This window comes from Typopeltis vanoorti, chromosome 5 (genome assembly GCF_054136105.1).
Source record: "Typopeltis vanoorti isolate ZY-2024b chromosome 5, IOZ_Tvanoo_1.0, whole genome shotgun sequence".
In the NCBI taxonomy this organism is placed as follows: domain Eukaryota; kingdom Metazoa; phylum Arthropoda; class Arachnida; order Uropygi; family Thelyphonidae; genus Typopeltis; species Typopeltis vanoorti.
Window position 1 is genome coordinate 55400108 of NC_143553.1, and position 243793 is coordinate 55643900.

At 35.3% G+C, this 243793-nt stretch overlaps 1 protein-coding gene across 1 annotated transcript; it reads right to left on the bottom strand.

Moving 5' to 3' along the window:
- Positions 1-41865: 41865 nt before the first annotated feature.
- Positions 41866-239468, bottom strand: Hsc70-5 (Heat shock protein 70 cognate 5). Its single transcript, XM_090392437.1, has 17 exons — positions 239330-239468; positions 217327-217379; positions 193675-193944; positions 172734-172858; positions 157933-158006; positions 146126-146232; positions 141832-141994; positions 133864-133956; positions 122786-122995; positions 116022-116111; positions 115082-115219; positions 99944-100048; positions 80593-80710; positions 62950-63044; positions 56990-57082; positions 45561-45701; positions 41866-42278 (listed from the first exon to the last, which is right to left on the bottom strand). The coding sequence occupies exons 1-17, from the start codon at positions 239450-239452 to the stop codon at positions 42177-42179; spliced, it is 2100 nt and encodes a 699-aa protein (XP_090248563.1). The 5' UTR covers positions 239453-239468; the 3' UTR covers positions 41866-42176.
- Between the last annotated feature and the right edge of the window lie 4325 nt (positions 239469-243793).

The window sequence follows — 243793 nt, forward strand, 5'->3', positions numbered from 1 at the left end:
ACTGCTTACCATTACAAGAATGTTCTTGAAAGGGATAGATACGGAGGTGCTGGGGTCATGGTGTGGGGAGGCATTAAGCTTAATGGCCACACGAGCTACAAGTGCTGGAAAAAGGGATTATGATTGGTGAACAATATTACAACGAAATTCTTCAACGTCATGTTCGATTGTTCCTTGGTGCTATATGCGAAGAATTCAATTTTATAGAGGATATTAATTGAAATTTATTTGTTTGAATTTTATTAATTTGAATTAATTGAACCGCGGATATTAATTGAATCGAGTGGACAGCATTCTCCCCAGATCTCAACCCCATAGAACACGTTTGGAGCGCACTGCTACACGAAATACCTCTCCAGAAAAGAAGAAGAAGAAAAAAAAAGGAGAGCTTATCCTTGCTCTGAAGGAGGAGTGGGCCAGTTTGCCTCAAGAACTCCTGAATCACATGGTTCGACGTTGTGAGAGCTGCATCGCAGTTCTTCTTCTTCTTCTCTTCTGTCTAAGATGGGTTGAGTCTTCTCTTGAGCAGGATCTTCCAGTCTTCTCTATTCCTTGCTGTTCGAAAAAGTTCCTTATATGTTCTGCAACCCGAGATGTTCTTTATTAATTTCAGCCAAGTAATTCTTGGTCTTCCAGGTCTTCTTTTTTCAGTTGGAAAAGTATTGATTAGGACGTTAGGAAGTCTGTCTGCATCCATGCGTACAGTGTGTCCAAACCATCTCAGTTGTTGTTTTCTAATTTTTTCTATTATTGTCTTTTTCATCGCAGTTCAGGTTGGACATATTTCATACTGAAATGTCTCTCCGCATATTTTTCTGAGCACTTGTACAATTCCTTAACTACGTCCTCAGCAAATTTGTAACTTTTGCCAAAAACGTACAGCTCTTTAATATGTACGCAATTTATAACACATTTTTGTGTAATATAATTTATTAGTATGCTAGCAATAAATTTATGTCCACATTTGGCTGTAGCCATGAAACGTTTTCATATACAAGTAAAAATACAGTTCGTCTTTAGCTTTTGGAGACCAGTGTATATTGATAATAATTATAATAGGGATAGCATAAATATCCCTCTTATAACTGTCAACTGAGGATCTCAAATGCAGAACACTGAAGTTCCTAGCATAACTTTTTACGGAGAGTTTTTTTTTTTAAAAAAAGAAAAGAAATAGAGGGTTGTTTTTGGTAATCCTGATCATTTTAGAAGTACTTAACGCCATTTTGCATCAATGATAATGTTCAATCGAATTTGCAAAAGTTTTTAGCTATGTCAAATTTTATGAATTTTGATAGAATCGCTACTGTACAAAAACAAGAAACGCTGGTTCTAGATCGATTGGCTATAAATCTAGAAGCAATATTTTTATGCTATATTTTCGTTTGATCATTAATGATATATTTATAGGCATTCAGAAATGCAGAATAAACCATTTTTATTAATTTAGTTATAAATGGCAACATATCCTCCCATAAAATATTTTCTATCACGAAAAAAACAGAAACCTATAAAAACTGACTTAAATAAGCGTTACATTTTGCGCATGAATATATAAAAAGCACTATAAATATAGAACACATGAATTCGAAAACATTACCGAAAATACTGCTTACATAGGAATTGAGCATCTTCTCTTGCTTTCATTAATATTCCTAGTGTTATTTAAGTAAGCTTGAAAGGATATACCGTCATTATCCCCTTTATGCATAAAGCAGAAATTACCTTAATCATGCGGTTCACGTCACACTTGTCCTCGGTTCTCGAACTAAAACTAAATAACGTTAGTGAGGAATGAGAAGAAGGGGAAAAAATATTGTATTACAATCACCGTTAAGTTACTATCTTCCAGCCAGCCGAACAGACGACATTCATCACTATCCACTACGTCTGCGTGCAGTACGATACGAAATGCAATTAAAGTTGTTTGTAATATTTGGAGGGAAGGAGGGGTGGGGGGGGGGATACTTATCTATTTACGGGTGAACAAAGTCGTCTTACCAGAATGATAAAGTTTAAAATAAAATAAACTAACTAATTTTGATAAATTATTTTAATTTTTTTCTGTTTACTATGCTTACGTTATTCACATTTTTGACTTGCTGGTTTCACATTTTTTTTATAAAATTGTATTATTATGATTAATAATAATAATAATAATAATAATAATAATAATAATAATAATATGTACTGTAATAATTTACAGTACATAAATTATGTACGGTAATAATTTACGAAACTACTTTATAGCAGTGAGATGAGGACTAGACTAAACTAACCCTTCCGGTACCCGCAGCAGAGCGAGAGAGTGCTTTTCCGTTGGTTATGTTTGTATGTTAGTTTGTGAGTAAAAGTTTATTTTATTTTATTCATTTATTTATTTTTAGCTTTTATGATTATCAAAAATCAATTATATGTATCAAATAACTACAATCGACCAAGTATTTGAATACTGCATTCTTTTTTTTTGGTTTAAACCAGTATTATTATTGTTGTCGTTCGTTCAACAACCATGTAGTAGTTCACATGGTTGTTGAACGTCCAGAGATCGGGTGTTGTCAAAAGTGAGACTGAAAAAAAAGGTTTGTGTGTGTGTGTGTGTGTGAGAGAGAGAGAGACAGAGCTCTGAGTTATTTTTCTTATATCCAATCCACACACGAAAGGCCACAAGATCTAGATCACATCAATGCCGTGTGTGAGCAAGAAGAATGGAACAAAGAAGGCATCTGTTCACATTTCTCCCCATTCTGCCTTTCCCAAAAATTTGTTGTAATTTTTGGGAAAGGCAGAATGGGGAGACTGTTTCAAAGGAAAATATTTCAAAGGAAAATAGATGGAATGAAGGAGGAGGCAGTGAAACTGGTTCGGCGTGTTTCAAGATGGACTGTAAAAGTATTTTGGTTTAGCAGTGGCTCAATGTTTTTGGAGGAGAGTGGAGGAATAATACTGAACAATTCAGTAGAGCACTGTCCATGAAAGTATCTGTAGAAGAGGCACAAGGCAGAAACTGGACGTTTGTGAGATAGAGGAATTGACGTTGTATGCGAGAGAGGGATCGTTAATTAGGTGGATTATTCTCTTCTGGATAGAATCGGGCAATCTTATAGAAGATTCTGGTACACCACCTCAAATGTGGGAGCAATATTTCATGGGTGTGCAGATTTGGGCTTTGTATAGAGTTGGCAGCTGTGAAGGAGTGAAGTAGTGTCTATACAATGATTGGAGATTAGAGTTTTCTTGACAAGAAAAATCTCCCCTCGTCCAGAGATTTCGGGTGTTGTCAGAAGTGAGACTGAAGTACACCAAGTTTTTGGTGGCTGCAGAAGCTACAGTTGAAATGTGGTTGTGCCAAGACAAATTGGTGGTGCAGATCAGTTCAGATCTACTCAGATCTCCACACTAGTTTCACAATATTTAGTTTTTTTTATTTGTGTGGTGCAAGGATATAATCTATAATTTGTATAATATGTGTAACTCAGTGGAAGTAGTGTTTGCACCCCTCATCGCTAAACAGCAGAAGATAGACTTAAGTTCAAGTCAGTCGCCGACTTGAGGAACTTTTTCTAAGCCTTTTTTCAATTGGAAAGGCAGAATGGTTCCAAAGTTAGTCCGATCTCTAGCATGGGCAAGCGGGTATTTTTTCAAGAAAATCGGCCGTAGAACCCACACTTGTTGAGCCATCCCTTTTCACTGCGGGCTGCTTAAATTAGTGCTAGCCTTGGGCCAGCTATCTCTGATTGGCTACGAGTGGAGATTGAACTCACTCAGTCTCAAAAAGTTAGATATGGCTAAAACGGCCTATGAGAATAAAAGGCGTTAGCTGATTTTGTGTGTGTGTGTGTGTGTGTGTGTGTGTGTGTGTGTGTGTGTGTGTGTGTGTGTGTGTGTGTGTGTGTGTGTGTGTGTGTGTGTGTGTGTGTGTGTGTGTGTGTGTGTGCGTGCGTGTGCGTGCGTGTGCGTGCGTGCGTGTGTTTGCAAGGCTTGCCAAACGAGAGAGATGAGTGCAGTGTACTGTTATCTAGAACATTGTGGACTGAATTTTCAATCAGTTGGGGAAGATCATTGGTATATAAAAGAAATAAAGTATGTGGAAGGATGGAGCATTAGTGGCGAATTGATGCCTAATTTGCAAATTTGTACTGATCAATAATGATATTCTTTGTGGAGTGAATCGGCAAGAGAATGAAAAGCTATATTGTTTTTCAAACTACCGTACACAAGTCCGAGGCTGAGATCTCTATAGGCTCTAAAAGCCTACAGAGATCTAGTCCGATAGTGAAGCAAATACTCAAGTTGGCAGTTAACAAAAAATGCCCATGACAGTGTACCAGATGACACAAATATCATGTAGAAGTCACGAAGATCATCGTGATTTGGTAGATTGTTATGTGTTACCATTATGGGAAATAAAAAAGATGTTTCCCTGAAGAATAGCATTCTTTCATTATTCTTTCAGATGGTGTGGTTTCTCAAAAAAAAAAAAAAAAAAAAATGTTTCAGTGAAATTATTTTTTCTGGCATTTCAGAATATTGTTATAATTAATGTGTAATTAATTTTAATGTATAATTATAGGGCATGAGAAATGTCTGCTTCTAGAAGAGAGTCGAGAAGAACAAGTCCTCCTAATATCCAGGTCATACCCGAAGAAGAAGGATCGCCGAAATCATTATCTGCATCGAGACAAGATGACCATGAAGATGAAATGAATTTACAGGGAACACGTAGTTTGGCATCATCATCTAGTGCCGAATCGCTTTCTTTAGATTCGTTACCGATCTTTGAAAATTCGTTTGTAAAGACACCTGATATCCCAAAGGAAGTAGAAAAATTATTAGGGACTGCTGAAGATGCTACTTACGACACAGAACGAGTTCAAAAATTGTTAAAGCCAACAGAAAAAGATTTTCGTACAGTCTATTATAGTGGCATAAGCAATGCAACAGAACCTGAAATTACAGAGGACAGAGTACCTAAAGCTGATAGCATGGAAAGGTCAGATTATAACGTACAAAATTTACAAGAAGCTAAAATTGCCAAACATGTAAGTATGTAAAAAGTTCCTCATCGGATCAAAGGGTAACTATCATTCTGAAAGTTAGCAGGTTTCTATAAATGATCAGTGAATTGTTTCGGTAAACTTAATGGTAAACCTAATGAACTGCAATTATCTTATCATTAAAGCGCCAAAATAATTTTAATAAAGAAATTTATTAATCAATTTATATAATACAATCCGTTATGATATAACGAATAATATGATAAATATGATAATGTGATATGATAAAAATCTGTTATGATATAACGGATTTACTCCATTGAAAGACATATTTGAAGTAGATTAAATGAACTAGAAGTCGAGAGATAAAATTTAAAACACTATATTTTATTTAAATAAACCGCACATAGTTTCGTCTTCTTAGAAGACTTCATCGGGTGCATTACATGAACAAGAGAGAAATACAAACAAGCATTGCGATAGAATAGCTATAAATTAAAACGCCAACGTATTGACATTTGAAGGCGTGTATGACTTTATTGTTGGACACGTGTAGGCGCTCATGATCTCTTGAATGCCAAAGTTGTAGCAGTGCTGTGAGCAGAACCGACGCTAGGTTTTTGGCGCCCGCGTGCAATTTCTATCTAAGCGCCCCTGTAACGATCCGGGCGTGTGTGGTTCTTTTACGATAATAAAAATTTAAATTATTTGAAATTTCTTAAATAAATTTTGACAGAACAGCCACACGTTGGTTCGCTAAATGTAACGAACCGGGGGTGTTGACTAGGCAGGATAATCGTTAAAAACCAGAATATTCAAAAAATTCTTAAACATTAAAGTAAATTTTGACAAAACCACTTCACTTTAATCGTTGAATATAATGATACAGAGATTATAGCCTTCTCACCGACCCGAATCGCTAACAAAATTGAAATGAATTTTAATTAAAGTTAAAATTTATTTGAACTAAAGTTTAAAAAATTCTTTCATTTTACAAGTTAGTAAATTCTTAGTAACTTGTAAAAATTTTTTAATATTTTTTTTAAGTGAAATTATCTTTTAGGAAAATAAAAGAAACTCAAGATAGATGAGAAAATAAGAAAAGAATTCAGAAATAATTAGAACATTTAATATAAGTATTCAAAAAAAAAAATCTTTACAGAATAACAGAAAATAAATTAAATTCTATAAATATACTTGAAATTTTTAAATTAAAATTTTAGGGTTTTTGGTTTCATATTCGCAAAATTAGAAATAATGGTCTTAACGTCTAATTCCTCACATATATCATTTTCAACAGCTATTAACGCCAAAGTAACAAGCTTTTTTTGTGACATATTTGTTCTTAAGTAGGTTTTAATCAATTTCAACTTGGAAAAGGAACGTTCACCGCTCGCTACTTAGTATTCTTAAAGTAATTGAAAAGTTAGGGAAAGATAAATTATTGGACACAATAAAATTAAGAATATCGAAAGGGTTTTGAATATTTAAATTATCCTTCCGAAAAATATCCCGGAAAGCACATAACTCGTCATATAGTTCTATTGCATTTACGTCTTTATTGTCGCCGTCCTTCAGGAGAATCTCTAAATCGTCACAATTTTTTCGTAAATCTTCGTTATTAATTTGTAGTAATCTATACAAGAAATTGAATTTATCATAATATGTTTTTAGTTGTTCAAAATGTTCTATTAACGAACACATTGCAACGTCTAGAAGTGTATAAAACACATTCACTCTAGATTTATCTTCTGGCGATTGTGGCGTTTCGTCATGACGCTCGTAGTCAAATTGTCGTGTCTTCTTTCGTCGTCGAACTTCAGTACCAGTTTTTAATTCTTGTTCTCCATCCACCTCTACACTCAGTTCTTTTGCCATTTTTAGAACTTCTTTAAAATTTGTATCTGATCGATACTCTTGTAAGAATATTTTTAAGTTTTCGATAGATTGTAAAGCAAGTGTAATGTTCATATTTTTGTCTTCAAGCATTTTATTCACAGGGTTTATTCTGTTAAGTAAATTATGCCAAGTTATAAGAGAGCAAATAAATTTGTAACCCTTTATTTTAGCACATAATGTTTGTGCTTCATGCTGAGTTTCTTTATTAAAATTTTCATTATTTAAAATTTCAAAAAGTGCATCGTAAATTTCTCCTAACTGACACCATAGAGGGCGGATTGCATTAATTTTACTTTCCCATCGCGTTTGTGATGGCTGTGTCAATGTTAAATTTTTACGAACTTTAAAAGGATTGCCCAATGTTTGTAAAGAGAATGAAAAGAAAATGTATATTTCTTGAATAATTGCAAAGAAATTAATTGTATCTGCATTCACTTTGGCTGCATCGTTAATGATTAAATTTAGAGCATGAGCAGCACATGGCACGTAAAAAGCTCGAGGATTTTTGTTCAAAAGGAAATTTTGGAGCCCATATTTTTTCCATTTCAAATTTGCCGCATTGTCAAATGTGAAAGGGAAATGGGGATGTTCCATTTTTTCCAGTTGTTCCATTATTGTTGCACATAAACCACGTCCTGTGGAATCTGATATATCTAGAAAACCTAAAAAGTTTTTCCTGATCTTTACAATTCCATTGTCACAGGAAACAAAGCGAATAATAATGGTCATTTGTTCTGTTTTACTTGAATCAGGTGTGCAGTCTAAAATTATGGAATATTATTTAGATTTTCGAATTGATAATAAAATTGCATCCCTGATTTAGTTACTTAAAGTTTCCCATATTTCATTTTGTCTGTCTTTACTCAAATAGTGTACTCTATTGTTTCGATGTAGGGTCCTTTCAACATGATTTTTCCATAACGGGATCAAACTTCGCAAACAGTGCGATTAATTTTAAAAAGTTGCTGTTATTCCTTTCATATAATTTATCAGATGATCCACGAAAAGCTAAATTTTGGCTACCAAGGAATTTTATAATTTCAATCAAGCGTTCTAAAACACTCGTCCAATGTTTCTTTTCCATTTCATACATGCTTTGAGTCTGGCAATCAATAGTAGTTTTGATTATTAAATTTTTATCAAGTTCTTTCCATTTTAAGAAATTTTTCATGTGAGTTAAACTAGTCTCATGTCTATGCAGTTATACTTACATTTCTCCAGTCGTTATAACCTTCTACAAGACTACTTGATTCAGTAGGTGCAAAACGTTTGTAACAAAAGCAAAAAAAAAACAATTTAAAGTTTCGGAATAAATGAGCCATGTTCTTGGCACGAGAGTAGAATGGTAGGCACTAGTGACAAGATCAAGATAAGATAAGGAATCGTGACGTGATTGGTTGATGACGTCATTGTGTGTGACGTCATGGGTCTGGAATGTTTGGAATTTCCCTGTGGGCATATGTGTCAATGGCTTCCGTTGTGTTTTGGTTTGCGTATGGCATTATGGGTGATGGTAGAGATAAGGATTCGTGTTGTGATTGGTGGTGCACTAGTGACAAGATGAAGATCAAGATAAGATAAGGAATCGTGTCGTGGGTGTGGGTGTTGTTTTCAGGTGTAGATAAGTGACGTCATTTGTTATTTGTAAATAAGTGATGTCATTTGTTAGTTGTAAATAAGTGACGTGATAGTTTTGAATGGGAAGGATGATTTTTGTGGTTAAGGAATCATGTCGTGATTGGTGGACACTTCTGACAAGATGAAGATCAAGATAAGATAAGGAATCGTGACGTGAATGTTTGTTGTTATTGAGTTTGGAATTTCACTGGGGCCCTTGTCTGTCGGCGACATCACGTGGTGTTTTTGGTTTGTTTATTGCGTTGTGGATGATATTTAGAGATAAAAATCGTGACGTTATGTGTTTGGAAATTTCTGGGGAACATATGTCTCTCTTTGATATCACATGGTATTTTGGTTTGGCTATGGAATTGTGGGCGATGTTTTTGAGATAAGATATCTTGGAATTTTCCCAGGGTGACACACATCTGTCATGTTTTGTTTGGTTGTCTATAGATGACTGTACTAATTTCCAATACATTATGGGGTATTTCTTTCTTTCTTGTTAAAGGTGAGAATTCTTAGAGTAGAGTAGAGTTGTGATGGCGTCAGTGTTTCGAGTTTTCTGAATAATTTAATTATATATACTAATGGCACTCAAGCATACAGTTTTTTTTCATAGCTCATCTGTATTTTCTTCTATATTCTTATTCTAATCAAGTTCATATTTTATTCATAATTCATCCGAATATTTTGATTTGTCTAAAATTAAGATCTTAAAATTCAATAAATAAATAAACAAATCTTGTGTGTATTCACGGTGATTTCAAAAGTGTTCTTACTTAAACATTTCAAAAATGATCATACTTAACACATCAAAGGCACTGTTTGTTCTTTTAAGTTTACATATTTATTTCACAGATATTATTTACAATGCAATATGCAGAAATAGGACCATGTTGGTACTTTAATATGTATCCTATGATTATTTTTATGAAAAAAAAACTATTCAGTATTAGAATTACGCTTACCAAAAAACATACGAACAGTGATTATTGTATTACAATTATCAATTGTTATGTTCAAGTTAAAAAAAAAACTTACATCTCTTTCCAGAATGGGAACATCTTGGTACTATCTAGGTTTTCTGAATATTCCAAATTGTTGATTAACATATATTCACAGAACACAAACACAAGTCTGAGAAGACATTTCACTTTTTCATTATAGGTTACTGTGGCTAACATATATTCACACCACAAAACACACAAAACATAGGAGTTGAAAGATATTTCTGTAAATAACCAGAAAAGCTAGTGGACTACTTAATTTACTTTAGTATCCGATTGGTTCTCTGCATTAATTCTTTCCCACTGTTGCCCAACCTTGGTGGGAAAGTCTATGCGCCGTTTTGTTTAGGGTAAGTGTTATTTCCGGTTTCGAATTCCGATTGCTGTTATAGTATGGAATTCTGACAAGTAAAATTATTATTTTTTTTTTTTTCAAATTGATTGATTATTTTCTGTATTTTACTTTTAAAGGTCATATTCTAACAGAATAACTGAGCAGAATTAATAAATATATAAAGTATATGTGAATTTATTTTCCAACACTGAATATTTCTCATTACGTCTTATCTTAAACCTTGCCCAAGCTTGGTGGGAAAGTCTATGCGCCGTTTTGTTTAGGGTAAGTGTTATTTCCGGTTTCGAATTCCGATTGCTGTTAGAGTATGGAATTCTGACAAGTGAAATTATTATTATTATTTTTTTTTTCAAATTGATTCGTTATTTTCTGTATTTTACTTTTACTTTTACAGGTCATATTCTAACAGAATAACTGAGCAGAATTAATAAATATATAAAGTATATGTGAATTTATTTTCCAACACTGTATATTTCTCATTAAGTCTTATCTTTAAGGTATCTATCTTATCCGGTTGCCTTTTGTTGTACGTAGGTGAGAAATCGTGTGTTTTGGTTCGAACTCTTGGTTTCCATTGGGAAATTACCAATATAACTATTAATTTTACCTTCGATTCCTTGTGCTTTTAACCTATTTCTGTAAGTGGAATTTATTTATTTTATTTATTTTTTCTTTAGCATTAGTAAATTTTAAGTAACTGATATGAGACAAACAAGGTTTTGAACTCTCCGCAGTTTTTCTACAGCAATCTTTTTAAGAGTTTTTGTAACATGTCGTTGGTTTTAAATATCTAATGGCTCTGTAAAATAACCAAACTCTAACAGTATTGTAACTTTTCAGGTGAAATCTTCACCACTAAAATTCTAGCTATTAATTTAATACCCGATTATTTCTTTTGCTTCCAAGATTTGACAGGAGTTTCTTGAAATATATGAGGGCTTGCATGAACAAATAAGACTTTTAATTCAATGAATCAAAAAAAAATTCTCTGGTTACTTTGTGGCATGAAATTTCACAAGGAAAAAAATGTGGTCTTACTTAGATTTGTATTACACATCTACGACACCCAATTTGTTCATTTAAATTTACACATTTTATTTGAACGAAATATTATTTACAAATTGTATTTACTGAATGTAACAATACAGAAAATAAATAAATTGAAAAATACATCAAAGGTTCTCCCATGCTTGTGGAATTGCCATCGTATGGTTTTGACAATGTGACTCTCATCTGAAATTTAATTTTTCATTTGCTGTTCGTTGGGAATTTATTACTGTAGTAAAATTAAGGGTTGCATATTTATATTTTTGAATCCAATACATATACTTCTGAGAATTATTAAAAGCACAGAATCTTTCGTTATGTTTCCAAAAGCATTTAAAAGTACATGTTATGTTTTCACGTTTTGGGCATCCAGTTTCATTTAAATCAAGAACAGGCCTCCCTATTAACATCGCTAATGTTTTTGATTTTTCTCTTCCTTTGGCAAGTAATATATGATATTTCCATGTTGATTCTATCATCCAATTTCTTAGTTTGTCCAAAGATAGTGAACCAATTTCCCACTTCAGCTGATGGTTATATTTTTTAACCAAGAATTCTGTTTTATAACTCTTTCAGGTAATTCTTTCCAACTACAAGGTGATTTTGTTAATGCATATCTTACACTAATTCCACCAGAAATACAAATTTCTTTAGGAAATACATTTGAACTCTTATTCAAAAGAAATTGGCAGTCAATTATAGCAATGATAACTGAAAATTCCAATTTTTCACCCAATGTCGATTTTTCATTATCGTTTTCCTTCATTCTTCTTCTTCTTCTTAGATTACTTCATATGGCACCACAAATAAATAGTTATTTATTATTATTATTTCACTGATTATCAGCTCTGATTGTATACTTTATGGTAACTTTCGTTTACAAATTTCTAAACAATTAGAACTTTTCACAAAGAAACTTTCAAAGAATTTGTGGCTCACCCATTATTTTTACATTACCAAACACAAAACACCACAACACAAAACAGCAGCTGCAGTGGATGAACGATTACCTTAAGTCCAAAGTCACTCGACTCTATGGTATTTTCTTATAGTACTGTTTACACTTACTATGCCCTACCCTGACCGTTCATTCAAAAATGAACCTTTTGCGCAGATGACTCAACGACATGTTTTCGCATGCTGCTGGTTATACTGTTGGTGTGTTTTTATCTTACTTTGTGTGGGGAAAGGTAAAATTTGTATATGTGTTATCTGGAGAGTACAAACATTTTTCTATACCAAACTTTAAGAGTTAAAGTCACGTTTTGGGTTAATTAGGTGCTCACTCTCTCTGTCTTTCTCTCTCTCTCTCTCTCTGTAAAATAACCAAATTCTAACAGTTCTGATTTTCGATTATGTGAACGATTTGTTTTCAGATAACTCAAATAATGTCAATAGGTAGCATTAGACAATTTCTAAAATAATCAATACATGGATATTAGTTTTCAACACTTTTTTTCCTGTCCTGGCATTAATTTCACAGTTGGGATTTTTTTTTAAATAATTAAACAGAATTGCATTAAGATATAAAGTTGTGGATTTAAATATCAAGATCTAATCAGAATAACTGAGTAAAAATTCACTGTGGAAATACACAACAACAAAAACACACATCTTTGTTCATTTAAGTTTACAAATGCACATTTTATTTTGCTGAAATACTATTTACAAGTATATTCACTGAGAAAAATTCGAAACATGTAATTACCTAAAAATATTTCACAATATTTATTTTAGACTCTTAACATTTTCCAAAGAGTTCAATGAATAAAATTTTTGTTACTCACTGTTTCTTGGTTACATTACATCAAAATAGCTGGTCAAGCAAAAGAATTTTTAAATCAGATACCATGGTAACCACACTTCCATACTTTTGATATTGTGTCAGTCTGGAAATGACACCATGCCTCCCTAAACATTCTGTGTATTCTTTTGTCAGCAAATATACACAAACAGTTTTTGAAAATGTTCGTAAATGTCTCAAAATAAAGAATCTTTATCGAATTGGATAAAATCTTAAAACTCTAATTTTACCATTGATGAATTTAAATGATTAGCGATAAATTTTCCCATTATACGAACAGATGGTAATTCAGTTTCCAAAAATAGTAAATGATTATCAATGTCGTACATTTTTGGTGAAAATCTCTCAGCTTCTTCACAACTAATAGAAAAAACCTTACTTCCATCAGCTCCTGTATCATCAAGTATTAGTTCCCCATCTTGGCATTTCAGAATATAACACTCACCAAGGTCCATTTCGTAGTCAACTCTTTTTTGCAAGTAGCCGAGGATATCAGACCACTTCCTGCATAATTTTTCCCAAGTGGTCCTGGATAAATACATCACAATGTATGTGTCTTCTAAAATAATAATCGGTTTCCATCCTTTTAGAGCTAGGTGAAGAGTTTTGTCTCATGCTATTTTCCTGAAGAAAGAAAATTTCAATGACTTTTGTGGCTCACCCATTATTTTACTTTACTTTACTTTCGTGGATACCAATCACCACAACACAATACGATAACTTCACAGGATGAACGAATTGTCATAACTGCAAAGACACTTGACTCGTTTATTTTTCCTTATAATACTGTTTACCTGACCCTTAACCCTGACCGTTCCTTCCAAAATGAAACTTTTGCACAGATGATTCACGGACATGTTTCTACATGCTGTTGGATAAACCATGACGACAATGACGGATGTGTGTCACCCTGGGAAAATTCCAAGATATCTTATCTCAAAAACATCACCCACAATTCCATAGCCAAACAAAACATGACAACAATGTCGTTATGTGCTTGGATATTTCTGGGGAACATATGTCTCTCATTCTGTGATATCACAGAGGGTGACAGATGTCTTCCTGCAATGCTCCCCCACCTAACCCCATCACCCTAGTCTCTCCCCTCCCCTCTCCTCCAGAAGATGTCTGCTCAGCCTAGTGGAGATGAGTGAGCTCATCGTTTGCGGATATCTTTTAGTGATGTCACCTCCAATTGATACTGATAACTTTTTTGGGAAAAAAAAATTTAAAAAACGCGTTTTTATGATAACTTTTTAGAAAAAAACGCGTTTTTTATGATAACTTTTTTGGAAAAAAAATAAAAAAACGCGTTTTTTTTTATTTTTTTTCCAAAAGCGTGAGGCCTGTTCCACAAAAAATGTCCAAATGTCGCTTCGTAATAGAGGTTAAGCCGGATACACGTGCACGCCTCACATCCTAACTGGCGAATGCGCGCTGCATGTAAAAAAGAAAGTATATAAATATATATATACACATTATATATATATATATATATATATGTTTATCTTTTATGAAGATGTTTTAGGTGTCATTAAGCTACTAATTGTTTTATATTAATACTCTTTGGTTCATATGTTTAATGCTATTATTAATTATTGTCATCATGTGTATAGTCAGATATATGTACAATTAAGGTATTATTTGATATTTTTTTGATGTACGTAATTATATTAATAGTAATAATAAGTATAACCCTATATTGTTCACATTCTGTTCACATCTTTCAAAGCGCCGATGTATGGCTTATGTGAAGATGAATTATTATATAAATAGATTTTTTCCCCCGTGTGGCTGCTTGTTAGGCATTGCTATTGCCCCATATTGATTATAGGAACCACAGGATGCTCTTGAGGGCAGCATATGAAGTTAGGTTTATCATACTGTATGGAAGTTTATTTAACAGGTCTGGTACATGGAAATGACGGGTTGCATGTCCATATGCATTATTACAGTTACTTGTAAAGTATGTTATATACCAAAGTCTTATTTGATATGGAATTGTTACTGTTGTTCTGTACTTTCTGGAAAAGTAGTGTCTTAGCATGGATGAAAATAATAATAATAGTATTAATAATAATAATAATAATAATAATAATAATAATAATAATAATAATAATAATAATAATAGTTACATTGCAGTGTTTTGCTTTTACTTAGCCGAATCCAGAAAAAAATTAAATACCTTTCTTCTTTTTAGTACTTTATAAAAATTCTTTAAATTTCAAAGAAATTTGATATTTAAAGAACTTAAGTTACCGATTTCTTCAAACCATTTTTTTATTACAGAAATCCTTTCTAAAGCATTTTTTTTTCCTTTATAAAGGAGTAGGTGAGGATTTTATAATTAACTTTTTTAATTCGTTAACGTCTTATTCAGGAAAATATTTGTCTCCTTTCCTTTAATTTGCTTACTTTGTTTATGTCGACATTTCTTCTTAGGGTCTATCACCTTCTCTCTCAAATGGCCAAGCAGATGAATTTAAAGCAGCAGAGATTGTTCAAGGGGAATTGAAAATGTCAGAGCCAAAGCCTATAACTGCTGATTATTTAATGGAAAGACGGGCTAAAAGAGATGCTGCACGCAAACTTTTCGAAGAAACAACGCTGCCATCGCATCTGATGCCAAAAAGAAGAGAAGTACACTATTCTCAAATTGATTCTTCTTCGCTTAATCCTTTTCCTTCTGATTTTTCAGATTGGGAAAGTAGTGGCTGGTCTTATTCTGAAACAGGCGGCATGCCTAGTAGAGTTACCGATACAGTGGCACTTAGAGAGTCTGGTATCCATGATCCGTTAATGACATCCACACCATATGCTCTTGATCAGTCTCTTCAGAATGCAAAACTAATTGATAAATCATTAATTGGACAACTTCCCTCTGGTGAACGAGAACCACCTGTAGTTGCTGAACATCATAGAAAGATACCACGTGTTTCTCCTGCAAGATCGGCAGTAGCTGATTCTCCTAGACCAAGACCAACCTCACATATAATGCCTACAAAAGTACCAGAATCTGCTACCGACAGCTTAAAGATTGCTGGACTACCGTCTGATATAAGCCGAGGAGCATCCAGTATTGCTAGAGGTATGATTAAAAGTCAGTCAAGTATTTCTGCAGGAAGACTATCTGTCGATCCAACTGCTGACAAAATTGGAACTGCACGTCCTGCAAGTATCAGCGAACAGGTGAAAAGGGCCTCATCTAGACAAGCAGCATATATGGTTCCCAGTGAGCAGTTTGATGCTGCTGACAAATTGAAACCAGCCGAGTCAGTTCGTGAACTTGAATGTTTACAGAGAGAAAGAGAATTCGAATATTCCCAATTAGGTATGGATTTTCCCTGGATTTCCCCTCCAAGATCAAGAGTACCAGTTATTACCACCACAAATATAGTTCCTGAAAAAATAACACCTGCTGCTCTTCGAGACTTAAGCATATCTGGTGAAATACTATCAGATTTAAGTGGAAGAGCATCTAGCATTGCTAGGGACATGATTGATAGCCAGTCAAGTATTTCAACTGGAAGACCATCAACACCTGTCGATGCAAGTTTTGACATAGTAGAGCCTGCAAGTCTTGGAAGTATCAGAGAAAGGATAAAGAGCGATTCATCAGGGAAAGCAGGAAGTATAATTTCCCAGGAAAGTTTCGATATCGGAGATGTATATAACGTTTCTGAGAAAGCAAAATCAGTTAAGTTTGCTGATGAATTGCAGTCTCCACCAAGCAAAAGGACACCTGATGTAATTGAGCTAAGCGAATCTCTTGAAAACATGCAACACCTGGCAGAGTTAGCATTTATGGCTTCAGAACCTTCGATAACTACTGAAAAGCCAATATCATTTGAGAGATTACACGTGAAAGAGGAAAAACGTTCTCCAGACACTTCTATTGAAAACGCAGTGCTATCTCCCTACCTATCATTTACTGAAAACTTGCAAAGAGAAAATTTATCTGCATTACATCAACCAGTATCTGCAGCTGCTGGACAAGACTCGCGGGTATCTACTAGTAGAGTTTCAAGTGGAAGATCAAGTGTACCTATTAGAAGATCACCTGCTTCTTATGCTGACAGGTCTCCATCTCCTGAAGAAGTTAATAGGATGGCCAGGGGCACCTCACCAGCGCAATTAAAAAACCAGCGCAATTTAGTAGCAATTGGAAATCCCCCAATTGCTACTAAAGAACTCTCAACTGCAGCTTTTCAGTATGCAGCCAAAATCGATAGACTTGCATCAATTGCTGCTCTAGATATAATTGATGATCTCTGCAGGAAAGAATTAAGTTCTGAACAAAATTTGTTATCGAAAGATGTAGCTTTCATAGGAGAACCTGAAACATCTAGGATCGTAGAAGAAACATTATCACCCAAACGACAAACACCTAAAACTGTATCCCCCGTCCATGTTAGTAGAATAGCTAGGAGTGCTTCACCACCGCAAGCAGAATCACTCATATTAGAGCAAACTGAAGACTTAAGGCCTTTTAGCGCTGAAAAGAAGACTTCTGGAAAATCACCGCCTCTCACTGGCCAACTCTCAACTGCAGCTATTCAGTATGCAGCAAAAATCGATAGACTTGCATCAATTGCTGCTCTGGATATAATTGACGATCTCTGCAGGAAAGAATTAAGTTATAAACAAAATTTGGGATCGAAAGATGTAGCTTTCATAGGAGAACCTGAAACATCTAGGATCGTAGAAGAAGCATTATCACCCAAAAGACAAACACCCAAAACTGTATCCCCCGTCCATGTTAGTAGAATAGCTAGGGGTGCTTCACCACCGCAAGCAGAATCACTCATATTAGAGCAAACTGAAGACTTAAGGCCTTTTAGCGCTGAAAGGAAGACTTCTGGAAAGCCATCGCCTCTCACTGGCCAATTCTCAAGTGCGGCCATTGAACATGCAACAACAATCGACAGACTTGCATCCATTGCTGCTATGGATATAATTGATGACCTTCGTAGAAAAGAATTAAGCTATCAAGAGAGTGTAGGCTTGGAAGATGTTGCTTTAATAAGCGATCCTGAATCACCTGTCTTCCTTGAAGAACAGGTATTACCTAGGAGACAGACACCCATAAAGGAGAAAAATAAACTTCGCCAGTCTCCTCCTCTCACACGTGTTAAAGAAGTTATGTCTCCTGTGCGAACCATATTTCAGCCTTCTGAGATAGTTGGGCTCCCGCAGTCAAAAGATACTGCAGTCCAAACTTCCCCATTCGGTTCGTCCAAAAATATAGAAATTCAATCCCTTGTGGCGGTAAAGTTGAAGGGTAGTTGGGGCTGTGAACCATCAAAAAACGTTGGCGTGGATAATACAGCAAAAGCAAGTGAAAATATATATATACAAGACAAAACCACTAATCCGACTGGACAATAAATGGTATAGTTTTATCTGTCAAAAACTTTTAAATACATAACATTAGCTTAGTTCGATTTTTGTAAATACACATATCACTGTGTGTGATGATAAAAAAAAAATTGTATATTCTAAATGTATATGCAGTCACATTGTATACTGAGAATTATAATAAACTAGTCCTTTACAATCATGCAAAATTAAGATTTCAATATACTATCAAAAACTTCCAATTTATTTTTATAAAGATATGTCTTAAATACGGGCGTAGACTTTGTCATGAGTTTGCCTCGGTACTGTGCTACTCTAACGACGATTTCCAAGAAGTCCGTAGTGTCGCTTTTTATTTATGCTTGCTTTTATATTCAAATGACCACACAGTACTGTTTTGAGCTACTCCTCGAAGAACAGTAACCGATAATACTTCTCGTATGTCATCATCATGCTTTATACTCACGCTGTTCTGATCTTCACAGTATCACGTGTAATTCAAAAACAAATCCAACCGAAGTGCTCTTGTTCTCAGTCTACTAAGAATGTGTGTTCTCTGATGAAGGATGACTGGTTAGCTCATCTTTGATTTTTTGCAGTTTCATGCACAACGTAAAGAAAATAAATACGATATTCAATTATTTAGTTGCTAATATTTACTGGCTTATATCAAGCATCTTCAAAGCACAAATAATTTTTTACAGTACGCAAACAGAACGATTATTTAGTATTGGGAAAACTGTTTAAAATTATAAAAAGCAACACAATTTTTTTGGCACTGTTCATTGTTTGATAACGAGAAGTTTTACAAGTATTAATTCAATCTTAAAATGATTGTCTCGCATGTTTTATATATATATATATATATATATATATATATATATATATATATATATATATATATGCGAGGTGGTGGGGGGTGGGTGGACAGACGCTAAATAAACAATTATGTTGAAGGTAGGCGAGTTCAGTATGTGCTACTCATTTTATCCTACTTCAAAGTAAGTGACCACTCCCAATTTCTAATCCTTTTTATACATTTGTATTCTGAAACAGCATGAAAATTTTGCTATCAATAATAACAACCCATGAATCTGTTAGTATTTCTTGTATCTTTACTCCATATTAATTTGTCCACGTCTTTCTTGATGTTGGAACACGGTGTTAGTAACGACTAGCAATAGACTCAATGAGTGCAGGGCAGGTAATTGTGGGGGATTTCAACTATGGGAACATTGATTGAAAGGAGGATGGACACATGGGGTGGAAGGAAATTGAATTTATGCAGTTACTAAGGGATAATTACCTGAGACAGCATGTAATGGAATATACTAGGGGTTCGTGAGTGCGTGCTCGATCTAGTAATTGAATCTGAGAATTTTTCAATAACGAATATCATCACGTTGCCAACAAGATCTTATGGTCTTGATCTTGAAGGCGACCAAGTGTGTTGAATTTTCAGTAAAGATGAGATATATGTGGAATTACAGGGCTGTTAATTTTGGCACGCTTAGGAGTGCTTGTATCAGTGCCATGCCATGTAAAACTGCAAGGGTTGGAAGTTGATAGTGCATGGGAAGTGGTAAAAGAGTGTTTGAGGTAGGTAATGGCAGACTGCATACCTAGTCAGGAGAGTAAATCAAGTGGGAGTTAAATGGATGAATATCATCATTAAGCTGGTGTTACAAAAAAAGAAAGAAAGAAACAAACAATTGTGGATGGAAGGAATTTAAGGAGAAAGGTGACCAACAGGCACAGGCCAGAAGAGTAACGATATGCTACAAGTAAAAGAAAGAATATATATGGCAGAATGATTTTAATGAATGCCGATTGTAGTGAGGTAACTGAATCAGTCGAAATAGTAGAATTACTAAGTGGACACTTTGCAAGAGTATATCATCCAGGCAATAGATATTGCAGGAATGAGAGAGCCAAAGGCTTATATGAGAACTGAAGTTAACGAAATGGAGGTGCACAGCATATTGCAGAACCTTAATGCGAATACATCTGTGGGATTGGATGGTATACCAGCTCGAGTTTTATGCGAAGCTGCGAAGGAATTGTCAGTACCCATGACCATATTGTTTAATCTAGGTATCAGTTCTGGGTTAGTTCCGAGAGGGTGGAATGGGGGAAAAATATTTCCATTGCATAAACGAGGCTCCAGTCATGTTGCAAATTACCGACCAATCAGCATATCAAAAGTTGTTGTCAAAGTATTGGAGAAGTTGGTCAAGAGCAAAATACAGGAATAGATAGATGGAAATGGGATACTGTATGGAGGGGGAAACATGGTTTTTTCAAGGGTAGGGCATGCCTCAGTAACTTGCTCACGTTTCATAATTCAGTGAGAGCTGAATTGGATAAAGGTAATGGGTTTACAGTGATAGTGCTGGACTTTGCTAAGGCCTTTTACAGGATACTACATGGAATTCTAATCAGGATATGGAATGATGAGATGGATAGGAGGGCAGTTAGAGAGATGTCAGAGAATAGTTTATTCAGTAGTAAAATCCAAAAGAAGGCCTGTGGCTAGTGGAGTGCTGGGGCTCTGTTTTTGGACCATTCCTGTTTAATTTGTGCATTACCGATATCGGAAAGGATCTGAGAGGAACTTTTCAGTTGATTGCCGATGATGCAAAGTTGGGCAGAGCAATAGTTAATGCAGATGATGTCAAAATTTTGCAGGATGATTTGAATAGATTGACAGACTGGGCAAAGAAGAATGATATCAGTTTAATGTGGCAAAGTGAAAGGTTATGCATTTTGGGGTGAAAAGATTACCAGCTGTTATACCACATTGGTGGAACTGTATACTCTGACATTGACGAAGTCAGGGACTTGGGAGTGTTAGTGGATAAGGAGTTAAAGTTTTGGGGAGATTAGCAAAATTGGCTAAAGCAGCTCACCAGATTACTTGGTTACTGAATACCTTGACAAGCAGAGACAAGCAGGTTATTGTTCCTCTTTATCGAGACTTGATAAGAGTCCATCCTGACTACTACGCACAGATCTCGGCATGGGTTTTTTTTTTTTTTTTGCGATGAGGAGGTAGAGAGGATCCAGAGGTGAGTGGCCATGATGACAGCCGTTCAATGGATAAACCTTACGAGAACAGGTTGAAGATTTGTGGGTTACAGAAACTGGTTGACAGGAGGAAAAGGGATGATATGATTGAGACACAAATTACTGAGAGGTTTTACAAGATTAATTCAAAGGAAATTTTTCAGAACAGGTCTGTTGGTGGGAGAGCTAGAGCCATCCATGAAACCGAGTAAGAGAATAGTTAGCAAGGGTGTTAGTACTACATTTTTTTTCTTGGAGAGTAGTGAATGAGTGAAATAGGTTTGCCAGAGGCTGTTGTGGGTGCCGTGACTGAATGAGTTCAAAGTATGATAAATACTTCGCAAATGTTGGACAGATCTTCACATATTTAGGGCCTCCCTCGATGAGTCAAAGGACTCTTTGGAGCAGCCCATAATAATAATAATAATAATAATTAGCTTTATTCTTTTACCAAAACATTCCCATAACACATTATGTCTAGGATTCATTTTGTATACTCTGTTCAGATCTGCAATAAGGTCAAGCTTTTTTTTTATTTCTCTCATGTCACCTACTTTTTCTAATGACTAGAAAAATTCCTCAGCCTGGTCTTTAGGAGAACCTGCTGTGGGTCAGTAAGCATAAAAAGTTTCATTGCCCGTTTTGAGGTTTGTTCACAACTTAAATTGCCTGCCAATCAAGTTTACCTTCAAGTTTGGTGCTGAAAGCTGTCGCTATCCCTTTCCTTTCTTTGAACCTCAATGCTCCAGTAAAACATCCCATATTCATCATTTAGTAGGTCACACACCTTTTGAGATTCTAAGGTGATGGATGTGGAGAAGTTCGCAAAAGGGACCAGGACCATACTTACACTTTTCCTGAGGGCTAGAATGCTCCCGGGCTTCCGCTCATTGTTTAGGGCCCTTAAATTGGCTCTAATTTTTCGGGACTCCCCAGCTAGAGCCCCGTGCAGCTGTGCATAAGTACTGCCCTGACAGGGACAGATGAGAACTGGCTAGGCCTTGACATATTTGCATAAATTGTCTTATCTCAGGAAAGATCTTATAGAAAGGTATGATAATCATGTTGTCCAAGGGTTATGCAAAGACTGATGTATAAAAATATTGACAAATCAGTATCTCTGGAGTGATTGTGAATATTTAAAGTAAGAACTCGCATACAGAAATAAGTGGACAAACAAGCTATACTTTTCAAAGAACAGCAAAGAACTAAAGGGAGGTAGCATCTGAGCATTTTGCTCATATTTTATATTACGGTTGAGCTAAATATAGGGAATGGATAGACCATAATACTGTTGGGCATTTGATAGAATACCAACTACTGCAGAAACTAGAGAATCTGGGTTTTTGAATATATGCTTATGGCTTGGATAAGTGGGTGGCTGATGGACAGGTATCAGAAAATAGTATGTTGGGGAGGGGAGATTTCAAATTTAATTTGACCATTGGTATACTCTTCAACACTGCCGTTCAATTTAATATACAAATGATATTGGAAAGACCCTGACAGATCTTCGATTGGTTGCTATTGGTGCAAAGATAGGCAGGAGAATTAGACGATACTGATATAAGCATTTACGGGATAATCTGAATAGGCTCGAACTGTGGGCAAATGATAATGACTTCAATTCAACGTTAATATATGTATATATATGTAAAGTTATGCATTTTGGCGTGATGAGAAAACCAATGGCATATTATATTGGTGGGATTATGCTTGGAGTAACTGGCAAGGCTAGAGATATTTGAATTGCAATGGACTGAAAGTTGTCAATGGTAATACAACAAAAATTGCAAATACAACTCAGAATATTATTGCGACATTGAAACGAACATCGACATGCGAGGATATGGTTGTCACTTTGGCTCTTTACAATGCCTTGATATGCCTGCACCTGGACTACTATGTCCAGGTATGGTGTTTTGAGTTCCGAAGAGATAAAGCTGAGGAAAGGCTGGAAAGGTGAGTTACAAAAAAAGTTGATATGATAGTCTTATAAGCTTTTACTAGGGCATTTATTATAGGATATAGGTTTATCAGTAATAAATTTAAATGGAAAAGAAAGAGAAATAGAAATAAAGTCAGACATGGAGTCTATCTCACTAAACTTGTTTGCTACAGTCCTTCAATATGCTATGAGAAAACTGAACTGAGAGAAAAGAAGACTGAATATATTGATGGAGAATACTTAAGTAATCTACGATTCGCTTATATCATTCTAATAGCAACATCAGCAAGAAACCTACAACACGTGATTATTGAATTAAATGAAGTAAGTCTTGATATAGGCCAACAAATCAATATGGATAAATCAAAACTAATGTAAATGCAGTATAGCAGAAATACTTCAGAACGAAAACAACTTGAAATAGTTAATTCATACGAATATCTAGGTTAAATCATTACAAACAACCATAAACTTGGATAATGAAATTTCAGCTAGAATAACAACAGGGTGGAAAGTTTTTAACCATTACAGTAAGATATTTAAAAGCAATTTACCAAAGTGTCTAAAAAGAAAGATTGACAACCTATGGTAGTGAAACCTGGAGCCTGACTGAAAAACACAGAGCAACTGAAAATAACACCAAGAAATATGGAAAGAGCCATTTTAGGAATAACCAGGTTAGGAAAAAAAGAATAATACTTGGATAAGGAAGAAAACAAGGGTAATGGACATTGCTTTAGTAATAAAAGGTAACAAATGGTGCTGGGCAGTACATATGAGAATGTCTGACAACGAATGGAAAAAGAAAATAGAATGTATATTTATAAGAACTAGTTATAGGACATGAGGTAGACAGTGGTAAGGTGGGAGATTTATGGTGGAGGGATGCACAAGACTGGCTAAAATTGAAGAAGCATGGAGAGGCATTCATCCAGAAGTGGATTGAAGAAAGCTGAGGATGATGATAGGTTGATAAAATGTTTTGAGGACAAGTGTAGTTACGTTTGTGTACAGCTAAGAAAGAGATGAGCTAGATTTTTCATTCACAAACCCGTGATTGGAACAGTTTACCTGTTCCAATCATGGTTCTTGCAGGTGAATTTAAGAGAAGGAATGAAAGCTGCTGTGGGTGATATACGTCCCTTAATGACTCCCTAGAGGATAACAATGGCATTCAAAATATTTTTCCACCTGATCCTGATTCCTTTTACTAGAACCTAACCAACATGAATCCCTGTAGCCAAATCGGACTGGTTTATTTAGAAATAACACCAAAAAACAACTAATGCTGCAGCATCACTATTGTAAGAATACAGTGGATTTGTCAAATGCTTCACTTAAAAAATAATATACAGTGCTGTATATATTATATATAATATTAAATTATATTTATTTAAAAAAAAAGACGAATTATAAACTCAGAGCTATACAAGCTGGTTCAAAGGGTTTTACACACACCCAGACGCACCACCTATTGGTAAAAGAGCGGGTATGCTAACTGCTCAGCCAACTTGCTTGAAATAAAATACCCACGCTCCTGGTGTGCGATGGAGGAAATCAAAAGCATATTATATTTTATTTTATATATTCTAACGTGAAAACGTATAGATCATATAAATATAAATAAACGAGAGGTTGGTTATTGTTCACAATAATAAGGATAAAGTGTTCCCAAAATTTTAAGGAAATCAGCTGTTCCTGGTTCAAATTAGAGCAACGTAATAGCACTTCAGCAATCTTTTTGAATAAGCACCCATGTAAGACTCTGCGACCATACAATTCTGTGTTACATGTTATCTTCACAGTGTGCTAGTTGGATTTCTGGAGCTTTTAATAAAGGATGTATACTGGTTTCCATAAATTAACGAAAACAGAGAAAAATCGCGATAACTTGGTGGAATACATGAAAGTCGGGTACATTATTTAGAGTGACACGTTTTTGTTTTATTGTTCCCACTTGCGAAAGGTTATTTGTAAACCTATAGTGTACCATGGGGCAAGCTATTTTTTTTTTTTTCATTTTTATCAATTATACATATATTATGTGAGCCAGTGTAGCTCAGTGGAAGTGGCGTTTGCATTCCACAGTGCTTGACCACAGGAATGAAGACCTAAGAACATTTTCTATAGGGGTCAGAGAGTGCTTGACCTAGTAATTACATCTGAGGATTTGGCTGTAACAAATATGACCACATTGCCACCAATCGGTGAGAGTGATCATAGGGTCTTAACTTGGGAGGTGGCTAAAGGTGTAGAATTTTCAATTAAGACAGGGTACATGTGGAATTATCAGGCTGGAAAGTATGACAAGCTTAGGAGTTTGATTGGTTCAGTGCCATGGCATGTACAACTGCAAGGACTAGAAGTTGATAGTGCATGGGAGGTAGTTAAGAAGTGCTTGCATGAAGCAATGGCTGACTGTATACCTAGAGTCCGAATAATAAATCAAGTAGGGGTTAAATGGATGAATAACACCATTAAGCTTGAGTTGCAAAAAAAGAAACAACTATGGAGGGAATTTAAGGAGAAGTGTGACCGGCAGGCACATGAACGGTATAAAGCGCAGGCCAGAAGGGTGACGAGTGTGGTAAGAAAAGCAAAAAAGATTACGAAAGAACATTGGCCAAGCAGGCTAAAGAGAATCCTAAACAGTTTTTAGATATGTAGCAAGTAAAAGGAAAAATGTACATGGCAGATTGATTTTAAAGAATGCCGATGGTAGGGAGGTAACTGAATCAGTTGAGATAGTTGAGTTACTGAGTGAGCACTTTGCAAAAGTATATCATCCAGGTGGTGACATTGCAGAAACGAATAAACCAGTAGATTATACGGGAATTGTGGTTAATGAAGTGGAGGTGAGTAGTCTATTGCATAACCTCAATGTCAATACATCTGTGGGATTGGATGGTATACCAGCTCGTGTTGTACGAGAAGCAGCTAAAGAATTGTCAGTACCCTTGACCATTTTGTTTAATTTGAGTCTCGGGTCTGGGTTAGTCCCGAGCGGGTGGAAAGAGGGGAAAATAGTTCCACTGCATAAAGGTGGTTCCAAGACTGCTGTTGTAAATTACCGACCGATTAGCATATCAGGAATCATTGTCAAGGTCTTAGAGAAAATAGTCAAAAGGAAAATACAAGATTGGATTGAAGAAAATGGGATACTCTATCGGGGACAGCATGGTTTTGTGAAGGGTAGGTCATGCCTCAGTAACTTGCTCACGTATTATAACACAGTGACGGCTGAACTGGATAAGGGTAATGGGTTCACGGTGATTCTACTGGACCTTGCCAAGGCCTTTGACAGGATTCCACATGGAATTCTAATCAGTAAATTGCAGCATATGGGAATGGACATAGGGTTGGTGAGATGGATAGGAGGGTGGTTGACGGAGAGATATCAGAGAGTGGTTTACTCGGGAGTAGAGTCCACAAGACGGCCTGTGATTAGTGGTGTGTCACAAGGATCTGTTCTTGGACCACTGCTGTTTAATTTGTTCATAAATGATATAGGAAATGATCTGAGAGGAACAGTTCATTTGTTTGCGGATGATGCGAAGTTGGGTAGGGCAATAGTGAATGCAGATGACGTCAAAATTTTGCAGGATGATTTGGATAGATTGGAGGTCTGGGCTAAGGAGAATGGATGTCAGTTTAATGTGGCAAAATGTAAGGTTATGCATTTTGGGGTGAAAAGATTGGCGGCAGTTTACTGCATTGGTGGAACCCTGCTCCAGGAAATTGATGAGGCACGAGATTTAGGAGTGTTGGTGGATAAGGAATTGAAATTTAGGGGACACATTGCAAAAGTGACCAAAACAGCTCATCAAATCACTTGGTTGCTGAGGAATACGTTGACAAGCAGAGACAAGCAGGTTATTGTTCCTCTCTATCGAGCCTTGATAAGACCCCATCTAGACTACTGTGCTCAGATTTGGTCACCTAGGTTTCTTCTTGATGGGGAGGATGTGGAGAGGATCCAGAGGCGAGTGACCAAGATGATAGCAGGTCTGTGGAATGAACCGTATGAGAACAGGTTGAGGATTTGTGGGTTGCAAAAATTGGTTGATAGGCGGAGGAGGGGAGATATGATTGAGACATTCAAATTACTGAAGGGTTTCTATAAAATTAATTCAGAAGATATTTTTGAGAACAGGGCTGGTTGTGGGAGGACTAGGGGACATCCATGGAAACTGGGCAAAAGTGTGGTTAGTAAAGGTGTTAGAGCTGGGTTCTTTACTTTTAGAGTAGTGAATGAGTGGAATGCGCTCCCTGAGTCTGTAGTGGATGCTGTGACAGTGAATGAGTTTAAGGCGAGGTATGATAGATACTGTATGAATGTCAGATAGTTGTGATGAATATGATTTGGGGCCTCCCTCGATGAGTCTAATGACTCCCTGGAGTTACCCGTAATAATAGTAATTATATTTTTTCATTTTTTATATAGTCCAGAAAGTCAGCTCTAGAGACCAAATACTGAACATTTTGACCATCTAAAGATTTTATCAATTATATATATATATATATATTACATTATATTTTTCATTTTTTTACATAGTTCACAAACTCAGCTCTAGAGACCAAACACTGAACATTTTGACCACCTAAAGACAATCATAAACATCCATGCTTTCGGTGGGATTCTAACCCACAGCCTGTTGGTTGGAGTGCAGGTATGCTAAACTCAGCCCGTCATAGTACAGAAGCTGATAGCCAGACGTTTCCTAGTTATCATATACAAATACAAACGAGAAGCTTTGTCAGAGGAATATGCAAATGAGCCATGGCATTCCGTGATAGCAAAATTCTTGGATATAGCTACAACACAATTTAATCAATGAATTCAGGTGACAAGTCATAAGACTAGAGGCCAGCTAAGGTCAGGCAGAGATATCCAGATGGTTGCATGAAAGTCGCTTGTGGTTCAGACTGTGGAACTAATTCCAAGTCACAAACAGCATCCCAGAGAGTGACCAATACTTGTGATTATATACTCGCCAATACAGGAATACTATGCTGAATCTGCAACATTCTGATTCCAGCCATCAGCTACAGGAAACATTGGAATCTGCTTCTACTGCGCACAGGCTTCATTCAGGAAGGTGAAATGTATGCTAGGCGAATCGTAGTCTGTGTCCCTAATCCCATGCCACAGGAGAGAGCATTTGAAATGAGCCCCCCCTCTATGGCAACTGGCCCAAAGACCAACAGTAGTATTATTTACAGAGTCCTGATTTGCTCTACAAAACACAGGTCTGCATTACTCTGAAGAACTGGAGACATTCCTCTCATATTCATAAAAGGGAAACTTATGGAGATGAATTTTGAGATGGTATGGGCCAGTATCTCATGAGTATGCAATGGCCTGTATGTATGCTTCCCAGCAAAACCATGAATGCTGCAACATATACAGATGAGATCCTGTTCATCTGTATGTAGATGACATGGGGGACAACATTTATCCAACAAGATGATAATACTCATCCTCATTGAGCAATCATGCCTGGTACTGCTTCTGAGAGCAGTATTTAAATACTCTCTCCTATGGCATGGAGATAGGGCACATAGATTACCATTCGCCTAGCACAGCGCTTCCCAAACTGTGGGCCGTAGGTTTTGTTGAGGGGGGGGGGCCGTGAAATAATGAAAACAGATTTAAAATGTTTTAAGACAAAGTAGATTTTTTTATTTTAAAAGAAACGTATTTAACTTTTTTTTCTTTTTTATATTTTATTTTAATGGAAAAATTCACACATTGGTATTGGTTCACAAACTTTGCTTCCTGCGTATTTCGGCGCTTAATGAATATTAGTAAATATTGCTTATTCATATCTTTCATTTCAAAGCAGTGGTTAATTGTATTTACTTCGAATGCTCTCCAGGGAAGCTCCAAATCTTCCTGTCCCTTTCATCACAAGTTCGTAATCAGGGACTGTTGATATTGACTTTATATACATATCAAAACTCGTTTTATATTATTACTGTCATCCGAGCTAGTTTTCTGTTACCAATAAAAGTTTCACATATACTTCACACATGAAAAAAAGCTTAAACAAGTTCATGTGGGGAGATAGTAACTCGCTTGCAGTGGTAAACAACACGTCCTCTCTAACAGCCACTATAATGCATAGGCAATAAAAACAAGTACTTTTATTATGCCAGTGAATAAGGTATGAGGAGTCTGTGTAATATATTTCTCAACAAATACTGCAATTAGAGACAACTGGGATAAAAACACTAATTAATGAATCACATTTCCCCTCATACAGAAACTATGCTGTGTAGACTGAAACAAAACCTTGTGTTGCATGGGCAAACACAGTATCTAACTAAAAACTATTGTTATTAATTACGTGTGAGTTCGATTTCCCAAGGCAGCAATAAAATTCAACCGAACATGTTAAAATTCGTAAAAGTGTTAAAACTAAGTAATATATATAATGAATGTTATGGCAGTTTCAAATATGGAATTCAGTTGAAGAGTTCAGAGAGTTAGCATTTTAACTCAATTGTCAGCTATGCTTTTCTTTCGGTTGCGCGATCTTTTGTTAATACCGCACCAATCATATGCATGCACGTTTTAATAACCTGCCTTTGCTGTCTGTTTCACGTTAGGCTTAATTATCTTAAAGGGAGAAAAGTCACAAAAGAGAAAAATGTTCCTGGTCCGGGGATTCCCTTATTCAGGTAATATTCACTAATTTCATGTTATCACTCTGTGGTGTGCCAGTATCGGTAAGTGGTGATATTATTTGATCTATTCTATGTTAAAATATTTACCCCTGAGATGGATAAGTGGCTGATAAAAAATTCCCGCGAACAATCAGAAGCAGAAACAGACTCAAAAAAAAAAAAAAAAAGACAGTATTTCATATTTTACCAGAACAGCCCGCATCGTCTTCCGAACCAAACGGTAAGAGGCAAAAAATGTAATATATGCATTTGATTTTGATTTTTGCAATATTCGCTGTGTATGTTTTGTATTGAATATAAATACAATATTATAATATATCTATTATGATTTTTTCGAGGCGGGGCCTTGAAATATTTTAATTTTTGCAAAGGGGGGCCCTGACATCCAGAAGTTTGGGAAGCACTGGCCTAGCATATATTTCACCTTCGCAAAGCGTTCTGTATATATATACAGTTGAAGCAGATCCTGTTTCCTGTAGTTGATGGCAGGGATCAGAATGTTGCAAATTCAGTATGGCATTCCTGTATTGGCAAGCATAAATCAGAGATATTGATCACTCACCATGGTATAGCATATATATATGTATGGACTGTATGTATGGACTGGCTAAACAAGTCTTCTGATCTCAATCCTAATGAGCTTGTCTTATATGCTCTGGGTAGACATGCTGCTGCTCAACGACCCTCTTCCCCAAACCTTGAAGGACTTAGTAGAGCTTTGCAGGAGCAATGGTTGCTATTGCCGAGCTTCTGGATACCATTATAAACAGTGTGAAACATTTGTGAGCATTGTGTTGCTGAGGGATTGACCGCATTCCCTATTGTGGCACTTTGACAATCTTTACAAAATAATTGACCACTGTCGTGTACCCATTTGTTACTGAATTAAACCATTTACAATTTTTGTGAGTGTTTCTTTCAGATCTATTTTATATACCGCTTTTCACTGAACTGCCTAAAAAATTGTCATCCAGTTTTTGAGTTATCACAATTTTTATCTTTGTTCCTTAATTTACAGAAGCTAGTGTGGGAGGGATGTTCTTGCAGTCTCGCCATAACATCCCGTCTAAAGTACGAAAAAAAAAAGCAGTCAGGAACCTGATAAACACCTGAGAGGAAATTTGTATTTCATAAGTCTTTAAAATTAAAATGTACAGAATGGAACTAAACTCTGCCAATTTGTGAAAACTGGAAGGTTATGATTCCCATATTTTGGGTATTCCCAAAATCTCCGTTTCCAAAAACTGGCAAAGATAACTTTGCCAGTTTTTGGAAATGGAGATTTCCTATGGATTTGTAAACTATTGTCTTGAATTTCTGGGAAATTAGGTTTTTTTTTTTTGGATAAACCATTTAGCAACAAGTGCTTACATTTATGAATCACTCAAAACATATGACAGAAAATTTGGTAAACATACACATTATACAATCTATATATAAAGGCTGTGCAAAAAAACCTACAATGATCAATACAGGTATAAACATTTTCAATCATTTTGAAATGCTTTGTTAACGTCCTTTCTCAAAAATTATGGAGAAAAACAAAATGCATTATGAGTCATTTGCTCGATTTACATAATTAAAAGTACAAAAGGCAAAAAACTACCTGCTTATGCATTACATGTTTATAATACTTCAGTGCTGTGTATGTGAACAAGAGATTAGAGAAAAGGAAACTGATGTACTTATTGAACATTTGGTGTTTGTAGTCATTCAGAAAAATAATGAAAGGAAAGCCATTTAAAAAAGAAAAAAAGGTAGATGCTCAAGTTTCTCAGTTAATGGAAAGTGGAGAAATTATATTAGACAGTTTGGCTGATAACATCCACAGGAAAGGTATAATGAAAAAAAGCAGGAATTTCAGGGATCATTCCATTTTGCACAATTGCTGTGCCCATCTGTAAAATATGCTCTCTCACACAAATTCCAGCTGAGTTAGGGCAGCTGAAATGATGGGAGCAAGTGAGTTATCTGGAGAACATGGCTATTTTCTCAGGATAGTTTGCAGGATTTAAAACACGAGTTTGTGGGAGTTAAAAGTGTCACCTATCTGTGATGCTAACTAACTAATCTTCATTTCAGCCCGACTGGATACGTGGTTAGTGTATCTGCTCTTCAATAATCCCAGAATATGAATTTTATTGCCAGTTGCGAGACCATTTCCCCGCTTACTGGAGGTCTGAAATAGGTCGGTTTGGTTTCTAAAAAAAAAAAAAATCAGCTAACGCCTTTTTATTCCCCGTATACGGGGAGTAGGCAAGGCCATTTAGCCCTATCTAACTTTTGGAGACTGAGTGGACAGTTCAATCTCCACTGGTACCAATCAGAGATAGATGGCCCAAGGCTATCACTAATTAAGCGGTACTCAGTGAAGAGAGACGGCTCAAATGTGCCGCCATCTCGTGGTCTCTAACCCTAACACAATATATTTAATGTCTGAAATAATGTGGGTTCTACAGTCGATTTTCTTGAGTTTACAGGACGAAAAACCCGCTTGCCCGTGCCAGAGATCGACTAACTCGGGAACCGGTCGAAAAAAGGCTTAGAAAAATTTCCTCTAGTCGCCGACTAGACTCGAAACCAAGTCTTCCTTCGTGCGGCCAAGCGCGGTGGTTGGCAAACGCCACATAGGAGTATAAGAAAAGTAAATAAAATACAAAAAAATATGTATAAAACTAACAAAACAGACAAAAGAAAGTCATTAGCATATTCACTATACTAATGTACTAAAACTTTTTCTGGATAAAAAACATGACATGACATCCTTGTGACCATGCAATAGATGTACCTGAACACTGGAGAGAAAAAACTTCAGATACAAGAACAAAAGGAATTGTGAACCATCTAGAGAAATTGAAGGGCAATTAAGCCAGAAAAGTTGAACAGAACCTCAATGCAAAATAAAATACATCAATATCACTATAAAATAAAAAAAATATGTAAATCCACAACAATTTGCTGCTTTCCATATATAGAGTATACACATAGCAAGATTCTTCTAAACAACCAGGAATTCAAAATAAAACTAATGAAATCTGTGATTTACTCTCCTGAGATTAGTTACTAATGTCTCATAAATTGAAGTCTGGCTGAAGCAATGGGTTTGGAAATTTTTGTACTTTCCTGGTTTTTAAGAGGAAGAACATTATCAGGGGGATCTTGTAACCCAAATCAGCCTTCTAGTTATATATTTTGTATTGCACTGTTCATGCTGGGTTGTGCCTTATGTTGCACTAGTACAGCAAGAGACATGTCCCACCATCAATGTTTCAATATACACACCGTGTCAAACATTTATGTGGCACACAAAATTCACTGAATGCTAGTTTCAGACTCCTGAGCTACACCAAGGAATTTTTGAGTTTCAGAAAATTTATGGATATAACATGAAACATTATATTTTGTTTCACAACCTCTGTAAAAATGATTCCCCCACCATTTTTGGAAATGTCATCCAAAACAAAAGAAAGTGTCAATGTAATTCTCTCATTCATAGAATTTGGCTATAGCAAATATTAATAAGAAACAAGTTGTCACACTGGAATTATGAAAACTAAGATTAAAGCTGTGTGCAAACTCAATATACACACACACGGGTTGAGTTTAAAAAAATCAGCTTTAAAATTATTTTTAACCTGGCATTATTAGTAAGGTGGGGTGTCACAGTTATAGTCTATTTAAAATCTTTGGGGTCTGTGACACTGCCAGGTTAACAAATTTCTATTCATATTAAGTTGCATAATGGATAGCAGAAGCAAAAGAAATTTTTTAAAAGCAGATTTAAGGTTTGCTGAACTACTAGTCACTACCAAATTGTGCACTGTAACTGTATGCCAATATGACAAATGTTGCCCACATAGCTGGATATCTATTATCAGCACTGATACAAAAAAGTGAAATGATTGAATTATACTGACCATCAAGATTTCATTGCAGGCTTCAGATGCATGGTCTAAGAATTGCTAAGTACCTTTAAAGGCTAATTATCACCAAGTAACAGTTCCTAAATCTAATATTCAACAAGATTATATCTGCCAACTATATGCATTCTGTGGGCAACTTTTTTTTTCTTTTTGTCATCACTGCAATAACTAATTCACTTTCAGTGGCAAAAATTCCATAGACATTTTCAAATTTGGTATTAAATTTTCCTTCTAATTTGATGTTTTACAAACATCTCTTAAGCTGTTTTAAAAATCTCAAAAATTCATTTAACAAAATTATCTGGAAAGACATAAATTGGGGAACTAATGAATATATTCAGCTTTTATTACGAATGGAAGGCTAAGTAAAATGAAAAAATGATTGCAATAGGGTTTTTTAATGCTATTTTTGCATTTTGTTTTAGCAACCTTTCATTCCCATTCTGTTTAAATTTAAATTAGCTCTGCTTACTTGGCCACTATTCTTAACTTTTTTTCACACACACCTTTATTTTTAATATGGTTCTTCCAGTGATGATATCTATTTCAATTTGATTTTTTTCACAACTTCTATATTTCAGTATTCAATTTTTGATCAATTATGTTATTTCTAACCTGACTCTTAGATCTTAAGTTCATGGCTAGACTACTCACATACTGATAATTTGATATGGCTTATCTCTCTTTTCATAAAAATTTATTCAAGTGACTTCCGACCATACCAACTTTACTTATTCTATTATATATTTCCATATTTAATCAACCACTTCCTTTAAAATGTGCCCAAATGTCACTATAGTTTTAATGTTCATCACAAAAAACGACTTAAACCTGGAAGTGACTCTTCTCCCAATGCAAGGAATATTTATATATATATATATATATAGGCATTTTCAAGAACACCGAAAGTGAGTTAGCCAGTCTCATACGAAAGGTAACAGCTTTTCCCAATAACAGGCAAACCAGAAAAAAAAAAAAAAAACATACAGCATATGTTGTGGATTGCATGGTACTGTGTAGTGTGAAGTAACCACCTGCAATCAGTCATTAGTCTCCAATGGAAGTTTTATGTAGTAACAGTAATTTCTAATATTTTAAACTTTTTTAAGTTTAATCAAAAGTACAAGATTGTCCAAAAAACTTGATAGGTGGGTTATTAATCTTTCCAAATGTCCTTTAATTGAGGACAAACTGAATGTACTTTTTAGGAATTACAGATCTGTTATGATCTCTAGATGTTTTTTTTTAATATGATTTTAACAACACATAACAAAATATCTTTCTAGTGATGAAGTAAACAATGCCTTGAAGTTTCCAAAGTTAAACATTCCTGTTTCTAAAACCTGTCTCAAAAATAATATATTGCAGTTTGCTGTAAATATTTTCAATTGAATAGTTCCTAACAGTGTTATAGTTTTAACTTGCTTAATAGACCCCTGTTAAGAATGCAATTATAATCAGTTATGTTTGAATTTCTCAGTGTCTGATAAAAAGCATTCTTAATGCTTTTTTTAATCAAAGATCATTCGTTTTATTTTTTAAATGCAAACTAAATTATTTATACTTGGCTGTTTTGTTATTTGGCATATGGTACACATTCTAAAATATCCATGCCATGCAAATAATTATGGCTAATACTTCCAATTTAAGATGAAAAAAAATCTCAAGCAGGGTGCTTAAGGGTCAAAGCTATATAACTGAGAAGCGACCTCCACATAACCTTTAAAAGAATGCAGAGAACTGACCAGGGCTTTTGACCTGCTGCCCAATCCTCATCTTTTCATGGTGCACCCTGTTAGGTATCTACCTGGATAAAGAACAAATGAGGATGGGCAAGCAATTTGGGATTTAGCTGACCAAAGTGTATTCTCATTGACTTAAACCACAGGTAAAATGATGGGAAAATATCACAGAATTTCATGCCAGCTGGAGAGTCACCAGTTAAACAAAGCCCCCATTGGTTTCAACAAGGAACCGGGGTGAAAAGCAAAAAGTCAGCTACTGGAACAAATTCTGAAACACACCCAAATCCAACATCATCAGAGTTCAAGATCGGTACTATCAACATAAGAAGCCTGAATGCCAAAAAAAAATTGAGCTAGCTGTGGAATTAGATAAGTACCAGATCGACATAATGGAGGGGGGGAGTGACTGAAAGAAAAAAGACAAAAACTGGTCTTTCTGAGCAATAAATACAAAATGTTATATTCAGACAATGAAAATCAAGGAAAAGAAGAAGTAGCCATAGTATTCAAAACTAAACACGAGGTTAATCTTGAATGGCAGGCAGTCTCAAGTAGAGTGATGTGGGCAAATATCAGAATGGGGAACTGGACAATGAAACTTATTTGTGCCTATAGTTCCACAGAAGGTTCTACTAAAGTGGAATGAGAATTTTTTGAGGCTTCAGAGAAAGCAACTGACACAATGAAAAAGAAATGCTGGTCCTCGTTGGGGATCTAAATAGCAGAGAAGAAAATATTTTGGGAAAATTTGGAGAAAAGAGCAAAGTTAATATGGCAAATACCCACTGGATTTCTGTTCAGGACATGAACTGGTTATTATTAAAACAATGTTCCAACATAAAAATATGCATAAATGCATAAATTCACATGGAGAGAAGAGGCAAAAATAAGAAGTCTCAATGACTATGTTACTGTTGATAGTGATGTTTTTCCACTGGTGCAGAAACACAAGAGTGTACAGAGGATTTGAAATTGGAAGTGATCACCATTTAGTCCTGAGCATGATAAAATTGAGTTTAAAAATTAAAAAGAACATGCAAGAAAGGTTTAAAGCAAATGAAAGTTGAGCAGCTGTCAGATGTGGACTGTAGACTAAAATACGCAAACATTATTCAAGAAAAAATGAAAGAGTTTGAGAACAGGAACCAAACCTTGGAGATTCAGTGGCAAGCCCTGAAGAAAACATTGATTGATTCAGCCAGAGAGAGAGAGATGTGGTTAGGTTGTCTGCAAGTAGAGAAAAATCAGAACTCCATGGTGGACACAGGAAATTAAAGAGGCAGTGAAGGAAAAGAAGAAAGCATATCAAAAGTTCCTGGCGAATAAATCTGATTGTGCTCTTAGAGAATACAGAGAGAAAAGTAAGAAAGCTAAACACTGTGTAAAACTAGCTAAACAAGTCATGGGAAGACTGGTAATAACAGAAAATGCAGCAATATCTCGCACAGTCCGGGTAATTGGTTCCACCGATATCCTGGACTAATCAAGGAACTAAATACATACAAAAAATGATAACTGGTTCCAAAAAAAAAATATTCTCCCTGTTTTTCAATAAATAAAACGAGGTTAATAAATTCAAATGTCTTCATCAAAAATAATTTTAAAAAAAGGCATTTTTCTTAATTTATTTTTTATTCTCTAAAAATTGCGATATGGATGTCTGCACATTTTTCTTTTTTGTTTTTTTCTCTTCATGCATTTCTTTGTAGCAATGAATTGCATTGTTTATCATTCGGCAAATTGTAAGGCTACGTTCAATATTGGGATCAACTTCCATAATATGCTCTTGCAAGGTTTCAACCATTCCAATAATTTTTGATAGTTGTTCAGCTATTAATTCTCGTGCAGGCACTTCAACACAGTCGTTGTCATCTAAGTTGTCCTCCCGTTCTTCATAAGCTCGTTGTTCATCCATGTTAATAAGTGTTTCATTATCCAGTTCATTAGTGCTCGATTCAATGCACTCAATTACGTTGAAGGAATCTAACTCTTTGAAACCAAGTTACTGTCCAATTTCCACTATGTTATTAGTGACTTCAGCAAAATGAGTTTCAAAACCAATGAAATCATTTGTGCAATGTGGTTTCATGTTTTCATACTGCTCTCATATTGCTTGCCGTTAATTCATGTCATGCTTCGCCTATATTTTCGATAATGTTTCTGATGTTGTAGCTCTTCCAAAATTTCGTTAAAGTAGGTGCATTTTCCCCTGTTGTAGCTTTTATGGCTTGCGAAAAAGTGCGGCGCAAATAATAGGCCTTAAATATCACAATGACACCGTGATCCATTGGTTGGATCACCGATTGTATTCGGTGAAAGAAAAGTTATTCGTACATTTTCATTTAAATCACAAAGACCAGTCGGATGACCGGGGTAATTATCTAAGATCAATAAAATCTTAAAATCTAATCCTTTTTCTCTGCAATAACGTTCTGTTGTAGGACAAAAATAGTTGGTGAACCAATCTTCAAATAAAACTCTTGTGACCCATGCTTTCTTATTTGAATGCCACAACACTGGGAGATTATTTTTTTGATACATTTTTAAGAGCTCTAGGATTTTATGCATGGTACACAAGCATCACTTTTAATTTGAAATCCCTGCTGCATTTCCACCTAATTACAGTGTGAGATGGTCTTTTGAAATTTTATATCCAGGGCATGACTTTTCATTGGCTGCTATAAAAGTGCGTGACGGCAACTTTTTCCAGAATAATCTCATTTCATCAATGACAGCCACCTTTTAGTATGAATTCCTTCGGATATCTTAAAGCAGCCTCTTTATCTGCATGGCAGATTCGCCAACAATACGAACATTGTGAATACCAGTTCGTTGCTTAAAACGAAAAAACCACCCACGACTTGCCGTAAAATTTTCACTAGTCCCCTCACCTTCGTTTTCTACATCATCAATAGCCTTCATGTCATTGTAACGACTTAATGCTTTGGCCTGAATTTCCATTTGACTAAGCAGAACTCGCTTTTCAGTTAAGTCTTCGATCCATATGGATAATAGCCGCTCCATATTCACCATTCGAGTGCTTCTGGTTTTAGTCACTGTTTTTGATAAATAAGAAGCCGTAGCCATACCTTGCGATTTGTACTGATCTTTTTTGATAAGTTTTCTAACTGATGACTCGTCCATTCCTTTTTCACAGCCTATTTTAGCAAAGGATGCACCTTCTTCATGAAGCTTGATTATATCGAGCTTTTGTTCTCAAGTCAGCCATTTACGTTTGTTGGTGACAGAATCACTTTCACATTTGCTTTTTGCATTCATTATGTAGTTTTTTTTAAATGGGATTAAAATTTAATTATCACAAATTCAACACTTTAAAGTTCACTAATGTCCACTGCTTGCTCGTACTATATATAGCTTACACATTAAGATGTTGAACATAATGCCGTGTTTATGTTCTCGCCGAGTCTAGGTACATACATATACAATGGAGAACCCCTCAAAAAATTGAAATATTATATCGCATAACTTTAAAACCGCACAAAAAGAGACTTGGCTGTATAAAGGGGAAAAAATGAACATTTATGTATTAAAAAAATTAATTTTGTGTACTAATTTTTTAGGATTTAAAACAGGACTATGCAAGGTATTGCTGTAAATATCAGGAAGGTGACAAAATATTTTGGAGACTGTTGAAAAAGCTTAGAAATGACGAAAGAGTGCTGTAAAAAGAATTAGAGATGATAAAGGTGACATGAAAACGGCAGAAAAAGATATCCTTGATATATAGAGTAATTACTTCAAAAAAACTGCTAAATGAAACAAGCAGTGACAGCACAGTGATAAAAAAAACACTGACCCGACATGCAATCAGGAATACATATCCATACTTGAAGTAGAAAAAGCCATCAAAAGCTGAAATGGGGAAAAGGTTGAATATCATGCTGAAAAGTGCATGATATTCAACCAGAAAACCTCAAGGGTGGAAGTATTGTCAAGGGTGAAAGGTCTTGTAGGCCTGGAACAAATTCTAGATGATTGGAGTGATGCTCTCATAGCCATATACAAAAGGGGAAATAAAACTGGATGTGAGAATTACAGAAGTATTTCTCTAATGAGTGTTCCTGGTAACATTTATGCAAGTATACTTGAGAAACGGTTCAGAAAGATTGTGGAAGGGAAGCTTGGTGAAGAACAAGCTGGATTCAGGTCAAATAGAGGCTGTGAGGGTTAGATTTTCACTTTACAACAAATAGTTAAGAAATCATGGGAATATAACAGATCATTATTTACGTTTTGTAGACCTGCAGAAGGCATATGACAAGGTGCCAAGAGAAAAGCTATTCAAACTGCTACAGTTATATGGTGTCAATGGGGTATTACATCAAGCAATATTTAGTCTTTAGTTCAGTTGTAAGTCAGCAGTTAGAATTGAAGTACAAGAAGATTGTTTGATGTTAAATCTGGTGTCAGAGGGTGTACATTATCTGCTGTTATTCATTATCTACATGGATCACATTATGAAAGAAAGCAGTATTAAACCTGATATCAAAATTGGATATGTTAATCTCAGATCTTTGCAGATGATGTTATACTTCTAAATAGATCTGCTACAAGTCTGCAAGATTCCCTGACTAAATTGAATACCTCTTGTAATAGATTTGGTATGAAGGTCAGCAATAACAAGATAAAGACAATGAAAATAGGTAGAAACATTAAAAATATCAACTTCATGGTAAGTAGAGAACATATAGAACACGTAAAACATTTCAGCTACTTAGGCACAATTTTTAGTGAAGATGGTAAATTATATATGGAAATAGACAACAGAATCAACAAAGCCAGTATGGTAGGAAGTCAACTAAATAAATTTATATGGAATAAGAAAGAAATTAGTCAAAGCACTAAATTTGCTATATAAGATAATGTTCAAACCAATTTTAACTTGAGGTGAGAGCTGGGTTAGAAAAAAAAAACACTTGATCAAAGACTAGCAACCACAGATATCAAAGTCATGAGAAAGATTAGGGGTATGAACAGATGGTATCAATGGCATTATCATATTAAAAATGAGAACATTAGGAAAGAATTTGACATTGTCAGCATCCAGGAATCTGTTAGCAGAGCTAATCTCAGGTGGTGTGGTCACTTAAACAGAATTGGAGAGGAAAGATTAGTGCAAAACAAGTGTTCTCTGCCAAGTTGCCAGGAAAAAGACCCTGAGGAAGACCAAGATATATGTGGATTAATACAGCAAAAAGTGCCTTAGAATAGAAAAATATAAGATCGGATAATGCTGAGTCTTGACAGATAATATATTGATCTAGAGGAAAATTGTTAATAGGAAGTTAGTAATGATGCAAGTTCTTCATGTAGTACTATCATAATATCCTGTACACTCCTTGAGGGTACAGGTCAGGAATTTTATTTAAATTATGAAAAATCTCATGCAGCAGTAGCATGTGCAATATTTCCAAAGAACATAATTCTTGTGCTAAATTTAATCAGGAACTCAAAAATTAACTCTTCTGCTGCAGATTTATTATATGTCTGGAGATGTGTTATTCTTTGCATTTCCCCTTCCCAATAAGTGTGTAGTTTGGGAAAGTGATATTATCAAGCACTGTTCAATGGCTGTTGACCTTTCTGTACTGTGTGGATATTTCAATAAAATAAACTTATCTGATTAAAGAAGTTTAATCCACTTACTGCATAAGAATTTTAGCAAGTGCCTGCCTTCAGCAAAGTGGTACTCTTTGCTGGCTATAATGTGCAAGATGAATTTCCAATGAAGTGCTGCTGAATTTATATGAAAAACTGCATAGGAAATCCATGAACAAGTGTGTGTGTACGTGCACGCATGCACACACACAATTACCATTATTTGGGAGTAAGAGAATAAAGTGAAGTATACAAAAATTTCAATGGTTCTGCAATATTTATAGTCTCAATCAATTCTACTTCCTGTTTAGATATGCACCCAAACATAGGAACAGAGTGAGAGCTTAATAATTTCAAAGCATTTGGGAAGTCCAATTAACCTTTTTTTCACAACAGGAAAGGAGATGAAAAATTATTTATATCCTAAAGAATACTGTTAAAGTTGACTTTCACTATGGTAAACACCACTAACAAATGATTGAAAAGCCCTGACCAAATGTCCATAGACACAATGCTGTTATTAAGGAAATTCACCAAATCAAATTATCTACTATAACATCATACTTCTGGAATCCCTATAAGTTTGCTATATACAAGTTGATTATATACTTTTGAGAGTATTCATTTTGGAGAATCAGTATGGGGGAAACAAGCATTTTCTCCAAATTCAACATAGCAAACATTTCAACTTAACCCACGATTTTATATTTTGTTTATTTATTTTTTTTGGCATCTATAATTGCTATAATAGTGTTAATTTTCATCTGTTCAGCGAGTTTTCAAAATGAGACAAACTTTAAATATTTTTATTAAGTAAATGAAGATGGTTTTAAAAAAAAAGTTGTGTATGCATGTTAATAATTTTACTTACAAAATCATCAAAATCTGCTCTCAATGTATAAAAAAAATACATAATTTTTCTTGCGTGAATGACTACATTTTGAGAATATGATCTAATGATACAATTTTGCACATACTATACATATATATTTTATGTACTCTCCTAGGCACTGATCCAGTACATGGAATATATTAATGGTTCATTACATATCCCTCCCTCCCTCCCACCCAACTAAACATGTATAAACTATTCACACTTTAACTTTTATCACTTTTTTCTTCTTTTTCTTCTTCCTTCTTGGATTCATCTTCTGTGCTGGAAGCAGTTGTATTACTGGTTCCTCCCCGTTCAGCAGCCATCTTAAATACAAATAAACAAATATTAAGTCAAAGTAATATAATAAGCATTGAAACTGATTTACATCATCATAATCATCCAGAACTGCATAAAATAAGTTATTCCATACTCTTAAATGCTGTCTTATAGTTATGATGTGCTTATTTTTAAAATTTCTGTTTGAACTCAGTTCTGTTAAAAAAAGGAATTTCCATTATAATTATCATTTCCTAGAACTGTATGTGTATATATATATATATATATATATATATATATATATATACACTTAAACTGAATTTTGGGGAACGCCCTCTTGGTGTTTTAAATATCAGGGATTACTCTATGCTACAGAATGTAGACAATTGTGACGACAACAAAAAAATCAATTTTTGTAATTATGATTCCCCAAAGTTAAGCCGGCAGATGATCCATTATATTCACTTGCAGCTGGTTCAATGGAAGCAGAAGGATGCTATGCTGATTCCTTGAAGTTAAGTTGGTCCATTATGGGACCAACAAACACACGAACAAAACACAAGACGTGTAACATTTCAAATTGTAAATAAGAAATGATTGTCAAGCTGTTTGCTAAACACTCATTTCTTGTTTACAATTTGAAATGTTACACGTCTCGTGTTTTTTCATGAAAGTTTTGTTTGTGCAATAGTTATACAGGTATGTATTAAATTTTGAAGTTTTGTACACGTAATATCAAATTAGTAAAATTAATTATTGATTATTTGCATACCATTACCCCATTAATCACAATGTCAGATAATTCAGTTAGAAAGAAGAAGAAAAGAAAAGCTATTTCTTTAGAAACTAAGATCCAAATTTTAGATAGTTTAGCAGCCGTAGAAGGTTCAACATCCTTAGGGAAATGTTTTGGATTGAACGAAGCTACTGTGAGAACAATTTAAAAAAATGAAGACACCATTAGAAAATCTGTTCTTTAATGCAGCAAAATTAGGTGCCAAGTCATCATCGTATACAAGAGACATTATAAAAGTGAAGATGGAAAAGGCCCTAGTGATGTGGATAGAAGATTGCTCACAAAAAGGTTAGACAGAAATGTCAAACAGATGCAGGAAAAGGAGCTAATAACAAACAAAAATTGTGACTTTTCTGCAAGCAGAGGATGGACTTAAAAATTTCTCAAAAGATATGTGCTTAATAAGGTAAAGATAAAAGGAGAGGCCACATTTGCAGATGAGCCAGCAGCAAGGAAATTTCTTTCAAAACTGTCTAAAATTATTGAAAATGGTGGCCACACTCCGGATCAAGCTTGGAATGCAGATGAAACCGCCTTTTTTGGAAAAAATATGCCAAGTAGAACTTATATAGTGAAATCACAAGAAAGTGGCTTTAAGGCCACTAACAAAAAAGTGTTAGTGGCTTTAAAGCAGCTAAGGATTGTGTGACTATTATTTTGCAGTAATGCTTCAGGAGATCGTATATTAAAACCATTACCCATTAATCAATCCCTAAGACTGCAGGCAATGAAGGGTGTTGATTTTGACATGTTACAAAAGAAATTTTTAATGAATGGTTCCATTCATCAATGTTTTGTTCCAGAAGTTTGATAACTGATATGCTATTTGACAGAAAAAAATCTGGACTTCAAAGTTTCATTGATTACAGACAATGCGCCTGGCTATCCTGTTTTAGAACACTCGAATGTGGAATTTTGTTTTTGTCACCTAATACAGCATCCTCAATACAACCACTAGACCAGGATGTGATCGCTACCTTCAAAACTTACTACATAAGAAGAAATTCCAATACATGTTGAATAAAGTAGATAAGAATAATTTACTGAAAGTTATTGATGTTGATGTGTGGAAGAAATTTTCTATTTTGGATCGCATCAAACTTGCTAAGTTGGCATTATCAGAATTGAAACCATCAACTTTAAATGCATGTTGGAAAGCTACTTGGCCAGAATATGTGAAAAAGAAAAATCTAGTACCTTTGTATACAACTGAATATCCCAATATCATCAGATTAGCACATGCAGTTGGCGGAGAAGAATTTGATGATTTTTCATCTGCAAATATTGAAGAATTGATGGTTGACCAGGCTGTTAGTGATGACAAAATAATAGAAGCTGTCCTTGAGAATCTCAATGAAAAAGAAGAAAAAAGTGACGATATAGAGATTCCACTCACTGCAGAATTAATTGAAGAAGGGCTTCAAATGGCTAGTAAATTGCCAAGTCATTTTCTTAGACATGATTTAATTACTGAACGATTTGTACCATTTAAACGTGAACTGAAGTCATGTATGGTGCGATATGAAGAATTATACAAAGATCTAGTCAAAACAGGATCTCAACAATTAATTACAGAGTTCGTGGTGGAAAAAAAATCAACCTACAGAATTTTTGGAAATTAGTGCTAATTTAGTTCCTTTTACTGAAGAAAAGGTTATGCCAGTGCGGTATGAACAGGATGGCCAAAGTGTTTCAAGTGATGGCAAATAAAATTTAACTAATAATCATATGTGCAGGTGTATTTGAACCTTTTCAAATTTCTGTTTTGTTAGTGACACACTATTTTCTTTAAGAAAGATACATATGTATATACGTTAAGTAAGTTTTAAAATAAAAAATATTCCATTAAAAATAAATAGTTTTATTCAATGATTTTCGTATGCTTTGTTTGAAAATAACTTATTGTTCGTATCAGGTTTTCACATCTGGAACCATTCTTCTATTTTTTTCATATGCAGTGTATTCTTTTTTACACGTTTTTTCTGGAACCAATATATGAAGAATCGAGTGTATTTGTATATCATTTTAATTAGACTGTGAATACATGTTGAAATAACTATGTTTCAGCCACCTTGTTACATTCTATGCTGTCAAATAGTCTGTTTTTTCCTAGAAAACTCTCTGCACTTTTAGCTTAAAGATTATTATCTGAAGACTAAGTCTTGGTATTAATGTATCATATGCACTGCCTTTTCAGAACACAACAAACAAGGTTTTTCTGTTTTTATCTAGGCATTACTTCATCTCAAAATAACTATTAACACTCTGCAAGTCTTGTGCAAATTTGTTATGTCTGTTCATAAGAGTTCCCCAAAAAAATCTATGCAGAATACATTAGGTTAATTTCAAAGTCAGTTTCTTTCACTCTTTCCAATCATTTATCCTGTTGTGCTACATACCTAACAATAGTAAAGATATATATTTAGCATGTTCAGCATCAATGTGCTTTTCACCCTTCTCAATTTTGGGATTACTATAAAAATATTCCTTTCCAGAATCTGTCCTACTATTTAATATAAGAAATTTCACTTACCTTTTTGTAAGCCATTTCAAACAATTTTAGAGAAGCCTGCTGGAGGTCATGAGTTGCTTGCCTTATTGACTCAGGAGTTTCGCTATCTTTCTTGGACAGCAACTGCCGTACATTCTCAATCTTTTCTTTTAACTTGGTACACTACAAATTTTGAAATAAAGTTAAAAATTAATTTTCTAAAGTATTCCAAGTGTAATTTTTTAATACAGCATTGTTACAATAGAATCTAGCCCCTTTTACAAAACCCAATTAGGGAGTAAGTGGAGTAATTGGATAATGGGCTAAAAAAAATGTGCACTTGGGTAGAAAATTTTTTTTTCTCTCTCTCACACACACACACAGTACATTAGTACCATAGATAGGTTCAGGTTACATATTGAGAAACTCTGCTTTTGAAACCAAATGTAGAACTATTTTTACCATCTAATAAGCAGTTTTGTGTTCCGGCAACAGGTAGTCAAACATGTTTACGATTTCAGATATACTATAGACAGGAAAAACACTAAATGATGTTATTTGTTACTGCATAGAATGTATTCCTTTTTTAGAACTTTGTATTTTTTTATGTGCTCAAAATTTACAGTACCTATTAATGTGATTAATTTTGCTGACTGATGGTAGCTTTATATAAGAAAACAGATGTTACCTGTTTTCAGTATGACCATAAGTTATATTGTCCATTTCCCCTTTTTGAAGTGTGCCCACATCACTACTTGAAACTGCCTTCTAATCAAGAAGTTTATCTTTGTGTTTGGTGTTGAATGCTATCGCTACCCCTTTCTTTCCTTTATCATTGTTATTGTTACTTGAATATAACATACTATACTTATTTAGTAAGATATCACCTGTTTTTGCCTATTTTATTTTGAGATTATTTATGTATATATAATGTTTTAAGACCTCACTTTGAATCACAGCCAAAGTGCTAAAAGTACTTTATGTGTGGGACACGGGAATACAGAAATCCAGCTTTAGTGACCAAGCGTGAAAGATTTTCAAGCTACTTCAGGCCTAGAGTAAGGCAAGCAAATTAAATGAAATTACTACCTGTCTTTAGATAGTAAATGAAATTCATCTACTATCTAAAGACATTAAAAATTGCATTGCCACAGCAAAATCAAACCCTCAGGTCATTGGTTGGAGAGTAGTAGGTAGCAGTGTTAAGGACTTAGCCAATTATACTCTAACCAAGTGAAAAATAAACTTTCAACATCTTTCTCTAAATCCAGAGTAATTTATTAAAAAAAAGGGTGGCACACCATTTGACAACTCCTATAGGTAGAGATGACCTGCTAATGCTTCTGCCTGGTATCTCCGCTTGGGCCTGGCTCCCACTGAAGAGACCTCAATAAAGGTCGAAACTAGTCTGGGTTGTGGCCCTTCCCTTAATGCATAACATTAGACATATCCACAAGGAGATGCGTTTTGCATTATAGGAGATAATGAGATAGGGGTGTTGGTAGCTTGCTCCACCTTTGCAACGAGTTGCCCTAGTGTTGTACCACCTTATCCCAGTCTTGAAGATACTTTCAGGCGCAAACTTTGTTTGCTCAAACTTGGATAAAGGATTAAACTAAATTTATTAAAAAGCCAACCATTAAAAAATCCAGTTAAGAGATAGATTTACACAGTTTGCTAAGCAGGAACCAAAAATTACTTTTGCATGCCTTGAGGTGTGATACAATCTCCAAACACCTGTGAATTCCGTTATGACTGCTGGCATAACAGAATTCACAGGTGTTTGGAGATCTATTTAATCAAATGTAATTGACTTTTTTTTTTCACTTTTTCACAGATATTTAAGAGCAAGAAATATTTAATTCAGAGTTGCCAACTAGACTGAAATTGTGGTACAAATATGGCATCAAAATAAATTTTGTGAAGTGGACCAAGTGTTTTGAAAACAGACGTACTCACTTTTTTCATGCAGTACTAATTTCCCAGCTTTTACTCCAAACATTTTTAATCCAGGCCTCTTAAACAAAAATGAAAACCACTCCATCCCTGCCTCCAAAACTTGTCTTTTCAAATAATTTTATTTCAATTTTAAATTCCAGCTACAAGTACTGGAAAAAGGGACCATGACTGGTGAACAATACTGAAATGAAATTCTTCAATGTCATGTTCAATTGTTCCGCAGTGCTGCAGGAGAAGAATTCATATTTATGGATGACAACATGCCACAGCACATTGTACACGAGCAGATGGAGATACTTCTGCTGAAAACTGAGGATATTAATCAAATCGAGTAGAAAGCACACTCTACAGATTTCGATCCTATAGAACGTGTTCTGGATGCAATAGGGAGATGCAGTTTTCTGCTCGAAATTCCCCTACAGAAAACAAACAAGGCCTTATCCTTGTTCTGAAGGAGGAGTGGGCCAGTTAGTCTGAAGAATTATGAATCTCTTGGCGCTGAACATGGTAACATGTTGTCAGAGCTGCATCGCAGTTCAGGATGGACATATTCCATACTGAGATGTCTCTCTGCATAGTTTTCTGTAAGCACTGTACATTAATTCCTTAACTACGTCTGGGAAAATTTGTAACTTTTGCAAAAACATATTGCAATTTAATCTGTACAAAATTTATAACACATTTTTTGTATAATATGCTAACAATTTTATGTCCACATTTGGCTGCAGTCATGAAAACTTTTTCATATACAAATGAACGAACGAACGAGGATGGGTTGGCGATTTCGGATTTAGCTGACCAAATTTTATTCTTATTGGCTTAAACCAAAATACAAAAATGATAGTACAACATGACAAAATTTCATGCCGGATAGGGCGTCGCCCAGTTAAACAAGGACCCCATTCTTTTCGCCAGGAAACCAGAATGAACAGCAAAAAGTCAGCTACTGGAACAAATCTGAAAACACACCCCAATTGAACATCACCAGAGTTAAAGATCGGCACTATCAACATAAGAAGCCTGAATGGCAAAGAAATGCAGCTAGCTGAGGAATTGGATAAATACCAGATCGACATAATAGGGGTGACTGAAACAAAAAAGACAAAAACTGGTGAGATCTTTATGAGCATTAAATACAAAATGTTATATTCAGGCAATGGAAGTCAAGGAAAAGAAAGAGTAGCCATACTATTAAACTCTAAATATAAGGCTAATCTTCTTGAATGTCAGGCAGTCTCAAGTAGAGTGATGTGGACAAATATCGGAATGGGGAACTGGACAATGAGACTTATTTGTGCCTATGATCCTACAGAAGGTTCTACTAAGGTAGAAGTGGAGGAATTTTTTGAGGCTTTAGAGAAAGCAACTGACACAATGAAAAAGGAAAAGTTGGTCCTTGTTGAGGATCTAAATAGCAGAGTAGGAAATGATTGTCAGACATACAAAAATATTTTGGGAAAATTTGGAGAAAAGAGCAAAGCTAATAATAATGGCAACTACCTGTTGGATTTCTGCTCAGGACAGGGAATGGTTATTACTAACACCATGTTCCAACATAAAAATGTGCACAAATTCATATGGAGAGAAGAGGCTAGGAATAAGAAAAGTCTCATTGACTATGTTATTGTTGATAGTGATGTTTTCTCCCTTGTGCAGGACACCAGAGTGTACAGAGGATTCGAAATTGGAAGTGATCACTATTTAGTCTTGAGCTGGATAAAATTCTTTGCATATTGCAAAGAATAACATTTTTAACAAAGAATAAAGTTTTAAAGCGAATAAAAGCTGAGCAGCTCTCAGACGTGAACTGTAGACTAAATACACAAAGATTATTGAAGAAAGAATGAAAAGGTTTGAAAACAGGAACTAAGCCTTGAAGAATACCTGATTGATTCAGCCAGAGAGGCATGTGGTGAGATTGTCTGCAAGGATAGAAATATCAGAACTCCATGGTGGACACAGCAAGTTAAAGAGGCAGTGAAGGAAAAGAAGAAAGCATGTCAAAAGTTCCTGACAAATAAGTGAGCTTGTGCTCTTAGAGAATACAGAGACAAATGTAAGAAAGCTAAACTGTGTAAAACTAGCTAAACTGTGTAAAACTAGCTAAACAAAAGTCATGGAAGGACTTTGGCAAGAATATAGAAAATAAATATCAACAAGGTGGCAAAATATTCCAGAGGTTGTTGAAGAAGCTTAGAAATGGAGGAAAGAGAGGCTGTAAAAGGAGTTAAAGATGATAAAGGCGACATGAAAATGGCAGAAAAAGATATCATTTAAGTATGGAGCAATTACTTCGAAAAATTGCTAAATGAAAAAAGCAGTGATAGCATAGTGGAAAATAACACTCAACAGGCATACAGTCAGGAATACATATCCATACTTGAATTAGGAAAAAGCCATCAAAGGCTTGAAATGTGGAAACGCAGCAGGAGGATGATTTCGACCAGAAATGTTGAAGTATGATGGTATAAAAGTCTTACATTGGCTGCACTGCATAGTACAGCAGGCCTGGACAGAGGGACGAATTCCCGATGATTGGAGTACAGCTCTCATAGTATCCATATATAAATAGGGAAATAAAACAATATGAGAATTACAGAGGTATTTCCCTACGGAGTGTTCGTGGTAAGATTTATTCAAGTATACTTGAGAAATGATTGAGAAGAAAAGCTTGGTGAAGCACAAGCTGGATTCAGGCCAAATAGAGGCTGTCAGGATCAGATCTTCACTTTACAACAAACAGTTGAGAAATCATGGGAATATAACAGAGATCTGTATTTATCTTTTGTCGATTTGGAAAAGGCATATGACAAGGTGCCAAGAAAGAAGCTATTCAATACACTACACTTATATGGTGTCAATGGGGCATTACATCAAGCAATACTTTCTGTATGTTTGGGATTCAGTTCCAATGAGAACCAGCTTTTATGTCTGCTGCTTCCACCCACCATTCAGTTTTGTATTCTAAAATTTGTTCACAATTCTGAAATTAATACCATTCAATAAGTTTATTTCTATGTTTAATGTTGAATCCTATAGCTACTACTTCCTTTCCTTGGTTATTAAGGCCAGAATATTCCATTTTATAATTATTATATAGAAATATCGCTGATGTTGCAATCTTCTACATGTCATTTACACCGATTATATTAACTCAGTATTTCTCCAATTCCTCTGTCACCTCCTTTTATAGTGACAACTCTCATCATCATGTTGAATACAGATTAAACCATCATCATCAAATTCCTGCCATGTACTCTCAAGGGGTGTACAGGATATGACAGTACTACATGAAAAAATTACATCATTACTAACTTCCTATCTACAATTTTCCTCCAAATCAGTCTGTTACTTGTCAAGACTCCAACATTATCAGATCTTATATTTCTATCGTCTAAGGCACTTTGTACCGTATCAATCTACCTATATCTTGGTCTTCCTCTGGGTCGTTTTCCTGCCAACCTGGCAGAGAACACTTGTTCTGCTAATCTTTCCTCTCCCATTCTATTTAAGTGACCATACCACCTGAGATTAGCTCTGCTAACGCATTCCTGGATGCTGACAATGTCAAGTTCTTTCCTAATATCCTCATTTTTAATATGATATTGCCATTGATGCCATCTGTTCACGCCTCTAATCTTTCTCAGGACTCTCATATCTGCGGTCTCTAGTCTTTGGTCAAGTGTTTTACTTCTGATTTTGCTGATTTGAAATAGACAACAGAATCAGCTTTGCTGAATCTGTTGTCTATTTCTATATTTAATTTACCATCTTCAGTAAACATCGTGCCTAAGTAGCTGAAATGTTTTACTTGTTCCACAGAACTCTGCCTATTTTCATTGTCTTTGTCTTTTTATTGCTGACCTTCATACTATATCTATTACAACAACTATTCAATTTAGTCAGAGAATCTTGCAGATTTGTAGCAGATTTATTTAGAAGTATAACATCATCTGCATAAAGCAAAGAGCTGACATTAACATCTCCAATTTTGATATCAGGTTTAATACCACTTTCCTTCATAATGTGATCATATAGATAATGAATAACAGAGGGGATAATGTACATCCTTGTCTCACACCAGATTTAACATTAAACCATCTTCCTGTACTTCCTTCAATTCTAACTGCTGACTTACAACTCAAATGAAGACTAAGTATTGCTTCATATAATGCCCTATTGACACCATATAACTGTAGCATATTGAATAGCTTCTCTTTCTTGGCACCTTGTCACATGCCTTTGTCAAATCGACAAAACTTAAATACAGATCTTTGTTATATTCCTATGCTTTCTCAACTATTTGTCGTAAAGTGAAGATCTGATCCTGACAGCCTCCATTTGGCCTGAATCCAGCTTGTTCTTCACCAAGCTTTTCTTCCACAATTCTTCTAAACCATTTCTCAAGTATACTTGCATAGATCTTGCCAGGAACACTCAGTAGAGAAATACCTCTGTAATTCTCACATTCAGTTTTATTTCCCTTTTTATATATGGGTACTATGAGAGCTCTACTCCAATCATATGGAATTCGTCCCTCTGTCCAGGCTTTCTGAACTATGCAGTGCAAGACTCTTATACCATCATACTTCAGCATTTCTGGTCGAATATCATCTACTCCTGCTGCCTTTCCACATTTCAAGCGTTTGATGGCTTTTTCTACTTCAAGTACGGATATGTATTCCTGACTGCATGCCTGGTCAGTATTTTTTACCTCTGTGCTGTCATCACTGCTTGTTTCATTTAGCAGTTTTTCAAAGTAATTACTCCATACTTCAAGAATATCTTTTTCTCCTGTTTTCATGTCACCTTTATCATCTCTAACTCCTTTTACAGCACTCTTTCCTCCATTCCTAAGCTTCTTCAACAACCTCCAGAATATTTTGCCACCTTCTTGATATTTATTTTCTATATTCTTGCCAAAGTCCTCCCATGACTTTTGTTTAGCTAGTTTTACACACTGTTTAGCTTTCTTACATTTGTCTCTGTATTCTGTAAGAGTAAAAGCTGACTTATTTGCCAGGAACTTTTGATATGCTTTCTTCTTTTCCTTCACTGCCTCTTTAACTTCCTGTGTCCACCAGGGAGTTTTGATTTTTTTATCCTTGCACACAACCTCACCACATGCCTCTCTGGCAGAATCAATCAATGTTTTATTCAGAGTTTGCCACTGAATCTCAAAGGTTTGATTCCTGATCTCAAACTCTTTCATTTTCTTTTCAATAATCTTTCTGTATTTTAGTCTGCAGTTCACATCTGAGAGCTGCTCAACTTTTATTCGCTTTAAAACTTTCTTACATATTATTCTTTTCAATATGAAATTCAATTTTATCCTGCTCAAGACTAAATAGTGATCACTTCCAATTTCAAATCCTCTGTACACTCTGGTGTCCTGTACCAGGGAGAAAACATGACTATCAGCAATAATATAGTCAATGAGACTGTTCTTCTTCCTTGCCTCTTCTCTCCATGTGAATTTGTGCACATTTTTATGTTGGAACATGGTGTTAGTAATAACCAGTCCATGTCCTGAGCAGAAATCCAACAGATATTTGCCATTATTATTAGCTTTGCTCTTTTCTCCAAATTTTCCCAAAATATTTTTGTATGTCTCACAATTATTTCCTACTCTGCTATTTAGATCCCCAACAAGGACCAACTTTTCCTTTTTCATTGTGTCAGTTGCTTTTTCTAAAGCGTCAAAAAATTCCTCCACTTCTACCTTAGTAGAACCTTCTGTGGGACCATAGGCACAAATAAGTCTCATTGTCCAGTTCCCCATTCTCATACTTGCCCACATTACTCTACTTGAGACTGACTGCCATTCAACAAGATTAGCCTCGTATTTTGTGTTGAATACAATCGCTACTCCTTCTTTTCCTTGATTGTCATTGCCTGAATATAACATTTTGTATTTATTGCTTAGAAAGATCTCACCACTTTTGGTCTTTTTTGTTTCAGTCATCCCTATTATGTCGATCTGGTACTAATCTAATTCCTCAGCTAGCTCCATTTCTTTGCCATTCAGGCTTCTTACGTTGACAGTACCAATCTTTAACTCTGGTGATGTTGAGTTGGGGTTTGTTTTCAGATTTGTTCCAGTAGCTGACTTTTCGCTATTCGCCCTGGTTCCCTGGCGAAAACAACAGGGGCCTTGTTTAACCGGGCGACGCCCCAGCTGGCATGAAATTTTGTCATGTTGTACCATCATTTTTTATTTTGGTTTAACCAATAAGAATACAATTTGGTCGGCTAAATCCGAAATTGCCAGCCCATCCTCGTTCGTTCAATATCAAATTAGATACCCAACAGGGTGCACCACGAGAAGGTGAGGATTGGACATTAGGTCAGAAGCCCTGGTCGGTTCTCCGCATTCCTTTAAAGGCTATGTGGAGGTCTCCTCTCAGTTATACAGCTTTGACCCTTAAGCACCCCATTGACAACTCTTAATATTAATAATTCCTATCTTAAATTCTCTTGAATTTGAGGTTTTTAACTAATTAAATTTTTAATGCCTGTCCTGGTCCCCTGATGATAACAGGAGACCAGAACAGTTTGTTCACAAAGTTACTTTGGCAGCAATCATCACCAATTGATAACATGATATTACTACAGGAAAAGTTTACATAACTAACTTCCAATCAAAAATGTTTAACCAAATTATCATCAATTAAAGGCACTTCCCTCTAAAGAGATTATGGGTCTAGGTCTTTTTCTTGCTATCCTGAAATCAACAAAGTGTTTTTCACAGCTTTCCCTTTCCCATTTTATTTAAGAGTGGCCATACCACGTGAAATTAGCTGTGTTCACACGTTCTTGAATGCTAACGATGTTAAATTCTTTCCTAACAGCTTAATTTTTTAATATTCTGTCACTGATGCCAACTGTAATTTTTTTCTCAGAACTCTCATTGCTTTGGTCACCAGCCTAGGATAAAATGTTTTATTTATAACCCAGTTCTTATATCCATAAATTAAAATTGGTTTGAACACATACAGCAAACTTAGTGTTTTGAATAACTTTTCTCTTATTCCATATAAATTTATTTAGTTGACTCTTTACCATACCAGCTGTTTGTTTATTCCATTGTCTATTTCCATTTTTAATTTGCCATATTCACCATAAAGTATGACTAATTAAGTTGAAATGTTTTACTTGTATAGGTTCTCTATTCAAGATGCAGCTGATGTTTCCAGCGTCTGCAAATTTTCATAGTTGTCTTTTTATTGCTGTTTTCATATCAAATTTTTTACAATAGTTATTCAATTTAGTTAAGGAGATGAAGCCAATTGCCACTTTTTTTTTCATAATATGATCTATATAAATGATGAAGAACAATGGAAATTGCACCCTTGCCTTACACCTGATTTTACATCAGCCCATCTTTTTTGCACTTGAATTATGTGGACTAGAATTTAAATATATGAATTGCTTACATAACATTCCATCATTTATCCCATATAATTGTAGCAATTTGAAACGTCTTTTTTACATGAAAATCTCATCCTGACAAACCCCTATTTGGACTAAACCCAACTAGTTCTCCAAATTTCTCTTCAATTTTTTTTATTTTTTTATTTTATTTTATTTTTAAGCCAATTCTCTAATTTGCTTGCATAAATCTTGCCTGGAACACTCAGTAAGGAAATTCCTTTGTAATTCTCCCATTTAGTTCCATTTCTCTTTTTAAAGATGGGTACTTCATATTTAAACTCTACTCCGATCATTCAGAATTCAGCCACCTGACCAAGCCTTCTGAATTATGCAGAGCAGCTTAAATTGCAAAACTTTCATACCTCCATTTTGAGCATTTCTGGTTGAATATGACCTACTCCAGCTGCTTTTCCACATTTCAGGTTTTTGATGTCTTTCCTGATTTCCTTCCTGTTGAGTGTTTTCTATCACTACACTGTCAATGCTTTTTTCCTCTAGCAATCTTTCAAAGTAATCATTCTGAACATCTGGAATATCTTTATTTTCATTTACATGTCACCTTTTACAGTACTCTTCCCTCAATTTCTAAGATTTTCAATAGCATATAGAATATCTTCCACCTTCCTGATTTATATTCTTACTGGTTTTACACACTGCTTTGCTTTCTTACATTTTTCTCTGTATTCTCTCAGTATACAAGCTGACTTATGACTGCCTCTTTAACTGGAGAAGTCCACAAAAGGGGTTCTGATTTTTCTATCCTTGCAGACAGTTTCCCTGTATGACTAAGTCTGCAAGGTTTGGTTCTTGTCTTCAAACTCTAGATTCCTCCCTCTTCAATAATATTTGTATAACTGGATCTAGTTCACATATGAAAACTGTCCTATATGCTTTTCTTCTCAATATAATATTCAATTCCTGTATTATTTAGTATCCTGAACAAGTGTGGTATGGAAATCAACAAAACAGTCAAAGAGACTTTTATTTATTTATTTATTTTTTGTCTTCTCTGCATGCAAATTTGTGCACATCTTTATGCCGGAACTTGGTATCAGCTAAGATATGTCCTGAAAAGGAATTCAGCCAGTACATTCCATTATTATACCTCTCTTTGCTCTCCAATTTTTTCCAAAATGTTCTTATATACATCTGCTATTTAGATTCTAAATAGCAGAATATGCATGTTAGCAACCAGGGCTGTTTTTATGCACAGGCGCATGAGGTGCCTTGGGCTCTACCCACCTTGGGAAGAGTGTAAGTAAGGCCCTATTAGCAGCTAACACAACCGGAAAAAGTCCTCAAAATCTCCCTTCTGTGGGACCTTCACTCCACTTAATATTGCCTACCATTCAAGATTGTCCTGTTTAGTGTTGAATACTATAGATACTCCTTCCTTTCCCTATCATTATTACCTGAATATGATATATCTCAATTTACTTATAAGAATACCACCTGTTTTAGTCTTCTTTGTTCAGCAACACCAGTTGTGTTGATATGGTAATTCTCTAATTTTTCTGCAGGTTCCACTTCTTTTTTGGTTGATGGTGCTTATCTTAAATTCTGCCATTGCAGAGTTAAAGATCAGTCCAGTAATTAGTTTTTCATTGTTTTCCTGACAAATAGCAAGAACCATGTTCATCTATGTGATACCTAAGTCAGCATTACATTTCATTGTGCTGCACTATCAATGTTTTGTTTGAAACTAAGAGGAATAAAATTTCATTGACTAAATCCCAAACTGCGAACCCAACCTTGTTCATTCAGTGTCAAGAGCAGATACCTACTAATGGGGTGCACCACAAGAAAGAGAGGAGGACCTGACATGAGGTTAGAAGATCGAGATGATTCACTGAATTCCTAAAAATTCAATGTGCAGGTGTCCACCTAGTTATCTAGCTTTGATCCTTCAGCAACTCCCTACTTAGGTAGCAGTGGTGGCAATTAAAAAAAAAGTTATGAAGTAATATTGTAGCAGATGTTTGCTATCTCAAGGCAGAGTATAAACCCATAGCGTCATGTGAATATATTAGTTTATGATATCAATGGGAACATTTTATTTACGAAATAAAAGTTCTTACCTCATCACCAGGTAGCTGATCTTTAAACTCTTCCATTTTTGTTTCCGTATCATGGATTATACCTTCTGCTTGATTTACTGCCTCTACAATTTCCTTTAAAAATAAAAAAAAATCTACTATTTCCTTACAAAAACTTTTTACAAGAATACTAAAAATGGTAGATCTAATTCAAACTTTTTAAAGGAAAAGCATGTTAAATGATAACAGCCTCTGGAGGGTTAGACAAAACCACCTATATCATCCATACTGCCTAGTGCAATCGAATTCAAAAAGTTGCAGTGGGTAGGTTTTTTTTTTCTTTTTTTAAATGGAAGATGCCTGTATTTCTAAGAAAATTGTAAATGGTATTTTTTTGTTAGATCAAAAGGGAAACCAAGCGCAAGATGGATAAATACCACCTGTCAGAATTATAAAACCATACTACAATGCCCAAACTAGAGAAGCAAGACCTTTGAAGGCAGCTATGGTAGCAATAAATCCAGGAGGCCAAGATTAGCTGTGGACTGTACAGCAATAGGAAGAAAATCCTTTAAGAGATGAGAGCAGAGTTTCCCAACACAATATACTGAGTACCAGTAAAATGTGATATCTCTACCAGATTATTGAACTACCTAAAATTTATAATCATGTAAGTATATAATATATATTTACAATAAAATGAGCAGAAACAAAACAAATCTGGAACACATTTATCACACCTGACTAGTCAATCTCATAACTTCTGCCACTATTCTTATATTTAGTATTCTTAAAGAGTTCTGATTTGGCTTTGATAGTGGCACTGATGGGAAGTCCCTAGCAACTATAACCATAAGGTCAGTCTATTGTGTGTATGTGTTCTCTATGCTATCTTATGAGTAACATGTCTTCAAGTGAAAGACCCTTGTTACACCAGAGGTTGGGTGATTCATTAGAAGTTTATTGCTCCAAGGACAGCAAAGGTCATGCCATGCCAAGCAAAAGGTTAAAGCATAACTAAAGGTGGTAACAGTAAATAGTAATAAAGAGATAAATTAGTAAATACCATGTTATGTACAAAAAAAAAAAAAAGAAAATAATAATAACCAAACCATTACCTACATATAAATATAATATATTAATCAAATGTGATTGTATAAATTCTTTTAAAAAAATTAAAAACTTCATGCAATTTATTCAAGTCTAATAAGATCTGCCTGAGTGTAGTAAATTCCTTTTTTTCTCAAGTGGAATGCAGGCACTCCTAACAAACATGACAAATGATGAGATGCATATTGCACTAATGACAGTGCATAGGTGAATCATCAGCCCTCGATAAATAAGAATGTGTAAGGTGACCTGTGGGGCCTAGCCAGCCCTGCTTCCTCTCTTCTATTTCTCCACTGCCTTGACTGCCAATGTTTCCTGTCATGCTGACAGTCATAGAAATTATTTTTATCAAAGATAATTTCCAAATGGCCATCATCTTACTGCCTGTAGTCTATATATGGAACTGACAAACACCATAAAAATTATCAGCTGATCTAGCAGTTGCAGTCTCATTTGCCTCAATTCTAATATGGTTGAGAATCCAGCACAACTGAATATTAAAATTAAGAACCTTCAAATTTGTGCAAGAGTTGTAGAATCTCACAAGGCACTGGATGTGGATTGTACATGGGAAAAGAGATGGCTTGGAAATCATACAGTTTTAGAAGAAGTTTCTTTTTTATTAGCACAAGTGCAAGCTGAACTGCATACAACTATATCATATAATTACTGCAATGAACTGGGATCTGATTGGATATGACAAAATCAGGAAATGTAACAGCACAACTGATGAGGTCTCAGATACTGAATCATTATTATAGAGTGGAAGATAATCAGTGTTCTATGTATATTAAACAACTGCTTATAGACAGATGGAGCATGAGACTTCTTAGTTGGAATAGTGAGAAGTAACAGGATGGAATGCAAACCTGCCATGGAAGAATGCTGTTATATTTGGTGCAGATAACGTTGTCACATTCTTGTCAATTGCTTGCATAATCTAACATTGATACTGAGCTTTCCAATGTAGAGATATAACACTAGTCCATGAAGGATGTTCTGGAAGAGATTTCAGTTTTAATCTAAATGATAAAGCCAGTTCCTCTGCTTCAACATAAAGGCTTGGATTAGGTAATGTGTAGAAGGCACCAGTAACTATCCATTATACCCTGATGGTGGATGAGATTCAACCATTGCAGGCTACTCTGCCTTGCAGAACCATAGACTGAAGACCCAAAATCCAGCTTTAAACTATAAGTGCAAGATAAAGACAAAGCAATGTAGATTGATCTGCATCCCACTTAGTAGAGGAGAGAGTGCGAAGGAGATTCGATGCTCTCTTGAACTTTTCACTTAATCGATGAATGTAAGTTTTCTGTCAAAGATGAGTCCAAGAACCTGGCTTCTATTGTTACTGGAATAACACTTTATCCCATTCTTAACAAAGAATATGGGTGAAGAGTAATTTTTGACAGAAGCATACACACTTTTTTCTGCTGAAAACACAAACTCGTTACTAAGAGCCCATGCATAAACATGATCAATTGCTTGCTAAACTTGTCTTTCAAGTGTCCTCATGTTACAAGAATGAGAGTAAATTGTGAAGTTTTCAACACGTGGAAGGAAGCTATTCAGTGATTGAGTTAACTATGAGAGCAAAGTGTGTCACACTTAAGACAGAATCTTGGGGAATACCTTCTTGATATGGCTGAGAAAGTGTACTGTATACTAGATAGAATTTGAACCAAAGACAATTCGAATGAAGTGCAAATTCACTCTTGCAACTGCTATGGGGGTGGTGGGGGGAATGACCAGCTTTGATAAAAACTGCTAACAGAAAAGTTAATGTTATCCAAAATAATTTTAGATAAGAAAAATACTGTAATATCCAGTTTCAGCATCAATGATTTTTTTTAAATTTAATTTACTTTAATTTTTTTTTGAAAGGCTAGTATTAAACACCCTAAGTGGGATTGTGAAATACTACTGTTCCACAAAATAAGTTTGTTGTTTATGAAGAGTTACAATTCATTGTCACTAATAATGGTGTAGTGAATTTCCTATAGAACATTATTGTGGCTGGGGGAGGGGGGGGGGGTTCTGATTAGTAGTTTCTGTTTGTTACAGAGTGAATTGTTTTAGTTTGCTGTAGTGAGAGTCAAGTATATATGGTTGTGTGTTTATGTCTAGTCCTTTACAGAACAAAGCATGAAATTGAAAGACAGCAGCTGAGAGAAGAGAAAAAAACTAGAAGGTAAGGAGAAATTTTTTTCCAGTCATTCTATGATAAGAGTAGTATTTAATTAAAGTGTGTCAAAATCTTGTTTTCCTAGTGTGAAAATTAATATTAGTGATGCTGTCGGGATGGAGGTAAGGTGAAAATTGATTGATTTAGCTGCAACTAATGACCTGAAAAGTGAGAAGTGTTGTATGAAGGAGAATGTGAATGAGTTATGGAAAGAAGTGAAAAGAAGGGGGGGGGGGTGAAGATTATATGTCTGTTGCAACACTATGATAGAGGCAATGATAGCATATAAACCAATACACAGATTGTGTTTGTGGACTTATGATCCGAATTTATATAATGGACAGATTTATATAATGCTTATTGATTGCACTTAAATGGATTTGAAGTTAGGTATCTAGGTATGCTCGTTGAGAGTGTAAAGGTGCAAAGTCGGGAAAACTAAAGCAATTAGTTTTCCTGACTTACTGGGTTAGTATGGGTGTCTATACATCGACTGACAGGTGAGTCGATGTACAGGCGCCCATGAGGCAAGTGAGTGTGAGATGGAATAAAAAAATGCAGCATCTAGTCTTTCAAGCAACAACACTGATGTTGTTGCTTGAAAGACTAGATGCTGCATTTTGGGGTAGTCAATTCAGGATGTAAAGATAGTTGGAGACATAAGAAAATGCTACAACTATCTGTATATTAATGGTAGAAGTTTCAAGAATAAGAGGGAGGAGTGTTTTTTTTGCCACTGGTTAACACAACCTTGCCAAAAGTTACAGGCATTAGTGAGATTTAGCTAACAGCAGATGATGATGTGGTTACAAAGATAGAATGTGAAGGGTTTTAGTATTTTCAGGGAGGACAGATAAACTGCAGCAAAAAAAAAAAAAAAAAAAGTAGGAGACAGGTGGGTGGATGACAGTTCTTTTGAGGTAATTTAGTGTGAGATTAAGGCTAATAGGACAAAATATAAGTCAAAGGGTTCTAGAGATGATATGCATAAGAAAATCAGTATAATAAGTGTAAATCAGAGATAATTACTTGAAACAGCATGTGATGGAAAGGACTAGGGGTGTGAGAGGGTTGTAAGCTGGTCAAGGAATCAGATCTGTCCATATTTTATTTCGTGTGCAACATATATGGAAAACGTTTTAATTTCTTTTTTCGTGAAGTAAAGTCAGCAGTGTGAGATATATGCGAGGGCAAGTTATATTTGAGTAAATGTGATAGTCTGACAGTATGGACAAAACATAACGGATGTCGATTTTCATATGAAAAAGTATGTAAAGTTATGCATTTTGGGATAAGCAGATTACAAGCTTTGTACTATGTTGATGAAACTATTCCAGGAAACTGGTGAAGCTAGGGATTGGGGGAGAGATCTGAAGTTTAGAGGGCATGTTGTTAAGATTGCCAAGCTGGCTCATAGGATTGCTTGATTTTTGAAGAACACACTAAGAAACAGAGACAAGGAAGTAGTCATTGCTCTTTATAAGGACTTGATATGTCCACATCTGTATTATTCTGCTCAAATCTGGTCACCTGGGTTTCTTGAGGATGAAGAAGTGGTGGTGAAGCTGGCGAGTGGTCTGTAGAATGCTCCTTATAAGGATAGATTGAGAATCGATAGGTTGCAAAAGGCAAAAAAAGAGGGGATGTGACTGATACAGAGGAAATATTTCAGCACCTGGCTAGAATGGGCAGAGCAAGAAGTTATTCCTGGGGGATTGAGTAAGAGTGTGGTGTGTATATATATTTAAAATGGTAAAAATAATGCATAAAGTTAAATTTTCGAGCGTTTCAGAAGATAAGATAATTGAAATAAGCCACTAGTGATAGAAAATACCTCAGCATCTCATGAGCATTAAGCAAGTGATGCTCATGAGATGCTGAGATGAACCTCAATGTTTAGGAAATATCAAACAAATAAAAAATGAAAGGAAAGTTTGCTAAGTTCAAAAGGATTAAAAGAAATATGTGACAAATGACAGAAAATGTGACAGTGGAGAGAGATTATTTGCTATCTCAAAACAGTTTCAGACAAAGAGGTCAAGATTCTATATCAGATTACTCTATGGTATGAAAGAAATTAATAAACAGCTCAAATTTTTATGCTGTGGCTATACTGGCAAGGTTAACTTTAGCAGTAACATATTTTTTGGCATTAATTTCTGGAAATAAGTATCTGCTGACACATTACAAATGAAAGTGTGACTGCTCTAAACTAAGAAAAGCGATTTTATCATCACACAGGCATCTCCGTGAATTTCGAAGAATCACAGTGGGAGGCCCAGACTAACCACAATCCCATCATACCTGTCCCTTGAACTTGTTTAACTATAGAGTACCCATGATGGTCACTTCTGGCAACCTTTTCACTGCTCTCTCCATATCAAAAATCGTTTTTTTTATATGGTCACACACAAATCCAATATTTACTGAAAAACAACAATTTTTAGAATTACTTTATAGAATCCTTTTAGCTATTTATATTTCTATTATATCCTCTCTCTGTTCTAATGATGAACTTGTTAAGCATGCAATCATTTTTAAATATAAAGAATTTGAAGGTAATTTTTCATGCATTCTAGACTCAGAAAATAAAGAACATGTTAATGCTACTTTGTGTTTCTCTGAGTACTGACTATTCCTTCTTGAAAATAAACATATATACTGCAACAATGAAAGTTAGGGAGACTGAAAAAAAAGATCTTACTTTCTTTTTCTTGTCCTGTTCGGCAAACATTTCAGCATTCTTTATCATATTTTCTATTTCATCTTTGTTCAAACCACCAGATGATTGGATAACAACTGAAAACAAATACAGTACTTAGTTTTCGATAAATCATTATATAATATATATTAAATCACAATAAATGTAGAGCTGACTAATTATAACAATCGATCACAGCAAAATCACTATGACAAATACCAAAAGGTCAGATAAATCATAACATCAATGATAATATAATAAAGATTTACTATAGCAAACCTTAACAATAAACTATTCCTCTAGTTCTTGTCAGTTTGTAAGATCACACAAGATTTGAAAAAAGCACATTTTAAGCTCAGTAACTGAAAAAATATATTGCACTTACCATATACAACCTCCATTACTGTGCATTAATCTATTCATAACTTATTATAAAAACTCAATATTAGTTTTGTATCTTCATGTAAAAAATGAACAGTTGTGAACAATACTGGAAATGAGGAAAAGTTTAGAGTTAATGGCCTTCCGGTAAAATGTATATATCATAGGTTGCCCTTTTAATTGAGCATATGAATCCAATATCAACTATAAAATACAAATTATTTTTTCAACACATAATCTACACTGGTTTACATAAATTAAGGAATGACACGAAAATCGCAGTAACTCTGGTGGGGAAAAAAGGAGCCAGGATGTCACGTAAAAAGTGATGCTGTTTTACCTATCGTATACAAATGGGCAGTGCTATCAGCAGCATATGCAAATGCGCCATGACATAAAGGCAGGTATTTTGGGATGATTTTCCATTTCATGTCTGGAATGAAAACAAGACATTCTGCAATATCAAAATTCTTGGATACAATATCAAGATATCATTTAACCGATGAATTTAGATGGCAAGTCATCATATGACTAGAGGCTGGTTAAAGTCAGGTGGAGGTAACAAGATGGTTGCATATGAGTCGTTTATTGTTCATTCAGAGAATGCAGGCCCAATTCCAACAGCCAGAAACAGCATCCCAAAGATACAGTGAAGGAAGGCCATGAGCTACAACCACAGAAGGTGACCAATATCTCCAATTACCTGCTTGTTGAAACAGGGAGTGCTATCCCAAATCAGACTATGATCTGACCTCACATTGGCAACAGAAACATTCTGCTTCCACTGGGATTATGAAGGCGGTCTGTTTGCTAGGCAAGCAGTAGTTTGCGTGCTCCTATACCCATGGCACAGGAGAGAAAATTTGAAATGGGCCAGACTGCACATCAACTGGACTAAAGATCAATGGAGATTGGTATTGTTTATAGATAAGTCCAATTTGCTCTACAAAGCAATACCAAGTGTGCTCTGAACTGGAAAGAACCAGGGACATATTATCATTACGCTAATATCCATAGAAAGAGACACTTTATGGTGTGATGAGGCATCTTTGTTGTGTGGATGCACTGACTTGTATGTGCTTCTGAACAGAACCATGAATGTTGCAACTTAGAGACAAAGTCCTGTACTCCTATGTTCATCCATATGCAAGTGCTATGAAGTGGGGGGAAAACATTTAGCAATTTTATAATATCCCAAATTAATAAATATTCTCTTTGAAAAGAAAACTATTGCTTAAAATCTATAAGGGATTGTGAAATTCCATTGCAGCTAATGAGATAATCTCAAAATCGTAACTGCTGGCACATCAAAAGAAATTTTCACTCTCAAATGATACCGAAGTTAGAATGGGTTAAGGCATAACAATAACTACTCTTCATCCTTCCTCTTAATGTGTTAGGCTTAATAGCCTATCATAATTAAGTATAAAGTTTATATGAAGTAAGGCTTCATGTAAGCCTAATTAGCATGACAAGTGCAATTTGCCTGTTTTATGAATTGAAAAATCTAAGTTTTTAAAAAGAAAATGCCTATTAAACTTGGTATGAGGATACAACTAGCCAGGTCCGCTGAGAGAAATTTTTGGGTCCGGGCCACTCTTAAAAAGTGGGTCTGGGCCCCACTTTTGTCAGCAATTAAACTATTAGCACATTCTTTACTTGAAATTTCAATATCTTGGTGTTCTTCCGTCTTCAAATATTTCAGTAGTAAATGCTTTTTTTTAAATCTTCTTTTGCCTTCTCACAATCCCTTTTCTCCTTTCGTTTTTGATTTCCAGATTTATGATGATACATTTCTGTTGGTAAAATTTTTATTATTAAAAATATAATTTTAATAATTAAAAAACCAAATTAATAAGAATACTTACTTTTATTTTTAAGCGCACAGCCCACCCTATACAGTTGCACACTTTACAAACAATCACAAAACCTTTGTCTATCAAAATACTAACAAGAACGAAGCGTTTTGGCAGGGAACATTACTGTGAATGCAATTACTAGCTAGTGCTAGCACAGCCGACTGCAACAACCGTGCACGAACGCCTATTGCCGTCATCACCTGCTATAACTAGAGCAATCCGCGCCGAGAGAATCAGTGTCTTCCAGACACTCACGGCGAGCTAAAGAGCGTAGCCGTCTGTCTACAACAAAGCACAGTATTATTCTTGATATGCCATTATCCTTTATCATTGTTGTATTATTACAAGAATTAAAACCATGCATTATAAACACAGTTATGTGAGACGTTGGGGTCTGATGATCAGACCGCTTTCAATGCCGGGCCCATGACAAAAGTCTCAGATGTCACCCACTCTTGGCGGTCCTGCAACTAGCATTTAGTTTCAATGCCTGATTAAAGTTCCTTATATGGTATTCGAATCCTGGTCTTTATAGAAAAGTGCCATCTCTATCAAATAAGGTATAGAAGAGCCTGATGAAATGCCACAATACCAAAGTGAACAAAATAGAAAATACTTTACAATTAAACAATGGTTTCTTATAACTTGAGCTAATCTGTAACTTAACAGCTGACAATATATAAGGCAACAAGTAGTACCTAATACTGCTCAGATGACCATTTTTATATACTACCTTAAAAAATTCAAATCTCTCTCTCTCTCTCTCTCTCACACACACACACACACACACACACAACATAACATCTTCTATTGTTTTATCTAAATTTATTTTTTTCTTTGATGGATTCAAATAAACAGCTGTTCTTAAATCACTTCCTACTTATTAGAGACCTGAATGGTTTAAAAAAAGTTCCACATTTAATCTCAAAAAGCAGGATTTCAAAGTATTTTAACAATTGCCAACCCATGTACTAATATGATAGGTTCACAACCTTTCGTGGGTGGGATTCACATAAAAAAGGATTCTCTGCTAGAAAAAGCGATATTCGGCATGCCATTCACAGTGTACATGCAGTAAAGTCTGCTAGAGTGTCATATACATACTACAATTCCTAATTTTCTTACTCATTTATTCCATTTTAATTCTATTATTCCATCACATTTATTCTATAATTTTAATGTTTAATTGGATTCTTCATATTATTCTTTTTTTATTATTATTTATATTTTTCAAAATGAACCTTAGATTAGAAACTTTAATTTAGCAGATTTATAAGCCTTGTAAGATGATAATATTGGATTAACTCTATGTTACATGAAGTTCTGTTAACCAAACATTTAGTCCTGAGAAGATGTTAAAAAGAATATAAAAGATCATACTATGAAAAGACGAAACCTTTTGGTCTGAAAGACCTGGGTTGGATTCCTGTCCATGATACGAGGAACTTTATCAGGTATTTTTGACTAAAGGTGAGTTAGCTGGCCTCATATAGTGGTGGGTTTTTCCAGTAATTCGGGTTTTTCATCTTTCAAAACAGGTAAATCAGTCACACAAACACATATCTACAGATATAAATACTTACAAGGACAAGGAAGGCGACAGAAACCACCTTGTACTATAATCAATGTAGAATTGATTATAGTACAAGGATTATACTCCCCTCCACACCCACACATGCGCAATGAAAACTGTTAGGAGATATAATAAAGCATAAATATGGGAGTACTACAAAAAATAAACAGTCACAAAGAGTACGGGAAAAGAAATGTTCTGAATGCCTAGTATAATCACTATTAAAAAATCATTAAATAAGATATTAAGAACATCTAATTCCTGCTGTGCACCCTCAAAAGCTGTAAAGGATACCACGACATTACTGTGTGATATGTTATTATTCCATACCTATGAACAGTTTTCTTCCAAATTAATCTTTAACTACCAGAATTCCAACACTTCTATAGAACAAGTAAAATATTGCAGCTATTTAGGCTGAATTTTTAGTGAAGATGACAAATTAAATATGAAAATAAACAGAACATGCATAGCTAATATGATGGTAAGCCAGGCGAATAAGAGGAATCAGTCAAAACACTAAACTTCCTGTACAATAGCTAGCCTGGTTGGCCGAGTGGTTAATATACTCACTCTCCAACAAATCACAAACATCCATGCCTTGGGCATGGATGTTTGTGATTGTCTTTAAGTGGGAGATGAATTTCGCTGCCCACTTATTGGAAGCCAGAAGTGATTTGAAAAAGTTCCATTTTCTAGAGCAGTTTCCAGACTATATAAAAATAAATTGATAAAAATGGCAAAAAAAAAAAAAAAAATCCTTAGTTCACCCAGTAGAAAATATGCTATAGGTCTATAACCTTTAGTAGGTGGGAACCACACGTAAAAAAATACAAGACAGTTCTAAGCAATTTTAATTTATGCATCTGAGAATTGGGTTAGAAATAAAACAAGTGATCATAGATATGATTTATGATAGCACAGAAAAGTTAAAAAAACAAGATAAAGTGCCGAGACCAGATTTTTACTAAGAATTTATCATAATGTACATCTCACCCATGAAACTTGCATACCTCGTAGCTAGACTACATTTCATTCTAAATGTCCTGCTCTAGGGACTAAGCAAAACCTTTTCAAGTTGCTTCAAACAGACAATAAGCAGAGCAGAGATCTCATACCAGATAATGAAAATCACCTACCATACAGATATTTACAAACATCCATCCCCGTATATTTCATAGCTTGCCAGTCAATAAGCCATGTTGCTACCCTCAGCCAACCAGGCAGGCTAATAAAAATCTCTGTTTACATATATAATATAGGTCTTGAAGTTTTGTTATTCTTAATAAAACATATAAAAAGATAACCAAGAGGAAAACATCCAAATCACTGAATGTACATTTTTGGAAATGAACCCTGATAGTTAGTAAAAAAGATATAGAGAAATATGATTTTAATTCTAGTTATGAAAGGTAGGATTACATACTGCCTCAGATCACAAAGGCTAACTTAAAATAAAATTCTACCAAGAACTGAAACAGGCCATATAATGAGTGTGCCTGCCACCTCAAACACAAACACGTAGCCATAAAATTTAACCAAGGCTTAAAAATTTTGTGTGAGTTGAGCCAGTCGGTAATGAGAAGTTCCGTTGGAATGATAAATGACACCCTGACATGAATGTGTTAAAACTAATAGTGAATGTTGTTATGACAGTTTCAGATGTTATGGAATTCGATTGAAGAGAATTAGCATTTCAACTCAACACTTGTCAGTTGCCTTTGTCTTTGAATGGTGCGATCTTTTGTTAATACTTCACTAATCATATGTACTTCTTTATAGCTGCTCTCTTGTGTAAAACAAAATTCAACTTGTATGTATTGTAATAATTAAAGAAAAAGTTGAATAATTTATAAGTGTATAAAAGATATCACCTGTAAATCATTGACGTATCATCTCTGGCATGAGTGCCACAGGTTCGTCATCTAGGGTTTACTGTATAAAGTGTTTATTGTTGATCGTTTTCTGCCAGGAAAGCACATTAAAAATAATAAGTGTGTTATTCTAAAGCTGAGCGGTTTATTTTCTGGGCAAGTTACATACATATGTAATGCTTTTTTTTTTAATGTAAAAGTTTATTTTTATTGTAATGGCCACTAAACTGCAACAAAAGGGAAAAAAACCAACATTGAAGAGAAAATTAATTTCTCTTGAAGAAAAAAGTAAAATCTTGGATCAGTTGGAAATGGGAGAAAAACCAGGGATTGTTGCAAGGACTCTGAATTTAAATGAATCAACAATTTGAACAAAATGAACATAAAATCCGAGAAAGTGTTATTGCTGGGTCAACGGTAAGTGTAAAGCGCATTGCTCGTGCATTCTACATTATCTAAAACTCTACTAATTTTAGATAACGCCCCAGGCAACCCAACAAATTTAAGTCAACCGAATATTAAAATAGATGATGAATATAGGAAATAGAAAAATAGAAAATAGAAAATAGAAAAATAGATAGACAATGAGACTTATTTGTGCCTATGGTCCACAGAAGGTTCTACTAAGGTAGAAGTGGAGGAATTTTTTGATGCTTTAGAAAAAGCAACTGACACAATGAAAAAGGAAAAGTTGGTCCTTGTTGAAGATCTAAATAGTAGAGTAGGAAATGATTGTGAGACATACAAAAATATTTTGGGAAAATTTGGAGAAAAGAGCAAAGCTAATAATAATGGCAAATATCTGTTGGATTTCTGCTCAGGACATGGACTGGTTATTACTAACACCATGTTCCAACATAAAAATGTGCACAAATTCACATGGAGAGAAGAGGCTAGGAATAAGAAAAGTCTCATTGACTATGTTATTGTTGATAGTGATGTTTTCTTCCTGGTGCAGGACACCAGAGTATACAGAGGATTTGAAATTGGAAGTGATCACTATTTAGTCTTGAGCAGGATAAAATTGAATTTCATATTGAAAAGAATAACATGTAAGAAAGTTTTAAAGCGAATAAAAGTTGAGCAGCTCTCAGATGTGAACTGTAGACTAAAATACAGAAATATTATTGAAAAGAAAATGAAAGAGTTTGAGAACAGGAATCAAACCTTGGAGATTCAGTGGCAAACTCTGAAGGAAACATTGATTGATTCTGCCAGAGAGGCATGTGGTGAGGTTGTGTGCAAGGATAAAAAAATCAGAACTCCCTGGTGGACACAGGAAGTTAAAGAGGCAGTGAAGGAAAAGAAGAAAGCATATCAAAAGTTCCTGGCAAATAAGTCAGCTTTTACTCTTACAGAATACAGAGACAAATGTAAGAAAGCTAAACAGTGTGTAAAACTAGCTAAACAAAAGTCATGGGAGGACTTTGGCAAGAATATAGAAAATAAATATCAAGAAGGCGGCAAAATATTCTGGAGGTTGTTGAAGAAGCTTAGGAATGGAGGAAAGAGTGCTGTAAAAGGAATTAGAGATGATAAAGGTGAAATGAAAACAGGAGAAAAAGATATCCTTGAAGTATGGAGTAATTACTTTGAAAAACTGCTAAAAGAAACAAGCAGTGATGACAGCATAGTGATAAAAAACACTGACCAGGCATGCAGTCAGGAATACATATCCATACTTGAAGTAGAAAAAGCCATCAAAGGCTTGAAATGTGGAAAGGCAGCAGGAGTAGATGATATTCGACCAGAAATGCTGAAGTATGGTGGTATAAGAGTCTTACAGTGGCTGCACTGCATAGTTCAGAAAGCCTGGACAGAGGGACGAATTCCCGATGATTGGAGTAGAGCTCTCATAGTACCCATATATAAAAAGGGAAATAAAACTGAATGTGAGAATTACAGAGGTATTTCCCTACTGAGTGTTCCTGGCAAGATCTATGCAAGTATACTTGAGAAACGGTTGAGAAGAATTGTGGAAGAAAAGCTTGGTGAAGAACAAGCTGGATTCAGGCCAAATAGAGGCTATCAGGATCAGATCTTCACTTTACGACAAATAGTCGAGAAAGCATGGGAATATAACAAAGATCTGTATTTAAGTTTTGTCGATTTGGAAAAGGCATATGACAAGGTGCCAAGAGAGAAGCTATTCAATACGCTGCAGTTATATGGTGTCAATGGGGCATTATATCAAGCAATACTTAGTCTTTATTTGAGTTGTAAGTCAGCAGTTAGAATTGAAGGAAGTACAGGAAAATGGTTTAATGTTAAATCTGGTGTGAAACAAGGATGTACATTATCCCCTCTGTTATTCATTATCTATATGGATCACATTATGAAGGAATGTGGTATTAAACCTGATATCAAAATTGGAGATGTTAATGTCAGCTCTATGCTTTATGCGGATGATGTTATACTTCTAAATAAATCCGCTACAAGTCTGCAAGATTCTCTGACTAAATTGAATAGCTGTTGTAATAGATATGGTATGAAGGTCAGCAATAAAAAGACAAAGACAATGAAAATAGGCAGAATCATTGAAAATGTCAACTGTGTTGTGAATGGAGAACCTGTGGAACAAGTAAAACATTTCAGCTACTTAGGCACAATTTTTACTGAAGATGGTAAACTAAATATAGAAATAGACAACAGAATCAGCAAAGCTGGTTTCGTGGGAAGTCAATTGAATAAATTCATATGGAATAAAAAAGAAATTAGTCGGAACACTAAATTAGCTGTATACAAGACTGTGTTCAAACCAATTTTAACTTATGGATCTGAGAGCTGGGTCAGAAGTAAAACACTTGACCAAAGACTAGAGACCGCAGATATGAGAGTCCTGAGAAAGATTAGAGGCGTGAACAGATGGCATCAAAGGCAATATCATATTAAAAATGAGGATATTAGGAAAGAACTTGACATTGTCAGCATCCAGGAATGCATTAGCAGAGCTAATCTCAGATGGTATGGTCACTTAAATAGAATGGGAGAGGAAAGATTAGCAAAACAAGTGTTCTCTGCCAGGTTGGCAGGAAAACGACCCAGAGGAAGACCAAGATATAGGTGGATTGATACAGTACAAAGGGCCTTAGATGATAGAAATATAAGATCTGATAATGTTGGAGTCTTGACAAGTAACAGACTGATTTGGAGGAAAATTGTAGATAGGAAGTTAGTAATGATGTAATTTTTTCATGTAGTACTGTCATATCCTGTACACCCCTTGAGGGTACATGGCAGGAATTTGATGATGATGATGATGAATATTAAAATAACTTTTTCGCCGCCAAATAATACTTCACTTATTCAGCCACTCAACCAAGGAATAATATCAACATTTAAGTCATATTATATTCAGCAAACATTCCAATTAATTTCAGAAAAAATGGGATCTAAGCCAAACATGACACTGCCTCAAGCGTGGAAAGAGTTTTCAATATTGAATTGTGTGAAAATTATTTCTTTGTCCATTAAGGAATTACAACCCTCTACACTGAATGCTTGCTGGAAAAAAATATGGCCTGAAGCCGTTCTGTAACAAAATTCCGTACCTCCAGTGGAATGCTGAGCTATGTCATATAATAAACGTCGCACACATTTTTCGCAGAGAGGGCTTTTGCGAGAAATTGGTGAATTAATTGATGGAGAAACAGATTTAAATGAGGAGGAACTGGTACAATTAATAGATGGCGTCTTACCAAATGGTGGGGAAAGTTCTGCCGAAGATTCTGATTGTGATAACTCCATTAAAGAATTCAGTTTAAAGAAATTAGCAGAAGGATTGGACCTGGCAAGAAAGTTAGGAAGTTATTTCGGATAATGATCCCTCAATGGAGCGTAGTGAAAAGTGATGACATCTGGCCCCTCATAAATAAAGAACATCTACAAAATGTTAGTTTTAAAGACAGTGATGATGATTAAAATATGTGCTTTATTTTACTGTGTCTAAAACATTTATGCATTATGTGCAATGGAATTTATGTACAATTTGTAATTTTTATAATTTTATACTATGCATGTCTCATAGTTTGTTTTCATAACTTACATGAATTACCTGAATTAAATAAATATATTGTTTTTGTTGGATATGTCATTCTTGTTTATATAATTAAAAAAAAAAAAAAAACAATTTCGGAACCTAACCCTACTTTTTCTATGTGATCTAAGTCTTGCATAACGCGATTTATGTAACGTGCCATTTCTATGAAACCTAACATCCGCGTTATGCGTGGGTTACCTGCGTATGTGTGTATATATATATATATATATATATATATATATATATATATATATACACACATATATATACACACATATATACAGAGGATAATATACCAGGTGCTACACGATTTTGCACTATTAACAAATTTCTATTGATAATTTTCCTTATGCATTAGTCTTATTATCCAAGACTTCAATTTTGTCAGATGTTATACTGTAGTCTTCTAAGGCACTCTTAACTACACCAATCCCTTGATTAAAGTGCCTAATGCGTTCTTTAAAACAGCACATTAATCGAAAACACACTAATCGAATATAATAACCTATGGAAAAAAGTATAATTCGTTCCTCAAATTTCTTTTATGACCCTTAATTTTTTTTATAAAAGAATTAGGGTATGTCTCAGGGCCTAGTTAAAGGAAAACCATGAAGCTGAAAGACAATAAAACGTATTCAGAATATAAATTTATTACTCTGCTTCTAAACAATGAATTGAGCTAATGTAGTTTAGCAGGCATTCTGTTCCTTTTTTTTTTTTCATACAACTGATGGTATGGCCCTATTGCCCGCCTCTTCTGCAAATTTTACTGGTTCTCTCTTCACCAGGGTCAGTCTCTAAGCCAGGGATGCACAAACTTGTTAAGGTCGAGAGCCGCATAGTTCCACTGTTACTTATGGGAGGGCCGCCAAAAAAAAAATTTAAAGTTACCTACCATATATTGTTTATTTTATTTATACCTATCATAATTGTTACAAAAAAGGTAATAATAAGTGAATTTAATTTGATGCGTGACGTTGCATTGATTTGAAAATCGTTTTGATATTTGGTTCGAGTTTTGTAGTAGCCAACTGCAAAATTGATTCTAAATTTTCATCAGTCAAGCGGTTCCTATTTTTCGATTTGTTAATATTCATGACTGAAAAAGTTTGTTCACAAATATATGCTGAGCCAAAGAGGCTTGCACATTTTAATGCATTATCTAGCAACCATTTATAATTGCTTTTATCAACACAACAATGGAAGTTTAATAAATTGCCTTCGTTAAATTTATTTCGCAGGCTCTCATTGTTTTGAATATCGATGAGTTCAAGCTCTGCTGATTCAGGTGCATTTTGTAAATTTTCACTTGGTTAGAGTATAATAAATTTAGTTTAATCCTTTATCCAAGTGTGAGCAAACAAAGTTTGCGCCTGAAAGTATCTTTAGGACTGGGGTAAGGTGGTACAACACCAGGCAACTCGTTGCAAAGGTGGAGCAAGCTACCAACACTCCTGTCTCAGTATCTCCTATGATGCAAAACACATCTCCTTGTGGATATGTCTAATGTTATGCATTAAGGGAAGGGCCACTACCCAGAATAGTTTCAACCTTTATTGAGGTCTCTTCAGTGGGAGCCAGGCCCATGCGGAGATACCAGGCAGAAGCATTAGCAGGTCATCTCTACCTATAGGAGTTGCCAAATGGTGTGCCACCCTTTTTTCATAAATTACTCTGGATTTAGAGAAAGATGTTAAAAGTTTATTTTTCACTTGGTTAGAGTATACTGCTTCAATAATGTTACCAATCGAGAATTAGCTCCTATCATGGAAGGAGCTCCGTCAATCGTGATACCTGATAATTTTGTTAAATCTAAAGCAATTTTGGAACAATGTTCCAAAAACCCAGTGAACATGCCATTACCTTTCGTTTGATCTGACAATGAACTCATTCCAATCAGCTCCTCACTTACTTCAAACTCTTGCGTTATTCCATGTGCAAATATTAACAACTGGGCTGTGGAAGTAATGTCGGTTGATTCATCAATAGCTTATATTTCATTCATGAAAAATTGCCTACTTTTCATTCATCAATGAAAAATAGGCAAATTTCTTTGAATAAGATGTTAATTGTCCTTTACATTTTCCGACATTGTAGTAAATCTTCTTTGCACAGTCATCCTGTTTAACTGAATTTTCTCAACATTTTTTGGCTGATTCAGGACAAATTTTTTTAGCAGCTATCTCAAGGCAATCTTTAATGAAATCTCCGTCTGTAAATGGTCAGCACCTTTTTTGCTATAAGGTGAGATATTGCAAAACTTATTTCTGTTGCAATTTCCGAATCCTGAATAGGTTTTGTAAACATCACTTGCTGACCTGTCAATTCTCGTTTCAAAAATGAAACCTTTTGTTTACTTCAGGTAGATTTGAAAATGTACAATGCAGACTTTCATAGTGTCTCCTTATATTGTATTCTTTTGGTATGGCTAGAACACTTTTGCAAATCAAGCACACAATATTATTAAACGACTGCACAAAACCATATTTTTCGGTCCAGCTATCCTGAAACTGCCATTTTTCAACCTGTAGTTTGCATTTCCTACTTGGCCCTGCTTTATCCATTGTAGAATTTATTTTTTACCATTTCCTAGGGGTGATAATTAATTGTAACAACCGCACCTATGAAAACAAAATACTCATATGACAAATAGACGAATTATAAAATTTGTTAACATTATTACTAACCGATTATCTTAAGTAAACAGGCAATCATGGCGTCACAGATACTTTGCTTTGCGCATGTACCATTTTTAAAAATTACTTATCGCCAGCAAATCAACGGAGGGCCGCATGCGGCCCGCGGTCTGTGCATCACTACTTTAAATATTTGGACATTACAATTAAAGACATGACATTTGTTATAGTTTTTATTTTAGAACATTATTCGGGTTATGATAATGGATTTTATTTTTAAGTAATTTTGAATTATACTAAACTGTATAATTTTATCGATAATAAACAATATTTTTTCATGTTTACTTTTTTTTAAATTTTTACCATAATTTTGATATTTTATCCAAACACGCATACACTGTAATATACATATAATGTACTTACTTACTTACAGTGTATCTATATTTCGAAAGTTGCAGCATCCCCACGATTTCAAACCACGAGCCGCCACTGTAGACGAGACTATCAAAATTGTCAATTATAGAATTATAAAATTTGTTAACATTATTACTAACCGATTATCGTAAGTAGACAGGCAATCATGACATCACAGCTACTTTGCTTTGCATATGTACCATTTTTAAAAATTACCTATCGTGTAACTTGTTAAAGTTAAAATAATACACAGTGAGGCAGGCCACCAGCAAATCAACGGAGGGCCGCAGTCTGTGCATCCCTACTCTAAGCATTGATTGTTGCTGCTTAAAAACTTCGAGTGTACAAAAAATATTTTCAAATTGTTTCTGTGAAACCTCTTTGGGCTTGTCAGTGATTAAATTTTCTTCAGGATCTTCCTGCTGTGCATCTAAATTTAGCAGGTCGGAAGCACTCAACTTCTCAGAATGAGATTTATTTAACTTAGATTCATTTGAAAAGCCTCTAAAATCATTTGCACAATGTGGAAGAATGTGCTTCCAAATGGAGGGCCGCGGTTAAAAAAAGTCTTAGAAGGCATTTGCTTCCAAAAAAAAGGCTGGTTTCATTGACATTAAATATTTGTTGATCACAACAGTCCCCTTCTTAACATAATTTTCTTCAAAATCTCTGGATATCTCCTTACCTGCAATTGCAGCTTCGCCTGTGATTAGAACATTATGTAGGTTATTTCTTTTTTTGAAATGCTCAAATCACCCAGCACAATGATGGAAATTGATAGCCCTTTCTTTCCAGGTTACAAAGAGACAATGCTTTTGATTTAATAAGGCCAGTGTTTAGCGGGATCCGTTTTTGGTTACAATCTTCAATCCATGTAAAAAGATGTCTCTCTGATTCAATCATTATAATACATTTCGAGTGCATGCATGCATGATGAACTTGAAGCAATCTTACCTTTCTCTTTGTATTCAGCAGTTGATTTACCCATTTTTGTGATCTTGTCCTATCTTTGCTCTAGACGCGCCTTGTTCATTTTTCTTTATTATTTCAAGTTATTCTTCCAATCAGACTACTTTTCTAATCATTTTCACACTTCTATTTTTTGCTCACTAATTCTTTTACTCATAAGGTATACCAGCTCGTGTTGTACGAGAAGCAGCTAAAGAATTGTCAGTACCCTTGACCATTTTGTTTAATTTGAGTCTCGGGTCTGGGTTAGTCCCGAGCGGGTGGAAAGAGGGGAAAATAGTTCCACTGCATAAAGGTGGTTCCAAGACTGCTGTTGTAAATTACCGACCGATTAGCATATCAGGAATCATTGTAAAGGTCTTAGAGAAAATAGTCAAAAGGAAAATACAAGATTGGATTGAAGAAAATGGGATACTGTATCGGGGACAGCATGGTTTTGTGAAGGGTAGGTCATGCCTCAGTAACTTGCTCACGTATTATAACACAGTGACGGCTGAACTGGATAAGGGTAATGGGTTTACGGTGATTCTACTGGACCTTGCCAAGGCCTTTGACAGGATTCCACATGGAATTCTAATCAGTAAATTGCAGCATATGGGAATGGACATAGGGTTGGTGAGATGGATAGGAGGGTGGTTGACGGAGAGATATCAGAGAGTGGTTTACTCGGGAGTAGAGTCCACAAGACGGCCTGTGACTAGTGGTGTACCACAAGGATCTGTTCTTGGACCACTGCTGTTTAATTTGTTCATAAATGATATAGGAAATGATCTGAGAGGAACAGTTCATTTGTTTGCGGATGATGCGAAGTTGGGTAGGGCAATAGTGAATGCAGATGTCAAAATTTTGCAGGATGATTTGGATAGATTGGAGGTCTGGTCTAAGGAGAATGGATGTCAGTTTAATGTGGCAAAATGTAAGGTTATGCATTTTGGTGTGAAAAGATTGGAGGCAGTTTACTGCATTGGTGGAACCCTGCTCCAGGAAATTGATGAGGCACGAGATTTAGGAGTGTTGATGGATAGGGAATTGAAATTTAGGGGACACATTGCAAAAGTGACCAAAACAGCTCATCAAATCACTTGGTTGCTGAAGAATACGTTGACAAGCAGAGACAAGCAGGTTATTGTTCCTCTCTATCGAGCCTTGATAAGACCCCATCTAGACTACTGTGCTCAGATTTGGTCACCTAGGTTTCTTCTTGATGGGGAGGATGTGGAGAGGATCCAGAGGCGAGTGACCAAGATGATAGCAGGTCTGTGGAATGAACCGTATGAGAACAGGTTGAGGATTTGTGGGTTGCAAAAATTGGTTGATAGGCGGAGGAGGGGAGATATGATTGAGACATTCAAATTACTGAAGGGTTTCTATAAAATTAATTCAGAAGATATTTTTGAGAACAGGGCTGGTTGTGGGAGGACTAGGGGACATCCATGGAAACTGGGCAAAAGTGTGGTTAGTAAAGGTGTTAGAGCTGGGTTCTTTACTTTTAGAGTAGTGAATGAGTGGAATGCGCTCCCTGAGTCTGTAGTGGATGCTGTGACAGTGAATGAGTTTAAGGCGAGGTATGATAGATACTGTATGAATGTCAGATAGTTGTGATGAATATGAATTGGGGCCTCCCTCGATGAGTCTAATGACTCCCTGGAGTTGCCCGTAATAATAGTAATAAGGTTATGGAAATAATTTAATAAAAAAGTAAGGAAAACAATTGCATGAGATATGATCAGCAAAATGCTATGTAAAGCAGACAACATAAATGATGGCGGTAAATGTGGAACATACTGTACATGGAAATAATGTAGTATGCCATTAAAAAATATCTTTGTAAAATGTTTCAAATTGGTAATTAATTTATTTCACCCTGGTGAGTGATTTTTTAAAATAGTTAACCATTAAAAATGTAGAGATCAAAAATTTTTAAAATCTGTAACATTTATTTTTAAGATGTATATAGGTGCACTAATCGAATTTGGGTATCGAAAAAAAAAATGAACACCCTAATCTGGGGTGCATTAATCGAGGGATTGCTGTACTGTTATTTTTGAATTACAACTGAAGCAACTATTGGCTACTAGGGACACTGTATTATGTCTTAATTGCATGTATTCTTCAGGCTAAATGTAGCCAGCTACATTTAGCCTGACCACAAATTAATTAGTGTAAAATGTTTTGTATCCAATGATAAAACATTACTGCCCATACGCATTTTTGGAATTTAAAATCGGCTTGGATAATACCTATGGGATACTTCTGAAGGAAATTCAAGACAGAGCGTTCCTATCTTCTACTCTCATACAGAAGCAACTTTTCTTTTTCTTTTTTTTTTTTTTTTTGAAGGATTAAACATTGTAGAAGTCTACCAGTGATATGACTCATCAGATTCAAACTGACTAATCTGCATCTTGTAAAAACTGTGCTGCTCATATGAAAATGGTTAGCCTATGTTCAGTTGAGAAGACCTTAGAACCATTCCTCACATCCATAAGGCGCATGTGTGTGCATGAGAAAGTTTGAAAAGGGTTCATTCCAACAAAAAGGACATTTCACTTTTCACATAACTTTAGAGATCTACAAGGAACTATATGATTCATTGTTAGGGCATGTCACTTATACAATAACTCCCTCCACAAAAATAGTATCATGATCTAAATAACTGAATCAGAAAGATACCTCATAAAATGAAATAAACTGGTATCTAAAACCTAAGGATGAACACTATTTCTGAAGATTACAACCACAAATTCAGATGAATCAGCTTATGGCAATTTTTATAACTGAGAATTCTGAGTAGAAAGCAAGTACACATTCAAATTTTTGAATTGCATGCAAAGGGGTCACATTGTAGCACTCTACTGATAAAAGGCAAAAGGCTGCGTGCTAAGCGAATTGTGCTTGAAGGAAGCTTCAAGTGAAAGAAAAAAAAAAGTCGCAAACTTGGATATCTTGTAATGTCTCAAAGACATCATCTAGATGATTTCAAGCAGGAAAGAATTACTGGAAACCTTGAAGACTGCAGAATTACTGATATTACCAGAGTTTGAAATCTCACACAGAGTTGTATCTAGGCTCTGAACAACATTTCAAACCAATGGAATGTGTTCCAGACATTTGCCAAGAGGTTGGTTAGATATCTTGTCATGTCTCAAAGACATCATCTAGATGATTTCAAGCAGGAAAGAATCACTGGAAACTTTGAAGACTGCAGAATTACTGATATTACCAGAGTTTGAAATCTCACACAGAGTTGTATCCAGGCTCTGAGCAACATTTCATCAAACCAATGGAATGTGTTCCAGACATTTGCCAAGAGGTCACCTTAGCTCTATTATGAAGCACGAAGACAGATTTTTGGTTATGATAGCAAAACGCAATAAATTCACCACAGCAGGTCGCTTGCAAGTTGGCTCTGTTCAAGCATAGGTATGTGGATATCTCCACAAACTGTGGCAAGACGTCTGCAGCATGTAGGCCTATATGTCCAAAGGCCTGTAGTCTTTTCCACAGCTCATCATAGAGTACACTGTGGAAACCTGTTCTACTCTTTACAGATGAGTCATTTTAGTCTTTCCTCCGATTCTAGACAATATTTGATCTAGCATGAAAATGGTACTGCTTACCATCGCAAGAATGTTCTTGAAAAGGCATTCAGCATAATGTCATTATTAAGTTGTTACTTCTTAACAAATGATTTCAGAATATAGAAAACTTGACTTGTCTTCCCCAAATCCCCAATTCAATTACAATGAACAAATGAAATGTTTTGGAGTAGCAAATCAAACCTAGTCCAACATGACAATAAATGAGGGAAGAAATGTCAAAAAAGACATTTCTTTCCTTCTTCTGAGTGTAATAACAGTATATTCAATGACAGTATATGTTAGTAGAGAAATTGACTTACTCTGTTGCTCTCGTCCAGTACCCCTATCCCTTGCAGAGACATGAACTATACCATTAGCATCAATATCAAAAGTCACTTCAATCTGGGGAACTCCCCTAGGAGCAGGAGGAATACCAACCTGGAAATGAATATCATTTTACATACTTTAAAAAATTTCACAAAATTCGTTCAAAAATGCAAGTAGGTTTGAGTAAACATACACATCATTTAGAAACAGAAACAAATACTTATCACTCTCAGTCCAAAATGGATCTGGCTAAAGGGGAATAGAAAGACAGAGAGAGGCTGTACAATGAAAAACAATTCATTCGAATTTGAGAAATGAATGAAAATCATTTCGCAGCTAACAAGATGGCATTAAAATACACATACTGGTATTTTGCTATAAAACTTAAAATTACAGTAAAACCTGTTCTATTGTGGTCAGTGTAAACCTCCCATATAATATTACTCAAAGCTTAAGGGATAGTAAATTTACTTAAATTGAATTTGAATTATATACTATCCACAAAGGTTTTCATTTTAGATATTCACCAGCGATGCAAGACAATGATTTTTGCTGAAATTTAAAAGCAAAAATGATCAGACATAATTTGTTAAAATCAACAATAGCTAAATAAAGAGGCCAAAATACACAGTTTTTTGCTTTGTTTTCATTATGTAAGTGATGCATGTAATAAATTGTATATGCTGGATTTTTGAATTATATCTTTGGGATATTAAATCACATCATAATAAACAAATATAGTAGTTTCTCATGGACCAGATAAACCACTAATTCTGCTTTAGAGACAGAACGATGTTGTCTTGTTACTTCATTCTTCCAAAACAAAATCATAGTTATTGGTCATTTATATATAATGTAGAAAAAAATTCTGCTTATTTAACTCTTTGACATTATATCTCCTCAGCCTCATATATGATTACATTTTGTTGATGATATATATACAGCCTGGTCCCACTCTGCATTAGAAATACAATACTTTAGTTCCTAGAGAAAATGAATTCCTTGTACTTCTATTTCAAGTTCACTTGAACATGAATCCAATAACCAACTACGCTTTTTGGGCACCTTAATAGTTCATAATCCCACAGGTCATGTTGAATTTACAGTTTGTTGAAAGCCAACCTTTACTGGCAGATATGTTCACTCATCCTTCCACCATTCATCACAGAAGATGAGTATTATTAGAGTCTTGTACATAGAACTTATATGATCTGCTCTTCTAATCCTTCTTTGTTAGATGAAATGAATAAAATTCAAAGCAATCTGATGTGGAATGGATACAACAAAACTACCATTCAAGAAATTATTGATTATTATCCTTCTACCATACTACAATCCCATGTGAAAAGAATTTCAATACTTTATCTTAAAGGAATCCCAAAACAAACAGCATGAATATTTTGTAAATTCAATTAATACACTTCCTTCAAATCAGTTCAGAAACTGGCTTTATTCCTACCATCTTTGTACAAAGGATATGCTACGGCCCATGTTATTCTTTACTATTTGGGGGCAAATTGGCCATTCTACCTTGATTAGAATATAGAATATCAAGTCTATATTACATTTTTGAAATCCGACTAGTCTGGCTTTGCATATCATGCTATTGATACTAGGCACAGAGTTCTCTGGAACCAGACAAAACTTTTTCATTCGAGCAAATTCAAATTTGATTCTTTTCCTTGAAACGTGTGAAGCAGTACAAAATCATCTGAACCTCAACTGATCAGACTGCATGCCAATATCCAAATTTTGGAAAGTGATCACTATTATTAGTTCCTAATTTTTTTTTAATTATTAATTATTTAAAATTATTTTTTATCTATGCAACTTTCTACAATTGATCCTTTGAACTCTAACAATGTGATTTATGACTCATTATTGGATTCATATTTTGAATGTAGTCCATGTAAAGTTGGATGAAATATATTGGAGTTTATGAATAAAATTCTATATACTTTCTGTTACATTTGGAAGCCACAAAAGTTATTTAATTTTAGGATAACAAAGTGGATAGCTAGTGTACTATTTCACATAAGAAAAAAAAAAAAAAAAAGTTTTGCAGGGATTTTTATTCATGTATCTTAGCAAATATCAATTTCAGTATGAATAAATATCAATTTCAATATACAAATATAATTTTTAAACAATATTTAAAAATATACACAAAAACTATAAGGTGTTTATATTAGTTACATTAACTAGCAAACTAACATAACTGGGTACTATGCCCTGACAGCTTTCTTTTTATGCTTAATAACAGCTTTATTTAAGTCAAAAATAGTAAGTTATGATTCAAGAATTCTTAAGGAAGACTAGCAATCTAAATGTATATTTTCCGTTATGATCGCCAAAACATATTAATCTCTTTTTATTCCAAAGTGAACACAGTATCTTTTGAGTAATTGTGTTTTTGTTTTTAAACTGTGCATGCATATTCAACATCTGATCTTTGTGGAATGAGTTTTTTTTTTTTTTTTTTTAAATTAACAGGAACTGTACATTTTCAAAATTAAAGAATGCATAGAAAAATACAAAAGGATGAATTTCTGGAAAATAAATAAATAAATAAAAAAATATATGAATCTACACTTCAAGTAAAGCTTTTAGATTGCTGAACTTCTTACCATGTCTTTAAAACTTAATTTACTCTAAAAAACAAAGCAAAAGCTCTTTGTATGTTGGCATTCCTGTGCAGTGTTTAAACGATAATCAGAACAGAAAAGTAACATTCCCAATAAAAAAATAAAAAAAAACAGGAATGTCAAAATATTTAAAAAAATAATAAGTTATTTAAATTACAAACATTCTACAGTTATAAATAAATACTTATGAAAAATTTATTGGTATTGATTGCATTTCCATGTTTTTTGGAGAACAATTTCCGAAGAAAGAATTCAGAATTAACATAACTATGTATTGCAAACTGAATTCATACAGCCCTAGAGCAGTTTGCATTAATTCTAGTAACAGTTCTCTTTTTTCTTCTGGTCTCAATCTTTATAGAAAATAGTGCAATTTTTAATTAACATTAGCAACATTTTGGAAAAGTGTTTAACAGGATACCAAATGGAAACTTTTGTGCAAACTGAAACAAATAATAGACATGAAACTGGTAATATGGATACAAGGGTAGCTAATGAACAGTTACCAAAAACTAGTATATGAAGGAGCAGATCCAAGAAAAAACAGTGTGCTGCAAAGGTTCTGTGCCTAGACCATTACCGTTTAACTTATACATAAATGACATAGAAATAATTTGAAGGGAAATATTCAGTTGTATATTGACATAAAATTGATAACATAATAGTCAATCTAGGCAATGTGTACAGAGTTTATGCTGTGTTATGTAAATACAGTGGTCTCAAACTGGCAGCCCGTGGGCCGCATCTGGCCCCCAAAGCAATTTTACATGGCTCGCGAATGCATTTCAATTATATATTTGTTGTAAATACAGTGGTTATAGTTTTAGAGACATAGAGATATGGACTGAGCTTATGTGCACATAAGCTCAGTCTATATCTACAATTTACAATCAGTAAATTTACTTCGCCAGCCGACAGTTGATGGCGCTTCAGTATTCTGGTGTTTCCGATGCACAGCTGCGCAGTTCATATTGCAATATAGATGGAGACAAACTAAAGTACTGTTTATGTGTGCTTGTTGTTAGATCTACATTATATCAATACCTATCATTTAGAATTGTGCATAACTTTTGAGTGTTGCTTTCATACGAAAATTCATCTTGTTGAATTAAAGTTGTAAATAAAATTATAATAGTGATTTTAATTAAGAGATTAAACTGCAAGCCACGTCTTTAACAAAGAGTAAAAGAAAAGTGGATGAAGAAGGACGTGTTTTTCAAGATAAATGGGAAATTATGTTATTTGTGGTGTTGTGTGCAATAAAATTGTATGTTTTATTTGTAATAAGGGAATATCAGTTCCAAAAGAATACAATTTGTGTCGCCATACGAAACGAATCACAAAGAAAAATTTGAAATGTTGGAAGGCAAATTGAGGGAAGAAAAGTTACAGTTTCTGAAATTTGGCTTACAACAACAACAAATTTTTTTTACTGAAGCAAATAAATCCAGCGAAGCAAGAGTTCATGCAAGTTTTGCTCTCACACACATCATTGCAAAACGATCAAAACCATTTACTAATACCTTAAAGATTGTTTGATTAAGTCTGCTGAACTTCTTTGTCCCGATAAACAACAATTATTTAAAAATATTAGTTTGTCAGCCACCACGGTAGCGGAATGTATTAACGAAATCGCTAGTGCTTTACGATATCAGTTAAAAGAAAAAAGTATAGATTTTGCAGCATTCTCAATAGCAGTTGATGAGAGTACTGACATCACAGATATAGCACAACTTGCCATTTTCGTACGAGGTGTTACTGATGAATTTAAAGTAATTGAGGAATTATTGGAAATAATTCCTATGAAAGGAAAAACTGGTGCATGGGATATTTTTTCTGAAATAAAAACTGTAATAGATAAATATAAATTAAGTTGGAATAAAATGGTCGGATTTTCAAGTGATGGTGCAGCTGCTATGGTTGGTAAAAAAAATGGAGTAGGTAAAATTAAGAAATATGGTGAAAGAAGAAAAATTTCAGAATAAATTTTGCACTATACGTTGCATTATTCATCAAGAAACACTTTGTGCCAAAAGTTTGCAGATGGATAATGTTATGGAAACAGTAAACTTTATCCGTGGACGAGCTCCAAATCATCGAGAATTAATTGCATTGCTTGAAGAAATTGAAAGTGAGTACGGAGAAATGATTTATTATAATGAGGTGAGGTGGTTAAGGAGCTGTATTAAAACGTTTTTTTGATTTAATAAATGAAATCAAAATTTTCATGACACAAAAAAATAAAACCATCGACAAGCTACGTAATGATACATGGATAACAGATTTAGCATTTCTTGTTGACTTAACTGGCCATTTAAATATTCTCAATAAAGAGCTGCAAGAAAAGAATAAACTTATCACTGACATGTATGCTTGTATTAAAGCTTTTAAAGTTAAATTGCAATTATGGAAAACACAACTGGAATCAAAAAATTTCGTACATTTCCTACATCTTAAATCCTGCCCTATTATTTCAAATGAAAAATCTCAAGAATATGCAAGAAAAATAGCATTATTACAACAAGAATTTGAAGAAAAATTTAAAGATTTTAATGATTTGGAGTCCGATTTTACATTATTTTCATTACCATTAAAAACGAATGTGAATAATGCACTAGAAAATCTACAAATGGAGCTAATTAATTTACAGTGTGATATAAACCTTATTCACATTCAAATCATATTCAAAAAAAATTCTGGCCTGCCAGCTGCTTTCACATTGTGCATTCGGCCCGCATGCAATTTGAGTTTAAGACTACTGTGTAAATAGTTGGGGAGTGTGGGAAAAAGAAAATGGATGTCAGTTTCATGCAAAAAAGATCAAAATGCATTTTGTGATAAAAATATTATAAGTTGTGTACCCCAATGACAATGCTGTACTCCAGGTAATTGATGAAATTGGATATTTGGACTTGTTGGCAGATGCAGAGTTCAAGTTCAGGACATTTTTGTGGCCAAGTAGGATAGGAATACTTGGTTATGAAGAACACTAACAAGCAGAGATAAGGAAGTTTATCATTCCTCTTTATAAGATCTTGATATGGCTGCATCTGGATCACTGTGAGTAGGCATGATTACCTGGGTTTCTTGGAGACGAGGAAGTGGTAAAGAGATCCAGAGGTGAGTGACCAAGATGGTGACAACAAATGTCCCTATGATGACAGATTGAAGGTTTGTGCATTTCAAAAATCAGTTGGGTGAAAGAGAGGTTATGATAGGGATTTTATAGAACAGATGATGAAATATTGCAGTGCTTAGGGAGAAGCAATGTTCCCTCTAAGCTGTGCGCATGTGCACGCACACACATTTTACAACTAGCGCACAAAGCAAAAAATATGCGCACACTAGATTTTTAAGATGAAATTAAAATTTATTAAAAGAAGTTCCACCTAAACATCAACCTATAAATTCTTTAAAAAATATGGTAACTCGGCAACGCTCAAGTCTATAACCTCACATTTTTTATTGCATTCTAGAAGTTGCACAAAACTTATATAAATTATTAACAGTAATCCTATTTGAGGCTAGCGATTTGATGCCAAAGTGAAAGGGGTGTGGCTTAAATGTGTAATTTTTAAGTAGCATATAGAATGGTGCGCGGTTTGTTTGCATCTCAAGCCTGACTCATGGAAAATTCCCAAACGTGATTGGCTGATCAAATTAGTTCAAGATCATGATGAATTAAAACAATGGTTTCATAATTTTAATAAAAATAATTAAATACTTTTAAAAACTTGAATTAGAGTACAATTAAAAATATTGTAACATTTCAAAATTCTCTAATTTTTAAAAGGAATTTTAAAATAGTAGACTAAATAATAACATTCGTGTACATGCATTGAGACACAACCAAGTTAATTAAATCTAGCCTCTAGGCATATCTTTTAGCTCTTATGTTGCCCTCGACAATGTTTAGTGTTGGTTCAGCTTTTGCCTTGCCAAGTTATTCAGTAAATAGCGTACATTTGTAAATTTATAAAAACAATAAAAGACATTCTTCAAATAACAAAATTGCAAAAAAACTGATGCACCATGTCAAATTCAAAAGAAGCAAAAGGTGTGAAGCAAAAACAAACTGCTAGCTGCTTTAAAAGTGAATGGCTGGATGAAATAGTAAAAATTGCTATGCCAAAAGCTCATGAGTTGATAAACATTCAGCTGCATGAAATATTTATGTATGATGTTACAATTGGTGTTGTTTGTATTTATTGTCGTAATGCAAAGGTTGCTGGGGATTTTGCTAATGGGAAGAAGTTTGATGTCACTTGGAAGTTGGACTTTTTGAAATGCCATTTGACAAGTAAAATACATGTACACAAACTTAGGCAACAAAATTGTTGATTGCTAGCTACAGGAGTACTGCGTATGCTACGTGAAAGTTCAGGTGACCGAGAGAGAAAACGATCAAACCCAGAGCAGATTAAAGTTCTTATTGACAGTGTCTTATTAGTTGTTAAGATGAATAACTCTTTACTTTCAGTTCAACATATTAATGAACATATGGAAAAGTATGTTCAACTCCCAGACAGCTGGCAAAGCAAAAATTATCCATTTGAATTTCTGAAAACAATCAATTTAATTGTTGAAAATGACATGTTTGAGCAAATTGTAACTGCAAATTTCTACACCTTAACCATTGATGAAAGCACTGATATAACAGTTAACAAATGCCTCATTCTCTATTTTAAGTTTAGACCTAAAGATTGTAATGAATATAAAACATATTTTGGCAGAATAATTCAGTTGCAGGCATGTGATGCCTCCTCCATTGTGTTAGCTATTAAACAGTTTTATCAAGAAAAGAAACTTGATCTCCAAAAAATGGTGATGTTTACCTCTGATGGAGCCACAGTGATGCTGGGAAAAGTTAATGGTGTCACTGCAAAAATTAAATAAGAAGTTCCACATCTTGTCCAGCAACACTGTAGCTCACAGTGAGGATCTGGGGATCTGTGAAACGTGGAAGGAAATTAAACTAATCAGAGATATTGATACATTAATGAGAACAGTGTACACACTCTTTTCTCGTTCCACAGTGAAAAAGAGATGAATTTAAAGAAATTGTCGAGGTGTCTGAAAATGAAGCTATTGCCTTCAGACCACTCAATGAAGTGCAGACATTTTGCATTACAGGCAATAATAAGAAACTATGAGGGACTGATCACATATTTTGAAAAAGACAAATCAAATGATCCCGTGGTTAATTATTGTCACAATAAATTAACTAACGTGACATTCAAAGTAGCTGTTAATGTTTTAAGTGATGTTTTGGAAGAAATGGCTTCCCTGTGCAAAATCTTACAAAAGAGTAACCTTACACCACTAGACAGTCATCATTTTGCCAGAGGGAAGATTAACAAAATCAGGAATCAGTATTTAGAAGGTTGACGCTTGCTGGAGTGACAGAGTAAATGCTTTACTTAAACAAGAAGAGACTGAACTAGTAGATACTAGGCCCCTGTTAAATTTTATAAATTGTTTATGTGCACATTTAAAGGACAGATTCCCTGAGAATGAGATACAAAAATGGTCAGTGTTTGATATCTCTCTATTTCACATTGTGATTTCTCATTTGGTAGCGAACATGTTAATGCTCTTTGTCTTAAATATCATGATTTTCTGGATGATACTACAGAAATGATTAGTCAGTTTAATGATTTCAAATTTTCTGTACAAGAAAAAATTAAATGCAAAATGATATCAAATTTTACACAAATGGTTGTATTTGCTCTTCAAAATGAGCAGTTTTGTGATTTGGCAAAGTTGATGGATATTGGAAGAACCTTCCTTGCATCTAGTGCAGACTGTGAGCGAGGTTTTAGTCTAATGAATCAAATAAAAAACCAACTTAGAAACTGTTTAGGAGAATGTCATTTGGATATGCTAATGAGAGTGAAAAGTTACCAATTATATCGAAATTCAATTAATTTAGATAGTGTGTATAAAGAGTGGGTGAATGCAAAAGACAGAAGAAAGAAAAAATAAAGAGATAGAAGCTAGAACTAAACAAGATGAAAATTAGTAACAGACTTATTATGAATGTTTAACAAGGTGAGAATTAGTAATGGGAATATTTTATTATGTATGTTTAGAGTTATTTGCAAAGTTAGAAAACTTAATTAAAGGCAATCAGTCACTAGTGTTATTTTTTTTTTTTTTACTTTATTTCTTACTTCTAATCAGATCAATATTAAATACATATAAAATATTTATGTTAGCTCTGTGATTGATGTCACACAACTTACTTGGTGATGGTAATAATACACACACTTAGAATCCTATCTAGTACAGTCGGTATCGTGTTGGCCTTGCATGCGTGAAGTCTCCGGATCGAGTCCTGCCCAAGGCTTGTGAATTGTGATTTCCGACTGTTTACTGGGGAGGCTACTGCTGTGTGCGGGAACATGGCGGGGAGTTGGGGTGACCTGGCTGATGTCCCATTGACACCAGAAGGTAAAGAGAGAACTAAAATCTCTTAACTTTTTTGCTTAAATGATCAGTATGGTGACTCGTATGGATGCGCACATACTTTTCAAAAGGAGGCAAATTTTGCACACATGCAAATTTCTGTGCACACTCACAGCAAAAAATTAGAGGAAACATTTAGGAGAAGCATAAGAAAAAAAAGTCATCCCTAGAAATTAAGTAACAGAGTAATTAGCTAGGGTGTGAAGACTAGACTTTTGCTTTGAGAGTGATAAATGAGTGGAATGCTAGAGCATTTGTGAGTGCTTTGTTTGTCAAAGAGTTCAAGGAGATCTATGACAGATTCTGTGTGGACAGTTCAATTTGCATAAGTTTTGGATTCCATGGTGGTGCTCATGTAATAATAATGTATAAATAAAAACTGTACAAGGTACATGGGTTAGTTATTGTATGCCATGAATGCTGCACCTATACCTTGCAAGCAATGTAAACACACACACACACACACACACACACACACACACACACACACAGCCTGGAAAGAAGTCAACGAACACCATAATATGAAGAACAAAACAGTCATGGCGCCAACCTTAACAAGATGTAGGAACTCCTTTCACAGCGATGACTGCAGCTATCCTACGATAGCAATCAAAGGGAAATTTCAACCATTCTTCCAAAAGTCCTGGGCTGTTGTGGAGTGGACATCCGTGACCTCACTTAGTGCTCCAGTTCGTCCTACAAATGTTCAATTGGCTCTGTGGAGGTCAGTCAAATGGGTGATGCTAATGTCCATAAAACAGACAGTTACAACAGCAGCTTTATGACACTGTGCCACTGGATTCCCAAAAGAGACAATAGTCAGTTCAATATAACTGTCACCAAGTAGGAAGCATTGCATTATCCAGGATGTTCAGACTTCAATGTTCATGGCACCACAAACAGAGGTCCAAGACCAAACCAGGAAAAACAGGACCATACCATCACAATGCCACCTCTGAATTTCATAGTTGGGGTTACACACTCTGGTAAGAGGCATTCATTGGGCATCCACCACACCCATCCATCTGCTCGGTAGATAGAGTAGCACGAGTCATCACTCCATTACACAGCTTTCCAAGCTTCCACATTCCACTGTCCACTCTTTGCACCACTGAAGACAATGTTGCATGTTGGTTTAGTAATGTGCAGCTTATATATTGTGATCCTATCATGGAAACCTATGTTTGAGCCTCAGTTCTGAATGTTTTTGTGCAGATTCATGTTCTAGTAGATGCCTGGAAGAACTCTACATTCAATGTGTTGGCTGACAAATGGTGGGTTTTACATATTATCCTTCATAGCACCCTATAGTCATCTGATGAGTGTGGTGGGCTATCCGCTGCATGTAGAAATTGCAGTTGATTCCATGTGCTTCCATCTCAGTATGGTATCACTGATTGCTGACTTGGGATGGTCCAACTTGTCAACAACTGGCTGAACAGAAGTCTGCAACACCTCCGTCAAACTCCATAAGTTCCTTTCTCGTAGCCATTTCACCTGCACACAGTTGCACTGACCATATTCCTCCAATTTATACTGGCTACAAACACGTTACATGGCATGATGTGCTTTGTCCATAGATTTCTTTCCATGAAGTGTACGCTACACTAAATAATTGAATTTTTTAGTGCAGTGTCATACTTATGGAGCTTTGGTTCAGACTTTTTGGTAGTCTGTTATAGCCTGTATTTGCTACAGTGAGTCATTATATACACGGCTGACTTCCATGTAAAATGTTGCAAATGCTATAGCAGAATAGTATTTGCTATTGCAAATGCTATTTGCTATAGCAAATCAACACCACATCTAGGGAGCCAGAAGTAATCTTCTGATATTATTTTTGAAGAGAGAGAGATTGTAGTCATTAGGAAATACTTTATGGGAGACTCATCACAGAATTCAGGTAGATGGAAGAAAGAATGAATGGTAACAGTAGGTTCAGTGAGTGGAAATTCAACATAACAGGATATTGAACAGCTATTAATTATATCACTGTAGGTTAAGTAGAAATTGGGAGGGGGACACGATGGATGCCAGTTGTTTTTACTAGTGCCCATGGAAATATCTGTTGAAGCAAGAAAATGCAGAAAGAACTCTGATTTGTGTAAGAGTTAATAGCTGGAAGGTGAAAAGTAATGCATTAGTGAAAAATTTTTTCTGAAGATGAGGATGCAAGGAATAATCCAGTTAAGCTAGGAAAAGCTAATAGCATCAGTCCAAGAAGCAAGATCTGGACTCAATAATTTTTTTTTAAAGTTAAGTATTTTCAAAGGTATGGAAGATAAACTAAAATCTCTCTTTGTGAGTAAAAAAAAAAAAGTCTTAGAAGCAATTCTGTAAAATACAACTATGCAGTTATCACCCTATTAAAATATGGTATGGAAATCATTGCTTAGGACACCAATAGCATATGATCTTGAAGCTTGTATTGTTTGAGAATAGCAAGGTCTATCCTGTGAGTAGGAAAAATGCAAAGTGCTATCACCAACAAGTTGTAGATAGGGCTTGGTTAGTGAGGTATTTTATATATGCGAAGAAGAGGGTGGACAAAAACACATATTTCCAAAGAACACTTGCATTAATAGCAAAATCTCAAAAGATTATTATGCTCTCTACCATAACACAGTGAACAAACCAAGAGAAACTGGCAACTTGTTGAGAAGCCTCAATACCAAACCTTATCAAATGCCTTGTATGTCAACACAAATTCCTTCCAAACTATTCCATAGCATGTTCTAGAAGTGGGTGACATAAGTGAAGAAATCTGCTGTGGATCTTGAATGAAAATCCATATTAGTGGCCACCGATTAGGTGACTTTTCTTGATACTGAAGAAGTTGACCGTTGACTACTTTGTGCATTACTTTACACAATAATGATGTGAGAGCAACAAACCAAGTTTGGTGGGCTTTCTTTCTTTTTTTTTTTTTTTTTTAATTGGTTGTTTATAGGCTTGCTTCTATGCTGTGGAGAAATTGCCACTTTAGTATAACATAGTGCAGATATGATAGCGGATGCTCATTAGTTTATGGACACATTTGTTGAGCATAATTGGTGGGATGCCATTTGGATCACAAACCTTTATGATATCCAGGTTGCCATGATTCTTCTGATACTTCTGGGCAGAAGGCATGTAATCCAATATTCCATAAAGAGGAGGTGATTTATTTGGTTAACTACTCAAGGGGTTGGGATGAATGGAATTATGTTAGGAGGTTAGCTTTATTTTTAGGTGATGCCTGTCATTGAGGTGAGAGGATTAGGAGCAAGCATTAACAGTGTCACATACTTCTTTCAAAATCAGACTTAGCACTGTTAAAGATTATTTTGCAAACGCTGCAGGCTTTAGTGTAAGGCTATGTGTATGAAGCTTGATCCCCCCCCCCCCTCCTGACATCCTGGCACACCTCTTGGAAAACCATGGGTTGGATACTGGGTGGGAATTCTGAACAGAGTAGTAAATGAAACTCCTCATTCCAACCTGGATAATTTCAGTTACATGGTCACAAGTATCAGGATCTTAGGTGATGAATGGCTGAGGAGACTGCATTCCACTAGAGATGAATCTTGCATCAGGTTATGATCTGAGTTTCCAGATGGAGAAGTCACCTCAACAGTGCACCTGGAAGGAGACTTGGTTAAGGAAAGATCAAATGTTGGGTAAGTAATATCAGATATTCTGGTAAGATGTTGTGCCAACTCATGCTCTGAAAAATATCTAGTACTCATCCTTGTCTTAACTGTGCACAACCTCCTACAGATGACCACTGGTTTTCTCCCCACTTCCATGTACTGAAAATTTCTATCAATTAGCATCCTGCAACATGCTGTGAGAAGTTTATAGACCTGTATCACACGAGGCCTATAAACTAGTGTTCACAGTCCTCATAAAAGAACATTCTTTTATGAGGACCAAAATTTTGAGAACCAAGAGACCTGTTTCCAATGGAAGGGTTCATTTTTAACTAATTTTACAGTTGTGGCAGTGTTTGGATAAAGTAAGGAGGGAAGTTTGGATAAAGATTAACATATAGTCTGATCACTGGAGTACACCACTGGCTAGGTAAAAATTGAAAGTTTCACTGCCCTATATACCACTTACAGATCCCTGCATGTCAGTCACCCCCTAAAGTCAACAGGTTTAAAATCTGATTCTCTATTCTCCAAATTTGTACAACAACTTTTCATGTGGTATCTCAAATGCCTTTGCAAATCTCTTACTTTATTCATCCCATAGGAATTATTAGAATGTAGAGCAATTATATAATTGCTCTACATTCTAATAATTCCTATGGGATCTTTCCTGAGCTGAGACTCATATCATACAACTATGGCACTGGCCTAACTGATTCAGCTGAACATTCCTACAGCACATGTGCTGATATCCCATCTGTTCCCTATTGCTGAATTTTTATGCAGGCAGATCTAGAACTTAAAATGAAAGATACCAAGAAGAAATTATATACTTGGTTAAATCCTTTATCCAAACGTAAGCAAACAAAGTTTCTGCCTGAAATATAATCAAGAGCAGGGCAACTCGTATATAGAAGCTAATGACTTCACATCACTTGCCTTAGCATCCCATAATGCAAAACACATATCCTTACGGGTATGTATAATGCTATGCATTATGGGAAGGGTCACTACCCAGACTGGTTTCGATCTTTATTGAGGTCTTGTCAGTGGGAGCCAAACTACCAAAATACTGCATTATTAAAGCAGGCATTTCGAAGCTTCTCATGCACTGCTGATATCCATTTCATTCAGTAAATAATACCATGGAACCAAAGATAGTATTTATTCTCCCGAGTTTGTAATAATTTCCAGCTTGGTAGTTCATCATGTAACTTTTCCTAACTGAAACACCCATATACTTAGCTATATCACAGGTCAGTAATGTCTTATCTTAAGCACTTTGAATTCCAGTTCTTTCACATGCTGCTTGAGAAAGTTGCCTAGACACAGTACAATAAATTATAATTTTTATGAGTTTTTTTTTCCCCTTTGCAAAGTCACCCATGATGATCCTTTAGTACCCATCAGGTAATTTGTATAGGATTTCATCATCATCACCATCCCCCCCAGCTGAAAGTCCAGTGCTACTGATACATGTAGACTAGAAATGATAACATTCGATATCATTAGTAATAGCCTCTCCATCACTACCAACCGATTCCTAAAAATACTACATCCTTTACACTTGATTCTAAGAGTCAGACTTCATTTATGCCAACAATAGTAGGCCACAAATGTATTCATGGTGGATACAGACTCAATCCCTTTGTCCCTGATACTCCTGATATGTGTACAGAAATGAGTTACCTCCTGGTTTTTTCATATACTTATATCTAGTCTACCTGGACCAATGGGGGAACTTTCTCTTTACCACTGCCCAAAATACATACAGACATGCTTTTACTCAACTCCAAACCCAATATATACAAGGCCATCCCTTCACCAGATGTATAACCACACTCACCAACATTTATATCACTATCAAATTTGCATACCTTTGCTGCACTTACACATTCTCACCATCCCACCCATGATGATCTGGTTTTTCTGACTCTGAATTAGGCCCTACCCGATAAATAATTTTCCCAGGCTTCGGATGCCAAATACACTGAAGTGCAACCATCCCTTTGATCCAAGTATTTTCTATTATCAAACTCACCCCAAACATCTAAATAACTCGAACCTATTTCTTCTATACAATCTGTGTAGCCACCAAGAAAGATGGCATCATTGTTAAGGTAGTGGCATTGCAGGAAATCAAAATCAAAGCTAAGAATTTAAAAGAAGTCAATGATTCTCAGAATTGAGGGAACAGCAGAGATGGCAGATATATATAATATGGCAAAGAAATTTTAAGAGAAAGAAGGCCAAAACTAGGTGATTCATGGTTATGCATTCTCTGGCAAGGAATATCAGCCTATACAAAAGGACAAGAGATGGGGAAATAATCCAACAGAGCACAGTTTGAACAGTTAAGATGGAAGCTGGTTGTGTGGCAGTAATTTGAAGTTCAGTCAAAAACAGTAGGTTTGAATGTCTGCAGGTGACGGTGTTTAATTCCACAAATTTTGGTGAAGTGAATTTTTTTTCACCGGAGGTTCTCTGAGTTTAATTTTTTTTTTTAACCATAATGATTGAATTTGCCATGATGGCTGAAGAGGCAAAAGGTAAAAGAGCAGAGAAATATACAGTATGAGGAGATACTCTTGGACATGTTGCCCATATAGAAAACATCCAGTCTCCATCCTATAACATGGCCACAACAGTGTTCTTCATATACCACTACACAGCTTTCTTCCATGCACAATGTGGCAGTATAAATGGCATCAGGATTACGCACCAGCTTGGAAAGCTACCTAAACACTTTCCCATCAGGTTCGGGGAGGAGAGGAGGGGGATAAAACCTTTGCCTGGTAAAACACTCCATCATCTATTAAGTGGCAGATGAGGTATAATAACTCTTAATTTCTTTTTTTAAGGATATTCTAATTTGAGGAACAGTATTTCTCCATCATCTATCTTGGGCCAAATATTTAAATTATAATCCAAATTTGCTTTTTAGCTATTTTTATTATCAACTTGGCTGTTGTTGCTGCTGCATCCACGTCTCTTTATTTAAAACTTCACTTATGCAGTTTTAGCCATTAATTAATTATATGAAGTAATTACTCCATACTTCAAGGATATCTTTTTCTGTCGTTTTCATGTCACCTTTATCATCTGTAACTCCTTTTACAGCATTCTTTTCTCCATTCCTAAGCTTCTTCAACAACCTCCAGAATATCTTACCACTTCTTGATATTTATTTTCTATGTTGTTGCCAAAGCCCTCCCATGACTTTTGTTTAGCTACTTTTACACAATGTTTAGCTTTCTTACATTTGTCTCCATAGTCTCTAAAAGCACAAGCTGACATATTTGCTAGCAACTTTTGATATGCTTTCTTCTTTTCCTTCACTGCCTCTTTAACTTCCTGTGTCCACCATGGAGTTCTGATTTTTCTATCTTTGCAGATAACCTCACCACATGCTTCTCTGGCTGAATCAATCAGGGTTTTCTTTAAGGCTTGCCACCGAATCTCCAAGGTTTGGTTCCTTTTCTGAAACTCTCTCATTTTTTCTTCAATAATCTTTGTGTATTTTAGTCTACAGTTCCCATCTGAGAGCTGCTCAACTTTTATTCACTTTAAAACTTTCTTACATGTTATTCTTTTCAATATGAAATTCAATTTTATCCTGCTCAAGACTAAATAGTGATCGCTTCCAATTTCAAATCCTCTGTACACTCTGGTGTCCTGCACCAGGGAGAAAACATCACTATCAACAACAACATAGTCAATGAGACTTTTCTTATTCCTTGCCTCTTCTCTCCATGTGAATTTGTGCACATTTTTATGTTGGAACATGGTGTTAGTAATAACCAGTCCATGTCCTGAGCAGAAATCCAACAGGTATTTGCCATTATTATTAGCTTTGCTCTTTTCTCCAAATTTTCACAAAATATTTTTGTATGTCTGACAATTATATCCTACTCTGCTATTTAGATCCCCAACAAGTACCAACTTTTCCTTTTTCATTGTGTCATTTGCTTTCTCTAAAGCCTCAAAAAATTCGTAGAACCTTCTGTGGGACCATAGGTTCCCTGGTGAAAACAACAGGGGCCTTGTTTAATCGGGCGACACCCCAGCCAGCATGAAATTTTGTCATGTTGTAGCATCATTTTGTATTTTGGTTTTAGCCAGTAAGAATACAATTTGGTAAATCGGCTAAATCCCAAATTGCCAGCCCATCCTCGTTCATTCAGTATCCAGGTAGATACCCCACAGGGTGCACCACAAGAAGGTGAGGATTGGATATTAGGTCAGAAGCCCTGGTTGGTTCTCTGTATTCCTTTAAAGGCTATATGGAGGTCTCTTCTCAGTTATATAGCTTTGACCCTTAAGCGCCCCCTGATGTAATGACCAGCAATCCTAATTAGATGCAATAAGTGAAACATACAAAATCTATTTATGATATAAAACAAAACAGAACTGGCATTATGTAAATAAAACTGATGATTAACAGTTTTATTTACAAAAGTTTTATTTACAACTCCTCTTCTGAATCTCCCCCCCCCCACCACCACCTTGTAAAAGTAACTAAAAATTTTCACTTATCATGGACAAGCAGGTGGGGGCATATTTTTCAAGCAGTGAATATAAACAATTTTGACATATTTCCCTTTGTGCTCCTGCAAGAAGTGTGAATGAAACAGAGATGGCTCAGGAATTTTTGTAAGGATTATGATATATTTGAGTGAAATCTGTCTGGCCATAACCTAGGAATGACTATCTCTAATACAGAAAATTTTATTAACTTAATACACCTTTTTTGCTACTTGTATATAGGAAATATATATGATTTCTGCATTAATTCAACCTTGGTATCTCTTCTGGGTCTGGCTACCACTGATGAGGCCTCAGTAAAGGTTCAAACTGGTTTGGACACTCTTTCAATAATGCATAGCAATATTCATTATATGGATAGAGACCAGTGGTGAGCTATAAGGGGCTCACTCGAGCCCTTTGTTAAATTTTTCTCAAATTTGCAAGTCCCTTGTTCTTCTTACTTTTTTTATTTTTTCAAAAAAAAAATAATTTTTTTTTGAAATATATTAAGCGAAAAACTTATACGGTAATCTAACAAAGTGATTTTATTAAATAAAATATTATAGTTACTGTTATTACCATTTTACAAATAAGAATTCACTTTTGGTAATCGCATATAAATAAATAGGACTATAAAATAATGCCCCTTGATCGGTACCGCTGATTATCACTTGAAGTATAAAAACAAAAGAGAAATATAATGTACTTCAATATTATTGTGTTTAGATAATATTTATTTATTATTTATAGATTGTTTGTCATAAATACTTCTATCGCAACAAAAGAAATTTATTTTGTCTATAAAAAAAGGGGACTATTTCATATGTGCAATTATAAAAGATTTTATTCTTATTAGGTTTTGATAGTTAAGAAATGTTTTTCTTATGTAAGATAAATTAACACAGATGATCCGTGTGCAAATATTTCATGTTTAGATCATGAAAGATTTGTTTAAAAATTATAGCCTTTACAGGTTGATTGTACCCTCATACTTTTTGATTGGCATTTGTACACAAGCTGTATTAATAAACGTTTTGTGTGAAATAGGGCTTTTTTTTGCTCAACGATGCGAGCCCTTTGTTAAAAATTCCACAGCTCATCACTGATAGCAACTCTTTCTATAATGCATAGCATTATACACCTGAAAGGATGTGCGCTTTGCACTGTGGGATACTATGGCAATTGATGTGAAGTCATTAGCCTCTATATGTGCAAACTTTGTTTGCTAACTTCGATAATGGATAAAACAATATAATTTCTTGGAAAGTTTAATTTAAAGTCTTGTTTGCACCTGGGCATTCTTCCACAACAGAACTGTAATGTAACATGAGTGCTAAGGTGTGAATGTGTCATTTTTTTCTGTTCCACTGATAGCAAGAAGTGCCTGCCACCATCAGTTAAGGAAACATCAAAGCATGTTATATTACATTACATAGCCTAATCTAGTGCAGATGGTTTTTCATAACCAAGAATTATTAAAACCTGGATTACCTTCCAGGTTTTCATAATTCTTGAAGAAGGAACTGTTTGGTTCCTTCTTCCAGTCAGGCTATCAATGTTAAATGAATTCTGAACACAGCATTACACCAACTAAAATGTAACACAAAAGTTACATTACATTACATTATGATATAATTCTTAAACTCGAAAACAATCTAGCTGATTAGTATTTTTTTCATAAAATTCCACTTCAGAAAATTTTTTTTGCATCAATTTTTTATTTTTACTGTGAAATGAAGCAATGTTTCAGTCATACCACATGCATTGTACTGAAAGTTATTTCATCCCAGATATCTTTTAAAAAAAAAATTAAAACAGGGAGGAGTGAAAGTAGTAATTATGAGAACTTGTTCTTATGCCATACACTTCAAGGCCATCTATTAATTTTCTTCTGAAAGTTTTTCCTTTTCAATAATTCAGAACCACCTAATGAAAACTTGTTGGGATTTCTAGGTACTTTATCTGGACATTTTTATGATATATTTGATATAAGAAGTTTGCAAAAGAGTATTACTGTGACATTTAGCTAATTTTATTGTAATAACTTCTGCAGTAATTAAAGTTATAATTACCAAGGAAAACTGTCCAAGAATTTTATTATCTGTAGCCATTTCTCGTTCTCCCTGAAAAACTTTTATTTCTACTTGAGTTTGGCCATCAGCAGCAGTAGAAAATACCTACAGATATACAAAATATAAAATTAATCAAATTATACAAAAACAAGATTTTAAAAGATGAAAACAAAAATTGTGGTAATTCAAACAGAGTAACATTTAATATTTCCTGGGTTACACAAGACAATTACAATAAAAGCTAATGTGCATACTGATAATCTTCAAACAAAATCGACTGGGGTTCTTGCAAACAAGCTCACTAATAACAATAATGACAGTATGCTGATCCTTAATTTTCAGGAGAGCCTTTAGAATTATGAAATTAAAAAATCACCAGGAATCTGCATTTAGAGCCCCCTCCGTAACTATACCCTTTCTTTCTCCCCATCACAACAGTTTCTTGAATAAATATGTGCCTTGAGTAAAGTTATACTCCAATTTTGAAGAAAGAAATAAAAAAAACTCATTTAAATTTTGAAATGCCCTCCTTTTGCCTTCAAACATGCTCCAAGTGTGTGTATGAGGCCACATATTGATGGCAGCATGCACAACATCCAATGGAAATGCTACCACTGCTTGCTCCAAATCCACCTTCGGGCAAGTGATGTTGTTTCTTGCAGGCTACCCTCTGAAGCTCTGACACCAATTTGAAGTCCAACAGATTCAGATTGGGACTCAGGTGGCCAAAACCTCTGCCAATACACTTTGGCAGAGGTCTGACTCTTTTCTCTGAGTCAACGTAACTTGGATACCCTTATACATCATCCCCCACCACCACCACCACCAACATCATCTGGTATATATCCCAGATGACCACTCTGAATCTTGGGTGCTATGGCACATACTGTGCAACCATCTGGAATATACACCCAACTTTTTTGGCAGTTAAATGACTCTTCAATGGTGAAAATCTTCTCATCTGTGAAGAGGGTATCTCTATGCCTGATATGCATACTGCAGGAGAAGTGCCTTTAATTTTATCGCCCTCTTCCACCACATAAGTTACAATGTTAGGAGGTGTCCAGTAGAACAACGATAGGCTCTCACTCCCCAGGTCATCAGTTAGTATATGTAACATCATTCTCTGTAAAACGTTCATCACTCACTCAGGACATCACTTTCTGCATTCTCACAGAATTATGGTGTAGGCATGCCTTCACAGCCCTCACAACCTGTTGTGCCTTAATGAAGTGTGGTCAACCTGTTCTTTGGCAGTCAGATACTACTTCTGTATCATTCTAACAGTTAACAGTCAGATACACAAAAATCCTACTGATCCAGGGTGCTTTTAGCATGTTCAAAATAACAGCACCTGCATTCCAATCTTGTGAAGTGCTATTACAGCTACATGGTTCTCATAATCTTCTGGCTCAGTGTTAACTTTACAGTTAAAGAATTCTCTCTCTCTCTCTACTGATAAACAGATGAATGTTGTCTGTACACAGCACCACTAACAGAACTGGGCTTGCTCAATTCTGTAGGCAGTGTGGGGGTGTGCAGAAGTTATAACAGTATTTATGGTAATACTATGCATACTTCTCTTTGAAGTAGCAGGGTGTGATCAGCATTCCTTCTGCAAATGCTAACAGGTATACTGGGTGAAAACTTAAATCTTCAGATGTATTTGAATGCCACTAGAGCCAGCAGTTTTCTCCTAATACACATATTTTTTGGGGAGGAAAAAACATTCATCGAAAGGTTGTATCAAAATCTTTAATTCTGCTAATGCTTTAAATACCCATGCTTAAAATGACTTATCTGAAATCACATGTCTGCTGCTTTTTCCAATTTCACTTATGTTTCTTGTTCTTTTTTATATCTATTTCTGGCTATAAAAAACAATTCGAAAAAGAAAAATGTTGTTGCTGCTTGCAGTAATCTTCCTGTAGTCTTGCATGCAGGTTTTGGTGACATACTTCTTTCCAGTGGTATTATTTCCAATCTCTTCTGATCCTTCAATTTTTCATTAATGATAAAAAGATTAAATATAAATGCTCAACAGGCATTATGGGTGAACGACATATCACCTTACAGATCAATAGGTTGGAATGTTTCTGATATCATTTTTGTTAAAAAATGATATCAGAAATGATAGCCTGTTCCACAGTTGATCGCTGGAACAGGATTATTTGACCTTAGCCTATCCAGAGGTACTTATATAGAATGGGTGGAATTCACATAAAAAAACTGGCCAAAAACAATGACATATATGAAAGGCATGTAAAAAGGTAACATCTCGGTTGTGGTAGCTCACGTTCCATAACATGCTATTAAACAAAACAGATAATTTTTACATAATTTCTGAACATAGTCTGTTTTGCGTGGTGGACAACTGAGGTATAACTTTTGGATACTCCTCACACAATGCTCAGATCTATAGTTGCTTTGACGAAAACTTAATGGTGGTAACATTCGAGAGTATTCATATTTTCATTACAATAACACCAGCTGCATTTCCTTTATCAAATTTCATCATCGATATTCTATTTTCATGTGATTTTTGTTCTATAACATTTTTAAGGAGGCTTATTTGCATATTTAATTATTTGGGCTGATAACATTCAGCATAATGTTATAAAGTTGCTGATAACATTCAGCATAATGTTATCAGCAACAGCAATTTTTGATGCCTCTTTTAATGTTGAATATTAAATCTAAAGTGTGTAATTTAGGATGAGCAAAGGCAAAATTCTTACTATTCTTTGCTTCTTGATTTAGTAATTATAAGAGAAAAACTCAACTTAAGTAAGAAGCAGAACAGAATGAAGATCAGAATTATAAGTGTTCTTAGGAAAATCAGGAGAGTAACCAGGTGGCTTCAATGGCAGAACTATATTAAAAATATTAGAAAGGAAGGCACAAAAGACAAAAATAGAATAAATGCAGAAAAGCAGTACATGCTCTACTTACAGAGTTATGCAAAATAGATCAGAAAGCTAGAACACAGACAGAAGGTTGAATTCCACATAAATGGAAAAATATTCCTCACAGTATAAAATGAAAAACAAAACTGATTGAGAATTATGGAGAATTTTCACTACTATTGATGTTTCAGATTAGACTTATGCAAGCACTTTATCTTCATATAAAATAAGCTGTGAAAAATTGTTAAAGGGAACACTTAGAAAAAGCAGCTAGGCTCAGACTTCAGGAGCCATCTCTACTAACCAGATGTAACAAGAATCTTGTGTGAGTGTGTGGGGGGGGGGGGTATTTGGAAAAGGGGATATTTAATAGCTTATACTCCTAAGCAAGCATAAGAATGGAAGATTGTACAGAAATTTAAGATTTTTAACCCAGTAAGGTGTACATGGATACTGAATGAATGAGGATGGGCTGACTATTTGGGATTTAGCCGACCAAATTGTATCTTATTGGCTTAAACCACAAATCAAAATGGTGGAATTTCATGCTGGGAAAGGTGTCATCAGGTTAAACAAGGCCTGTGTTATTTTCATTAGGAAACCATCATCAGGAGTGAACAGCGAAAAGTCAGCTACTGGAACGAACTCCAACTCAACATAAGCAGAGATCAAGATTGGTACCATCAACATAAGAAGCATCAATGAAAAAGAAATGGAAGTAGCAGAAGAACTAGATAAGTACGAGGTCAACATAACAGGTGTTATGGAAATTAAGAAGTCAAAAACAGGGGAGATATTTCTAAGCAACAGACACAAGATGTTATATGGGGGGGGGGGGAGTTCCGATAAACGCCTAGAACAAAAATTATTTTATGACTTCTTATATATCCTAAAAGAAAAGATATTTTCTGAAAAAAACATTTCTATTCTAGGTATTTATCTGAATATCCACACCCCTATCATATTCAAAAAACAACAATCAGAGAAAAGAAGAAGTAGCTATAATACATCATCATCAAATTCCTGCCATGTACCCTCAAGGGGTGTACAGGATATGACAGCACTACATGAAAAAATTACATCATTGCTAACTTCCTATCTACAATATTCTTCCAAATCAGTCTGTTACTTGTCAAGACTCCAACATTATCAGATCTTATATTTCTATCGTCTAAGGCACTTTGTACCACATCAATCCACCTATATCTTGGTCTTCCTCTGGGTCATTTTCCTGCCAGCCTGGCAGAGAATACTTGTTTTGCTAATCTTTCCTCGCCCATTCTATTTAAGTGACCATACCACATGAGATTAGCTCTGCTAACGCATTCCTGGATGCTGACAATGTCAAATTCTTTCCTAATATCCTCATTTTTAATATGATATTGCCATTGATGCCATCTGTTCACGCCTCTAATCTTTCTCAGGACTCTCATATCTGCGGTCTCTAGTCTTCGGTCAAGTGTTTTACTTCTGACCCAGCTCTCAGATCCATAAGTTAAAACTGGTTTGAACACTGTCTTGTATACAGCTAATTTAGTGTTCCGACTAATTTCTTTCTTATTCCATATGAATTTATTCAATTCGCTTCCAACCATACCAGCTTTGCTGATTCTGTTGTCTATTTCTATATTTAATTTACCATCTTCAGTAAAAATCGTGCCTAAGTAGCTGAAATGTTTTACTTGTTCCACAGGTTATCCATTCACAACACAGTTGATATTTTCAATGATTCTGCCTATTTTCATTGTCTTTGTCTTTTTATTGCTGACCTTCATACCATATCTATTACAACAGCTATTCAATTTAGTCAGAGAATCTTGCAGACTTGTAGCGGATTTATTTAGAAGTATAACATCATCCGCATAAAGCAAAGAGCTGACATTAACATCTCCAATTTTGATATCAGGTTTAATACCACATTCCTTCATAATGTGATCCATATAGATAATGAATAACAGAGGGGATAATATACATCCTTGTCTCACACCAGATTTAACATTAAACCATCTTCCTGTACTTCCTTCAATTCTAACTGCTGACTTACAACTCAAATAAAGACTAAGTATTGCTTGATATAATGCCCCATTGACACCACATAACTGCAGCATATTGAATAGCTTCTCTCTCTTGGCACTTTGTCATATGCGTTTTCCAAATCGACAAAACTTAAATACAGATCTTTGTTATATTCCCATGCTTTCTCGACTATTTGTCGTAAAGTGAAGATCTGATCCTGACAGCCTCTATTTGGCTTGAATCCAGCTTGTTCTTCACCAAGCTTTTCTTCCACAGTTCTTCTAAATCGTTTCTCAAGTATACTTGCATAGATCTTGCCAGGAACACTCAGTAGGGAAATACCTCTGTAATTCTCACATTCAGTTTTATTTCCCTTTTTATATATGGGTACTATGAGATATCTACTCCAATCATCGGGAATTCGTCCCTCTGTCCAGGCTTACTGAACTATGCAGTGCAGCCACTATAAGACTTTTATGCCACCATACTTCAGCATTTCTGGTTGAATATCATCTACTCCTGCTGCCTTTCCACATTTCAAGCCTTTGATGGCTTTTTCTACTTCAAGTATGTATATGTATTCCTGACTGCATGCCTGGTCAGTGTTATTTACCACTATGCTGTCATCACTGCTTGTTTCATTTAGCAGTTTTTCAAAGTAATTACTCCATACTTCAAGGATATCTTTTTCTCCTGTTTTCATGTCACCTTTATCATCTCTAATTCCTTTTACAGCACTCTTTCCTCCATTCCTAAGCTTCTTCAACAACCTCCAGAATATTTTGCCACCTTCTTGATATTTATTTTCTATATTCTTGCCAAAGTCCTCCCATGACTTTTGTTTAGCTAGTTTTACACACTGTTTAGCTTTCTTACATTTGTCTCTGTATTCTGTAAGAGTAAAAGCTGACTTATTTGCCAGGAACTTTTGATATGCTTTCTTCTTTTCCTTCACTGCCTCTTTAACTTCCTGTGTCCACCAGGGAGTTCTGATTTTTTTATCCTTGCACACAACCTCACCACATGCCTCTCTGGCAGAATCAATCAATGTTTTCTTCAGAGTTTGCCACTAAATCTCCAAGGTTTGATTCCTGTTCTCAAACTCTTTCATTTTCTTTTCAATAATCTTTCTGTATTTTAGTCTACAGTTCACATCTGAGAGCTGCTCAACTTTTATTCGCTTTAAAACTTTTTTACATGTTATTCTTTTCAATATGAAATTCAATTTTATCCTGCTCAAGACTAAATAGTGATCACTTCCAATTTCAAATCCTCTGTACACTCTGGTGTCCTGCACCAGGGAGAAAACATCACTATCAACAATAACATAGTCAATGAGACTTTTCTTCTTCCTTGCCTCTTCTCTCCATGTGAATTTGTGCACATTTTTATGTTGGAACATGGTGTTAATAATAACCAGTCCATGTCCTGAGCAGAAATCCAACAGATATTTGCCATTATTATTAGCTTTGCTCTTTTCTCCAAATTTTCCCAAAACATTTTTGTATGTCTCACAATCATTTCCTACTCTGCTATTTAGATCCTCAACAAGAACCAACTTTTCCTTTTTCATTGTGTCAGTTGCTTTTTCTAAAGCCTCAAAAAATTCCTCCACTTCTACCTTAGTAGAACCTTCTGTGGGACCATAGGCACAAGTAAGTCTCATTGTCCAGTTCCCCATTCTCATATTTGCCCACATTACTCTACTTGAGACTGACTGCCATTCAAGAAGATTAGCCTTGTATTTTGTGTTGAATACTATGGCTACTCCTTCTTTTCCTTGATTGTCATTGCCTGAATATAACATTTTGTATTTATTGCTCAGAAAGATCTCACCAGTTTTGGTCTTTTTTGTTTCAGTCACCCCTATTATGTCCATCTGGTACTTATCTAATTCCTCAGCTAGCTCCATTTCTTTGCCATTCAGGCTTCTTACGTTGATAGTACCGATCTTTAACTCTGGTGATGTTGAGTTGGGGTTTGTTTTCAGATTTGTTCCAGTAGCTGACTTTTCGCTGTTCGCCCTGGTTTCCTGGCGAAAACAACGAGGGCCTCGTTTAACCAGGCGACGCCCCAGCCGGCATGAAATTTTCTCATGTTGTACCATCATTTTTTATTTTGGTTTAACCAATAAGAATACAATTTGGTCGGCTAAATCCCAAATTGCCAGCCCATCCTCGTTCGTTCAGTATCCAAGTAGATACCCAACAGGGTGCACCATGAGAAGGTGAGGATTGGACATTAGGTCAGAAGCCCTGGTCGGTTCTCCGCATTCCTTTAAAGGCTATGTGGAGGTCTCCTCTCAGTTATACAGCTTTGACCCTTAATCACCCCATAGCTATAATATTAAACACTAAATATGATGATAATCTTCTTGAATGGAAGGCAACATCAAGTAGACTGATGTCTGCTAACATCAGAATGGGAAAAGAAATGAGACTTATTTGTGCTTATGGCCCCAAAGAAGATTCTACTATGAAAGAAGTGGAGGAATTTTTCGAAGCATCAGAGAAGGCAGCTAACACAACAAAAAAGGAAAAGTTGGTCCTTGTTGGACATCTAAACAGCAGAGAAGGAAATGATTACCAGAATATAAGATTGTTTTGGGAAAATTTAGAGAAAAGAGCAAAGCTAATAATAAGTACTTGCTAGACATGGATTAGTTATTACTAACACCATATTCCAACATAAAAATATGCACAACTTCACATGGTGCAAGGATAAGAAAAGTGTCCCTGACTATGTGATTGTTGACAGTTATGTTTTGCTGATGGTTCAGGACACAAGAGTATACAGAGGATTTGAAATACAAAGTGATGAACATTTAGTGTTGAGCAGGATACAAAATGAGCTTCATACTGAAAAAAAGGGTGTGTGTGTGTGTGTGCGTGCACGCACATAAGAAAGTTTTCAAATTAATTAGAATTGAACGGCTATCAGATGTAACTGCAGACTCAGATACACAAACATTATTCAAGAAAAACTGAATGAGTTTGAAAACAAGAATCAAACCTTAAAGAAAACTTGATTCAGCCAGAGAGGCACTGGTGAAGTAATCGGCGATGATAGAAAAATCAGAACCCACAGTAAACTCAAGAAGTTAAAGAGGCAGTCAAGGAAAAGAAAAAAGCATATTGAAAGTTCCTGGAAAGTAAGTCAGCTTTTGCTCTTAGTGAATATAGAGAAAAATGTAAGAAAGCAAAGTGATGTGTAAAATTTGCTAAACAGAAGTCATGGGAAGAGTTTGTTAAGCACCTAGAAAATAAATATCAGGATGGTGGTAAAATATTCTGAAGGCTATTGGAAAAGCTCACAAATGGAGGAAAGAGTACTGTAAAAGAAATTAGAGATGATAAGGGAAACATGAAAACCGAGGATAAAGATGTATGGAATAATTTGAAAGATTGCTAAATGAAACGAACAGTGACCGCTCAACAGGAATGCCATCTGGAATATGTATCTATATTAGAAAAGCAATCACAAGCCTGAAATGTGGAAAGGCAGCTAGAGTAGATGACATTCAGCCAGAAATGCAAAAATATGTAAGTATTACAGTGGCTGCATTGCATAATTCAGAAGGCCTGGTCAGAGAGAGAGAGAGAGTTCCAGATCAGATGATTGGAGTAGAATGCTCATAGTACCCATTTATAAAGCAGGGAATAAAGATGAATGTGAGAATTACAGAGAAATTTCTCAACTGAGTGTTCCTGGTAAAATGTATGGAAGTATTCTTACGAAAGGGCTAAGAAAAATTGTGGTGGAGAAACTTGGAGCAAAACAAGAACAGGCCAAACAGAGGTTCTCAGGATCAGATTTTCACTTTAACACAAAGAGATGAGAAATCATGGGAATATAACAAAGATCTTTATTTATTTAAGTTTTGTAGATCTGGAAAAGGCATATGACCAAGGCGTGAAGGGGAAACTGTTTGAAATGCTTCATTTATATGGTGTAAATGGGATATTATATCAAGCAATACACAATCTTTATTTTAGTTGTAAATCAGTAATTAGAATCGGAGGTACATGAAGATGATTTGCTGTTAAGTAAGGTGCACAACATGCGTGTACATTATCTCTACTATCATTCATCATCTATATGGATTGCATTATGAAGTGGTATTAAACTTGATATCAAAATTGGAAATGTTAATCTCAGCTCTTTACTTTATGCAGATGGTGTTATACTTTTAAATAAATCCAGGACAAGCCTGCAGGATTCCTTGAGTAAACTGAATAACTGCTGTAATAAATTTAGTATGATAATCAACAATAAAAAGATAACAAAAAAAATAATAAGCAGAAAAACAATGAAAACATCAACTGTATTCTGAATGGTGAACCTAAAGAACAAAACATTTCAGCTATGTATGGTAGGGAAGTCAAATGAATAAATTCATATGGAGTAAGAAAGAAATTAGTCAAAATACTAAATTAGCTGTATACAAGCCAGTGTACAAACCACTTTTAACTTATGGATCTGAGAGCTGGGTTAGAAATGAAACTCTTAAAGACTGGAGACCACAGATTAAGGGATTGCCATGACAGTATCATATTAAAAACTAGGATATTATGAAAGAACTTGGCATTGTTAGTATTCAGGAATGTGTTAGCAGAGCTAATCTCAAGTGGTATGGCCACTTAAAGAGAATGAGAGAGGAAAGATTAGCTAAATAAGTGTTCTTCACCAGGATGACAGGAAAAAGACACAAAGTAAGACCAAGATGTAGGTGGATTGTTACAGTAAAAAGTGCCTTAGAAGACAGAAATATAAGATCTGATAATATCGGAATGTTGACAGATAATCTGGAGGAAAATTGTTGATAAGAAGTTTGTAACAATGTAACTTTTCATGTAGTATTATCAAAAGATCCTGCACACCCCATGAGGGTATATGTCACAAATTTTTTGATGGTGGTGGTGGTGGTGGCATTTTATGTTAACATGTTGAAACATCACTATATCATGTAATTTATTAAAATCATATCTTTCTTCATTTTCATGGTAAAACAAAGCCTCTGTAGTTTACCAGTACTGTGCAAAGAGGTGGGCTTGAATCCTCTAAGATGTGATGAACTTTTATCAGGACTTTTCAACTGAAGGTGAGTTAGCCAGTGCAGGTGGCATAGTTTCCTAGTGGACACTAACTACAAACATACAAGACATTGCAGATAGGAATTAAGATCCTTATCATATGTGGTCAGCAGGTTTCTAAAGATACCATGTTACTTTGCTGTGACCAGTTACTGGTTATGGCTGATCTCATACAGAGATACAGTCTAACATAGTTGAGAGAACCATAGCTGGCAGAGTGCCAAGAAGAGTCAATTCATGTTGAAGAGGAGAAAGGGTTAAGGGATGTACAATTTGTCACAAACATGTGCTTTCTTGTCTCGCTATACTAGCTTGATTTTTGTTGTTACTTTTTTTTTTTTGTATTTATTTGCATGATGGATCCAGTACTATTAACAGGTTCTGGTGTTAAACCTTTCATGTTAAAACTGCAAATCACGTAATAAAAGAATATTACATGATTTGCAGACATTCTGCAAAAAAGAATCATTAGAAGGCAGTCACCATGTTTGAGGCCGTAAAATGTGCAAGTGAAATTGTGCATATCGGAGTTGGCTGTTGAAAGAATTCATAGGGAATCAAAAGGTGTAGATAAGCCAAAATTTAAATCTCCTAAAAAGCGACAGAAAAAGAAACCCATCAAAAAAGTAGCTGTGAATGATTTTGATGTAGACATTATAAGAACTATTCACGAATTTTACGCAGTCAAGAAAAATGTGCCAAATGTTCCTAAATTGATTCCTGTTTCGAAAAAAATTAATTTTCCTTAGAAAAGAGAAACTTTAGGGTTTTTAAGAAAATCCGATTTCTTCATGAAATCGGATTTTCTTTCAGAAAATAATGGAATAAAAGGAAACTTATCATGGAGTGAAGTGCCATTGTTTAATCTAGAACACAATATTTGCGAGCAATAAAACGACGTTTCAGGGAGGAGAAAAGACTGATTGTGTATCTAGACGAAACTTGGATTGACAATAATTTAACTTTTGGAAAATGTTGGCAATCTAAAGAAGAATATGGAGTATTACAAACTGGAAATGTCTCACAGCACATAATAATTGTGTGTGTGTGTGTAGGTGGAGAAATGAGTTTTTTTTATCAAATTCAAATTTAATTTACAAAGACAATTCAAGAAACAGAAATTACCATGGGGAAATGAATTCTACGATCTTTAAAAAGTGGGCAGAAGAAAAACCGATTCAAAACCTTCCTAAAAATAAAGCTCCATCCAATTAAACAAAGCTCCAAATTGTTCAATTAGGAAGCAAGTCATTATGTTATTTGCAGTGAGATTGGCTCTCACTGCAAATAACATTTCTCATTCCCCAGATATATAAAAAATTGAAATGCTCAATTTCGTCAAAAGAAACTCGCCCCAAACTAAACTATTTAAATTTGACATGATGCTTAAAGAGCATGGATTCCTCGTTTTTTGAGACTACCATCATATCATTGTGATATTAATGCTATTCCGTATGTCTGGTCAGAAGTGAAGAATTTCATTCATCATCATGACATAACTGGAGATATTCATATGTCAAAACTTTTTAATATTTCAGTACAGGTGATTAAAAGTTCAAAACTGAGGAAAATATTGCTCTCATGTCACCTCATTGGAAAGTATGAATTGGGACAGAGACAGAATTATTGAAGAATTATGCAAAGATTTGGTGATTAATGTATGATGGTGATTCGGGTACAAAGGTTTTTTTTTTTTTTTTCCTTCAAAATTTTATGCATGTTTTGTTAAAGAGTCACAACAAGTCACAAATACCGTATATGTCAGCATATATGACAACTCTTAAATACTACAGAAAACCCATCGAAATCGTGGGTCGTCTTATAGGTGAGTATAAAAATGGAAGCTTAATTTCTTGGATGAACATTTAGGTAGTTAAATACATCATTATATAAGAAAATAGGCAGTGTTTAGAAACAAATCAGATTAATTTTTTGTTACATAAATTTATTTAAAATATTACAATAGATGTAAGTCTTAAAAAATAAATAATTATTAATCTCAATTTTCATGTTAATATTCTTCATCATCTGTTGAAAATAGTTCTTCAGATTCATTGTTTAAATGATCATCATATGGATCCCAGTTCGAATCCAGTGAATTGATTTTGTTTTCTTCATCATCATCAGTGTCTCACAACAGATCATCTTTCGTACCATCCATAAGATTAGAGAAAACCACACTTTTTAAATGATTTTATTGCAGTCTCTACTTTTACTTTATTCCATGCTTTGATCACAAAATTGCACAACATATCAAGTGATGCAGTGTGCATAGATTCACCATTTGTGAATGATTTTTCACCAGTCAACATCCAATTATTCCACTCTTCTCGCATGTGATCTTTAAATGGTTTGTTCAAGCAAACATCTAGTGGTTGCAATATAGAAGTTAAACGAAATAGTATAACAGCAATTTTTGTGTTATTTTTTGCTAGAAGACTTAGTATTCTCAGTTAAATGACTACGAAACATATCCCATACTAATAAACTATGTTTCTTCATTATAACGCCTTTTTGCATGTTCCACACATTATTTATCCATAATTTCACACCATTTTCATCCATCCATCCTTTTTTGAATCTGAAAATGTACAAAAACACCTGAAGGAAATTTTACCTTAGGTTTGATATTTGAAGATGATCATTGGTTTTAACTTGGTTCCATCAGCCAAACATGACAATACAACCATAAACCTTGTTTTTTTTATGACCTGCACTTCGAACTAGCACACTCTTACTACCGTTAGACTCCACTGTTTTATTGCTTATCATATCAAAGCACATTGGAATTTCATCCATATTTCCAATATTGACAGTAGCGATTTATGTTCTTGTCTCAACTGAATAATAAATTTATGGAAACTGGTAAGTTTGTAGTCAAGATCTGCTGGTAGTTTTTGAGCAATTATAGTTTTTTGTCATATTACCAGATATTTCTGTTCACAAAACGATCGCACCATCCTGAAGTAGCTTGAAATTCTATACTTTCATCCGGATTTAATCTTGACCATTTTAGTGCATATGCTCTAATCATATTTCTTGTAACAAGATAACCATTCTGCGACATGATTTTCCAGTTGTGGCCATCGGGTGATCCGTTATCATCGCACATTTTTCCTTTGGCAATTTTTTTTTTCTTCCTCCATTCTCTTACCATCTTCTCGGTCATGTCAAACTTTTTTGCAGCAGCACAGTTATTAGTTTGCTTTGCCATTTTAATAACCCTTATTTAGTCAAGCTTCATATTTTCTTCGTTTTGTTGCTAGGTCCATGATTTTAAATTATAACAATTTTAATAATCCTAAAATTTAAAAAAAAAAAAAACATGCTAAATTAATAATTAAAATTGGGGCTAATCACTTTTAATTAGGGTAATTCATGTAAATACTAAATCTATGCTATGCAAAAAAATAATGGATATGCATAGATATAAAAATAACAGATGTAACAACAATACTGTACCTAACGTTGCATTAATACAATTAAGAAGAAATTGGAGGGGGGGGGTGTAGTCTTATACAACTGACATAAGCTTAAAACCTAAAAATAGCCTAAAATTTAGGCCTCATCTTATATGGCGCTTGTCCTATACGCCATATATGGTAATTAATTGGTTTAGGACATTAAAGTGACAGTTTTCTGAACTGTATTTTAGAATGGCTAAGTGCATTTGAAAAAATTTGTTTTTCTGTGTAATTATTTTTTTATACAAAACTTTCTTAAAATAAATTTCACTTACAATATTTTTTTATTGTATACCTGTTCTTAAAATTTTGTTAATACTATATGTAAAATTTTCCAACTGTTATCCAAGCAAAATAATTACCACTTTAAAAACTAGGATGTTCATAAAAGAAAGCTTATCTTCCAATATTTGTAATAATAAACAAACTCATCCCACGAAACAGACTGATTAACCTGTCATCAGAATGGATTCGCCTTCTTCTGCCATGTGCAAAAGCGTTGAGAGCTCTCTCATCTGTGGTCGAACTATAGAAGGGATTTTCCTCCAAGAAACTCAGCAAATTGGCAGCGAGAACACACACAATTTCCAGACAAAAAATATTGTTGATGGTGGTGATAGTGGGTGGTAGATTCCATTGATGGTAGTAGTGTTGTTGTGTGAAGTTGGAAAATTAAGCAGTAAAGAAGATGGCAAGATGTACGTAGCAGAGTAAAATACCCTTCCACAACGAGTCCTTGCAGGCATCACGTTGTAATAATAATAAAATGCATTTGAAACTTTTGGATCCTTGAGTGGTATATGAATTACTGATGGCAACCAGTTGTTATAAATTTATTAACCAAAGTTATAACAATTTCAAGCAGCATTACTAGTATACATTAGTTGAGGTCAATAACAGGAAAAAATTATTGCTTAATAAACTATTTCAAAAATTGTGCTACAATTGATGAACAAGAAAAAATCTCCCAAAATACTAAACTTATATTGAAAGTTCACCGTATTTGAATATAACAAACCTGCTCATTATAAACTACTGAAGAGTCATGACAAAAGTTCCATAGATGCAGTGCTTTGCTAAAATACCTGACTATAGCAAATTATCCACTGTAAAGAACTATTCCTGTGTTTGCTATTCTATATTCCTCAAAAAAAATTAAGCACAGTCAACTCTCACCACAGCAAGCATCATTATTACAAACTCACTCCTTAGAACACACTATCAAAAATTCTTGAGTGAAGTCTCATAAGCCATAAGATTAATGCTATCCTAAAAAAAAATTCACTATAGCACACTAATCCCTATGAGTTCTCTACAGTAACTTGTCTGTAGTCATAATTTTACAAGTAGACATTATTAAAACATCAAATTAAATAATTAGTTCTTGTAGATGAGCTTATATGTAGCTTTTAATTTTTCAGAAATTGACAACATATACTAGAATATTAATTATAAAAAACTAATACTTTCATATAATTATATAACTATAATAAATAATTAGTTATAAAATTAGAAATTTTTTTCATGTCTTGCAATTAAGTATATGGTAATACTGCTTTGCATATTTTCTTTTAAACTTGGCATTATGATAACTATATGCTCATTGCTGGAGTGAGAAATACAATTTTATGCTTTATGAATTAAAAGCTTAATATTTACCTGACTTTTCTTTGTAGGGATTGTTGTATTTCTGTTGATAAGTTTTGTAAATACACCACCCAGAGTCTCAATACCCAATGACAGTGGTGTAACATCTAAAAGAAGAACATCTGTAACATCACCTGCAAGAACGCCTCCCTGAAAATTACAAATTTACATATTTTGTAATCTGCATTTATTTAGACACACAATAGATATCTATTCCAAGAACCACAGTTCATTTTACTACCACGGCTCTATTAACAAATCACATACAATTTCCATCTTTGCTTTATATTCTAAATATAAACAAAACCTAATGTAAATTAAATTCTTTACCCACTCCAATGAGATGTGTTTCACTAACAACAAAAAGTGTGACACTCGTGTGAATATCCTATTTCAGATTTTACTCAGAAATAGGATATATTATTTCAGGCTAATGTGACTTACATTAGCTCTGCTCCAACACACTGTTGAATGTTAACAATGCAAATTTCTTTCTAATAACTGCATTTTTAATATGCATCTGGCATTGATATCATCTTTTCACTCTTTTAATTCTTCACAGGACCCTCATATCTCTGGCTTTGAATCAGCTGTTTTATTTTCTACCATAAGTCTAAGATATATAATCCATTTTCTTAACACTATCTTGTCTCAGCTGGTTTAGTGTTGGTGTTGGATAATTTCTTCTCTTATTCCATATAAATTTATGGAATAAGAGAAGAAATTGCACCCAACCATAGTAGCTTTCTTATTCTGTTATCTATTTCCATTTTTGGTTTAACATCTGCTGCCATTAGATTACTATTATTATTACTTTTATGCTATATATTTGTATATAATATAAATACAGATCATTTAAAATTTTCACTTAAACATATCAAGAAGAGGAAAGATATTTAAACTCAAATAAATGTATGAATAGTAGCTAACAGATTTTTCTCAAACAACTTACCTGAATAGCAGCACCTACTGCAACAGCTTCATCAGGATTAACTGCTTTACTAGGAACTCTTCCAAATATTTCTTGAACAGTTTCCTGAACCTGACAGGGGGAATAAATAAATAAATAAACACACAAACAAATAGTTGACCCTTGAACAATGTGGGGTCACGGGTGTTATTAAATATTAAATATTATCAAATGTTATTAAAGAAAATCAAAAGTGACAATACATTTACAGTACTGTATTTATCGATACCGTAAGTTTACATCATCAGTTTATAAGATGAATCATACGGGCTGCAGAGTTTAAACATGACCGTACCAGCCTTGAAGATAATCCACATGAAGGACATCCAAAAAGTGTAACATCAGAAATCATTGATCAAGTGCGCAACATGGTATTGGATGACTGGCGAGTCAAAGTGCATGAAATTGCTGAGACTATAGGAATTTCAAAAGAATGTGGATATATTTTGCATTGAAGAATTGCAAATGAAAAAGCTTTGTGCAAGATGGGGTGCTACGCTTGCTCACAGCAGATCAAAAATGCACTCGCATGAAAATCTCTGAAAAGTGCTTGGAGCGTTTTAACTAGAATAAAACTGATTTTGTGCATCAATTTATTACTATGGATGAGGCTTGGATTCACCATTACACACCAGAATCTAAATAGCAATCAAAACAATGGATAGAGGCCAGTTGTTCAGCACCAAAGAAGACAAAGCTGGTTCCATAAGTAGGAAAGGTCATGGCGCCGGTGTTTTGGGATGCTAAGGGTAAAACAATAACCAGGAAATATTATTCCAATCTTTTCGATAGTCTCTAGAAAAATTTACCATCTTCCTGATATTTATTTTCAAGGTTCTTACTAAATTCTTCTCATGACTTTTGTATAGCTAATTTTACACAATGCTTTGCTTTCTTAGATTTTTCTCTGTATTCTCTAAGAACACAAGATGACTTACATGCCAGGAACTTCAATAGGCTTTCTTCGTAGACTACTTTAGCTTTCTGGGTTCATCATGGAGTTCTAATTTTTCAATCCTTACAGATAACTTCACCACGTGTCCCTCTGGCTGAATCATCGAATGTTTTCTTCCGGGTTTGCCACTTAATCTCAAAGGTTTGTTTCTTGTTTTCAAACTCTTTCATTTTTTTTCTTGAGGCAAGGTTGAGCAACTTTCGGAGTTCCCATACGAAAGCTGCTCAACCTTACTTTGTTAACTTTCTTATACACTTTTCTTTTTAATATGAAATTCAATTTTATCCTGTTCAAAACTAAATAATGATCACTCTGTATACTCTTGTGTTCTTTGGTAAAACATCGTAATCAACTATAAGTGAATGAGACTATTCGTATTTCTTGCATCTTCCATCCATGTGAATTTGTGCACATTTTTTTATGTTGGAACATGGTGTTAGTAATAACTAGTCCATACCTGAACAGAAATCCGGCAGGGACTTGCCATTATTATTAGCTTTGCTTTTTTTCTCAAATTTTCCCAAAACATTTTTGTATGTCTGGCAATCACTTCCTACTCTGCTATTTAGATCCCCAAGAAGGACCAACTTTTCCTTTTTCATTGTGTCAGCTGCCTTTTCTAATACCTTGAAATATTAGTACAGCCTTCTGTGTGATTATAGGTACAAATAAAGCTCATTGTCCAGTTCCTCCATTCTGATATTTGCCCACATCACTCTACTTGATATTGCCTACCATTCAAGATTATCCTAATAATTGATGTGGAATAATATATCTTCTCATTTTTACTGAATGTTATTGCCTGAATATAACACTTTGTATCTATTGATTAGAAAGATCACACCTGTTTTGTTTTTTCAGTCACACCTTAATATTATGTCAATCTGGTAATTATTCAATTCTTCTGCTAGTTCCATTTCTTCTCGTTGATAGTACCAATCTTGAATTCTGCTGGCGTTGAGATGGAATGTGTTCAGGAAATAAATCCCAGATTATATTCCAAACACAATAAAATTATACCAATGGTAAAACACATTCTGACAATGTTTTTGTTGTCAGAATCTTTTTGCATTTGTAAGATTAAAGTGCAAACAGGCACAAGTTTTGCATATATATGGAATTACAAAATGCTTTTCATACAGGAAGGGCTAATTTGAGTAATAGATGAATGTGAATTTTAAGAATAGGATGTGGTTAATAACTATATTACATTCCCAGGAACCAAATGAATAGTTTGTTAGAATGGAAATTTTGCTTTCCATTATATTTCATTTCCAAAATGAAATATATGGTGGGATGTTGCTACAGACCTGGTGGCTCAGTTACAGGGGACAAAGAAATGCATAGCCAATTTAGCCTTATGGATACCAAACAAGTATTCATTATGGATGACTTTAATTTTCCAAACATTGATTGGGTAGATGAGAAATCTCATGATAAGAAAGAAAGAAGAGGCATTTATTGAATTGTTGTGAGACAACTTTCTCAAGCAGCATGTGAGAGAAGGAACTCAATGTCAAAGAGTGTTGGATTTGCTCACAGCGTCAGAAGGGGGCTCTGTTAAGAATATGACTATGTTACCACCAGTTAGTGACAGTGACCATGCTGTGCTTTCTTCGGAAGTATCTAATTGTATTGAAGCTCTGATCAGAACAGGCTACATGTTGAACTACAATGCTGGAAATTATAATCAACTTAGGAGAATACCATCTTTGGTCCCATGGTATCAGTTATTATTGAATGGGAAAAATGTCAGCAATGCATGGGAATCTTTGAAAAAGTGCTTAAATGAGGCAGTATCTAAATGCATGCCTATTGTTCGAAGAATCAATAGGTTGGGAGTGAAATGGATGTGTAACCTTATTAAGTAAGAGATCCACAAGAAGATGATGATGTGGAAAGAATATCGTAAAAATAAGAGTGAGAGGAGTTATGATATATATAAAGCGCAGGCCAAAAAGTAATGAGTATTGTGCGGAAAGCTAAAAAAAACAGAGTTATGAAAAGAAATTGGCCATACAAAATAAAGGCGATCCAAAAGAATTTTATCACTATGCCACAAACAAAAGAAAGAATGAATGCAAAAGAATAACTTCATAGAATGCAGATGGTATTCAAGTGTCAGAAGCTAATGAGATTGTTCAATCAACGAGTGCTCACTTTGCTAAGATACATCAAACCAGGTGTTTGTAACATGGTGCAAAGTTGTACTGCTACATTAGATGAAGAGTTAGGTTAATGAAAATGAGGTTGAAGAGCTGTTGCATAACCTGGATAAGAATTTGTCTATAGGGACAGATGGAATATCAGGCTGCTTTCTAAAGGAATGTTCAGCCTAATTGGCTATGCCTTTTACATGTTCATAGCTCAGGAATATATAGTTCCATTGTATAAGGGTGATGCAAAAACTGATGTGTTGAACTACCTACCTATCAGTATCTCTGATGTGGTAGTGAAGATTTTAATTTTCATCAGCTTCAACTTTTGAGAAAATGTCTTGAGCAAATTGGAAATGGCAGGGTTTATCATCCAGCTGTAAAGCCTGAACAATCTACAGTTTGTAGGCATAGAGTTGAAAATGGTTATGAACAACCCTCCAAAAAGTCATTTGTGTATATTAACTGCAAAGAAGCTTGTCTAGTGGGTCTTCAATAAAATGCTTCCCGGATTCATTCAACATCTTCCTGTGAAGTATTTAATCTTCCCGCTCCTTTTTAGTGGTGAATGTACTACCAGTCCCTTAAAATTGCTTTAACCATTAGCAGATAGCATTAACTAAAGATGGATGTTTTCCCAACAGAGTTCTGTAATGATGTTGCGTTTGACAATGGACTTGGTATTGAAAAACCAAAATACACACATTGAATTTCTCTTGAGCAGTCGCCATTTTGAAGTATGACATGATATCCTCCAGACATCAATGCATTGAAATAAAACTTTTTGAATTACACTTTCATATCTGTAAGTAGTTTTATTTTGTTGTTTTTGATTTGAAAATTATAGGCCATGGAAACCCCAGCAATAATTTAGAATGAATCACCATCATCATCATCATCATACGTATCAAGGATTTAGGCCTAGTATGGCCTGTTCTGGCCTTAGAAGTCATCGTTGAATCGTTTAAGAGGACGTCCTGGTTTTCTTTTTCCTAATGGCTTGTACTTTAAGGCTTGTTTTGGTAATCTTTCTGTTTTCATTCTTTGAACGTGTTCCATCCATCCATCTATGTTTATATTTTTTAATTTTTTCAATTACTGGTTCTTGGTTTAATTCTTTCATAATATCTTCGTTTCTTTTGTGATCAAATAGGGTATACTTTGCAGTTTTTCTCATAAACTTCATTTCTGCTGTTGTTAATCTTTGTTTGTCTTTTTGTTTTATTGTCCAGATTTCGCTTCCATACATTAAGACCGGTAGGGCTAATGTATTGTATACTTTTAGCCTGGTTTGTTTTTGAACTAGGTTTGGTTTAAATATAGAGTTAATTACTCCTGTTATTTTTAAATATTTTTCAATTTTTATGTTTATATCTTTTTCATTTTCATAAGTGATCATACATCCTAGGTAGTTAAATGAATTCACCTGTTCTAAGATCTCGTTATCTAATACTATTTTAGTTCTTGCTGGATCTTGTCCTTTAAAGGCCATAGTTTTTGATTTTTCCGTTGATATTATCATACCATAATCTTTGGATATCTCATTTAGATTTAAAATAGCTTTCTGTAAGTTATCTTCAGAATTTGTAATTATTATTTGGTCGTCTGCAAAGAGGAGAGTGTTTAAGTTAACTGTAGGTGAAAGTTTAATTCCTTGATGTAAATTTTTACTCCATTTTATTATTATTTCATTTAAGTAGATATTAAAAAGAGTTGCTGAGAGGGGACATCCCTCTCTAGTATATGATAGCTCATGATTTAATCTTATTTGTATTTGATTATTTTCATATATACTTGCGACAGCTTTTAGGATATTATTTGGTATTTGTCTTTCTTTTAATATGTTAAATAATATGTTTCTTTTAACTTTGTCAAATGCTTTTTCAAAGTCAATAAATGCAATAAGTGTTTCTAAATTATATTCTCTTCTTTTCTCTATTATTAATTTTAGGCAGAAGGCTGGGTCTATACATGATCGTCCTTTTCTAAATCCATTTTGTACCTCTAGAATAAAGTTTTCGAATAATTTCGAATAATTTAGAATGAATCACCATGTATATCTAATTCATATGCAACTGAAGTAAAATACAGGTTGGCAATAGCAATGATTGTTTTGGCTTTTCCTTTGAAAGTAAATTTTTTCAACACATGATCAAACTCATTTCTTCCTCTACCTCCAAACTATAACACAATTTTCATTATTTCGTCTACAGAGTCAAATTTGAATTACATTTATATGTTTTCATGTAAATGTAAGTCAAAGACAGTCTAAAAGATGGTACTACAGTATGAACATTATGCATCTGTGTAACTCTTTGCTGTAGCAAACTCAGATACCAAAGAAAGTCTGTTATACCAAGTTTATTTTAGTGAATTTCCTTTAGCATCAACACTGTGAGAATTCTATCAGAATATCAAGAAATTATAACATAAACCGGGGTGTATATTGGCCAAAGGATTTTAATAATTGATACTAAGTAAAAAAACACCAAGTTTCGCCAACTTAGCTGGCTGGCTTCATCAGACAGCTTCATCCTTCGGCCAATATAGAACCCAGTTTATGTTAATTTCTTGAATTCATTAAATGGTCGAAAATAATCTAGAATCGTTATCTCGGGATATTTTGATAGTCTGTTATAGTGAATGTTTGATATATTTAGTATAGTTAACTGCATGTAGTGTGGTCAACTTAAACAAAATGGGACAAGAAAGTTTAGCAAAACAGGTGTTTGATGCCAAGATGGAAGAAAAAAGATCAAGAGGAAGACCAAGATCTAGGTGGATTGATTTAATCAGAAGTGCTTTCAAGAGAGAAACGAAATGTTAGATATGACAATATTTGAGTGCTGACAAGTAATGGATGAATTTGGAGGAAAATTAGTGATAAGAGGTTAATAATAATGTAAACTTAATCATGTATTACTGTCATAGTAGCATGAAAACCACTTGTGGGTATATATATCAGGAAAAAAGTGCATTCTGTATGATGAGAACACATGGTGGTGGTGGTGGGTGGCTTTGTCATTCAAGATCTGGTACAGTACAATCTATAACCCTAAACATCTGCTCTCGTGACAGTCCAGCCAAATGTTACAATTCCTTCTTTTGTATACAAACTGTTGTGAGGTAGAACACTGTGATGGAGGACTCCGTTCTGATTTAGATGTCTGATTTCACACCTAACTTTGCTAAGATCAACAGTATCATTTCCATACACATTTTTACGATGGTTATGAATTTCCATCAGACTAATCTTCCACAGTAAGGAAGTCAATCATCGTTCTGTTTGGCATGTGAAACTTCAAAATTCACCAGCTTGAACTACTTGTATGCTGTGTTCATGTGAATGATAAGAGCACACATCACCTGCTGGATATAGAGATTACTGTCCACTCAGTGATTTATACAGCTTTCTGCCAAAAACAGGAAAAATTACTTTTGCACTGCTTCTCTTAGTATGTGCATTAATTCTGACAGTAGTACTATCACTATGAAGCCTTGCAATGTAAGGGAGGAACTTCACAATGTAGCCACTAGCATGAATGTATAACCGATAATCAGCTAATTCAAACATGGTATAACTATCATACCATGAAATCCTACATTTAAGTAATACATTTCAAAATAAAATTTACCTTAGGCATCCTGGTCATGCCTCCCACCAAAATAACATCTCCAATGTCTGTCTTTTTAACTTCACCATCATTCATAGCTTTTTTACATGGCTCAACAGTTTTCTTGATGATATCCTGCACCAAGTTTTCAAATTTTGATCTAGTCAGCTTAATATTCATGTGTTTTGGTCCACTTGCATCAACAGTTAGATATGGAAGGTTGATATCAGTCTGAAAGAGAAAATACAAAAATTTACACTCTGTTTAAATACTCAAAACTAAAAACAATACAGACTAGTCAGTGAGAGGATGATTACATTATGACTTTAACCCTCGGGAGCTCGCAGCTGATCTGACAGATACATGAAAAATGTTTAATATAAATATTCTTACACAATTCAGTGTATAGTTTGGAGGTCATGAGTAGCTCTGCATTCATATGTTATGAGTGATATTCCGCACTGTTTTTTGTCAGTTTGGTTTAACACATGCTATGTAAAGGTTTGTGATATTTGGCAGTAAATTGTATTTGAGAGATATACTGCGACCTCCGATGTCAGTATAGTATGGTTTAATTGGGTTTTTTTTAATTCTTTGTTCAATAATTTCTAGATTGTAACTGAAAATAAACCATCATGTTTACTCAAATAGAGAGCCAAAGACTTATTTATCATACATGTCCTCAAGGAGATGTGCTTTACATTATGGAAAATAGTAAGAAAAGTGATCTAGATCTTAGTCCACCTTTACTACGAGTTGCCCATAAGGTTGCTTATGCTTGCATCTGCCGAAACTTTTATAGTTTCTATATATTCGGCACGAAACTCGTGTAGTTTCTATATTCGGCTATGAAATAATGTTGGATTCAATATCCACTTAATTTGCACCATCATGTGTTATATTTGCAGTGTTTTTTCTTTATGTTTCATTGCATTTTAACACATACCAATAATGAATGTATCTCTCAGATATAACGCGGCCTATGCTGTGAGCTCCTGAGGGTTAAATATGCAGCTGTATTACATGAGTACAATAATAATTCTCACTCAAGAATTACAGCAATTTAGTACAGAAATGAAAAGGGGAAAAAAAAAAAAAATCAGTCACATGTATGATAATTGGAGTGTTTGCATGTATTTCTCTCCTCTCATTCCTTGGATGAAGACAGTTCTGTTAGCCTTACATAACTTTAGCCTTATGATTTGCTCTTTCTATAATATTCAAAGAAAGAAAAGTAATAACATTTTTGTATAGAATACCATGATGGTCCAGAAAATCTTAATTATATTTCCTATCTTTAAAATTGGTATATTATTTGTCAGATCTCCAATACATAAAAGTACTTACATCTCAGTCTTTCTCCAGACATTTTTGCTTTGAATACTTGGTGTTCATATTTTTCATTCCCCATTCCAAATTCTAATTTAAGTTTGGAATGGGAAAGGAAATATTAACCTAATCTTACATCACCTTAGATTAGCAGAGCTGATCTGATTGGGGGGAGGGGGAATATCAGATTAAACATATCTGAAGAATACCAAATATCAAGTTTCTAAATTTTCGTTTATAATATAGTTGTCATCAATGCTACCTGTTTACTTCAATAATTTTCAAGTGAACTCTCATGGCCTGGTCTCCAGTCTTTAACCATCCATTCTATTTCTAACACAAGTTCCATATCCATATTAAAATTAGGCAATAATCATTAAAATCTAAGATTTTCTTTGTTTGAAAACTTTCTGGTATATTAAAGATATGATTTGCACTCCTGAATACGCCAGTCTGTTACTATTCTATAAGCAACTAAACAGAAACAACAAAATAGAATTACATGTCTCCACTGCAGTGTATTTCATAAACATGATGTGATATATCTAGAAGGAGCAGATGTAACGCACAATTTTTTAATCACTTTTAATATCCTGCCAGCATAGTGTATGAAACAATTCATTACATATATTTCATAGAGACAACACCCTGCTTAAAAAGAGAACAACTATCTTTTAATAAAATAAATTCAGTAATGTAATTAGCATGGAATTCATTTCAGTAAAAGAGAATTGATCTCTTTTTAAGCAGGGTGTTGTCTTTATGAAATATGTACAAAGAATTATTTCTTTGTACTTCTAAAAACACATGTAGAAATACTCCATTTCTACATGTGATTTTGCATGTATGGTCTGTGCAATAATATGAAATACAGGAATATTTTTCAACCATAACATGACCACAATTTCCTTACTTTCATTATGACAAGCAGAGTTAATTAATTCCTATAATAGTCTAATACTGTGCCAATATACCATAGCTACAATATACCAATGCATTACAGAATAACGTAACGTATTGTCCTGAAATTCCTTAACTACACTTGAGCAAATAACAGTTCAGTTTGATTACAGATTATATTCATCACTATCAAATAAATGTTTGATAGTCATTCACTGCAATAAAATAATTCTTTCATTCTTTATTGGCATGCTTTGTGAAAGTAATTTTAATGTTTAGTATAAATTTTCATCATCATTATTAAATTCCTAACATATTCCATATACCCTCAGCCGGAGTACAGGATCTTATGATAGCACTACATGAAAAGTTATTGGGTTGGCAAATAAGTTCGTTTGGTTTTTCAGAGTGGAATGAAACACATTTTATTTAATATATATAATACATACTAGTCAGTTATATATTGACCCTCTTTATCAATGACTTCTTGCCATCTGTCCACCAACTTCATTATGCTGCATTCATAAAACTCCTGAGGTATACTGGCGAAAAACTAATCCAGCTGTCTTTTGACAGCCTCCTCATTAGCAAAGTTTTCCCTTTCAGAGAATTCTGCAACGATCGGAATTAGTGGTAATTGGAAGGTGCCAGTCCGGTGAATACAGAGGATGCGGCAAAACATCCCAGCCAAGATGTAACAATTTACTCCAGGTTGTTAACGATGTGTGGGATCTGGCATTGTCATGGTGAAAGACAACTCCTTTCTGATTTGCCAATTAAGAATGTTTTGTGCTAATTGCACAGGCCAGTTGCATTAACTGTGAGCAATAGACAGTTGAAATCGTTCTGTCTCATGGTAACACCTCGTAGTGGACAACACCTTCATAATCCCACCACAGAGAGAGATCATGATCTTTTTTGGGTGCAATCTCGCTTTCGAGGCTGTCTGCAGCAGTTCGCTCTTGTGCCCCATGATCTTTTATGTAACGGGGTGATTAATGGACAAAGCTGTATAACTGAGAGTGGACCTCCACGATTTTTACTGAAGATGGTAAATTAAATATAGAAATAGACAACAGAATCAGCAAAGCTGGTATGGTAGGAAGTCAATTGAATAAATTCATAAGGAATAAGAGAGAAATTAGTATGAACACTAAATTAGCTGTATACAAAACAGTGTTCAAACCAGTTTTAACTTATGGATCTGAGAGCTGGGTCAGAAGTAAAACACTTGACCAAAGACTAGAGACCACAGATATGAGAGTCCTGAAAAAGATTATAGGTGTGAACAGATGGCATCAATGGCAATATCATATTAAAAACTAGGATATTAGGAAAGAATTTGACATTGTCAGCATCCAGGAATGCGTTAGCAGAGCTAATCTCAGGTGGTATTTTCACTTAAACAGAATGGGCGAAGAAAGATTAGCAAAACAAGTGTTCTCACAGCCAGGTTGGCAGCAAAATGACCCAGAGAAAGACCAAGATATAGGTGGATTGATACGATACAATGTGCCTTAAACGATAGAAATATAAGATCTGATAATGCTGGAGTCTTGACAAATAACAGACTGATTTGTAGGAAAATTGTAGATAGGAAGTTAGTAACGATGTAATTTTTTTTCATGTAGTACTATCAATATCCTGTACACCCCTTGAGGGTACATGGCAAGAATTTGATGATGATGATGTTATAGTACATGACCCATTTTTCATCTCCAGTAATCATTCGCTTCAAAAATGGGTCATTTTCTTGGTGACGTCGCAACAAATCACAGATGGATATGCGAGCAGTCATATTGGCTACAGTCAATTCATGCGGCACCAAAACACCGAGTTTTGAAACATATATCCCAACTTGTGCAAATGGTTCTCAACGCTTGTTTGGGATATGTTCAGTACTGCAGCAATCTCCTGCACTGTTTGTGGTGGATTTTTGTTGACGACATCCTTCACAACACTCGAATCTACCTCAATTGGGCGACCGGCGTGAAGCACATCACTGACGTCGAAATCTCCAGAACGGAATTTGGCAAACCACTTTTGGGATACGCATTGTTAAGGCACCGTCCCCATATACGCAGCATATTTTTTTATGGGCCTCCACAGCTCGTTTGCCTTTTTTGAAATAAAAAAGCAAAATATGCCGGTAATATACGTTATTTCCTTCCATTTCCAAAAATACGTTACACACATGCAACTGAAGTAGGCTAAACGAAAATTCACTGAAACGTTATGTGAAATGTCGTCTTTCATCTGTGCAATAGCGACAGGTGAAGCGGCATAAACTTCTACTAACGCATTAACCGAACTATCTTATTTGCCAACCCAATATATTGTTACTGACTTCCTATCAACAATTTCCCTCCAGATTAGCCTGTTATCAGTCAACATTCCAATATTATCAGATCTTATATTTCTGTCTTCTAAGGCACTTGTTACTGTATCAATCTACTTACATCTCAGTCTTCCTCTGGGTCTTTCTCCTGCCAACCTGGAAGAGAACACTTGTTTAGCTAATCTTTCTCTCCCATTCTGTTTAAATGGATATACCACCTAAGATAAGTTCTGCTAGCACATTCCTGAATACAATGTCAAGTTCCTTCCTAATATCCTTTTTTTTTTAATATGATAGTGCCATTGATGACAGCTCTCTCTCTCTCCCCCAGATCCATAAGTTAAAATTGGTTTCAATACCATCTTATATACAGCTAGTACTTCACTAAAAATTTTGCCTAAATAGCTGAAATGTTTTAATTGTTCTATAGGTTCTTCATTCAGGATGCAGTTTATGTTTTCAATGTCTTTTGTCTTTTTAATGGTTATTTTCATAACCATTACAAAACCATTACATACCAACTTTATTACAGAAGTTATTCAATTTGGTCAGGGAATCCTGCAGACTTGTCCTGGATTTATTTAGGAGTATAACATCATCTGCATAAAGAAAGGAGCTGAGATTAACATCTCCAATTTTGATATCAGGTTTAATACCGCTTTTCTTCATAATGTGATCCATATAGATAATGAATAAATACCAGTGGAGTTAATGAACACCCTTGTTGCACACCTGACTTAACATCAAACCATCTTCTTGTACCTGATTCAATTCTAATTGCTGATTTACAATTCAAATACAGACACTGCTTGATATAATGTTCCATTTATACCATATAAGTGGAGCATTCTGAACAGATTTCTTCTTGATACCTTGTCATATGCCTTTTCCAGATGTACAAAATTCAAATACAAATCCTTGTCATATTCCCATTATTCCTCAAATATTTGTCTTAAAGTGAAAATCTGATCCTGAGAACCATTGTTGGTCCGAATCCAACTTGTTCTTCTCCAAGCTTCTCCTCCAAAATTTTTCTTAGCTGTTTCTCTAGAATACTTGTATAAATCTTACCATTAATGCCCAGTAGAGAAATTCCTCCGCAATTCTCACCATTCTGCTTTCTCTTTTTTATAGATGGATACTATGAGTGCTCTACTCCAATCATCTGGAATCCGATGCTCTGACAAGGCCTTCTTAATTATGAAGTGTAGTCACTGTATAACTTTTATGCATCCATATTTTAGCATGTCTGGTTGAATATCATCTACTCCAGCTGACTTTCGACATTTCAGGTTTGTAATAGCTTTTCAAGTACAGATATATATATATATATATATATATATATATATATATATATTCAAGATTGCATTCCTGTTGAGTGTTTTCTACTACCATGCTATCATTGCTTGTTTCATTTAGCAATCGATCAAAGTAATTACTCCATACAAGAATATCTTTATCTTCAATTTTCATGTCACCTTTATCATCTGTAATACCTTCTACAGTACTCTTTCCTCCATTTCTGAGCTTTTTCAATAGCCTGTAGAATAATTTACCACCTTCCTGATATTTATTTTCTTGGTTCTTACCAAATTCTTTGCATGACTTTTGTATAACTAATTTTGCACAATGCTTCGCTTTCTTACATTTTTCTCTGTATTCTCTACGAGCACAAGCTGACTTACTTGCCAGGAACTTTCAATATGGTTTCTTCTTTTTCTTGACTGCCTCTATAACTTCCTGAGTCCACTATGGAGTTCTGATTTTTCTATCTTTGTAGATTACCTCAGCACATGACTGAATCGATGAAAGTTTTCTTTAGGGTCTGCCACCGTATCTCGAAGGTTTGTTTCTTGTTTTCAAACTCTTTCAGCTTTTCTTGAATAATGTTTGCATATTTGTGCCTACAGTTTACGCGTGATAGCTGTTTAACTTTTATTCGTTTCTAAAATTTCTTACACACCCTTCTTTTCAATTTTATCCTGCTCAACATCAAATGGTTATCACTTCCTCTTTCAAATCCTCTGTATACTCGTATTCTGAACCAGTGGCAAACGTAACGTTGACAATAACATAGTCAATGACACTTTTCTTATTCCTTGCTGCTTCACTATGTGAATTTGTGCACATTTTTATGTTGAAACATGGTGTTAGTAATAACTAGTTCATGTCTAGCAAGTGCTTATGATTATTATTAGCTTTGCTCTTTTCTCCAAATTTTCCCAAAACATTCTTATATTCTGGTAATCATTTCCTACTCTGCTGTTTAGATATCAAACGAGAACCAACTTTTCTTTTATCGTTATGTCTGCTGCCTTCTATAATGCCTCGAAAAATTCCTCGACTTCTTTCTTAGTAGAATCTTCTGTGGAACCATAAACGCAAGTAAGTCTCGTTGTCCAATTTCCCATTCTGATATTAGCCCACATCACTCTACTTGATACTGCCTGCAATTCAAGATGATCATCCTCAGATCAAGATTATAAATTTTCAGAAATGTAAAAATAAGAACGCTTGAATGGAATAGGAGTAAGCTGCGTATGATTTATTTGGGGGGTGGGGAGTGAACAGATGTAAATGTAACTATATCTTTCTACCCTATATATATACAACCCTCATCTAGAGCAGAATGCTTTAGTCTATTACAGTATGAAGGCACCTAAATCACTGTAATGACAGAGTAGTTGAAGAAGACGATATCACTGTATCGCAGTGTATATGGCTGTGCAAACCACAAGTGGCAGTCACTGGAAAAGGAAATGATATCAAGATATTTGAAAAAGGCATGATCGTCGAGTATCTCCATCTCAGAACATAAGGTGGATGCTTGCAACGTAATGTTAAAAAATGTACACAGATTATCTCTTGGCAACAAAGATGTAAAGCAGAATATGGATGAGCATGACAAGCGAAGAGTTCAACCCTATGTGAAGATTAATCAGTTAACATTTTCATGGTTGTTAATGCAACAAAATGAGAATGCAGAATAGCACCTCGCATGATGTACCATATGCTCACTCTTTTCTTTCACTAAAAGTTACTGTTGCAAGCAGCTGCCGTGGATTAACATGTCAGAGGAGTGTGAAAAGATCAGCTAGTTTGATGCCTGGTTCCTGCTGCAATGCAAACATGAAAAAACGTAAGATGGATCTCTCAACCATGGTTTCCATCTCCCATATCCTGATAAAATTGTGATTGGAGAGGGAGAGAAGAGGAAGGGATCCTTCTCAAAAGTGTTCATTCTTTGGTATTAACCAACATCTAATCAGTGTGACATAGTGGCTCAGAGCAGACTCCTTCCCTCCCTTTTATGTGCACCTGTTAATGATGCACCAAAAGTCTATGCCAGAAAGAAATCTCAGAAAACAGAAGATATCAATCCATCTTGAATAACTGACCACCTGCCACCTACAATGCATTTTGTGACACCATGCAGAAGGCTTAGGTGCCAATTATTATTCTTAAAGTAAACCTATTATCATATTCTCAATACTGCATAACAGAAACAAAAATCATCTAATTTCTTAAGCTAACAATATTGACAAAAATAATGGAAGATGATAAGAAATACAGACATTAAGAATGTACTAGGACTGGAAAGTGTTGAGAGAATGCTTGTGAATTCCCATTTTAAGGAAGAAAAAAGTGGATAGATCAGACAACAGATTATTTGGAGGATGGAGGAAGGGACTTGAACTGAGATAGTATTTATGAAGAAGAAATATGGGATGAAAGAAAGAGATGGAAAGCACTTATCTACTTATACATACATACATCTTCAAGGCCCACTCTTCCTAATTGGGTTGTGGGGGCAACAGCTGCAAGAGGAACTTCCAATGGTCACGATCCTCTGCCACCAAGCTCAGAAGTTCTGGTGGGATTCCCAAACGTGTCCACCCAAGGTTTTGGATATAATCTATCCAGCGAGTCCTTGGCCTTCCAAGTGGCCTCCCACCCTCTGGCTTGGCAAAGAGGGCCTACCGAGGGAGCCTCTCTTGTGGCATTCTGACCAGGTGCCCGTACCAGCGTAACTGTGATCTCTCAACACGGAGAAGCAGCGGTTGAGTATTGAGGGTTTCCTGAATTGCAGAGCTTCTGACTCTGTCGAGTTTTGTCAGCCCCGCAACCCCTCGAAGGAACCTCATTTCAGCCGCTTGGATTTGTGTCTGCATTCTTTCGGTCATTACCCAACTCTCATGACCATAGGTGAGGATGGGGACATAGACTGTATTGAAGACAGCCAGCTTTGCCTTCTGGCTTAACTCCCACTTCAATACTACTGAACGGCCAAGCTCCTGCAATATTGAGCTTGCTAAGCCAATTCGAGTATCTAGCTCTACGTCTCCCATTTTCCATCATTCGTGAATATGGACCCAAGGTATTTAAACTTCTCCACCTGTCTCATTGGGACTCCACTTACATTTAGAGTGCACTGGAATGGTTGTCTTGAGACCACAAATGTTTCAGTTTTGGCCACACTGATCTTCATTCCGGCATCTGCACAAACAGCTACAAACCTATCCAGAGTCCGCTGGAGGTCATCTGTGGAAGAGCTAAGCAGAACTAGGTCATCTGCAAAAAGCAGACGTCCAATGCTACATTTTCCAATTCTGACACAATCACTGCCTCGGCTGTGCCTATCAATCCAGTCCATAAATATTATGAAAAGGAGGGGTGACAGAACACGCCCTTGGTGGAGACCAACGGAGACTGTGAAAGGTTCAGACTTTGTGCTGTTTACCCTGACACAAAACTCTGGACATTCATAGAGGGACTTGATGGCAGCTAATAGTTGACCATCCGCTCCATACTCCTGTACTACTTGCCAAAGCTTATCCTGAGGAACCCGGTCATATGCCTTCTCCAAGTCCACAAAACATGTGTAGACATTCTTGGCATATTCCCAAGATTTCTCAAAGACTTGCCTTAAAGTGAAGATTTGGTCAGTTGTGCTTCTACCAGGACGAAAGCCACATTGTTCTTCCTGGAACTTTGACTCAACTATACTCCTGCACCGTCTTTCCAAGCACTTAGCATACACTTTCCCAGGCAGGCTGAGCAGAGAGATGCCACGATAGTTACTGCAATCCTTCTGGTCTCCCTTCTTAAAGACTGGTATTATTATGCCTGTCTGCCATTGCTTTGGTGCTCGCCCAGATATCCAAGCAGCCTGACACACTCGAGTCAGCCAGAGAACACCATCTCGATTTAACACGTTCATTGCCAATCACGCGATATCGTGTGATGCGAGTTCTCACCAAACGGCTGATCATGCGTTATCGCATGGACGTCACTATCAAGTAAAAATAATTTGGCCACCACACGAAATTCCAATTTTCAGCTTGGCAATGAACGTGTTAAGGCTTTTAGCATTTCAGGCCGAATTTCATCATCGCCAGCAGCCTTGCCCAATTTTAGCGATTTTATTGCTAAATGGACCTCTTCTGCTGTGAAACTAGTCATTGCCCCGATCTGCACCTCTTGGATGTCCACAACTGCTGGGCCACCCGGGTTAAGAAGGCTCTCAAAGTATTCCCTCCATCTGTGGAGGATATCCTTCTCGGTTGTTAAAAGTGCACCATCAGAGACCTTAATTGCCCTTGCAATTAAGGCCTCTGATGGTGCACTTTTTAATTTCAAATTTTCTTTTGGAATATTTCTTGATGGTGATTAAGCTGCTGATGTTTGCTGGATTCAAATGAGCATAGAACACAAGATATTGCAATCAAGTGTGTAATGAAATGAATTCAAAATTGTAATGAAAAAAGCAGAGAATGAGTTGTAACATATATCTCCTGGAGCTCGATATATGTAGGATGCATGCTAAGACTGCTCTTTTTTCCATAACAGCTTGAACTATTTCCACTACTCACTTGATTACAATGCCTTGTGTTCTACAAGGACTCTTGAGTTTCAGATGGTATAAATCTAGCAAACCATCAGCAACTTAATAAATGACATAATTTATTTGGTTCTTGTATGTTGCCGTGAGTCAATAATACTAAGAAAAGGTGTAATGAATACTATGAAACAAAGACATGTATCCTCCTTCACTGAAACTGTGGGATGCCTTGTATATAGCTAGATCCAAAATCATTCTGGACAATGAGTGGAATCATTAATATGGTGAGTACAAGCTATTATTTATATGGGAAGAAAGCAATATTAAACTGGTAGTCATAATTCAATGTTATATTAGTGTGGGGGTTATATGTTTGTTCAAATGCCACTGAAGTACCCAATTAAATGCCCAAAAAATGTCTTTTTGAGAATTGATTATAATTTCTCTTTCTGATAATTTACAATCAATCACAAAGACATTTTAATTTTAAAAATACATCTTAATAATTACAACATAGATGTTGGCTTAATTACCGTATTTAATGTTTAATTAATTAAAAATTATGAGATTTTTTTTGCTCATTATAGACTCGTAACAGATTTCTACTATATTTTGAACAAGGAAACTTTAATTTAAAAAAAAACCTTCAGAACACATAATTAACAGAATGAATACATTAGTATAACATACCTGCACAGCAGAAGAAAGTTCAATCTTTGCTTTTTCAGCAGCCTCTTTCAACCGTTGCATAGCCATAGGATCTTTAGTCAAATCAACACTTTGCTAAATTTTAAAATAAATAAAGTGTTTTAAAATTAATATTAAATCATTTGGTCAAAAATAGCTAATGTAATAGTAACTTTATTCTAAAAATTAATTTTCATATCAAATGTCACAGATAATTGATAACTAATAAAAAAATTTGTAACTATTCACTATTTAAAATCATTCTAATATTTTGGATAAAAGAAAACTAAAATTCTGCTGCATTCTTTGATCAAGTTCTAAAAACAATAACTTCAATCATCTAATTCCTTCCCCTCCTTCTGTGACTGAATGAATGAAAACCATATCAAATGTGTTTACACCCAGAACTGCAGATGAAGAGTCAAAATATTTAAAATAATGTGGAATTGTTCAGTGGGAATGTCTTAGTATCCTTTCACAAAAGGTCCAATTCTCAATAATGATCGTTAAAACAGCCAACTTTTTTCATGTGTTGGTGTGATGGCAAAGCAAGTTTGCATGACAGCCTTCTTCAGCAGGGAGAGAATTACTGCACTATGGATTGCATAAATCATCACACTGTACTATCTTTGCGCTTTCAGTCAAATGTGATTTGATTTTCAAGAAAATATATAGGTAAGTAGAAAAAAATCTATTTAACAATAAATTCACACAGAATTTCGCAATTATAGCTATTACATTATCAAAACACATGAGCAAGAAAGAACGGTATAGGTCATGCATCAATTGAAAATATTAAATAAACAGTTAAAAGAACTCTTCACTAGTTGAGAAATGGCACCTGAATAACACAGTAAATTATCCTTAACTGTTTACATAAAACCTGCTTACAATGGCAAATGTACCCACAAGGATACCCACCATCACCCAACAAAGGCTTAGAAGAAGAAAACCAAGATATAGGAGAAACTAAAGATGAAAACAGCTGACTGGATCAAACATCTAACAATGTACCAGTTGGAAGAAATTTGAGTAAGCTAATAATAACTACATCAGGAGCGAATATTCAGGATGTGCTAGATGTGCAGTGCTCATCCAGCAAATAGCAATATCACCAATATATTTTTGCATTTATTCCTGCTAAAGACTCCCCTAATTGTTTCTAGACTTTGCATGATTCCTTAACGTAAATACAGTATACTAATGCTTCATGAACACCTTTCGATGCATAAACATTGCATCACATTCGCATTAATAGCCCGGGTGTGTGTTCAAAGTGTATACACCTTTGAGCCCTTTGAAAAGATGTACAGGTGGCACAGCATGTCAAATTCTTAGCATTCTAGTAGTTTTAAATTGGTCAGAAGGAGAGGCAGTATGAGCTCTGAGACAATAGCAACTAGAGGCAGTGATTAGTTATTGTGTCAACCAATCCAATTGAATGTTGTCATTTTTCATTAGTTGCTATTTTTGTTTTCTGTTCATCTGTTTTTGTGTGTGAAGTGTGAACTGACGTGGTAGGCAAATGTTTTTATAGATATATAATAAATTTAGTTTAATCCTTTATCCAAGTGTGAGTTTGCGCCTGAAAGTATCTTCAGGACTGTGGTAAGGTGATACAGCACCAGGGCAACTCGTTGCAAAGGTGGAGCAAGCTACCAACACTCCTGTCTCAGTATCTCCTATAATGCAAAACACATCTCCTTGCGGATATGTCTAATGTTATGCATTAAGGGAAGGGCCACTACCCAGACTAGTTTCGACCTTTATTGAGGTCTCTTCAGTGGGAGCCAGGCCCAAGCTGAGATACCAGGCAGAAGCATTCGCAGGTCATCTCTACCTATAGGAGTTGCCAAATGGTGTGCCACCCTTTTTTTAATAAATTACTCTGGATTTAGAGAAAGATGTTGAAAGTTTATTTTTCACTTGGTTAGAGTATAATAAGCAAGCTACCAACACTCCTAGGAGTGTTGGTAGCTTGCTCCACCTTTGCAACGCATTGCCCTGGTGCTGTATCACCTTACCCCAGTCCTGAAGATACTTTCAGGCGCAAACTCACACTTGGATAAAGGATTAAACTAAATTTATTATACTCTAACCAAGTGAAAAATAAACTTTCAACGTTTTTATAGATAACAAAGACATGTTTTTAATATATAAGTTTCGATAAATTTATAACTTTTTGCCCATATTTACAATGGGGAAACAGTATCGTAGTTGAAGGAGATAAGCTTCGTCCTCCTCTTCCAAATTTTACACCTTTTAGTAATTCAAATATACCAACCAAATACAGCATTTTTCTTCAACATTGTTTTCTAATATACAATATCTTAAAACACATTGTATCCCACTCATATCCAAATCATTAACTAGATTTGGATACAATTAATTGATAAATTAAGTATTCAAAGTTCTCCTACAATTAATTGCATTAGGTCAATTAAGATGAGTACCAATGTGCTATACACTCTTAAAACTTTCATACATAGATAAACCTGCAACGATACAGTCAAACTGATGTGAATTTTGTAGCACAGGTTGAATAAGCATACCCAACCGAAATGGGCATGCGATGCCACTGGACTACATAATATATCATCAATACGACAGTGCAACGAGAAAGAAATTTTGAAAGTATGCTGATCATGAAATGTTATGTAAGTTCCCTGAGGATATATAATGCTAAACCTTTTCTCCAACTAATAGGCTGCACACTAAAATCCCAATCATTATGAATGCCTATCCATGTTTTTTTAGGTATAATAATATAATAATTTTAGGTATAAAATAATAAAAATACAAAAAACCCTATTCTATCCATGGTACTAACATAAGTTTGCAACCTTTTGTGGTTAGAAGCCATATAAAAAATTCACAACCAAGTTAACAAGGGAATGTGCTTTTAGACTTCACAAAGGGGAACAACGGTTAGCTTTTATAATTCAAATACAAGAAGGTTACATAACTTATAAAACATTATGAACAATTAATTACTATTTCCTAAAACCTTGAGACAGGCATGCAAATCAGAGCAGTTGGGATTCAGATGATGTACAGTTTCACAAATTTCAAGAAAGAGATAATCAAATTCAATATAATGAAGTGAAGAATCTTGGCCATAGTTCTGATGTTCTTAGATTCTAATTTTAACTGAACAGCAATTGAGAGCACATTTAGGCTCAGGTGAAGATTAACACTCATACTAAAAATTTAATGGAATCAATCCAGAACAAAGAGAAAGAATTAAATTGCAGATTTAATCATTCCAATATTTCATCTCTGTTACAGAGACTTCTTCAGGAATACATTAAAATTGCGATAACACACACACAAAAACAAAACATAAAACAATAAGTGGAAGAAATAACATCTAAAGCCTAAAGTCCTATGAGAGGGTGCATTCTACGGGTGCCGCTGGCTAGCCTTTGTTAGATGGCGGAGGGGGGGATAAGAATCAGTTTCCCAAATCTTGGGAAGCTTAATGTGCACATAAATTTTAAATATTTTATTATTTATTTTAATTTCTTTTTAGATCTATTAATGCAGATGGAGTTATTCTCATGCAATATAATATCACACGCTTTCAATTTAATTGTTGTTCTCTCTTTTTGTGGTTATCTTAGTGTACTGAAATTGGATGAAACATTGCCAAAAATTCTACAAATAAATTTTACACAAGCGACTTTCATGATTATTTCATATTATGTCTTCCACTTATGTCTGAATTTTCAAATCAATTCAAATCTATTCTAAAAAGAGTCTCTTTCCAGTTTGTATTTGCTGTGATGAAGCATAATAGTTTTATTCCATGTGATGTTGTGAAAGGTATCCAAAGGCATGGTCAGCTAGACCTGAATGATCATAGCTGTGGCAGCAGATCTCCCAGTTTGATCATAATGTGATAAGTTGCAAGAACAAGGAACTTTGTAAATACCTGGAACAGAGAGAGAGAGAGAGAAAAGAAGTGTATTCTTAGGAGCGCAAAGGGAAGCCAGCTTCAAATGAGGCTTCAATTCAGTGCAGAGATTATATTCATTTAAAGTTATGGCTATTTTTTCTGAAATGCCCTGGATACAGGGTATAATAATGGCATCACTGTGTCTGTATGTTGAGAGCTATGTGAGGAACAAATAATCTGTAGTTTTTTGTCCCCCCCCCCCCTCCATTGTAACTACTGAATAGGGAGGTTTGACAAATAAAGCTGAAGTTCAGTTGTAAGGGAAGCCTGGATAGAAGAAGTTGAAGGCTCTGTTGACAAGGGCTTTTTGATGACAGGAAAGTTTGTGTGTGTGCATCTATCTGTATAGGTAGGTTTTCTGTAAACTGAGAAGGAAAGGGTGATATTGGAAAGATGTGCAATTAAGAGTATAATTGCAGTGTTTCTCAACCTTTTTTGGATCACGCCCCACCTCAACGTCACAAAGATTTTGATGCCCCCCCCCCAGCATAATACTCGGCCAAGAAAGTATAATATAAATATGTACATGGAAAATTTTAATTGTCCCCCAAAATATTCAAATTGCTCCACGTTGAGAAACACTGATCTAAAGGCAAGCTATTGTTATTTTCCAAATCAACAGCATTCTGTGATGTTGGAAAGGTGAAAACCACCGACTAAAAAAAACTGTCCCATATGTGACTGAATTTAACAGATGGCCTAGAATGGTGAGAGGAGATGTGATTGATGATGAATGTTGGAAGTTAGGTGATATTATATCATCATCATCAAATTCCTGCCATGTACAGGATATGATAGTACTACATGAAATTTACATCATTACTAACTTCCTATCTACAATTTTCCTAGAGATCAGTCTGTTATTTGTCAAGACTCCAATATTGTCAGATCTTATATTTCTGTCGTCCAAGGCACTTTGTACTGTATCAATCCACCTATATTTTGGTCTTCCTCTGGGCCGTTTTCCTGCCAACCTGGCAGAGAACACTTGTTTTGCCAATCTTTCCTCACCCATTCTTTAAATGACCATACCACCTGAGATTAGCTCTGCTAACACATACCTGGATGCTGACAATGTCAAGTTCTTTCCTAATATCCTTGTTTTTAATATGATATTGCCATTGATGCCATCTGTTCACACCTCTAATATTTCTCAGGACTCTCATATCTGCGGTCTCTAGTCTTTGGTCAAGTGTTTTACTTCTGACCCAGCTCTCAGATCCATAAGTTAAAATTGGTTTGAACACAGTCTTGTATACAGCTAATTTAGTGTTCCGACTAATTTCTCTCTTATTCTATATGAATTTATCCAATTGACTTCCTACCATACCAGCTTTATTGATTCTGTTGTCTATTTCCATATTAAATTTACCATCTTTACTAAAAATCGTGCCTTACTGAGACAAGGAGAGATGAGAGCGTGGTCCACCTTTGCTACGAGTTACCATGGTATTGCACTACCTTCTCTTGGTGGTGGAATACCTCTCCTTATCAGTCCTGAAGATATATTCAGGCGCAAACTTTGTTTGCTCACACTTGGATAAAGGATTAAACTAAATTTATTATATGATGATGAATGTAGCTACCAGTGTGGGGTAGACGAGTAAGAATCTGCTGCTGGATAGCCTGTAATCAGTTTCAAAGGACAAACAATTGTTTTCTTTCTTTCTTTCTTTTTTTTTTTTAATGATCTAACAAATCCTATTATTTTGGCTGTTAAGATGTACTAAAAATATGTTCAACGTATCCAAGCCACGTGGCCAAAAGTAGAATACTTCATCAATGTAGCATAACTATATATGGGTTTGAGTGGAGCAGAGTGAAAAGTTTTTTTTTCTCCCCCAAAATGTTCCATTAAAAGACTGGTGGTGTGTGTGTGTGTGTGTGTGTGTGTGTATGTGGGGGGGGGGGGGGGGGGATTCCAAGCTGTATGGCAAAGTTGAATAAGGCTGCTAGGTCAGAAGTAAAGAGCATCAATGAGTTCTGGGGTTCTTTTAGAAGCACAATTGTGAATAAAGATACTGTATCAAAACTGATCATAATGTCAGTAACTTTAATTTATGTCTGAAAATCAGAAATTTGAAGCTCAAAGAATTTTTAACAGGGGAGGAAGTGCAGTAATGAGAGAACATTTGGAATAAGTATTTAGACAATTTTTAAGTGGGAGGAACAATATCATCACCTATAGGTCTCGAGGATATGTTCTATTTGTCTATTTTTGGCAATCCATAAATCTGGGGGGGGGGGGGGGGGAGGGTATATAGTTTTAAGTTCTTGAACAGTTTCAAGAAACCAGGATATAATGCATGATAATTTTCAGAGTAGAGTTAATTTTTTGTATTTAGATGGGATCATAATAACACACATACATAAAATATTTTAACATCTTGAAACTGTATATTCCTAGCTCACCCATTCCCCCAGATGTGTGGATTGTCAAAAATACAAAAACAAAGCACTTTTAGACCCATTTAATAGGTTCCTTTTTTTTTTTTTTTGTAACCACTTGCCCATATATTACTAGCGTAACAGCTTGTATTGGTATATTTACAAAAAAAAAAAAAAAAAAAACACTTGGGAAAAATCAAGTTTTTTTTATGCAAGCTCTCATAGCATAATTCATATAAGATACTGTATAGTACACGAGTAATGCTGAATTTCATACAATTTTGTAGCAAATTTGCATTAAAACTGGGGAATAAACAGTTTTAACAAAATTGGTGTCAGGAGGTTTAAGCAATTTGAAGAAACATCAGACAATACAGAAACAAGATATGAGTATCTGTTTATGTAGTACATATCAAGAAACATGTAAACTTTTCTTCCATGTCCAAAAAACATTATTGCCAGTTTATTTATTTTATTTATTCTCATGGCAAAAACAATACAATGAAGCTATAGGTCAATGTTTAGTCCAGAAAGTTAATCTAGGGCCTCATCTTGTGGATGTCTTGGCAGTTACCATGAAATTGGCACCTTGGGCAGTCGTTCACAATATGAGTGATCATTTGGGGTATGGAGAGTCACAATAAGGATGGTCTGACAGTTTCCATTTGTGTAGTAGGTAGCCACATCTGCCCTGGTTAGTTCTGATCCTGTTGACAGATGACCAAATCTTCCTAGAAAGAACAAAACCAGGCTGCGGAGCACAGGGATCTTCGAATAGGAAGCCATTTGTTGGACCGGTGTTCTCTTCACATGTCAAGATGTTGATGATAAAGTAGCTGAGGAGTTTGTCCATGGACCAGAAAGGATTTCTTGATTTTAGGTAAAGACTAGGTAGATTTTTCAGAGTCCAGTACAGGGACAGGAGCAGGATGCTCATTACTTTATGAAATTCTTTAATCAAGGCTTGTCTTTTCTGTATATTTGGTGGAGCAATATTGGATAAGATAGGCAGCCAGGGGGAGAGGGGTGCTCAGTATCCCAGTAATTGTGTGCTGGGTATCTATGATGTTAGTGTGAGCACTTCTTTCCCAGACGGGGACAAAGTATTCTGCTGCAGAGAATGTGAGGGCTAGTGCAGCTCGTTTTAATAGTTTTTATGACTGAAAACCATTGTTCAACAGAAACTGCTTTAAAAAAAAATATGGTAATTAGGGGGCACAAAAAATACTAAACAGCCAATTGTTGCAACAGGCAGTCAAATGCTCAATACCCAAACCATTCTTTGTATTACTTATTCATACTATTTGTACTACCCTCCATGTATACTTAGACCTTCAAGAGATTTTTATCCAAGCAGCTGCAACAGCACCACTTTTAATAAGATAAGAATTTGATAAGTTGCATTAATGCCGTCTCAAACTGTTTCCTTAATGTCTACTAGTGACAGATAAATGCTGAGGAGAAATATTTTGAAGGTAATCATGTTCCTACATATGAGAATTAAATTAAAACAAACTTTTTTTGATACTTTCGTTAAACATGCACTAAAAATTTTCATTAATTTAATGTACTTCATGACAAATAATTCACTAATAATAGTTCTCAATAATAAAATTTTTGCTTACCTCACGCTTGAATTCTTTGACTAAAAAGTTCACAAGGGCATTATCAAAATCCTCTCCACCCAGGAAGGTATCACCATTAGTTGATTTAACTTCAAAAACACCTTTCTGAATTTCCAGCACAGAAATGTCAAATGTTCCTCCTCCCAAATCATATACTGCAATTCTGTAAATTTATATAGAAACCTAATATTTAGGTTTTTTTTTCAAACATAAATGTACACAATTATAGTTTTAAGGAACAGTTATAAAAATGTTATGGCATGAAATGTAACAATCAAGTTAGGATAAAAATGTTCAACATTCAACTTGCATTACTGAAGCTATTTGAGTTAGTTAACCTACTACTCAAGCCAATTACTACATTTTTTTTTTAAATAATGGCATCCTGTCTATTCATTTATCCTTTCAATTTTAATGTGTTTAATATTATGTTGATTGCAGACAGCCTAGTTGGCAAGAGGTTAGCTTACTTGCTCTACAAACAACAGGCTATTCAAACCCCCATAGTGGGCATGGATAGTTGTTAATGTTTTCAGGTCAGACTACCACTCCACTTACTAGAGACATGAAAAAGCTCTATGTTGGGATTACCAGGTGGAAAAAAAATAAAAATAAATTGATAGAATCAAAAATCTTTTTGCTCTCTCTCTCTCACACACACACACACACACACAAAATCAGCATACTATAGGTTTACTGAATGTTTCCTGAGTTGGTCATGCAATTTTTCCATTTGAATACCATCCAAAAATGATTTGTGAATATGCAGATCAGTTATGGATTATTTGAATATGAAGATATCCAATCAGAAGAGCTTTTAAGAATAATTATTTTGACAGCAATCTGGAGACTGTGCACATGGAGCTTGTTGAGCAGCTCCATCTGCACAGAAAACGATTTGCCGTGCAGACATTAAGATTAGTTATCACAAATGATCTACAACTGTTCAAGTGCATATTAGAATAAAGAAACCTTCATCACTCTGCAGTCCTTACCAATGATCGTTTAACTATAGTATAACTGACTTACAGGTGAAGGTCTGCAATATACAGATGGATGGATGGTAGGGGTTTTCTCAATGCATGGGCAACTGAAGCCATATTGCATCATGTCCACAGTTCTCAATATATTTATTGTAGTGACGCCTTTTAACACAAAAAAAAAATGACATGATAGTGATTCACAGCATCGAGACACAAGTATTAGGATGTGTGGAACTCCATAATTTTCATTTTCATCAATTTAACCCACCAGCACCACTTATGGTAGTGCTGGCGGGTTAAATTGATAAATTAGAAACACTAGGACTAAACATGGTCTTTTTTTCCATCTACTTCAGGTTTCCAAAAAAAAAAAGTAGGGTTGTGGACTAATACTAGGCAATGAAAATCAACAATCATCTAAAATTATTTCTATACATCCCAAATTTCCATTTTGGTATTACCTTTATTATCTTTGGTTCTCTTTTAAATACAAAACCACTCATACTACAATACTACCCACTCCTCCCCCCTTCCACTTTTAATCTGGTATTAGCAGTGTCCCAAACATTCTGAACCTCTGCAATAATTACCTTCTTCCAATGACTTTTGTTTAGCTACTTGAAGTAAAAAAAACCAAACTAAACAAAAAAAGATTAAATAATAGACTACAGTCCACACGATTAGCATAGTGGCTGTACGCTTCACAACCATATGCCCGGGGAAGGAGTGTGACAGGTTCGATTCCCATCAGTGACGTGAGGAGCTGAAGGATCTTCCTAAGCCATAGCCAAGTTAGTTAGTCTTGGGCATGGACAGTACGGTTTTTTCCCCAGTTTATCCTGGGGTTTTTCATCCTGCAAAGCAAGAAAACCGGCCTTGAGAACCGAAAACTACAGGTAAGAGTTTTTGTGTATATATTAGCCAGTATGTGTCGGTTTCCAGTAAACAGTGAAGGAAAGACTGCCAGAAGGAAGACGTGTCACAAGTGTATCTAGAAACAGAAGTGTGTTCTGCTTTTCAATCTCGATTGTGAATTGTATGCGTTTGTGTTGTTTGTTTAGTGTCCAGATAACAAAAACATCGTTAACGTATCTAAGCCAGACTTTAGGTTTTAAAGAAGCAGAATCTAGAGTATGTTGCTGAAAATGTTCCATGTAAAAGTTAGCAATGGGGGGGGGGGGGGGGGAAATAATGGTGATCCATGGCTGTGCCTTCTTTTTGTAGGTAGAAAGTGTTTTGCCACACAAAATAGCCAGAAAGTAGTACTTGCACAAAGAGCACTGTGATATCAGGAAGGAATTTGTCCTGTAATAGAAGGATTGCATCATTGATTGGGACATTTGTGAAAAGGGCAGAGACATCAAAACTGACTAATAAATAATCTTTTTTCCAGTGTGACGTCTTTGGTTTTGTTTACAAAGGCTGTGTGCTTTTAATATAGGAGGGGGAAATGACCTACCAACTCCTCGAGTGTTGACACTAGTTTCTTGGCTAGGTGATAATTGAGGCTGTCTATACCTTCGACTATAGGCCGGAGTGGTGCATTTTGTTTGTGAATCTTCAATAGACTGTAAATTCTTGGGGAACAAGTGTAGTGCAGAATTTAATTTTTTAACAGTATCTTTGGGCCATATGGTGATTGATTTAAATAGCTTCTCTGTTTTCTTTTTTATTCGATTGGTAGGATCATAGTTAACTAGTTAATATGTAATGTTGTCCAAGACTATTAGATTCATTTTTTCCAAATAAGTAGTTCGATTTAGAATAACTGTGGCACTGCCTTTATTGGCTCTAGTAATTACGATGTCCGGATTTAATTATAATTCATCACTGTTCAGGCCGTGGTTCAATTGGTTGACTATGTGACTTTCGCTGAAGGCAGTTGGTGGCTCTTGACCCTTGCAGGGGCAATAGGTTGGGAGTGAAATGGATGTGCAATTTTATTAAGCAAGAGATCCACAAGAAGATAATGTGGAAAGAATATCATGAGAATAAGAGAGAGAGAAGAGTTATGAAATATATAAAGCTCAGGCCAGAAAAGTAACGAGTATTGTGCAGAAAGCTAAATTGGAGTATGAAAAGAAATTGGCCAGATCATGCAAGAAAAAGGTAATCCAAAAGAATTTTATCATTATGCTCAAGCAAAACAAATGAATGCAGAAGAATAACTTTATTGAATGCAGATGGTACTCGAGTGTCAGAAGCTAATGTGATTGTTCAATTAATGAGTGCTCATTTTGTTAAGATACATCAACCAGGTGTATGTAACATGGTGCACAGTGCTACTGATACATTGGATGAAGAGTTAGAGGTTCATGAAAATGAGGTTGAAGAGCTGTTGCATAACCTGGATAAGAATTTGCCTATAGGAACAGATGGATTATCATCCCATTTGCTGAAGGAATGTTCAAGCCAAATGGGCTAGGCCTTTGTCATGTTTGTATAACTTGAGTCTCAGCTCAGGAATGAAAGGAATGTATGATACTTCCATTCAACAAGGGTGGTGTAAAAACTGATGTGTCAAACTACTGACCTATGAGTATCTCTAGTGTGGTAGTGAAGATTTTAGAGAAGTTGATAAGAACTCACATACAGAATGGGTAGACAAACAAGCTATACTCTGCAAGGAGCAGCATAGGTTTACTAAAGGAAGGTCATGTTTTAGAAATTTGCTAAAATTTTATAACAATGTTGTGGCCAAGCTGGATAAAGGGAATGGATACACTATGATAATGTTAGATTTTTCTAAGGGATATGATAGGATACCACACAAAAGGCTGTTGCATAAACTGGAGAATATGGGAATGGAATATAAACTCTTGACTTGGATCATTGGATCAGGGATTAGTTGATAGACAGATATCAAAAAGTGGTATACAGTGAGAGAAAAATCTAGCTCTTACCACTTTCTTGACTGTAAACAAACTTAACTTTCATGGATGCCCCCCCCCCCCCTTGTTCTCTTCTCACCTTCCATATAATGAAAGATTCTATCAGATGCTATTCTATAATACCCATTCAAAGGTTTATAGACCTATATCGAATCAGACCAGTTAGTGAGTGGAACAGTTTGCCTTCAGGGGTAGTGAGTGAAGTTAGTGTGAATGAATTTAAGGGAAGGTATGACAGCTGGTATGGGAAGGTATGGATGATTTATAGCATCCGTCTTTCACTCCATGGAGGTCTCAGAAAATAAAAAAAAAATCATGGAATACAAATTGTTAGCTGAGACTCCTTCACAAATATTACTACATTCGAGTTCCAAAACAAAAGGATCATATTAAAATCAAATAATAAAACTATAATATTACATTTTGTCATCTGACTTATCCATTCCATAGGCTAATGCAGCTGCTGTGGGTTCATTAATAACCCGAAGAACATTAAGTCCAGATATCTGTCCAGCATCTTTTGTAGCCTAAACAGAAACAGCAAAGAATATATATATTAATTTTTTTAAAGTAATAATTAAAGAAACATAAAGAAAAACTAAATTTGACTATAAAAAGCAAAATATAAAAAACTAATAATAATAATTTCAGACAAAGTATATGCTGCCAAACAAGCATAAATATTATACTTAAACTACACTATAAATCCTTTCCACACATCTTAAAAACAGTTCTGTTAGTTCATTTTGATGTGTATGCCAAAATGTGTAATGTATCTGTTCTATGGTTTTCTGATGTGATATTAATAAGCTTCAGTGTAGTTTCCTAGTATCATATTAATGAAGTGTAGTGTCATTTTTCTTCAGTCTACCACAAAGTAAAATGTCACAGAACACAGTCCTACTTAAAATGGAAAATTTTAATAGTTTGCAAAAAATGTTAATTTTAGCATTACATAAAACTTCTCAGCATTATTAATTCTGCCTACTTCACTTTGACACATCTGGACTGCAAAAGCCAACGAATCTAAAAAGCCAATATCCTTCATATCCAGATCAAGATGATTGGGCTCAAAATCAGACATACATTGCAGTTAAACTCTGAAACACCTGACAATTATCTTATGCCTTACATAAAGTGGTTCAATTTTGTTGAAAACATATACACTTAGTAAAAGAAATAAAGATAGTTTAATACTAATTATAAAGATTATTATATATACAGGATGTTTCAAAAAGAGTGTCAAATCAAATTATATCAAGCTCTGGGCCAAGGCCCAGAGTTTGATATGACAACCGCTAGATGCCACTACTAGCGCCCAAATAGCCGCTACACTTAGTTAATGAGCGTGTGGCTCATGAATAAAAACCACATTTTCATTATTAAATATAATTATTTGAAATCGGGTCATTCTTTTTGAAACACCCTGTATATTACACTGCCTGGAAAGAAGTCAACAGACACCCCTATGAGCAAGGTGCATTGTGCTTGTAGCTGGTGTAAATTGGAGGAATATGATGCTCTCTAGTCAGTGCAACTGTGTCTGGGTAAAATGGCTACGAGAAGAGAACTGATAGTGTTTGAAAGAGGCGTTGCAATAGGATGCCATGTTGAAGGCTTCTATTTGGCAAATTGTTGACAAATTGGGCCATCCCAGATCAACAATCAGTAATAGCATACTGAGATGGAAGCACAGGGAATCAACTGCAAGTGCTGCTTGCAGTGGACAACCTACCCCACTTACTGAATATGACCATAAGATAATATGAAAACAAAGGATAATATGTAAAAACTGGCATCTGTCAGCCAACACATTGAATGCAGAGTTCCAGTCATCGATTGGAACACAAATCTGTGCAAAAACATTCAGATCCGAGGCTCACAACATGGGTTGCCATGGTAGGACTGCAATATGCAAGCCCCACATTACCCAAACCAACATGCAGTGTTGTCTTCAGTGTGCAAAGAGCATATACAGTAGGATGTGGAAGCTTGTGTTATGGAGAGAAATCATGCTACCCTCTACCGAGTAGATGGAGGGGTGTGGCAGATGCCCGATGAATGTCTCTTACCAGAATGAGTAACCCCAACTATGAAATTCGGAGGTGGTGTGTGATGGTATAATCCTGTTTTTCCAGGACCTCTGTTTGTGGTATCACAAATTTTGAACTGAGAGGTATCTGAACATTCTGGACAATGCAATGATTCTTACTTTGTGGCATTTCGCGAGAAAACTGGCAATCCATTTATACAAGGATGAAGGCAGTCCAAATGATGGTAACTTGTTGAGCAGCAATGGTTTCTCTAATTCCCATGGAATGGGTCCAAATGTGAGTGACACAGGCCATACTTGTGGTCAATAATTAGCACTTCTCAAGGTGTTGAAGCTGACTGTTGATAACAGGAATACATATCAATACTTGAAGTACTGATATGTATATCAAAAACCTGATATGTAGAAAGACAGCCAGAGTAGATGCTATTCAACCAGAAATGCTCAAATATGAAGATATAAAAGGTTTGCAGTTGAAAACTGCATAATTCAGAAGGCTGTCAGACGGTTGAATTCCAAATGATTGGAATAGAGCTCTCATAGTACCTATCTGTAAAAAAGGGAAATAAAACTAAATGTGAAAATTAATAATTTCCCTACCGAGTGTTCCTGGTAAGATGTATGCAAGTATAGTTGAGAAAAATTGTGGAAGGAAAGCCGCGAGTAGAACAAGCTGGATTCAGAACAAACATAGGTTTGTCAAGATTAGATTTCACTTTGAAACAAATAGCTAAGAAATAATGAGAATATAATAAGGATCTATATTTAAGCTTTGAAGATAAGGAAAAGGCATCTGACAAGGTACCCAGAGAAAAGCTTTTCAAAACACTACAATTATATGAGGATAAATGAAACATTATAAAGAGCAATACATAGTCCATATTTAAGTTGTAAGTCAGTAGGTATAACTGAAGGAAATACAGGAGGTTTAAAGTAAAATCAGGTGTAAGACAAGGATGCCCATATCTCCACTCTTAATTATCAATATATAGATCACATTATGAAAGAAAGTAGCATTATACCTGATATTAATACAACCATCTTTACAATCACAAGTATGTGATTTCTGAAAAAGATTAGGGGAGTTAACAGCTGGCAGAATCATATTAAAAATGAAGCAATTACTGAGGAACCTGACATGCATTAAAGAATGTGTTGGCAGACCTAATCTGAGATAATATGGTCACTTAAATAGAATGGGACAAAAACAGTTAAAAAAAACAGGATGGTAGGAAAAAGACCCAGAAGAAGATCAAGATCTTCTGAGTTGATTATTATAATGCAATCTTAGATAAAACTGGTTTATTTGGAGGAAGACTGTCAATAGGAAGTTAGTAATGATGTAACTTTTTTTTTAGGTAGTACTGTCATATCATGTACCCTCCAAGGGTACATGTCAGGAATTTACAAGGATGATCAGTGTAAATAGGAGCAAATATGATTATTTCTTCAAATAATAGCTTATACCTCTATTTCAAGTCAATTACTACTCTATATCAGATCATCCCAAAAGTAATGTCATTTTTAGCATTAAGTTTTGAAAGGATATAAAAGATAAATCACTTGCTAATTTAATCAAGTATATATTCTCCATCTGAATCAATAACACTCTTAAAACATTGTGAAAGTTTCATAATGCCATTTCTGCAGAATTCAGGAGGTTTAGAGGCAAAGAGGTTGCATAGGCTCAATTTCAGTGCCTCTAATAGATCGTATTGTTTTTCATTAATGAAAAAATGTTGCAAACTTCTTAAATAAGTGGTAATCTGGAGGTGCAAGATCAGGAGAATACGGAGGCTGTGGAAGCTTTTCCCAGCCGAGTTCCTCAATCTTAGTACAGCTGATTCTTGCACTATGAGGGCATGCATTATAATGGTGAAAACAACACTCTTTCAATTGACCAGCGAACACACACCTCTTTTCTTTTCTTTAGTTTTTCATTCAATCGATCGAGTTGTTTACAGTATACTTCAGCTGTGATTGTCTGGTTTTGTGGCAAGAGTTCAAAGTGTATAATACCAGCCATATCCCACAATACACTTAACAAACCTTCTGATGGGTGGAGGTCCCACTGCTTTTGGTGCTTAAAATTCTTGTGAAATATCCACTTTTCATCACCGGTGACTACATGACTCAAAGGCGGAGATTGAACCTCTTGAGAATGAAGGGCAGTGCAGATGTTGACACACTCTCTTTGATTGTTGTTCATCAGTTCCTGAAAAACCCACCTGCCGAGCTTAAACACTATTCCAAGTTCTTGCAAATGGTGATGGATGGTCAATGACGATGAATTAAGATCTTTTACTAATTCTTCAACAGTTGCATTGGCATTTCTTGCAATAACAGCTTCCAGCATATCATTATAGAGACAGGGCACCCAGAGCGAGGGGAGTCTTTCAAACTAAACGTCCCCTTGATGAAATTTTTGAAACCATTGCCGGCACCTTTGCACATTCAAGACATTATCGTCATACACTTCTTGCACATTTTTTACAGCATTAGCAGCACTGTTGCCTTTTTTGAACTCAAAGCATGAGTGCCAAATGTGCTCTTCACTGACCTCCATATAATAAAGGGTTATTTAAACAATAACTTATGTTCTTGCAAGGTGGAATTCCTTAGAATGAGGCACCTTGGCTTAGCAGTATTTATAAAGCTTTAATACCAGCCATATCAAAACTAGATCAGAGAGGCTGACCACTTAGCCAACCAGACTAGCAAAAAAGTTCTTTAGTTTCATCCATAAACCTATATCATATTTATTACCATAGATCAGTGGTTCTCACTTGTTCAGACTGTGGCATACTTGGTAATTGTAAATTTCTGTTGCGGCAGACCTGCGTTCTTAATGCTGAATTCTCATGTAATTAACAGTAAATTTATAGTATTTTACAGTTTACACCATCCTGACTATATTCAAATTCTATTACAATATATATTTTGCAAAACCCATTGTAAAAAATCAAACGGTGATAAAATTAACAAAAACACAAGTGAAACTATAGATGTTGGAATAGCTAAACTTAACAGTGCAGCTGTATTGGTAACTACTAAGCCCGCTGTGCTATAATTATTGTTGTATTACTAGTGGTTATTTGCTGGTGCTTTAGTTTAGCATTCGCAGGCAAAATAAATAGTTACATAAAAATTAGGCTGGCGAAAGTTTTTATACAAATATAATTGTATAAATAGGCAAAAGTGCACTGTAATTTTCACAAAAATATATATTTTACTAACAAAATTCGACGAGACACCTCTGACTCTCTCATGACACACTGTTTGAGAAATACTGCCATGGATTGATTAAGAATAAGTTAAGTCAGAAACCATGCTTTAAAACTAAGCATAGAACTTTTTTAAGTTACTTCATGAACCTAAATATATCACATGTCCAATGTATGATTCAAACACACATCCCAGTAATTAGAAAGCAGATAGATGATCCACTTAGCCAATCAAAGAGGCAAATACAGTATTTTATTTTCCATTATGATCATAAATTTATTCCACAACTAGTTAACTGTAAATCCTATTAAATGAAATGAAGGAAATAATACACATATGTTTAGTTAACAGGAAAATAATTACAGTCTGATAACAGCATAGGCTTGTTTTGGATTTTGTTACTCCATAAATATTATTTCAGACTGGTTGGCTGAATAGTAGTGTATCCGCTCTCCAGCCAAAACACTGCAGGTTTGAATCCCATCATGGGTATGGATGTTTGTGATTGTCTGTGAAAATACTAGGTGGTGGTGGACAGTAGATGATGATGTTGGTGTAGTTGGTGGTGAGTGGTGGAGACAGAGTTGTAGAGCAGGTGCCCTCCCCTGATGAGTCTTTGGACTCCTTATAGGTGTTGTAATAATAATAATTATATCTGTTATGTTGTTTCATCATTATCGTTCGTAATTAGGTTCCTTTTTTAATTTGTAATTTGATTTCCTTGCTAGTTCTTACTTTCTTCTTTTTATCACCACCAGTTTTCCCCCCTTTCAAGTAACTACAATGTTTTTAGATTCCTACTCGAGTAAAAACAACTAAAGAAATTATAACAAATATATTAAAAAAAAAAATAATAATAATAAAAAATGTAGATATTGCATATACCCTAAAAACAGTCTTAATGAAATGACAAATTTTAATAATTTTAATGCAGTGGACATTTACCATAATTTACCACATACCATAATTTTTTTTTTTTTTTGTGGAACACATTTAAAAAATTAAAGAATACACAATAAAAAAATCATTGAACAATAAAAATGGAATTATGACGGAGGTTTCAATAACCATCTTGATCTAATATACTTTTCTCATATAGAACTATTATATGTATTTACTAGCTATTTAAAAAATAGCAATTCTCTAAGCAATTTTGGATAGCAGCATATGAAAAATATGTTGTTTATATGCAAACTGTTTATTAACATATGGTTTAAAAATACGAACGCAGCAGACAAATTTTTATTGAAAATAAAAAAGGAAAGTGTCCATTCCACTGATATCAATGAAATTTACAACTTTACATATGAGAGAGAGAGAGAGCACTCACTAATTGTTATTTTGAAGTTTTACAAATGAAATCTATGATAACTCTCAAACAATCCATATATCTTTGGCTTTTATAGTTCTATAGCCAAGATTTATGAACTGTAAGTTTCTTTCTCACACATTTCAGATGTGTGAGAAAGAAAGCCAATTGGAAAAATTTTGTGTAATATGTAGCTACCTGCATTTGTTCATAATAACTTCCAATCTAATGACACTCACCTTTTTTCTCTGTTATAAGATACAATGTGAATGTCATCTGTTGTATTTTGAACAAATGCAACACTCAGTAAATTAACCAATTAATCAAACGTTATATTCTATCTTGCTGAAACCTCGTTTTTATCACACCATGATATACTATTATTTTCAATATAAAATATTTTAAAATCTATATCCACTGCTTTTAACCTTTATTTATAATTATCGCTTCCTTTAAAAGTTTCACAGTTTCATTTTCTTTCTTTTATTGTCATCATTCTCATTGTTTTGATGAGCATCATGAAGTCTGACAAATTTATTTTTCAAAGAATTCTAATGAATGATACTTTTCATAAAAGTCGTGTTTCAAAATTTATAGTAAAAGCAGATGCTCACTACAGTGAACTTATAGGAACCAGAGAAACATGAAATGCAGTCTGCTATAGTGAAAACAGACTGCTGACTAATTTTCAAGTAAATAAATAACCAAGAATGTATTAGCATTCATTTGGATGACCAGTGCCATAACTAGCTTTTCATGGCCCTGTGCAAGATTTGATTTTTGCTATGTAGTTCTAAAGAGACCTGGATACTGAACGAACAAGGATGGGCTCGTAATTTGGGATTTAGCTCAAATTGTATTCTTATTAGCTTAAACCAACACAAAAATGATGGTACTACATGACAGAATTTCATGCTGGCTATTTCCAATCCTCTGTACACCAGAGTGTACAGAGGATTGGAAATTGGAAGTGATCACCATTTAGTCTTGAGCAGGATAAAAGTGAATTGCATATTGAAAAGAAGAACACGAAAGAAAGTTTTGAAGCAAATAAAAGTTGAGCAGCTCTCAGATGTGAAATACAAAAATACTAAAATACAAAAACATGATTGAAGAAAAAACGAGAGTTTGAGAAGATTAGGAGCACGAACAGATGGCATCAATGGCATCAGTTAAACAAGGCCCTTGTTGTTTTCGCCAGGAAACCAGGGCAAACAGCAAAAAGTCAGCTACTGGAACAAATCTGAAAACAAACCCCAACTCAACATCACCAGAGTTAAAGATCGGTACTATCAACGTAAGAAGCCTGAATGGCAAAGAAATGGAGCTAGCTGAGGAATTGGATAAGTACCAGATCGACATAATAGGGGTGACTGAAACAAAAAAGACAAAAACTGGTGATATCTTTTTGAGCAATAAATGCAAAATGTTATATTCGGGCAATGACAATCCAGGAAAAGAAGGAGTAGCCATAATATTCAACACTAAATACGAGACTAATCTTCTTGAATGGCAGGCAGTCTCAAGTAGAGTGATGTGGACAATTTATCAGAATGGGGAACTGGACAATGAAACTTATTTGTGCCTATGGTCCCACAGAGGATGCTACTAAGGTAGAAGTGGAGGAATTTTTTGAGGCTTTAGAGAAAGCAACTGACACAATGAAAAAGGAAAATTGGAGAAAAGAGCAAAGCTAATAATAATGGCAAATACCTGCCAGATTTCTGCTCATGGCATGGACTGGTTATTACTAACAAAATGTTTAAATGCAAAAATGTGCACAAATGAGCACATGGAGAGAAGAGGCAAGGAATAAGAAATGTCTCATTGACTATGTTATTATTGATAGCAATGTTTTCTCACTAGTGCAGGACACCAGAGTGTACAGAGGATTGGAAATTGGAAGTGATCACCATTTAGTCTTGAGCAGGATAAAAGTGAATTGCATATTGAAAAGAAGAACACGAAAGAAAGTTTTGAAGCAAATAAAAGTTGAGCAGCTCTCAGATGTGAAATACAAAAATACTAAAATACAAAAACATGATTGAAGAAAAAACGAGAGTTTGAGAAGATTAGGAGCACGAACAGATGGCATCAATGGCAATATCATATTAAAAACAAGGATATTAGGAAAGAACTTGACATTGTCAACATTCAGGAATTCGTTAGCAGAGCTAATCTCATGTGGGTCACTTAAACAGAATGGGAGAGGAAAGATTAGCAAAACAAGTGTTCTCTGCCAGGTTGGCAGGAAAAAGACCCAGAGAAAGACCAAGATAGAGATGGATTGATACAGTAAAAAGGCCTCAGAAGATAGAAATATAAGTTCTGATAATGTTGGAGTCTTGATAGGTAACAGACTGATTTGGAGGAAAATTGTAGATAGGAAGTTAGTATTGAGGTAATTTTTGATGTAGTACTATCATATCCTGTACACCCCCATGAGGGTATATATCAGGAATTGAATGATGATGATGTTTTAAAGAGATGCAAAAATATGGATTCCTTCAGCATTTTCCCCATATTTTTAAAATATGTTTAGTTGGTGTAATCTTAAAAATAAAAAATTAGCTTTCCTAGAAGATTTTAAATGCAGGTTGCAAAATTACTAAGAAAACCAATTTTTTCTCAATATTCTCATTTTCTCTATAAGCAATTTCAATATGACTGTCTTTACTAGGACTGTTCATTTAACTTGAAGTAAATTACAGATTAAGTTTCATTTTTTCTATCCTAATAAACAAGTTTAGCACATGGCCTCATGTCTGATTCAATGTTTAATCCAAATTTGTTTTTTAAGTTCTTCCACTTTTCTCCAATGATATTTGTTAAATAAGAGTCTATACTTCATAGTAAAAGCTGTTCAAACTGAATTCTTTTTAACACATTCACATCAGGATGATCAACACACTCTCACTGTCAACCTTACTTGGTAGGATGAGAGAAAACACTGGCCAGCAGAAATTTCATGATTGTATTGCAGCAGGCGCAGCACAAGTCATGACAGTTCTTTGATTGTAACCAAATCTGAGTGGATGGGGGAGGGGGAATAATATGTTGGTTTTATGATATATTAGAAATCAACAATAAAGGAATGCAATATTTTTTAGTACATTTGAATTACTAAATGGTATAAATATGTGAACCATCATTAATAAGCCATTTGAGAATGGGAAATATAAATGAGGGAAAGAACAGGTGTGAATATAAATGCTTTCATTACTAGCAAACAAATTATTAATAATTAACATTTGTGATATGTGTGTCCTGAAAATTGCTGGGTGGAGTGAATAGCATGTGATCCTATAAATTCTACATATGAATATTTGCATTTATGTTGGCATAACAAACCGAGGAGAAGAGAAAAGAAATTTTTTTGCAAAGTATAAATAACTACAGACGGGCTAATACAATTAATGAGTAATTTTGATCAGGTGATTCATTTAGATATAGCAGGAATGTATGTGGGTTGATTGGAACAGCAAATGATCTTGTAAAATTTGCTGAGTTTGTTACATGTATATTTATTTCTATTCAGTTATATATTGCATACTTTTCTAAGAATTCTCTTTCATTTAATGAGGATTGCTATACTTTTTACACAGTAATAGGATATAAAAATAATTTCTGATCATTATCCATCCTTTTGCAAATGCTACATTGATAACATTTTATTTTTTTTATCAACTGTCCTGTCTTATCGATAATAGCTCTCTCACATATACTAGCATTTTGTTGTAGATCTTATAAAGCAAAGAAGTATTCAGAAACAGATAAATTTTTACTATGTCTATTGTTTCCAAAAACTGGAATAAAAATGTTCCTATACTCTGAAATGCATTCCAACCTCAAGAGGTGCTATACTGCAGAAGCAAGAAAAACAAGTTTTACAGTCTTTGTTCAGCAACAATTATGGTAATTAGTCACAACTGAAATGACAGTTCATAAATAAAAATACTTCCACAGATGCTTTCTGTCAATTCAAATTGATATATTTCTCTTGTTTTCGAGTGACCTGTGGCAGATAAAACCCAGTACAAGTTTATTGCTACTTGGCTTTAAATATTTCAGAAAATGACAACGTATACTAAAATATTAATCAAAAAACTTTCATTATTACCTTCCTATATTTTGGCAATGTTACATTGCCATCTTCTGGGAACACAAAACTATGATATGTGCATGCAGGCACTAACAACGAGCAAGTGAAGCTGAAGAAGGCAACTGAAGTTGGTTGTAGAGTCCTAAAGATGCCCCCAGCAGGCTAAATTGGATTGGCTGTTGGGCTGATATTTTAAGGATGCAAACTTCCCAAAGTTCTGGCAATTTCATGCATCCAAATTTGTTGAGGTTTGGGAAGTTTTTTAGAGCTGAGGCTGATTCCAGGAATAATCTTTCATACTTATATTTGCTGCAGTGTAGTAAAGTGGCTTTCTTCCAGCGTATTCTGTGGTGGGCAGCTAGTGCATGGTCAGTAAGGCCTGAGTGGCTGTATTGGTGAAACTAGATGAAGTCTTCGTGTTCGGATATCCTGATATTAGCTGTCCTGTTTACAACTGCAAGGGACCTGGCATACTCCAGGTAGGTCTAGGGGAAGTGGCTGGTGTCTTTGGTGGAGCAAATAAGGGATGCCAATTTCTTATATGGTTTGTAACAGATAGTCAGGTCATTTTTTTAGGCTTTTTGTTAGCTTTTTAGACGTGCCCCAGATATAAGGAATGGCGATAGACTTAGTGTAATCTCTGTTAAGAGGGGGGGGGGGGGGTAACTGGTTTTAATATTTTCTGGATTTTTTGGGGGTTGTAGCCATTGGCTATGAAGGTGTTAAGGATATGGTTAAGTTCAATAGTTAGGGCACTGTTATTTGAATAGGGTTTTTATAATCCCATATTGTTTTGAGGGGAAAGGTATGTTGCTAGTGAAGGTGTCTATTGGTTTTTAAAACCATGTATAACCAATGTATAAGTTTATCTACAAGAATTGTAGATAAACTTATACCACTTATGTTAAAATGCTCCTTGTTGACTACCTTTTAAAGATTTCTTTTCCTAGCAAAAAAATCTAGGTTTTGCTTGCCAACAGAAGAAATATATGTTCTCTATATATAGGGAAACAGGAGGGTGTTAAAACAGGTGGCTTGCAAAAACCGGCTACAATCGAGTGATAAGTTCCAGAATGCTAGTAACCATGGTGAGCACTATTACTGTACAAAAAATATTTGGGTTTCCACAGAAGAGAAGTAGCACAGAAGCCGAACATCACAATAACAAACAAGGTGGCTCGCAGATAGTGGTCTCACATTGGGTGATGAAATTCATCTACTACCTAAAGACAATCACATATATGCATGTCCATGGCAGGATTTGAATCCACAGCTTGTTGTTTGCCAAGCAGATATGTTAACCACTTGGCCAACCAGGAGTATACAACAGGTATAATGATAGTTCAACATTTAATATTTAATGAGAAATTTATCACCAGAATTAGTAATTGAACAGTATCTTGAAGTACCTTGTGTTAATATTATTACATCAGCTGCTTAAAAACTTTAGCAATAAATAAGGTAGTTTAATAACAAATTCATCTCAGGTGACAAAAACCAATGAAATTATTGTATTATATATGGACAACAATATTTACCTGTCTTTGAGAATCATTGAAATATGCAGGAACAGTAACAACAGCATTTTTGACAGAATGGCCCAGGTAATTTTCTGAAATATAAATAATCTGAGTTTTAAAAATAATTAAGTTTTAATTTTAATTAAATTAATAACAGATAACAAATACGCCTTCTGGTATACATCTTCTTTAAAAAGGTCATATATTACTTATTTTCTTCATGTTAGTAAAAATTATATAAAACAGACAGTGTGATCTAAAGTTTTCAGAATATGTGTTTATTATTATTATCTCAGACCTCCAGGGAGTCAAGAACTCATTGAAGGAAGCTATACATCACCCAAACCAGTAATCATACCGTCCCTTAAATTCATTCAGACTAGATGCACTCATTAGCTCTAAAGGCAAGCTATTCCACTCACTGCTCTGAGAGAGAAAAACCTAGCTCTTACCCTTTCTTGACCGCAAACAGGAAATTTTAATTATATTTCTATATAATGAAAAATTTCCGGAATGCTTAAGGGTGAAAGCTGTATAACTGAGAGAAGACCTCCATGTAGCCTTTAAAGGAATACGGAAAATGGACCAGGGTGTTCATTCAGTATCCAGATATATATACCTAACAGGGTGCACAATATCTATCTGGATGCTGAACAAATGAAGACCTGCTGGCAATTTGGGATATAGCCAGCTAAACTGCATTCTTATTGGCTTAAACCACAATATAAAATGATGGCACAACATGACAGAATTTCATGCTGGGTGCGACATCGCCCGGTTAAACAGGTCAATGTTGTTTTGCCAGGGAACCAGGGCAAAGAGCAAAAAAGTCAGCTACTGGAACAACCTCAACTCAACATCACCAAAATCTCACTATCAACATAACAAGCCTCAATGGCAAAGAAATCAAACAAGCAGAAGATATGAATAAGTACAAAATCGACATAATAGGAGTGACTGAAACAAAAAAGGCAAAATCTGGTGAGATTTTTCTGAGTGATAAATACAAAATGTTATATTCAGACAATGAAAATCAAGGAAAAGAAAGAGGAGCCATAATATTCAACACTAAATACGAGGCTAATCTTCTTGAATGGCAGGCAGTCTTAAGTAGAGTGATGTGGACAAATATCAGAATGGGGAACTGGACAATGAATTTATTTGTGCCTATGGTCGTACAGAAGATTCTACTATGGTAGAAATGGAGGAATTCTCTGAGGCTTTAGAGAAAACAAATGACACAATGAAAAAGGAAAAGTTGGTCCTAGTTGGGGATATAAATAGCAGAACGAAATGATTGTCAAATATACAAAAATATTTTGGGAAAATTTGGAGAAAAGAACAAAGCTAATGGCAAATACCTGTTGGATTTCTGCTCAGGACTTGGACTGGTTAATACTAACACAATGTTCCAACATAAAAATGTGCACAAATTCACATGGAGAGAAGAGCAAAGGAATAAGAACAGTCTCATTGACTATGTTATTGTTGATTTTTTAACGATATTTGTGGCATAATGATTAGAAATATATACACGTTAGCACAAGAATAATATTTAATTTGCCAAATATTTCGGTCTGAATATTACAGACCATCTTTAGTGGCTACATAGGAATAGTTTTAAAAATCAAAGTGGAATACGAACAATTGATCATTCATATATAGAACACGCCGCGTGATGTCATATCGCTAAGTATTAGAAGAGTAAACGTTAAAAAAAAAAAAAAATATATATATATATATATATAATAATTACTGTGTTATCCTAATTAGACTTTTCCAAATTTTTGATATAGATATACAGTCATTAAGATTCAAGTTAGGACGTTGAAGTAAGGCCTCTACACTTTCTTTAAATAAACGTTCAAATTTGTAGCGACATCTGTGTAGGAGGAGAGTCTTGGACCAAAGGATGTTGTGGTTTGTTTCTAATCCATGCTGAGGCCAATCCAGATTTCTCAAGATCTTGAATTGATGACTGATGCTCTTGAATTCTTTTTTCTATGGACCGTCCAGTTTGTCCTAAGTAAGAAAGATTACAATTACAAGGAACTTGATATACACCAGGTATAACGCTCAACCTTGATATACACAAGGTTGAGCGTTTATCTTTAGATGAAGGAAACTGGGTGGATAATTTGTTAACAGGTGTATAAGTGGCTGTTAGGTCATATTTCTTTAGAATTCTCGAAATTGGTTCTGAAATCCCAAAAATGTAAGGAATTGGAACTCAATGTATTGAATCTTGATTGTTCTGGGTTGGTTTGTAAGAATCGAAAAGATGTTGAGTACTCTTTTCGGAGAAGCGATTTAGTTTCATGTGATGTTTGATAGTTGAAGGTTCCTTTACAGTTAGTTTTTGCTCGTCGGATTAAACATTTTGTGCCTCCTGTTTTTTTGACAAGGGTGATGAGCAGATTCTTTGAGAATATAACGACCTGTGAAAGTTGGTTTTCTGTAAACTGTTGTTGTAAGAATACCAGAAGATGAACGGATGAGAAGGACATCTAAAAAGGATAACTTGTTGTCTTTTTCGATTTCCATGGTAAACTTTATACGAGGATGTAAGGAATTGATACTGCTTAAAAAGGAAGGTAAGGAGTCTCTGTCGTGAGGCCATATAGCAAAGATGTCGTCTATATATCTAACCCAAAAGGATGGTTGAGGGAACATAGATGAGAACAGGACATCTTCTAGATGTTCTAAATAAAAGTTTGCAAGAGCAGGAGAGAGAGTGAGTGGACTTCCCATGGCTGTTCCTTCCACTTGGTTGTAAAATTTATTTTGACATAAGAAATATCCAGAGTGCATCATGAAATCAAATAGTTTTATATCTTGTGGGAAGATGTCAGCTAGTAATTCCAAAGTCTCTTTGAGAGTTTGAGAGGTGCATATGTATATAAAGATTCTATTTCAAAGGCAACCATAAGATCTGTAGGTTGTAAGGAAGTTTTTTAATTTATTTAAGAAATCAGAAGTTTTTCAAAAAAGAGGATGAGTTGCCAATGTGTGACTTCAATAAAGAAAGAATTCTAAAGAAATATGACCCTAACAGCCACTTATAAACCTATTAACAAATTATCCACTCAGTTTCCTTCATTTCAAGATAAACGCTCAACCTTGTTTCTACCTGGTGTGTATCAAGTTCCTTGTAATTGTAATCTTTCTTACTTTGGACTGGACATTCCATAGAAAAATGAATTCAAGAGCATCAGTCATCAATTCAACACAAGAAACTTGAGAAATCTGGATTAGCTCAGAATGGATTAGAAACAAACCACAACATCCTTTGGACCTAGACTCTCCTCCCACACAGATGTCGCTACAAATTTGAATGTTTATTTAAAGAAAGTATAGAGGCCTTACTTCAACGTCCTAACTTGAATCTTAATGACTGTATATCTATATCAAAAATTTAGGAAAGTTTAATCAGGATAACACATTAATTATTATATATATATATATATATTTTTTTTTAATGTTTACTCTTCTAATATTCAGTGATATGACATCACGCGGAACGTTCTATGTATGAATGATCAATTGTTCGTATTCCACTTTGATTTTTAAAACTATTCCTATGTAGCCACTGAAGATGGTCTGTAATATTCAAACCGAAATATTTGGCAAATTAAACATTATTCTTGTGCTAATGTGTATATATTTCTAATTATGTTATTGTTGATAGCAATATTTTCTCACTGGTCCAGGACACTACACTGTACAGAGGATATGAAATTGGAAGTGATCACCATTTAGTCTTGAGCAGAATAAAATTGAATTTCATATCGAAAAGAATAACATCTAAGAAAGTATTAAAGTGAATAAAAGTTCAGCAGCTCTCAGATATGAACTGTAGATTAAAATACATAAAACATTATTCAAAAAAACAAAAAAATTAAAGAGCTTGAGAACAGGAACCAAACCTTGGAGATTCAGTGGCAAATCCTGAAGAAAACCCTGATTGATTCAGTAAGAAAGGCATGTTGTCAGGTTGTCTGTAAGGATAAAGAAATCAGAACTCCATGGTAGACACAGGAAGTTAAAGAGGCAGTGAAGGAAAAGAAGAAAGCATATCAAAAGGTCTTGGCAAATAAGTCAGCTTGTGCTCTTAGAGAATACAGAGATAAATGTAAGAAAGCTAAACACTGTAAAACTAGCTAAACAAAAGTCATGGGAAGACTTCGGTAAGAACATGGAAAATATCAAGAAGGTGGCAAAATATTGTGGAGGGTGTTGAAAAAGCTCAAACATGCTGTCCTGTAAAAGGAATTAGAGATGATAAAGGTGACATAAAAACTGGAGAAAAAGATATACTTGATGTATGGAGTAATTATTTTGAAAAACTGCTAAGTGAAACATCAATGAAAGCACAGTAGTAAAAAACACTCAACAGACAAGCAATCAGGAATATATATCCATACTTGAATATATCCATACATAATAGAAAAAGGCATCAAAAGCCTGAAATGTGGAAATTCAGCTGGATTAGGTGATATTTGACCAGAAATGCTCAAGTATAGAAGTATAAAATTCCTACAGTGGCTGCACTGCACAGTTCAGAAGGCATGGACAGAACGACAAATTCCAGATGATTGGAGAAGAGCTCTCATAGTACCCATATATAAAAAGAGAAATAAAACTGAATGTGAGAATTAGAGGTATTACCCTGCCGAGTGTTCCTGGTAAGATTTATGCAAGTATACTTGAGAAATGGTTGAGAAGGACTGTGTAAGCGAAATTTGGTCAGCATAAGTTCGATTCAGGCTAAATAGAGGCTGTTGGGATCAGATTTTCACTGTATGACATAATAGTTGGAAAATTGTGGGAAAATAACAAAAGATCTGTATTTAAGTGCTGTAGATCTAGAAAAGGCATATGACAAGGTGCCAAGAGAAAAGCTATTCAAAACACTACAGTTATATGGTGTCAATGAGACATTACATCAAGCAATACTTAGTCTTTATCTGAGTTGTAAGTCAGCAGGTAGAAATGAAGTACAGAAAATAGTATGATGTTAAATCTGGAATCAAAGGATGTACATTATATCCTCTGTTATTCATTATCTATATGGTGGACCACATTATGAAAGAAAGCGGTATTAAACCTGATATCAAAATTGAAGATGTTAATCTTGGCTCTTTACTCTAGGCAGGCAGATGATATTATACTTTTAAATAAATCCAGTACAAATCTACAAGATTTCCTGACTAAATTGAATAACAGTTGTACACCAATCCCTCAATTTTAATGCACTTAATGTGTTCTTTAAAACAGACGCATTAATCGAAAATGCACTAATCGAATATAATAACCTATGGGAAAAGGCATAATTCGTTCCTCAAATTTCTTTTTTGACCCTTAATTTTTTTAATAAAAGAATTAGGATATGTCTCAGGGTCTAGTTAAAGGAAATCCATGACAATAAAACATATTCAAAATATAAATTTATTATTCTGCTTCTTAACAAAGAATTGAGCTAACATAGTTTTGCAAGCATTCTGTTTCTTTTTTTTCATACAACTGACAGTATGTCGCTATTGCCTCTAATGCAGATTTTACTGGTTCTCTCTTCACCAGGGTCAATCTCTAAGCATTGCTGCTTAAAAACTTTGATTGTACGAAAAATATTTTCAAATTGTTTCTGTGAAACCTCTTTGAACTTGTCAGTGATTAAATTTTCTTCATATTCTTCAGGATCTTCCTGCTGTGCATCTAAATTTAGCAGATCGGAATCACTCAACTTCTTAAAATGAGATTTAATTAATTTAGATTCATTTGAAAAGCCTCTAAAATGATTTGCACAATGTGGAAGAATGTGCATCCAAACCAGCTTGCATATGCTAGCAGTAATTTCATAGATTTTGCAACTTTATAACCTGGCTGAGATTTCTATGATTTGGTTAGAAAAGTCTTGGAAGGCATTCGCTTCCAAAAAAAGGCCTGTTTCATTGACATTAAGTATTTGTTGATCACAATAGTCCCTCTTCTTACACAATTTTCTTGAAAATCTCTGGATATCTCCTTATCTGCAATTGCAGCTTCGCCTGCCTGCGATTAGAACATTATGTAGGCTATTTTTCTTTTTGAAAGGCTCAAATCACCCAGCACAATGATGGAAAAGAAGAAATGTTCTTCTTTTCCATCACTGATAGCCCTTTCTTTTTTTTAAGTTACAAAGGAACAATGCTTTTGATTTAATAAGGCCAGTGTTAAGCAGGATCCATTTTTGGTTACAATCTTTGATCCATGTAAAAAGACATCTCTAATTCAATCATTATAATACTTTGATTTCGAGAGCATGCATGATGAACTTGAAGCAGCCTTATCTTTCTCTTTGTATTCAGCAGTTGATTCACCCATTTTTGTGTTCTTGTCCTATCTTTGCTCTGGACTCGCCGTGTTCATTTTTCTTTATTATTTCAAGTTTTTCTTCAAATCAGATTATTTTTCGAATCATTTTCACACTTCTATTTTTTGCTCACTAATTCTTTTACTCATGATTAAAGGTTAGGAAAATAATTTTAAAAAAAAAAAGGAAAACAATTGCACGAGATATGATCAGCAAAATGCTATGTAAAGCAAACGACATCAATGTTAGCGGTAAATTTGGAACATAGTGTACATGGAAATAGTGTAGTATGCCATTAAAAAATAACTTTGTAAAATGTTTCAAATCGGTAACTAATTTATTTCATCCTTGAGTGATTTTTTAAAATAGTTAGCCATAAAAAATGTATAATCGAAAATTTTTAAAATCTGTAACATTTATTTTTAATATGTATGTAGGCACACTAATCGAATTTTAGAGGCTAACTAATCGAATTTGTGTATCGAAAAAAGTGACGTACTAATCGAAAACGCATTAATCAAGGGATTGCTGTAATAAATTTGGCATGAAAATCAAAATTAACAAGACAAAGACAATGAAAATAGGTAGAAACATTGAAAATATCAACTACATTGTGAGTGCAGAACCAATAAAACAAGTAAAACATTTCAGTTACTTATTATGATTTTTAGTGAAGATGGTAAATTAAATATTGAAATAGACAACAGAATCAACAAAGCTAGTATGGAAGGAAATTAATATGGATTAAGAGAGAATTAGTTAATACACTAAATTAGCTGTATACAAGACAAACTAATTTTAACTTATGGATCTGAGAGCTGGTTTAGAAAAACATTTGACCAAAGACTAGAGACCGCAGATATTATTGTCCTGAGAAAGATTTGGGGCGTGAACCCTAATAAGAACCTAAAATAAGATGGCTTCAATGGCAATATCATATTAAAAACGAGGATATTAGGAAAGAACTTGCATTGTCAGCATCCAGGAATGCATTAGCAGAGCTAATCTCAGGTGGTATGGTCACTTAAACAGAATGGGCGAGGAAAGATTGGCAAAACAAGTGTTCTCTGCCAGGTTGGCAGGAAAATGACCCAGATGAAGATCAAGATATAGGTGGATTGATACAGTACAAAGTGCCTTAGATGACAGAAATATAAGATCTGATAATGTTGGAGTTTTGCAGGTAACAGATTGATTTAGAGGAAAATTGAAGACAGGAAGTTAGTAATGATGTAAGTTCTTCATGTAGTACTATCATATCCTGTACATCCCTTGAGGGTATACATGCCAGGAATTTGATGATGAAAATCTATCATATGATATCCTATAATACTCATTCAGAAGTTTATAGACATTTATCACATCAACGCTCTTTCTTATGTTAACCAGTCTGTAATCCACAATACATGCAATCTGTCCTCAATCTAAATATCCCATAATACTGATATCATTTTTTAAATTCTTCATTATACTCTTTCCACAGCTTTTTTTTATCCCCATGGAACCTGGGAGACCATATCTGCACGCAATATGTCCACAAGCAGTCTTATCATCATTAAAATACTTAAGGAAATGAACAACGTAGTTAAGGATATAAATTAAATTATATTTTAATAAATATTTTTCGATATTTCGGCAACGTCACGTTGCCATCTTCTAAAGGAACTTACAAAAAAAGGCATGTGCACGTAGGCACTACAAACACGGTAACTGGGAATGAAGAGATGAAGCTATTGTTCTCCTAAAAGTCCTGATGGTGTCCTCTAGCGGGCTAAATAGGTGTTCTTGGCCGTTGAGCTGAAGGTCTGCTGATGTAAGCCTCTGAAATTTGGGGCAGTCGCATACAACCAAATTTGTTGAGGTTTGGAGAATTTCTTAGGGCTGAGGCTGATTCCATAAACAGTCTTTCGAATTTGTATTTGCTACGGTGTATTACTTTCGAATTTTTTCATCTGTCCTTCCAAATCTTGCTACCAATACCGTAATCAACCTTTCTTCAGTCACCCTAAAGCAATCAACACGCTATCACTTGGCCACAACTTTGCCATTGCTCCCAAAAAAATACCTAGTGAGGATATTATGATCCAGATCGAACACGGAATCCGCCACCTTCCACATCAAGTCGCCAACAGTGTAAGACTGGATGTAGCTTGTGTCCTTTCCAAAGCAATCCCACCAAAAACCAACATATCCAACAAGGAATATAAAGCTCTACAGGAAATGAAGAATAATAAAGAAATAGTTATCACTAAAGCGGATAAGGGAAATGCAACTGTAGTCCTTAACCAAAAGGACTACACAGGTAAGCTGAATGCTCTTCTATTAGATCGGGCTACTTACTTCCCCATCAATCACAATCCCACCAACTCTCAAATTAGAAAACTTCACAGGCTCCTTAAGAGAGTTGCTTCTTGGCCTGTAGAAGTTACCAACAGAGTAAAGGCATTTAACTCTATACCCCCCCCCCGGATTTACGGACTCCCAAAAATACATAAAGAAAATGTGCCATTACGTCCCATAGTGGATGGCATTGATTCCCCCACATACAAATTAACTAAACATTTGGCCAAAGACCTCACACACTATACTGGCAACACACCATCACACACAAAAAACTCAGCCCATTTCAAAGCCAGTATAGAAAACCTTACACTCCAACACACTGACATAATGGTCAGCATTGACGTCTACTCTTTATTCACAAATGTCCCACTCAAGGAAACTTTAGAGCTAATCCAAGCTAAATTTTCTCCCGATATCCCAGCCTTATTTCAGTTCACAATGAACTCAGGCTACTTCGTTTGGCAGGGAAAATTCTACAAACAAATAGAGGGGACAGCCATGGGTCACCACTCTCCCCACCCTTGGCCAATTTCTTTATGGAGACCTTTGAAGAAAAAGCCTTAGCCTCTGCCCCACAAAAACCAACCATATGGCTTTGCTACGTTGATGTTGTTTGCTATTTGGCCACATGGCTCTGAAACACTTCTCTCCTTCTTAACACACTTAAATAACCAACACCCCAGAATCAAATTCACCCTGGAAAAAGAGGAAAAAAACAACCTCCCTTTCCTAGACACACTAGTCACCCACCAGCCTAATGGAACCTTGGTTTTCTCAGTTTACAGAAAACCCACCCATACAGGCAGATGCATTAACCAACAACCCTCCCCACAACAATATGGAGTAGTGAAAACACTATACAACATGGCCCTAAACACTGAACTAAATCACATCCTCAACACTTTCTCAGCCAATGGCTACCCCCCCCAATAAAGTCCAAAAAATATTAGAACCTACAACCCCCCCCTACAACAAGGATTACTCTAAATCCATCACTATTCCCTACATCCGAGGCACCTCAGAAAAAATTACCCAAATCTTAAAAAAGCATGACCTGACCTCCTGTTACAAACCTTACAGAAAATTGGCATCCCTTATCTGCTCCACTAAAGACCTACCACTTCCCCTAGACCTACCTGGTGTATACCAGGTCCCTTGCAGCTGTAAACTGTCTTACTTTGGTCAAAGGGGCAGGACAGAGAATATAAGAATTTCTGAACAAGGACTACATCCGGTTTCACAAGTACAGCCATTCCGGTCTTGCAGAACATGCTCTGGATACACGCCACAGAACACGGTGGAAGAAAGCTACAGTAATACACTGTAGCAAATACAAATTTCAAAGACTATTTATGGAATCAGCCTCAGCCCTAAGAAATTTTCCAAACCTCAACAAATTTGGTTGTATGCGACTGCCCCAAATTTGGGAGGCTTACATCAGCAGACCTTCAGCCCAACAGCCAAGAACACCTACTTAGCCTGCTAGAGGGCACCATCAGGACTTTTAGGAGAACAATAGCTTCATCTCTTCATTCCCAGTTACTGTGTTTGTAGTGCCTACGTGCACGTGCCTTTTTTTGTAAGTTCCTTTAGAAGATGGCAACGTGACGTTGCCGAAATATCGGAAAATATTTATTAAAGTATAATTTAATTTATATCCTTAACTACGTTGTCATTTCCTTAAGTATTTTAATAATGCATAACCAACGTATAAGCCTGTCTATGAAGCAGTCTTATCAAGGCCTTATAAAGAGGCAAAATGACTTCATTATTCTTATGTTAAGGTTCGCTTCAACATCACAATTATCCCGAGCTTTTCAACTTTTGCTATATGACCTTTGAACTTTAAATTTCTATCCACCATTAAGCAATGTAGCCATCTTAACTACTTGGCTAACCAGGGGTATACAACAGGTATTATGATAGTTCAACACAATATTCAACATTTAATATTTCAAACTAGATGCACTTGTTAGTGTGAAATATTATACTAATTTTCATTTCCCCCCCCCCTTTAATCAAGCAATAAATACTAATCTATTATAATCCATTATGTTATTAATAAACATAATATGAATCATTTGTGTTTCATGTTTAAGTAATTGTTTGTACTGTTTCAAATGAGTGGCCAGAATCATCTAATTCAATAACTTTGTTTTTCAAGCTTGGAATTTGATGCATCAACCAAAAGAGTCCAGTGCATTTGCAAAGAGAAAGAACAAAATGTTCCTGAACAGGTTAAATGCATTTGATTGGTTCAGAAATGTCAAGGCTAGAAGCCTCTCAAAACCCAATGTCATCCTGCACAGTAATTCTCACTCAATCTTAAAGCATTGCACAAAACTGTAGAAGATAATCAGACCAAAATCATTTTAATTTTATGGAATAAGCTATGCCAAAATAAATGCCAGCCCAATTCGCTGAGTCGATATCACACCCACTCTCCAATGAAAAGGTCTAGAGTTTGAATCCCAGTGTGGGCATGGGTGTTTGTAAAAACCTGCTCTAGATGAGTTCCTTGAGTTCATAAAGGCTTTTCTTTTTTAAAAAAATTCACTATAGCAAACTATCCACATTAATAAATTATCTGTGGGAATCCCTATGAATTTGTTATAGCAAGTTGAATGCAATAAAACCAGGACTGCAAAAAACAGTTTATGCCCTTGAGAAGAGACTACAAAGCAAGACTCCCCCCCACCAAAAAAAAATTTCATAAGGTTACAAAACCTGCAACAAACAGTAGTAGGGAGGAGGGTATGGATTGGGTGCAATTTTCATTCTTTTGGAAATTTCAAAATCAGTTTTAGATCTAGAAACAGATACACAAAAATTGAAAGTTTCAATGTATTTATTTTGAAGCTATAATATTATTTGAAGCAGAAAGAGAGGAGAGAAATTTGTAATTAGGACAGTCAAATATTCATGTTTTTTTTATTATTATTTTTTATGAATACCCTCCTTAGTATACTTCTTAGAGAACAATTTAGATAAATTTACAATGAGAAATGCATGTTTACATCCATATAACAAGTATTTCAACGATGAACTTAATGCAAACATTTGGATAGGAAGACTGGAAATAATAATTGAACCAAATGAAGCATAGAAATCTCGAAGATCATTCCACATTCTTCAGGCAGCAAGTCGATACAAATACAGAAGTCAATACTAGGCTGTAATCTACACTGTACAGAAGACAAACAACACCAACAGCACAGGATCACTAGAGAGTAAAAGGTCAACAATGTCCAGAGAGAAGCTAAGTTTATTTGTTAGTTAACTCTTGTTCACTGCTGATCTTGGTATCTCTGTCAACTTGATCAGCAGTTCAACAAAAACTGCTGGGAATGTGAAATCTCCAAGTAAAATTACTTTGCTATTAGAAAAGTTGGAGTGGAGAAAATTAATGTTTCAAGAAAAATAAACAAATAGAGAAAAATGTTCAGAATGGTTGGTCAAAATTAGTAAGCCAAAAGAGGCAACAAATGAACATGAAATAGTGAGGCAAGGATATGTTTAAAAGAAATCTCAGCATACATTATTCACCACTGGACACACATGCTATGGAAAAGTTTGGAGAAACGTGTGCTGTTGCCATTGACATTTCAATCATGTTTGGCATCAAAACCTGCTTTGCAAACTACCTTCCTTCAATCTACCTGTCACCCTCTGTAACTGGACAGCCAGCTTTCTCTCTCTCTCTCTCATGGCATGTCATGGTGGATGGAACCATCTCTTTGAGCTTTGCCATTGCAGGAGTGTCTCAGGCCTCTATTATCTCACCTACCCTCTTTCTTATACATAAATGGCCTACTCTCAAACACTACAAATCTTATCCATAGCTCTGCCGACGATAGATCTCTCCACTCATCCTACTCTGACAAACCATATTAGTTGCTAGATATCTCTTACATCAAGATCTTCGGCGACCAGTGCCTTAAACAATAATCTCCATACCATCCTTCAGTGGGACAAGGATAACCTAGTCAACTTCAATTCTGCCAAAATGACGAAAACGTTTTCTCACAAAAGGGATCTCAGCTCACCTTCCCTCATCCTCAGTAATACACACATCACCAGACAAGATTAACTCTCTCTACTTGGACTGACATTTACTTCCAACCTCTCTTGGCACAAACACATCATATCAATAGCTTCCTTGGCTTCTGAAAAATAGGCATTCTTTTCCACTCAAGAAGCTATTTCATACCCACCAAGATACTAACTATATAAATCCCCAAACTGCTCATTCTTAGTACAATGTATACACATTTGGAGTCGTGCAACTATAACCTCCTTAAAAATTCTTGATGCTGTCCAGAGGAGAACAATTCATTTCATAGATGACCCTTCCCTCACAGGCTCACATCAACCTCTAACTCACAGACACAATACTTCAGATCTGTGTATCTTTTACAGGTACTACCATGGTCACTTCTCCAGTGAATTGGCACACATCATTCCTCCACTTGCTGTTACGCCTGTTAAAATAAGAGCAGTTGTTACCCCATGCCACTTTACAGTATAACTGCAAACTCATCAAACATGCTTCTACTCTTCCTCATTTTTTTCCATCTACCTTTGTCCTCTGGAAGAGCATTCTTCATGATGCGTTTCCCAACAATTTCAACCTACGGCTCTTTAAGAAGAATGTCAACAGATTTCTTCTTTCTCAACCCTCATCTGCACCTTACACATGGCACTAATATGCACGAGATACAAGAACCTATAGGTTTTTGTATCTTGTGTGTGTGGGATAAGTATAAGTTTTTTGTGGATGAATTGATAAAAAGTAGTAAGTATTATTTCCTACAATTTTGTGTATTCGCAGTCGAGTTTTGTCTATCTTATAAGATGAAAGAGCTGAATTTCCAGGAGAGAAAGTCATCCTGCCTCCATATGAAACTGGCTTTCTTTTGGATGAAAAGTCCATATGAAAGTTGTTTTCATCCTATATATAGGATTCAAATACAATTAGATGCCCTTTCCAATCAATGAACATCATTACTACTGACAGCTGTGAAAGCATGTAATCTATATTCATCTGGCAGGGGAATGGGATATGCCTGAGATTAAAGATTATGACAAATGATCTGATGTTGATTAAAGCAAGATTTACTGTAATTATACTGACGATAATAAATAAATAAAAATAAAAATAAACAATAAATGGGGGTGGATGATAAAATATCTTAACATCTCACATTACATGTAGAAAGTATTTTTACCTTGGGTATAATTATGTTAAAGATACCAAGCAATTTTAAACCTGGTTTTACTCCATTTTTCCCAAGTAAGCAAACAGACAAAAATGTCAAGTTTGCACCTGCAAGTGATGCAAGACTAGCTGATCCTACAGGTAGTGCAAGACCAAGGCAACTCATGGTAGAGGTGGAACAAGCTCCGATCACTAATCTTAATATTTACCCTTAATGCCAAAACACATCTCCAAGAAGGGGATGTATGATGTTTTGTATTAAAGGCAAGGGGCCACTACCCAGACCGGTTTCGACCTTTTTTTGAGGTCTCATCAGTGGGAGCTAGGCTAGGAATACCCAGATTTAGTAATACAGAGCTTGTAAGTATTTTACCAAAACAAAGTTACCATAAGGTGTTTTAACCTTATTAAATAAAAATCTCAGGAGGAGATATAGATGTAGAAAGTATTTTTACCTTGGGTATAATTATGTTAAAGATACCAAGCAATTTTAAACCTGGTTTTACTCCATTTTTCCCAAGTAAGCAAACAGACAAAAATGTCAAGTTTGCGCCTGCAAGTGATGCAAGACTAGTTTTGGCATTAAGGGTAAATATTAAGATTAGTGATCAGAGCTTGTTCCACCTCTACCACGAGTTGCCTTGGTCTTGCACTACCTGTAGGATCAGCTAGTCTTGCATCACTTGCAGGTGCAAACTTGACATTTTTGTCTGTTTGCTTACTTGGGAAAAATGGAGTAAAACCAGGTTTAAAATTGCTTGGTATCTTTAACACATCTCACATTACACGTTTATTTATATACAAGCAGATTTAATTTGGGAAAAAAAAAAAAAATTAAAAGTACATTATAAAAATATTACTTTAATTCTGATATGACAATATGATAATCTTTAAAAGATTTTGTACCTGCAGTCTCTTTCATTTTTGTTAAAACAAATGCACCTATTTGGCTTGGTGAATACAACTTGCCATGTGCTTCAACCCAGGCATCGCCATTGGAGGCTTTGACTATTTTATATGATACAGATTTCCTGGAAGATTTAAGTTATACATTTCTACAGCAGTTAAGATTTTATTTAAAAAAAGTTTCATTATCAAATATCATTACAATATCAATATTTTGCAAAAACTGTTTTCATAATAAATAAACCAAATGAAACAGATCAAAACTGCAAATAATTTAAAGTGCAACATATTCAAGTGTATATTTTCTTAATACAAAAGGTGCTTATTGAGTTGGCAAATACAAGTGTCATGTGTTACAACCAAACATCACCATTGAAGGTTTTCATTACATAATAGAGAATTTCTGAAAGATATAAATTCGATATTTCTAAGGCAGTTTTTTTTTTTAACTTATTTTAAATTTCATATCTTATTGGCAAAATAAGATAATGAAATGAAAGCAGATCTCATGGGAAAAATTATCATTCCCACACATGGCTCTAGAAATACAACTTACATCTACTAGCCAGAAAAGAAAAGTTTACTTGCCCATAGTACTGGTCATAAAAATATTGCTAAAAGTGATGGGTGATGTTAAAAAAAAAAAATAAAAAAAATGTTGACAAAACAAAGGAATTCATTCTTTAATTCTCAATATACATTACACGATATTATACAGATGCTTTCTTTTAAGGGTAGGTTTAAAATGTACACCATAATATAGCTCATCACAACTCAGCATGTGTTTGCTTCTTTCATTTATCAATCATAATAAAGGGTGAATTTATATAAATTATCAATGAATGATAATTTAACAGGGACAAAAAAAAAAAAAAATAATAATAATAAAGTTCATGAAAACGAGGAAGTACATTGCACTGGAGCAAGACTCACTTTTCACAATGAACACAGTCACGTGATCCAGTTGAACTTGTCTTGGCAAGATGATTTTTTTTAAATAAATAATATTAAAAATATTATGCATTATGTAACATTTTCATGCATTTAATTAAATGCATGAAAATTTCATGTTGTGAACTGAAAAATCATCTGGATTGGAGGGGGGGGGGGGGGGGGTTAATGGTCAAAGCTGCATAACTGAGTGGAGACCTCCACATTGCCTTTAAAGGAATGCAGAGAACTGACCAGCGCTTCTGATGTAATGTTCAATCCTCACCTTCTCATGGTGCACCCTGTTGGTATCTATCTATCTATCTAGATACTAAATGAACGAAGATAAGCTGGCAATTTGGGATTTAGTCAAACAAATTGTATTCGTATTGGCTTAAACCACAAAGTAAAATGCTGGTGACATAATAGAATTTTATGACAGCTGGAATGTCGCATGGTTAAACAATGTCCCTCTTGTTTTTGTCAGGGGAACAAGGGCGAATAGCAAAAAGTCAGCTACTGAACAAATACTGAAACAGACTCCAACTCATCATCCCCAGAGTTCAAGATTGGTGCTATCAACATAAGAAACCTGAATGGCAAGAAAATGGAACTAGCAGAAGAACTGGATAAGTACAAGATCGACATAATAAGGGTGACTAAAACAAAGGCAAAAAAATTGATGAAATCTTTCTAAGCAATCTTCTTCTTCTATGCGTTATTCCCGCTTCCTATGCAGGGTCCGCGTGTTACATTTAGATGCGACTTCTTGTTAGTACTACTCCCAACCGACCCGTCGCCTGGTCTGCCGCTGGTGGGGATATATTTTTGACTGTAGAGGCGTATGTTCACGGGGCCGGTTTGCCTGTTTGCAGGATGAAAAACGCCAGATAAACTGGCGGAAAAAACCCTACTGACCGCGCCCAAGACCGGCTAATTTGGCTATGGCTGAGGAAAATCCTCAAATTCCTCACGTCTACAACGGGAATCGAACCTGGGACACTCCTTCCCCAGGCATATGGTTGCGAAGCGCAAAGCCACTTGGCTAACCACACGGTATAAATCTTTCTAAGCAATAAATACAAAACAAAATATGATATTCAGGCAATAACAATCAGGGAAAGAAGAAGTAGCTATAATTCAACCCTAAATAGGAGGCTAATCTTCTTCAACGAGGAAGGCAAGTTCAAGTGGAATGATGTGGGCAAACATCAGAATGGGAAATGGAAAATGACTTATTTGTGCCTATGATCCCAGAGAAGGTTCTACAAAAGAAGAATTAGAGGAATGTTTTGAGGATTTAGAGAAAGTAATTCATACAGTGAAAAAGGAAAAGTATGTCTTAGTTCAAGATCTAAATAGCAGAGAAGGAAATGATTGTCAGACATAAAGAAATATTTTGGAAAAATTTGGAGAAAAGAACAAAGCTAATAATAATGGCAAATACTTGGATTTCTGCTCAGGACATGGTCTGGTTATTACTAACACAATGTTCCAACATAAAAATGTCCATAAATTCACATGGAGAGAAGAGTCGAGGAATAAGAAGTCTCATTAACTATGTTATTGTTGATAGTGATGATTTCTCACTTGTGCAGGACACTAGAGGATGCAAAGAAGTTGATATCAGAAGTGATCACCATTTAGTCTTGAGCAGGATAAAATTTAATTTAATACTGAAAAGACTACAACGTAAGAAAGTTTAAAAGTGAATAAAAGTTGAGCAGCTCTCAGATATGAACCGCACACTCAAATACACAAACATTATTCAAGAAAAACTGAATGAGCTTGAAAACAAGAATCAAACCTTGGAGATTCAGTAGCAAGCTCTGAAGAAAACATTGATTCAGCCAGAGAGGCATGTGGTGAGATTGTCTGCAAGGATAGAAAAAAAATCAGAACTTCATAGTGGACACAGGAAGTTAAAAAGGTGAAGGAAAATAAGAAAGCATAATGTAAGTTCCTGGGAAATAAGGCTGCTATGCTTTTAGAGAATACAAAGACAAATTAAGAAAGCTAAACACTGTGTAAAACTAGCTAAACAAAAGTCATGGGAAGACTTTGGTAAGAACATAGAAAATAAATATCAAGAAGGTGGCAAGATATTCTGGAAGTTATTGCAGAAACTCAGAAATGGAGAAAACTTGCTGTAAAAGGAATTAAAGATAAAGGTGACATGAAAACTGGAGAAAAAGATATCCTTGATGTATGGAGTAATTAATTCGAAAATTTGCAAAATGAAACAAGCAGTGATCAGATTTTCACTTTATGAAAAACAGTTGAGAAATCATGGGAATATAACAAAGATCTGTATTAAGTTTTGTAGGCCTGCAAAAGGCATATGACGAGGTGCCAAGAAAAAAGCTATTCAAAACGATACAGTTATATTGTGTCTATGGGGCATTATATCAAGCAATACACAGTCTGTATTTGAGTTGTGAGTCAGTAGTTAGAAGTGAAGTACAGGAAGACAGTATGATGTTAAATCTGTAGTCAGAAGAGGATGTACATTATATCCCATGTTATTCATTATCTATATGGATCATATTATGAGCAAGTGATATTAACCCTACCTGATATCAAAATTGGAGACGTTAATCTCAACTCTTTACTTTATGCAGATTATGTCATACTTCTAAATAAATCCAGTACAAGCCTGCAAGATTCCCCGACTAAACTGAATAACTACTGTAATAAATTTGGTGTGAAAATCAGCAATAACAAGACAAAGACAATAAAAATAGGCAGAAACATTGAAAATATCCACTGCATAGTGATTTCTGGTGTTGTTACACTTTTCGGACGTCCTTCACGTGGATCATCTTCAAGGCTGGCGAGGTTAAACTTAGCAGCCCATTTCTTAATTGTCGTGGATTGATAGTGAATGCAAAACATATAGAACAAGTAAAACATTTCAGCTACTTAGTCACAATTTTTAGTGAAGATGGTAAATTAAATATGGAAATAAAAAACAACCAAAAAAGCTGTATGGTAAGAAGTCAATTGAATAAATTTATATAGAATTAGAGAAAAATTAGTCAAAACACTAAATTAGCTGTATACAAAACGGTGTTCAAAGCAATTTTAAACTATGGATCTGAGATCTGGGTTAGAAATAAAACACTTGACCAAAGACTAGAGACCACAGATATGCAAGTCCTGAGAAAGATTAGGGGCATGGACATGTTAAATCTGGAATGAAGGGCTTAATTTGTCCTTAAGCATTTCATTTGGGATTTAACTGGGATGCAAAGTTTCCTAAAACAAATACTTGTAAATAGGTAAAAATCGAAGTTGTAAATATAGTAATAGTGGTTCTTTTATGTATTTTACTATATGTTTTATATTATAAATGGTCCTGTAAATAACAGACAAGAAACAAGATATTGTAAAAGTAATATTGCAACAGGAAAGTCAGAGCAAAGTACAGACTTGTATAATCGGATTATAAGCATGACCCCCAGGCAGTAGGTCCGAGTCACGTGCGAGATGCAATGGAGAGGAGAAAGTACGGTGTGCAAAAGGCTTGGGTGGCGTCTGCAATCTATGACGTAGTAGGGAGAGCAGCCACGGAGGAATATAAAAGGCTTGGCGGCGCAAGCTCTCAGGCTCTCTCTCTCTTGTGGTCCTTTTCTCGTGGTGCCGGAGTCAAGTAGAAGTCGTTCAGGTGAACAAAGGATGGTCAAGCTGCGGTGATATGGTTAAGTAGTGGCCGAGTCTGAGCATTGTCATCGATGCAGTGAGACAACTAGCGAACACCGAACTTTCGTGCAGCTCTAGCCAAACCTTTCCGTCAGAGGAATTTTGAGTATAAGGCAAAGAAGTGATTTGTGACCTAAATCACTGGAAGGTCAAGATGGGGAACAACAGATCCCAAAACAAGGTAACCACCCAAAGGAAGCCTACAAGAAGATCTGATGAGAAGTGTCTCCTGAAATATTGAACTGGTCGGTTAATGTAGAGTTTTATGTCCATCGTATTGTATTTTAACCAGGGTGAGCGAAAGTGTTAATTTTCTTGTGATCGGACTTGTTGATAGAATTCGGGACTCTAAATACCTAATCCTCTAGCAAGGAACTTTGTAGCTCTAGAAGTGAATTGTTTTAAGAATTGTCATTACATTAATTTGATGTGTTATATATCAATATTTGAGGAGAGAGTAAGATATTAATATATGTGACTGTGATAAGTAAGCATGGTTAAGACAGCTTGGCTCTGCTAATGTCCCTTAATGTGAAATGCTGATTGTATTATAGATCTTAGTATAGCATTACATAGAGACTTTTCATTTAAATTAGTTTTTTGATTAATATGTACCATTACTTAGAATGAATAAACTTTCATGTTTTCTTTACCAAAACACGTCTGATCTTTCAAGCCAATGCACCACTTGCTATAAATAGAACCTGTATAAGTTAAAACATGGGAACTGGTTATGACTGCAGTATAAAAATAAGTATCGTAAGGGTTTGTTTGTATTAGATTGCTAAATCGTGAAATAGTCTGTGGGCTAACTCTCTGACAATATTAATTCTATTGTATAGGAATTAAGATGGCGCAGCTAAACAAATAAATTTTCTTAATTCCGAAGAGGAGTTGACTTCAGATTTCAGCCAGGGAGAATTTGGCTCTACCTTAGGGCAAGCTCTTTGTCTGAAAGAATTGCACACGAGTTCAATTAAGAGTAAGGCCACAGAAAGGTTGGGAACTTTGATAGATAGTTGTAACTAAGGGATTGAGAAGTTAGGGAAGAAACGAAGCTAAAGTAACCAAAGGTGCAAACAAATTTAGAATAGAAAAATTAAGAGAAGAACAGAAGGAGGAACACGAAAATAAAGGAAATATTACAGACAGATGACATCAATGGCAATATCATATTAAAAACGAGGATGTTAGGAAAGAACTTGACATTGCTAGCATTCAGGAAGGTGCTAGCGAAACGTATCTCAGGTAGTATATCCACTTAAACAGAATGGGAGAAGAAAGATTAGCTAAACAAGTGTTCTCTGCTAGGTTGACAGGAAAAACACCCAGAGGAAGGCCATGATATAGGTGGATTGATACAGTAACAAGTGCCTTAGAAGATAGAAATATAAGATCTGATAATGTTTTGAGTCTTGAGATAACAGATTGATTTGGAGTAAAATTGTTGATAGGAAGTTAATGATATAAGGTTTTCTTTTTTTAAATGAATTCACCTTAGAACAGGTGAATTCATTTAACTACCTAGGATGTATGATCACATATGAAAATGAAAAAGATATAAACGTAAAAATTGCAAAATATTTAAAAATAACAGGTGTAATTAACTCTATATTTAAACCAAACCTAGTTCAAAAACAAACCAGGCTAAAAGTATACAATACATTAGCCTTACCGGTCTTAATGTATGGAAGCAAAATTTGGACAATAAAAAAAAAGACAAACAAAGATTAACAACAGCAGAAATGAAGTTTATGAGAAAAACTGCAAAGTATACCCTATTTGATCACAAAAGAAACGAAGATATTATGAAAGAATTAAACCAAGAACCAGTAATAGAAAAAATTAAAAAATATAAACATAAATGGATGGAACACGTTCAAAGAATGAAAACAGAAAGATTACCAAAACAAGCCTTAAAGTACAAGCCATTAGGAAAAAGAAAACCAGGACGACCTCTCAAACGATTCAACGATGACTTCTAAGGCTGGAACAGGCCATGCTGGCCTAAATCCTTGATACGTATGATGATGATGAGGTTTTCATGTAGTACTACCATAATATCTTGCACATTCCTTGGTTATGAAGGTGTTCAAAGAATAACATATATTATACACAGAGAGAGATATGAGGGCAGTCTGAAAAGTTCTCAGCCTAACAATGAAAAAAACGAATTTATAATTTCAAAATTATTTTTATTTTTCAACATAATCTTCCTTAAGACCAATACATTTATTCCAGCGATGCTCCAGCACCATTATCCCGTCCCTGTAGTGGTTCTCAGTAAGATCTGCAAAATACCCTTCTACAGCTGCAATCACCTCTTGATTCGAAGAAAAACGCTGACCAGCGAGGAAAACTTTTAGTTTTGGGAAAAGACAGAAGTCAGAGGGAGCCAAATCTGGGGAACAGGGTGGATGCTTCAACAATTCATAGTGCAGATCCCTTAATTTTCCCATTGCCAAAACACCTTTGTGGGTAGGTGTATTTGTCCTGATGAAAGATGATTTTTCTCCTTCTTCTGCAAACCGGGTCTTTTCTCACAAATTTTTTTGTCTAGTCTGATTAAAAGATAGGAATAATATTCCCAGGTTACTGTTTTGCCCTTTTCAAGACAGTTATTAAACAAAATGCCTTTAGCATCCCAAAAACTGATGCCATGACCTTTCCTGTTGATGGAACTGACTTTGTCTTCTTTGGCACTGTACAACCAGTTTCTGTTCACTGTTTTGACTGCTGTTTGGATTCTGGTGTGTAATGGTGAATCCAAGTCTCATCCATAGTAATAAATCGATGCACAAAATCAGTTTAATTCTTGTTAAAACATTCCAAGCACTGTTCAGATTTTTATGCAAGTTCATTTTTGATCTGCTGTGAGCAAGTCTGGCACCCATCTTGCACAAAGCCTTTTCATTTGCAATTCTTCATGGAAAATATATCCTACACGTTCTTTTGAAATGCCTATAATCTCAGCAATTTCACGCACTTCAATCTGCTGGTCATCCAATACCATATCGTGCACTTGATCAATGATTTTTGGTGTTGTTACACTTTTTTGGACATCCTTCACGTGGATCATCTTCAAGGCTGGTACGGCCATGTTTAAACTTAGCAGCCCATTTCTTAATTATCGAAAATGAAGGAGAATCGTGCCCATAAACTTTTATGAATTTCTTTGGACGTTAAACCTTCTTTTACAAAGAATTTTAGAACTGCACGACACTCAATTTTATCCATTTCAAGGGATACAGATGAACACTTTTGCTTCAGACAGCAAGTGTTGGAGAGCTATATTAAACAAACTTGATAGAATGACTTGCAATTTCACATGTATGCTTATGAGATGTACCAACTGTGGGGGGGGGGGGGGGGAATGTGCATATAGTGTTGCCATCTATGGTCAAAGCCAAGAACTTTTTAGACCACCCTCATATATAAGTCTCTCAGTAGCTCAGTTTGCACAGTGGTGAACTGTAGATGTTGATGATGCACCTATCCATAGGCCTGTGATTCAAATCCCACTTGGAGTTTTTGATGCAGTGGAAATGTTTTAGCACTTGACTGGAGGGGAGAGAGAGCATTGTTTTGTCCATGGAGGTTGGGTGGAGTGTGGTTGGTGGGGGATGTCAGGACTTTTTGCTTGGAGAGTTGTGAATGAGTGGAATGGGTTGCCAGAATCTTTGTGCTATGTCTATTAATGGGTTCAAGGAGAGGTATGATGGATGTGTGGATGGTTTGGGTCTTCTGCGATGAGTCTTTGGACTCCATGGGGATGCCCATGAAATAATAATAATCATAGTAGAAGTACTGCAGTATTGAATTAGATTGTGCCAATTTTTATTTTAGTGTTTATAATTACTTGCTTATTTTGTTGATGGAATAATACTTTGAAAAAGTACAATTAATTTTTTTAAAAGAATATATTGTCCATTAGAGCCATCATCATCATCATCAAATTCCTGCCATGTACCCTCAAGGGGTGTACAGGATATGACAGTACTACATGAAAAAATTACTTCATTACTAACTTCCTATCTACAATTTTCCTCCAAATCAGACTGTTACTTGTAAAGACTCCAACATTATCAGATCTTATATTTCTATCGTCTAAGGCACTTTGTACCGTATCAATCCACCTATATCTTGGTCTTCCTCTGGGTGGTTTTCCTGCCAACCTGGCAGAGAACACTTGTTTTGCTAATCTTTCCTCACCCATTCTATTTAAGTGACCATACCATCTGAGATTAGCTCTGCTAACGCATTCCTGGATGCTGACAATGTCAAGTTCTTTCCTAATATCCTCATTTTTAATATGATATTGCCATTGATGCCATCTGTCCACGCCTCTAATCTTTCTCAGGACTCTCATATCTGCGGTCTCTAGTCTTTGGTCAAGTGTTTTACTTCTGACCCAGCTCTCAGATCCATAAGTTAAAATTGGTTTGAACACAGTCTTGTATACAGCTAATTTAGTGTTCCGACTAATTTCTTTCTTATTCCATATGAATTTATTCAATTGACTTCCCACGATACCAGCTTTGCTGATTCTATTGTCTATTTCTATATTTAGTTTACCATCTTCAGTAAAAATTGTGCCTAAGTAGCTGAAATGTTTGACTTGTTCCACAGGTTCTCCATTCACAACACAGTTGACATTTTCAATGATTCTGCCTATTTTCATTGTCTTTGTCTTTTTATTGCTGACCTTCATACCATATCTATTACAACAGCTATTCAATTTAGTCAGAGAATCTTGCAGACTTGTAGCGGATTTATTTAGAAGTATAACATCATCCGCATAAAGCAAAGAGCTGACATTAACATCTCCAATTTTGATATCAGGTTTAATACCACATTCCTTCATAATGTGATCCATATAGATAATGAATAACAGAGGGGATAATGTACATCCTTGTCTCACACCAGATTTAACATTAAACCATCTTCCTGTACTTCCTTCAATTCTAACTGCTGACTCACAACTCAAATAAAGACTAAGTATTGCTTGATATAATGCCCCATTGACACCATATAACTGCAGCGTATTGAATAGCTTCTCTCTCTCTTGGCACCTTGTCATATGCCTTTTCCAAATCGACAAAACTTAAATACAGATCTTTGTTATATTCCTATGCTTTCTCAACTATTTGTCGTAAAGTGAAGATCTGATCCTGACAGCCTCCATTTGGCCTGAATCCAGCTTGTTCTTCACCAAGCTTTTCTTCCACAATTCTTCTCAACCGTTTCTCAAGTATACTTGCATAGATCTTGCCAGGAACACTCAGTAGGGAAATACCTCTGTAATTCTCACATTCAGTTTTATTTCCCTTTTTATATATGGGTACTATGAGATCTCTACTCCAATCATCGGGAATTCGTCCCTCTGTCCAGGCTTTCTGAACTATGCAGTGCAGCCACTGTAAGACTCTTATACCACCATACTTCAGCATTTCTGGTCGAATATCATCTACTCCTGCTGCCTTTCCACATTTCAAGCCTTTGACGGCTTTTTCTACTTCAAGTATGGATATGTATTCCTGACTGCATGCCTGGTCAGTGTTTTTTATCACTGTGCTGTCATCACTGCTTGTTTCATTTAGCAGTTTTTCAAAGTAATTACTCCATACTTCAAGGATATCTTTTCTCCTGTTTTCATTTCACCTTTATCATCTCTAATTCCTTTTACAGCACTCTTTCCTCCATTCCTAAGCTTCTTCAACAACCTCCAAAATATTTTGCCACCTTCTTGATATTTATTTTCTATATTCTTGCCAAAGTCTTCCCATGACTTTTGTTTAGCTAGTTTTACACACTGTTTAGCTTTCTTACATTTGTCTCTGTATTCTGTAAGAGTAAAAGCTGACTTATTTGCCAGGAACTTTTGATATGCTTTTTTTTTTCCTTCATTGCCTCTTTAACTTCCTGTGTCCACCAGGGAGTTCTGATTTTTTTATCCTTGCACACAACCTCACCACATGCCTCTCTGGCAGAATCAATCAATGTTTCCTTCAGAGTTTGCCACTGAATCTCCAAGGTTTGATTCCTGTTCTCAAACTCTTTCATTTTCTTTTCAATAATATTTCTGTATTTTAGTCTACAGTTCACATCTGAGAGCTGCTCAACTTTTATTCGCTTTAAAACTTTCTTACATGTTATTCTTTTCAATGTGAAATTCAATTTTATCCTGCTCAAGACTAAATAGTGATCACTTCCAATTTCAAATCCTCTGTACACTCTGGTGTCCTGCACCAGTTAGAAAACATCACTATCAACAACAACATAGTCAATGAGACTTTTCTCATTCCTAGCCTCTTCTCTCCATGTGAATTTGTGCACATTTTTATGTTGGAACATGGTGTTAGTAATAACCAGTCCATGTCCTGAGCAGAAATCCAACAGATATTTGCCATTATTATTAGCTTTGCTCTTTTCTCCAAATTTTCCCAAAATATTTTTGTATGTCTCACAATCATTTCCTACTCTATTATTTAGATCCCCAACAAGGACCAACTTTTCCTTTTCATTGTGTCAGTTGCTTTTTCTAAAGCCTCAAAAAATTCCTCCACTTCTACCTTAGTAGAACCTTCTGTGGGACCATAGGCACAAATAAGTCTCATTGTCCAGTTCCCCATTCTCATATTTGCCCACATTACTCTACTTGAGACTGACTGCCATTCAAGAAGATTAGCCTCGTATTTTGTGTTGAATACTATGGCTACTCCTTCTTTTCCTTGATTGTCATTGCCTGAATATAACATTTTGTATTTATTGCCCAGAAAGATCTCACCAGTTTTGGTCTTTTTTTGTTTCAGTCACCCCTATTATGTCCATCTGGTACTTATCTAATTCCTCAGCTAGCTCCATTTCTTTGCCATTCAGGCTTCTTACGTTGATAGTACCGATCTTTAACTCTGGTGATGTTGAGTTGGGGTTTGTTTTCAGATTTGTTCCAGTAGCTGACTTTTCGCTGTTCACCCTGGTTCCCTGGCGAAAACAACGGGGGCCTTGTTTAACTGGGCGACGCTCCAGCCGGCATGAAATTTTGTCATGTTGTACCATCATTTTTTATTTTGGTTTAACCAATAAGAATACAATTTGGTCGGCTAAATCCCAAATTGCCAGCCCATCCTCGTTCGTTCAGTATCAAAGTAGATACCCAACAGGGTGCACCACGAGAAGGTGAGGATTGGACATTAGGTCAGAAGCCCTGGTCGGTTCTCCGCATTCCTTTAAAGGCTATGTGGAGGTCTCCTCTCAGTTATACAGCTTTGACCCTTAAGCACCCTTCCCTCTGTAGCTCAATCAGTATAGACTAAGTCCTCTGGTTAGAACGACCTGTGTTCGATTCCAGTCCATGACATGAGGAACCTTTATCTGGTCTCTTTCGACTGAAGGTGAGTTAACCAGTCTCATATGGCGATGCATGACATTTTCCCCTAGTAACTCGAGTTTTTCTTGCCTCAAAACAGCAAACCGGTCCCATGAACACACACGCTACAGTCATAAATACTTGCAGCAAGGAAGGCAACTGGGAAACCACCTTGCCTGGTAATCATCTCCATGGTATGGAGGTGTATCACTACAACCAGCCAGCCACAAGGCTGAAGGGAAATACAGGATACAAGAGATATTGTCCATCACACATGTCATGCATACTGTAGCTATAAGCTTAATACTGAACTAAATGCAATGATTTGATTATACATTTTTTTATTGAAAATGATAACTGAAATTTAATTGAAATGCACATATGATGTGACAAACTTGTATATTTTCTAGCTGAAGTGTGGGAGATTTACTGTTTTCAAATAAAGTGCTCTAACTCATAATGGTGGCTCATTTTTATCGCTTCATGAATAAAATGAAAACCAGGTGTTTCGCACATAGAAGCAAGTATGGAGTGAAAAGAAATAGTATTGCTGCAAGAGAAATGAGATTTTAGAAACTAAAAAGTGGATATTTATGAAATCTTTCATATAGAAAGAAACATATTTAAAAGTTACCAATTGTGATGTTACAACAGTGATGACAGAACAACTACTTAGGGGAGATACGATGGACTGAGTTTTTAATTACTAACTGTGTTAAAACAAGTCTTTCATGCAGAAAAAAAAGTTTTAAACCTTAACGAAGATAAAAGGAGGGAAGAAAGTGAAGATGAATGGCTTACATTATGCTTTTTACTTTTAGAGAAACTAAAATCCCAAGTGTTTTGGCAATTCTTTAGAAGAGAATCCAGTAGTGTTCTTAAGGATTGCAGATCTGTAAGTTTTATTTCCAACTCCCTGGAAATAAAACTTTTTTAATGAATTCATTAGCAGCCATCCATGATCAAATAACTTGACAATAAATGGCATATTTTAAGGGGAAAAAAGTGCAAATTATGCAAAATAATATATTCTTAATGCATTTAGAATGAGGTCGAAAATTCACTTGCCACTTGTCTCGCTTTACTCCCCTGTGGATGTTTGGAGCTCTGTTCCCAAATAAGTTGTCTTCAATTTCCCACTTCAACATTGGAAAAAGGGAGGGTGAACAGACAGGCAGTGAGTGTTTGAGAAGGTATATAGAAGTTTTTGCTTCCTGAATTCATGAAGAGAGGTTGTTGCCAAGCATATGCACCACAACTCTTCTTATATTAGTTCAGGCATTACCTTGCAGAGGTGTTGTGTCCAGTTAAATTCCCCACTAAAAGTAAAGGGGGGGGGGGGTGATAACTGCAACATGACATCATCATCAAGGTCATCCTGAGAGATATCTGAAGCAGGAAGAAGATAGGAAGATGCAGCAACCTGTTATAAGAAATTCAACTGAGAGTTGGATGGCAACTGCCTCTGTATTATATTGGACATGCTAGAAGAGGGTTTGGTTGCCCACAAGGATGGTAACTCCTCCATCAGCAGATCCATCCCCTATTCTGTCCTTATGAATAGGCTACATATGTAGGATAATCACCAGATTTCAGGTGTGCTTCCTGCAGACAGAAGCATATACTTCTGTAAGAGCTTTGATGTCATCAGTGTTTTGTCAAAATCCACAACAATTACATTGCAGGATTCTTTCATTTTTCATTATCACTTTTGGGTGGTATCATCTTGTTTCTTATGTTGAGAGGTTTTGTTTTCAATGGCCTTGGATTTTCTCTTTCTGGAGAATTGTCCACAGCCAGTGTCCAATATTTCTTCTTCATCACAAAAAATATCCAAAACACTGTCAAACTGGACTCCCTTAGTCCAGTAAGTATATTAATTGTTTTATCTTTTTGTGGGATAAAGAGGTATCATGCTGTCAGTTAATGAGCTGTCTATTAACAGATCTCGAAGCATGTTCTCTGTGGCACATATTCCATTATTTTCCTCAGGAGTAAGCTCATATTGATTTTTCTCTTTTATGTGTTTTAGAGAGACAGCAAGCAAATCCTACCATTCCAGGTTGTTGTAGTTATAAGAATGTGGAATCAACATATGTGTTAAGGTCCCTATTGTTGACATTTTCTTTACATTTGCCTTCTCAGTGTAGGATGGTTTACCATCAGACGTTAGTTCTTTTGTGGTAACTGCTTCATCACTGAGTGAGTAAGAAGTATTTTTATTTTTTGGATTTCCTTTTCATGCTTCCACCTTTGGTACACTCAGGAGTAGTCCTCACAATTAGAGCATTTCAGTGTTTTGCTCTGTGAGGAAGAGGATACATGTCAGAAATTTGATGAGATTATCAAAATAAAGGCAATTGTTGTATAACACGGATGTTAGGTTCCATAGACATGCTGCATTATATAAGTCGCGTTATGCGAGACTCAGATCACATAGAAAAAGTAAGGTTATGTTCCGAAATCATTTTTTTTTTTTTATTTTTTTTTTTTAACAGTGACATATCCAACAAAAATATATTTCTATTTAATTCAGGCAAATCATTTAAGTTAAGAAAACATATAAACTATGAAACAAATGTATAGTATAAACTTATAAAAATTACAAATTGCATGTAAACTTCATTGCACATAATGCATAAATGTTTTAGGCAAAATAAAATAAGCTGCATATTTTAATCGTCATCACTGTCTTCAAAACTAACATTTTGTAGATGTTCTTTATTTATGAGGGGCCAGATGTTGTCATCACTTTAAATCTCTCAGCCATCATTTGCACAATTCTCATTGCATACTTTGGCTGGTTTAGTTATCAAGAAGACAGTAATAAGACCTTGCTTACTACTACTATGCTGCAATTTTTTATTAAGTTCATAATATTGAGCTAAACAAATATCCAGTTGTCTCATGAATTTTCCAGCGTGCTCCATTGAGATATCATTATCAGTAAAATAACTTCCTTGCCAAGTCCACTCCTCCTGCTAATTTCTATGAACTGAATTCTTTAACAGATTCATCACAATCAGAATCTTCGGCAAAACTTTCCTCTCCATTTGGTTCGACGTCATCTATTAATTGTACCAGTTCCTCCTAATTTAAATCTATTTATCCATCAATTAACTCACTAATTTCATTCCCAACCATATCGCAAAAGCCCTCTAAGTGGCCATTACTATAAAAATAATTTTTTACATAAAAAAGCATTACATATTGTATGTAACTCACCAGAAAATAAAGTGCTTAGCTTGAGCACTTTATTTTCTGATGAACATACGATTTTTAATGAGCTCTCCTGGCAGAAAACAAAGATAATTTTCAAAAGAAACACTTTACATGGTAAACAACTGATGTACATGTGTGCTAAAGGCTATTTCCCTTAATATAAATTCGCTACTTATAACTACATGCGCGATATGGCAGACGCAAAATTAACGAAGATAAAATTTGATTTTTAAATCATCTGATAAAAAATATACGAAAAGATAAAGGGTTACTACAATTTGTAGACTGCATTATATCGAAACCGCATTGTATAAGTACTGTGTTATATGAGGGTTATCTGTATAGCTATTTCACAAAACTGTTCTCAAAACAAATATATTAAATATTACACAGAAATATGAAACATTTAAGTATAAGCATAATATTTATGATGATATTTCTAGTTTAATGAAAAAATGTCATACTGTAACGAATTAAGTTTGACCCAAAGAGATTAGAAGATAGCAGTTCGACATGAAATCTATAGCCTACTGTCTGAGGATACAGTTCTGGCAAACAGTAATATCCCTATTTGCTCCATATCAGCAAGAGGAATCAGAAAGAACAAGGATAAGGATATTGAGGTAATAGTTAATTCAGAATACACAAATCCAACTTCGAGAAAACCATAAACATTTTTTAAAATCAGATGCAAAAATTTTATATCATTATCTTGCAATGATTTTGATCTTCAATCTTCGCAGAAGTCTTTGCAGTATAACTTTTAGATTAGTTTCCATTTTCCTCTAAACCCATAAAATGAGTGGCAGTATTTTATTGAATTTTATTAACCATATGCAGCCCAATCACATTGTCAAGTGCATGGACTACATCTGATTACATCATGAGAGTATCCAAAACATAGTCAGCAAGTCCTGACCTTGTTTTGGACAACACCATAGGATATGCTAGAAAAAGGCCACCTTACACCACCAAAATATGAGACTATTCCTAGAATCTTTTTCAGCCTTCCATCCAAACTTCAACAAATTTGGGAAGCACTTATCCTCAGAATTCAGCCCAACAGCCAAGAGCATCCATTCTAGTCCACTAGTGGGCACTATTTAGGATTTAGGCTCACCTTCATTTACCCAGTGCATACATGTATGTCTCAACTTTTATTATATTCCCTGATGACTGCAATTTACCTTTGCTAACATACTGGAAAAATTAAATTTTTAGTAATTAATTTATTTAGTTTACATTGTACTTTCCTTAAAAAATACCATTACGAACAGCCAACTTCAACGTATAACTCACCACCAGACTTGAAGTGGCTTGAAAAAGTTCCTTATTTGATATCTAGAGCAGGATAAACATAAAAATAATAAAATTGCATTTTTTCTGGAACACGACTGGGAAAATGAATCTGCACAAAAACAAAATCAAGGCTCACAACACAGGTTTCCACAGTACGACTGTAATATGCAAGCACATTACCCAAACCAATATGCTGTGTTGTCTTCAGTGGTACAAAGAGCATGTATAATGGGATGTGGAAGCTTGGAAGACTGTGATATGGAATGATGAATCACACTACATCCTCTGCCTAGCAGATGGATGGATGTGGTGGATGCCCAGTGAATGTCTCTGTTGGAACATCCTACCTTGCAGACTGTTCTAATTATGTTGGTTTGTTATTCTTATCTTTGCCTCTTTATTTTCTGGTTTTACTTGATTAGTTGTTGATTGATGCTCATCTGAATATAAAGAAATTTATATTATACTGCACCACCCTATATTCAGATTAGTCTAAATAACATAGAGGAATCAATCATCAACTATACTTATAGCATCACTTTATCTTCAAGCCGAGGTTATCAATAGCATTTAAGGCTTCCGCAAAGGTCCGATTAATTTTATGAGCAGTGCAATGAAAGAAAATCAGGCAAACACCAAGTTTAACTCAAAGACATTGAAGTATAACTATCTGCAAAAGGTAATCCAATTAAAATATTATAAGAATTCACATTCAGACATTAACAACTTCTCAATTAGGTTTGAGGAGCATGACTAATGTTACCAATTCTTAATTCTTAAAGCATTAGTATTTCTCTGAAATATTTCTCTCTACCCAATTGGATGAATCATATCATAAATATATTAGCTCAGTTTAAAGTATTCAGAATAATTACAATCCATAAATTATCAAACGTTCATTTATCAGTTCTTTATGTTCAGTAAAACAAGTTGAAAATAGTTCTAGAGGTTTAACCTTCCAAATGTTACAATAATTAATCTTATGACAGGCTACACTAAATTCCTTCTCAGTAAGCAAACATTTAATAGAACAATATGAGACTTAATATTTTGAGGGGAAAGTACTTTAGTACATCTAACATCCGACCATTAATCGACATAACACCACAGCTAAGGTCAAAATATATCCGACGGAGTTAACAGTTATAGCTTCACAGGTTACAGCAAGGACAACTCTTACCGGGTTACCGCTTCTACACATCGAATTCACAAAGGCACATTTGAAATTCTTGTTGACTTTTACTTTATGGCAACACAATTCTAAAGAAATCTTGCACTGTAATAACTGAAATATAGACACAGAAATACACAAGTCTTGATGCACTAGGTTTCAGTTATCTACTAATTCCTTATTTTCTTCTATGCATTAACTTTGGTTCTGCACTATTCTTCCACAAACCATTTGGAAAATATTGTAGTATCAGAACTCCCATAGAAGTAATTCATGATGCCTATTAATTCCCAGTCCTTTTGTAGTAGATTTACGGCATATATCAACTCCCCTTCTGTTACACACCACCGGTCTCTCTGCTGTCTGTAACTTTTTCCCTTACTTACTTTCGTTTTCCAATCAACTACATTCCTTCTTCCCGCCAAAATCTGGTTCTAACCAGTTCAGCTTATATCCACTGGCTTCTCTGTTTATACTCAGCAGCTCACGTTCTCCACGCGAGCTAACTAAAATAAACTCCATTTCTCCTCCAGCAGCCAATCAAATTCAATCAGAAGAATTACATAAAATCACTCATATACAGAAATAAAAAGATATATCACAATTCACATAATATACATTTAATTTACATACACACAGTTTCTTATAATAAATTTTACAGAATAAACTAAATAAAATGAATGACATATTTATATAGTCTTTTCATTATTATTACATATTCTAAGATTAAATAATTAATTAATAACAAACAAAACTCAAAGCATTTATGAATAATTTATTACAAGCAAGAGACCAACAACAAATAATATTTACAAATCTTGCTTATGACATGATGGATTATGTTAAATGTGAATGAAGTATTAAAACATATAAAATATCTTCATTCACAATTTAACAGTCTCTTGCCAGAGTGCGTAACTCCATCTATGAAATTCAGAAGTGGTCGTGTGATGGTATGGTCCCATTTTTCCAGGTCTGGCCTCGGACCTGTTTGCAGCATCAACTCCGATAGGTATCTAAACATTCTGGACAATGCAATGTTTCCTGCTTTGTGGTATTCCTAAAGAAGTGAACACTGTCTCTTTCAGCAAGGCAGTGCACTGTGTCTTGCTATAACTGCATGGTTTGTGGATATGAATGTCACTACACTTAACTGGACTCTACAGAGCTCTGATCTCAATCCTGTTGAACATCTGTGGGATGAAATGGAGCATCAGGTGAAGTCAAAGAACATCCACCTCCACAACAGTCCAAGACCCCACTACATGCCTACAAGAATGGTTCAAAATTCTCATTGATTGCTACTGTACACTTGTGGAAAGCATATCCTGTAGGATTGCTGCAGTCATCGCAGAAAGCAGGTCCTATATCTTATTAAGATGGGCAATATAGCTGTTCGTTCTTCCCACTATGGTGTCTATTGACTTATTTTCTAGCAGTGTACATATATATGCAGATGTACACACATTACTCTCACACACATTTAGTGGCAGGGCCTATAGCAAATAAATGCCTTATGTACCAGGATCAGTATAATCTGTCGATATTCTTATACAATTTTTCTGCTTTTCATGGACTGCTTCTTTAACTTTCTGTGTGAAGTATGGTATTTTATCCCTCTGCATGCAACTTCATACATGCTTTTTAGCTGAGACAATGCATTTCTTCAAATTTTGCTTCTCAAGTCCATAAGGTTTGATGTTTCAAAACATCTTTATCTTTTCCCCCAATACTATATGTGTATTTAAATGTACACTTCCCATCTGCAAGTTGTTCAAGTTTGATTCTTTTCAAACCTTTCAAGTGCAATCTTCAATGTGTGATACTCATTTTAATCCTACTCGATACTAGATTGTGATCACTTTATCTCAAATCCCCTCTACACTCCTGTATACTGAAACAAATGAAGATGCTGAAACAACATGGCATTAACAGTAATTCATCCACACTTTTAGTAGTAATACATTTTTAGAAGTAAAACAGGGTATTATTAATTTTATTCTTAATTATTATTATTAATATTTAATTATTATTAATCATAATATGCTACTGTCCAAAACATTTCATATGTCCAAGATTCATTTCCTACCCAACTGTTTAGGACTCCAACAAGAACTAAATATTTTTTCTTGATATCAACTGTCCTCTATAATGACTAAGGAGAAAACTGCTTCTCCCCTACCAGAATTTTTAGGAATCAAAGGAACAAACAGTTCTCAATGTATGATATCCTATTTTGATATTTGTCCACATCACAACTAGAAATTTGCTCCGATTATGTTCCAAATAGATATCTCCAGTTACTCTTTTCTTAACTCCTAGTGCCCAAGTTAATCATCAAATTATCTTATTATTTAGAAGGATCTCACCTATTTTGCACTTCAGTTTCAGAACTCCAACAAGACCAATTGCAATGATGATGTAGTATCTCTCTAATTCCTCCATCAGATCTACCTCTTTTCCAATAATGCTTCTTACTGATGGGGCAGCATGATATGTGATGTTAAATGGGATGTCATCTGGTTAAATAAGATACCCTGCTGTTTTGGTCAGGTAAATAGTAAACCTTATTTAAACAGATAACACTTCAGTCAGCATGACATCATCATGCTATATCATATACATGCAAGTGTGTGTTATATTATAAGACAATTTTGCATCTAAGTTACAAATTGCCAACCCAAACACATTTATTCAGCATCCAAATAGATACCTAGTAATAGATCCGCCACAAGAAATTGAGGAATGGACAATAGGTCAGTTTCCCCAGTCATGCCTTGGAAGCTACAGGTCTCCTCCTCTATATAACATTTATTCTTAAACAATCCTAGTTATTGCATCTATAATGAACGCAACTAATTCATGCCCAATCCTCACTCCCTCCTAGATGTACCTTCTTAGTGGGTATTCATGTTAACACTGATCAAACAAGACCAGGAAAATTTTGAAACTTAACTGTTCCAAACTGGCTGAAGTTATATATATTAGGTTTCACTTATTTTTTCCAAATTTAGACATTTAGGATTTTCCTCATTTAACAGGTTCTACTATATTTTTATATAAATTTATATAGATTAGAAATTTAATGAACTTGATATGCATTTCTGAGATCAAGAAGAAAAGAAATGACTTTCTAAACATACTTTACAAACATACTGTTCGATACAAATCATTGACCAAAGAATATATTGAACTATGAGAAAAATGTAAACCTTCAGTTATAAAAATTAGCACAATATCCTACTTACATATCTTTTTGCACCTCTGCATCATCATATTTCCTACCAATTAGACGTTTTGTTGCAGAAAAGGTATTAGCTGAATTAGTAACTGCTTGGCGTTTTGCTGGTACACCAACTAATCTTTCACCATCAGTTGTAAAAGCAACAACTGAAGGAGTAGTTCTAGAGCCTTCTGAATTCTCTATGACTTTTGGAGATTTTCCTTCCATAACAGCAACACATGAATTAGTTGTGCCAAGATCAATCCCAATAACTGTTCCTTTAACAGCCTCTGACCTATAAGGTTAAAAAGTATGTTTAAACAATAAAGTAAAAACTGTTACTTTACATTTGCTGAAAGTTTAATAAAATTAGTTTAATCCTTTATCCAAGTGTGAGCAAACAAAGTTTGCACCTGAAAGTATCTTCAGGACTAGGTTAAGGTGGTACAACACCAGGGAACTCATTGCAAAGGTGAAACAAGCTACCAACACTCCTATCTCAGTATCTCCTATATAATGCAAAGCACATCTCCTTGCAGATATGTCTAATGTTATGCATTAAGGGAAGGGCCACTACCCAGACTAGTTTCGACCTTTATTGAGGTCTCTTCAGTGGGAGCCAGGCCCAAGTAGAGATAACAACAACAACGTTACTGGCTTGCTGGGTGAAGGATAAAATGCTTTTTATTTTCCCCTTTATCTGTGTGGAGAAGCTTGATGGGGGAGGTTGTGAGACTTATGCTCGCACTTTGTGAACTATGGAGTTAGCTCTGTTCTGCTGAAAGCAGGATTGCCTTGGGTCTTTTGTGTTTTTGATAGTCATGTTCACTATAACTGGAAGCTTGTCTGATTAGTGGATTGGGATGAGAATGTGCCTTGCTGAAGAACTTTTCCGAATGGTCATGAAGGAGAGAACGGATGTCAGGGGTTCCGGTTTCTCTGTGGATCTGCGTGTTTCTGACGAACCATGGGGCGTCTAAGATCATCTGCAGGCATTTGTTTTGTATCCACTGTAGTTTCTGGATGTTAGATTTGGATGTGTGACTCCATGCCGGGGATGCATATGTGATTACTGGTCGAATTACCATCTTATATAATAACAGCTTGTTGAGTTTATCCAATTTGCTGTTGCAATTGATCAAGGGATAGAGTTGGGCTATGGTTCTGGATGTCTTTGTGCCTATGAGCTTGATATGGCTGTTAAAATTTAGCTTTTTGTCTAGCTGTACTCCAAGGTATTTGGCTTCCGTCTGCCATGGTATCTTTTTTCCGAGAAGTTCAATATCATCTTGGATGAAGGCTTTGCGTCTGGTGAACAGTATAGCTGAGCTTTTGACGGGGTTTACTTGTATCCTCCAGTCGGAGAACCATTTCTCTAGCTTTGTGATAGTATCCTGGAGACGACTGATCGCCAGGTGTGGCAGAGAGATCTTGTCATTATGGCTGTGTCGTCAGCATATAGGGCTGTGATGGTAGTCCTCAGGTTCTGTGGAATGTCAGCCACGTAGATTGTGAAAAGTAAAGGAGCCAAAAGAGATCCCTGTGGTACTCCTGCCAGGATTTTGCGCCTAGTTGAGATGGTGCCATTTATTTTTATCTGCACGGATCTGTCAGTGAGGTATGATTTTATTAGACGGGTAAGGTTTGTTGGAATGTTGGCCTGAATGAGTTTATAGAGTAATCCTTGATGCCATACCTTATCAAAGGCCTTGGCAATATCCAGAAAAACTGCAGCTGTGTGAAGGTTCCAGTTGTATCCTTGAGTGATATGCTCCACTAGTCGGTGTATTTGTTGCACTGTGCTGTGCATACGGCAGAAGCCGAATTGTTCGTTTGGAATTATTCCTAATTGGTCTGATTTTTCTTGTAGTCCTGAAAGGATAATTTTTTCAGCAATCTTTCCCAGGTTGGAAAGCAGGCTTATTGGTCGGTAGCTTTGCGGGAGTTGCGGATTGTTTCCTGGCTTTTTTATTGGTATGATGTCTGCTGTTTTCCATGCAAAGGGGAAGTGTTGTATCCTCAATATTGCATTGGTTATGTTAACCAGGTGCTGCATAATAGCTTTTCTAGGAAGTAATTTGATGATTCTGTTAGTAATTCCATCTGGCCCTGGAGCTTTTTTGTTGTTTAGATGTTTTATGATGTTGGTTATTTCAACTGGAGTAGTGAGGGTGATGCTGGCTGGTTTGTCTTCGGACTGACTTAAGGTACGCTTGACCTGCTGGTGGACTTTATATATGTGGGTGATGTTTATATTATCATATGACAGGAGAGATACCAGGCAGAAGCATTAGCAGGTCATCTCTACCTATAGGAGTTGCCAAATGGTGTGCCACCCTTTTTTTTTAATAAATTACTCTGGATTTAGAGAAAGATGCTGAAAGTTTATTTTTCACTTGGTTAGAGTATAATAAAATTAGTTTAATCCTTTATCCAAGTGTGAGCAAACAAAGTTTGCACCTGAAAGTATCTTCAGGACTAGGTTAAGGTGGTACAACACCAGGGCAACACGTTGCAAAGGTGGAGCAAGCTACCAACACTCCTATCTCAGTATCTTTGCATTTGCTGTTTCTTTTTAAAACCTATTATAATAAAACCATTCATCTAAAAAAATTTAAATAGAGCTGATACTTTTTTTCAATTACAACCCCATCACTTGGCTTAATGAAATCAAGACAGCTAAAGCTAGAGTAGTAGGTTGTTAAAAATTCCCAGTCTAGCTGTACAGATGGATTGGGAATTTTAAACCCCAAAAACAAGATTTTTTCAGGAGGAAAAAAAAGGGGGGGTGATATGCTGCTCATCTGGATAATGTGAAAATTAAACATCTAATCATGATTAGATGCCATAACCTCGTAATTAAATTTGTGGAGGAAATAAATAAACATCAGGTTTAATCATACCTATATTTTGTCTGTCACAGAGACATCTTCAGGAATACAACATTAAATTGTAATAACACGCAATGTTTGTTTTTGTGGCTGTTGAGTAAGAGGCCTAATAATTCTTGGGAAGTTTAACACAGTCATACTTATTTAATTAGGCTGTTTTTTTTTTTTGTTATTATTATTTTAAATCTCCTGTTGATTTTAAAGTCTTTTAAGTTGTATCGGCTGTGATGAAGTATAGTATTTTTTTTCCCCCATCTAATCTTGTGCACAAGGTGTCCCATAGAGGACAATCCCTCATAGGACTATAGGCTTAATTTCTTGTGTGTGTTATTAAAATTTTAACATTGCATTCCTAAAGATGTCTCTGTGACAAAAGCAAAATATCAGAACAATTAAACCTGTTGTTTAATTGTTCTGATATTTTGAGTGTAAATGTTGAATTTGTGTAAACCAGCACTAATGACAGTTTCATGAAAGAATGCTAGTATGTTAAATCATTACTGTAAATGACAGTTTTGCATAGTTTTAAGGCGAACAATTTCATTGTAATTTTCACGTTCAGACAAATGCATTCAATCTATACCTCATCTCATATCATGTGTGCTTTTAAGATTTCTGAGTTGCAGTATCTCTAATTTTGTTAATTCTTGTAATGAAGTTCCTTTTGTTGTGTAGTTTATATTACCTAGGAATAAGTCAGACAGTCTGGCATATACTGACAATCTTAAAATAATTCTTATCTTTCTATCCCAATTAATTAGAAAATGTACAGATCATCAAGTAGGTAAATTAGTCCAATTTAAAAATGTAGTTAATTCTATTCTCTAAAATGTGGAATGATACTTCATCTGACTGTTAAGTTTTTTTCTTCTTTTCACAAATATTAGGCTCAAAACCTGACATAGCCAAGAAACCTGGCTTTATATAAACTTATTAATGCTGTGATAGAATTCAATCCAATCAACATGCCTGTCCATTACATGTACTCTCTCTTGCCACTGGGTATACCTTGTGGAAAGATGGGAAAAAAAAAAAAAAAAAAAACTACTGCCTTCAGATTCGAATGAGATTTGATAATTCACTTTTAGCTAAAAAAAAAGAGCTATGAGGCTCTTATCCATATGTAATCATACAGGATGCAAAAGGTTCATCTCACTTCCTTTTTCATATAAATGTCAATCGAATGAATAAGAATTTTCAGAGTGTATTAGTAAACAGAGATTAGGAATTTTTTTAAATTTCCTCCTCCATCTTAACAGCTACAGGTTGTAGTCCTCGGGGAACACTGTGTGAGGAAGCCTGTTTAACAACAGCAGATGTAAACAAATGTTCTCTAACAGCTGTTAGAGACATAGTAGAAAGGAAGAAATAATAAATGCCAGTTGACTGAGTTAGAGTGCCCATATTAGCAGAGTGGATGAAGAGCCCATACACTGAAGAGATTAGGTGATTTTTAAAATCCACCCAATCTCAGCATATGGGTTGGTAAAAAGTAATGTATTGAACAGAAAATGACATCAAGTTTTTTTGTAAACTAAGGTGCCAGGTATACTTTGGTCTAATTCTTGTTGAATTATATCACATAATTCTACGAGAACTATATAGCATATTCACTCTAAAAATTATATTTATCCACATAACTGGTTGATTATCATGTAGTCCAGCTACAATTTTAACAATGAGATTTCTTACAGCTTCATCTATCTTGAATGGCAGGCAGTCTCAAGTAGAGTGATGTGGGCAAATATGAGAATGGGGAACTGGACAATGAGACTTATTTGTGCCTATGGTCCCACAGAAGGTTCTACTAAGATAGAAGTGGAGGAATTTTTTGAGGCTTTAGAAAAAGCAACTGACACAATGAAAAAGGAAAATCTGATCCTCGCTGGGGATCTAAATAGCAGAGTAGGAAATGATTGTCAGACAAACAAAAATATTTTGGGAAAATTTGGAGAAAAGTTAATAATAATGGCAAATATCTGTTGGATTTCTGCTCAGAACATGGACTGGTTATTACTAACACCATGTTCCAACATAAAAATGTGCACAAATTCACATGGAGAGAAAAGGCAAGGAATAAGAAAAGTCTCATTGACTATGTTATTGTTGTTAGTGGTGTTTTCTCCCTGCAGGATACCAGAGTGTACAGAGGATTTGAAATTGGAAGTGATCACTATTTAGTCTTGAGCAGGATAAAATTGAATTTCATATTGAAAAGAATGATATGTAAGAAAGTTTTAAAGCAAATAAAAGTTGAGCAGCTCTCAGATGTGAACTGTAGACTAAAATATACAAAGATTATTGAAGAAAAAATGAAAGAGTTTGAGAACAGGAACCAAACCTTAGAGATTCAGTGGCAAGCCTTGAAGAAAATCCTGATTGATTCAGCTAGAGAGGCATGTGGTGAAGTTGTCTGCAAGGATAGAATAATTAGAACTCCATGGTGGACACAGGAAGTTAAAGAGGCAGTGAAGGAAAAGAAGAAAGCATATCAAAAGTTCCTGGCAAATAAATCAAATTGTGCTCTTAGAGAACACAGAGACAAATATAAGAAAGCTAAACACAGTGTAAAACTAGCTAAATAAAAGTCATGGGAGGGCTTTGGCAAGAACATAGAAAATAAATATGAAGAAGGTGGCAAAATATTCTGGAGGTTATTGAAGAAGCTTGGGAATGGAGGAAAGAGTGCTTTAAAAGGAGTTAGAGATGATAACACGAAAATGGGAAAAAGAGATATCCTCGAAATATGGAGTAATTACTTCGAAAAAGTGCTAAATGAAACAATTAGTGACTACATAGTAAGAAACATTCAACAGGCATGCAATCAGTAATACATATCCATACTTGAAGTAGAAAAAGCCATCAACAGTCTGAAATGTGCAAAGGCAGCTGGAGTAGATGTTATTTAACCAGACATGGTCAAGTATGGAGATATAAAAGTCTTACATTGACTGCACTGCATAGTTCAGAGTTCCTGGACATAGAGACGAATTACAGATGATTGGAGTAGAACACCCATAGTACCCATATATAAAAAAGGGAAATAAAATATTGTGAGAATTACAGAGGTATTTCTCTACTGAGTGTTTCTGGTAAGATTTATGCCAGTTTACTTGAAGAACGGTTGAATAGGATTGTGGAAGAGAAGCTTGGTGAAGAACAAGCTGGATTCAGGTCAAATAAAGGCTTTCAAGATCAAATTTTCACTTTACGACATATAGTTGAGAAATCATTGGAATATAACAAAAGAACTGTATTTAAGTTTTGTAGATCTGGAAAAAGCATATGACAAGGTGCAAAGAGAGAAGTTATTCAACACACTACAGTTGTATGGGGTCAGTTCGGCATTATATCAAGCAATACTTGTCTTTATTCTTTAGTTGTAAGTCAGCAGTTAGAATTGAAGGAAGTACATAAAGATGATTTAATGTTAAATCCAGTGTCAGACAAAGATGTACATTATCCCCTCTGTTATTCATTATCTATATGGATCACATTATGAAGAAAAGTTGTATTAAATTCGATATCAAAATTGGAGATGTTAATGTCAGCTCTTTGCTTTATGTGGATGATGTTATACTTTTAAATAAATCTGCTACAAGTCTGCAAGATTACCTGACTAAAGTGAATAACTGTTGTAATAGATATGGTATTAAGGTCAGCAATAACAAGACAAAGACAATGAAAATAGGTAGAAGCATTGAACATGTCAACTGCATTGTGAATGCAGAAACTATAGAACCAGTGAAGCAGTTCAGCTACTTAGACGCGATTTTTAGTGAAGATAGCAAATTAAATATGGAAATAGACAACAGAATCAACAAAGCTGGCATCATAGGACATCAATTGAATAAATTTATATGGAATAAGAGAGAAATTAGTAAAAAGAATAAATTATCTGTATACAAGACAGTGTTCAAACCAGTTGTAACTTATGAATCTGAGAGCTGGGTTAGAACTAAAACACTTGACCAAAGACTACAGATATGAGACTCCTGAGAAAGAATAGAGGCATGGACAGATGCCATGAATATCTTATTAAAAATGAGGATATTAAGAAAGAACTTGACATTGTTAGCATCCAGGAATGTGTTAGCAGAGCTAATCTCAGATGATATGGTCACTTAAACAGAATGGGAGAGAAAAGATTAGCAAAGCAAGTGTTCTCTGTCAGGTTGGCAGGAAAAAAAAGACCCAGAGGAAGATCAAGATAAAGATGGATTGATACGTAAAAAGTATCAATCCATCTGTATTCTGTATTCCCTAAGAGCACGAGCTGATTTATTTGCAGGAATTTTCGATATGCTTTCTTTTTTTTTTTTTCTTTACTTTTCCTTAGAACAGTAGTTCCCAACCTTTTTCCACTTGTGTTCCCCTTTTAAACCCATTTCTATAAATTGTACCTGTTGTTTTTAAGATATGTTTTTATCTTAATGTAAAATAGTTTACTTTACTTGTTTTTCTGCCATTGCTGATTATTTTTTGTGTATCCCTGAACGGCCAAGCACATACCTGGGGTGGGGGGGTATGTATACCACCGGCTGGGAATCGATGTCTTAGAAGATAGAAATAAAAGATCTGACAAAATGTTGGAGCCTTGACAGGTAATAGATAGATCTGGAGGAAAATTGTAGATAGGAAGTTAGTAATGATGTAAATTTTTTATATAGTACTATCATATCCTGTACACCCCTACAGGATAAATATCAGGAATTTGATGAAGGTGAGCCAAAATTTCTTTCCCTTTTAGATGAGCCCTATGACAGCTCTGCTCCAAGCATCTGGAATTCCATCCTCTGATCAGGCCTTCTGAATTATGCAATTAGGCAACTGTGAAACTTTTATACTCCTTATTTGAGCATCTGGCCGAATTTCATCTTCTCCAGCTTCCTTTCCACATTTCAGGTTTTGATGACTTTTTTCTACTTCAAGTGTGGATATAGAGCCTTCGACACTTCTGCGCACGTCCCAAAAAGGAGAATCCATTCCGATAATAGGGTAATCAATCTCTACTGGGATGAGTTTGTTTATTATTACAGGTCGGAAAATTTAGCTTTTCTTTTACGAACATTGTAGTATTTAAAGTGTAACTATTTTGCTTGTATAACTTCAAAGATATCTTTTTTTCCAGTTTTTATATCACTTTTATCATCTCTAATTCCTTTTACAGCACTGTTTCCTCCATTTCTGAGCTTCTTCAACAACCTACAGAATATCTTGCCACATTCTTGATATTTATTTTCTATGTTCTTAACAAAGTCATCCTGTGACTTTTTATCTAGTTTTACAGTGTTTAGCTTTCTTACATTTGTCTCTGTATTCTCTAAGAGCAAAAGCTGATTTATTTGCCAGGAACTTTCGATATGCTTTCTTCTTTTCCTTCACTGCATCTTTAACTTCCTGTGTCCACCATGGACTTCTGTTGAAAGTTTTTTTCCACTTGGTCAGACTATAATAAATTTAGTTTAATCCTTTATCCAAGTGTGTGCAAACAAAGTTTGTGCCTGAAAGTATCTTCAGGACTGGGGTAAAGTGGTACAACACCGGGCAACTCCTTGCAAAGGTGGAGCAAGCTACCAATACTCCTATCTCAGTATCTCCCATAATGCAAAACACATCTCCTTGCGGATATGTATAATGTTATGCATTAAGAGAAGGGCCACTACCCAGACTAGTTTCGACCTTTATTGAGGTCTCTTTAGTGGGAACCAGGCCCAAGTGGAGATACCAGCCAGAAGCATTAGCAAGGTCATCCCCTCCTATAGGAGCTGCCAAACGGTATGCCACCTTTAATAAAAAAGGTGGCACACCATTTGGCAGCTCCTATAGGAGGAGATGACCTTACTAATGCTGCTTAATAAAAAGGTGGCACACCATTCGGCAGCTCCTATAGGAGGAGATGATCTTGCTAATGCTTCTGCCTGGTATCTCCACTTGGGCCTGGCTCCCACTGAAGAGACCTCAATAAAGGTCGAAACTGGTCTGAGTAGTGGCCCTTCCCTTAATGCATAACATTATACATATCCGCAAGGAGATGTGTTTTGCATTATGGGAAATACTGAGATTGGAGGGTTGGTAGCTTGCTCCACCTTTGCAAGGGGTTGCCCGGTGTTGTACTGCTTTACCCCAGTCCTGAAGATACCTTCAGGCGCAAACTTTCTTTGCACACATTTGGATAAAGGATTAAACTAAATTTATTACATGGAGTTCTGATTTTTCTATCCTTGCAGACAACCTCACCACATACCTCTCTGGTTGAATCTCTTTTCTTCAGGGCTTGCCACTGAACTTACAAGGTTTGATTCCTGTTCTTAAACTCTTTCATTTTTTCTTGAATAATTTTTGTATATTTCAGTGTATAGTTCATATCTAAGAGATATGAACTGTATTCTTTTATTTGCTTTAAAATTTTCTTACATGTTCTTCTTTTCAATATGAAATTCACTTTTATCATGTGTAGAGGCTTAAGTGCTGTGAGAACATCATTGGAGGCTTAATGGATTGTATACAGCACTCAGAAAGGATTAAAAACAGAATTTAATTCTTCCTATATTTCATCTCAGTCAATGAGACATCTTCAGGGATTACAAAAAACTAATGTAACATAAAAACAAATAACAAACAATACTAAGCCCAACCACGTGGGAGACACTAAAGTCCTATCTAGGTGGAGTGCCCTCTAAGGGCAGTTGTAGGTGGCCTGGAATGTAAAGTGGGACCTCTGGTGATAAGCGTTTCCCAAATCTTAGGAAGCTTAATGGAACCATATTTGTATTTGTTAAGATTTGGTTGATTCCTGAGAGCTGCTGCTGATTCTAAGAATAGTCTTTCTCTTTTGAATTTGCTGTGGTGGAGCATGGTGGTTTTTTTCATGAGATCCTGTGGGTTGTATCTAAGACATGGTCAGCCAGGCCTGACTGACCATAGTCGTGCTTGCAGATGTATGACTTATGTTCCTCCAGGCAGATAGTAGCTGATCTGTCTTTCTGTCCAAAGTACCAGTTTACAGGAACAAGGTACTTTATAGACTCCAGGCACTGAGAGAGGAGGGAGCTGATCTTTTGTAGAGCGGATGAGGGGTTAGAAGGAACCGCCATGGGTTTCCCCCTCTCATCCTCCCTGGCCAATTTTTATATGGAAGATTTTGAAAAACGAGCCATAGACTCAGCCCCTCTCAAACCTTCCATCTAGCTAAGATATGTAGATGATGTGTTCTCTATTTGGCTTTATGGCCCAGACACATTAGAAGCCTTCCTCAACAGTCGCTTCAACAGCCTACATCCAGTTCACAATGCTTACCCTTCCTAGACACCTTAGTTACATGCCTCCCCAACGGTACACTTTCCTTCACGGTATATAGAAAACCCACGTACACAGGCAGATATATCCACAAACGCTCCCACCACCACCACCCTACTCAACAATATGGCATTATTAAAACTCTTACCAAGAGAGTCCACAATCTTTGTTCCAGTGGAACCGCCCTTACAACTGAGCTTGACCACATACACAACACTTTCCTCTCCAATGGCTACAGTGATCACAGCATTAGAAAAATAATCAGTTCCTCCCCCATTCCCTGGTCTTCTCTTCAAAAAGAGTTTAGAAATACCATCACCATACCCTACATCCATGGTACATCTGAAAAAAATACCCAAGATTTTAAAAAATACAACCAACACGCAGCATTTAAGCCCCACCGCAAACTTGCTACTCTATTCCGCTCTACAAAAGATCAGCTCCCGCCTCTCTCTCAGTGCCTTGAGTCTATAAAGTACCTTACTGTAAACTGGCGTACTTTGGACAGACAGGCAGATCAGCTACTATCCGCCTGGAGGAACATAAGCCATACATCAAGCACGACTATGGTCAGTCAGGCCTGGCTGACCATGTCTTAGATACAACCCACAGGATCTCATGAAAAAAACCACCATGCTCCACCACAGCAAATTCAAAAGAGAAAGACTATTCTTAGAATCAGCAGCAGCTCTCAGGAATTAACCAAATCTTAACAAATATGGTTCCATTAAGCTTCCTAAGATTTGGGAAACGCTTATCACCAGAGGTCCCACTTTACATTTCAGGCCACCTACAACTGCCCTTAGAGGGCACTCCACCTAGATAGGACTTTAGTGTCTCCCACGTGGTTGGGCTTAGTATTGGTTATTTGTTTTTATGTTACATTAGTTTTTTTTTTGTAATCCCTGAAGATGTCTCATTGACTGAGACGAAATATAGGAAGAATTAAATTCTGTTTTTAATCCTTTCTGAGTGCTGTACACAATCCATTAAGTCTCCAACATGATTTTATCATGCTCAAGACTAAATGGTGATAACTTCCAATCCCAAATCCTCTGTTCACTCTAATATTCTGCACCAGAAAGAAAACAACACTATCAATATAGTCAATGAGAATTTTCTTATTCTTTGTCTCTTCTTTCCATGTGAATTTGTACATTTTTATGCTGGAATATTTTGTTAGTAATAACCAATCCATGTCCTTAGCAGAACTTTAGTAGGAAAAGTTGGGAAAATTTTCTCCAAATTTTCCCAATATATTTATGTATGACTGCCAATCATTTCCTACTCTGCTATTTAGATCCTCAACAAGGACCAACTTTCATTTTTCACTGTGTTAGTTGCTTTTTCTAAAGCCTCAAGAAATTCCTCCACTTCTACCTTAGCAGAACCGTCAGTGGGAACATAGGCACAAATAAGTCTCATTGTCCAGTTCCCCCATTCTGATATTTGCCCACACCACTCTATTCGAGACTGCCTGCCATTCAAGAAAATTAGCCTCGTATTCAGTGTTGAATGCTATGGCTACTCCTTCTTTTCCTTGATTGTCATTGCCTGAATATAACATTTTGTATTTATTGCTCAGAAAGATATCACCAGTTTTTGTCTTTTTTTTTGTTTCAGTCACTCCTATTATGTTGATTGATATAGTACGCCCACCGTTTGTAGATCTTTGCTTGGCATTTTGCTAAGAATCGTCGATTCATGCTGAAGGGGAGAAAGAAATGAAGGATGTACGAATTGGTCACCAACATACGAAATCACGTGCTTTCTTGTCTGTCGCTGTACTAGTAGTAGCTTGATTTTTGTTGCCACTTTTTTTGAATTATTTTGTTATTATTAATTTGTATGATGGATCCAGTACAGTCAGCAAGTTCTGTTGTTAAACGTTTCAGTAACTTTTGCAAAAAAATATTGAATAATGTGCTGACATTCTGCGAAAAAGAATCGTTAAAAGGCAGCTCCTTGTTCTCCTTTCTCATGTCATAAAACATGTAAGTGCAATTGCGGGCGTATCGGGGTCAACTGTTAAAAGAATTTGTAGGAAATCAAAAGGTGAAGGTAAAGCAAAATTTAAATCTCCAAAAAAGCGCCAGAGAAAGAAAACCATCGAAACCATAGCTTTGAATGATTTTGATGTAGACGTTATAAGAAGAACTATTCACGAATTTTACATGGTCGAAAAAAGAGTGCCAACTGTTCCGAAATTGATTCCTGTGCTTAAAGAAAAAATTAATTTTCATTGGAAAAGAGAAACTTTAAGGAAAATATTTGATGAAATCAGATTTTGTTTTAAAATGTCCCAGAATAAAAAGAAACTTATCATGGAGCGAAGTGCCATTGTCTTATCTAGAACACAGTATTTAAGAGAAATATGATGTTTCAGGGAGGAGAAAAGACCGATTGTGTAACTAGATGGATTGATAGTAATTTAACTTATGGAAAATGTTGGCAATCCAGAGAAGAATATGGAGTGGTACAAACTGGAAATGCCTCGCGGCGCATAATAATTTTGTGTGCGGGTGGAGAAATGGGTTTTTTTTTTACCGAATTCAAACTTACCATACAAAGCCAATTCAACTACTGGAGATTACCATGGGCAAATGAATTCTACGATATATTTCTATGAATTCTATAATTCTTCGAAAAGTGGGCAGAAGAAAAACTGATTCCAAACCTTCCTAAAAATGCTGTTGTTATAATTGATAATGCTTCATATCACTCTATTCGATTAAACAAAGTTTTCCAAATTGGTCTAATAAGAAGCAAGTTCTTATGGATTGGCTCTCTGCAAATAACATTTCTCATTCCCCAGATATGCAAAAAATTGAATTGCTTAATTTTGTCAAATGAAACTTGCCCATAACTAAAATTAAATTCGACAGAGTTCTGAGAAAAAAAATTAATGGAGTGAACAGATGAGTGGCATCAATGTCTGTATCACTTTAAAAATGAGGATATTAGTAAAGAACTTGCCATTGTTAGCAATAAGGACTGTGTTACAAGAGCTAATCTCAGGTGGTATGGTCACTTAAAACAGAATGGGAGAGGAAAGATTAGCAAAACAAGTGTTCTTTCCAAGGATGGCAGATACTGTATCAGTCCATCTGCATCTTGATACAGAGGACCAAGATGCAGAAGTGCCTTAAAAGACAAGATATTTCTATATAAGATCTGAAGATCTAATAATATTGGAATGTTGACAGATAAGTCTAATCTGGAGGAAAATTGATCAGAAGTTAGTAATGGTATTACTTTATACAGCACTATCATAATTATACTATACACCACCTGAGGGTACATATAGAATTTCATGATGATGATGATGAAAATAATCTGATTTCACTTTTTTTTTTTTTATGTTGTACTCAGTATATCATGCAGAAATTCGCTAAAAATAGTTACGATTAAAACAAATTATAAAAGATCCAGATCTGAACAAGGAGCAACTGTTTCTGTACATTTTATTCCTTGATGTCACTGGGACAAAAACTTACCAAGTTTGATCCAGTGGCCTAATGTATTGTATTCTTCACATTCACAACTTTTTTAGGTAGAATTAAATGCAAAAATATTCACACAGTAATCTACCATTTATCTGACCACAATGAGAAGAAGGCATTTTGCTGTTCAGATAAATGAAGTATATCTACATGGTGCTGTATCAGAAGTTGAGTGACATTCAAAGGTTGGTTAATTGATGGGTCACTTGAAGGTTGGATGAATGGTAGGTTACTGTATCTATCATCTTTTTACACATACACGCATGTGCCTAAATATATTTTTTATTGTTAACCTGGAATACAGATAAATTAGTGACATTTTTAATTCATTGTTTATTGTAAATGTAGTCAATTGAATTATATTTTCATGCTTTTCTGTGAACTTACAAAATTTACTCATTAGCACTGTTAATCCCCCCTCCTCTCCCTTTTCTCTCTATCCAACATATTATGTTAATAGTCAGTCAAGGAGAGTGAGTTAATTTTATATAATTTTTGTTTGTTTGTTGATTAGAATGATTTAAATTTGTAACATGTAATGAATCAATCAAAATCAACATGAATTCGAGAGAACGAAACAGAAGCTATAAAAAAAAAATGTTTAAATATATATTGTGAACAACAGATACAATGATACAATTCTATATAATTTGTTTCTCTATCTTGCTAAGGTCTGACAAAATTCATATTCTATGTAAGATTAATATTAGTAAATATTAATTTCTACTATTTTATATGTTTAATATTTAAATTCATGTTAAATACAAATATAACCACTGTAAAGATTACATAATGAGAAGAAGAAAAAATCTCACTCACAATTAAATTTGGTTTTGAGAGATGATATTAATCATTATACAACTAAAAATTGCTAACTTTTTGCCTTAATTACTTAGCAATTCTATCACTTTTCTTTAATTTTATTATTTTTTAATTCTACTTATTCATTCACTCAGTCTAGCTTCTCTCAAATTCTTTAGGTCACCAAAAAAGAAGTTGAAGGTCTCAGTAAACTTGTTTATACATACAGACAGTAGAATCTGGTTAATTGGGACTAAAATATTTTGGCTGAATTATGCAATGTTTCGTGTTAATAGTTCAGATTGAGCAACAAGTTATTTAATCAAATTAATTACAATGGCAAAACATGTACATATTTAAATTTTGCTCATTATTAAAACAAAAAATTCAATATAATTCTATTAAAACAAACTACACAACATATTAGAAAATTTGATATTTAAATATTTACTTTATATAACATGAATTTAATATCATGCTTATGCAGTAATCCCTCGATTAGTGCATCATTTTTTTTCGATACCCAAATTCGATTCATGCACCTACATACATCTTAAAAATAAATGTTACAGATTTTAAAAATTTTCTATCCATACACTTTTATGACTTTTTTAAAAAAATCACCCAGGATGAAATAATTTAGTTACCAATTTAAAACATTTTATAGTTATTTTTAACATACTACACTACTTCCACGTACACTATCGCTTCTCGTCCTTTTGGCTAAGATCAAAGTGTAGTATCACACTATGTATACTATGTTACAAATTTTTACCGCCAAAATTTATGTCATCTGCTTTACTACACCCACAGATTCGAGACCCTTCGAAACTTCTGCGCAGTCACAAAAAGGAGAATCCATTCCGATAACAGAGTAATCAATCTGTCTTCTAGAATTAGTTGTTTATTATTACACGTTGGAAAATTAACTTCTCTTTTAAGATAGTTGTAGTTTTTAAAGTGGTAACTATTTTGCTTGTATAACAGTTGGGAAATTTTATCTATAAAGCACGTGATTTCACGTGTTCGTGATCAATTCGTACATCCATTTCTTTCTCCCCTTCAATGATAACGTCCAAGAGTTAATTAAATCTCATTCTGAAGAATTGAGCGATTCCAACCTGCTAAATTTAGATGCACAGCAGGAAAATCCCGAAGAATATGAAGAAAATTTAACCACTGATAGTCAGCCAAAAGAGATTTCACAGAAACAATTGAAGATATTTTTCGTGCAATGGAAGTTTTTAAGCAGCAATGCTTAGGGGCTGACCCTGATGAAGAGAGAAGCAGTAAAATTTGAAGAAGAGTAGAAGAGACAATAGGGCCATACCATCAGTTGTATGAAAAAAAGAAAAAAATGCCTGCCAAACTATGTTAGCTCAATTCTTTGTTAAGAAGTAGAATAATAAAATTTATATTCTGAATTTTGTCTTTCAGCTTCATGGTTTTCCTTTAACTAGGTCCTGAGACATACCTTAATTCATTTATAAAATAATTAAGGTTAAAAAAGAAATCTGAGGAACGAATACATTTTCCCATAGGTTATTACATTCAATTAATGTGCCTGTTTTAGAGAATGCATTAGGCGCACTAATTGAGGGATTGCTGTATTTCCATCTGTTGCTTTAAAATCATTATGACCCAGCCTCCAGCTCCTCTGACTTCTGGTTTTAACACTGGACCACTGGCATTCAACTCCTCATCCAATTACAATGGGGCACCACTAATTTAGAGTGTCATCACTGCCAGGATCCCTACCATCATGCTTCTGTTTTTGGGATGTTCCCTCTTTTCCATGGTGTGTCCATTATTCTCATAGTTCAACTTGTTGTTTATGAATACAAAGCAGAAAATTATGACCAACTGAGGAGTATACTGAGTTCAGTGGAATGGGATCGGTTGCTGGATGGAAAGAATACCGGCAGTGCATGGGAAGCATTTAAACAACAATCGAATGATTCGATATCAGAATATGTCCTGAGAGTTGGAAGAATAAATAGGGTAGGAGTCAAATGGATGTGTAATCTTATTAAGCAAGAGATTCATAAGAAAAAGACAATGTGGAAGGAATACTGTGTGCATAAGGATTACGTCCATTATGAACGTTATAAGCAGCAGACTAGAATAGTCACAACTGTTGTATGTAAAGTAAAGTCTGAGTATGAAAAGAAACTGGCTCTGTGTGCTAAATACAAAGCACAAGAATTCTATCGATATGCTGCAAGTAAAGGAAAGAATGAATATGAAAGAATAACCCTTCTAAATCTAGATAGCGTGAGGGTTACAGATGCAGAAGAGGTTGCACGGTTAATGTGCCTATTTTGTTACAAGCTATCAACCTGGTGTACACAACATTGAGCTCCTGTTACCTCTTCACTAGATAAAGAAACTCAGGTGTATGAGGACGAGGTATTAGAGCTGTTGCACAAATTGAATAAGAATTCAGCAATAGGGACTGATACGATATCAGCACGTGTACTCAAAGAGTGTTCAACTGAACTGACCATTCCTTTGACCAAGCTGTTTAATGAGTCTCAGAACAGGGAAGATTCCACAGGAATGCATGCTAATTTCATTGCACAAGGGTGGTGCAAAGACCAATGTATCCAACTATCGACCAATTAGTATCTCAGGAGTGGTGAAGATTTTGGAAAAATCAGTTAGGGCTCACATTCAGAAATGGGTTCACAGCGAATCTCTACTTTGCAATGAACAACATGGTTTACTAAGGGAGCGTCATGTTTTAGCAACTTGCTCACATTCTATAATAATGTTACCATTGAACTAGACAAAGGAATGGATACACCATGATACTTTTGAAATTTGCAAAGGATTTTGACAGAATACAACATAGCAGACTGCTGCATAAATTGGAGAAAATGGGTTTGGGTTATAGAATTAATGCATGGATAAGAGGAGATGGCTGACTGACAGATAAGTGGTATACGGAGATTGTGAGTTTGCAGTTTGAGGTTACCACACGGATCAGTGCTTGGTCCACTGTTATTCAACCTGTACATTAATGATATTGTGAAGGATTTGACAAGCGACAGACAGCTATTTGCTGATGATGCAAAGATAGGTAGGGTAATCAAGAATGCTGCTGCTAATATGCAGTACTTGCAGAATGATTTGAATAGGCTGAAATGGTAGGCATGGGAAAATGGGTATCAGTTCAATCAAGTAAATGTAAAGTCATTCACTTCAGCATGAGCAGATATCCAATGTCTTATTATATTGGGAGGATTAGGCCAAGGGATCTTGGAGTGTTAATATGTAGGAAGTTGAAGTTTAGCGGCCATGTGGCAAAGATTACAAATACAACTCAAAAGAAAATCGCAATGCTGAAATGAATATTCACATGTAAAGATAAGGATGTTATTTTGCCTCTTTACAAGGCCTTGATAAGACCTCACTTGGACTATTGTGCACAGGACTGGTCTCCTGGTGTCCATTATGATTCTGATATAATGGAGAGAGTGCAAAGGAGTGTGTTCAAAATGATATCAGGATTGCGGAATACTGATTATGAAGACAGATTGAGAATTTGTAGACTACAGACACTGGCAAACAGGAGAAAGAAGGGAGATATGATTGAGACTTACAAACTTCTAAAAGAATCATACACGATTCCAATTGATGGAATTTTTCAATTTATCGAGGGTGGGGAAAGGACGAGGGGGGGGACATCCTTGGAAGCTGAGAATAAATGCCGCTAAGAAGGGGATGAGAGCTAGATTTTTCTCTCATAGAGCAGTGCGTGATTGGAATGGATTTCCATTGGATGTTGTGAGTGCAAGCAGTGTGAATGAATTCAAGAATAAGTATGATAGCTGGTGTGTGTAGGAGACATACATTCCCTCCCTCCCTGGAGGTCTCTCTTAATAATAATAATTTCCATGGGAAATGTTCATCTGAAATAATATCGATAATTCCCCCACTTAATATTGGAACACGTGCAGCTGCTGCTCAACATCCATTCACAGTGCACCAAACAGAACAAGTTTCTTTTCCTTCATCTCTGCAAACTGCTGTATTGTGGAACAGTCTTCCCCTGTTGTGTTTCCTAAGGAATACAATACAAAGTCTTTCAAATCAAATGTAAACAAGTTTCTCTTTTCTCAACCTACTACTCATATACAGTAATAATGCACTATAGCTTGATCAACCAATGTCTTGTATGTGCTCGACATAACAAAAAAAATATATATTAAAATTAAAATTAGAGAAGAGCATTACAAAACATTTTTTTTACTATTTTGGCAAACGTGAAGAAATATTTAAACACGTACAATTTGGGCAACAACAACAAAAAAAAAAAAATACATCTGTATTTAAAATTTTTCATTAGTATAGTAAATTGCATCCATTCACTTTGCATTTACTCAATGAACTCAATCCTTCAACAATTCTGAGACTAAAATCAGAACTATTATAATTACAGCTATTTTGCCTGCTTCAGTTTAGGAGTACCCCTGTTTAAATGTCATTGGCTATTTACTCATGGGTTCTTAGGGCATTATGAGTGTAGATGTACTAAAAAGTATATGTAGCTTAAGGAATAGAACATTGCACATACCTTTTTCTGGGTGTTGTGGCTTTTCCTCTGTCTGCGATGTCGAGAACTGCAGAGTGTGTGTGGTGGGGGGGGTAGGCATTTTGGTAGAATAAGTTAGAAAAACCCGGGTTTTTTCCGTAATATATAGAAACATATACTTTTATATAGGGTGGGGAAAAAAGTGAAAGGGTTAATTTTTTAAAATAGGGAGGGGGAAGGGGAAAGGTAGTTGACGGGGTGTGGACCGTTTCGACTATTCGTGGTCATCATCGGAACATATTGGGAAAGTCTGGGAAAGACATCGGAACATATTGGGAAAGACTTTCCCAATATGTTCCGATGATGACCACGAATAGTCGAAACGGTCCACACCCCGTCAACTACCTTTCCCCTTCCCCCTCCCTATTTTAAAAAATTAACCCTTTCACTTTTTTCCCCACCCTATATAAAAGTATATGTTTCTATATATTACGGAAAAAACCCGGGTTTTTCTAACTTATTCTACCAAAATGCCTACCCCCCCCACCACACACACTCTGCAGTTCTCGACATCGCAGACAGAGGAAAAGCCACAACACCCAGAAAAAGGTATGTGCAATGTTCTATTCCTTAAGCTACATATACTTTTTAGTACATCTACACTCATAATGCCCTAAGAACCCATGAGTAAATAGCCAATGACATTTAAACAGGGGTACTCCTAAACTGAAGCAGGCAAAATAGCTGTAATTATAATAGTTTATAATGAGGAGTAACATGGGAGTTTTCCCAGAAATAATATACATAAAATCAGAACTATAAATAGAGACAAATTACCGTATTTTTCGGACCATAAGACGCTCCTTTTTACATAGAAAAATCGACTGAAAATTGGGGCGCATCTTATGGTCCTAAGGTAACATTAAAATACGAATCTTTACACTGTACTGAAGCTGTTAGCAAAGTTCAATTACTGGTGCAATATGTTAATAAAATTAGTAAGTACATCACTGAAGGTAGGTACCCAAGTTATCTCGCTGCATGTGGGTGAATCACCGATTTAGAGCGTCAATAGTCATTAGTGTGGAAACACGTGCTTTTGTATGGTTCATTTGAATTTATAAGTCGTCAAAATTTTTATCTTAAAATTAGAAAAAATGTGTATAAAACAAAAGACTTTCATATAACATGCGTTATAAATTAAATGTGATAAATTATGCACAACAATATTTAAACAGAGCAGCAGAAACACATTTTGGTCCACCACCAACAGAAAAATAGTGTTCGTGAGTGGAGAAAACAAGAGGAACAATTAAAACTGCTATGAAAAGATTCTGTTCACACCTAGAAAAATGGCCAGCATCAGAAGTACAAATGAAAAATTGGGTAACAAATCATCAAAACATGGGAATATCTGTTTCTACGAAAATGATAATTTTTGAAGTGAAATGATGGGCAACTGCTAATGGAATTTTAGATTTTACTGGATCACCATCTTGGTGCTTTAAATTAATGAAAAGACACGGGTTATGCATGCATACAAAAACCACTCTAGCCCAAAAAATGCTGGCTGACTATAAAGCTAAAATTATAGAATTCCATAGATTTGTCATATCAGCAAGAAGGAAATTTAACTTTGAGCTTAATCAAATTGCGAACATGGATGAAGTGCCTCCAACTTTTGATGTTCCTTCAAATTGGACAGTAGATTCAAAAGACACTATACGAATAGTGATCAAAACAACAGGTCACAAAAAAACTCACTACACTGTAGTTTTAGCTTGTTGCACGGATGGAACAAAACAACCCCCCCCCCACCCATGTTAATCTTCAAGAGAAAAACGTTACCGAGAGATGAAATTCCTCATGCCATTATTATCCACGTTCAAGATAAAGGCTGGATGGACGAAACAGGAATGAAATTACGGATACAAAAAGATATTAGCAAAACGCCCAGTGCGTTGTTTAAAAAGCTTGTGATGTTAATGTGGGATCAATTCAGATCAATTCAACGCATAAAATAGAATCAACCAAGAAGTTTCTGAAAGAAATGAATACAGAATTAGCTGTCATTCCTGGAGGCCTTACAAGTCAATTACAACCCTTGGATGGATCTATTAATAAACCATTCAAATATTTTATGCAGGAAAGGTGGAACAAATGGATGGCAAAGCCAAATCACGATGTTAGAGCAACAGGATATATGAAACAGCCAACAATTTCAGAAGTATGTACCTGGGTGAAAAATTCATATAGAGAAGCTATGAAAGAAGAGACGATTATAAAGTCATTTAAGAAATGCGGGATAAGTAATGCGATGGATGGTACCGAAGATGACGCAGTTTTTGAAGGGTATAATAAATTTAGTTTAATCCTTTATCCAAGTGTGAGCAAACAAAGTTTGCACCTGAAAGTATCTTCAGGACTGGGTTAAGGTGGTACAACAATAGGGTGGCACACCAATTGGCAATTCCTATAGGTAGAGATGACCTGCTAATGCTTAGGCCTGGCTCCCACTGAAGAGACCTCAATAAAGGCCGAAACTAGTCTGGGTAGTGGCCCTTCCCTTAATGCATAACATTAGACATATCCGCAAGGACATGTGTTTTGCATTATAGGAGATACTGAGATAGGAGTGTTGGTAGCTTGCTCCACCTTTGCAATGAGTTGCCCTGGTGTTGTACCACCTTAACCCAGTCCTGAAGATACTTTCAGGTGCAAACTTTGTTTGCTCACACTTGGATAAAGGATTAAACTAAATTTATTATACTCTAACCAAGTGAAAAATAAACTTTCAAAAAAGTTTTTGAAGGGAGTGACAACAATAGTTCAGACAAAAGTAATACAAACGGTGACATTAAGGAGACGAGTGACAGTACATGATCACATTGTAACATTAAAGGAAAAGATTCTCATTTCTTTCTGGTATCATGATGCCACCATATGGTGGCTTTTTGATTTTTAAAAATCAAAAAGCCACCACATGGCAATCCTAGCACCAAAGCAAAAAGAACGAGATACAAGAAAACTTACATTATGGTACAGATATGTTGATGACATATTTGCCATGTGGAATTATTCTCCATCTGATTTAAAACTTAGTGTAAAAAGTAAATGTGATTAATACTATTATTATTATTTATCATACAGGTACAAAGTAGGTTTAATTAAAATTAAAAACAATCTTAGAGAACAGAATATATAAAATATAAGATGGACTGCCAGGGAAGGCTTGAGAGCTACATTCATACTTAATACGAGTCACTGTTTGGAATGATGCTCCACAGTCACAAGCTGGAGTGAAATTGATGCCCCAGGAGTGTAAGCATGTCATGTCCAGTTCAAAGACAGATAAGTGTTCACCAGGCACAATGAGGAAGATCAAAGTCAGATGGTCGACTAATTGGATTCTTTATAGCTTCTTTGTTGAACAGCGTTGACAAATTTTTCCACTGTTCTTTCCCAAGCATTGGAAATATTAAATCACTCATCAATCAGTTCTGCAGTTTTCAAGGAGAGAAATCAGGATCTGAGTCTGTCACATCTTGCCACTTCCAGATCAGTGTGGATTTGGAGTTGGGGATCATTCATGATTTTATATATTCTCTTTGAAGGGAGTGCTTCTTGCATAGGTGTGGTTGCTCAATATTGCTTAAAACTGAGGTCAGCATAGTGGGGTCAGTTTGATTGTTCCTGTCACAATTCTCATACCGATGTTGATTAATCCTAGAATGCAGTTCACTCTAGAGGAAAAGAAAAACAACCAAATAGCCTTTCTGGATATATTGATTCTTTGTCAACCTGATGGTAGTCTGTATTTCTCACTTTTTCAAAAAGAAATGCATACTGATTGTTATACTGGAAGTTAGAAGATTGTTATACCTATGCTATTTCACACCATCATCCAAGTCAAAACAGGTTTTTCTCATGGATGTATAGACAATATACATCTTCAGTAGATATATTCAAGGAGAGAAAAAGAATGATAATATTCTGGCAGGAATAAATGAAAGGGCCCTCTCTCAATGAATCCTTGGACTTTTTGGAGGACCTGCATAATAACATTTTGTCTAATTTATTTAATGGTCTACAGTCACTGATACAATTTGTATGAACAGAAAGTAAAAACTTACAAATATAGACAAAATGTTATTGAATAATGAATCAATCTTATTCATTAAAATATCTCTATAATATTAATTATATGCTTCAAAAATTTAAAAAGATAAACAATTGATAGAAGTTATACAAGGAAGTGAGAAATAGGTATTTTTGCAAGTCATAACTTAATTGGTTAAATAGTGGTATACAAAGAGCAGCTCAATGTGAGGTTATTACTCGAATTTGTACAGAAGCTCTGCTCAGAGATTGTGCATAAGAACACATATCGTGATAGAGGTTCCATTTCCTTGTGTCAGGAATGGATAAATGAGGATTTAATCCTTACATGAAACAGAAATAAATTCTGTAACATTTACTGATTGAATACAGAATAAAGTAGTCATCAATGCAGTTAATGTGAACAAAGTAAAAAGACACAGTGGTAACAATGATTAGAAATATACAGTAATCTGAAAATCAAATTTATTTACCTTCAAGAACAAAGAATTCACCATGTCAAACAGTTAATGCTAGAATAAACTTACTTGTGCCGCCTCTGCAATGCATCTTCACTGTTCTGAACAACTATTGCAGAATGCTGTAAATAAAATCAATTTATGTTTCGTGATATATATATACACCTGAAGATATATATAAATAACTGCATATATAGAAAAATATGTATAAAAATTACAACATAGAATAAAAGCCAAAAGGCTATTTTTCTGGCAACCTTAATAATAATGAACGGGGATACAAATCCTTTGTCGTTTATCTGCCAGTAAGCGAAACTCTAAGAACTAGGAACTAAGATCTATGGGTTTCATACCGAAAAACTATCAAACCGGTCTGGGTAGTGACCTCTCCTCATAATGTAATTACAGTATTACATCCCCTAGGGGCTGTGTTTTTACATTATGAGAAAATATCAGGGATAGCGAGGGAGCTTGCTCCACCTCTGATAAGTAACCACTTGGTGTTGTACTACCAAGTGGTTACTTATACTTGGATTTGCCGATAGTTTTTCGATATGAAACTATAGATCTTAGTCCTAGTTCTTAGAGTTTCACTTACTGGCAGATAAACATCAAAGGATTTGTATCCCCTTCATTATGTATGAAAATGTTCTAGTACCAAAGCTGAGTGGCTTTCAGATGTGAATACTCAAAATATAATTGGGGAGGGGGACTACTAGAGATTTGATAATAAATAAATATGATTTACTGAAAAACTGTTGACAAGAAGAGCCTAGTGATAATGTAAACTCAATTATTCTGTACTATTATAAGATCCTGTACAACCCTTGTGAGTACATACCAGGAAATTATGATATATATATGTCTTTAACTATAATCTGATTTGGAAATTTAATTTATTATAGTTAACTCTCAGTACAGCAAATGCCACTATAGCAAACTCACTCAACATGAACTACTCGGAAGTCTTGACCAAAACCCAATAAACAAAATATCATGCTAAAAGAAATGCTTTAAAAAATTTTGTCCAGTATAGTCACCTCTCAGTACAGCAAATGCTGCTATGGCAAACTCACTCAACATGAACTACTGAGAAGTCATGTAAGTTAGTCACAGTAAGATTCAATTGTAACCAGTTTAAAAATATAACTTGTATATATACATAAACAGAAGTATATTTACCACTCTGGTTGACCAAGCAGTTAGTGTTATCCACTTTCCAACACACAGGCTGTGGGCTCAAATCCCATGGGTACGAATGTTTTGTGAACATCTCTAGGTTAGAGATGAATTTCTTCACCAGATGTGCAACAACACTCTACTTATTGGAAGCCTGAAGTGGTCTGAAACCCTTAGACCCATTCACAGTATTAATGCTAAATGTATTACAGGCTAACAGCCTTTCATGAGTAGGATTCACAAAAAAAGGAGTGTATGTACTTCTGTTTATACTACACTTGAGAGAGAGACAGAGTGAGAGAGAGAGGTTTATTCCATGTGAAAAGTGTTGTTTCATGTGGAAAATTTCTGTGACACAAATAAACTATTCTTGATTTTCCTGCTTTCTTCCACAAATAAAAAAACATGTGGATGACCCGCTTACTTTGAAACTTTTTATGTACCTACTGCCAACAAAGAGTATCATGGGTAGTCTACGATTTTTTTTTTTTTTTTTTTTTTTAACAATTTAGAACACTGTTGTGACAAAAAAAACTTTTCAGTCACTTCAGCTTCCAATAAACATGACACTTTGCTTGGTGGCAACAAAATTCACTCGCTCCTGAAGATATTCACAAAGCATCCATGCCCATGGCAGGATTCAAACCCAAAACCTGTTGGAGGCAGGTATGCTAAACCACACGGTCAATCAAGGCCAGCTAATGAATTAAAGTAATCGCTCCATTATCCAACCAAAGTAAATAAGTTACTCTTACCAGTCAGATAACTGAAGGTACAATTGCATACTGACCCATAAGAGTTACTTAACCTGAAAGAACATTGCAATTCATATTAATTACATGATTATATGATTTATTTGCAATTAATTTATGGATGAATTCATAGATTGAAAAATTTTGTGTTCTCTCACCAGTCAGGCAAATATCTCACTAGTCAGTTGTGAGCAACCGTGGGTGTACTCTACCACGGTTACCTTATCACTCGCATGTTTAATCCTATACCAACCTAAAATTATAAGCATCTGTTAATGTTATTGGCTAATTTTTACCTTTTTTATTGTTAACGACACTAAGTTTTCACATTTGATACCTTACTCAAAGTATTGGTCTACTTTTTGGGTTTAAAATGTATGCCAGAACACAGCTCACAACTCAGTATGCATTTTCTTTCATAAACGGTTCATAATGAAAGGTGAATTTATATAAATGATAATTTCACAGGAAAGACATAATAAAATTCACATAAATTTGAATAAATAAATTCACGTAAATATGTAGCACTTGCTGTGGAGCCAGAGTCACTTTTCACAATGCACTCACTCACATAGTCCGGTCTTGAACTTCTTTGCAAAATAATTGTATTTTTTTAAATAACAGTATTTATTATGTGGATGAGGTGAAGCAGATTCAGAGGTGAGTGACCAAGATGGTTGCAGATCTGTGTGATGCTCTGTATGAGTAGAGATTAAAGATTTTTGGGTTACAGTGGCTGGTTAATCAGCAGTTAAGAGGGGAGGGGGTACAATAGAGACAAGCTTTTTTTACCCCTGAAGTACGAGGGTGGTCAGAAAAGTTCTGGCCTAACAATGAAAAAAATAAATTTATAATTTCAAAATTATTTGTATTTTTCAACATAATCTTCCTTAAGACTAATACGTTTATTCCAGCGCCATTAACCCATCCCTGTAGTGGTTCTCAGTAAGATCTGCAAAATAACCCTCTACAGCTGCAATCACCTCTTGATTAGAAGAAAAACGCTGACCAGCGAGGAAGAGTTTTAGTTTTGGGAAGAGGGAAGTAAGAGGAAGCCAACTCTGGGGAATAGGGTTGATGTTCCAACAATTCATAATGCAGATCCCTTAATTTTCCCACTGCCAAGATGATTTTTTCCTTCTGCAAACCAGGTCTTTTCTCATGAATTTTTTCGTCTAGTCTGGTTAAAAGATTGGAATATTCCCCAGTTATTGTTTTACCCTTTTCAAGATAATTAATAAACAAAATGCCTTTAGCATCCCAAAACAATGCCATGACCTTTCCTGCTGATGGAACCGACTTGTCTTCTTTAGCACTGATCAACTGCCTTCTGTCCACTGTTTTGACTGCTGTCTGGATTCTGGTGTGTAATGGTGAATCCAAGTCTCATCCATAGTAATAAATTAATGCACAAAATCAATTTTATTCTTGTTAAAATGCTCTAAGCACTGTTCAGATATTTTCATGTGAGTGCATTTTTGGTCTGCTGTGAGCAACAGCACCTATCCTGTGCAAAGCTTTCTCATTTGCAATTCTTCATGAAAAGATATCCTGCACGTTCTTTTGAAATGCCTATAGTCTCAGCAATTTCATGCACTTTGACTCGCTGGTCATCCAATACCATATTGTGCACTTAATCAATGCTTTCTGCTGTTGTTACACTTTTTGGACATCCTTCACGTGGATCATCTTCAAGGCTGTACGTCCACGTTTAAACTTAGTAGCCCATTTCTTAATTGTCGAAAACGAAGGAGAAGAGTGCCCATAAACTTTTATGCACTTTGAATGAATTTCTTTTACAAAGAATTCTATAACTGTAAGGGATACAGACAACACTTTTGCTTCAGACAGTTATATAAAACAAACTACTTGATAGAATGACTTACAATTTCACATGGATGCTTATGACAGATGTACCAACTTAGGGGGGAAAAAAAATCGTGCCAATAGTGTTCCATCTATGGTCGAGGCCGAGAACTTTTCAGACTGCCCTTGTACTGTACGTGCACAATTGTACTGTCGTATTGTCCTAAGTTTATTTTTACAGCTCACAATATGAATTAACTTCATGTAATTAAATGTTTCAACGTTTTACTTAATAAATCATGTTTTAGCCACTTTGCAACATGCCCTTCAAACTTCAACCTTGGCTTCGATTTTCTAGAGTTCTATTCCATGAATATGGTACACAGGTAATAATCTTGTCACTCCAAAATGACATCCATTCTCCTTTGCCCATACTGCCAGTATATTTAAATCAACCTGTAAAAAAAAAAACGACAATCTTTATTGACTATTGCTGAATCTGAATATTTCCCCTCAGACCATATCCTATATCAGTGTTTCTCAACCTGTGGTCCATGACGGTGGGACAGGTGGTCCTGCAGGCAGACTTCAATTAATTAAATAAATATATATTTTTTAATTATCCAAACAAAACAAACTAAAATTGAATAAGTAAAAATTACCAAAATCAAATGGAGACTTAAAAAAAAACAATAAATAGTGTCTGAATGTTCCAAGGTGGAAGCAAAGCCGCTAAATTTGTAGCCGCAGAATGACGAATAATAAAAGAGGGGTGAAGTGAACAACAGTATAGTTTTATTGCTTCCGCCTTCTTGCTGTTTTGTCAGATTTGAAGTGAACATGTGTTATCCACATTTCAACCAATTGCTTGTTGTTTATTGACTTTAATTATTGAAGGTTTCCTTCCTTCATCGAAGGCTCAGTATATCTTCAGAAGTGCTAAGTGATACTTGAACAAAGCATGTCGTGAGTTAACCCCCAGTATTTATATATTTTTTGCAAACGTTTTTTAATAATGGAAAAGTGGTTTAGAACTAGGACTTTGAAAAAAAAGAGCAAATAAAACAAGTGATGCTAACCCGAATTTTGATACACGTGTTGTAACGGCAAGTAAATCTGATACTAGTAAAGTAGAAGAAACAAGCAGTTCAAAGAAAAAATACAGTAGGAAATATAACAGTTCATATTTGGAATTCGGGTTTACTTGGTTTGGAGATGAAAGTGAACAGAAATCTCAATGTGTTTTGTGTTATGAAGTGTTGTCGAACGAGTGCATGAAACCTTATTTAGAAACTAAACATTATGATGTGAAAAATAAGAATTTTTTCAGTGACGCTTAGGGACATTAAATCATGGGAAAGATATAGTTTCGACCATGGTTCCATTAATAGGAAGGCACTGGAAGCATCCTCTCTCTTAAGTTTGGGCATAGCGAAAACAGGGAAAGCTCATTCTATCAGGGAAGATTTGCTACTTCCAACTATAAAAGATGTGGTGAAAACTATGTTTGACAACAAGTTACTAAAAGATGTTGATTTGATTCCTCTTTCAAATGACACTGTCGGTTGCAGAATTAATGATATGGCAGGTGACGTAGACTCTCAGTTAATCGAAAGAGTTAAGGAAGAGCCTTTATTATGGGTTAAAAATAGACAAGATGTTACAAATGATGCGCAGTTAATATGCTATGCAAGATATGTGCACGATAACAATATTCATGATGATATTCTGTTTTGTAGAACTTTGCCATCCCGAACAACTGGAGAAGAAATATTTCACACTCTCAATAATTACATAATACACAAAGGGATCCAGTGGGAAAAATGTATAGGCTTCTCTTTGGATTGAGCTTGCTCCCTTACAGGCAGGCATAGTGAGGTTGTTTCTATGCTACCCAATATGTATGAGAATGACCTTTCATTGTTGAAAAAACAGTTAATTGAGCTTTCAAGTGAACTGGACTTAAAATGCAATTCCGTGATCTTGGTCTGGCTTGATTTTGGATTTCGCCTTCAGTGAGATGTGAATTTCCAGAATTATCTGAAGAAGCATTGAAAATCATGATGCAGTTTTGCACAAACTATCTTTGTGAGAAAGGATTTTCGTCGCTCCTTCAAATAAAAACAAAATACCGACTTCGTCTTAGTGTGTGCCTATCTTCGACTGAAGTTGACCAATATTGAGCCAGATATCCAGCAACTCTGCAAGGGCCAAGAAGCTCAATCTCATTAAAAGTAAGTAGTAACATAATTATATTATATTATATATTTCATACATTTTTAAATCGTTTACTTCCAATTTAATTAATTATGTTTCCATATGTATTCAAAACATGCTTTTAGATTTATTATGTTATAAATGGCACAGTTTTTCCAAAATGTTGGTAATTCCTACTTAGGTTTTTAAAAAAAATTACAAAAAGTCAAAACAATGTATAGGGAAATAAATTAAAAACACTGTTTATTTTTGAAGTAAAACTTTAATTCCAACATTCTAAACTGTTATTTTTCTTGCTTTTCTGTTCGTAAAATCGATTACATTGTCGAAGTCTACTTCATCACTTAGTTACTGTTTTATAGACAGTGTGGCAAGATTTCTTAAATACTAATAAAGTGCCGCCCGGGGCATATTACCCCCCTCCCCAACTACGCCTCTGTAACTTAGTGGTCCGTAGAATTGTTTTAGGCATTTTACTGGTCCTTGGGCTTAGAAAGGTTGAAAAACACTGTCCTATATCATTTGTGTCCAAATTATAACAATGACAGCTGGACAAATATTGAAGGGAGAAAAGATACGAAAAGTTGAGTTTTTAATGACTGTTCTTTTTTTTTTTGGTCATTCATATAGAAAGAAAAATAAAGTTCTAAACCTTAAAGAAGACAAAAGGACTAAAGAAAGTGAAGATAACTTGGTAACTTGTTTATAGTATGAATTTTTGAGTACAGTGGAAATTAAAACTTCAAGTTTTTTGTGGTTAAGTCCATTACCTGCACTACAACCACTCTAGAGTGGCTGAATCAAATGGAAAAAACCTTGCATACAGGAACAGGTCTAAGTTGGAAAGATTATTTCTAAAATCTGCCACAGTATTACAGCATTCATGAAATTTGAACAAATTCAGCTGCTTCACGAAACCGTTATTCTGTGACACTCCTAAATCTCCTTCAATTCTAACTGCTGACTTACAGCTTAAATAGAGATTATATACTGCTCGTTATAATGTCCCATTTAAGCCATATAACTAACGTTTTAAAGAGCTTTTGCCTTGGCACTTATATTTACTGTCATATTTACAAAACTTAAATACAAATCCTTATTATATACCATCAATTGTTGATGTCTCAACAAGTTACCTTAAAGTGAAATTCTGATCATGACAACCTTTATTTGGCCTGAATCTCAACTTGTTCTTTCACCAAGATTCCCTTCTACAATTTTTCTTAGCCATTTCTCAAGTATAATTGCATAATTCTTACCAGGAACACTCAGGGGGAAATACCTCTGTAATTATCACATTCAGCTTTATTTCCTTTTTTATAAATGGATACTACGAGAGCTCTGCTACAATCATCTGAAATTCAAGTCTCTGACAAAGTCTTCTGAATTATGCAATGTAGCCACTGTAAAACTTTCATAACTCCATATCTGAGCAGTTTTGGTCAAATTTCATCTACTACAGAAGTCTTTCACATTTCAGGTTTTTCATGACTTTTTCAACTTCAAGTATAGATATGTATTCCTGTTGAAAGATTGCCACTACCATGCTTACACTGCTTGTTTCATATAACAATCTTTCAAAGTAATTACTCCATACATCAAGAATATTTTTATCTTCAGTTTCCATGTCACCTTTATCATCTGTAATACTGCTTTCCTCCATTTCTGAGCTTCTTCAATGGTCTCCAGAATATTTTACCACATTCCTGATATTTATTTTTTATGTCCTTACCAAAGTCTTCTCATGACTCTTTTGCAGAGTGCTTTGTTTTCTTACATTTTTCTCTGTATTCTCAAGAGCAGAAACTGACTTACTTGCCAGGAATGTTTGATATGCGTTCTTTTCCTTGACTTCCTCTGTAACTTCCTGAGTCTACCATGTAGTTCTGATTTTTCTATCTTTACAGTCATGCCTTTCTGCCAGAATCATTCAATGCTTTCTTTGGGATTTGCCACTGAATCTTCAGGATTTCGTTCTTGTTTACAAACTCTTTTGGTTTTTTTTTTTTTAAATAATGTGTATGTATTTTAGTCTACAGTTCACCTCTGAAAGCTGCTCAACTTTGATTTGTTTTAAATTTTTCATACTCACTCTTCTTTTCAATATGAAATTCAATTTTATCCTGCTCAAAATAGTGATCACTTCCTATTTCAAATCCACTGTATACTCTTGTCTTCTGAATCAGTGAGAAAACATCACTATCAACTATGACATATTCAATGAGATTTTGATTCCTTGAATCTTCTCTCCATGTGGATTTGTATACATTTTTATGTTGGAACATGATGTTAGTAATAACTAATCCATGTCCTGAACAGAAATACAGCAGGCATTTATTATTATTATTAGCTTTGCTCTTTTCTCCAAATTTCAGCCAAAACATTTGTCTAGTAAGCATTTTTTAATCTACTGTTTAGATCTCCAACAAGGACCAACTTTTCCTTTTTCATTGTATCAGCTGCCTTCTTTAATGCTTCAAAAAATTCTTCCATTTCTTCCTTAGTAGAACATTCTGTGGGACCAGAAGCACAAATAAATCTCATTGTCGAGTTCCTCATTCTGATATTATTTGCCCACATCATTCTACTTGATATAGCCTGACATTCAAGATTAGAAGGTTATCCTTATATTCATATTGAATACTATAAATAACTATTCCTCACTTTTCCTTGATTTTTACTGCCTGAATCTACAATTTTGTATTTGTCGCTTAGAAAGTTATCACCTGTTTTTGTCTTATTTGTATTTTCAGTCAAGCCTATTATGTCGATCTGGAACTTATACAATTTTCTGCTAATTCCATGCTAGTGATAGTACTTTTAGGCACAAATTGTTTAAGTAATAATAAATACAATATGAGAGAGGATGTGAAAGAATTCTGGAGTGAGTACTTAAAACTGGTGTAGTTTTTATAGACTTGACGGCAGCATATGACACTATATGGAGGAACGGCATGATGTACAGCTCCTTAAAATTCCGAAATGTAAAAAAATTACCTTGATCTGATCAACGCTTCTGTCTAATAGAACAATACAAGAATATGATATGAGCAAGCCAAGAACACTTAACAATGGATTCCCAAAGGATCAGTTCTGGTCCTTCTATTCAATAGTATATTTCTGACCTTCCAAGGACAATGTCTAGAAAATTCCCACATGCTGATGATCTATGCATACATCCCAACACTAGAACTTCTGTACTATAGAGCACATACTAACTAGTGACCTAGAGGAGCTAAACCACTCCTTTGAGAAGTGGCATCTTATTCCAAGCACTACCAAGATGGAAACATGCTGTTTTCATTTGAACAATAGCATGGCAAGTGACATCTTAGAGTGCCATTAAATGGGAACATACTACACCACAATTTTAATCCAAAGTATCTAGGCTAATCCTAGGCAGAACCCTCTCCTTTAACAGACATCTCTCCAATATTGCTGCCAAACTCAGGACTAGAAATAGCATACTGCATAAACTTGCCAGAACAACCTGGGGGGGCTTATGCTCCCACATTAAGGACACCTGCTCTGGGTCTCATTTACTCAACTGCTGAATACTGCACACGTTAAATTAATTGATACCATCCTGAATCAGACAATGTGTAACATTTCTGGAACAATAAAGACTACTCCATCATATCACTGATGGAACTACCAGTTCTGAACCACATACAACTGCCACAACTACAATGCCAAGACAACCTAATTCGCAAATATAACAAAATTTGCTAGAATCCACTGCTTCTTATACACTCTAATATTGACAGCTTTACATCACAGAGGCTTAAATCATGACATGCCTATTATAATGACAACTTGTCACTGAGGGCTATGATGCAACAATAGTATGGCAGATGGAATGGCCTGCCCTAGTCCCAGTAATCTGACACTGTCTTTAACCTAAATAGCCCTTCAACAGGGTTCAACTTACCTCGAAAAATATGGATCACCCTAAATAGGGTTCGCACCAACCATGGTAGGTGAAGAACTTCCTTGTTTACTTGGGGAATAACACCAAACTCATCTTGTGACTGTGGTGAGGGATAACCAAACTATACAACATATTACGTTTGACTAATCTCACAGAGCCTACATGGGACCTGTAACGGCTTTATAACAGTTTCTACAGATGCTATTGATTGGCTGTCGAACTTAGATATTTAATTTTATGCTTATTTGTGTATATATATATATATATATATGACTACAATGTCACTTCCCACTATTGTATTCTTTTATATATATATATATATCTTTTTATGCATTTTATTGTCTTGTACATCCGAGCGCGCGTGTGCGTGTAGCATATGCATGTACCTAGTCAAATGCTAAATAAAATAAATAACTGGAGTGAGAAAGGACAGAAGTATGAAACAATTATTCTCCAGATATAATAATGTGTTAAGAAGCAGGGTTATGATGGCAAATTATTCAACATGTCTGAAGAAATGAGTGTGAGGAATGAGTTTGATGGTAGAAAGGTAATGGATACACTAACCACTCAGTTAGTCGGCCTGGTTAACTGAGTGGTTAGTGTATCTGCTCTCCAGCCAAAAGGCTGCAGGTTCGAATCCTGCCGTGGGCATGGATGTTTGCAATTGTCTGTGAAAGTACTAGTGGTGGTAGTCGGCAGTAGATGGCATTGGTGTTAGATGATGAAGGTTGGTGGAGTAGTGAGACGAAGAGTTGTAGAGTAGATGACCTCCATCGATGAGTCTTTGGACTCACTGGAGGTGCGATATTATAATAATAATAATAAGAGGGATGGCATGCAATTTAATGAATTTGGCATTAGAAGGCCTGGAGAAATTATTTATTGGTGAGACAATATAAAGTAATGGAAAAACAGATGATGAGAAGAGCACTGAGTGGGTTTGTATAAGTTAGTTAGGGTATGCAAACATGATCATGGGTAAGAATTTGGTAAAGGGGTGGACCTGTACACTTTGAGTTCAAGCTTTTTGAGTATCTGGAAAAGAGAAAGCTGTGTAACTGGGTGAAACAGACTGCAGATGTAAGTATATAAAAAACTAGGTCACATATATTGATTTATAAATGTCAGGAGCATCATGAACAAAGAGGTTCAGTTTGTTATTTTGGAAACCTGGTTGTTGGAGTCAGATGTAGTAGCTGGAATCAAGTGTAAAGGACATGGTATTTTTAAGAAAAAAAGATGAGTTAGAAGAGGAAGGCATACTACTAAGGATATTAGATGATCAGAATTCAGTTAGGGCTCAAAATAATGAAAACAATAATAATCATACCCCATGTAACAGTGAGTTTGAGACTATCAGGTGTGAAGTGTGGGGGGGGGGGGTTTGTAATAAACAATTCCTCTACTACTGAATCAATGTTTGGTAGCAGGAGAAAACTCACAATGAAAATGAAGGAGAATTTATTGATAAGTTGCGAGACAACTTTCTCAACCAGCATGTGAAAGAAGTAACTAGAGGCTAATGGGTGTTAAGGTGGATCAGAGCACCATAAAGGTCACAGTTATGAAACTCTTTTGCACCAGTTGGTGAGCAATCATGCTGTAATGACCTGAGAAGTAGCTAAGTATATGAATGTTCCAATTAAGACAGGTTACATGTTGAACTACAAAGTTAGAAATTATGACTCAGAAGAATAATAAGTTCAGTCCCATGATATCAATTACCAAAGGGGAAAGATATCAATGTGCATGGGAAGCTTTGAAAAGATGCTTGAATAATGTGGTATATAAAGGTCTCTCTAGAGTTCAAAGAACAAATATCATGAGCATATAATGGATGCACAACCCTATTAAGTAAGCGATCCATAAAAAGAAGATGTAAAAAGATAATAAGAAAAAGTTAGAAAAGTTCTGCTAACGCTTTTTTATACCCGTATACGGGGAGTAGGTGAGGCCATTTAGCCCTATCTAACTTTTGGAGACTGAGTGGGCAGTTCAATCTCCACTGGTACCAATCAGAGATAGATGGCCCAAGGCTATATCTAATTAAGTGGTACTCAGTGAAGAGAGACGGCTCAAATGTGCCGCCATCTCGTGGTCCCTAACACAATATATTTAATGTCTGAAATAATGTGGGTTCTACGGTCAATTTTCTTGAGTTTACAGGACGAAAAACCCGAGTTTCCGGGAGGAAAAACCTGCTTGCCCGTGCCAGAGATCAACTAACTTGGGAACCGGTCGAAAAAAGGCTTAGAAAAATTTCCTCTAGTCGCCGACTAGACTCGAAACCAAGTCTTCCTTCGTGCGGCCAAGCTCCATGGTTGGCAAACGCCACATCCACTGAGCTACACAGGCTCGTTAGAAAAGTTATAAAATACAAAAAGCACAGGCCAGAAAAGTTAAATGTATTATATGGAAAGCTAAGTCAGAGTAATAAGGTCACACCTAAAGAAATTAGATGTGGAGGCTAAAGGCAGCCCAAAGAAATTTTATTGTTCTGCTTCATGTAAAAGAAAGCATGGAATAATCTCTTTCCTAAATGCAGATAATTCTCTTGTATAAGAAGCAGATGCAACTGTTCAAATGAGTATTCACTTCACTAAGATCCATCAACCAGGTGTATGTAATATCATACAATGTTGGAAGTTTTTCCCCACTTGGTTAGACTATAAATTATATATTTAGTTTAATCCTTTATCCAAATGTAAACTTGGATAAAGGATTACTTGGATTGACGATACTTCAGGTGCAAACTTTGTTTGCACCTGAAGTATCGTCAGGACTGGGGCAACTTGTGGCAAAGGTGGACTAAGTTCTCATCACTTTCCTTAATATCCCATAATGCAAAGCACATATCCTTGCAGACATGTATAATGCTATACATTATGGGAAGGGTCAGTCAATACCAGGATCAGTTTCAACCTTTATTGAGGTCTCTTCAGTAGGAGCCAGACCCAGAGGTGACCAGAAGTGATAGAAGCAATGCAGAACTCATATTTCCATATCCCAGTTGCCAAAAGGTGTCACACCTTATTATTCAATTACTCTAGATTAGAGAAAGATGTTGGAAGTTTTTTCCCACTTGGTTAGACTATAAATTATACATTTAGTTCAATCCTTTATCCAAGTGTAAGCAAACAAAGTTTTCGCCTGAAGTATCTTCAGGACTGAGGCAACTCGTGGTAAAGGTGGACCAAGCTCTCATCACTCCTTGTCTTAGTATCTCCCATAATGCAAAGTACATCTCCTTGCAGACATTTATAATACTATGCATTAAGGGATGGGCCACTACCCAGACCTAGAAGTGGTGATACTAAGGCAAAAGCAATGGAGAAGTCATATTTACCTATACGAGTTGCCAAAAGTGTACATTACTCTGGATTTAGAGAAAGATGTTTAAAGTTTTTTCCCACTTGGTTAGACTACAATAAATTTAGTTTAATCCTTTATCCAAGTGTAAGCAAACAAAGTTTGCACCTGAAGTATCTTCAGGACTGAGGCAACTCGTGGTAAAAGTGGACCAAGCTCTCATCACTCCTTGTCTCAGTATCTCCTTGCAGACATGTATAATGCTATGCATTAAGGGACGGGCCACTACCCAGACCAGTTTCGACCTTTCTTGAGATCTCGTAAGCGGGAGCCAGATCCAGAAGTGGTGATACTAAGGCAGGAGCAATGGAGAAGTCATATTTACCTATAGTCTAACCAAGTGGAAAAAACTTTTCAACATCTTTCTCTAAATCCAGAGTAATTTAATAATAAAGTGGTACACCTTTTGGCAACTCGTATAGGTAAATATGACTTCTCCATTGCTTCTGCCTTAGTATCGCCACTTCTGGGTCTCACTCCCACTGACGAGACTTCAATAAATGTTAAAACCGTCTGGGTAGTGGCCCTTCCCTTAATGCATAGCATTATACATGTCTGCAAGGAGATGTGCTTTGCATTATGGGAGATACTGAGACAAGGAGTGATGAGAGCTTGGTTCACCTTTACCACGAGTTGCCTCAGTCCTGAAGATACTTCAGACACAAACTATGTTTGCTTACACTTGAATAAAGGATTAAACTAAATTTATTATAGTAAAAACTACAAATACAACTCAGAGGATAACTGATGATGAACATTGTCAAGAAAGACAAGGAAGTCATTTTGCCTCTTTATAAGGCTTTGATATGACCACACCTAGACTACTGTGCACAGAATCCAGTTTCCTAGGCAATGGCACAAAGACAAATGGTATATCAGCATGTATGCTAAAGGAATGTCAGCCATGTCTATAATTTTAGGGACATGGATTGACAGACAAGCTACACTTTGAAAGAACTGCACTGGTTTACTGCAAGGAACTCTTGTCTGAGCAATGTGTTCATATTTTATAATAATGTTATGGCTCAGTTGGATAAAAGGAATGGATACACTATGATACTGTTGAACTCTGGATATTAGGAGAGGTAGCATTTCACTGACAGGTTTATGAAAAGAAGGCTCCCAGTTCACATAACTGTTTTGCTAACTAATTAATTGTGTGTTTATTATGTAAGAGTTGTCGTAAAAGTTGTGTGCTTGTTTGAATTGATTTATAAAATCGTTAAACTTAGAGCGAAGTATAGTAACCAGCAAAGGAAAGATGCCAGCAGCTTTGTCTTTACAAGAAGTAAATTGTCATTTTAATCATTTCATGAAAAGCGAGATGTACTAAATACTGTAAAAGAGAGCAAAAGAGGAGTAAAAAAAAAGTTTTGAAAAAATGAATGAGCGATCTGAAGAATAAACAGAATTGATGGTAGTAAGAATGATGGAAGCGATACAAATGTAACGGAAGTTGAAAAACAGAGTGCAATAAACAGTAAGGTGGTGAGTTGACGTTGTGTGACCGGATAAAATAGTGAGAGTGAATAACAGTGAAAAAATTACACAAGATTTGAAAATTGAGTTTGTGAAGACAAGGCAGATGCGAAGTGAAATAAATAGAACTGTAGATATATAAAGAAGAATGAAGACAAAAATGAATGTCAGCATGAAAGAGGTAACAAAAAGACTCACCAGTGGCATTGTATGGAGATTTCATTATTAGAGGGGGTTGAAAAACAGAGTGCAATAAACAGTAAGGTGGTGAGTTGAATTGACGTTGTGTGACTGGATAAAATAGTGAGAATGAATTGAAAAAATTACACAAGATTTGAAAATTGAGTTTGCGAAGACAAGGCAGCAGATGGGAAGTGAAATAAATAGAACTGTAGATATATAAAGAAGAATGAAGACAAAAATGAATGTCAGCATGAAAGAGAGAACAAAAAGACTCACCAGTGGCATATTGTATGGAGATTTCATTATTAGAGAGGGTGATAAGATACACAAGGTGTGTTTTCCTAGAGGTAAAATGAATAGTAATTGTGGCATCGGATATGAGCAAACAAAAAAATTGGTGGTGGTAGTAGGGACAAATGACTTGATTGGAAACAAGGAAATCCTAAGATTGGATATTGTTGAGAATAAAAGATAATAGTGTGATAGCAAAGGTAGTCAGGTGTTGCCCAGGTATGATGGTGATGAGATGAGGTGGACAGCAAAGATTAAGAATGATATGTTAGTGGAAATCTGTAAAGAGAACAAGTGCAGTTTAACATGAAGAATGCTAACTCATTTAACAAGAAAGTTTAACATGTTCTATTTGAAAGACAAATAGAATTATATAAGAGTGATGGAATGCATTTAAACGGTTTTAGCATGAGTCATTTGGAGAGACTGCAGCTGGAACAGAAACAATGAGTGCAAAGTGAATCTGAGCAATTAAGAAGCAATGTGAAAGAGTGAGAGAGTAATGAAGGAGAGACTGAAGTGATGCTTGTGAATTAAGTGGCATAAGCATAAAGAATGAAAGAACAAGAGTGCAAGACAAACAGGAAATGGGGACACTCAGAGTGGACAAAGAACCACAGCATGAGACAGGGGTGAGTAAGCTCAAAGAGTGAGTGAGTGAGTGTGTGTGTGTGTGTGTGTGTGTGTGTGTGTGTGTGTGCAGACAAGGGAATGGGATGGCTCGAAGGTGTGGAGAAGTCACACCTAATAAGTGGTATCAGAGAAACTAGTTATAGATCCAGGAATGAGCTGTTATGTGTATATACAAATGCCAGAAGTATCAGAAACAAGGGAAATGAAATGGTTGCATTTATTAAGTTTGTTTGCCCAAAAATTGTTGAAATAAGACATGGTTGGATAAGGATGACATCTTGATAGGAATAGAGATGGAAGGGTATGATGTACTTTATGAGGATAGAAAAGGTAAAAAGGGAGGTGGAGTGTTATTGATGATTGAAAAAGAGTTATGTCCATATTAATTATTATGTGACACCTCCAAGGAGTCCAAAGACTCATCGAGGGAGGGACCTACTCTACAACTATCCACCACTTATCAAGCAACCACAACGAACTGCCACTACCATCATCATCACCAACCCCACCGCCACCACTACTAATGGGTTTTTTGTAAATTATTTGTGTCCTCAAGGCCAATTTGTCTGTATGAGGGATAAAAAAAAAAACCGATTTGCCAGGAGAAAAACCCTGCTACCTCTGTATGAGATTGGCTAATTCAGTTAATACAAAGTAGAGATGCAAGGTGGAAACAGTGACTGGTTTTATGGCAGTATGGTGTGAGCTAGAGGTAAATAGAATGAAATACTTAGATGTTGTTACAGATCTGGTAATGTGAAAGGTAGTGAAATGTATAAGCAAATTAGTTAAAAAAAATAGGAAAAGGATGATCATTATGGGTGATTTCAATTATGACAACATAGACTGGGATGACAAAATGGCAACTGGAAGTAAAGAAAATGAGTTTGAGTTTTTGAGGGACAACTACTTAGACAATATGTAGAAGAGGGCACGGAAGGATTGAGGTCTTAGATTTTATCATCTCACCAGAGGATGATATAAATGTCGAATCTCCTTCCAGTTGGTGAGTGACCATGAAGTGATTACCTGGGTGGTTGCCAGTCATGTGAGGACTTCTGTCAGGAAGGGATATATGTGAAACTACAAGGCTGGTGATTATGAGGAGCTCAGGAAACAGCTTGCAGTAGTGGCATGTAATGAGGAGTTGGATGGAAAATAGATCAATGCCGCCTGGGTGATATTCAAGAAATATCTAGTAGAAGCAATGTCTAAATGTATTACAAGGGTCAGAAGTTTACATAAGGTAGGTGTAAAATGGATGAATGAAGAGATTAAGTAGGCAATACAGAGAAAGAAAGCAATATGGAGACAATATAAAATGAGTGGTAATAATCAATTCCATAAGGAGTACAAAGAACATGCAAGAAGGCTTACTTGGTTAATAAGGATAACAAAAGTTCAGTATGAGCAGCAGTTAGCTAATGAAACCAAAAAAAAAAAACCTAGGGAGTTCTAGGAAGATGACACTGATTGGAGAAAATATCCTTATGGACAACCAACTAATGCAGGGGACATAGCTGAGATATTTAATAAGCAATTTATAAAGCTCTTTCATCTTTGTGAATGTGACATAGTGGAGAGTTTGAGAGCAGTGGATAATGATGAAGAGAGAGAGTGACCGAGTAAACAAAAAGTACATGGGGAATAAAGCAAACTTGATGTTAATCAGGCTGTGGGACTTAATATATCACCACATATTTTGAAGCAATGTGCCAGGAAGCTGACGTCTACCTTGTTTGTTTAATATGAGTCTTACACTGAGTCAAGTTCCAAAGGAGTGGAAGGCAGGCAAAACTAGACCAATTCATAAGAGGTGACAGGGGAACAGGACCATGGGAATGGGAATACCAGTTCAATGTGAAATGTAAGGTTTTAAAATTAAGAAAACAAAGATGGGATGTAGAATTTACATGTGGTAAAGATTGTTGGAGGTAGAGGAAATAAGATATCTTCGGGTGATTGTGAATAAGGATCTAAAATTTGGAGAGCACACTGCAAAAATTGTGAGAACAACAACAATGAATTCTGGCAATGGAACACTGACTTGTAGAAGTAAGGAGATTCTGGTTATATTGTATAAGACCTTGATTAGGTCACATATGAGCTACTGAACACAGATTTGGTAAACTGGTTTTCAATAGGATGAAGAGATGTTGAAAAGGGTTCAGAGGCAAATGACTAAAGTAATTTCTGATTTTTGGAATGTTGAATATGAGGAAAGGTTGAGAAGATACAATTTACAGTCTAGTGGATCACAGGAAGAGGGGTGATATGATAGATGTACAATTCCTCCATTTTGATATCTACCCACTAAATTTACTAGGTCTTGCCTTTCATTCAAGAACATGTTTCACTTCATGTTTAATGCTGAATATAGCAGCTACACACTGCATTCCCTGATCCCTACCAACCGAATATAATATACTCTGGTTGGTTGGCTCTGTTTTAGTGATGTAATTATTGTTACTTGAAAGTTAAGTTCTTCTCTGACTTATTAATTTGTTTTTCTATCTGTCCAGTTCTACTGATTTTTCTTAGGCATTTCATTTCAAAAGAATTAAGTTTATCTATTTCTTTTTTTCTTAAGATCCAGCATTCTGAACAGTAGAGTACTGTGGGAATTATCATTGTTTTATATATCTTTAATTTTAGTTCTTTAGTTAATCATTTATTGTTCCATATATTTTGTACTCTGCCTACTGTTGTCCATCCATTATTGATTCTGTGTTTTATGGTTTCGAAACAATCCAGATCTTCAGTGATCATTGATTCTAGGTAACTGAAATGCTTTACTTGTTCTATATCATTGTTCCTTATTTTTGGATTGCTTCCCTTTATCTTCCTATTACCATTAGTTTTGTTTTACTAAATTGATTATGAATTGATAGGAATGTTTAACTCTGTTTTGAAGAATTCTGATGAATATTTTATAGCAGTGGCTTAGAAGGGTGATAGGTCTATAGTCAGTGCAGGATTCTGACATCCCTTTTCTGTAGATGGGTATGATCTGGCCTGTTCTCCATTTCTGTTGATAAATTTCCTTTCTTTAGAATTTTGTTGAACAGTTTCCTATCAATTCATTCATTCTTTGTAGGGCATCTGTATTTGTCACATGCTCTGTCCATGAACAGTTTCCTTAGGTAATTTATTATACTTTCCCTTTTCCTAGCAGTTCTTTTTTAATGTTGTCTATGCCTGGTGTTTTATCATACTTTCTACCCCTTTTTCTAGTAGTTCTTTTTGATACGTGGTGTTTTATCATTTGTTTGATTGCTCTATGTTTTTCTTCATTTAGGATGTCTTTTGTGTCAGAAGTTTCTTCTGGGTTGAACGTGTCTTGTTCTATGTTTTTTTCAGCTGTGAATGTTTCTTTAAAATGATTAGTCCATATTTCTTTTATTCTTTCACTGCTATTTGTTGTGGTTCCATCTTTTTGCAATATTAAAACTGGGTTGGATGAGTATGTTCTAGCTATCTCTTTAACTATCTCATAAGTTGTCTTAGAGTCATGTTTTTTGTATGCTTCTTCACACATTCCTGCTTTTTCTTCTAAATATGTGATTTTTGCTAATCTGCATTTTTGGGCATTTTCAAATTTTTGCATAATATTCTATTTTCTTTATTATCTTCTTTTGAGAGGTTAGTTTTGGATATTCTCTTTCTCTCCCATAAGTCCAAAATCTCTGGTGTAAGCCAAACTTTATTTACTGTCTGGTAGCGTAAGTGTTTTGTTGCTGTTTCTTTAATAATTTCTTTACCTTTTTTTCCAAGACTCTGAGACTGTATCTAAAGCAAAATTATTTAATTTTTCTTTCAATGTTCTCTGATAGTTAGATCTGGTCAAACTATCACTGAGTTTTGATTTGTCTATCTTCTTTTGGCTTTGGTGGTTTATTCTCTTTCTTTTGAAACCGATTTTTAGTTTGGCTGATAAATGACATCCTCAGCAGTATTAAACCTGATATCAAAATTGGAGATAGTAATCTTAGCTTTTTACTTTATGTGGATGATGATGTACTTTTAAATAAATCTGCTAGAAGTCTGCAAGATTCCCTGACTAAATTGAATAACTGTCGTAATGGATTTGGTATGAAGGTCAGCAATAACAAGGCAAAGACAATGAAAATGGGCAAGAACATTGAAAATATCAACTGCATTGTGAATGGAGAACCTATAGAACAAGTAAAACTTTTCAGATACTTGGGCATGACTTTTAGTGAAGATGGTAAATTAAATATGACAAACAGACAACAGAATCAACAAAGCTTTTATGGTAGGAAGTCAAGTGAATAAATTTCTATGGAATAAGAGAGAAATTAGTCAAAACACTAAATTAGCTGTATAAAAGACAGTGTTCAAACTGATTTTAACTTATAGATCCGAGAGCTAGGTTAGAAATAAAACACTTGACCAAAGACTAGAGACCACAGATATGAGAGTCCTGAGAAAGCATGAACAGATGGCATTAATGGCTATAACGAAAATATTAAGAAAGATGTTGACATTGTCAACATCCAGAAATGTGTTATCAGAGCTAGGGTGGCATCATCACTTAAACAGAATGGGAAAGACTAGCAAAACAAGTGTTCGCTTCCTGGTTGACAGGAAAAAGACCCAGAGAAAGATCAAGATATAGTGGATTGATACAGTAAAAAGTGCATTAGACGACAGAAATATAAGATCTGATGATGTTGGAGTCTTGACAGATAACAGATTGATTTGGAGGAAAATTGTTGATAGGAAGTAAGTAATGATGTAAGTTCTTCATGTGGTACTATCATAATATCCTCTATACCCCTTGAAGGTATATGTCAGGAATTTGATGGAGAATGGAATGAAACTTTACAGAGTGAAAGGGAAAGAAGTGACTGCATCATCAAAAGGCCTGACTTCCCAGTTCTTAAATGGAGTATGTGCAACTCTAGCCTTTTGATCAGCAGGCAACCCGGTTTCACTCTTAACCAATGTTAGAAGTCAAAGTCACAGCTACTCATAAATTCAAGGCTTGGAGAACAGATGTCAATTGATTTGGCATTAGGGCTAAAGTAACTAAGATTACAAAGCCAGCATATTATGTCTGCTAACTGCATGTTGTGAAATCAGTTTACCTGTTCTGCAGAAGAAAATGACCTGCTACCTCTGTATGAGACTGACTAACCTTTTTTTGAAAAAACCTTATAAAGGTCTTTTCATACCTAGATCGGATTCATACCTAGGTGTTTCTAACAAAATGTCAATACAAAATCATCCACTGAGGTTCAGGAATACCAGACAACTCTCTGTATATAATGCAGATATATGTAAGAGTGTGTGTATATAACCTACTGCATATAGTTCAAAAAGCCTCCATGGCTCAGTTGGAAATGTTATTACCTTTAAGATTTATTACCTTACACCTCCAAGGAGTCACTGCAGGAGGCCACTCTACTCCACTATACACTCATCCAATCCTCCACTTATTATTAGCACAGTGACAGTACTACTATCAACAATTTCATCTACAGCAAAAGTATTTTGTTTGTAAATTGTGTGTGGAGATTTGCCCTTACAAATGAAAAAACCTTATTACCTCCACATGATATTGGCTATCTCACCTTCAAATGAAAAGGCCCAGAGATTCCTCACGTCACGACGAATCGAGATAATTTTTCCTTTCAGAAACATTTTTTTTGGGGGGGGAAGAACCAAACTGGGGAGTGAATATACACAACAGACTACAGATGAAGCCAAGATATTTGACCATGACAGGCTATTGAGACCAACATGCAAGACAATCAAAAATAGACTTATCGGCATACAGACACGAGGCATGGTTTCAAGTCTAAAGCAGGAATGTAGTCACCAACTATTATATATATATGTTTCAATATATACGTTTCAATAACCTCCTGAAATGCTGCAGGCGTTAATATACATTGCGAAGAAAGCAATTTTTTTTCATTCATCTAAAGAATAGGAATCAAAAAACTTAATGACGCAATTTTCATTAAGGTTTCATGAGTAAACCAACCTGTCACAAAGAAAATCATATATAAACACCTCTTATGATGCTGTGTTCTTAACCAAATTTTATAAACATAAGTATTAATGAAGGGTAAATATATTATATATTAACATCATCCTTAAATAAATGTTAATGATTCACAACTTAAAAAAAAAAAATGTACTTTCAACAATACTCGAGTCAAATTGCAGCAATTAGTAATTTACAAAGTTTGAACTTTACCTTTCGGGTAAGGCTACTAATAGTCCGCCTTAATATTACTTCTGAAACAGGAGAACCAGAAGTATGCACTGGACGAAGTCCATTCAATGAAAATTTCACTACATTCATTACTGTAGCAGCCATGTTTCTAAACGAAAGGTTTAACACATGCGGAGTGAAAGAGAAAGACTACCATAACCGTCACCAGATGGCATTAATGCACTAAATTTTCTAATATCAGAATGCATAAAAAAAATAATAATAGAGCTACATCTGGTATTTATTGATCTGGAGAAAGCGTATGATACAGTGCAAGAAGTCTGGAGGTGTCTGAGGGAGAAGAAAGTACCGGAGAAATATATCAGGTTGGTGCAGGAGATGTACAGAAATGTGAAGACACGAGTTCAAACCTGCCTGGGAGAGATAGAAAGTTTTCCGGTGACAGTTGGCTTGCATCAAAGTTCAGCATTAAGTCCGTTCCTATTTAATATTGTGATGGAGGTGGTGACGGAGGAATTGAGAGAAGACATACATGCCATGGACTATGTTGTATGCAGATGACATCGTGCTGTATGCAGAATTAAGAGAAGTGGCAGCCAAACTGGACAGTTGGAGGAAAGTACTGGAAGAGAGAGAGAGAGAGAGAGAGAGAGAGAGAGAGAGAGAGAGAGAGGTATGAGATTGAGCAAAAGTAAGACCGAGTATATGTGTTGCAAAGTGGATGGCAGCCAGGAGACAGATATGGAGCTGGAAGGAAATGTCATCAGGAAGGTCAGTGACTTTAGATACTTGGGTTCAACAATGAAAGATGATGGCGAGGCTGAGAAGGAAGTGGGATGCAGGATACAAACAGGACGGAGAAACTGGAGAGGGAGATGGCTGGAGTGCTATGTGATAAAAGTGTGCCGATCAAACTAAAAGGCAAATCTACAGGACAGTAGTGAGACCAGCTATGACGAATGCTATGGAAACTGTGGCCCTGAGGAAAAATAACATCAGCAGGATGGAGGTAGCAGAGATGAGAATGCTTAGGTGGATGTGCGGTGTGACCAGAAAGGATCATCTGAGAAATGACTATATAAGGGGAACAGTGAAAGTTATGAACTTGGGAGCAAAGATACAGGAGGCAAGGTTGAGATGGTTTGATCATGTGATGAGGAGGGAGGGAGGAAGAGTATGCGGGGGAAAAGGTCATGCAGATGGATGTGCAGGGGAAGAGGAAGCGCGGACGGCCAAAGAAGAGATGGAGGGGAGGAGGTGGAGGAGGACTCGAGGATGAAGAACTTGGATGTGGCGGCAGCCCTAAGACAGGAAGTTGTAGAGGAGACTCACCACAAACAGCGACCCTACTTAAGTGGGAAAAGCTGCAGAAGAAGAAGAATGCATAAAATAATAATAAAATACGTTGCTATAATTAACGTTATCAAAAAACGCCTAATTTAATTCAAAATTAAAATTGAAGAGTCGATGTGCAATGACGCAAAAGTAAAAACTATATAAATTGTCGTCTACAGACATAATCAAAAATCATAAATTATCGTCTATAGGCATAACCATAGACCACCCTACCCAAAAATAGATAGGTCACAATTTGCCAACTATTTCAATTCTTATTGAAATAGTTGACACTGAAATGTAAAGCAAACCATCTATGTAATATTTATTTATTACAAGAAAAATAAGAGCAATTTTAGTTATATATTTGATTTGGCGTGCAAATTTGGGTTTATCCAGAAGAACAAATGTCGCATCGTGCTCGTGACTATTTCAGATGGACAATAATTAAAGTTTTACATCTTAAAGTTGAAAGCTAGATAAATAATTTTAGCGTCAATAAGGAAAGAGCTGTATTAAAGCGTGGACTTCAGAGCCAGTGCACAATCTTCAATTTCCTAGCGCACTGTCCTTCTGCTACATACCTATGCTATTCCCTTTAGAGCTTTCCTGTACGATAGGGAATAGGCTGGTAATTTAGGAGTTTACCAACCGATGGCCTCACGACTTACACGATTCATATATACGCACTGCATTGTCGCTGCTTAAAACCTCAATGCCGTTCTTTGAACAAAAAAAAATAACGTGAACAGCGAAAGTCAACTATCAGAACTTCTTATTGCAAATAATAATTGATGATCATTAACAATGTACAGACTATGAATGAAAAGATAAGGAATAAGCAGAAATATTCTGGAAATCTTATGCATAATAAATGAAAAAAGAAAAAAAAAACAACAACTAAGAATGTATAACTGATAAACCTAACATCCTGAAAACAGAAAAATGATATCAGGAAAACTAGGAGTAGCTGTAGCATTCAATAATAAACAATAAGTTGAATTTTGTGAAAGCTATTTGAAGTAGACTGATGTGGTAAAATTCAGTACAGCAACGAGGGTATGAAGCGCCTGTGGCAAGTGTTTTAACTTGCACCCGCCTAACCCAAAAATTTTGAAAAATTTATATGTAACAAGTTAAATTTTACTAAATGCAATATGTTAAATACTTACTATTAACTCCCATCAAAATGAGTTGCAGAATTTGTGTGTCTAAAGCAGCGTATTGTCGAAATTTAAAAATTCAATATAAATAGCAGAGTTTTATATTTATTTACTTACTTTTATTTTTTATATTTTTTACGTTTTACCCCAAACATAGTTGCGCCAGTGGTGGGCGCCTCTTTCGCCACGCCCTCGTTATGGCACTGGTAAAATTACAGATTTAGAAGCTGGAAACTTTTGTGATCAGGGTCACACAAAAGATTCAATTAAAAAGAAAATGAGTTTTTCTTTGTCATTAATTGGAAACGACAGTTGAAATAGAGGAGGGAGATAGAGGCTTGTTATTCTTAGAGAACTAAATAATGAAGTAAATATCAATAACAGATATATTGAAATGTTTTCTAAAAATATGGAGAGGAGAAAAAAGCAAATAATACTGCTAAATAAAGAAAATTGTGCTTGAGGAAATGGAATTTCTATGAATGGTGTTATAAAACATAAAGAAAGACCATTCTAAATCAATTGCAGGCGAACTTAGAGAAACTAAATTCGACGACCAAAGGAAATTTTCTAAGCTTTTTTTAGATCAATTCCAGAATTAGTCCATGTATGATACAGGTAAGTAGGATACTCCACTCGATAAATCGAGTTTTCTATCCCATAACTCAAGTAAATTCAAAGTAAAACTCACGTTTTCAGATAAAAATGTATAACGTTAGGGTTAATAACCACAACATAGCGGCAGTCATTTGCAATACTCCCTTCCCCGAAAGAATTAAAATGACTGATAGTTATTGGTCAACTAACTGTGACATTGGATAAGGATAAAGTTAGCTTCCACGAGTTTCCAAGAAAGTGATAAAAGGAATAAATGGCCTTGACTACTCTTTTCAGCTATAGAGATATTCATACATTCATTGAGAGAATATACATGAAATAAGAAATTTCTTATTCGTTAGGTTTTTTTTGGATAATCACAGCTCACAACAGTTCAGAACATGAGGATGAAAAGGAATTTAAAATAGCATGTGGTCAGGGATTGAACAGGGAAAACATATACGATATAGAAAAGATACATATGTACGTGAGTATTCCTCCTCCTTTCCGGTATTAGGTCATAGTAGCCCGTTACATTATGTTCGTATTACGCATGGCCTATTATAATTTGAAACCGCTACCACTTCGAGGATAAGGTGGTTAGCCCTACATATCTGTAGATTGTGTGTGTGTGTGTGTGTGTGTGTGTGTGTGTGTGTGTGTGTGCGTGTGTGTGTGTGTGTGTGTGTGTGTGTGTGTGTGTGTGTGTGTGTGTGTGTGTGTGTGTGTGTGTGTGTGTGTGTGTGTGTGTGTGTGTGTGTGTGTGTGTGTGTGTGTGTGTGTGTGTGTGTGTGTGTGTGTGTGTGTGTGTGTGTGTGTGTGTGTGTGTGTGTGTGTGTGTGTTGTGTTCACGGGGCCGGTTTGTCTCTTCTGGGGGAAGAAAAACGCGAGTTTCCAGGTGGAAAAAACCCTGCCTGCATATGAAACCATCTGACTCACCTTTAGTCAAAAGAGATCAAATAAAGGTTCCTCATGTCTTGGACGAGAATTGAACTTAGAAGGCTCACGTGAGTATTAAAAAGAATTAAAATGAACTCAGATATAGAATTGTTTTTACAATAAATACAAAAATTAATCAGCTAATGCCTTTTATTCCCTTTTAGGGAGCATGGTGGCCTTTATACCCTATCTAGCCTTTGGAGACTGAGTAGGCAGTTCGATCTCCACCGGTATTCAATCAGAGATAGCTGGCCCATGACTATCACTAATTATAAGTGGCAATCGATGAAGAGACGGGCAAACAATTGCTGCCATCTCTTGGTACCTAATCCTAACAGGATGTGTTAATGTCTGAAAGTTATGGGTTCTACGATCGATTTTGTTGAATTTACGGGACGAAAAAACCGCTTGCTCGTGCTAGAGATCGACTGACTATGGAACTGGTTGAAGA

Excerpts from the sequence above, each read along its gene's own strand:
- Hsc70-5 (XM_090392437.1), bottom strand. The coding sequence starts at position 239,452 with ATGGCTGCTACAGTAATGAATGTAGTGAAATTTTCATTGAATGGACTT. Across the intron at positions 217,380-239,329 it reads TTAGTAGCCTTACCCGAAAG|CATTCTGCAATAGTTGTTCA; the intron begins GTAAAGTTCAAA and ends TTTTATTTACAG. Across the intron at positions 57,083-62,949 it reads AACAGGACAAGAAAAAGAAA|GAAATTGTAGAGGCAGTAAA; the intron begins GTAAGATCTTTT and ends TTATTTTTAAAG.